This window comes from Talpa europaea, assembly GCF_964194135.1.
Source record: "Talpa europaea genome assembly, chromosome: 9".
In the NCBI taxonomy this organism is placed as follows: Eukaryota; Metazoa; Chordata; class Mammalia; order Eulipotyphla; family Talpidae; genus Talpa; species Talpa europaea.
The window spans coordinates 78,043,781-78,314,066 of record NC_140076.1 but is presented as its reverse complement, the minus strand read 5'-3'; the positions used below and the strand labels follow the sequence as shown (position 1 = coordinate 78,314,066).

Sequence of the window (270,286 nt, the reverse complement as noted above, 5' to 3'; positions counted from 1 at the left end):
GGTGGGGGTGGGGGTGGGAAGTTGAGAAGATTCACCAGAGACAGAGTGGGGAACAGAACAGGCAGATGGACTGAAATACACTGCTGAGGGGAGTAGTCAGCGAGTCAGAAGTCTGCTGCGCCATGTGGGTAGCTCCCTGGTCTGGGATCGAACTCGTGCTGCAGTGGTTGTGGATAGCTTCATAGGTTGCATCTTAATACTTGTACCACCAGGGAGACCCACACAGGTATTTCTTATTGCCTTTTAGCTGTTTATTGTAATAGTTATTGTCTTTTAGTTGTTTTTTTGCAATAGTATTCTGGGGGGACAAAATTTTAGAATCCTGATATTTCTTGGATGCTTTTAAATACCAATTAAAGAAAGTGTCTCATAAAATAAATTATTTCTAAATCTAAATCATTGTTTTTTCAAGTTTGGGATGCAAAGAAGGAAAAAGTTTTGGGTGATGAAAAGAGCCCCATAATGGCAGCTATAATTTTAAACCTTCTTTGTTGATATCGGCCCTATGAAATGAAAATTTACTAGTAAGGGCCATAATCTTTGTCCATAAATCCAGCTAGAGTCCCAGAGGGAAGGACTTCTCAGTAAGACTTAGACAAAAAGTTCCCATGATAGAACAGCGCTCAAAGGAGAATGACAACAGGGGGATGAATGCCTCAGAGTCTTGAGCAGGAACTCCAAGAGTTCCGGCCCTGAGCGTCATAGAGCAGGGACAAAACCGCTGCAGCAGGAACTCCTGCCAGGAATCCAGCAACTGGGAGTCGGTTATGTGTGCTCACCAGCGGTCATGAGACACCTACCTCCCCTGACTCAGGAACTCCTGCCCCAGTTGCAGCAACTGAGGCAGCACCTGAATACTCACCAACCAAGCAATCCCTGATATAGGAACTCTGGCCAGCATTTTACTGGCCTTGAGACAACTTGTCCCCTGGGGCTTCTGCCCCCCAACCCCCAAGGAAGGCAGACCTGAACCCAGTGAATGGAGATTTGGGCCTGAGAAGACTTAAAGGTGAAGGAGAATGCATGCGAGACTACATCTGTCCTTGAAGTGGTGGAGCCATAGGCACTTAGTGGGGTACCTCACCTGTTTCCTGCGGACTCTGGTTGAAAAGGTGAGATTGCTTCAGATCCTGTTTCTGACATCATGCATGTCAACCTAAAAAAGCAGGAAGTCATTTAGATGGCAGTGATTTTATTTGGGCTCAAAGAATTGCAATTTGGGGATCACAGGGTTCAAAGCACAAAATATGTCTCCAGAAGGTGTCTCAGGGTGGTCCCCAGGAAATGGGGAGGTTACAGTTTGCCTGCCCCACCCAAGGGAGGGTGGAGCTGAGCAAGGAGAAGAAGCTAGAGAGGAGACTGGGGAAGGAAGGAAGAAGGATGGAGTGCAAAAGGAGTCAAGGAGGAGGCACATGGGGCAGAGAGACATGTGAAGAAGTTGTACTTGCCTTTTGGTCCTGGACTGCTTGAAACAGATGTGGGTGAGAGACCCGTGGGGAAGATAACAATGTTAGTGTTTAATCTTGATTTTGAGTTTGCGCTTTTCCTCTGGGACTTGTCTGGCTGTTTTTGACCCTTTTCCATGGGTCCCTGCCAGAAGGTGCTTTAGCCTTGTGGCAGGCTTTTGAGCCTTGATTTGGGCCAATTCTATTTGGCTGGACTTCTCCCACGAGAGCATGGGTAACTCTGGGTGCTTGATTTGAAAACTATATTCTTTCCCTTTTCTGTATTGCACACTAATTGTATTAAAGGTTTATATGTTTTGCCTTGATGTGGCGGATGTTTTGCCTTTAGGGCGGGCAGGTTTGGGGGTTTTGGGGTTCCCCTCTCTGCCCTGTAACAAAGGGACAAAGATGGGGGATTTTTATAGGGAGAAAAAGAATGGAAAATAAGGTAATGGTGACGATGTCACAAGGTAAAATGGTCAGGTGAAGGGGTCACAAAAGGATGGGTCACAAAATAAAAGTAGTAAAAGTCTTTTCAAACAGGATTTTCTCGTTCTTGGCTTTTTGGAGTGTTGTGGTTTGGCCCATTCCAAGGGTCTGGCACAATTTATAGTGGACAGTAGGCAGTTTTTCCTGCCTACTGCTTGCTCTGGCTCTGTTTAAAAATGGCTGCAGCAATGCCAGCTTTTTAGAGGCATTGTGGAATATGAGATGGAGGTTCAGAAGACCTGAATTTAAATTCAGATTTAGCCATTAACTGTGTGATCTTGGGGGATTCAAGGGCTCAGTATGGGCTTCTGTAAAAGGGAGGGTTCTGGTTAGTTTCGCTGCAAGCATTTTGCCCCAAGCATTTTCATGCCTAACTAATTGGCAGTAAAACAATTTTTTTTTTTTTTTGTAGAGGAGCAAAGAAATGGTTGACAGTTGGTTTCATATCTCCATTGACTAATCAATCACTGCCTTTGGCAGATTTTTTAATGTATTTTATTCTAGTCAGTTTGGTTTCACTTCCCCCTTGTTGAAGTTAGAAACCAACTCTTTGCATGCTGATTAGTTATCAATTTCTAGTATACATGGACATTTTAAGTGTATTAGAAATAGAACACTTTGTATTTGGTTATTTTTCATATTTCATGATGTCCTTTTGGATGACCTCTTCAAAGAAATTGTTTTACAACCAATTAGTTATGTGGCGAAAATGTGGACTTCGAAACTACTAGACCTGAGGTGGGAGCAATGCTACTACTTTGCACAATTGCCTCAGGGACCAAGAAAACTAATGGAGTTGAAGCTGGATACCTCTTCCCTCCTCTCTGCACAGGAGGAGGCTACTCCAGGGGAGCAAAGAGGTAGAAGGCAGAGGAGGACGTGTCTGGTGATTCACAGTCTTCCCCGGGGCACTCTGTTGCCGCTAGCCTCCCCAGCCTTTTAAAAAACACATACTAGTTACTGTACAGGAGCAGAGCTAATTGGTTTAAAGTCTTTTCCTTATCTTTTCCTCTGGCAGGCCGTCCCTGAGCTGCAGCCGTGTGCTGGTGCAGACGGAGGGAGCTGTGACTAAGGACAAGGTACCTTCACTATGGCCTACACTCAGCTCCTGGCTGAAGTCAAGGGCTGGCTCCAGATCCGAAGTTCCCTGGCTCGTCAGTGCCTGGCAGAATTTCTGGCTGTATTTGTGCTCATGGTAGGCAAGGGAATTGGGGGAAGGAAAGTAGGGAGGTGGGTAAAAGTGTTGGCTCCTTCTGGTGCCCTGTCTGTCCCGTGGTGTCCCACCTCCTCTCATCTCTTCATCATTTCTCTCTTCCCAATGGGCTCTTCCAGCCCCTCCTACTCCCTCCTTTTTATTCTTTTTTTTTTTTTAAAGATTTATTTATTCATTTATACAAGCACTGTGTATAGTCAGAGGCGCGGGAGGGTGAGAGAATTCACCAGAGCCAGAGTGGAGAACAGGAACAGGCAGACTGATGAAATACACTGCTGAGGGGAGCAGTGGGCGCGCAGGAGAGATCTGCGCGCCATGTGGGACCCTCGCTGGTGGCCAGGGATGGAAGGCTGGGGATGGAAGGCTGGGGATCAAACCGAATCGGTGCTACAGGGGCTGTGAAGCTGCCTGGCGCTCAACTGCTGCACCACCAGGGGAGGCCCTCATTTTTATTCTTGACCCTTTCCATCTCTCACCCTTCCTCCCTTTCTTTACTCTTCTCCTGTTTCCACCCCCTTCCCTCTTTCTGCCTTTCTCCCTTCTTTGCTGAGCCCTCCTGCAGGTTCAGTTCTCCCGGTTGCTCCCCTTGCCTCACCGATGTCTCAGTTTCTCTCTCTGGCCTATTGGTCCGTGGGGTTCCTTCTTCCTGGGCTTCCTGTTCCTCATCTTCCCTCTTCCCACCAGATCATCACCCAGGGAGCTGTGGCCCAGACAGTTACCAGTGAAGAAACCAAAGGCAACTTCTTCACCAACTTTCTGGCCGGTGCTCTGGCCGTTGTGATAGCCATTTATGTGGGTGGCAATGTTTCAGGTGAGGAGGGTGGGGTCTGGTCAGCAGTGGTTGTGAGTGGTGGGGTGTTGGGGCACGTGAGTGTGGGTGTATTGGTGATGTTGAAAAGGCAATTTCTTTGGTGACTCATGTTTTTATCTCCTTGAGTTTGAACAGTCCTCTGGACTGGACTGAGATATGCTTTGGTCCGGTCCAGCCCCTCCCTTTCTGTATCTCCCATCCTGCTCCATAGATAGATATCTATGGCAAGGTACAAGGTGGATACTGTCCTCATGTGTACCCCACCCAAAACTTCCTGAGGTCCATCTTTGCTCTGGACCTCACCTGCATCAGTGTACCTGACTGGAGCCTTGAGACACAGTGCTAGGGTGGGAAGAGCAGATAGACATAGGTTCAAACCTTGCCTTCACTGTATAACCTGGATGGGAATAGTAGGAATAATATCTGCCTTAAGTGCTGTGGGGGGGGGGTGACAGTGTTACCTGGTGACAGTGCCAGGCAACAACATGTAATGGATATTGTTTTTTTTCCCTTGATTCTTGAAGGGGCCCATCTGAATCCAGCCTTCTCCCTGGCCATGTGCCTCCTGGGACGCCTCTCCTGGGCTAAGCTCCCAATTTACTGTTTTGTGCAGCTGTTGTCTGCTTTCTGTGCTTCTGGAGCAACCTATGCTCTCTACTATGGTAACAGAGGGGACAGGGTGTGGGGCAGGGGGAACATTTGTGTGTGGGCCAGAGTGCTTTGGGATGGTTTGATTGAGCAAAGGTAGAAATCCAGGGTATCCCTCTCCCCTGCAGATGCCCTACAGAACTATACAGGTGGTAACCTAACAGTGACGGGCCCCAAGGAGACAGCCTCCATCTTTGCCACCTACCCTGCCCCCTACCTGACCCTGAAAAATGGCTTCCTGGATCAGGTAAGTGTGAGGGAGAGGAGAGGGAGAGCTCCAACTTTTGCCCCTGTTCCCTGGACTCCCAGCTTGTTGTTTAGGCTCTGGGTGGGATGTGGGGTAAAGTCTATTTTTGCACACACCCTCAGCTGCCTGTGTTGGACAGAGTCAGGTGACATGGGATGGTGGGCTGGAATATTTGGGGAAAATAGGGCTGAATCCTCTGTCTTTGTTAACTCTAAGGTTCTGGGCACCGGGATGCTGCTGGTGGGGATCTTGGCAATCCTGGACAAACGGAACAAGGGAGTGCCTGCAGGTCTGGAGCCCGTGGCAGTGGGGCTGCTGATTCTGGCCATTGGGCTGTCCATGGGTGCCAACTGTGGGTACCCACTCAATCCTGCCCGGGACTTGGGACCAAGGCTCTTCACCTATGTGGCTGGCTGGGGTCCTGAAGTCTTCAGGTGAGAAATAACTTTTACTTACTTCTAAGGGCTCAGTCTCTGGGCCCCCACTTCTCTCCTTAAAAATAGTCCTCTTGGCTTTTTAGATACTGTCTCTTCTCCCAACCCTGACTCACCCTTCTTCTCTTGCCACTTAGTCCCTCCCACCCACTGTTTTCATTGAAACAGTAAGATTTTTTTAAAAATAAATTTTATTTTTATATTCCCCATACAATTGCCATTCCCTTATTTTGGCCCCAATCCCTCCCCTCCCCGCCCCCCACCGCCCATAGAGTGTCTCTGGTTCATAGTTGTTTGTTGATTTTGATTTTCACTTTCTTATAGTTATTCATTTTCCTGGTCCCTTATTTAAGTTTTCTAGATTCCTGCTATGAGTGAGACCATCTGGTATTTTTCTTTTTCTTTCTGGCTTATTTCGCTGAGCATGATCCCTTCCAGCGCCATCCATGTTGCTGCAAATTGCATGTGTTTATCTTTTTTGAATGCTGAGTAATATTCCATGGTGTATATGTATAACATCTTCTTGATCCAGTCATCTATTTTTGGGCATTTGGGTTGTTTCCAAAGCTTAGCTATTGTAAACAGTGCTGCTATAAACATAGGGGTGCAGGTGCTCTTTGGAATTGATGTTGAAACAGTAAGATTTAAAGATTGCGTTTTAGGGCATGCCATGTTACCTTTTTTGGCATTAGTGGCCGCCTCAGTAAAATGGGTTTATTCAGATAATTCCTTAAGGCAAGAAGGTGGGCCACGCTTTCTTGGGAGCTCCTCTGTAAGTGCTGCCTTTTGGTGAAAAGATTCTCTTCCTGGTGTCCATCACCCCAGCAACTACTTTAGGGAACTCTCTTGTTTCTGCTTCCTGTCCTTCCCGACTGAAGGCTAGGGGAGTCGCCCTGATCATCTCCCTTTTGTCTGTCTCTTGCAGTGCTGGTAACGGCTGGTGGTGGGTACCTGTGGCAGCGCCTCTGGTGGGAGCCATGCTTGGCACAGCCGCATACCAGCTGCTGGTGGCTATGCACCATCCTGAGGACTCAGAGCCAACTCAGGAGATAGAGTGCGTCCAGCATAAGAGCTCAGAGTTGGAGACTCCTGCCTCAACTTAAATGCAGTGTGAAAGCTATGATTCTGACAGCCCTCGCACCCCTCATGGTCCCTGGACTGACAAGACGCTCTTTCTCTTTATTAATATGCAAGGTCCTGCACAGCTTCTCTGTTCACTCATGGAGGCATCGATTCCTCCTCAACGGGGGAGGATGCCCTGCTGGGAGAACTGGAGAACGATAAGGTCGGAGCACCCTGGCTCTTCCTCCCCTGAGCAGGTTTTCCGAGCCCGAGTCTCCAAGAACGTAGTTTCTGGAAGTAGCCGCCAGAGGGCGCGCCCCTTGGATGGAGCACTGGCGAGGGAAGCAGCGGGGTGGCCGGGGACGAGCCTCCCGCGCGCGGCGTAACCCTGGGGGTTCTTGTCACCTCAGCGCCGCTCGTCTCTTCCCTCTCTGGGGTGCTCAGCCACCTGCAGATAGTGGCTAGGGGTGGGGGAAATGCCTCCACCAGGGGGGCGTGGTGGTAGCGGTGATGGTTTGGGGCGAGTGGGCAGGGAGGGAGGGAGAGGGCCGGCTCTGGAACGCGCACTCTTCCGGGCATCTCGGGGCAGGGAAGGCTGGGCGGGGAGACGGAGACACAACCTACTCCCTAGAAATTTCGGGCTGAGGGGTGACACCCATGACGTGAGCCAGGAGGTGGAGAAAGGTGGAGGGAAGGAGCTCCGTGGGGAGTGTCTGGTTATGGGGAAACTGGCGCTGGGGAAAATTCTTGCCGTTCCGCGTTTCCCCACCTCTCACGCCCCTCCCTGAAGGAGACGCTCTTTTGCAGAGAAGGCAGCGGTCTCCGGTTCCCATTTTTCCAAATAAAAAAAAAAAACCTCCGCGATATCTGGCGTCCAGATTTATTTATTTTAAGGCGGAATGGCCCTGGGAGTGGGTGTGGCGGGGACCTGGCTGGCCGCGCTCAGCAGCAGAAGGGTTAAGACCCTCCCGCCGCCCCGCACAAAGATGGCGGTGCGCGCTCCCCCTCCCTCACCCCTCCCCAAAACCCCCTCCCGCCCCCCGCCCTCTCCCGCCACCTCCGTCACTTCCGCCCCGCGGTGGCCGAAACTGACACAAAGTAGCGGGCTGAGGCCCCGGGGGGAGCGGGGCTGCAGCTCGGGGGGCTAGAGCCGCGGGGAGTGAGCCGAGCGCCCCCCGCCGCAGCCCCCGGCATGGGCAGGACGGGGCCTCCGGGGCGGGCGCCGAGCGCGGAGCGCTGAGGTGAGGCGAGGCCGGGCTGGGGGCAGCCCCGAACGCGCGGCCGGGAGGGCTCGGGGAGATGGGGCGGGCTGGAGGGCCGCGCGGTGGTGCGGGCAGGGATCGCCCGGGCGGAGATCAGGAGCTCGCTGAGGCGGAGCAGGGGCCGTGGACGACTGGAGAGAAGAGGGTGTCGGGGTGCCTGAGGATGGGGGAGAGCGGGGGGTAGTCCAGGATGGAAGGATGGTGAAGGGGCGCTGGAGAAGTATTGGGGGCATATGGAGCGGCGAAGAGAGAACTCCCCCAGAGTTGTGGGGGAGAGGAGTGTGCTGCGCCCGAGGGTTTGGGTGCCTGGAGAAGGGAGTAGGCGCTGGTCGGCTTTGTCCGTGAGGTGAGGGCTCAGCTGGAGCAAGACCCGGGGTGCGAGGAGCGGTGTGGCTGAGAGGTCAGAGCCGGGAACGAGTCCCGGGTTCTGCGCTTGGCGATGGACGGTGGTCAGGGTCGTGTTGGTCACAAGTGGCTTGGGGGTCTCGAATTCCATTTCCTTGTTTTCCGGACCTGCCCACAGATCTCCCTGCCAGCTCCCTCTGAAAGTGGGGAGCAGTTCTACCGCCTTTTGGTTGGAAGGGGACCGGCCCCGCGGGGCCTAGAGGTGGAGCCGTTTTCCTCCGTGGATTGCCTTCTTCCGAGGGCTGGCTATTTTTATCCTAAATGTGGCTGCAAAGGGGGCTGGGGCAGGGCGACGTGGCTGATGGGCCTGCCGGGTTAAGAAAACGTAGGCTGTGTGAGACTCGGAAGGAGAAGTGAGAGGGGATCCCTGTTCCCAGGTTCTCCTTCCCCCCCTTTTCTTCCCTCTGGGGGGCTGATTGCTGGGGCCAAGCCAACTTTCAGTCTTCCCCAGGGTCTTAGAGGTAAAACAACTTTCCTGGTTCATGTCCAGACTCCTGACTCCTAAAAGCTCCTTCATTAACTCTTTCATTGGACTCAGATCTTCTGGGCTGATAGTGTCTCTAGATTGCCTCCCTGGCTGAGGACAGGGCTGGCAATGGAACGTGTGATGCCCACCCTTGCATCCTCTTCTTTAACCTCTCCTTCTATACCCCACCCTCCTATGACTCATACTCTAGACTGGGTGGAGACCCTGGCTGGGGGCCCTGGAGGAGGACTTGGCATCTCTAAAATGTGGATGAGGTTTTCCTTCCTGAGCCAGGCACCCTTGGCTGCCAGTGTTGGGGAGGGTCAGGGAGGAAGAGGACTCTGGCTTTCAGTGCTGCCCCATCTGGGGTTCAGCAGGGCAGTCTGAGTTTGTGGAGGGAGAACTGGTGTGGGTGACGGGGCTGTGGCCAGAGTCTGTAATTATAGAGGCTGGGCAGACAGGCAATTAGTATCTCTTGAGGCTGACAGGCTGACAGGGTGTGCCCAGTGCTCTGGAGGCAGGGGCACCATGGAGGAGGTGGAGGAAGGCTTTCTACCCAGACAAAGAAAGGAGGTGACTAGAGGACCCAAGACCTGGCTGACAGTTTCCTTTGGGCGAGGCTGGGGAAGTGAGTTGAGGCTCTGTGACCCTGTCTTGTAGGCAGGCCTTTCATCTCTTTATGTGACTGGAAGGACATGGGAAGATGGAGGAAGCCAGGGGCCCTTTGGCTGATGCTTCCCTGTGCCTGCATCCATTGTCCTACTGTCTGAACTAGGCTTGGGGTGGGAGGCAGGGTGATGCCCCACTGGGGTTTGGGAAGACCCCTTTGCTGGTCCAGAAGGGCGCTGACCCAGACTGAGAGGAAGTGATTTGGGGACTCTGTGTAGGAAGTGAAGGCCATACCTCTCGTGCTCCCCTAGAGGAGGTGATAATGGAAACCCCAGTAATGGGGGGGGGTGAGAGGGGGTTATAAGCATTTTTAGAAGGGTAGAGCCTGCCCACCCTGTTTCCTGATGCTCTGCCAGGTGTTTCCTGGCACGTGTTCCCTCAACCCCACCCTTGGGGTGGAAATTCTGCTTTCCAGTAAACAGGCACCACTCACTGCCACCGGGAGGGCACAAAAGGGCAGCTGTTGTCCTTGGTTGGGTACCTTGAGAACTGTGCCCCTCTTGTCAGTATCTGGTCTTTTCCCCTTGCCCCCTGCTCCCTGTAGTTCTTGGTTTGTGTGGTCCCTTCATGTTATCTAAGGTGGAGGCATGGGATGAGGTGGGGGGAAGCCCCCTTTCTCAGGGACCTATGAAGGCAGTAGGAGCAGTGTGTTGCTGTGGAGTTGGTGGGGAACCTGATGGAGGGACAGAGTCCCAACCAGGGAAGAGACTCCAGAAGCCTGAGGAAGGGAATGAAGGGTGACCCTCAGCCTCCTAACTTCACGCATATGTCACCTTTCTGCAGGGTCTCCCATGGGATTGCTGGGACCTTGCTGGGTGAGATGGCACTGTGTGCAAAAAAGCGCCCCCCAGGTAAGAGGCAGGAGGGGGAGATCCCCGGGACTGTCAAAAATGGGTGGAATGGCTCCCTACACAAAGGCAGGAGGGAGCACGGGTAAGGAGTCTGAAGAAGGGCAGACCGAACCTCCTGCTCCGCCTGGGGCAGCATAGGCATCCCGTTTCTTCCTCTGGATCTCAGAGTGGGGGGTGGTTTCTCCCGCCGGAGGGTGCTGAGTACCTCCCCTCACCCCAACTCTTAGACTCTGGCGCTCCTGTTCTCTGGCTCGGAAGCTGCGTTCCCGTCTTCTCTCCTGGGCCCGCTCACCTCCTGATCTCCTTTCTCCCCTCATTTTTCCATTCCCTGGTCCTCCTGCTTTTCCTGCGGTGGGGGTGGGGTGGTATGAAAACGGTTGCCCCCGACAACGCCGGCCGTCCCCTCACCCGCATTGGCCGGCGCGGGGAGGCGGGGCTCGGCGCTGGCTTTCGCCTACGCGGCACTGGCGGGCGCTGCCCCTGCAGTCGGGGACCGGCGGGCGGGGGCGGAGCCCGGGGCGTGCGCTCGGCGTCCGGGGCCGCTCAGCGCGCTGGCGTCCGCGGGGGGCCCTGGGGGCGGCGGTAGCGCCGCGGAGCGCGCAGCGTCCCCGGGTGCGGGCGGCAGGGAGGATGGCCCCGGCTGCAGGTGGGGCGTGCGCCCGACGGCCGGGGCTCCCCTCTGAGCGGCCGCAGCTCCTGCACCTCCCTGGGGGGCCGCCTCCTCGGCGCCGCTGAGGCCCAGGACAGACAGACTAATCTGCCCTCCCCCGCTCAAACCGGGATCATGACGGTCCCCAAGGAGATGCCTGAGAAGTGGGCCCGGGCCGGGGCTCCCCCTTCCTGGAGTGGAAAGAAGCCCTCTTGGGGGACAGGTAACGGGGGGGGGGGGGGGCAGCGGCAGGCCGCTCTCCTGAGCCCGCAATTTCCCGCTCCCACCCTCATGCTCGCTTATCCTCAGCCTCCTCCACCTTCTCCGATCCTCGTCTTTGCCGACCCCGGGATCCTGGCTTCAAAGGGTCCAGTCCCTTCCTTGCCTTTTGCATGGTCTTTGGTGACTGCGCAGGGTTTCAGCCCAAGCGATCTCCTCCCGGGAAGTTTCTGGTAGTAGAGTGACCTCACCAGGAAGGAGTGCTCGAGGTAGCCGCAGCTGGTAGTGGGAAGATGCTGTGGTCTGAGATTTTATTACTGCATTGTGCTCTGCGGGGGTCTTGGGAGGGAATGAGAGAAGGGTCCGGAATGCTGCCTCTGGCTCAGAGATAGGTATAGGTTTAAGACATTATGTTAATGGCCTAACCAAGGTACTCCTTTTTTAGCCTGGGGTCATCATGACACCAGGTCCATGGGTTGGAGAACCCTTCATGGGACACCTGAACTTGAGGCCCACAGACCCAGACCCTTGGAGTTTCTGTCTAGGTGTAGCTCATTTGTCAGTTAGTGACTCTGTGTTGTTTAGGGGAAATGTGTGCGGGTGGCACAAGGTTACAGTTAGCAACTCTTTGGAGTACATCCCATTCCGCTCTCCTTCATCTCTGTCTCAGTCTGCATGACCCATGTCCCTGACCCCTCCCTTCTCCTACTTGAAGATGAGCTTTGAAATAAGGTGATGTCATTGTGGGCCAGTCAGAAGCCTCCTCTGGTGACATGTGACAAGCAGAAGCTCTTGTAGGGGGGACTGCACGTGGGGCTGGGATGCTGCCGCAGAGCAGTTCCAGGCAGGGCACAGTGACCCTCTGTTTTGCCACCGCCCCAAATCCCCAGCTTAGCGGGTGAGCAGTCCTTGATTAGATATGCAGGGGTCTCCCAGAGAAGGAGGCTTTGGGTTTTCATCTGCAGTTCCTCTGGGGATTCCTAAGATGATTAATGCCTAAGGCGTTAATGAAAGGGATGGGGGAGGAATTGAGTGTCCCCAGTGGAAGACCTTCATGGTTGTTGGTGAGGAAAGAAGGCATCTTGTCCTGTGAATGTAATTCCTGCAGAGCTGAATGGTCAGGCCGGTGGTAAGCGGTGAACTAGAGGGAAGACTTTAGTGACTGTGTGTGCTTACGCCTTAAAACTGTATATTGTGGAAAGAATCAAGGGCCCTTGATGGAACCCCCACAAAGTGGAGTGTGCCTCAGTTTGCTCCTCCTGACTCTAGTATCATTCTGTTGCAGAAGAAGAAAGGAGGGCGCGGGCCAATGACCGAGACTACAATGAGAAATTCCAGTACGCGGTAAGTGGCCAGAGACCACCTATTCCCTCCTCCTCAGTCAGAAAGGTGCAAAAACATCCTGGGTGGGGGCCGGCGGAGAGGGTAGGGTGCTTGGGGAGAGTGGGGCGCCGTCTCCTCACCATTCTCCATCTGTTGCTGTGCTGAATTTTTTATGCCTCACCTGTCATTGAAGTGGGATGCACTGGTCCCCTGAGACTCCCTTCTCTCCTCTGCTCTCCCCTCCACACCTGCGGTTGCTAGCCTGAGGGCGGAGTTAGAGGGCCGAGTAGGTGGAGGCTGCATTCTCTGTCTGGTTCTGGGTTAGGGCTAGAGGCTGCCTCATTGTCTTCTCTCTCACTGCCATAGAGTAACTGCATCAAGACCTCCAAGTACAATATTCTCACCTTCCTGCCTGTCAACCTCTTTGAGCAGTTCCAAGAAGTTGCCAATACCTACTTCCTGTTCCTTCTCATTCTGCAGGTAAGTGACCTATAGTTGACCTTTTGCGGCTCATAAAGCTGACTGAAGTGGAGGAAGAGCATGGTCTAGGGGAAAAGAGGGCAGGGGCTGGGGCTCAGAGGCACACCTTCTCTCTTCTTTTCAGTTGATTCCACAGATCTCGTCCCTGTCCTGGTTCACCACCATTGTGCCTTTGGTTCTTGTCCTCACCATCACAGCTGTTAAAGATGCCACTGATGACTATGTGAGTTGTTTTCATTCTTCCGCCTTTCCCCAGCCCCCTCACCTCCACCCTGTTCCTTGATGACCTCGCCAACCCTGCCCTGGTCCAGCTAGAACGAGGATATCATGACTGAGAATAGGGAGGGGGAGTCAGGAAGTAGATCTGTGAACAGGGAAAGGGGTTGTAGGGGCAGGACTGGACCAGTGCAGGTTTTCTAGGATCCCATGCAGACCGGGTAAAGGAGGAGTCAGAGTCCTTAGTAGGTTTTTGCAGGTCTTTTATTGGGGTTCACCAGGCTTATGGCAGGCAGGGGTGCTGGGGGGCCGGGAGGCTGGCAGTCCTCCCAGCCCCCAGCAAATCCTCACTCTGTCTGGGCTCTTTGGCGTTCTCTGCTTCTGCTTCTTCTTCTCGGCTTCTCTCTCGGCTTCTGCTGCTGCTGGCGTCCCCGTGACGCCGCCCTTAAAAGCCCAGTCTTAGCCCAGGTGAATCCCATCTACCTATGCCCACACCCTACTCCAGGTGCCCGCCATCAGGCATGCATTCAGGACCGCAAGGATCCATCGTCTATCCTGATGGCGGGAGGGCAGAAAAGCCTGACATCTTCTTTACCCTACAGGGGTGTATCCAGAGATACAATGAGGGGGTACCCAGTATAATCTGCATTCCCCTGGTCACCTCCCTTCTTTGAAGCAGGGGAAAGGTGTCTTACCTTTTTTAGTTTTCTTCTTTACAGTTCCGCCACAAGAGCGATAACCAGGTGAATAACCGTCAGTCTCAGGTGCTGATCAATGGAACGTGAGTGCTTGTTGGATACCAAAGGGTGGAGAGGGGTCCCCTGGGAATTTCTCTAGCTTCTGACAGCCTCTTCTCTCTCTTGTCATTGTCTCAGCCTCCAGCAAGAGCAGTGGATGAATGTCTGTGTTGGTGATATTATCAAGCTAGAAAATAACCAATTTGTGGCGGTAAGGACAGGGTGCCCCCAGGCTTCTTTCTTTCCTTTGGCAAAAAGGAGTCTTTCTTGATTTACTTTTTTTTTTTTTTAAATATATTTAAAGAACAGGATTAGGGAAAGGGACAGAAGAATAAAGGGAACTTGTGTAGACACAAGTGGGCAGGAAGGGACAGGTTTGCTAAGAGAGGCCTGCATGGTTGCAGGCGGCCGGCCTTGACAGGTCACTGGCCGGCAGGAGGCTGCTGCCTTGCAGAGGGAGAGAGCTGGTGAAAAGAAGCACCTGCATAGTCACAGGTGGGCAGTGGGATTGCTGCCTTTCTTGATTTACTCTTTCCTCTTCAATACTCACAGAAGGAAATTTCTGTGTCATCTTATGCCTGGAACCTTCTCCTTTCTAGCCATTCATGTTTTGGGACTGAGTAAACCAAGAATGCTCAGTGGAAGGCGGCATAGGCACAGGGTTCCTGGTGGGTGGGGGTTTGGGTCTTTTGGTTCTCATTAGATTTTTCTCTCTAGGCGGATCTTCTCCTCCTTTCCAGCAGTGAGCCCCATGGGCTGTGTTACATAGAGACCGCAGAACTCGATGGGTGAGTCGATGCCCCATGTCACACCTCTCTTCTGCCTCCTCAGGGGTCAGTATTTTGGAAAGATGTCCACAGATCTGGGATGTCTACCATTTGGAAAAAGTAGGGATAGTAAAGCCTTTGGGTGTGTGAAAGTGTTACCCATGGCTAATGTGTGGGGGCAGTGATACCGTGGGTCAGATCTCCCAGGTAGAATCTAGAGGAAGGGAAGGGAACCAGGACTCAGGGACGCTGTCCTTCCAGAGAGACCAACATGAAGGTGCGTCAGGCGATTCCTGTCACCTCAGAATTGGGAGACATCAGTAAGCTTGCCAAGTTTGATGGTGAGTAATCTTGGCGCAGCAGCTATCAGGTAGAGGGGGTGGGTTGAATTTTGGGGTTTAAATCCACCTTTTGACTTCTTGTTGCTGTGGATATGCAACGACCTGTACTTTTCTTGGGGGAGGGGGCATCAGGATGCCAGGTGTTCTTCAATGGCTGCTCATTTCAGGAGAGTTTCATGACTAATACTAGCTCCCTCCTTGCTGTGCATGTTGACATTCAGCTCTTTCTTTTTGTTTACTGGCTCAGGAGAATAATATATGTTCTTTGCAATAAGACAAAGTATACAACGTGTGTAAGAAAAAGCCTTTTTGCCTCCTTATCTACCCTCCTTGGGTAGCCAGGTGAACTGGCTGTTTATATGTCATCCACACTTTTCCTGTGTGTTTATACAAACACTTGAACATGAATCGGGGGTCACACTGCAAAAATGTCGGCTACTTGCCTTTCTTTGCTTAGTAAATATATCAGAGGTATCTTATCACATGACTGCATAAAGAAATTGCCTCATTCTTTTTAATAGCTGCATAATATTTTATGGAATCTCTGTATCATCATTTGTTCAAATAGTCTCAAGTTGTCTCCTGTCTTCTGCTGTTCAAATAATGCTTTAGTGAAAATTGTTGTGACCTACGTTAGTTTCTACAGAATAGTGCCCTCAAAATGGGGTCATCGGATTTGCTTTTAATATTAGTTCTCATTCGTTTATCATATTGCATCAGTTCACACTCCCTCCGGGAACGTGGATGGGCCTCTATCCTCACACCTTCCCCCCTTAGCTGCCTTTTCACTGTGTTTTGTTGTCTCTTGATCAAGCTGTAGGCCAGATGTTGAGTGATGGCACTCTTATCTTCCCCTCAGGTGAAGTGATTTGCGAACCTCCCAACAACAAACTGGACAAATTCAGTGGAACCCTCTACTGGAAGGAGAACAAATTCCCCCTGAGCAACCAGAACATGCTGCTACGGGGCTGCGTGCTTCGAAACACCGAGTGGTGCTTCGGGCTGGTCATTTTTGCAGGTGAGTATCCTAGGGGCCACAGAAAGCAGGGTAAGAGTTGCTGCCTCCACCCTCCTTCAGGAGGATGTGGGAGGAGGTTGAGTGGGCTTGGATAATATGAAGGTAAATCTCTGGCGCACCCTGGGTATAAGCCTCATGTCTTCCCAGTTTCTCTTCCAGTCCAGGAATTGTGCAGAGGCAGATGTGCTATTTGGCTTTCCCTGCCCTTCTCCTCTTTCCCAGGTCCTGACACTAAGCTGATGCAAAACAGTGGCAGGACAAAGTTCAAGAGAACAAGTATTGATCGCCTCATGAATACATTGGTGCTCTGGGTAAGGGTCCCATGCCTGGTTCCTGTCCCTGCCCTCCTGCTTTTCCCTAGGTGCTTGGCTCCCTCTGCCCCATCTCCCCTTCCTGGTCAGAAGTCAGGCTGCAGGTTTTGGCTTTAGAAGCCACGGGTAGACCAGCTACTCAAGACAGTGTTTATTTCAGGCTCCTTTTAGACTTGGAAGATGTTATTAAAAAAAAAAAAAAAAAGCTTAGGAACGTGTATGAATCAACAACTTAAAGAAAGCTAAAACAAATCTTCCCTTCTCTGGATTCCAGGTATGATGATGACTTAGCATAGCATGTGACCTTCTGTTTGCTTTTGCCCGGGACAAGGAGGCCTTCATGGGGATGAAGAGGGAATTAAGAGAAAAATTTCCGTTTGGAGGAAATGGGGTCTTTTATACGAGGGTCTTTTCCCCTGACTTCTAAGAGCGAAGGATCCCAGAGGAAAAGGTTCTGTTTTCGTTTTTTTGGCAATTCCTGAATCCTTCTCTTGTTTGACTAGAAATTTGAGCTCCTTGTCGGGCTCTCCTCCCTTTCTTACACCCGCACTGGCTGCTGCCTGCCCCCCACATGCCATCTTGCATAGACTGTGGGGCCAGTCTCTGCTGAGACAGTTTCCGCCTTGGCCTTCAAGGGTTTGCAGAGCCCCAGTGTGAGAGAGCAAGAGTGGTTAAGTCTCTCTGGCGAAGACTCGCACCGCCCCCTGGTGGTCTTTGTGCACTGGGCTGGTTCCTGTTTTGTTTCAAAGCCCTGGGAGTGGTGGCAATTTTGGAAATTCTTGTCTGAAATCAGTCAGTGTTTTCATTTTTCTCCTTTTAACCATCAAAACTTCCTTATGAGCCTTCTCCAAGCTTTATAAGATTTTTGACTATCAACATCCATATTAATGAAGATACAGTTTGTTTCCCTGATTAAAATCTGTTTTTGGCAATTTGTGTGAGATAATGAACATTGCAAAAACTTGCAATTTTTTGGGCTTCCCGTGGCTTAGGCGGAGTTAATGGGTGGTTTCCAATAAGTTTTTTTGATGTATTTATGTAGTTCGCCCCTTCCCTTCTTTTACCATCTTCGAGCGCTCCTAAGAGCTCTGGGCTATGAGATTGGGAGCTACACACTTCTCTCAGCTTCCCTGTCATACTGACGAGATAATGTTCACAGAAAAAGCCACGTCATAGTCAGTGGTAGATTAGAGCCTGTCACCAGTTCTGGACTCTTTCCAACAGAACAAACCACTATTTCAAAGATTCCAGGGCTTTTAACGGCCCAGGTGTGAGTGTTGACCTTTGCGGACACGCACACTTGGCTTTGAGGTGGGAGCCTAGCCTCTGCTTCTCATTCCTCCCAGATTTTTGGATTTCTGGTCTGCATGGGGGTGATCCTGGCCATTGGCAATGCCATCTGGGAGCATGAGGTCGGGACCCGCTTCCAGGTCTACCTGCCGTGGGATGAGGCGGTGGACAGTGCCTTCTTCTCTGGTTTCCTGTCCTTCTGGTCCTACATCATCATTCTCAACACCGTCGTGCCCATATCGCTCTACGTCAGGTATGTATTCTCTCCACTCCAGGGTCTCCAGGGAGATGAGGTGGTCTCTTGGCCAACTTTTCTTTTCTATGAAGATGAAATCCTTGAGAAGGAACTTGAAGTCATCCTCTTCCTGTGCTATGAACACCGTGTTAATCTGTTTATCTTTGTGCAGAGCAAGCTTCACCACAGTTTCCTGGCAGTTTGGACTATTTCAAACCAAAACTATTGATTTATTCAGCACATCTTTGTCTCATGCTTATTTGTGCTGGGAAGCATGCTCAATGCTGTGACACATGCAAAGATGGCTTAGGAATCTATCTGCTCCCCCCTAGGAGCTTCAGTCTGGTAGAGGAAGAAAAATGCAGATGTGTTAAACAAAATGGGAACAAGTGCTATAGAAATCACTCTACCTGCAGTCTTATATGTAAAGCAGGGGCCCCAGGAAGTGTGGAACATGGGCTCTGCCTTTAAAAGCAGCAGGCTGGTAGGGGCCACCAATAGAAGACTGAGGTATAGTATGGGGGCACAGAGTGCCGTGAAAGTGGAAGAACAGTGTTCCCCATGGAGTTAATCAGGGAGGACATCTCTGAGGAGGTGACTGTTGAACTGGGCTTGGGGTAGCAGCTGGGGTGGGTGAAAATGGAATCGCGAGGAGAGGCCTAGAAACAAAGAAATTCAGAGAGCAACCTAGGAAGGACATGGAATGGTTTGGCAGGAGCATGAACCGTGAGTGGGGGCTGTGTACAGAGTTGGAAATACAAGCTGTTCCCCATTGTGGAGGGTTTTTTTTTTTTTTAATATAGACGCATGTTTTATTTATTTGTTTGTTTGTTTATACATGCACTGGGTACAGTCAGAAGTGCGGGAGGGTGGGTGAGAGAATTCACCAGAGCCAGAGCGGGGAGCAGAGCAGGCTGAGGGGGGCAGCGGGGGGGCAGGGGAGGTCTGCGCTCCATGTGGGACCCTCCTCCGGTGGCCGGGGAGCAACCGGGGATCGAACCGGTGCCATAGAGGCCGTGGGTAGCTTCGCAACCCAGCGCTCAACCACTGCGCCACAGGGGAGGCCCCCATTGTGGAGGGTTTTGAATCTGCTTGTAGACTCTGGACTTACTAAACTGTTAAAGGATTCTTCAAGACATCTCCTGCTCCCTAGTGGCGCAAGGGGTTAAGCACAGCACTGTGAAACTGTCCGCAGCCACTGCAGCATGAGTTCGATCGCTGGCCAGGGAGCCACCCACATGGCACAGCAGACCTCTCCTATCTCGCCCACTGCTCCCCTCAGAAGTGTATTTCAGTTAATCTGCCTGGTCTGTTCCCCTCTCTGTCTCTGGTGAGTCCTCTCACCCCCCTGCATCTCTGGCTTATACCCCAGTTCTTGTATGCATAAATTAGTAAATCTTTAAGAAAAATAAAGAGATCTAAAGAAAACTTTAGGAAGTATTAGCTGGCAGTGCTGTGCAGCCTGAGTAATAGGATCACACAGACATCTTGGATATTTGAGGTAAAGAGAATTTTTTTTTTTTTTTTAAATTTTTTTTTTTTTTATAGAGGCATGTTTTTTTTTTTTTTATTTATTTATTTGTTTGTTTGTTTATACATGCACTGGGTACAGTCAGAAGCGCGGGAGGGTGAGAGAATTCACCAGAGCCAGAGCGGGAGGCAGAGCAGGCAGAAGGACCGAAGTACACTGCTGAGGGGAGCAGCGGGCGGCAGGAGAGGTCTGCGCGCCACGTGGGACCCTCCTCCGGTGGCCGGGGAGCAGCCGGGGATCGAACCGGCGCCGCAGAGGCCGCGGGCAACTTCGCAACCCAGCACTCAACCCGCTGCACCACTGGGGAGGCCCGAGAATTTTTTTTTTAAACACTTTTTAAAAAGATTTATTTTATTTATGCATCCAAGAACTGGGGTATAGGCCAGAGGTGGGGGGGAAGGGTGAGAAGATTCACCAGAGACAGAGAGGGGAGCAGAACAGGCAGACTAATTGAAATACACTGCTGAGGGGAGCAGCGGGGGAAGCAGGAGAGGTCTGTTGTGCCACATGGCTCAGCTCCCTGACAGGGACAGAACTCATGCTGCCGGTGTTAGTTTGATAGCACTGAGACTAACCCCTGTGCCACCAGCGAGGCCCTATGGAGATAAATGTTAAAAGAAGCATTTTTGTTTCATTTTATTTTTTAAAGATTTATTTATTTATGTATACAAGAACTGGAGTACAGGCCAGAGGTGCAGGAGGGTGAGAGGATTCACCAGAGTCAGTGTGGGGAACAGAACAGGCAGATCGACTGAAATACGCTGCCGAGGGGAGCAGCAGGCGAGACAGGAGAGGTCTGTGCCATGTGGGGAGCTCCCTGGCCGGGGATCAAACTCCTGCTGCCGTGGCTGCAGATAGCTTAGAGTGCTGAGACTTAACTCCTTGTGCCACGAGGGAGGCCCCTGAGGTAAAGAGAAAATGAACAGGGACTGGGCCAGTGAGAGTGAACAGGAAGAGAAGTCAGAGGAGGAAGAATGGCTAGAAGACATTTTCTTTGTACTTAGTGTCTTGCCATATTTTTAAGGAAATACTTTATGGAGACACTCAAAACTTCCTATCTACTATCTTTTTTTTAACATAGATCCCAAAACACATTCCTCAACTCTCCCCACTAGCCCCCAATTCCTAGTGCTGATGGTGGTGAGTGGCAGTGCTTCTGTAACAGGTGTGCAGTTTAGGTGATTGGAACATTAGAGATGCAGAAGTCGTGTGGCTTAGTCTCACCTTCTCATTAACCACGTGACCTTGAGCAGACCCCAGTCACTCTGGACCTTAGTTTTCTTGTGTCACATGGGATAATAATGATACCTGCTCCATCTTCCTCATAGGGATGTCTTTTATTTATTTATTTTTTCCTATTATTTTTCTTAGTCATAGGGTTATGTTAACATAAGATATTAGGTAGAAAAAGCTTTTAAAAAATTAAATCACTGTGCAAATTTAGGGTGTGGCATGCTTAACCGAATCTGTTTCATTACTATTTAAATGTTTTTAAGCAATAATTCTTTTTTAAAAAAGAAATGTTTTCATGCTTACGTCCTGCTTTTTCATCTTCCATCCTATTTTTCCTTCCATCTTTCCATCACTCTGAGCCCACTATAGCTGTCCAAGAAAAGTTTCAGTCTCCTCAGCTTACAGTGCATGTTTGGGGAAGGGGCACTTGATAGTCTGAGTGGGGAAGGCTATGAAAACATCTCCAGTGGACTCCTCTTTTGCCTGATTACAGTCCTGAGAGCTGCCTCGGTCACTTGGCAGCAGGTGCCCTCTGTGCCCCTCTGCTCGGCTCCACTGGACTTACACACAGACCCTTTCTGGAAATGCCGAGCGTCCATGCTGCTGAGGCAGTGCTAGCACAGAGCAGGACTGAGCACACCTGGGGTGAGACGGTGCTGTGCTCTTGTGGGTTGCTGTTTCCCGGTTCCTTCAGTCAGTGCCTCATGTTCTCCCCAAAAGCCTTGGAGCCAGGGCCATGGAGTCCGGAGGCCAGGCAGAAGGAGGTCAGTGAGGAGTGGGTTTGGTGCCTCCTCCATCTCCTTTCCCTGCCCCCACGGGCCCCTCACCTTGCTGAGGTGGTGTCTGTGTTGCTGTGGCGCACGCAGTACCCTCATTATCTCTCTTTTTTTTTTCTCTCCCTTCTCTCTCGCACTCTCTTGTTTTCTCTGCATGGTTTCTATGTTATTAGTCCTGAGGTAAGAACTGGTTGAGTGCCTTGTCCACACTCCCTTTTCCTTCTCCACTTGTTTTGTCTGCCCCACCTGCCCAGGTCCTTTTCCCTTTTAGCCTGGAGGGCATTAGAGGGTTGGGGTTAGGGTTCCTATGCCAGCTCCGTCCCCACCCAGGTTCCTGTGCCCAGGTGTCTGCTCCACTCTTGTTGCTCCCAGGCAGAGGGCCTGCAGCGAAGGCCTGTGGGGGCAGGGCGGCCTCCCTTCCTGCCCCAAGCCTTACCTCCTGTGCCCCGTGCAGTGTGGAGGTCATCCGTCTGGGCCACAGCTACTTCATCAACTGGGATAAGAAGATGTTCTGCATGAAGAAGCGGACGCCGGCAGAGGCCCGCACCACCACCCTGAATGAGGAGCTGGGCCAGGTGGAGTACATCTTCTCCGACAAGACGGGCACCCTCACCCAGAACATCATGGTCTTCAACAAGTGCTCCATCAATGGCCGTAGCTATGGTAGGGCCATGCCGTCGGAGACCGAGGCTCCCACAGTTGTCGGTTTTCACTTCTTTCTTACATGGGTCCGCGAGGCTTTGAAAGGGTTTCCCTGTATCCTATGTTGGAAGCAGACACATGGTGCCTCAGCTGGTGCCCACGCCCTGGACTCAGCTCCAGGTAGTAGAGGAGCTCCTTGACTGCAGTGAAGCCTGCAGTGTCCTGGCCAGGTTGGACCTTGGCTGCCTGGGGGAGTGCTCAGCTCTCATTGTGTAGTTGTGCAGGGCCCTGTGCATCTCTGGCATGTGACCGTGGTCTTTCCATTATGGCCCTGCTGCTGTGGCCTTGTGACTGAGCTGCTGGGATGGTTTGGGACAGGGTGTGGGAGGCCTGACTTTTATGTCTAGGGAGTCCTCTCATTACTGCATTGTGTACTAACTCAGGCCTGTGGCTGCTGTGTGAGGCTTTGCAGTCTGGGCCTTAAGGGTAAAAGGCATCTGAGGAGGCCTGGGAGCCGTGGGGAAGGGGTGTAGAATTGAACTGCCTTGGGAGGAAAGCTGGTGGGGACTGGCAGGAATGGGGAGTGGTGGGTGTCATGACGTTCAGTACTGGGGTTCTGAAGAGCTCGGGTGTCTTTTGTCCCTATCCCCAAGTCAGCAGTGTGAATCTGTGGATCTGCAGAGTAGGGTAGAGGGTAACAGGTGCCTGCTGGGGCTCTGTGTTAGAGGCCTCTCCCCTGCTTTGACATTGCTGTCTTGATGCATGCAGGTGACGTGTTTGATGTCCTGGGACACAAAGCTGAATTGGGAGAGGTAAGGTCCAGCCGCTGCAGTTGTTCCATATACAAATTAAATATGGGGTGCCTGACGGGGAACAGCTTGAATAGCTAGGAGGGATTTTGTCTGGTCAGGAAATGGAAACTGCTTGGAGAAAAGGGTGTTTTAAGGAGAAACTGGCAGCAGAAGTGGGAATTCTGAGGTTCACAGTGGACAGGATCTTGGGCTGTTCTACTGAGAGTTAGAAGGGCAGGTCCCTGGGGTGAGGGCAGCCCTCTTCCTGGGAGACAGCCTCACTGTCCACCCTTTGCTGATTGCCCTCTTACCTGCTGCAGAGGCCTGAACCTGTTGACTTCTCCTTCAATCCTCTGGCTGACAAGAAGTTCTTATTTTGGGACCCCACCCTCTTAGAGGCTGTCAAGATGGGGGATCCCCACACACACGAGTTCTTCCGCCTCCTTTCCCTGTGTCATACTGTCATGTCAGAAGAGAAGAACGAAGGTGAGCGAGGAGCTGCTTGCTCTGCGTTGTGGTCGGGCTGGGGCTCCCTGGGCAGGGCTCGAGGCCGGGAGGTGACCCCTTACACCACGAGTATTCTTCCTCCCACCCAGGGGAGCTGTACTACAAGGCCCAGTCCCCGGATGAGGGGGCCCTGGTCACCGCAGCCAGGAACTTTGGTTTTGTATTCCGCTCTCGTACCCCTAAAACCATCACTGTCCACGAGATGGGCACAGCCATCACCTATCAGCTCCTGGCCATCCTGGATTTCAACAATATCCGCAAGCGGATGTCAGTCATAGGTGAGGGCAGGACCAGGGTGACGTGGTCATCCGGGGGTCGTGTGTAGAGGTGCTGGTTCCCTTGTGGGTGCCTTGAGGTTGGGATTATTTGCCTGACTGGATTTTTTCTGAGCCTTTCTGTCCCTGCCCCACTAAGTGCGGAATCCAGAAGGGAAGATCCGACTCTACTGCAAAGGGGCTGACACGATCCTGCTGGACAGACTCCACCACTCCACACAAGAGCTGCTCAACACCACCGCTGACCACCTGAATGTAGGCACATGGAGAGGGGCCATGGCTCTGCTGCTCCCAGTGTTGTGGGAGGGGCAGGAGGAAGGGGTAACTCTAGGACTCTGCCTCTAGGAGTATGCGGGCGATGGACTGAGGACCCTGGTGCTGGCCTACAAGGATTTGGATGAAGAGTACTATGAGGAGTGGGCTGAAAGGCGCCTGCAAGCCAGCCTGGCCCAGGACAGCCGGGAGGACAGGCTGGCCAGTGTGTATGAGGAGGTTGAGCGTGACATGATGGTATGGGCTGTGGTCCAGGCTCAGGGTGGGCAAGGAGGGCTCACTCCTGGGACTCACAGCAGGGATCATGGTGATATTTTCAGCTGCTGGGTGCAACAGCCATTGAGGACAAGCTGCAGCAAGGGGTTCCAGAGACCATTGCCCTCTTGACTCTGGCCAACATCAAGATTTGGGTGCTCACTGGAGACAAACAAGGTGAGCACCCAGTAGGGCAGAGGCAGGTGCATCTGGACGGCAGCCCCGATGGGTCCTGGATGGGCCCGGGAAATCAGGCAGGAGAGTACGCTGACCTTGTTGGGCCCTGTCCGTAGCTCCTGCGTTCTCTCTTGGTAGAGACGGCCGTGAACATTGGCTACTCCTGCAAGATGCTGACAGATGACATGACAGAAGTGTTTATTGTCACGGGCCACACTGTCCTGGAAGTGCGGGAAGAGCTCAGGTAAGCAGGGGCTGGGCCGGACAGGTGCCCTGTATACGGGCCACCAGGAGGTTCCTGGAGCCGGTTTGGGCTTGAATCTCTCATCCCCTCAGGAACTGTGCTCCTGCCCCTGATTACTGTGTTTCCTTTCCGCTTCCCAGGAAAGCCCGGGAGAAGATGATGGATTCACCCCGCACAGTGGGCAACGGCTTTGCCTACCAGGAGAAGCTCTCTTCTTCCAAGCTCACTTCTGTCCTGGAAGCTGTGGCTGGGGAGTACGCCCTGGTCATTAATGGGCACAGCCTAGTAGGTGTCGCCATCCTTGGTGTGGGCTACATCTCTCCAGAGTTGTATCTCTGTACGACTTTTGTCTCTTGTTCTCATTTCCCTCTACTTCCCAGGGGGTCGGTCTCAAAGGAACTGGGAGGCACTGGCTGGGGCAGGTTCTGCCTGGGGAAGGCTGGAGCTTTCTCAGGGCTCTCTGTGTTCCAGGCACATGCACTAGAGGCAGACATGGAGCTGGAGTTTCTGGAGACAGCCTGTGCCTGCAAAGCTGTCATCTGCTGCCGGGTGACCCCCTTGCAGAAGGCACAAGTGGTGGAACTGGTTAAGAAGTATAAGAAGGCTGTGACGCTTGCCATTGGGGATGGAGCCAATGACGTCAGCATGATCAAAAGTGAGTGTAAACAGTGGGTGTATAGGCTGAGTGGGAGGGTGGGAAGAAGGACGGACCCATGAGATCTCTGGACCAGAGAAGCATGATGGGAAAGGAGGATGGTAACTTGGGACACTGAAAGGTGTGACCATCTCTACCCTCTTGTTCTCTCTTGTCTTGCAGCTGCTCACATTGGTGTGGGTATCAGCGGGCAGGAAGGGATCCAGGCCGTCCTGGCCTCTGACTACTCCTTCTCCCAGTTCAAGTTCCTGCAGCGCCTTCTGCTGGTGCATGGGCGCTGGTCCTACCTGCGCATGTGCAAGTTCCTCTGTTACTTCTTCTACAAGAACTTTGCTTTCACCATGGTCCACTTCTGGTTCGGCTTCTTCTGTGGCTTCTCAGCCCAGGTAGTGAATGTTCCCCGCCTTGCCTAGCTATGAGCGCCATGGGGCAGAGATTGTATCTGTCTATTCATAGCTCAGTCCCCTAGGATTAGCTGTTGTCTGGTGCATGCATGCATTAACCAAATGCTTATTGGAGGAGTGGAGTGGGAGCGGCACACAGTCCCTCAGGGCTCCATGCCTGCACCTCGCTGTCATGAAGAGGACGATGTGTTCATTTCTCTTTTGCTCTCTGCTCTTCCAGACCGTCTATGACCAGTATTTCATCACCCTTTATAACATTGTGTACACCTCCCTCCCAGTTCTGGCTATGGGGGTCTTCGATCAGGTATGGGGTGTTGATGACTCTGTGGGATGGGGAGGACTCTCCCATATCCTTCAGTTGCAGGGTGTGGGAGTGTGGTCCATCCTCTCAGATGAGCCGGCCTGGGAGTCACAAACAAAGATTGGTTGGGGACGGCTGTCTTGAGGTTGAATCTAGCTGTCAAAGGAGGCAGGGACAGGGTCTGTCCTTGTCATCTTGAGTTAAAATGGAAGCTTCTGAGCCCTCCCGTGCCACCTGCCTCCCAACACAGGATGTCCCAGAGCAGAGGAGCATGGAGTACCCTAAGCTCTATGAGCCAGGTCAGCTGAACCTCCTCTTCAACAAGCGGGAGTTCTTCATCTGCATCGCCCAGGGCATCTACACCTCTGTGCTCATGTTCTTCATCCCCTATGGGGTGTTTGCTGAGGCCACCCGGGATGATGGCACACAGCTGGCCGACTACCAGTCCTTTGCAGTCACGGTGGCCACTTCGCTGGTCATAGTGGTCAGTGTGCAGGTACGAGAAGTCCGGGAACTACCCTCACCTCTGGAAGGAGTAAGGTTCTTGTCCCTAGGGCTGCCTCAGGCATGACAGTTCTGTTTCTGGGAGGGGGTTGGACCTTTGAAGGGGTGCTCCTTCTGCCCATGATGGCTCCTGCTCTTTGCAGATCGGCTTGGACACAGGCTACTGGACAGCCATCAACCACTTTTTCATCTGGGGCAGCCTAGCTGTTTACTTTGCCATCCTCTTTGCCATGCACAGCAATGGGCTTTTTGACATGTTTCCGAACCAGTTTCGATTTGTAGGTGAGTCCCTGTGTCTTCTTCTTAAATCAGTGAAGAATCTTAGCTGTCATGGGACTAATAGGCTCGCTGGCCAGTCTGCATGTCTGCACGTCCATTCAGCTTTCCTGATGTGCCAGGTCTTCTGCAAGGTGCTGTGGGGTACCTGGGTGTCTCTGACCCAGGCCCTGTTCTCTGAGTGTGTCCATGTCCCTGACACTGAAGGACAGCCTTGCTAGGTATGGAAAGTTAGGACTCCAGGGGTGTCAGTCTTCATGGCAACAGCATGGCTGCTTGTGGGGAGGGTGTGTGGGGGATCAAGGATAGTCCCACAGGGGAGCCTGTTGTGAGAGAGGAGCCAGGAATGGGGTGCCAGATTCCAAGTTAGAGAGGTAGAAGTGCAAAAAGCCCCCTTGTTTTTAGGGGGTGGAGTTTGCAGCAGCCAGGGTGGGGCAAGAGTCCCCTTTGGGAAGTAGTGGAAGAGGCTGGAAGGGTAGGACATTGGAGGAATCAGAATTCCAGACTGTCAGGTTTACACTTGACTTGCCAGGAGTCTTGCCAGGCACCCAAAGATGACTTTAGAAAAAAAATGAATGGCAGTGGCGGGTGGCTGGGGGCCCAGGTGGGAGGCTGAGGGTGACAGTCACATTAGACCCATTCATTCTCTCATCCAGTGGGCGCGCAGTCAGCACCTACTGTGTGTGTCACTTACCTTTCTGGATGTTGGGAGTCAGCAGCGAACATGAACAGGCAAAATCCTTGGCCTCCTGGATTTCATATTCAATGAGACACACAAGTTACACGTTAACAGATAAAATGTCTGGAACTCATACATTCTATGAAAAGCATCAGGCCAGGTTAGAGAGGACAAGAGTGGTCAGAAAGCTCTCCTGAGGAAGGGCCAATGTGAATAAAGGGAAGGAGAGACCCAGGAAGAGGAAACGGTGTTACCGAAGCCGGAGGTGGTGCCTGGCGGGAGGTCTTTGGCAGCAGAGGAGGTATGTGTGTGTGGGGGAGAGTCACTCTAGGTCACTTAAGCTCTTCTAGGGCAGAGTAGATCTCTAAGCATGAGAGGAAGCCACTGGAGGATTTTGAGCAGGAAGTGTCATAAATAGATTAAAAAAAGGCTTGCTTTAACTGTTGTGGCTAAAAGGGGCAAAGGTAGATATGGGGAGACCAGTTAAGAGCTACAACAGGAATCTAGGTGAGGGTGACGGTGGCTTGGGGATAGAGAGAAAGCCAGGGACGTCATAGGTATTTTGAAAATGGATGTAGGCATGCATCCAAAATTCCTATGGGTGTTCGTATAAGTTCTCAGTATATGTTTGATGAATGGACAGAATGGATGAATGGATGGAATGAAAGAATGAGAGGGAGGGAGGGATCAAGGTCGACTTCAGGGCTTTTGGGAAGACGGGGAGCAGTTTGTGGTGGAAGAAACATGGTTACTTGGGCCATGTGAACTTGAGATGCCTGTTACCCATTCAGTGAGAAGCCAAATCATCAAATAATCAGTGGGAAGCCAAAGAATCAAATCCAATGTTTTGGGGAGAATTTGGAGCTAGACTCAAATTTGGAGATAAGATGTTTGAGGAGCAGGGAGGAGGGGGAAGCCAGGGGTGACTTAGGTTTTGAGACTGGGGAGATGGGGCTGTCAGGAACCAAATTCAGAGGGCTGCCCTCTGTCTACTGTGTGACTCCTGTGCTGCCTCTGGTTACCAGGTAATGCTCAGAACACCCTGGCCCAGCCCACAGTGTGGCTGACCATTGTCCTCACCACAGTCGTCTGCATCATGCCTGTGGTTGCCTTTCGTTTCCTCAAGCTGAGCCTGAAGCCTGATCTCTCTGACACGGTGAGAAGCTGGCTGTCGCTCGGGGGGACGGAGGCTTGTGTCAGAAACCCTTGGCTTACACACTCACATGGCTGCAGTTCCTGGGTTGCATGACTTGACTTGTGAGCGGGGTGCTGGTGCCCATTCGCTGTTCCCCAGCCCGGTGCACTGGGTCCCTGCTCTGTGGTGACATCTGACACTGACAGAGGCTTCTTCCTGGTGTTCACCCCCCAGGTCCGCTACACTCAGCTGGTGCGGAAGAAGCAGAAGGCCCAGCACCGCTGCATGCGCAGGGTGGGCCGCACAGGTTCCCGGCGCTCAGGCTACGCCTTCTCCCACCAGGAGGGCTTTGGGGAGCTCATCATGTCTGGCAAAAACATGCGGCTCAGCTCCCTTGCGCTCTCCAGCTTCACCACCCGTTCCAGCTCCAGCTGGATTGAGAGCCTGCGCAGGAAGAAGAGTGACTGCGCAGGCAGTCCCAGTGGGGGACCTGACAAGCCCCTCAAGGGGTAATGGCTGGGACTGGGCTACCCTGGTGGGGATCAGAGCACGTGGGGGCAGGCCAGCCACGAGAGGACAGCATCTCAGAACTCTGGGTCCTCGTCCTTGCCTCCCCAGCACCCCTGATAGACTCTGTCCTGCTGGTCCCACCAAGTGCTGCTGGGGTGTCCCCAGCCGGGAGGGTGGCGGTGGAGGGACCTGAGGGCAGGGGCTGAGGCATCAGAAATCAGCCCTAGTGGGGGACCAGATGTGGAACCAAAAACAAGAAAAAGCTGTGAGAGATTGGGTCTGTTCCTGCCCTTCCTGAGAGTCCCACAGGGAGACACTAATCTCTGTATTTTTTTACTCCAACTCCCCAGAGGGGCCCTGGAGCCCCCCGCTCCTGAATTATATCAGAATGTATCACGCCGGGAAGCCAGAGACCTGCTGGGGCCTCTGGGCCCCTCACATCGTGTATGTCTCTCCTTGATTTGTGTTTGTGTCCAGTTTGGTTTTGTCTTTTTTATTTAGCAAGTGGAGGAGGCCTTTATGTGACTTTATGTTGTGGTTGGTGTCTTAACTCTCCTGGAGAAGAGGCTGGTGCACGTGGTTCCCGACCTGGCTGCGCGTGGTGTGGTTTGTGTTCCAGCAGCTGGTGCTGCTGAGGACAGAGATCCTGACCAGGGAGGGGCTGCCTGTCAGCCAGAGACTGCAGGGAGTGTAAGGAGGGTTTGGTCCTGTCTCCTTCCTCACCTTGAGAGTGAAGTGCTACGCCCCCTGCCCCCCAATCCATCAACTCCTGGATTCCTTAAGTCCTGCTGGCACTGGACTAGAACCTGGAAAAGTGGCCCCATTCTCCTCTGTGATCTATAGCTGGATATGAAATTTTGTCCTTGAAAGTTCCCTTGGATTTTAAATTTAGACCCAAGTTCATTAGCAGAGTCCCTTGCGACTTTCCTTCTCCCTTCTCTTGGTGGGATGCTACGCTTGCACCCCAGGACCTGAGATAGGCCCGACAGGGAAGCTGGGCTCTGCTGGTAAAGAAGGGATCCCGTGCCTCTAGCCCCAGCATTGGGCAGGAGGTAGGGGGGCCCATGAAGGTGGTGGTGCTGCAGGAGGAGGAGGGCAAACCGGACCAGGAGGCTGCTGCTTAGTGCCTGGCTCGGTTGGAGGCCTGGCACTGGTCCTTCCCCTCCATCGTCCACACCGGGGAAGCTAGTCCCCAAATTAGGCCTTTCCTGGGTTGGTTGCTACCAGATCAGTCTTGGAAAGTAGAGGGTTACTCAGGAATGGTGTGGAGCTGGGGTGGGGAATGAGATCTGAAACATGTGATGTGGGAGCCCTGAGGAACTGGAGGTGGACATCATGAGGCGCGTGTGGAGGTGGGGGGAGGCTTGACAGGGAGATCCCTTTAGGCCACAGTTTACAAACCCAACATGTCTGTCTGTGTGTGTCTCAAGGTGAGAGTCTGATTTTTATACCAAAGAGGAAATGAGTTTTTTCATATTTGGTTTGTCTATATTATATAAATATAAATATATATATATATATATATATACAGCTATATATATATTATTTTTTTGGTTCTCTCTCATTTTTTAGGGAGGGAGGAAAGTACCAAGTTGCATTGAGCTATAATTAAGGAACATTCTGTATAATTTATGACACATTTCTATACTTGCAAAAATTATATCATTTTATGGATATAAGAGAAAATGCCTTTTTATAAAATTCAAATTTCTGAGAAGTGTGTGCTTTGTCTTTTTTCTGATGTTTAACCAAGACCGGTAAAATCGAACTATTCTTTTTTTTTTTTTTTTTTTAAATAGAGGCATGTTTTATTTATTTATTTGTTTGTTTGTTTCTTTTGTTTATACATGCACTGGGTACAGTCAGAAGCGCGGGAGGGTGAGAGAATTCACCAGAGCCAGAGCGGGGAGCAGAGCAGGCAGACTGATGAAGTACACTGCTGAGGGGAGCAGCGGGCGGCAGGAGAGGTCTGCGCGCCATGTGGGACCCTCCTCCAGTGGCAGGGGAGCAGCCGGGGATCGAACCGGCGCCGCACAGGCCGCGGGCAGCCTCTCAACCCAAAGCTCAACCGCTGCGCCACCAAGGAGGCCAAAGTCGAACTATTCTTAAATGGGATGAGTGGTCAGGTCTGGGCCAAGGAGGAGGGGCGAAGACGGGCTCTGACTGGGGGTGGGGGCATCTCCTCTGAACACCTTGCTGCATTTGGGTGCATTTCAGCTGGAAGATGGGCTGGTGAATGGACTGAAGGACACTTGGGGATCTTATGTTTGACGGATAGGTGCTAGGACCTCGTGCATTTGCAGACACCAGGCCAACCTCTCATTCCTCACATGCCAAATGGGTGTATATGTGGAGGCAAAGTACCAGGTAAAAGTTACAAGTCGTGTTTTCACTTCTACCCCACGGCTTTGCCTTTGGCACTGACCTCGTAGTCTCACATCCAGGAGCATAAGTATTAGAGACCAAGACACAGAAATTGAAGATGAGCAGGCACGGTGAGCTTTCCTCAGGGAGTGAGGTGAGGACGCTGTCCCTGGAGAGCTTGGGGCTGAGCTGGTGCATCTGACAATCAGATTTCCTACCTCCTTCCTGTGCTCTCCTACCTCCTTCCTCACTGAGGACGCTGGTATCACCTTATGTCTTCCTCTCTTCCCATCCTCGTCCTCCACGCTGCCTTCTGAGCACCCTGCCTTCTGAGCACATCTTACTCTGAGGATAAGTCAGTCTGATGTCCTGCTTGTTCTTCCTCTGGTCTCATTCCTGAGGGCTTTCACCTCCCCTCTTAAATGGCACACCCCCACGGGCACCCCACTGTTCACCTCTGAAATTGCACGCTCCAGTATTGGACCTCCCTGATCACCTTTCACCTGTACCCCCGAGAGTCCTGCAACCTGCCTTTTCTCCGCATTATTCTTTAACGCTGACTCCCCACTCGGCTCAGAGCCCGTGTCTGCTGTTAGTCACTCTGCCCAGCCTTCCTCCAATGCTGATGACCCCAGTGTCCTTGGTGAGCTACCAACCAGCGAGGAGAGCCTGGCCATGGTGCACAGCAGCTTCAGATTCACAGCCTCCCCCTCCCGAGACCAGTCAGCGCAGTGCGCGGTGTGGGCTTTTCTCCTTACCTTATTCTCCATCCCCTCACCGACTGTTCCTGCCTTTCACCTCTTTCCTCAATTCCTTCCCACCTCCCACCCTCCCCTCAGCAGATGGTTCTACCTCCTTCACAGAGGAAAATAGCTGCTTCAGTTTTCCCGATCACCCACAGGTTCCACTCCACAGAGGCAGCCCTAACTCCTCGGCCGTGCTCGGCGCCCCCCCATCTCCTCACCTCAGCGCACGCCTCCCTCCTCCAGAGTCTTCCCTTCCCCAAATAAGTCTGCTCAGAATTTTCCACACCTACTCCCCTCCTCAACCCTATCAGCTACTTAGTGATCTGCATCCAAGTCCTGCTCATCCCACTCCTGCAGTCCAGCTTCTCCTTGACTTCACCAGAGTTGCTTTGCCCTCCGTGTGGTCATGCCCAGAGGACATTTCCAGGTCTGCTCTTACTCGTGATCTCAGTCGTTTGTCCTTGTGAGCCATTTCCTCCTTGAAATTGCCCTCTGCTGGCTTTTAAAAAATACCCCTCTAGGCTTCACCACTGCTGCTCTGGCTGTTCCTCACTCTCCTTTCCTGCAGTTCCTTCCGCTCTTCTCCACCAGGGCCCCCACAGAGGCTCCGAGCTCTTCTGGCCCGCACAAGGACCTCAATGCCCCATCCAAACCCCTGGTTCAGATGGGGTTTGGGAGAGTTGCCGCTGCTCATCTGCAGATGGGGCCTTTTCCCCACCCGGTGCTGTAGACGCTGTATTCAACTCCTCACTGGGCCTCTCCACTCGGATGCCCACCAGCACCTCCCAGGCAACACACCCTGAATTGAACGGTATTTTTTCCAACACCTGCTCTGCCCCCTGCATCCTTTATTTCGGCGAATGGCACACTGTCTTCCCAGTCAGCAAAGCCAGATGTACAAGTCCTGGGAAAAGGCCCATGACATCAGCTCTGGCACCCCCATGCTACAGCGCACAGTTCATCCTTGAAATTGAAACAAATTAAACTGCGACGTCTTGAGCCACTATTTCTCAGTGATGACAACCCAGGCTGGGTCTTGACAGATGGTTGCTCCCAACCCTAACTTAGGTTAGGATTGCAAACACAAATTATTCCCTGGTCCTGTGGAGAAAGTGGGTAGATACCAGAGTGCTGGGGCCAGGCAGACAGGTGGCTGGGGCTCCCCGCTGCTGCCACTCCTCAGGGCACCAGGGAGTGAGTCACTGATAAAAAGCTGGGACTATGGACTGGCGCCTCCACTCTGGAGTGGTCAGCTCGCACGAGGTCCCCACACTAAGGCTGCACTCTGGAGCGGACGGGAGGAGCTGCATTCTCCCTCTTATCTCTGATCTCTGTTCTCAGAACAAAGTCGGGAAGGCGGCACCCATGTTTTTACCATTGTGTGGGGGAGTTTGGGTTTGGATAGCCACATCCTAAGGTCAGGGATGGGGGAAGTGGGTGGCTATGCCCAGTGCAAGAAAGGTGGTCTTTTCGAGGCTTTGCAGATTGGCCTCTGGGCCCAGTGTCCTACCGTGAAGGACTGTGTGAGAGGCCCTACTTCCTGTGGGATCCTAACTCTCTGACTTCCCGGAAACTTTCCTGCTCTTCAAGTTGCCAGGAGCTGCCTCTGCAGGCCAGAGCTGAGGCTGCTGGGGAGGTAGGCATCATTTGGCTGGGTTGAGAAAAAGAGGTCTTTCTCAAGCAGTTCCTAGGGCCTAGAATCTATATTCAAAAAAGTTATGGGGTATTCCTCTTTAAGAAAGTGCTTTTGGAGAGAGAACATACGAGACCCCTAGGTCTCCTGAAGTCAGCCTGAGGGCGGCCAGGCTGGAGACTCTGCAGAAATCTTCCACCTACCATGAATGAAGGACTAAGAGGCCCCCCAGGGAGGGCTTGCTCTGTACCCCAGGACCTAGGAGGGACTTGTGTGGACCCAAGTACTGGGGCAAAGCCAAGAGGATGTTCTAGGCCTGCAGGAGGGCTACAGTTTGAAGGAAAAGACTACATCCCATTCCTCATTCCCTCCAAGATGCCACTCTTTGTTCTTCTTGAGGGCCCTAGGTGCTCCCCTTCCTGGCAAACCCCCCCCCCCCGCCCTCCCGGTTCTTTTCTAAGAATCCCTGGACTCAGGGCTTTGGTGCCATGGGCTCCAGGTTAGGCCACGTGTGAGGAGGAGAGAGATGCTCTAGGAGCCTAGGACCCCCCCCCCCCCACTGCCTGCCAGGATCTGCAGGTCCAGGCCTACTGGGGTGCCCTTTGGTGAGCACAGGTGAAGATGGGCCCTGCTGCTCCTGCCTATGCTGCCTGGTGCTCGTTGGATGGCTGCCTGTGCTGGGAAGCTGCTTCTGCAACTCCGGGAGGGGCTTGAGGAGCGGGGGCGAGGCTGTCTTCACTGAGGGAGGGGGGGATACCTCCAGAAATGCAGAAAGTCTGTTCTGTGGAGAAAGAAAGGATTTGGGAAGAATACAGGGCACTTCCTGAGCCCCTGATGATGGCCCTTCTCTAACCCACAACAAGGAGAGACAGCCCTTGACCCTGTCTTTGGCACTAGTATGGTGGTTTTCTGCAATGTGTCAGCCAGTGGTTCTTAGTCATATTGGCTCAGGGTCCCTTGAAAGTTATGCAATAAAAGATTCATATGCATTTACAAAGTGCATGCAATTTTACAGGCTCAGCTGTTCATCCAGGGGTGCCTAAGGCACCTGCTGGGAACACCTATGGGTCCCAGGGCAAGTGAGAGATGGAGGCCCACCTATCACTTGTCTAAGTACTGAGGCGTGCAGAGGTCCAGCTGGCAGACTGCTACAGCAGGCAGGCCAGCTTTGGATTTAGAACTTAGCCACCCAACTCCCCAGCTCCCAGTGCCCCTCTTTTCTTCCCATTCCCTCCCGCTCCTTCCATCCTGCCTTGCATGTGCACAGGCAGACACCGCAGCTTCAGGCCCATTCTCTCTCTCCTGCACCTCTTTGAACAGTGGTTCCTGGACACTTGTGAGGCCAGGTGTGCACGTGCCAAAGGAATCTGCCCACCTGAGGACGCCCAAGGCAGAGGCCTACGGATACTCTGGAAGTGGACTTTGGGTTACAGGAGCAGAAAAGATGAGTCTAAAACGGTGCCTGGGGGCCTCCCCGGTGGCGCAGCGGTTGAGCGCTGGGTTGCAAAGCTGCCCGCGGCCTCTGTGGCGCAGGTTCAATCCCCGGCTGCTCCCTGGCCACCAGCGGAGGGTCCCACATGGCGCGTAGACCTCTCCTGCCGCCCGCTGCTCCCCTCAGCAGTGTACTTCGGTCCTTCTGCCTGCTCTGCTCCCCGCTCTGGCTCTGGTGAATTCTCTCACCCTCCCGCGCTTCTGACTGTACCCAGTGCTTGTATAAACAAACAAACAAACAAACAAACAAACAAACAAACAAATAAAACATGCCCCCCCCCAAAAAATAAAATAAAACGGTGCCTGGGAGGATATTTCCAACTGCGGTGGATTGACGCTTTCACAAAATCTATTGTATTTTATTTACTACTGTCAGTACCAGCAACACAATGTATCATGACAGCAGCTTACCAGAAAATGGAAAGTGATGTGGTGAAACGTTCTAAATGCTTGCTTTCAAACTCTAGACTTCTGTTCTGGACCAGTTACAAGCTGTTTGCTGATCAGTAGTAGTTTAGAGATTCCTAATTTGAGTAGCACTGGTCTAGAATGTGGCTGCAGGGCTTTCCTGTGGTGCAGGGGTTAAGTCAGCGCTATCAAGCTATTGCCAGCCACGGCAGCATGAGTTCCATCTTCAGCCAGGGAGCTAACCCACCTGGTGCAGACCTCTCCTGTCTCCCCTCAGCAGTGTATTTCAGTAGATCTGCCTGTTCTGCTTCCCATTCTATCTCTGGTGAATCCCGCCCCCCCCCACACTTCCCATATCTCAGGCTTACATCCCAGTTCTTGTATGCATAAATAAATAAAAATAAATCTTAAAAAAAAAAAGGATGTGGCTGCAGGTACGCAAATCCCTAGACCTCCCCAACTTGTCATTTTATTGGCGGGGATGGCCCATGGTGGTGGTGAGCGGGGTGGGGGGGTGCGGTGGGGGGGTGGAGGGTGGGAGGGATTCTTTCTAGATCATTCCAGAACAGTAGCCTTTCTTACCAGGTTCTACGAGTGAAGATATTAGGGCTGTGGGGCTGTAGATCTCTGAACTAGAGTTAATGAGGAACTCTAACATCAGTTACGAAGAAGTCCAAAATTGCTTATGCAATATCATGGCACCAGCCCTCCCCTGAGCCAGTGGAGGATGGACAAGAGAATCAAAGACAGACGACATGCACATACAGAAGAAAATGTTCTCTTGTGAAGAGCTGGGCTGTAAACGGCTAGCTGTAAAATGAAGTGGGACCCACCAGGGTGTAAGACACCCGGGGGCTGGGAAGGGGCTGTTGGCCTTTTTGGTCCTTGTCTAGCTGGAGTTGCTGCGGTGTCGCCGCCGCCTCGGCTGATCTGATGGCTGATGTGATGACTCCTCCGTCATCTCTCTCCCGCCTCCCCCCTTCACTCCCCCCTCCCGCCGGTTAGGTGAGGCTGCTTTTCTCCAGTCCTTCCTCGGAGCTTTCCTGTCTTCGGTAATAAAAAATACTCACATCTACTGAAATCGCAGGACAGAGACACAAAGAGCGCCCAGAGACAAGAGGGGTAGCGGGAGGTAGCAAGGGCAAGAGGCATGGGAGCAGGGCAGCAGGGCAGCTCCGCTTCTGTCCTGAATCATCAGGACGTTCCCCCGACTGGTGGAGCCACTACTGAGGCCCAGCAGGAGAGCCAGAGGGGCTGTCTCCCCTGAGCATCTTCTTAGATGCCTCCGAGCTGTGAGAACCAAATAGAGGAAGAAGCAAATTGCAGGTTGCTGTGCAAAAGAAGGCGGGGCAGAGGTCCCAAGCGACTGATGGAAGGGTGGGAGCCACAGGGGCAGAAACAAGGAAAGCTGGAGGCCAGGGACATGGGCACAGAATGGTGGACTGTGTGCTACTGTCCAGAATTTGCCTCCACAGATCTGGAACATCCATTGGCTTTGGGTCACCAAGACCATTTTAGAGACTAAAGTCCCTTTTGGTCTTTGCCCGGGATCTGGGACCTTCTACTCCAGTTCTGTTCCCAGTTGTGGCCGAATGTAACACATCCACAAGAAATCATCCCTCCTGCTGTCTTAGCTGAAGAGGGAAAAATAGCAGAGGGTCAGAGGGAAAAGCTGAAAAGAAGCTGCCTGCAGTCTGCCCCTGCCCACAGCCGGGCGTATTGTCATGGTTTGGATCACTGGCTGGGGAAGCTGCTGCACGCAGGGCAGAGTAAGAGGGGTCACTTCCCCTTACCGTGGGGCACAGGATCCTTCCCCGGGAGGCGTGGGGGGGGTGGGTGGGTGGGGTGGTGGGGGTGGGGGTGGTGGGGGTGGGGGTGGGGGTGGTGGGGGTGGGGGTGGGTGGGGGTGGGTGGGGGTGGGTGGGGGGGTGGGGGGTGGGGGGGTGGGGGGTGGGGGGTGGGGGGTGGGTGTGGGTGGGGGGTGGGGGGTGGGGGGTGGGGGGTGGGTGTGGGTGGGGGTGGTGGGGGGGTGGTGGAGGAGGATGGCGATGGGCTTGCAGGCTCAAAGCTTGTTTTTCTTTGGAGCAAACAGCCATTCCTGGAGTTCTGGCAGACAGGGAAAACCTATTTCAAATCAAGAGATGCTTCTATTTGGGTTACCTTTATAGAAATTAGCAAGCATTTTTATAAATCTAAGAATAATGGAGCTCAGTAATTCCTAGAGAAGAAATAAATTCTATTTTAAATGTGCCAGTCCTTTGAGAAAATTTTAGACATTTGCTGAAGTTAGAGGGAGACATGCTTAGCTTTGAAATAAATGGATAGCTGGTTGCTAGATTATAAAATAAGAAATAATAAATTCAAACTGATGTCAAGTTAGCAAAAAAAAGAGAGGACTGAAATAAAATTATACATAAAAGAAGAGACATTGCAACTATTACCGGAGAACTACAAAGTACTGTAGAGGTCACTCGATAAACGTGTGCCGGCAAACTGAACAAACTAGACACAATGGGTAAATTCCTAGAAATAGGCAAACTATCAAGACTGACACCTGAAGAAACAGAAAATCTGAATAAGCCAATGCCAAGGAAGGAGATTGAATCAGTAATAGTAATAAAAAAAACCCCTCCCAATAGAGAATGGTTTCACTGGTCAATTTCACCAAACATTTATGGAACAATCAGTGCCAGTGCTTTCAAAACACCAATAAAAAAGAGGAAGCAAAGAAGAGAAGGGAACATTCCCAAACTCATTTTAGGAGACCAGCATTACATGACTTGATGTGAAGGGCAGATAAGGACGCCACGAGGGAAGAAAGCTCTTGGCCCTTATCCTTGACAGACATAGATGAAAAATTCTCAGTAACAGACTAATAAATGGAATTCAGTAGTACCTCACAAGGATCGTACACCAGGACCATGATGTTATAAAATTTTTTGGGGTTAAAAAATCCCATCTGGGGCCTCCCCGGTGGCGCAGCGGTTGAGCGCTGGGTTGCGAAGCTGCCCGCGGCCTCTGCGGCGCCGGTTCGATCCCCGGCTGCTTCCCGGCCACCGGAGGAGGGTCCCACATGGCGCGCAGACCTCTCCTGCTGCCCGCTGCTCCCCTCAGCAGTGTACTTCGGTCCCTCTGCCTGCTCTGCTCCCCGCTCTGGCTCTGGTGAATTCTCTCACCCTCCCACGCTTCTGACTGTACCCAGTGCATGTATAAACAAAAACAAAACAAACAAATAAAAAAACAAAAACAAACAAAAAAAAAAACATGCCTCTAAAAAAAAAAAAAAACGTGCCTCTAAAAAATCCCATCTGAAGTACATGATAAAGCAATGTGTTTTCTTTTTTTGACTTTTCTTTTTTCCTCCTTCTCCAGGTGGTAGGGCCAGAACCATTGGTGTGACAGGACTTGTGGCCCTTTCCAAGAGTATATATATTATTTGTAATAGTCTAATATTATTTTAGAATAAGTTAATTAATTTATACATATTTTTAAATTCTCTGTCTTAATTTCTAATATGGTAAATATTGTTAGGTATAATAAAGACAAGCTCTTTGGGGTTCTCAATTTTTTTTTTTTAAATTGTGATAAAGTATATTTACACAAGATTTACCATTGGTCCAATTTAAAAATGTCCAATCCAGTGGCATTAAGTTTTATTTGTAATGGGGTCTCCGTGGTGGCACAGAAGCTAAAGTCTCAGCACTATCAAGCTATCACCAGCCTTTGTGGTCTGAGTTCAATCTCCAGCCAGGGAGCTAACCCACATGGCGCAGCAGACCTCTCCTGTCTCGCCCACTGTGATCCTCAGCAGTGTATCTCAGATCCACCTGTTCTGCTCCCCTCTCTGTCTCTGGTGAATTCCCTCACCCCCTGCGCCTCTGGCCTGCACCCCAGTTCTTGTATGCATAAATAAATAGAAATAAATCTTAAAAAATCTTTTATTCATAATATTGTTCAACCATTACTGCTACTAAGTTCCAGAGCCCATTCATCTCCCCCAGTGGAAGCCTTGTACCATTACGTGATCACTCCAGTTGTCCCTAACCCCAGCTCTTGGCCACCAATCTGCTTTCTGATTCAATGGATTTGCCTATTCTGGATATTTTCTTCAAATAGAAACATATTGTGTAACCTTTTGTGTCTCTGGCTTCTTTCACTTAGCATGCTGTTTTCAAGGCTCATCCGTGTTGTAGCATGTTTTGCTACTTGATTCATTTTTTTTTTGACAAAAATAATATTCCACTGTGTGAATATACCACATTTTGTTTATCCATTCATGAGTTGATGAACATTTGGATTATTTTCACCTTTTGGCCATTGTGAAAAGGGTTTCTATGAGCCTGTTTTTAATTTTTTTGAGTATGTATTTGAAGTGAATTGCTGGGTCACATTAGCAATTCTGTGTTAGACTTAAGAAACTGCTAAACTATTTTCCATTCTTATTAGTATTGTGTGAGTGTTCCGATTTCTCCACACTTTCAGCCAATACATGTTATTGTCCTTTTTTTTCCCGGTTGTAGAGTCCACCATTATGGGTATTGAGTAGTGTCTCATGTGGTTTTGGTTTGTGTTTCCCTAATGACTAAGCATTTTTTTCATGTGCTTATTGGTCATTTGTATCTTTTGGAGAAATGTTTATTCAAGTCTTTGCCCTTTTTTGGGGGGATGGGGTCTTTCTGTTGTTGAGTTCTAAGAGTTCTTTGTGCTTGCTGGTTACTAGGCCTTTACAAATATTTTCCTTCATTCTGTGGATTGTTTCTCCACTCTCTTGGTACTATCCCTTACACATAAAATTTTTTTTGATTTTAATGAAGTCCGACTTATCAATTTTTTATTTTGTTGCTTGAACTTTGGGTCCCGTAATTAAGAAACTATTACTTCATTACTATTACTTCATTACTCAAGGTAATGAAGATTTACTCTTATTTTTTCTTCTAAGTTATTATAGAATTAGCTCTTAAATTTAGGCTTTGGCCCATTTTGAGTTAATTTTTATATGTGAGATAAGAATCCAAAGTCATTCTTTTACATGTGGATATCCTGTTGTATTCTTAATAATTTCTGAGAGTGTAAAGGGGTCTTTCAGCCAAAGAGTTTAAGAATTGTATTCTAGGGTAACCAATAAAAATAGTAAAAAGCCCCCCCCCCCCCTTGTGGCGCAGGCGGTTAAGTGCAGTGCTGTGAAGCTGTCCTCAGCCTCTGCAGGGCGGGTTCCATTCCCAGCCGGCCAGGGAGATTCCCACATGGTGCAGCAGACCTCTCCTGTCGCGCCCGCTGCTCCCTTCAGCAGTGTATTTTGGTCCCTGCTCTGTTCTGCTCCCTGCTCTGTCTCTGGTGAATCCTCTCACACACCCCTGCCCCCCCGCATCTCTGCCCTGTACCCTGGTTCTTGTATGCATGAATAAATAAATCTTTAAAAATATAGTAAAAGAATGTATAACTAAGAATTGAACATAGGAGGGGATGAAATAATAAAAATAATTTAAAGAGAGTGACAAGAAGCAAAGTAGCAAAGGTGAGATAAATATAAAACAAATGATAAGATGGTAAGATTTTTTTTTTTTTTTTTTATAGAGGCATGCTTTTTATTTATTTGTTTTGCTGGTTTGTTTGTTTGTTTTGTTTTATACATGCACTGGGTATAGTCAGAAGCGCGGGAGGGCGAGAGAACTCACCAGAGCCAGAGCGGGGAGCAGAGCAGGCAGAAGGACCGAAGTACACTGCTGAGGGGAGCAGCGGGCGGCAGGAGAGGTCTGCACGCCATGTGGGACCCTCCTCTGGTGGCCGGGGAGCAGCCGGGGATCGAACCGGCGCCGCAGAGGCCGCGCGCAGCCTCGCAACCCAGCGCTCAACCGCTGCGCCACCGGGGAGGCCCAAGATGGTAAGATTTAAATCCAAATACATCCGTAACTCAAATGCAAAGAATGAATGCCCTACTTAAAAGACAAAGACTTTTTTTTTCAACCTTGACTTCTTTTCTAAATAGGAAGAATGCAAAAGACAAGGAGTAGACCTCCACTAAGAAGTTGGGGGAAGAAAATATAACTTTCTAATTCACACCGCTGTCAGTAGAGGAGGGCTGGCTTCTAGTGAGCTAAATGTAAGAATATGAACTTCACAAAGAACTGATACAAAGGGGTCTAAATCTTAAAAATCTGTGAGAGATGACAAAACTTCCTGTCCACTAAAGATACCACAAGGCTCTGACAGAGTAAGATTCTGGAAGGAGATACCAATTCTTCTATTACCTGCTAAATTGCTCTGGCCAAAGTATGCCACTGAGGTCTTGTGTGAGGCCAGTGCTGAGCCCCAAAGGCCAAAAACTTCATGTGTATAAGCCAATCTGCATATATGTGGAAGCACATTTTTGTCACAGCAAAGAGGGCCAAGATCCTGACACAATCACAAAGAAAGGCAAAAAGGGGCCAGGGGTAAATAGTTCTGGAAAGTTCTGAAGGGACTAATCCTCCTCCAGGGGTTGCTCCCCTGAGGAGGGTGTGCTGGCTTCCCATGAGGTTGCTGATACGGTGGTGGTGACAGCTTCTGCCTCATGCTGGCCTTGCCTCCTAGACTAGAATTGTGGCATAGCCTGAGAGACATGAGGCCTGTGGTGTCAGCTGGTGTGTGGGCTGTGGAGCACAGAAGATTGGGTTCTCCTGGAGGTCTCATGCTGGACCAGCCTGGGTACCTGAGAAGCTAGGGAGGGCATGTCTACTCTTTTTACTCCCTGCCTGCACTTCTCCACCTCAGCTCCTGGAGGACAGTGTGTTGTGCTCTAGATGTGTTCAGAGGAATAAGGTGTTAATGAAAACCCTCTAATGAGATTACAATGCTAGGGGAAAGGATACAGCTATGATTAATAAATGATGGATAGGTGACAGCTTCGTGCTTCCTGCATTCTAAGCATCATGATTTCAGACTAGTAAGTATTTTAAATCAAAGTCAAATTACTATTCTCTCCCCACTTTGAAAAACATATTTTGAAGTATTTTTTAAGATTTATTTTTATTTATTTACGTGTATAAGAACTAGGGTGTCCCCTGCCAGAGGTGTAGGGGGTGAGAGGATTCACTAGAGACAGAGTGGGGAACAGAACAGGCAGATGTACTGAATACACTGCTGGGGGGAGCAGCGGGTGAGACAGGAGAGGTCTGTTGTGCCATGTGGATCACCTCCCTGACCGGGGATCAAACTTAATGCTGCAGTGGTTGGAGATAGCTTCATAGTGCTGAGACTTTAACCCAGGGGTGTCAGTAGAGAGACCCCTGAAAAACACATTTTTTAAAAAAGATTTATTTATTTATACAAGAACTGGGGTATAGGCTGGAGGCACGGGAAGGTGAGAGAATTCACCAGAGACAGAGCAGGTTGCAGAACAGGCAGAAGGACCGAAAGCACTGCTGAGGGGAGCAGCAGGCGAGACAGGAGCGATCTGCTGCACCATGTGGCAATCTCCCTGGCCGGCTGGGAATTGAACCTGCTCTGTAGAGGCTGCGCACATCTTCACAGCGCTGAGCTCAACCCACTGTGCCACTGGGGAGGCCTGAAAAACATTCTCAACAGTTCAAACAAACTTTTGTAAACTTTTTAAACCTGAGACTTAGTATCTCTGGGATAAAAACACAGGACACTTTGCTGGTATTATTTCCATGTATAACTCTTCTGCATATTTCTGTCACTTAAAAATATTTTGGATTGGGCCTCCCCCGGTGGCGCAGCGGTTGAGCGCTGGGTTGCGAAGCTGCCCGCAGCCTCTGCAGCGCCGGTTTGATCCCCGGCTGCCAGCGAGGGTCCCGCATGGCGCACAGACCTTTTCTGCCGCCCACTGCTCCCATCAGCAGTGTACTTCGTCAGTCTGCCTGTTCTGCTCCCTGCTCTGGCTTTGGTGAATTCTCTCACCCGCCTGTGCTTCTGACTGTACCCAGTGCTTGCATAAATAAATAAATAAATCTTTAAAAAAATATGTTGCATTATCTCCAATTATGAAACCATATTATATATTTAATATACATAACATATACATATAAAGATGTTTTGTATAAAATAATTTATCATCTATAGTACCTTAGATCATATTCTCTATGTACAAGTTATAGTTATATACTTAGTGTGATAAGCCAAAGGGACTTCCTTTTCAATGACTCATTTTGAAAAAATCACTTTGAGATATAACTGACATACAAAAATATGAAATACATATTTAATGTATGTGCTTGATGAGTTTGAGTCATTTTACATTTGGTGTGTGCTTCCAAAATTAGTCAGTCTCGCAAGTCTTGGAAAGGATTGACGTTTCTCACTTGTCCTATGTTTTCATGGCAGTTCCCAACACTGTTTCATTCGAGGAGGGTGTTTTGTTTCCCCTCCAAAATGGAGGGAGTGGTGGAGCTGGAAAATTCATAACCATCATGAGATGGACTGGTTTGGGTGAGAATCCTCAATAAATGTTAAAAGCTAGAGAGGAAAGTTTGTTGAAGGTTTTGCAGTGTCTCCCACTGATTAGTCATGAATGGTGAGACTGTTTCAGTGTAATAAGTAACACATACATTTTATTCCTTAAAAAAAGACACACTGTTGGGCTTCCCTGGTGGCTCAGGGGATTAGACACAACCTATGAAGCTATCCGCAGCCACTGCAGCATGAGTTTGATCCCTGGCCAGGGAGATACCTACATGGCGCAGCAGACCTCTCCTGTCTTGCCCGCTGCTCCCCTCAGCAGTGTATTTCAGTCAATCTGCCTGTTCTGTTCCCCACTCTGTCTCTGATGAATCCTCTCACCTCCCCGCCCCCGCATCTCTGATCTGTACCCCAGTTCTTGTATGCATAAATAAATAAATCTTAAACAAAAAAGACACACTGTTGACTTTCATAAAAATGCAACCCAACTGTGTGTTGCTTACAAGAGACACATTAACTAGAAGATATAGAGAGGTTAAAAATAAAAGGAAGCGGGCCTCCCCTGGTGGCGCAGCGGTTGAGTGCTGGGCTGCGAAGCTACCTGTGGCCTCTGCAGCGTCGGTTTGATCCCCGGCCACCAGGCGAGGTTCCCACATGGCACGGCAGACCTCAGCAGTGTACTTCAGTCCTTCTGCCTGTTATGCTCTCTGCTCTGGCTCTGGTGAATTCTCTCACCCTCCTGTGCTTCTGACTGTACCCAGTGCTTGTATAAATAAATAAATAAATTTAAAAATTAATAAAAGGAATGAAGACATGTACAATGCAAATAGTAACCAAAGAAAGCTGAGGAAGGTTTTACTTCTATCAGGCAAAGTGAATCTTTTTTTTTTTTTAAGATTTATTTATGCATATAAGACTGGGGTACAGGCCAGAGGTGTGGGGTGTGAGAGGATTCACCAGAGACAGAGTGGGGAACAGAACAGGCAGATCGACTAAAATACACTGCTGAGGGGAGCAGCGGGCGAGACAGGAGAGGTCTGCAGCGCCATGTGGGTAGGTCCCTGGCTGGGGACCGAACTCGTGCTGCAGTGGCTGCAGATAGCTTCATAAGCTGCGTCTTAACCCCTTGTGCCACCAGGAGGTCCTTCTTTTTTTTTTAATTGCGGTAGTGTTGGCTTACATCACTGTTAGTATTTCAAGTGTCATTACCATAGCGATCCCCCCACCAAAGCACCCACAGTCCACCACCATAGCCATTGTGCTCCCTCCCCCAGAGTAGATTAAAAATATACCCACATTGGCCTCCCTGGTGGCGCAAGGGGATAAGCACCGCACTATGAAGCAATCCATAGCCTCTGCAATGCAAGTTCGATCCCCAGCCAGGGAGCTACCCACATGGCACGGCAGACCTCTCCTGTCTCGCCCGCTGCTCCCCTCAGCAGCGTATTTCAGTCAATCTACCTGTTCTGTTCCCCACTCTGTCTTTAGTGGTTCCTCTCACACCCCGCATCTCTGGCCTGTACCCCAGCTCTTGTATGCATAAATAAATACATCTTTTAAAATATATATATATACCCACATTTTATTAATAGCCTTTATTTGTCTTCCCTTTCAAACGCTGAGCCAGCCATTTCCCCAGGCTGCCTGGGGAGGTACAGGAGAATGTACAGGGCCAACGAGACTTGGGAGAAAAAACTATGGGAGGTGGAGACGGCTCCTTCACGTGGCGAAGAGAATGAGAAAGGCCACCATTAGGCCAAAGACCCCACAGTGCAGGATGGTGTAGAAGAGCTGTTGCTTCAGAACATAACCAATGACGAGGCTCTCAAACAGAGTCCGGATGCCAGCCCCGGAGCCAGTGCCCCCTGCTGTGGCAGCCCAGTCCTGAGGACCCTGGCTGCTGTGTCCATGTCCTTTGAAATGGAGCTGACTTGAAAGCTGTGGCAGGAATAAGTGATTACAATGGACACGGGGCTGCCAGGCTGCTGAGGACTCATGTCAGTGGCTGGTGGTGTCAGAACCACAGCAGGTAGTCACCTACTCAGCAGCTGAGAGGTATTCCCGTCCAAGGACGGTGGAGGCAAACTTGGCATGGCATTTTCAGGAGAGCTGCACCCAGTGCAGGGAAGCTAGAGCACCAGAGTAGATCTTAAGACAAGAAGTATTACTAGAAGCAAAGAGGAATATTTTATAATGATGAAAGTAGAAACAGAGGGGCTTCCCTGGTGGTGCAAGGGGTTAAGACGCAGCCTATGAAGCTTTCCGCAGCCACTGAAGCATGAGTTCAATCCCTGGCCAGGAAGGAGACACACATGGCGCAGCAGACCTCTCCTGTCTTTCCCGCTGCTCCTCTCAGCAGTGTATTTCAGTCAGTCTGTCTGTTCTGCTCCCCACTCTGTCTCTGGTGATCCTCTCACCCCCCACACCTCTGGCCTGTACCCCAGTTCTTGTATGCATAAGTAAATAAATCTTTAAAAAAAGTAGAAATAGGGCCTCCCCGGTGGCGCAGCGGTTGAGCGCTGGGTTGCGAAGCTGCCTGCGGCCTCTGTGGCGCCGGTTCCATCCCCAGCTGCTCCCCGGCCACCGGAGGAGGGTCCCACATGGCGCGCAGACCTCTCCTGCTGCCCGCTGCTCCCCTCAGCAGTGTACTTCGGTCCTTCTGCCTGCTCTGCTCCCCGCTCTGGCTCTGGTGAATTCCCTCACCTTCCCTCGCTTCTGACTGTACCTAGTGCTTGTATAAACAAAAAACAAACAAATAAATAAATAAGTAAATAAAACATGCCTCTATTAAAAAAAAATAGAAATCTGGTTTAAAAAAAGTAGAAATAGAAAATGAGTCTAAATAATAAGTACTTAAAAACAATCTGAAAATACACAAAGCAAAAATGGACAGTAAAAAGGAGCAAACAAATCCACCTAGGGCAGGAGATGTTAATACATTTCTCTCAGTAATTGATAGAAGAAGGAGAGAAAAACAGAAATAAAGATATGGGAAATCTCAAAAAATACAATTAAGAAACTTGATCAAATATGACAGATAGAATACTGCCACCCATAATTGCAAAATTTGCTTTCTTTTCAAGAGCACCTGGAGCATTCAACAAAGGCGACCATATCTTGGATCATATAGTAAGTCTCATCATATTTTCAAGGATTAATACAGAATAGATTCTCTGGCCACAGTGGACCTAGGTAGGTAGCAATAATAAGAAAAATAGAAAATCTACAAGTGACTGGAAATTAAGCAATACACTTCTAAATAACCCATGAATAAAGAAATCATGATGGAAAAATAAAATTATTTGACTGAGTGATATTGAAATTATAACATAAAAACTTAAGTGATGCAACCACAATCATGCTTAGAGAGAAAAGAAGACTGAAAATTCATGATCTAATAGTCTATATCCAAGCTTAGAAAAAAAATCTACAAATTGAATCGAAAAGAAGTAAGAGGAAGGCAGAAACAAACTAAGAAAGAAATTAATAAAATAAAAAACAAACACATAATAGTAAGAATCAACAAAACAAAAGGTGGATTTTAAAAAGCACTAATACATCGATGACCTCTTAGCAAGTTATAAACACTTTTTTAAACACACATTTACAACATCCAGAATGAAAAGAGAGATATCATAATAGACATTAAAAAGATAACAAGAAGATATTGTGAGCAATTTCATGCCAATAAATTTGAAAATTTCAATTAAATAGCCAAATTTCTTTGAAAAATACTTTTCATAATAGAAACAAGTAGAAAATCCAAATCTGAGCAGCTCTTGTCCTTTAAGACTATCTGCCTGTATCTTTTACAGACATTTCTTTTCCTTTCTCTTTTCCTTAATAAACTTACCATGTGCTGCTGATCCAGGAGAATCTGACAAATTAATTCTCAGAGGAACCCAAGAAACCACATACTGAACCCCAACATCACTACCTACTTCTGGTTTGAAGGTAACCCCTGTTTGCTGCTCTTTAGGACCTTGCTTTCCTGATGTCCTTACCCTCCCTTCCCACCACCCCCCTCCCCCCCAAAAATCTAAATCTGAAGAGTCTTGCATCTGTTAATGAAATTGTATTTATAATTAAAAAGCTTTCAACAAAGTGAACTCCAGGTCCAGGTGGGCTTATTGGTGAATTTCTCCAAATAGCTAAGGAAGAGTAGCACCATTCTTTCTCAAACTCTTCCAACTCATTTTGTGAGACCAGCAAAACCCTTGATAACAAAAACTGACAAGAACATTAATCAGAAAAAAGTTCAGGCTATACAAAAATCCTTTACAGAATATTGGGAAACCAATTCCAACTATAAAAACTTGCTACATCACACAAAAAAATTTAATTTATTCTAGTAAAACAAGACTGGATTTGAAAATTTATTAATTAAGGTGTGCATGAAAATTTATCATTAACAGAATAAATGAGAAAAATACATGGCTATCTCAATAGATACAGAAGTACTTCATAAAAATTCTATATTATTAAAAATAAAACTGTAACAGGGTGGTCCCCAGGAAAGGGGGAGGTTCCCTGCCCCTCCCAAGGGAGGGTGGAGCTGAGCAGGGAGAGGAGAAGCTGCAGAAGAGACTGAGGAAGGAAGCAGGATGGAGCCAGGAGACCTGGAGGAGGCGCATGGATCCTAGAGACACGTGAAGAAACTGCGCTTGTCTTTTGGTCGTGGACTGGGTGACACAGATGTGGGTGAGACCCATGGGGAGGTGACCATGGCAGCTTTTATCTTGATGTTGATTTTGCTCTTTTCCTTCCGGGCTTGTCCGGTTGTTTGTGACCCTTTTCTGTGGGTCCCCACTGGAAGATGCTTTAGACTTGTGGCAGGCTTTGGGGCCTTGTTCTGGGCCGATCCCATATGGATGGAGTTTTACCCACGAGGGGACGGGTAACTTTGGGTGCTTTATTTAGAAACTAGACTCTTTGCCTTACCTGTATTGTTTCCTAGTTTTATTAAAGTTCCTTCCCATTAAAGTCTCATGTTTTGTGTTGATGCGGCGGATGGCAGAACCCATTTAGACTAGGCAGGTTTGCGGGGTTTGGGCTGCCCCTCTCCCTGTCCTATAACAAAACCTCAGGAATAAAAGGAAACTTCCTGTCAGGGTATCATTTAATAAGGTTAAAACTAAGCCCCCACCCCTTGCCCAGCAGGAAAGTTTGGGAGGTTTGAATAGATAAAGGGAATTGATAAGGTTGTCATGGGAACCAAGGTTTAAAATTAATCACTTTGATCCTGAATGTAGAAGCAGGGTCAGGACAACACCCAAGGTCAATGCCCAAGACCAGACATCCCAGCACCTGCCAGTCCAAACTGACTCTCCAGTCATGAAAAGTCCACGAAAACAGGTTACAAAAGGGAGCCCCAAATCTTTCTTCGTGCTTACAATCCCTCTTGTCTAGCCCACTGCTTCTCTTAGCAGTGTATTTCAAAAAATATCCCTTTTCTGTTCTCCACTCTGTCTTTGGTGAATTCTTTCACCCCAGCACCTCCAGCCTCACCCAGATCACCTCATGACACCTCCTTACTCACATAAGGAGTATAACACAAAATCTTAATATAACTAATATCATTATTTCACTATCTTTTTAAAAAGACTTTATTTATTTTTACATAGAAGAACTGTGGTACAGGCCAGAGGTGTGGGGGCTGAGAGGATTCACCAGAGACAGAGAGGGGAACAGAACAGGCAGACTGACTGAAATACACTGCTGAGGGGAGCAGTGGGCAAGACAGGAGAGGTCTGCTGTGCCATGTGGGTTGCTTCCTGGCCAGCTGGGGATCCAACTTGTGCTGCAGTGGCTGGCGACAGCTTGATAAGCTGTCTTTAACAGCCTTGATAAAGCTGTCTTTAACTCCTGTGCCACCAGGGAAGCCCCTATTTTACTATCTTAATAGTGAGATAGTGAAACCTATTTCCTGAAATTGAGAATGAGATAAAGTATTTACTATCATAACTTCTAGATAATATTGTTCTGGAGGTTCTAACCAATGCCATAAGGCAAGAAAAGGAAATAAAATTTGCAAGTATTGGAAATAAAGCAAGCATAGTTGTAGACAACATGATCATGTAAATAGAAAACCCCAAAATAATCTCTAGATAAACGATTAATATTATGGACACAAAGTCAAATAAAAATTGATTGTGTTTCTATATACAATCAGATATTATTTCAAAAAAATAGTTCAAGAGCAACTAAACATACATAGAAACATTTGCATTATACATATGCAACAATTTACATCAGAATAGACAAAAAGCTGTGAAAAAGTAAGAAAACAGACGAATGATCCAATTTAAAAATGAAGACAAGACTTGAACAGAAATTTCCAAAAGACCAATAAACCTCTAAGAGATGTTTAACCACAGGGAGAAGTTCATTAAACCACAACTGGATGTGCTACAGTCATGTGTTGCTTAAGCATTGTTAGGCAATTTTGTGGTTTGTGAAATTCACAGAGTGTAATTACACAAACCCAGATGGTGTGGCTCGCTACACATCTAGGTTGAATGGTATAGCTTATTTGGGCCAACATCATCTATGCATCCATAGTTGACTGTCATTAAGCAGTGCATGACTGTAAATACACACAAGAGGAACTCAAATGAAATAGATTGGTAATACAAAGTATTGACAAAAATGTAAAACAACTGTGACTCTCAAGTCCTGCTGGTGGGATTGCAAATTGGTTCAAGTACTTTGGAATACTGGCAGTATTACTACAAGCTAGTTACTAAAGCTAAAATTCTGCCTATCCTATCAACAAAAAATTTATTCCCAAGTGAGAGAAATATGTGCATATGTCCATCAAAAGACATACAAGAATGTTCATAGGAACTTTATTCACAATAACCAAAGAGTTAAAACAGTCCAAGTGTCTATAATAGAACATGTTAGGGGGAAAGGTTGTCCTGAGCAAACTCCACATAGGTTTTATGGATTCCACCCCCATTCCAGACCAAAGATATCCAAGACACCAAGGACTACAAATCCCATCATCACTGAAGGGAGGGTAGCTGGGATCTGAGGGTGGAGTTAAGCAGCCAGGTTTGGTATAAAAGCAGACATGAGGGCCTTGCGGGTCCTCTTGGCCTCTTGGCTTTTGGCTTGACTCTTGGCTTTTCACCGGCTCTCAGCATGCCATGGAGAGTCCAGTGCAATGGAACTGGTAGGATGCATTCATGAATTTATCTCCCTGAGTTATTAATTTCTTCATTTCCCCTTCTTTTGTAAATAAACCCTTTATTAACCTTTTTGTGTGCCTGCAGTTGAGTCTTACTATGAGTCCCTTTAAGCACATGGGTAAAGACCCACAGTCAGGCCAACACATTTCATATCGGGGCTGTCCTGTAACAAACAGATAAACAAACTAAACATTCATATAGTGAGATGCTACATGGCAAGAGAAAGAACGAACCATGGATACACACACCGACATGGATTAATCTCACACATTATGTGGAACAAAGTAAGCCTTCCACAAATGATGTTCTGTATGACTTCATTTTTGCCCAGATCAAGAAGAGGGAGAACCTATAATAGTCATTCTCAGAGTAGTGGTTGGTTACTCTTGTGTGGGAGAGGATGGGGGTGGGAAGAACACTCTTGGATGTTACAAATATTCTTTCATCAGGGTGGAACTTTCATGGATATATACTACGCAAAAATTCAGTGACCTACACACAGAAGGTTAGTGTACTCCATGGTTATTTGAAATATATTTCAATAAAAAGAAAAATATGATTTATAACAAGTTTCAAAAAGAAATATCTACAAATAACTTTATCAAATGAAATAATTATCCCCATAACCACCACCTGAAACCTCCCCTATACCGGCTACAGACATCACTCACACTTACTCAAAGTTACCTTCTATCCCGATCCCCAATACCATTGATCAGTTTTTTTCAGTTTTTTCACTTTATATAAATTGAATCATGTAATTTGTATTAGTTTGTGTCTGGCTTCTTTTACATTCCTAAGTTACCCATCAAGTGCTATACAAACACAGGGAGTAGGCCCAAGGGCTAAGTTTGCTGACCTGGGTGGAGATATCAAGAAAGTCCAAAGAGCAGTGAGTGGGTTGTAGCTCAGCATCTCCAGTTATCCTTTGGGTGATGGTGGTGCCAGGGACAATGTTCCAATACTGGCTTCTCCGAAAGCAGCAAAGTGGCTCTATCATTTCCCAGGAATTCATGTTGCTACTCAACACAGGCCAGAGCAAGAGGGAGGGGGTGTCTCCTGTGCTACCCATCACGTTTTTCCTCAAACTGAACCATGTGTCCTTCCCTTGCCAAGTATTTTTGTTGGGGAGATAGGATGCCCTGAACAAACTTCACAAACACAGGTTTTATGGACTCCACCCCTACTCCAGACCAAAGAGATCAAAGGCCGCAAGAACTACAAATTCCATAATATCATCATCACCAAAGGGATGATGACCGAAGGGAGGGTTGCTGGGAACTGAGGGTGGATTTAAACAGCCAGGGTATATAACCAGACATGTGGGCCTTAGGGGTCTTTTGGCTTTTCGCCAGCTCTCAGTGTGCTATTGGGGGTCCAGCTCAGTGGAACTGGCAGGAAACATTCACCAATTTATCTCCCTCTCTTTCTCCCTGAGTTATTCATTTCTTCATTTCCCCCTCTTTTGTAAATAAACTCCTTATTAACCTTTTTGTGTGTGCTTACAGTTGAGTCTTAGTATAAGTCCCTTCTAAGCACACGGGTGAGGACCCACAGTCAGGCAACCCATTTCATATAGAGGTTGCCCTGTAACACTTTTACCAGGGAAGTGCTGTCCAGAGTGTGTGTGTGTGTGTGTGTGTGTGTTTTGAGAAAGTCCCTGGATTGGCTTAGCTGAATCTGGACCCATCCTTAGGACTGGGGATAGGATCAACTCTACCAAGTCCTGTGATTGTTACTCCAGTGCCAAAAAGGTGACCAGGTGTCAATAAGTGGCCATAGTGATCACTACTCCTATACATGGAAGAATGGGTGTTTAGAGTGTGGGGTTACCCTGTGCCATCAGCAAGTGCTTGATACCAAGTGACAGAAGACTGTATGTACTAAATAAATGTGCATATGCATTTCTTCTCTGTTTATATAATGTGAGGCATTCTAAAGGTAGAGTCAGGGCAAGAGGCCCACATAATCACATTAGGTCAATGTTCTTGAAAGTAAGAATAGTATTTGTTGTGGCTGGGGTCCAGAAAGAAAGGAGAATATGGAGATGAAGCTGGAGATAAAAGCAGGGCTGTTTCTGTAGAACCCTTTCTCTGCCAAGGTATTTCATCCTTATCCTGGGAATGAGCCAGAGTCCTGGCTGGGTGTTAAGTGGAAGAAAGCATGGTTCACCCCACCTCAGTGACTCTGTGGACCCCTTTTCCCATGTTTTCCTTTTCTATGGTTCAAAGACAACAACCAGGGGCTTCCCTGGTGGCGCAGAGGTTGAGCGCTGGGTTGTGAAGCTGCCCGCGCCGGTTCGATCCCCGGCTGCTCGGCTCCCCGGCCACCGGAGGAGGGTCCCGCATGGCGCGCAGACCTCTCCTGCCGCCCGCTGCTCCCCTCAGCAGTGTACTTCGGTCCTTCTGCCTGCTCTGCTCCCCGCTCTGGCGAATTCTCTCACCCTCCAATGCTTCTGACTGTACCCAGTGCTTGTATAAATAAATAAAATAAATAAATAAAAATAAATCTTTTAAAAAAACCAAAAAACAAAGATAACAACCAGGACAACTTCTAATTTATTCTTTTTTTTTTTCAAGTTATTCAGTGAATCTAGAATTCTTCCCCTCTTTCCACTGCCTCCCCCTATGTGTCACCTTGGGTGGTATGGTGCTCCAGGAAGAAGATGGGAGTGGGGCCAAGTGTGCATTTTTTTTTTTTTTTTTGTGGGACCCTCGACGGTGGCCGGGGATCAAACTGGCACTGCAGAGACTGGGCAGCCTCGCAACCCAGCACTCAACCATTGCGCCACCAGGGGAGGCCCCAAGTGTGCATCTTGATTGTTTAATTTGGGGACCTGGAGGACAGCGGGCATGGAGATGGGGAAAGGAGGAAGGCAGGCACTGGAAAAACCCATGAGCCTGGCAGTTTGTAAACCACAATTAAGCATGTCTGGAGGAGAGGCTGATTCTTAAAGCAAGGGGGAAATGATGGGTTGTTCCAAAATGGGTTGTCTGTAGTAGGCCCACAGACGTTTCTTTATTTGGGTCAGTATAGGCCTGTTCTTTCTCACTGAGCCATCATTTCTCCTTGCCCAGGTGGGCCTGAGCATTCTAGCTGATGCTCTCTCTCCTGCAGACCCCACAGGTTTGTTCTGTTATTGGTCACATTTTTGCATGAAGCCTCAAACTCTGAGTAGTGTTTTTTTTAAAGACTGATTTTATTTATGCATACAAGAGCTGGGGTGTAAGCCAGGGGTTTTGGGGGTGAGAGGATTCACCAGAGAGAGTGAGGAGCAGAATAGGCAGATTGATTGAAATACACTTTTGAGGGGAGCAGTGGGTGAGACAGGAGAGGTCTGCTGTGCCACGTGCTCCCTGGCTAGGGAATGAACTCATGCTTCAGTGGCTGCTGATACCTTCATAGTGCTTAACCCCTTGTGCCACCAGGGAGGCCCCACTCTCAGTAGTTTATTTCAAATGTCCTTCACATTTGATTCATATTCCCACTGGGTATAAAATTCTAGGTTGGAAATACTTTGCCATCACAATTTTGAAAGAATCATTCTACTTCCTTTCTTCCAATATTGCTAGTGAGACCAAGTCATTCTAATTCTATCAATCTGGGTTGAATTGGGAACCATATATACACAGTGATTTAGCATGGAAATTTATTGCAAATTTTACTCTAAAATATTACTCTGATAAAAGAATAATCATAAAATGTATAAGAATTTTACTTATCCAAGGAGGAATAAATTTGGAAGGGATCCTTCCCTGAGGAAGGATCTCACTGGAGAAGGTACAGTTGTAGCTCAATGAGTGGTAGAGAAGTTGGTTGGTTTTCTGGGCCAGAGCTGTTTTCTGGGCCAGGTTTGCAGTTGCTGAGAATGCAGGAAGCAACACTTCAGGACATGAGTGAGACAAGTTACCTAGTCAGGCACCCAGAAGGGGTGGGTAAGGGCACTGGCATGGTAGGTATGGAATGCACAGTATCCTTGTCTAAAGAGTTGCAGCATTGGCAGGAGAGTGGGGTGCATGTCCAGGACAGAGCACCCAAAATATTCATCCATCCACTTCTCTGACCAAGGGTACAACTGCTGGAACTGGCAGAAGAAGCCCCTTCCTCCTGCAATAACCCTCCAGGGACTTCTACTTACAAAGCTTAACATTATGCCCACTGTAAAGGAGAATACTGAAAAGAACACCATCCATTATCACTGAGAAGGCATTCAAAGATGAATTTGGAAGTGAGAAGCAATAAATTTATAGCTGGCACATTGCTTCTTTGTGGTGATTGTTTTTTTTTCTCTCTGAAAGTTTATAAAATCATTCTTTATCTTCAGCATTCCCTTGGGGTGCATCCAGTTTCAATCCTTGTAATTGGCACTTAGCTAACTCTTTCAGTACAGAAACTGATAAGAAATCTCCTTGAATTATTTCTTCCTCTTTGTTTTCACTTTCTTATTACTGAAATAGTGTACTTCATGAATGTTTCTCTAATTTTCTTAACTTTCTTTTATATATATTTTTTTGCTCTATCTTAAGGAACATTTCTTTCACTTTATCTTTCGAATCCTCTACTGAATTTTAAATTTCTGCTGTCATGTTTTTCATTTCCAAGAACTCTTTTTTGATCTTAGAACATTCTCCTCTTTTTACTTTATTTATTTTAAAGATTTATTTATTTACACATAAAAGAGCTGGGGTACAGACCAGAGGTGTGGGGGGTGAGAGGAATTACCAGAAACAGAGTGGGGAGCAGACCAGACAGACTGAGGGGAGCAGCAGGCGAGACAGGAGAGGTCTGCTGCACCATGTGGGTAGCTCCCTGGCCAGTTGGGGATTGAACTCATGCTGCAGAGGCTGTAGATAGCTTCACAGTGCTGTGCTCAACACCTTGCACTACCAGCGAAGCCCCTCCTCTTTTTAAATGCATCCAATTTCTGTTTCACAAAGTCCAGTAAGATGGAGGCAGAGCAAAGATGCCTGGGTCACCTCCTCCAGACATGCACAACAGAAATGATGCAAAATAGCTCTTTCCTACAGCCACCCAAGACGCCAAAGGAGAGAAGGCCAAGGGGAAGAAGGTGGCCCCTGCCTGGGCATCATGAAGAAGCAGGAGGTCAATCCCCTATTTGAGAAAAGGCCCAAGAATTCTAGCATTGAACAGGGCTTCCTGCCAAAAAAGGACCTTGCCTGCTTTGTCAAACAGCCTGGCTACATCAGGCCACAGCAGCCAAGAGTGATTCTCTATAACTGGCTAAAATTGCCTCCTGCCGTGAACCAGGTCCCCCCAGGCTTTAAACCCCAAACAGCTACTCAATTGCTCAAGCTGGCCCACAAATACAGGCCAGCAAGAGAAGAAGCAGAGATTATTGGCCCCAGCTGAAAAGAACGCTTCTGGCAAAGGTGATGTCCCCACTAGAGGCTGCATGTCTTTTGAGAAAGGTTAATACTGTCACTACCCTGGTGGGAACAAGGAAGCTTAGCTGGTGGTGCTAGAACATGCCATGGATCCTGTCAAGTTGGTGATCTTCCTGCCTGCCCTGTATTGGAAGGGGGTGGTCCTCTACTGCACTATCAAGAGTAAGGCCCAGCTGGAGTAACTAGTTCACAGGAAGACTTGTACCATCATCACCTTGAGAAGCCCTGGCTAAGTTGGTGGAACTATCAGGACCATTTATTGGAAACAATAAAATGAACACGGTGAAGTGCCAAGCTACAAAATCAACCTATAAAATTCCATCGCTTTTTAATATACAAACAATGACCAAGAAGCAAAAGAAATGAAAACAATAACTCCATTTATAATTGCTTCAAAAAGAACTCACTAACTCAGAATCAACCAAAAAAAGGAGGTAAAAGTCCTATACAATAGAACTACAAGATGTTATTAAAGGAGTTAGATAGTGGGGCTCCCTGGTGGCACAGGGGTTAAAGTCTCAGCACAACCAAGCTATCACCAGCCACTGTGGCATGAGTTCAATCTTCTGCCAAGGAGCTAACCCACATGGTGCAGCAGACCTCTCCTGTGTCATCCACTGCTCCCTTCAGCAGTGTATTTCAGTAGACCTGCCTGTTGTTGTTGTTGTTTTTTTTTAAAGATTTATTTATTTATGCATACAAGAACTGGGGTACAGGCCAGAGGTGCTGGGTGGTGAGAGAATTCAACAGAGACAGAATAGGGAACAGAACAGGCAGATTGACTGAAGTACACAAGTACATTGCTGAGGGGAGCAGCGGGGCGAGTCAGGAGAGGTCTGCTGCGCCATGTGGGTTGCTCCCTGGCTGGCCTGGAATCGAACTCGTGCTGCAGTGGCTGCCGACAGCTTCATAGGTTGTGGTCTTAACCCTTGCACCACGAGGGAGGCCCAGATCCGCCTGTTTTCTCCTCACTCTGTCTCTGATGAATCCACTCACCCACCCTCCACTCACCCCTTGCACCTATGGCCTATACCCCAGCTCTTGTATGCATAAATAAATAAAAACAAATCTTTAAAAAAAAAAAGAAGTTAGATAGTGACATAAGGAGATGGAAAGATATCCCATGATCATGAATGAAGAATCAATATAAACAAAATGACTATCTTGCCTATAATGATACACAATCCCCATCAGAATCCCAGAAGTATCTTTTTTTTTTTTTAATTTTTATTTGTTTATTTACACAAGACCCAGGGTACAGGCCAGATTTGCAAGAGGGTGAGAGGATTCACCAGAGACAGAGTGGGGAACAGGACAGGCAGACTGATGAAATACACTGCTGAGGGGAGCAGCAGGAGAGACAGGAGAGGTTTGCCACGCCATGTGGGATTCTCACTGGGGGGCAGGGATCGAACCCGTGCTGCAGAGGCTGCAGACAGCTTCACAGAACTGCGCTCAATTGCCTGCGCCACCAGTGGAGGCCCAAGTATCTTTAAAAAACACAAAATTATTGAAATTTATACAGAACCACAAGAGACCTCAAATTGCAAAAGCAATCCTAAGGAAGAAGAAGAGAATACAGTCAGTTATCCGACTTTAAACTTCAGTATAGAGCAACAGTATTAAAAACAATATGGCATTGGCACAAAAATAGATACATGGACCAATGGAACAGAATAGAAATCCCAGAAATAATTCCATGTACATCCCAGCACTACCTCGTCTATGATAAAGTATTCATAACCATAAAATGGAAAAGACAGTTTCTTAAATAAATACTGTGGGGAACACTGGAAAGTCACACATAAAAGAATAAAGTTGGATTACTCATTAATGCCATACACAAAAATAAAGTCCAAATGGATTAAAGAGTTTGCTATAACACCTGCATTAATAAAATATATAGAACAGAACTTTGGTGTAACATTCATTCCACAGTACCAAAAATAAAGATATTTTTGGTGACTCAACCCCTATGGCAAGAGAATTTAAAAAACAAAAATAAACAATAGGGATTACCTCATTAAAAACTTCTGTACAGCAAAAGAAAACAGAAGATGATTAAATAGACACCCTACTGAATGGAAGGAAATATTCGTGCAATATATAACTGATGAGGGATTAATATCCAATATATAAGAAAGTCAACAATAGAAAAATAACTCAATTAACATAGGTAGCAGATATAAACTGTTCACTAAAGAGGATATCCATAAGGTCAAAAGACATATGTCCATTGTCACTTCTAATAAGAGAGATGAAGATTAAAACTACAATGAGATACCACCTCTTGCTTCTGAGATTGGCATATTTTTTTTAATTTACGTAAGAATTTTATTTTTTAATATATTTTTATAATTTAGTTATTTATATATATTTTACATCATTGTTCATTTTTGTTCAATGTTTGCTTTCTCCTCTCAAGTGTAGTCCCTGTAACACTCCCACCACCAATCCACCTGTGCACCATCACCATAGTCTCTTGAGTTCTTCCCTTCCCTGTTTTTTTTTTTAAAGATTTATTTATTTATGCATACGAGAACCGGGGTTCAGGCCAGAGAAACAGCAGGCGAGTCATGAGAGGTCTGCTGTGCCATGTGGGCAGCTGCCTGGCCAGGGATGGAACTCGTGCTGTAGTAGCTGCAGATAGCCTCATAGGTTGCATCTTAACCCCTTGTACCACCAGGGATGCCCCCCTCCCCTGTTTTGATCCCTCTCCCTTCTCTCCCCTGCGGAATGTCTCTGATTTATAGTTGCCTGTTAATTTTGGCTTATTATTTATTGTTATTATTTTTTTTTTTCTTGCTCCCTTATTTGGTTCCTCTATATTCCTCCTGTAAGTGAAGCCATCCGATATTTTTCTTTTTCCTTCTGGCTTATTTCACTGAGCATAGAGATTGGCACATCTTAATAAGACTCCCAACAAGTGCTGGAGAGGATGCAGAGAAAAAGGACCCCTAACACATTGTTGATGGGGATGTGAACTAGTGGAACCATTACAGAAAGAAATCTGGATTTGCTTTAAAAAATAAAAAATAGAAATACTGTGTGATCCGGCAAACCCATAGTTGGACATATATTCACAGAATATGAAACCACTATAAACAAACAAAAACTCCACCTTAAATGTTCTACAGTATTTACTGCAGCATTATTTACAAAAGCAGGGAGAGAGAAGCAACTCAAATCTCCTTCAGTGAATGAATAGATCAAAAAGATGTGGCCCACGCACACCATGGAGTATTACAGAGCCGCAAGAAAAGATGAAAAGCAGCCATTTTCAACAAAAATGGAGGGAACTTGAAAAAAATATGCAGCCAAACATTATCAGAATGATAAAAACAAGTACTGGACATTCACATAACAGACAATTTGACAATGTAAAAACACGTCAAAAAACTAGTATCAACAAATACGTGGGGGAGGGTTCTAAGGCTAAGAGAGGGGAGGGAAAGAGACAAGGGAACAACAAAAACAAAAAAACAAAAAACAACCCTAATGCAATATCTTTGTGTATCTCTGAGGATATTAGTGACAACTTTTTAAAAGCTTCTTCTTACACATTAACTGTTTCTGAAAGTGGCTTTTCATTGTTTTGTTTGTTTTTATCTTCCTGAGGCTTTCATCAGCTGCCTGGTAATTCTCCTCTGTCTGATGTGTCAGCTGTCTGGTAATTCTCATCTGCCTGATCTTTATGATAGGGGCCCCATCAGTCGGACCCCAACAGTAAACAGATGATTCATTCGCGGTAAGATCCCTTCGGGAGGATCCATTTACAAAATGGCTGTTTACAAAACACAGTGGAGGAGAGACGGAAGTTTGGTTGAGAGCCACAGGCAGCCTAAGGTAACCCCTCAGAGTGCAACAGAAGGACAGAGCCTCCCACCCCACTTCCTCCCTCCCCTGGTCTTTCTGGGTTCTACATTGGCCAAACCAGCCTAAGTCAGGGTGAGGGGAGCCTGCCCACGCTATCCCGGCGCTTCCCAGTGCAGAGGGCAAGTGGGGGTGGGGTGGGGGAGGTCTAGGAGGAACACAGGGAAATATCCATACAGGCACTCAGGTTGGAATGCGCGCGTGCGTGTGATCTTTCCATCTCCCTTCTTGGGCAAGGCAGGCTCCCTGGAGAAGAATCTACCTGCAGCCTTTGGGCCACATGACGTAGCATTTAGCACACACTGTCAGCTCTCTATTTTAGAGACAACAGGTACGCTTTGAAATGGGCCTGGTGTGTCCATCTTTTGTTTTGCTCTATTCAGAGATCTGCTGCTCAGCAACTTTCTATATCCTGTCCTTGCACACACACACACACACACACACACACACTTCCAGAGGTCCTTGGAACTAGCAGTCATGAGCCTTTGAAGGATTTTGTGGAGCAAACTGGGCTGCTTCTCAGCATTCCCTGATGGCAGTGAGATTTGGCTTGGTAGTTTGAGGAGTTGGCTATGTCAGATGCCACCTACACCCAGGTTTGGGGACTCTGTCTGGAAATCCAAGACTCCTTTGACTGAGATATAGTCTATCTGGAGAGGGAAGAAGAAAGAAAAGACAGTTCCCAGACCAGACTGTGAAGTTTGGGTAGACTGTGCTTAGCGCTAGAGGTGTGGGCTTGGGGTGGGAGCTAACAGCTGAGGTCTGGCTATGTGGGCCCTTGGCAAGTATATTTGCTCTCAACTTTCTTGGGCTGCCTCTGCGATGACTCAGCAGGGTGTGTGGAAGCAAGCAATAAGCTGTAAAGTGCTATTTTGTGATGTGCTATTTTTCTGATTTTTCTTTTTATCTTTGTTCCTACTGTTGCTTCTGCTTGGGATTTTGTCTGTGCTCCTCCTTACCTGCAGCACGCCTCCATCCCTGCCTACAGACCTGACACCTCAAAGGCCCAGCTTCCTGTTAGCCTCACTGTAAGCCTGCTGCCCTCAACTCCTGAACCTCCAATGATGGGTTATTTTTCCTCACCTACATCCCTGCCTGTATTAGTCAAGGTTCTTCAGAAAAGAACTAATAGGTTGTATATTGGGCTTCCTTGGTGGTGCAGGGTTTAAAGATAGCGCTATCAAGCTATCACCAGCCACTGCGGCATGAGTTTGATCCCAGGGAGCAACCCACATGGTGCAGCAGACCTCTCCTGGCTCACTTGCTGCTCCTCCAAGCAATGTATTTCAGTAAATCTGCCTGTTCTGTTCCCCACTCTGTTTTTGTCTCTCACCACCCCCACGCCCTGCACCTCTGGCTTACCCCACAGTTCTTATATGCTTAAATAAATAAATCTTTAAAAAAATAGGTTGTATATATGTGTGTGTATTCATACATGTATAGCTATGTATAGATACAGACACATTTAGATGTGTATATAAATATAGATGAATGGATGTATATATATCCTCTGTGTATATATGTACAAATATAAACGATTTCTTTTTTTCCAAGTAAAATTATTTATTTATTTATTTATTTATTTATTTATTTATTTATTTATTTTTTATGTTTTACTCCTTACTCCTTGGTAAAAATATTTATTTATTTTCTTTTACTAATTTTCATTTTCTTACATTGCTGTTCATTTTTGTATAGTATTTGATTTCTCCCCTCAGGTGTAGTCCTGTAAATCTCCCACCACCACATCACCAGGGATCCATCACCATGGTCCTTTGTGCTCATCCCACCCTTGTTTTGTTTTTGCTTCCTCTCCCCTCTATAAGCCTCAGGACTAAAGTTGCCTACAAGTTTTGTCTTTTTTTTTTTTTTTTAAGATTTATTTATTTTTATACAAGAGCTGGGGTACAGGCCAGAGGTGTGAGAGGGTGAGAGGATTCATCAGAGACAGAGAGGAGAGCAGAACAGGCAGACTGACGAAATACACTGCTGAGGGGGGCGGCGGGCGAGATGGGAGAGGTCTGCTGCGCCATGTGGGATTCTCACTGCAGACAGCTTCACAGTGCTGCGCTCAACCCGCTGTGCCACCAGGGAGATCCTCTTGTTTTGTTTTTTTTTTTTGACTCTTTGTTCAATTTCCCTATATTCCTCTTATAAGTGATATCATTTGATATTTTTCTTTTTCCTTCTGACTTATTTCACTGAACATAATCACTCCAGCTCCATCCATATTTATTGCTGTCAATGACATGAAATTTATCTCAGCTACAAAAGATTTCTTACAGGGAATTGGTTCATGTGATTCTGGAGGCTAACAAATCGCAAAATCTGCTGGGTGAGCAGACAGGTTGGAGACCAGGAGAATCAATGATGTAATTCCAGTCTGAAGGCCAGTCCCAGAGACCCAGGAAGAATTGATGTGTCAGACGGAGAACACCAGAAATAATGCCAGAGAAAGAGTGCAAAGATTCGTGGGGGGCTGACGGGCTCAGGGGCTTGGTTGCCTGCCTGATTTCTAGCCCCTTGGCCCATGCCTGCCTCCTTGCATGCCAACCTCCCTACCTTTGTGCCTATGTATCTGGTTCCATGATTCAGTATTAAAGTCCCATAAAAATCCACTGAAGGCTCTGGGGCTTTCTTTACCCGTCTGGCCGAATCCACAGTGAAACTGTCCAATGCATGCTTGCACTAGAGCATGTCACCCTAAGGTTGCGCTCTCTCTCTCTCTCTCTCTCTCTCTCTCTCTCAACAGATTCTGCCTCAGGTTTACTTGTATAAATGGCACAGAAGGACATCCGCCCTATCAGACAGCATCCCGGAGTCACATCAATCCTACCATCCTTACCTCAGCAATTAGGGGCCTCTATTCTGGAACTTTCATGGAGAACTGGGATCGATCTCTTGAGAGCCTGAGTTGGTGCTGATGCTGGTGCTGGAGCCAGTGCTGCAGCCACAGCCTGGGCCTTGACTTGAGCCTTGTTCTTGATCTTTGGTTGGCAGAGCCTGACACCCTTGGTAATATGACCTGAACGCCTTTCCCACACCTGGGCAAGTTGGTTGAATTTGTGACTGCTGCCCTTTGGGATGTTGGCCTCCATGGGCTTTACAAGGACCTCAATAGCCTCAGCATATATGGCCTGTATCTTCTTCAGGCCCTTGTGTTTTTTTGCAAAGTATATGTTCTGTAGGAACATATATATACATCCTGTCCCGGCCATAAGGATTTCTTTTTTTTTTTTTAAAGATTTATTTATTTATGCATACAAGAACTGGGGTACAGGCCAGAGGTGTGAGGGATGAGAGGATTCACAACAGACAGAGTGGGGAACAGAACAGGTAGATTGACCAAAGTACACTGCTGAGGGGAGCAGCGGGCTAGGCAGGAGAGGTCTGCTGCGCCATGTGGGTAGCTCCCTGGCTGGCTGGGGATTGAACTCAGCTGTACAGGCTGCGCATTGCTTCATAGGTTGCGTCTTAATCCCTTGCGCCACCAGGGAGGCCCCATAAGGATTTCTTAACACCATTTTTGGGAACTGGTTAGCTGTCATGTGCTTCTTGGAATTGGCCCCAAGCGTTGGCACAAGAAGAACCATCCTGAACTTTCATTAATCCCACTTTCCTTTGCCCCTCCAGCCTAGGATTACTAGCACCTGTCAGCAACTTTGCCTAGTTTCACTTACCCCTTTTGCTTTTCCAGTTCTGCCAACACCTTTGTAATGAATTCCTTATTTTTATTCCCTTAATTTAAAACATGTGGAGTAGATTTTGCTTTTTTTTTTTAAAGATTTATTTATTTATGCATATGAGAACTGGGATACAGGTCAGAGGTGTGGGGGGTGAGAGGATTCACCAGAGACAGAGTGGGGTACAGAAACGGCAGACTGCTGCTACAGTGAGCAGCGGGTGAGCCAGGAGAGGTCTGCTCTGCCATGTGATTCTGGAGGTAGCTCCCTGGCCTGCCAGGGATGGAACTCATTTTTCAGAGGCTAGGGATAGCTTCACAGTGCTATGCTTAACCCCTTGCACCACCAGGGAGGCCCAGATTTTGCTTTCTTGACCATCCCCTCACTTATGAGAGAGGATATTATTTCATTGATATTATGATTATCACCCAAAGTATAGTAATTTTGAATTGGTCTCTCTCCTCTTTCCACATTTTTAAAAAGATTTTTTATTTATGCATACAAGAGCTGGGGTACAGGCCAGAGGTGCGGGGGGTGAGAGGACCCACCATAGACAGAGTGGGGAACAGAACAGGCGGACTGACTGAAATATACTGCTGAGGCGAGACAGGAGAGGTCTGCTGCACCATGTGGGTCAAATCCCTGGCCACCAGGGATTGAACTTATGCTGCAGAGGCTGTGGATAGCTTCACAGTGTTGAGACTTAATTCCTTGCGCCACCAGGGAGGCCCTTTCCACATTTTTTTTTATTATGGTAAAATACATATAAAATATACCATTTTAACTATTTTAAAATATTCAATTCAGTGGCTTTAAGTAATAGTCACAATGTTGTGTAACCATCACCACTATTTCCAAAACCTTTTCATCATCCCAAACAGAAATCTGCACCCATCAGAAAATAACTCTTCACTCCCTCCTCCCCCTAGACGCTGGTAACCTCTATTTTACTTTCTGTTGTTATGATTTTGCCTGCTTAAGGTGCTTCATATAAGTGGAATCACATAATATTTGTCTTTTTCTGTCTGGCTTATTTCACTTAGCATTTTCAAGGTTTATCCAGTTGGAGTATGTATCAGAACTTCTTTCCTTTTTAGGGTTGAATAACATTCCATTGTGTGAAACACCATATTTAGTTTATCTATTCATCAGTTGATGGACTTGAGTTTTTTCCACATTTTGGCTATTATAAATAATGCTGCTATAAGCACTATTTACAATAGCTAAGCTTTGGAAACAACCCAAATGCCCACAAATAGATGACTGGATCAAGAAGATGTGGTACATATACACCATGGAATATTACTCAGCATTCAAAAAAGATAAACACATGCAATTTGCAGCAACATGGATGGCGCTGGAAGGGATCATGCTCAGCGAAATAAGCCAGAAAGAAAAAGAAAAATACCGGATGGTCTCACTCATAGCAGGAATCTAGAAAACTTAAATAAGGGACCAGGAAAATGAATAACTATAAGAAAGAAAATACCAAAATCAACAAAAAACTATGAACCAGAGACACTCTATGGGGGGTTGGAGAGGAAGGATTAGGGTCAAAATAAGGGGGGGTGCAATTGTGTGGGGAATATAACCAAAATGAAAATGCATACATTGTGCAAAGATGAAAAATGATGTAAGAATTATATAAAATAAAATATTAAAAAAATAAATAATGCTTCTATAAGCACAGGTATACAAATATCTGTTTAGTTCAGTTATAGCATTTTTAGGTCCATTAATTCTACTTGTAGAAATCTCATATTTTTTCTATCTTAATTCAATAAGCATGGTTATAACTGTCAATCTTCTTATCAGGCAGATTCTGAAGTTCTGTGTGATTGAGACTTTTTTTTGCTCCAGCAATTTGTGGTATGTTCTCCTGTCTTGTAATTTTTAGTTTTTAATGGGGTATGAGGAACTACCTTTTCCTATCTTGATAAATTAGTTTTATACTCTGTGGACAAGTGGCTGGGTATAATTCTATCATTTTTTTTTAAAGATTTATTTATTTCTTGTTTATACAAGCACTGGGTACAGTCAGAAGCGTGGGAAGGTGAGAGAATTCACCAGAGCCAGAGCGGGGAGCAGAGCAGGCAGAAGGACCAAAGTACACTGTTGAGGGGAGCAGCGGGCAGCATGAGAGGTCTGCGCGCCATGTGGGACCCTCCTCCGGTTGCCGGGGAGCAGCCAGGGATCGAACCGGTGCTGCAGAGGCTGAGGGCAGCTTCGCAACCCAGCGCTCAACCGCTGCGCCACCGGGGAGGCCCTAATTCTATTATTTTTATCCAGATCTTTAGGTGTCTCTTATTTAATAGATCAAAAGCTCTGCTTCATTGGAGATGACATGGACACTAGTGCTGGTAAGGGGTAGTAGGTAGGTATGGGGGCTATAGGGCGCCAAAAGATCACCTCCACTGAACGCCAGGTGTTCGAGTTTCCTAAAGTGCTTTGGTTGTTGCTGGGAATCCACAGCAACACTTTCACGGAGGCCAACTCCTTAGTCAAAACACCACTGTCTCATGCCAGTCTCAATCTCTGAGCTGTGGTTGAGTAATAGATGTAGGGCCAGGAGGGGATTATGTTTGAGACAGGGTCACAAGCCAGAATTTCTTCTTTGCCTTTGGAATATGAGTATGAGTCTTGCCCGGGAGCACTTTGTCCTGTTGTTAAGACCCGTGTGCTTTGAACTGTAATTAATGACTGGGTGCCATTTGGTTGCTCTCCTGGCTTTGATTCTGGGTGGGGGTGAGGCAAGTGTTTTGATTAATATAGCTGCAGGCTGCAAATAATATTCCCATCTGTAAGGAGGCACAGGTGATTCCATCTAGGTCTGCCTGCCGTTTTCTGCTCCAACTTATCCCGATTGGGAGCCACAGGCTCAACTCAGCAGTCGTACTCTGCACCTTTACTCCTATAGTTTCCCAAGGGTGCATCCTCTGACCTGCACACTGTCTCTGTGCACACCCTGCTCCAGTGTAACCCTGGGCTTTTAAGCCCCTGATGCAGATATGTGGGTATGAGCCCTTGAGTTAACAACTGAGAGGAACTATAGAGCAGCCATTCTTCCCCTTAATAACTATACTGCCCTCATACTGCTCTAAAACATTATAATTACAATTTTTTGGCACTTTATTTATTTATTTATTTATTTATTTATTTATTTATTTATAAAGATTAACAAAGGGAATTATTTGTTTTTTTAATATAAATTTGATTTTTATATTCCCCATACAATTGCAACCCCCTTATTTTGACCCCAATCCCTCCCCTCCCCACCCCCTACCCTCCATAGAGTGTCTCTGGTTCATAGTTGTTTGTTGATTTTAATTTTCACTTTCTTATAGTTATTCATTTTCCTGGTCCCTTATTTAAGTTTTCTAGATTCCTGCTATGAGTGAGACCATTCGGTATTTTTCTTTTTCTTTCTGGCTTATTTCGCTGAGCATGATCCCTTCCAGCGCCATCCATGTTGCTGCAAATTGCATGTGTTTATCTTTTTTGAATGCTGAGTAATATTCCATGGTGTATATGTACCACATCTTCTTCATCTTCTTGATCCAGTCATCTATTTGTGGGCATTTGGGTTGTTTCCAAAGCTTAGCTATTGTAAACAGTGCTGCTATAAACATAGGGGTGCAGATGCTCTTTGGAATTGATGTTTCTGTGTCCTTTGGGTAAATACCTAGGAGTGGAATTGCTGGATAATATGGAAGCTCTATGTTTAGTAGGTCCAGAAATCTCCACACAGCTCTCCATAGTGGTTGGACCAGTTTGCACTCCCACCAACAGTGCAGAAGAGTTCCTTTTTCTCCACAACCTCGTCAACATTTGTTGTTGCTAGTTTTTTTAATATGTGCCATTCTCACTGGTGTAAGATGGTATCTCATGGTAGTTTTGATTTGCATTTCCGTGTTTACAAGTGATGTTGAACATTTTCTCATATGCCTGTTGGCCATTTGCATTTCCTCTTCAGAGAAGTTTCTTTTTAGCTCTTCTGTCCATTTTTTGACAGGATTATTTTCTTTGTTGTTGAGTCTCATCAGCTCTTTGTAGATTTTTGTGATCAGTCCTTTATCATTAGTGTTGTGTGCAAAAATGTTCTCCCAGTCGGTGGGGTTTCTCTTTGTTTTTGTTATTGTCTCTTTTGCTGTGTAGAAACTCTTTAATTTGATGTAGTCCCAGCTGTTGATCTTTGCCTTCACTATCACTGCTTTGGGTGATGTGTCTGTAAAGATGTCTTTGTTGTGCATATCACGTAGTGTTTCGCCTATATTTCCGTCTATGTATTTTATGATTTCAGGTCTTATGTCTAGTTCTTTAATCCATTTTGAGTTGGTTTTGTGTATGGTGTGAGGCAGTAGTCAAGCTTCATTCTTTTGCATGTAGTGACCCAGTTTTCCCAGCACCATTTATTGAACAAATTTTCTTTGCTCCAATGCATATTCTTTCCTCCTTTGTCAAAGATTAGTTGACCATAAATCTGTGGGTTTATTTCTGGATTTTCTGTTTGATTCCATTGGTCTGTGTGTCTGTTCTTGTTCTAATACTATGCAGTTTTGATGATTATGGCTTTGTAGTATAGTTTGAAGTCTGGGAGTGTGATGCCTCCATTCCCTTCTTTTTTTTCAGGAGAGCTTTGGCTATTTGGGGTTTTTGGTGATTCCATATGAATTTCATCAATAATTGTTCTATTTCTTTGAAGAATGACATTGAAATTTTTATTGGAACAGCATTGAATCTGTATATTGCTTTTGATAGGATGGCCATTTTAATAATGTTTATTCTTCCAATCCATGAGCAGGGGATGTCTTTTCATTTCTTTGTATCTTCTTCTATTTCTTTTAACAGTGTTTTATAGTTTTCTTTGTATAGGTCCTTTACCTCTTTTGTTAGATTTATTCCCAAGTATATAATTACAATTTTTAAAAAAGATTTATTTATTTATGCATACAAGAGCTGGGGTGCAGGCCAGAGGTGGGGGGGTGAGAGGATTCACCAGAGACAGAGGGGGAGCAGAACAGGTGGATCTACTGAAATACACAGCTGAGGGGAGCAGTGGGCGGCACAGGAGAGGTCTGCTGCACCATGTGGGTAGCTCCCTGGCTGGGGATTGAACTCATGCTGCAGTGGCTGCAGCCAGCTTCATAGTGCTGTTTCTTAACTTCCTTTATTTATTTATTTATAGTTTATTTATTATTATTTAAAAAAATTTATATATTTTTTACATCATTTTTCATTTTTGCACAATATATGCATTTTCATCTTGGTTATAGTCCCCATACAATTCCCACCTTCCCCTCCTTGATATGATCCTACTCTCTCTTCCCACTCCCTGTAGTGTGTCTCTGGTTTATAATTGGTTGTTGATTTTGATTGTTACTTTATTATAATTAGTCTTTTTCCTGGGTGCCACTCCCCAGGGAGGTTCTGCTTTCAGTTATTTTCGACATAGTCTAGGAGTAGAATTCCTGGATCATATGGCAATTTTATGTTCAGTTTTTCAGGACCCTCTTAACATTTTCGCATAGGTAGCATCATTTTACAATTACCACCAGTAATGCACAAAGGTTCCAATTTGTCCACACCTTCACCAATACTTACTATGTTGTTTTTTGATAATAGCCATTCTAATGGGTGTGAGTGATATATCAGTGCAGCTTTGATTTACATTTCCTAAATAACTAATGATGTCGAATATCTTTTCATGTGTTTGCTCATTATTTGTATATCTTTTTTTAAAAAAAATCTTCTCAAGCCCTTTGTTCATTACTTAATTGGGGTTGTTTCTTTTTTTGTTGAGTATTCCTACAGGTTTTTTTATTTAACATATATTCTGAATATTAATCCCTTATCATGTATATAATATGGAAATATTTTCTCCCATTCTATCAGTTATCTTTTCATTTTCCTTTTTTAACAAGATTTATTTATGCGTACAAGAACTGGGGTACAGGCCAGAGGTGCAGGGGGTGAGAGGATTCACCAGAGACAGAGTGAGGAATAGAACAGGCAGACTGACTGAAATACACTGCTGAGGGGAGCAGCAGGCAAATCAGGAGAGGTCTGCTGTGCCATATGGATAGCTCCCTGGCTGTGGATTGAACTCGTGTTGCAGTGGCTGTGGATAGCTTCATAGGCTGCATCTTAACCCCTTGCGCCACCAGGGAGGCCCTGTCTTTTCATTTTCTTGATGCCATTTAACAGACAGAATTTTTGAATTTTGGTGAAGTCCAAAATTTCCCTACTGTTTCGTTGACTTCTTATGCTTTTTGTGTCATATCCAAATCCAATGTCAGGAAGATTTTTGTTTCTTCTAAGAGTTTTATAGTTTTAACTCTTATGTTTAAATCTTTGATCCATTATGAGTTAATATTTGCATATGATGTAAGGCAAGGGCCAAACTTTGCATGTGGATATCTAGTTTTTCCAGTACAATTTGTTGAAAAGACTACCCTTTCCTCATTGAATGGTTTTGGCACTTTTGCAAAAAATCAATGGACTATATCAGTTTTACCTCAATAAAATCAATTGACAATATACGTAAGGACAGACTAGGTTCTCTAGTCTATCCCATTGCTATATATATTGTTCCTTATGCCAACACCACACTGTTTTGATTAATGTAGCTTTGTACTATGTTTTAAAATCAGAAAATATTAGACCTCCATCTTTGCACCATTTTTTCAAAATTGTTTGTGTACTTAGAATTCTCTCAGATTTCATATGAATTTGAAAATGGATTTTTCTATTCTTCAAAATATAATATTGAGATTTTGATAAGGATTGCATTGAATTGTAGATAATTATATTGTCATCTTACTAATATTAATTCTTAGCCTTTCCCATTTTACAAGATTGCGGGTGAAAAAGCTGAGAGGCCAGACACTAAAGAGAAGAAACCTGAAGCTAAGAAGCCTGATGTTAATGTCAAGAATGGTAACCCCAAGGCCAAAACTCCTCAGAAGGGGTAGTCCCACCTGTAGTAAAAACTCCATTGGTCAGAGGAATTGGCAGAGATTCCTAATCTGCTGTTTCCCAGAAATGTATGAGAGGAATTATTCAACAGCCAAATCCAGGATTAAAAAAAAAAGAATAGGTTCTTGTTACAATCATAAAACCAGTTGGTGCTGACAAGAATGGTGGTACCTGAGTGATTGAACTTCACAAAATACCTAGATACCACCTTACTAAAGATGTGCCTTGAAGCTGTTGAGTAACAACAAAAACCCTTCAGTCAACATGTGAGAAAGCTGTGAGGTAGCCTCACTCCTGGGGCCATACTGATCATCCTCACTGGGTGCCACTGAGGCAGGAGAGTGATTCCTGAAGCAGTTGGGCATGGTTCGCTACTTGTGACTGTACCTCCATCCCTCAATTGAGTTTGAACATAGAATACACCAGAAATTGGTCATCACCACCTCCACCAAAACTTATTATCAGTGGTGTGAAAATTCCAATACATCTCACTGATGCTTCCTTCAAGAAGAAGTGACTAAATGAGCCCAGACACAAGGAAGGTGTGATCTTTGACACAGAAAAGAGAAATACGAGATTACAGAGCAGTGAAAAATTGAGCAGGAAGCTATGAATTCACAAATTCTGCCAAAAATCAAAGCACTCCTTATCTCCAGGGCTACTTCTGCTCTGTGTTTGCTCTCACAAATGGAGATTATAAATTGGTGTTCTAAATTTCTTACAAAGAACCTAATTAAATAACTGATGCATTAAAAAACACACAATATGGGGCCTCCCGCGTGGTGCAGGGGTTAAGTCTCAGCACTGTAAAGCTATTGCCAGTCACAGCAGCATGAGTTCAATCCCCAGCCAGGGAAATAACTCACATGGTGCAGCAGACCTTTCCTGTCTCTCCCACTGCTCCCCTCGGCAATGTATTTCAGTCAGTCTGCCTGTTCTGTTCCCCACTCTGTCTCTGGTAAATCCTCTTACCCCCCACACCTCTGGCCTATACCCCAGCTTTTGTATGCATAAATAAATAAATAAAAATTTTAAACAAATAAAAATATGCACAATATTAAGTCTTCACATCCATGAACGCAGGATATCATTTCACTTATTTACGTCTTTAATTTCTTTCAGCAACATTTTGTTATTTTCAGTGTACCAGTCTTTTGCCTTGTTGGTTAAATGTATTTCTAGGTTTAATTTTACATTTTTGTTGTTATTGTAAATGGATTGTTTTCTTAATTTCCTTCTCTCATTGTTCATTGCCAGTGTACAGAAATGCAACTGATTTTTGTGTGCTGGTGTTTGTAGCTGCAACTCTGCTGAGTTCATTCATTGGCTCTAATAGATTTTTTTGTAGAATATTTGGAATTTCCTAGAGATAAGATAATGTAATCTGTGAACAGAACTAAGTTTATTTCTTCCTTTTCATTTTGGATGTCTAATTTTTTCCCTTGCCTAATTGCTCTGGCTATTTGTGTATTTTGAGTAGCTGTAACAAAAGTGAGTACCCTCTTCTGCTCCTGATCTTAGGGGGAAAGCTTTCATTCTTTTACCACTGAGTTCATGGGTTTTTCATGTCTGATCTTCATTCTCTCAAACACTTTGATTAAAATAAAGACTCCTTCATTTCTGGACCTACTAAACATAGAGCTTCCATATGATCCAGCAATTCCACTCCTAGGTATTTACCCAAAGGACACAGAAACATCAATTCCAAAGATCACCTGCACCCCTATGTTTATAGCAGCACTGTTTACAATAGCTAAGCTTTGGAAACAGCCCAAATGCCCAAAAATAGATGACTGGATCAAGAAGATGTGGTACATATACACCATGGAATATTACTCAGCATTCAAAAAAGATAAACACATGCAATTTGCAGCAACATGGATGGCACTGGAAGGGATCATGCTCAGCGAAATAAGCCAGAAAGAAAAAGAAAAATACCAGATGGTCTCACTCATAGCAGGAATCTAGAAAACTTAAATAAGGGACCAGGAAAATGAATAACTATAAGAAAGTGAAAATCAAAATCAACAAAAAACTATGAACCAGAGACACTTTTTGGCGGGTGGGGGGCAGGAGGGGAGGGATTGGGGTAAAAATAAGGGGGTTGCAATTGTATGGGGAATATAAAAATAAAATTTATTATTTAAAAAAAATAAAATAAAGACTCCTTGAATAAGGTCATGACTATTCATTTGCTAATTTACAACATAAATATTTATTTGAATGTCTACTCTGTGCTAAGAACAAGTGTTATGCACTGAGAAGACAGTAATGACTAGACAGATATAGTGCCTAGGAGACAGCATTAAGGGTTTTAGGCAGAAAAATGACATGATCAAATTAATATATATATTTTAAAGATTTATTTATTTATACAAGAACTGGGGTACAGGTCAAAGTCGCGGAAGGGTAAGAGAATTCACCAGAGAGAGCAGGGAGCAGAACAGGCAGATGGACCAAAGGCACTGCTGAGGGGAGCAGCGGGCAAGGCAGGAGAGGTCTGCCACGCCATGTGGGTTTCTCCCTGGCCGGCTGGGAATCGAACACACACTGCAGAGGCTGCGGACAGCTTCACATCGCAGCACTCAATCCGTTGCACCACCGGGGAGACCCCTAAATTAATATTTTTTACAAAGCATTCTGGCTAGATGGAAGGGCAACAGTGGATGGGGAAAATCACTTAAGAGACTATTTTAGAGGGCCTCCCTGGTGGCGCAGCGGTTGCGCGCTGGACTGTGAAGCTGAGCTGTGAAGCTGCTCGCAGCCTCTGCAGCGCCGGTTCGATTCCTGGCTGCTGGGCGGGGGTCCCACATGGCGCGCAGACCTCTCCTGCCGCCCACTGCTCCCCTCAGCAGTGTACTTCGTCAGTCTGCCTGTTCTGCTCTCTGCCCTCCTGCGCTTCTGACTGTACCCAGTGCTTGTATAAATAAATAAATAAAATCTTTTAAAAAAAAGAGACTTTTAAAAACCCAAGAGAGAGAGGTGATAGTGAGGCAGCAGTGGGTGTGGAGAGAGGCAGATGGGCTTGAGATCTATTTTAGAAGTTGAAATGACATTGTAATGAACTGGATGACAGGAGAGGAGAAAGAGGTTTCTGACATGGGCAAACGGTGAGGACGTCCCAGAGGTAGAGAACAAAGAGGGCAGCTCGAGCAGTGGAAGGCAGACGAGGGTTTAATCCGACACATGAATTTGAGATAGACGTAAGATCTCAGGTTGGAAATGTCAAGTTGGCTGTTGTGTGTGCTGGTCACAAGGGCAGAAGAAACATTTAGGCTGAAGATAAACATTTGAGAGTCAACGGAAGTGGATGAAGTTGACCAGAGAGAGAATGTTTGGGGAGAATGCCGGTCGAGCAATTCTGACTTGGAAACATGGGGCTAAAGAGGAAGAGCTTGGGGCCTCCCCTGGTGGCGCAGGCGGTTGGGCACCACCCTGTGAGGTTGTCCGCAGCCTCTGCAGAGCCGGTTTGATCCCGCCGGCCGGCGAGGGTCCCACATGGCAAGCAGACCTCTCTTGTCGTGCATGCTGCTCCCCTCAGCAGTGCTTTCGGTCCGTCTGCCTGTTCTGTTCCCTGCTCTGTCTCTGGTGAATCCTCTCACCGTCCCGCGAATCTGGCCTGTGCTCCGGTTCTTGTATAAATAAATAAATAGATCTTTAAAAAAAAAAGAGAGAGAGAAAGAGCTTGTAAAAGAGACTGGGGAGGAGCTGCCTGAGGTGGGAGGTCAGAAGAGTGTGTGAAGAAGAAAGGAATGGCTACCCTGTCTAAGGTTGCTAGGGGTCAAAACCAGTGACTCTAGAGCAGGTTTTTGTAGATGTAAATCAGGAGGGCGTCACATGTGCTTTAGTTACATTGTTCTTTCAATGCACACACACATTTACACTTCTGACTCTTGAGCAAAGCAGGGGCTGCAGGCACCAATTTCAGCAGTTAAACCTCTGCACATATTTTGACTCCCCCCAAACTTCACCAATTACCCGCTGTTGACTGGAAACCTTCCCAATGATATGAACAGTTGATTAACACATATTTTGTATGCCATATGTATATGTATATAGATGCTATATTCTTGCAATTAAGTAAACTAGAGAAAAGAAATGGATATTTTTGTTTTTGTTTTAGAACACTTTCTTTTTTTATTTTCTTACATCATCAGTCACCTTTGCATAGTTTTCCCTGCGTGTGGCCCTCCCACCAATATTCCACCTGAGAACACCACCCCACTCCCCCTTGTCTCCCTGCCCCGCTCCCATCACTGCCCCTCTCCCTCTCTGCACACCCCAGGTCAATGGTCGGCCCACAAGCCTTGTCCTTTTCCTGCAAACTTGTCCCTTTACCAGGACGCGACCTATGCTCCTGGACCACAGACCAGGCTGCTCTGATCCCCAAGAGCAGCTGGGAGGCAGGTAACCAGGCAGAGCAGATCAGGAACCCCCAGAAGGGCAGGTGTGTGGAGTGGTTCTCCAGGATCCTTGATGTTGGAACTTCCAGTGGACCAGGAGGCTATCCCATTTTCTCCCGGTGCGGGCTCTGGGTTCCGTGCCCCCTCATCCACACTGACTGTCTCACCCATTCTGATGACTGTCACATGATGCTGCTTCTAGTATTATAATTCTGGCGTTGGGAACCCAACTCCCAGCCAACGTTGGTGGAGACGTTCCCCAGGGCGGACAGCTGGTGGTCAGTCCAGCTCCTTTTGTTTCCTTCTTAGTTTCCAGTCCTGTCCCGGATCCCCAGGCACGGCTCTGATGTTTCCCTCCCCCAGTTGGGGAAGGAGCCTCACTCACATTGCACACATCTCTGGACCAAAGGTTTGGTTCCCAGACCCGGGAGATGTTGTAGGTGGAGGTCATGTGAGAGGTCACTAGACCAGCTCATGCTGTGGTCTTTTTGTTTTTTTTTTTTTAAGATTTATTTATTGGGGGGGCCTCCCTGGTGGCACAAGGGTTAAGCCCTATGAAGCCCTATGAAGCAATGCGCAGCCTCTGCAGCACAAGTTTGATCCCCGCCCACCCAGTCAGGGAGAAACCCACATGGCTAGGCAGACCTCTCCTGTCTCGCCCGCTGCTCCCCTCAGCAGTGTATGTCAGTCAGTCTGACTGTTCTGTTCCCCACTCCGTCTCTGGCGGATCCTCTCACCTCCCACATCTCTGGCCTGTGCCCCAGCTCTTGTATGCATAAATAAATAAATCTTTAAAAAAAAGATACATTTATTGGGCCTCCCTGGTGGCGCAAGGGGTTAAGATACAACCTATGAATCTGTCCGCGGCCACTACAGCACGAGTTAGATTCCCGGCCAGGGAGTTACCCACATGGTGCAGCAGACCTCTCCTGACTCACCCGCAGCTCCCCTCCGCAGTGTATTTCAGTCAGTCTGCCTGTTCTGTTCTCCACTCTGTCTCTGGTGAATCCTCTCATCCTCCACACCTCTGGCCTGTACCCTAGTTCTTGTATACATAAATAAAATAAATAAATAAATAAAATAAATCTTAAAAAAAAAAAGGTTAGCTTCATAGTGCTGAGACTTAACCCCTTGTACCACCTGGGAGGCCCCCATACTGTGGTCTTATCTCTCGTGGTTCTAACTATGCTCTGTTTGGATGCACCCCAGGCTATGACCGTGTCTTTGATTTGTCGCTTTGGCTGCCTGGAGGTCAGCAACAAGGGTGCTGAATTATGGATGCTTTGCACAGATCTGAATGAAGTGGGGGTTGGCCCAGAGGGGGTTCTCCCTTTGGCTGACATCCTGGCCCCCACCTCCATCCTGTGACGTAGGCCATGTAGAGGTGGGCTGGAGCCCCTGCCCTAGACCCAGGCCTTGCTGAGGTGCTCCTGACTCCCATCGAGGGCCCACAACTCCTGAGAAAATAAGTGTTTTAAGAAAAAAGTGAATGACCAAAAAGGTTTTCATCCTTGAGTAGACTGAGGAGGAGGAAGAAGAGGAGGTGTTGAAAAAAATCAAAGGTGATCTGTGTGTGTGTGTGTGTATATCAATATCAATAAAATCATGTGTAATAGATGGGCCTCCTTGGTGGCGCAGGGGTTGAAGTCTCAGCACTATCAAGCTCTGGACAGCCACTGCGGGTTGAGTTCAGTTTTCAGTCTATCTACCTGTTCTGCTTCCCATTCTGTCTCTGGTGAATCCTCTCAATCCCCTTTCCCCCCACACCCTGGCCTACACCCAGTTCTTGTATGTATAAATAAATAAAATAAATCTTTTAAAAAATATTGTATGAGAGAAAAGAAAATGAGAATAAGAATTTCTAGAAACATCAAAAAGGATTAAAATTAAGCATTTTTGACAGTTGAAAGAAAAAAAGGTGTCCATTGAATTAAAAAAATGTACTCTTTTTATTGAAGTAAGAATGGTTTACAGCATTGCCCGCAGTTTGGGGGTGTATGTCTCTTCAGATGTATGTCATGACACTAACCGGCCAGCCAGCACCTGTGCTTCTCCACCACATAGTCATTTGGAAATCTCCCCGTCAGCTCCCCTCGCTCCATGCTCCCCCTCTGGTAGCCTCAATTGTATAGTCACATTTTAAGGTTTGTTTTGCTTTTGCTTTTCTGTTCCTTTGTTTAGTTTCTCTCTGTTCCAAAAGTGAGTGAAATCATCTGGTATTTGTCTATCTCTTTCTGACTTAAATCATTTAGGATAACCCCTCCAGTTCCAGCCATGTGTCACAGTGACTAAGTAGTATCCATTGTGTCAGAGACTGCATCTTCTGAATCTGCTGCGATGTCTTTGGGCGTTTAGGTTGTGTCCTTAACTTGACTATTGTAAACAGTGCTGCATATATATCCTTTCAAATTTGGGTATATATCCCTTCAAATTTGTGTTTTTGTGTCCTTAGGATAGATACTCAGGAATGGGATTGCTGGGTTGTAAAATATTTTTAATATTTAAAATATTTTTAATATTTTGAGAAAGCTCCATATTGTTTTCCATAAGGGCTGCACCAGTCTACATTCTTTATTATTTTTTAAAAAATTTTTAAAAGGACAGGCTTATTAGTAAAAGGGGTAAGAAAAAGAGAGGCACCCGCAGAGTCCAGGTAGGCAGGAGAGCTGCCTGGGTCGTCTACGTTCTGACCAAGAGTGTATGAAGTTTCCCTTTCTCCACACCCTCTCCAGCACTTGTTACTGGTCTTTTTGATGTGGGCCATTCTTATGGGAGTGGTGGTTTTAATTTGCATATCCCTGATGACAAGTGATGATGAACTTTTTTTATACATATGCATTTTATTTTTATTTTTATTTATTAATTTTAATTTTTTTATTTTAAAAAATTTTACTTTTATATTCCCCATACAATTGCAACCCCCTTATTTTGACACCAACCCTTCATTTCCCCGCGCCCCCCCCATAGTGTGTCTGGTTCATAGTTCTTTGTTGATTTTAATTTTTTCTTTCTTATAGTTATTCTTTTTCCTGGTCCCTTATTTAGGTTTTCTAGATTCCTGCTATTGTTAGGGGGAAGTGATGTCCTGAGTTAATCCCATACAGGCTTTGTGGACTCCACCCCCACTCCAGACTAAAACCATCAGGACATTGGGGAAGACAAATCCCATCACCACCAAGGGGAGGGTGGCTGGGACCTGAGGGTGGAGTTGGGCAGCCAGGTTGGATATAAAAAACCAAACACGTGGGCCTAGGGCTCTCTCTGGCTCGCGATCGCTCGCCTCCCGGCTTCACCGCTCCTGGCTGGCGGCCAGCTCTCAGAGCGCCATTTTGGGGTTCCTGATCAGCGGATCGGGTAGGACTCATTTAAAACTTTGTCTCCCGCTTTTCTCCCAGAGCTGTATATTTCCTCATTTCCCCTTCCCTTGTAAATAAACCTTTTATTAACCTTTCACGTGTGCCTGCAGTAGAGCATTGATAAGTCCTTTTAAGCGCGCGGGTGAGGACCCACAGTCAGGCACCCCGTTTTGTATCGGGGTTGCTCTACAACAGTTTGGCGCCCAGCGTGGTTTCCAAGTTACACCCGCGGTTGACCAGCCCAAAGTAACATTCCTTGCGTTGGTCACCATAAGCGCACTAGTTCTGCAGGACTAGCAGTATAATATTTGTCTCTAGTCCTGAAAAGTCTGTTTTTTTTTTTCCCTGTGCGTACAGCCCTTGTGGGTGTGTTTTGACTCAAATATGGCCTCAACCATGAGCCTATACAGTTTCATCCCTAGCCTGAGTTCTTTCAGTTTCCTTCCGGCCTTGAATTTGAGCAGCCTTCTTCCATTAAATATCACCACCAGTTTCATTAATATAAATAATTTGATGAAGCCTGGTGTATGGCACGTGATTTTACTATTGTATACATACATGGGTGGTTTACAAGCCATCCCTTTACAGACTGTGCTTCTGGGTGGTTTTTTGGTAATATGTGTAAGCGCAGTTTGCTACATTCTTGTTTCTGTGAGAGGTAGAAGTTCTACTTCACATACTGAGAATGTGCAACAACAAATTCAGGCTTTTAACGTGGCCATACAACAACTAAATCAGGTTTTTGATTTAACTATTAAGAGTATAAGGGATGAAAATCGTAACGTTTTTGAGTCAGCTTATCAAAGCATGCTGTCTCAAGTGCAACAACAAAATCGGACTTTTGAGTCAGCTTTTAAAGGTATGCAGGACCAGATGCAGGCCGCCCTCCATAAATTAGATATGGCGGAGGCGAAGGCTAGGCTAATGGTGCAGAGAAAGGATAGACCTTCCCCTTTCCATGAGGACAGCCAGCGAGCAGAGTTAGAAGAGGAGGAGCATCATATTTTAAATACTTTAAATACACGAGGACAAAATCCTCTTCCACGTGACAAAGCCCCTCCCGTACAGACCCCTGAGGCTGCACAGCCTCCACTGCCCTCTGGGGAGGACACTAAAATGGCGTCCCCTCCCCACACTAGACTCGGCACCCATTTTGGCAGGAAGGATCAACCTGAGGCAGGGCAGTTTCCCCTTCGCCAGATGCCAATGGGTGGCTTAAATGAACATGGGAGACCTGCTGGGTACTTTTGGTCGCACCATCCGTTCAGTACTGCGGACCTCCTAAATTGGAGGAGCTCTGTTCCCTCGTACCGGCAGGCTCCTCAGAGGATGGCGAACTTGTTTGCCTCTATCTTTGTCTCCCACCGCCCTAACTGGGCAGATATACAGTCCATGCTGCATACTTTATTAACGCTGGATGAGCAGAGGATGGTATTCAGGAAAGCCAGGGAGGAGGCTGACCGTCTCCACCAACAGGATAGGCAGTCCCCAGAGCCGGAGGTTGTTGTCCCAGAGAGAGATCCTGGATGGGACCCTAACAATGGAGGAACGGCGATGTTGGATCTCTATAAAAAATGCTTATTGGTAGGACTGAAGCAGGGGATCCCCAAACAAAAAAACTTTAACAAAATATTGGAACTCGAGCAAGGAGCTAATGAGGATCCGTCAGAGTTCCTTGAGAGGATTATTCAAACTTACACTAACCACACGGACATAAACCCAGATGCCCCAGAAAATGCTCGTCTGATCACTACGGCTTTCATTACCCATAGTGCCCCAGACATAAAGAAAAAGTTAGCTAAGGTGGACGGCGTCACTGAGATGAGTCCGTCCCAGGTAGTGGACCTGGCATTCAGGGTTTATAATAATAGAGAGCACAGGAGACCGAAACCTGCGACTGTTTTTTTTTACAAAGAGAACACAGAACAGGGTTTCAGGGAAACAATAATGGACAGAGACGTGAACCCCTAGGAAGAAATCAGTGTGCTTTCTGTAGGGAAGAGGGACATTGGAAGTACAGTTGTCCCAGGTTACAGGGAAGCGGCAGACGCAATAATTATAGAAGGCAGGATAGAAGACAGAGAACCCCAAGACATGATGATTCACGTAGGGGTTACAGGAGGGAATATAGAAGGAGCACACAGAACCAGGAACCAAGGAGAGAGGAAAGAAGACAAATGTTAGCACAGAGTGGAGGCTCAGATGATGACAGGGAATACAGACAGAGAAGGAATCGAGAGCCCAGTACAGAAGACAGGAGACAAATGACAGCACAGGGTAGAGCCTCAGGTGAAGATAGGAGGGAATACAGACAGAGTAGAAGGAATCTAGAGTCGAGTGCAGAGGAAAGGAGACAAATGATAGTTCATGGAGAAAGTTCAGATGCAGAATAGGGGTGCCCGGGGGCTCCACTAGATCTAGAGAAGCCCATTAGAATAACCCCCTCAGAGCCCCGGGTAACCCTCGCTGTGGGGGATCGTCTGATTGATTTCTTGGTGGACACTGGAGCAACATACTCAGTTTTGAATTCGAAATTAACTAAAATGAGCAAAAAGACTGCAGCAGTCATTGGGGTTACAGGGAAGTCACAACAGACACCCTTCCTGCAACCTTTGGAGTGCCGGCTAGGCACCACACAGCTCCAGCACAGCTTCCTATACATGGAAGAGTGTCCAATCCCTCTCCTTGGTCGTGACCTTTTAAGTAAGCTCAACGCACGAATTATATTCTCACCAAAACATCAGAGGCTTCACCTACAGGTGCCTCCAGAGCATGCTCTGCGGTTCCAGATGTTGCTTACTCAAGATGTTCCACCGAAAGGTGAAATTTTACCTCCAGAAATTGTTGAAAGAGTAAGTAAATGGGTATGGGCTGATGGAACCCCAGGACGTGCGAAAAATGCTGAGCCTGTAAAGATAGAAGTGATAGAGGGGAGTAGAACCCCGAGGAGGAAGCAATACCCCTTAAAGGAGGAAGCCTTGAGGGGAATTGAGCCAGTATTGAAAAGGTTCCTTCAATCTGGACTCATTCGGCCCTGTCGCTCACCGTATAACACTCCGATTCTGCCAGTGAAGAAACCCCATACAGGCGAGTTTTGTCCAAGACTTAAGGGCCATTAATGACATTGTTCGGGATTTACATCCCACTGTGCCTAATCCCTACACCTTATTAACTGCCATACCTGGTGATTTTGGGTGGTTTTCGGTATTAGACCTGAAGGATGCCTTTTTCTGTATCCCAATAGATGTCCAGGATCAACCGCTTTTTGCCTTCGAGTGGCAAGACCCTAAGTCCAAGAGCACTCTCCAGTATTGCTGGACTGTGCTTCCACAGGGGTTTAAGAACTCCCCAACTATTTTTGGGGAAATACTGGCCAGGGATCTCAGGAAGGTTCAATTAAACCAGGGCGTCTTGTTGCAATACGTAGATGATTTATTGATTGCAAGTCCAGACTACAAATCTTGTCTGGAAAATACCATAGTGGTACTGAACCACCTGGCAGAATGTGGCTATAAGGTGTCACCCCAAAAGGCACAGATCTGTAAACAAACGGTGACGTATTTGGGGTTTGAAATTAGGAAAGGCAGACGGAGCTTGATGACAGAAAGGAAACAAGTAATTTCAGCCCTTAAAGTCCCCAGCAACCGGCGACAGTTGCGTGGATTTTTGGGTATGGCTGGGTTTTGCAGGATTTGGATTCCTAACTTTGGATTAATAGCAAAACCCTTGTACGATGCTCTCAAAGGCCTGGACTCTGAACCTTTGTCTTGGACCTCAGAATGTCAAAAGGCCTTTGAAGAAATAAAAGTAAAGTTGATTTCAGCACCAGCATTAGGGCTTCCAGATCTTAGGAAGCCATTCAAACTTTATGTACATGAGAGACAGGGTGTTGGCCTTGGAGTACTAATCCAATTGTTGGGACCAGAAATGCAGCCCGTTGCATATCTGTCCAAACAATTGGACCACACCACTAAGGGATGGCCTCCATGTTTGCGTGCTGTGGCTGCCACTTGTGACCTCCTACATGAGGCAGAGAAGTTTACATTGGGTCAGCCCATCACTGTGTGTGTGCCACATCAGGTCTTGACATTGCTGGAGCAGAAGGGTGGACTTTGGTTGACTGCCGGGCGAATGGGAAAATATCAAGCAGCTCTGTTAGACAATCCTAATGTGAAGCTGCAGGTTTCTAACTCCCTGAATCCCGCCACACTGCTTCCAAGCAATGCAGATGGACCTGAGGATGACACTTTAATCCACAATTGTTTAGAAACCATAGACACAGTGTATGCCAGCCGACCAGATCTAACTGACCAGCCTCTGCCAGACCCAGAGTGGGAGCTATTTACAGATGGCAGCAGCTTCATGGACCAAGGCCGTCGATGTGCTGGATATGCAGTGGTGACGCTCCAGAACACCGTGGAGGCCAAGGCTCTTCCGGCAGGTACATCAGCGCAAAAAGCTGAATTAATAGCCCTGACCCGTGCATTGGAACTCTCGAAAGGTAAAAGAGTCAATATATTTACCGACTCCAAGTACTCTTTTATGATTCTCCACATGCATGGGGCCATTTGGAAGGAGCGGGGACTTCTTACTGCCAGTAACAAGGATGTCAAACATCCATTAGAAATCCTGGCCCTGTTAAAGGCAGTAGCTTTACCATCAGCTGTTGCCGTGATGCATTGTCCTGGCCACCAAAAGGGTGGGTCTGACATGGCAAAGGGCAACAGGGCAGCCGATCGGGTGGCTAAGGCCGCTGCCCGTTCTGCCCATTCTGCCCTCCAGGGTGCACTCATCCCTCTTGTGGACCTGACTCAGTATGCTCCTGAATACACCGAGCGGGATGAGGAGAGAGCTCGTGCATGGGGATTTACTGAGTTTGATCCCAGCTCTACTTGGAGAGTAAACTCTCATGGGATGATACTCCTCCCGGAGGCCCTGGTATATCCGGTGCTAAAACATCTTCACGAGGGATCTCACTATGGGAGAGATGCCTTATTAGAAACAGTGCGCCCATATTTGAAGGGCCCATATTTACACAAAATAGCACAACGGATCAGCAGAGGTTGTGAATTATGTGCCAGGAATAACCCCAAGACTAACTCCCACCCTAAAGCCATTGGGGTTCAATATCGGGGCAAGTGTCCTTTTGAGGACTGGCAGGTGGACTTCACACAAATGCCTAGAACAACAGGCAATTTCAAATATCTCTTGGTTTTTGTCGACACGTTCTCGGGATGGGTGGAAGCATTTCCCACAAAGACGGAAAAAGCTTCCGAGGTTGCCAAACAGCTACTGAAAGAGATAATTCCTCGCTTTGGGTTGCCGGACTCTATCCAGAGTGATAATGGGCCGGCATTTGTCTCTGACGTCACCCATGCAGTAAGCAGTGCGTTACAGATAAACTGGAAATTGCATGCTGCTTGGAGACCGCAGTCTTCCGGGCAAACAGAAAAGATGAACCACACCTTGAAGAAAACCTTGGCAAAACTGTGCCAAGAAACACAACTTCGTTGGGACCAGGTACTATCCCTTGCCCTCCTCCGCATAAGAGTGGCACCTAGAAGTGGGCTACAATTAAGCCCCTTTGAGATTGTGTTTGGAAGACCTTTTCAGGCCTCAGTTCTGAAAGCCAGTCCGGAAATAACACAAGATTGCCGGATCACGCAATATGTGAAACACATCCAGGAGGTTCTGGCAGTGATTCATAACTTTGCAACCTCAAGGATCTCTATGCCTCCTGATCAACCATTGCATCCCTTCAAACCTGGAGATCAGGTCTTACTGAAGACTTGGCAGAGCGGGGATGCTCAAAACCAGCTGTCAGAAAAATGGACTGGTCCCTATGATGTCTTGTTGAGCACACATACTTCTCTGAAACTTGCAGGCATAAAACCCTGGGTACATCATTCCAGAGTTAAGAAAGCCCCAGGAGGAACTGACCCAGAGACGAAGTCCCACTGGTCTTGTGAACCCATTGAGGACTTGAGGTATTTGTTTAAGAAACAGACAAAAACTTGAATGTTACTGACTTCTTTTCCAGTTATTGTTACAGGATACCCAAGGACTCATTTTTTTTTCCTGAAGAAACCCTGAGAAAACTAACATGCTCTAACCAATCTTCTTCTTTTCAAAGTTTAGGAGACGTGAAATAACATCTAGGATCATGCATATGGTGCCACTATTTTTTTTTACACAGAAAGGTTTTCAATCTTGATTTTGATTTTGTTATTTTTTTAACTTTCTGCTTTTTTTTTTTACCTTTGAGATTTTTTTCTCTGCTTTCTTTTTGTTACTTTGGCCAATGAGTGAAACTGCAGTTGCATGAGATATCCCACGCGTGATAAATGGTAACTAATGAGCTCTTTGTGTCTATATGTTGTATGTCTGTATGTCCTTTCCTTGTGTCCTTGTCTTGACCTCAAGTGATTGACTAATTGGTATACATGGTGCCCATAGACGTTGAAAAAAAAAAAAAAGAGAGTCTCCAGTTATGAGAAAAAAACTAAAGGTTATGGTTTGATTGTCAACATTGTGCTACTGAACTAAGCCGGTGCCTTCATAGAGATTGAACATTGTTGTTTCTGTTATTTTTCTGATATTTATGGCAAAGCTTCCCAGAAATCTAAATTCAAGTACAAATTTGGTAGCCTGTCATTTGGCTGATGCAAGGAAATTTTGTGGAACCTCAGTAGAGCTCCTGAGACACTCCACAAAGTTTCTCCCTTTCCTCCTGGGAAAGGCATTAGATGAATTTTTTTTTCTATTTGGATTTTACCTAATGAAGTAAAACTGGAAGGGAAGCATTGTCACTTGGGAAAATGGTAAAACTTTGGTATGTACAAAATGTTAACAGCAGTATCTGGTATGTATGTAAATTGTCAATGGTGATTGTCACCTTGTAATATTATATAATTCAATTGTTTCACATCTACAGAAATTGTTTCTGAAAATATAGGGAGAAAAGGTCTCAACAGATTCCTATTGATGGAACTGTTGAGAGTAAAACTTTTCTACTAAGGACTGAATAGACTTGGACATACGCCTCATATTTACTAAGTTTTCCTTGACATAATAATACTGATGATTTTTTTTGCATTTTGCTCTAAATCCACAAAGTTTTCTTGTTTTGGTGACCAGGATCTGCAGCAAGGTTGTAATTTTTTTTTTTCCAACAAAGCTAACTTGTATTTGCATTTTCTCTCCCCTTGATACCAACACAGCATAAAAATAGTGGTAGTAATCTTTTACTACTTATCTCAGAGTCTGTTTTTGTATAACTTCCATAGGGATTTTGTTTAAACTGAAAAAAATTGGACATAAGTTTCATTGTGTGGCTTTGTGTGGAGTTCTTCCAGAAAGTTGAAACAGAGCTGAACCAAGAAGAGGAGAACCTGTTTGCCTTGTTTGTAGGGTTCCAGAGACCTCCAAAGAAGGTGAGGAAGCTTGCCTCCATTGGCAGGACTGGACAACCCGGCCAACGAAAATGCCCTGGTACCCTCGAGAAGAGGAAAGCCCAGGTGGAGTCTGATGAGACTAACTTTGTACCTGAAGCCTACATCGACCGGATGCCAATGGTTCGCTCTGATCCTATATGGAGTATTTCAACAAAGCCAGCTAAAATTGCTGCTTAGTTATTCTGCCCTGTGATTTTATGCAAAAATAGGCAAAATGGTTTAAAAGTAGACTTAATTGCAAACTTTTGCTATGCTGTTAAAGTTTGGGATCAAGGTTGAGAGAATTCATTTTTGCATAAGTTGAACCATTTTAACATTTTTTTTCCTGTGATCTTGACATATCTGCTGTCTTGTTCTGGCTAATGCCTCCAGATGTTTTCTTTCGGCTGGGACTGATGAACTGTTTTTCCAGGAATGGAGGACTTTTGCTTTCCACAATGGACAATACCTGGAGGGATTCGTTTTCTTTCAGACTGGAACCCTGGAAAACTTTCATCTGAGACTGTATCCCAGCATCCATATGTTTGATCTTCATCACCATGGAAATGGTGGCAAAAAGTGAAAGGGGAGAATTGTTAGGGGGAAGTGATGTCCTGAGTTAATCCCATACAGGCTTTGTGGACTCCACCCCCACTCCAGACTAAAACCATCAGGACATTGGGGAAGACAAATCCCATCACCACCAAGGGGAGGGTGGCTGGGACCTGAGGGTGGAGTTGGGCAGCCAGGTTGGATATAAAAAACCAAACACGTGGGCCTAGGGCTCTCTCTGGCTCGCGATCGCTCGCCTCCCGGCTTCACCGCTCCTGGCTGGCGGCCAGCTCTCAGAGCGCCATTTTGGGGTTCCTGATCAGCGGATCGGGTAGGACTCATTTAAAACTTTGTCTCCCCAACACAAAAAAGGAAAACTACAGGCCAATCTCCCTAATGAACACTGATGCAAAAATCCTCAATAAAATTTTAGCTATCAGAATCCAACAATGTATCCATAAGATAATTCACCACGACCAAGTTGGATTCATTCCAGGGGCACAAGGATGGTTTAACATCCGAAAATCAATCAACGTTATCCAACACATCAACAAAAAGAAATATAAAAACCATATGATAATATCAATAGATGCTGAGAAAGCTTTCGACAAAGTGCAACACCCATTCATGATAAAAGCCCTTGAAATTCTTGGGATACAAGGAACATACCTCAACATCATAAAGGCCATCTATGACAAGCCAACAGCCAGTATCATTCTCAATGGTGAAAAGCTGAAAGCAATTCCATTAAGATCTGGAACAAGACAAGGATGTCCACTCTCACCATTGCTTTTCAATATAATACTGGAAGTCCTAGCCAGGGCAATAAGACAAGAGAAAGACATCCAAGGAATCCAAATAGGAAAAGAAGAAGTCAAACTATCACTATTTGCAGACGATATGATATTATATATAGAGAACCCCAAAAACTCCACAGAAAAGCTAATTCAACTCATCAATCAGTTCAGTAAAGTGGCAGGATACAAAATCAACACGCAAAAGTCAGTAGCCTTCCTATACACAAACAATAAATCTGAAGAAGAAGAAATCAAAAAGACCATCCCTTTTGTTATTGAAACAAAAAAAATCAAATATTTGGGAATAAATCTAACAAAAGAGGTAAAGGACCTATACAAAGAAAACTATAAAACACTGTTAAAAGAAATAGAAGAAGACACAAAGAAATGGAGAGACATCCCCTGCTCATGGATTGGAAGAATAAACATTATTAAAATGGCCATCCTTCCAAAAGCAATATACAGATTCAATGCTATTCCAATCAAAATTTCAATGTCATTCTTCAAAGAAATAGAACAATTATTGATGAAATTCATATGGAATCACAAAAAACCCCGAATAGCCAAAGCTCTCCTGAAAAAAAAAGAAGGGAATGGAGGCATCAGACTCCCAGACTTCAAACTATACTACAAAGCCATAATCATCAAAACTGCATGGTATTGGAACAAGAACAGACATACAGACCAATGGAATCGAATAGAAAATCCAGAAATAAACCCACAGATTTATGGTCAACTAATCTTTGACAAAGGAGCAAAGAATATGCATTGGAGCAAAGAAAGTTTGTTCAATAAATGGTGCTGGGAAAGCTGGGTCGCTACATGCAAAAGAATGAAGCTTGACCACCACCTCACACCATACACAAAAATCAACTCAAAATGGATTAAAGAACTAGACATAAGACCTGAAACCATAAAATATATAGAAGGAAATATAGGCGAAACACTACGTGATTTGCACATCAAAGACATCTTTACAGACACATCACCCAAAGCAGTGATAGTGAAGGCAAAGATAAACAGCTGGGACTACATCAAATTAAAGAGCTTTTGCACAGCAAAAGAGACAATAACAAAAACAAAGAGAAACCCCACCAACTGGGAGAACATTTTTGCACCCAACACTAATGATAAAGGACTGATCACAAAAATCTGCAAAGAGCTGATGAGACTCAACAACAACAAAGAAAATAATCCAGTCAAAAAATGGGCAGAAGAGCTTAAAAGAAACTTCTCTGAAGAGGAAATGCAAATGGCCAACAGGCACATGAAAAAATGTTCAACATCACTTGTCATCAGGGAAATGCAAATCAAAACTACCATGAGATACCATCTTACACCAGTGAGAATGGCACATATTAAAAAAACTAGCAACAACAAATGTTGGCGAGGGTGTGGAGAAAAAGGAACTCTTCTGCACTGTTGGTGGGAGTGCAAACTGGTCCAACCACTGTGGAAAGCTGTGTGGAGATTTCTGGACCTACTAAACATAGAGCTTCCATATGATCCAGCAATTCCACTCCTAGGTATTTACCCAAAGGACACAGAAACATCAATTCCAAAGAACACCTGCACCCCTATGTTTATAGCAGCACTGTTTACAATAGCTAAGCTTTGGAAACAACCCAAATGCCCAAAAATAGATGACTGGATCAAGAAGATGTGGTACATATATACCATGGAATATTACTCAGCATTCAAAAAAGATAAACACATGCAATTTGCAGCAACATGGATGGCGCTGGAAGGGATCATGCTCAGCGAAATAAGCCAAAAAGAAAAAGAAAAATACCGGATGGTCTCACTCATAGCAGGAATCTAGAAAACTTAAATAAGGGACCAGGAAAATGAATAACTATAAGATAGTGAAAATCAAAATCAACAAAAAACTATGAACCAGAGACACTTTTAGGGGGGCGGGAGGGGAGGGATTGGGGTCAGAATGGGGGGGCTGCAATTGTATGGGGAATATAACAATAAAATTTATTTAAAAAAAAAAAAAAAAAAAAAATAAAACTTTGTCTCCCGCTTTTCTCCCAGAGCTGTATATTTCCTCATTTCCCCTTCCCTTGTAAATAAACCTTTTATTAACCTTTCACGTGTGCCTGCAGTAGAGCATTGATAAGTCCTTTTAAGCGCGCGGGTGAGGACCCACAGTCAGGCACCCCGTTTTGTATCGGGGTTGCTCTACAACACTATGAGTGAGACCATCCGGTATTTTTCTTTTTCTTTCTGGTTTATTTCGCTGAGCATGATCCCTTCCAGCTCCATCCATATTGCTGCAAATTGCATGTGCTTATCTTTTTGATTGCTGAGTAATATTCCATGGTGTATATGTACCACATCTTCTTGATCCAGTCATCTATTTTTGGGCATTTGGGTTGTTTCCAAACCTTAGCTATTGTAAATAGTGTTGTTATAAACATGGGGTGCATGTGCTCTTTGGAATTAATGTTTCTGTGTCCTTTGGGTAAATACCTAGGAGTGGAATTGCTGGATCCTATGGAAGCTCTATCTTTAGTAGGATGAGGAATCTCCACACAGCTTTCCATAGTGGTTGGACCAGTTTGCACTCCCACCAGCAGTGCAGGAGAGTTCCTTTATCTCCACAACCTCGCCAACATTTGTTGTTGCTAGTTTTTTTAATATGTGCCATTCTCACACGTGTGAGATAGTATCTCATTGTAGTTTTGATTTGCATTTCCCTGATTACAACTGACGTTGAACATTTTTTCATATGCCTGTTGGCCATTTGCATTTCCTCTTTGGAGAAGTTTCTTTTTTGCTCTTCTGCCTATTTTTTGACTGGATTATTTTCTTTTTGCTGAGTCTCATCAGCTCTTTGTAGATTTTTGTGATCAGTCCTTTATCATTAGTGTTGTGTGCAAAAATTTTCTCCCAGTAGGTGGGGTTTCATTTTGTTTTGGTTATTATTTCTTTTGCTGTGCAGAAGCTCTTTAATTTGATGTAGTCCCAGCTGTTTATCTTTGCCTTCACTATCACTGCTTTGGGTGACGTGTCTGTAAAGATGTCTTTGAGGTGTATGTCATGTAGTGTTTCGCCTATATTTCCTTCTATATATTTTATGGTTTCAGGTCTTATGTCTAGTTCTTTAATCCATTTTGAGTTGGTTTTGTGCATGGTGTGAGGTAGTAGTCAATTTTCGTTCTTTTGCATGTAGCGACCCAGTTTTCCCAGCACCATTTATTGAACAAACTTTCTTTGCTTCAGTGCATATTCTTTGCTCCTTTGTCAAAGATTAGTGGACCATAAATCTTTGGGTTTATTTCTGGGTTTTCGTTTTGGTTCCATTGGTCCATGTGTCTGTTCTTGTTCCAATACCATGCAGTTTCGATGATTATGGCTTTGTATTATAATTTGAAGTCTGGGAGAGTGATGCCTCCATTCCCTTCTTTTTTTTTCAGGAGGGTTTTGGCTATTTGGGGTTTTTGGTGGCGCCATATGAATTTCAGATCATGAACTTTTTAAAAAATGTGCATGTTTGCCATCTGTATGTCTTCTTTGGAGCAATGTCTACTTAGCTCTTCTGCCCATTTGTTAATTGGGCTGTTTATTTTCTTGTTGAGTTGTATGAGTTTTTTGTAGCTCTTGAATATAGGTCCTTTGTTGGACATATGATGTGCAAATATTTTCTCCTGCTTTGTAAGGGGTCTTTCTGCTTTTCATGATAGCTTCTTTCACTGTGCAGAACTTTTTAGTTTGATGTAATTTCATTTATTTGTTTATTTATTTTAAAGATTTATTTATTCATGCTTACAAGAACTGGGGTACAGGCCAGAGGCATGGGAGGTGAGAGGATTCACCAGAGACAGAGTGGGAACAGAACAGGCAGATCGACAGAAATACACTGCTCAGGGGAGCAGCGGGAGAGTCAGGAGAGGTCTGCTGCTCCATGTGGTTTGCTCCCTGGTTGGGGATCGAACTCGTGCTGCAGTGGCTGCCGATAGCTTCATAGGTTGTGTCTTAACCCCTTGTGCCACCAGGGAGGCCTTATTTGTTTATTTTTGGTTTTGCTTCTTTTACTGTTGGAATCAAGTCCCCAAAGACTTCCCTGAAGTCAAGGTAGAAGAGTGCTTTACCTACTTTTTCTCTATTGAATTAAAGGTTCTTCAAGTCACTTCTTCATAGCTTTTGCCACTGCCTGAGATGATCTTTTGTCTTTGTTCTTTTGTAAGTATTAATTGTTTCATTCAAATGCCTTGTTTCATTCAAATGCCAGCTCCATGAGGGCAGGACTTATCATGGTCACTGCTGTTTCTTGTGGGCTAGGGTGGTGTCACAGAGGATTGTAGAATGAATGGTGTCTTTAGAATGGGCAGTTTCGGGAGAAAGGGGTTAGGGTGAAACACAGGTTGGAGTGGGATAAAAAGGGAATGAGGGTGAGGAAGTTGGGATAGTGAGTGTATTATACTCTCAATTACTGTAGGTGCAAGTAGAAAAGAGATGGGGAAATAACTGAAATGGAGCACAGAGCACAGGGAAGTTGCTAACGAGATGGAGATGGGAGAGACTAGGGCATGTTAATGCCAATAGAAGGATTGGTTGAAAAGGGAGAGACTGATAACACAGGAATAAAAAGGGTGATTTAGGATTTGAGGTTCCAGAGAAGGCAGGAGGGATGGGGTTAGCCTAACATGGTGATGGCGGGGGTGGGGGGCACTATATAGGTTTTATTTATCTTTGAATTTATTGTGTGCAGAGTGCAAAGATGGCACATGGCTGGCATCTAATCAATATTTGTTAAAATACAATGATACTTTCTAGCAACATGCTGAGTTAATACTATGTTTCTAGCACTGTGCTAAACAATTCCTTTACGTTATTTCATGGAATCCTCCTGTTCTATTGTTAGTTCTACTTCTCTTACAAGGGAACTTAAAGCTGGGAAAGATTAAATAATTAATATAAGGTTTCAACCTAAGTCTTTTTCAAAAGCTTTAAGTATTTTATTTAGTTCTATTACTTTTGTTTTTTATTTTTATTCCTCTAAGCAGCTTTGTTGAGATAGAATTTTCTTGCTTAAAGTGTATGGTTCAAAAGTATAAAATTCGGGCCTCCCCGGTGGCGCAGCAGTTGAGCGCTGGGTTGCGAAGCTGCCCACAGCCTCTGCAGCACTGGTTCGATCCCCAGCTGCTCCCCAGCCACCGGCCACCGGAGGAGGGTCCCACATGGCGCGCAGACCTTTCCTGCCGCCCGCTTCTCCCCTCAGCAGAGTACTTCAGTCCTTCTGCCTGCTCTGCTCCCTGCTCTGGCTCTGGTGGATTCTCTCACCCTCCCCCGCTTCTGACTGTACCCAGTGCATGTATACATAAATAAATAAAAAAATAAGATCTTAAAAAAAAAGTATAAAATTCATCAGTTTGTACAACCATCACTAGTCTAGGACATTTTTTAGGACATTTTAGGACATTTCCATCACGTCAAAAAAGAAACACCATTGGGGCCTCCCTGGTGGCACAAGGGTTAAAGTCTCAGTGCTATCAAGATATCGCCAGCCACTGTGGCATGAATTCCATCCCTACCCAGGGAGTTAACCCACATGGTGCAGCAGACCTCTCCTGTCTCACTTGCTGCTCCCCTCAGCAGTGTATTTCAGGACATCTGCCTGTTCTGCTTCCCACTCTGTCTCTGGTGAATCCTCTCACTCTCTCCCCCAGTTCTTTTTTAACAATTTATTTTATTTATTTATGCATACAGGAACACAACCTAAAAATAAATGGGCAAAAGGCCTAAACAGACACATTTCTAAAGACATTCAGATGACCTAAAGGCACATGAAAAATGAATCAACATCACTTATTTTAAGGAAAATGCAAATCAAAATCACAATGAGAGATGAACTCACCCCTCTGAGAATGGCCCATATAAAAAAGAATGGGATCAACAAATGTAGGCAAGGTTGTGGTGAAAAAGGAACTCATCCACTGTAGGTGGGAATGGAAGTTGGTGCAAAACGATTTCTTAAGAAAAAAAAAAAGAGGGCCTCCCTGGTGGCGCAGGCGGTTGAGTCCAGTGCTCTGAAGCTATCAGCAGCCTCTGCAGTGCCGGTTCGACCCACGCTGGCCTCGGAGCAACCCACATGGCACAGCAGACCTCTCCCGTCTCACTCGCTGCTCCCCTCAGCAGTGTATTTCAGTCCGTCTGCCTGTTCTGTTCCCCACTCTGTCTCTGGTGAGTCCTTTCACCCTTCCGCACATCTGGCCTGTACCCCGGCTCTTGTATAAATAAAAAAAAAAAAATCTTTAAAAAAATGTAATTCCTTTTAAAAAAAAGAAAATAAAAAAGGAAATTCCATATGATCCAGCATTAGTTCTATTAGGTATTTATCCTAAAAATATGAAAACTCTTTTATGAAAAGATTTATGTACACCTATGTACATAGCAGCACTACCCATAATTGCCAGATCATGGAACCAATGCAAGTGTCCTTCAACAGAAAAAGGGGTAAAGAAATTGTGGAATATATAATCAATGGAATACTACACATCTGTGAAAAAAGATAAAATGGTATGTTTGGGACAAAATGGATGGACCTCAAGGTAGTAATGTTAAGTGAAATAAGTCAGAAAGTCAAAGATATATATCAGATGATTTCAGTCATCTGTGGAATATAAACAATGAGAAAACATACACAGACAAAATGTAGCAGGACTAAGTTTTGGACTTAGTGAAAGAATTTAATGGTTACCAGAGGGATTGGGAGGACAGAGAGGGGATGGAAAAGGGAGGCAGAGGGGGTATGGGTGGTTTGGTGGAGGGTGAGTGGAACATGTGCACCTATGAAAGAGCAAAAAGGTAACCCCAAAATAAAAATAAACTAAAAAACCCCAAAATCACAAACTACCTTCTTCCTGTACTCCATAGGATTATTATCACTATCATGCTAATATTTACTGAGCACTTACTGGGTGCCAGGAGTGAGCAAAATACTTTAGTTTTCTTAGTTGATTCTCACAATAACTCTGTGTAGTGGAAATTTACTACTCCCATGTTATAGATAAAGAAAATGAGGTTTGGAGATTGTCCAAGATCCTAGGCTGGTTTAGAAATTGTCTCAGGTCCTCAGCTGGTAAGTAATGGCAGAGCTGGCAGAGATTTGAACTGAGGAAGTTTGTCTTGAGAATCTGCTCACATGTCTGTCTGCTTTATACACCGGTGCCTATAGGAATGATCGCTGGAGTCAGCTACCATTAGGGAAAATGAGCACTCTGTGAAGGGCAATTATTACTCAACCCTCATACTGCAAAAATACAGAATGTAATGTGGCCTCCCCTGCTGGGAAGTATAGGAATGAATAAACTTGTGAAATCCAAGCTGACTTGGGTGGTCTTCCAGGAAGGGTGAAATGTCAGACAGAGGCAGAAACTGCAGAGGCCCCTGCTGTCATGAGGGGTCACTGCCGGCCCAGAGGCAAACCCACTGGGAGGTGTTAAACCTGCTAGTAAATTGTTCTGTAATCTAGAAAACTGTTAAATCCAGGGAACTATAAGGGGCCCCAGAGAGCATCTAAAAACCAAATTCTATTTCAACCTGTTCATTTCAGGAATGATACAATAAGCTATAATTTAAAAACATATCCCATTGAACTCTTTTGCCTAGAAAGAATGTCTTTTGGGAAAGTTTATTTGTTTACATTTATTTAACAAATACTCATATAGGGCTTATGATGTGTTGGACATTGTTATAACTGTTCACACATGCTAACTAATTTAATCTTTTAAGAATCCTGTGAGGGTTCTTTACTTCCCCTATTTTATAGATGGAGACACTGATACACAGTGATGTTAATTAACTTATCTAAGGACACACAGTAAGTGGGAGAGCTAGGATTTGAACCTAGGTAATCTGGCTCCAGAGTCTGCATAAAGTTGAATTATACTGTATATTGTATTTTATGTAGTTTATATTGTATGCATAAAGTTGAATTATACTATATATTGTATTTTTAAAAGTCTCTCTATGGGGATTTCTTGTTGTACCCTTTAATAACATGAGTTGTTTCCCCTTTATCACCTACCCAATAATGCATCTATTTGAGTATCTGAATTTTTACTTTCTTAGTTTGTTTGATCTTATAATTGTGATGCTTTTTAAAAATGTGACAAAATGTACATAAGATTTACTATTTTGGCCATTTAAAAGTGTACAGTTCAGTTGCACTAAGTACATCCACACTATTGTGTAACCACCACCACAATCCATCTCCAGAGCTTTGTAATGCTGAAATTATATGCCCATTATATAACTCCCATTCTTGTCTTGCTTAGCCCCCGGCAACTACTATTGTACTTTTTGGCTGAGTTTGACTATTCTGGGTACTTCATATAAGTGGAATCATACAGTATTGGTCCTTTTGTGTCTGGTTTATTTCAGTTAGCACAATGTCTTCAAGTTTATTCATGATGCAGCACAAGTCAAGATTGCCTCCCTTTTTAAGACTGAATAATATTCCATTGCATGGAGACACATTTTGTTTATCAATTTATAAATAGATGGACTGTTGGGATGCTTCCACTTTTAGCTATTATGAATAATGCTGCTATGAATATGGGTGTACAAATATCTGTTTGAGTCCCTGCTCTCCATTCTTTTGTGTACCTACCCAGAAAGGGCATTGTTAGATCATGTGGTAATTTTATGTTTAATTTTAACAGTGATGTTTTTAACAGCCACAAGAAAAACTAACATTCTATAAATATCACAAGAGGGAGAGAAATTTTATAACCCCTTTCTGAGAATGGTGCTAAAAATCCCTTCTCTTGAGGTAGACTCAGTGGGTGATGCCTCGAAAAGTGGAACAGACCACGAATTGAGATCTGCAGCTGGTGGGGGATGGCACGAGCCCGACTTGCTTTGTCAGGGCTGGGGGTGCCAACTTCCTCCATCGTGGAAGTGAGAAATCTTCCCAGGCAGGATGGGGCTTGATTCTACGGTGTGCCACCTGGCCTAGGACACTGAATTCTGCTAAACAGATGCCCCCCAACCCCATTATACTGTTGTAGAGCAACCCCGATACAAAACGGGGTGCCTGACTGTGGGTCCTCACCCGCGCGCTTAAAAGGACTTATCAATGCTCTACTGCAGGCACACGTGAAAGGTTAATAAAAGGTTTATTTACAAGGGAAGGGGAAATGAGGAAATATACAGCTCTGGGAGAAAAGCGGGAGACAAAGTTTTAAATGAGTCCTACCCGATCCGCCGATCTGGAACCCCAAAATGGCGCTCTGAGACATCACTTCCCCCTAACAATACCTACAATGGCCTACTGGCTTTTACTCTCCTCCCAGAGGAAGGGGAAGGGGAAAGTTTCAGGGAATAAAGAGGCCATCCTGGTAATTATTGATTAGTCAGGGCCAGAGGCCAGAGGGGTCTGCATGGCTGTCCAACCCCATCCCACAGTACTTTTTTTTTTATTATTAAAGATTTATTTATTTATTTACACAAGCACTGGGTACAGTCAGAAGCGCGGGAGGGTGAGAGAATTCACCAGAGCCAGAAGGGAGAGCAGAGCAGGCAGAAGGACCGAAGTACACTGCTGAGGGGAGCAGCGGGCGGCAGGAGAGATCTGCGCGCCATGTAGGACCCTCACCGGTGGCTGGGGATAGAACGGGCACTGCAGAGGCTGTGGGCAGCCTCACAACACAGCGTTCAACCGCTGCGCCACCTGGGAGGCCCCCAGCAGTACTTCTTAAAATGTCATTTCCAGAGGTGGAGATAACATAACCCAGCTCTTGTGTGCATAAATAAATAAATCTTAAAAAAAAAAAAATCATTGCTCCTAAAGGTGAATGGAGAACAAAGGGCATTGTTTTTTAAACGGTCCCAGTTGAGATTTGGTAACATCTCAGCCCAAACCTGGGGTGTAGGGGCAGGGCAGGAACAGGGGGCGGGGAAAGACTCTCCTGAGCCAGGCTATCTGGAACCTTGCTGTCACTAATTGCCAGTGTCACCTTTGGCAAATCACTTTCCCTCAAGAAGCCAGAGTTTCCTTATGTGCAAATCAAGGAGGAAGAACAGATCATGAATAAGTTCCCCTTTGGATTTAAAGCTATCTATGCATTTATTCTCTGGGTCCTACAGTCCTCTGTTGCCAGCAAGCTTCTAGAAATTTAGTTTCTTCTGTTGAAACCTGACAGTATTTGCAGGCTGAGAAGGAGCCTGATAAAGGGGTGCAAGTCCAGAGCTTCCCCCTCTAGGGGAGATGGAGGGTAACTGCAGGAACACTCCCTGGGTGGGGCAAGGCTCAAGAGACCAGGCTCTGCACCTCCACTCTCCCCTCCAGCCCACCCAAACCCAGGGGCCTGTTGTGATGGGGACAGATGTTCTACAGGGTCCTTGGCTCTGGGCCCACTGAGCCCTCACTCAGAGAAAGTTCTGGGCCAGGAGCCAGACTTCTAGAGTTGCCACTTAACAGCTGTGCAGTCTTGAACAAGTCACTTTGCTTCTCTGAATCTCAGTGTACTCATCTGAAGTTTGGGGACAACATGTCCTTGCCCTCAGGGTTCAGAAGTTCACAGGAAACTGTGTATGTGGAAGTACTATGTAAGCAACAGTTACCCAAGAGAGGTGCCCGGTTAAAGTCCTCCCTGTTCCTTCTGCTGCAGTCACCGCAGCCTGTCTAAAATCCCTGGGTGCCGGGGTGCTCCGGCTCTGGGGTTCTCATTTCTGTTTCCTAGTGGCCCCGTATCACCATCCCCACTCTGTAACTCCCCCTTGGAGCTCTAGTTAAATCCACATCTCCATGGGCCTGGGTCTTCAGCCATCCCTGGGGACCAAAGGCAGGCAGGAGATGCTAGTGAGTCCGTGGCTCAGGCAAAAGGAGCCAGGTCTGGCTGAGTGTAGATCAGGCTGAACTGTACGTTTTCTTCTCTTCCTTATCAGTGCTTTTCATAACAAAGCCTGGAGTGTTGGCCCAAGAATTTTGAACCTCCACTTAACCCCAGGGGAGCCCACATCTTCCAGAAGAAAAACCTCACTGTGCCAGGCACAGCAGTAGGGGCACAGACATGGGCTTTATGGTATGACGGGGACGTCTGGGTAGTGGACAAAGTCAGCATGGGATTTGGAGGAAGGCATCCAAAAAAGAGGTTATTCCTATCTATTCCAACCCTGTGGATGATGGGATTCCAGGGAAGTAGGGAAGAGACTGGATGCCTGCCTGGAGAAGACACCCCAGCCACATCTTAAGAGGTCAGTAGGGTGTAAGATAAAGGAAGAGAATTTCTGGCAGAGGGAAGAACTCGGACTTAGGCATGTAGGTGAAAAGTGATAAATAGTATGGAAACATATTCAAGACATGGAGGAGATGCAGAAGATGAGTTTTAAAAAATAAAGGGACAGAGTCTTTAATCTGAACCACAAAAGCAATAATTTACATATTATTACTCTCATCTTATAAATCAGGAAATAGAGGTTCAGGAAGGTTCATCCACTTGTTGAAATCATGCAGTCAGAACACAGGCGCCACACCAGCAGGAGGCCCAGTTGGTGCAGAAGCTGGGATGGGTGTTAGACACTTGTTCTCGTCTTCAACATCCTTCTTTCAGACGCAGAGTGGCCGGCTTCCTGCAACTTTATGGTTTCAGGCTGCAGCTTGTAGTCTCTTTTTGATCATTTTGGGGCATCTGCCCCAAATAGAGGGTGGGGATAACCACAGAGGGAGCCCTGTTGGAACCCCATTTTAAGTAGGAGAGAGGCTAGCAGCCAAAAGGTCTACCTTCCAAGGTGAATTTCTTTCCTTGTCTGTGGGCGTGACTGAAGCCAAACCAGCTTCTCTCATGGAATGGGGAGGTATGTGCCTGGTTCATCTGGCACTGCTGATGGTGTGGTTTCCACAGAAAGACTCAGATGCATGCCCATTCCAGCTGCCCCGGGAGCCTGATCCTGCTTAGGGTCAGCCTGAAGCCCAAAGTGGAGAAGCACATTCTAGTTCGCAGTTACTGGTCCAGAAGCTTCTCAGCCTAGACTTTACTTCAACATCCCCGCACCCCCTCCCCCTCCAAACTAGACTCTGAGGCCACTCTATCAGCTTCAGGCTCCCTGGGGGAAACTTGGTGGGTCTTTGTGGTTGCTCCTGAAAGCCAAGTACCAGTTTCTATCTGTCAAAGTGGGGGTTGGGGAGGAACTTGAAGATTCTCATCTGTCGAGCACCTATGGTCCAGACCATGGGTGAAGTGTCTAAATACCATCCCCTGCAATTTTCATAAGCTCCTGACCGATATAGACTTTCTTATCTCTAGCCGACAGATGAGGAAACAAAAATTCAGGGATTTTCAACAGCAGTCACAGACATAGCAGGTGGGGCTCACAGTAGGTGGATGGGAGCCCAGGTCTGTCTGCCTATCTCCAAAGTCCTGTTTCCTTGCCTGTGCTGAGCCTGCAGGGAACAGGCTTGGAGAAAGTACTTTTGCTGAAGTGAGTCTTCCCATGTCCAAGCCTCATTTCTTTTTTTTTTTTTTAATAATAAATTTTATTTTTTTATTCCCCGTACAATTGCAACCTCCCCATTCTGACCCCAATCTCTCCCCTCCCGCCCCCTACCCCCCCAAAAGTGTCTCTGGTTCATAGTTTTTTGTTGATTTTGATTTTCACTTTCTTATAGTTATTCATTTTCCTGGTCCCTTATTTAAGTTTTCTAGATTCCTGCTATGAGTGAGACCATCCGGTATTTTTCTTTTTCTTTTTGGCTTATTTCGCTGAGCATGATCCCTTCCAGCACCATCCATGTTGCTGCAAACTGCATGTGTTTATCTTTTTTGAATGCTGAGTAATATTCCATGGTGTATATGTACCACATCTTCTTGATCCAGTCATCTATTTTTGGGCCTTTGGGCTGTTTCCAAAGCTTAGCTATTGTAAATAGTGCTGCTATAAACATAGGGGCGCAGGTGCTCTTTGGAATTGATGTTTCTGTGTCCTTTGGGTAAATACCTAGGAGTGGAATTGCTGGATTTCAACCGATGAAATCAGAATCCCTGGGGGTGGAACCCATATAGCCGGTGTTTTTTAGGACTCCGGGCGATCGCAATGGGCAGCCTGCACTATTTTACCGTAAAGTAGTGCACATCTCTCCCCCGGGGCTCCCCAGCTGCACCTTTCACAGAGTAATTCTGTTCACGAAACTAGAAATCAAAACCGAGCCAGTGGGGGCTCATTCCCCTCCTCCCGACAGCCGCGGGGGGGAGGGGCCGGGTAGCGCTCGGCGGGGGCGCGCGGGGCCCGCGCGGGGCTCAGGTGTGGCGCGGCGGCAGGAAGCCGCGGCCCTGGGCGGCCGGTGCGCGGGGCTGTTGCGCCATCCGCTCCCGCTTTCGTAACCGCGCTCCGGGACGGCCGAGAGTCACTCCGGCGCGAGTTCCTCAAATGTTTTTCTGCGTTGCCAGGACTGTCCGCTGCTCTGAGTCATGTGCAAGTGGGAAGTCGCGCTGACACGGAGCCCGGCCAGAGGCGGCGGCGAGTAGGAAGGCGCGGGGCTCGAGGACCCGCCGTGCCAGCCGAGCGCGGGCCCCCGGGGTAGGCGCTGCCGCCCGCCGGACCCGAGCCCGCCCGCCCGTCGCCCCGCTCCGGCAGCCCGGGGCCGCCTCGCCCGTCTGTCTCTCCGGGGCCATGGGGCTGTAGCCGAGGAGGAAGCATGCTGGCCGTCCACTGCGCGCTGCTGAGCGCCCTGCTCGCCGCGCCGGGGGCGGCCGTGGCCCCCGGGGACTGCCCCGCGCTGGGTAAGGGCTCCGCGCGCGCCTGGAGGGCTGGCGCGGCCGGCGGGTGGGGGAAGCCGGTGTGGCCGCCGCGGGGGCCGGGGGGTAGGGGCGGTTGGTGGGAGGAAAGCAGGGCGGACGGCTCCCCCTTTTCGTGGCCCGCTTAGGTCCCCGCGGGTACGAGGTGCGGTCCGGGGCTGACCCAGCTGTTGGGTGGCGGGCGGTCGCTCGCGCGCCCCCTGCCGCACCCTGCGCCCTCCGCGGGGAGCGCTCTCCCTGAGAGCGGAGGGGGGCCGGGAAGCTGCCTTTTGTATTCGCCCGGGCCGCGGGTGCGCTCCCAGAAACCTGTGTCTCGCGTCTCCTTCCCATTCCCACACGAGCCTTCACACCAGTGAGTCCGGGACCTCCGGACGCATCTAGGGAAAAATCGAGTTTGTACCCTGGGGATCTTTTGTGCCAGTGCCGCTCTTGTCCCTAAGCTTTTGGGGCCACCTCCCTTGACTTCCGTCAGCCCCAGGTGTGAGGGTGGATTGACAGTGCCCTGACTGTGAAGGGGCTGACAAGGGCGCTGAGTCACAGAGCCTCTCCACTGCCTGCACTGTCTTCAACACATACCAGCTCTTAGGGAATTTAACCGAAGTGGGGAGATTGGTGAGGGAATGGGTTGGCTGGGGGCAGCATCCCCTGGACTCCCCTTTCTGAGGAGGGGTGAGGTCGAGGACAACTCCAGTGGACTGTGATCTGCCCCTGACAGGCTGGCCTTTTTATGGGCTCTGGCCACCAGCCCTGTGTGTCTACTCTCTGGAGAGGCTGGACAATTGCTCCCCAGAGGTTTATTTTAGGATCGGAGAGCTTCTTTGAGGACACAGAGGAAAACCAAGGGGGCAGCTGGTAGACTTCTGGGAACAGATGTGGTGGGTGATGGGTGACTCTGGCTTTTACCGCTAGACCACACTGGGCTCCTGCCCTGGGTGAATACCCTTGGCCCAATATCTCGCTGCTGGGAGATAAGGTTCTAGAACTAGAGGCCTCAGTGCCTGCAGCTAACTTTGCTTTTTGGAAGGGGTGTTCCTTGTGCCTGGAAGAGGAAAGGCGAAGGATCCCTTATCTCTGCTCCCATTTAAATCTCCTGCCAGTAGCCGCTACTGTTGATTGAGGCTGTTTTCTAATTCTCCATAGAATCTAAGCATACTTTGTTTCAAAGAGGAGACTTGGGCTTCAGAGAGGTAGGGATGGGAGTTCAGGTTTAGTTGGGAGAGGACTAGCCCTATGGCCCTGTGCTGCAGGGTAGCAGACTCCCAAGACTCCCAAATGTAGAACTACATTTGGGGTGTTTGAGAGCAAGCTGAGAGCAACCCCTGCATAATAAGCACTGGGACAGAAGAAACCAAGGGAAGGAAGTGGAGTCCTGGACTTTCCATTGTAGTGTCAGAGTTGAAGCCTCCGTTGACTGGGGAGGGAGCAAGTCTCCCTTACCTGCCTCTGTTGCTACTCATGCAGCACCCCAGGGCCCCTGCCCCAGGGAGGTTACTGCTGTTGCTCTGGCTTCCTTTGCTTGCAAGTAGCCACAAGGCACTGCCAGGGCAGCCAGTTGCAGTCAGTTCTCCATTTCCCTGGTGCTTATGAGGGATGGAGAAGGTGGTCTCAAGGCCTGGACAGCCCATGAAAGGCAGAACTGAGAGTCTGGGGGAGGAAGTGAAAGTCCTCGTAGATCAAGAGGAAAATGCAGAGAAGTAGAAAATACCCAGCTGCCCTCCCACACCCACACAGACTCAGCCCACAAGTTCGAGAGTGAAAATAAAGACATTGTAGAGGAAGCATGGAGCAAATGACTGTGAGATATCTTGCTTTGGAGAAATGAGGGGCTAAGCGGGTAGCAACAGCTGGTTTAAAGGGGAAATCCACTAGCACCCAGACCTGAGAGCTTATAGCCAGGAGGCAAGCTTTCCTTGGGAGCAACACTGCCCACACGTATGGAAGCTGGTGGGACGGTTCAGGTGTGCTCACCGTGCAGGGGCCTAGACGAACCGGGATTTAAATGCTGGGCGTGGAAAGCTTGGACAGGGGTGACTCAGGTTCTTTCCATCTTCTGCAACGCCAAACAGTGCTTGAAACAAGCACGCACACCTTTTAGTCTCTCAGAGTTCTGTCTTATCTTCTGAAGTTTCCTTTAGGGCAGTCTCTTCCTGCACCCAGAGCCTATCTGCATTCCTAACCTCACCCTAAATCAGTATTTCTCAAAAAGGATAGTTCATCAGAGTTGGTTGTGTGCGTGTTGGAGTAGGGGATGGGGTTTGACAAAAATGGCTGTGTTTGACTGACTCCCCAGATTACTGAGTAGAAGTATCGGGGAATGTCAGGGAAGAGGCTCAGGAAACGTCATTTTCAGCCAGTGCCTGGTGTGTTTGGTGGGCACGGTCAGATTGGAAGATGACTGGCTGATAGGTTGGATTGAGGAACAGGCCCTCCCCCATCAGGCTTCTAGTTGCCAGAAATCTCACTGAGCCTTGGCTCTCCCTCTTGTTTATTCAATACAGCAAACATTTATTGAGTCCGTGTAAAACCCTACAGGGCCTGTGTGGGACCAGTCGCCTAGCTTCCATGGTTAAAGTGACTTTGGAAATGGTTAAGTGCAAATCTCTGAAAGGGAGTGAGAAAACTCAGCTTTCTGATGTGGCCTGTTGGTCCCAACTGCCTGGAGGCCGGGGTGGGGGAGAGTTCGCCCAGGAAGGAACTCGACCCTGAGACAGCAGGCACTCTGGCCCTTCTGCATTACCTCATCTCTGACCCTCTGCATCCGCCCCTGTGAACTGGGTAAACAGTCTCCTTTCAAAGGATTACACAAAACAACCCAGGTGCTTACTGCTGTGAATCTGCACCCCCTTCCCTCGCCACCCCCCACTTTCCCTGTCCCACAGGTCCACATGCCACAGATCTGGTGAAGAAGTGCATGCCCAGGCATATGTATTTAAAATATAGCTACTTAGTTGCACAAGCCACATTTCAAGTGCTCAACAGCACATGTAGCTAATGCCTACCCAGTCTGTCAGCACAGACCTAGAGCCTCTCCACTACGAGAACTTTCTACTGGACTGGAGTGCCAGAGGGCTTCTTCCAGAGGTTTTCTGTTGCTTTTTCCATTATCCTTCTCCAGATCTTTTATCCTCCACATTAGCACAGCTCATCTTGTACAGGTAATGGTTGGGGTTTGGAGTCAGACAGATCTCTGGCCATAGAGAGATGATCTGAGCTTGGATGAGTGATCTTGCCTCTCAGAAGGTAAGAGCTCAGTGTGCATTTCATGTAGAAAAGATGATCATACTTCCTCACAGGGTAGTTATGCAGGTGAAATGAGCTAAGTAAAGTGTTATACAGTGTATAGGAAAGCCTCTAGTACAGAAAAAGTGCTTAAGTAAGTGTAGTTAATGATTCACTCGTTTGAAAAATATATTTTGAGCCCCTGCATGTTCCAGGTACTATTCTAAGAGCTGCAGATGCCACAGTGAACAAAACAGACGAAAACCTCTGGCTCTTTGGGGCTTCATTCTAAGTGGGGATGTAAATTAAGCATACAGAATGATAATGGCTACTACGAAGGAGGAAAATAATATATAAATAATAAAAATAAAATGGGAACTGTGGGTCTGTGTCAAGGGCATGTACAATTGATATTTTTGATGGGAGGCCATGGAAGGTCTCTAAGATATTTGATTGAAGGCCTGAAGGAAATATTAACATATTTAGAAATTCCTTATACTTTCATCTTGGGCGGGAAAATTTCTGTCTCCTCTTTGACAATCTGGGACCTCCTGAGGGCCAGCTGTGTTCTGGACAGAGGACACCATGGGGACACACAGGTGCCCTTTGCCATGGTGAAGTCTGAGGAGAGGGAAGTGCTTCAAGTCCTGTTCACCGAAATGGGAGTCTTCGCAAGAGAATCCTGGAGGGCTGGAGTGGTGATGGGAAGCTGGCAAAGACAGGCTTTTAACCCTCAGAACATCAGTCCTGGTGGAGCCTCTGGGGAGCTGCTTTTAAGTAATGCGTAAGCTTTATTTTCTCCTCTGGGCTAGAGGTCAAAAGTGTCTGGCAGAGTCAGGGACTGCCTGGCTTGGCCTTGGGTTCAGGTGTGACGTCTGCTGAGCCCCAAAAACCTCCACCTCTTCCCTCCCACAACGCTGCACTTTCCTCCCCGCCTGTCCCTGAGACCCCTCAGGCTGTCTCCCCAGCACCTGTTCTTGGCCTCCATCCTTCAGTCTTCCCGTGTCTGATAGTTTTCGTGACAGTCACCGAGTGTGGTGTGTCAGCTGTTGCACGGAACTCTGCGCCGCTCAGCCTCTGTGGTCTCGCTGACTTCCCAGTGGCCTGCAGTGGGTGGAGTGTTAACCCACCACATGGACGGTGGGCTCAGGGCCAAAGCGGGAGACCAGGAGGTGGGTTTTGGACATGTTGAAACTGAAGTATACTTGGGACAAGAGAGAGATGCTGAATGAGTTGGATACTGGAGCCTGCGGTTGGGGAGTGAGGACTGAGCTTGAGATGTGAATTTGGGATCCTCTGAAGTTGTTTCCAGCTCAGAGAGTAACTGAGGTCAAGAGCACAGATAGAGAAGAGGCATGGCCTGAACCCTGGGGCACCCCGACCTGACATGGTGAGAACAAAACCAGGGTGGTTGCTGTCCTGAGAACTGAGCAAGGACCACCTGGCAAAGAGGAGGGAAAAAATGAGGTGTTGAGCCCTGCTGAGAGGCCAGGCGAGTGGATGGCTGAGGGGACTTAGCCACAGGCTGCTCCATGATGGCTAGGGCTTTTAGTGGAGTAGAAGAGACCAAAGACTGGAGCAGATTCAGGAGACAACAAGAGGAGGGAAACTGGAGACAGCTGGTATAGCCTACCCCCTTGCAGACTGCTGGTGGAAATGATCTCGTCAAGGCCAAAAACTGACAGGGGAGAATTGCTGAAACACTGTCTCTGAGTAGGCAGAGAAAACTGAGGGTCAGAAAGGTTAAGTAGCTCACTCAAGATCACACAGCAAGCAAGTGACCTACCAGGTTCCGCACCTTCAGGTTATCCCCAGCAAAACCCCCATTCAGCCCCAAAGCTCAGGGAGGCCAAGGTGATCTTCCCCACTCATTAGAGATGCTCCAACACCAGCTGGGGAGCCGCGCAGGGACAGTCTGCTTCTGCTCCAGAGATTGTCGCTGCCTTCTCCTAGGTAGGGAACATGGTGAATGTTTCAGTCATTGAGTGGTGACCCTCTCTTGCTCTCCATTTCCCTTCATCACTACATGTCACTATAAATGAGCTTGCCTGTCTCTAAGAGAGGCCTCTGGTGAGCAGAGGGGGAACAGCTGTGGGTGCAGGCTGTCCAGGCTTGGCTCCTGGCTGCCCACTGAGCCAGCCAGGTAACCTTGGGGCCAGTCACTTTAGGGAGGCCTCGGCAGAACAGTACTTCTCTAGGTATTAGAAACAGAAGTGGGTGCTTGATAAAGGTAGTTGATCCTTGGTCTATTTGGATGGGAGGAGGGCATGAGAACTTTCTCACAGAAAAGGGGAAAGATGCACTAACGCAGTGGGGATAAAACTGAAACCATAGTTTTTGAGAGATTATGTATGTCCTGAAAATAGTGGGAAGGTTTTAACATTAATGATCTGATATTTTGAAGGAAGTATTCTTTTTTCCATTTTATGGATGGAACAGTGAGACCTAGAGAGGTTGAGATACTGGTCTAAGGTCACACACTGAGGAAGGACTGGCCCAGGGCTAGAACTGGGTATATCTGAATCCTGGGGTTGAACTCTTGACCGCTGTCCCCACTTGACTAGGAAAAAACTCATTTCTTTCTTTCTTCTTTTTTGTGTGTGTAACTTACATTTCTTTAAATTGTGGTAACATTGGTTTACAACCTGGATGTGATTCAGATGCATAGGGTCACACCTACAGCTCATTTATTTCTAAGAAGTAAAGAATGTCCTTGGAGCTTCCAGGTTGGTGAATAATGGAGAGCTGGGGGGCATCCCTTGGAAAGAGAATGGAAGCTCCGTGCCCTATCCCTATACCTTGCTCTATGCATGTCTTCCATCTGGTTGGTTCCTTTTATATAAACCAGTGATCTAGTTAAAAATTTTTTTTGGTATTTCATTCTATGGATACAACAGACACTTTGTTTACCTAGTCTCCTTTTGCTGGACATCTGGTTATTTCCAGTTTTGCTACTACAGACAGTACTTTGCATATTCCTCCTGTTGCTGGGAATAACAGCAGGCCAAAGGCCATGCATTGTAATTTTGAGAGAGAACAGAAGCTGCATCAATTCATACTCCCAGCAGTGAGAGAGAAAGCCCATTTCCCCACACTTTCACCTAATATGCATTATACTGGTATCTACACAGAAATGGTATCTGTGTGGGATTAATTTGCATTTATTCTATCTGAGTGCCATTATATAGGTATTTTTCCTGTTTGGAGACATTTGCGTAATCTGTTTCTATGAACTGCCTGTTTATATTCATTGCTCATTTTAAAAATAGACTTGTTGGCTTTTTCCTTAATAGATTAAGGAGTTTGTCCTTTAAGATATGAGTTGAGTCCTTTAAGATATGAGAATATTTTTCTCCAATTTGTTTTAATTACTTTTTTTAATGATGTCACTTATTTTTTTTTTTAAAGATTTATTTATTTATTTATACAAGCACTTGGTACAGTCAGAAGCACGGGAAGGCGAGAGAATTCACCAGAGCCAGAGCCAGAGCGGGGAGCAGAGCAGGCAGAGGGACAGAAATACACTGCTGAGGGGAGCAGCGGGCGGCAGGAGAGGTCTGTGCGCCATGCGGGACCCTCCTCTGGTGGCCGGGGAGCAGCCGGGGATCGAACTGGCACTGCAGAGGCTGCGGGCAGCTTTGCAACCCAGCGCTCAATCGCTGCGCCACTGGGGAGGCCCTGTTTTAATTACTTTTGACTTGTGGGGGAAGAGATTACCAGGAAGTTTTTTTTTTTTTTTTTTAATCTAGTTGGATTTATCAGTCTCCTCTATGGCTTCTAGGTTTTGTATTGTACTTAAGAAGGCATCCCTGTGTTAATTTTATTTTGAAGGATCTTTTTTCTGGTGCCATGGAGATTTTGATATTTAAATATTTGATCCATTTGAATTTCTCATGGAATGAGTTATGAGGTATGGCTCTAAACATCGCCCCCTACCATCTTTCTCCCACTGATTTTTTTTTTTAAGATTTATTTGTTTATACAAGAACCAGGGTACAGGTCATTTGTGCGGGATGATGAGAGGATTCACCAGAGACAGTGGGGAAGAGAACAGGCAGACTGACAAAATACACTGTTGAGGGGAGCAGTGGGTGCAACAGGAGAGGTCTGCTGCGCCATGTGGGACCCTTGACGGCTGGCGGGGATCGAACCGGCACTGCAGAGGCTGCAGACAGCTTCACAGCGCTGAGCTCAACTGCCTGCGCCACCAGTGGAGGCCCTCTCCCACTGATTTTAAAAGCTATCTTTAAAATCTAAAATTCCTGAGTATACTTGGTTATATATTGCTTATCAGTATAGTAAGTGGTTAAAAGCACACATTCTGAGTGTTAATTGCCTGGGTTTGAATCCAGCCTCATTCCTAATCAGGTATGTAAGCAGCTTCATTTGGGAGGATCAAGTTAGGTAATCTGTGTGTATGCTTGGAATGGTGTCTGAATGTAGCAAACACACAGACTAAGCTACTTTTTTTAATTGTGATTAAATATGCATAGCATTAAAAATATTATCTTATGCATTTTAAGGGTATAGTGGTGTCAACTGAATTATTTTTTGTTACTTTTATTTCTGAACTTCCTAGTCCCTGTCATCATTTTGTTTGTTCTTGTGCTAGTACCACACTGTTTTAATTTCAGTAGCTTTATAATATGCTTGAAAGCCTGGTAGGCTAATTCCCTCTCATTTCTCTGCTCTTTCTGAATTGGCCTAGCTATGGTTGCTTGTTAGCTTTTCCATTTTAACTTTAGAATCAGTTTGCCTAGTTCCAAAAAAGAGAAAAAGTCCCATTGGTATTGTTATTAAGATCAAGCAAAAATTAAAGATTTAGCACTGACATATTCTTAACCCTGAGGCTTTATAGCTCAGAACAAGGCAGGCCATGCAGCTTATATATGAGGGAAGAGGCTGGGGCAGGCAAGCTAGATCTGGGTTTCACAGCTTTGCCAAAGGTAGATATGCCTGCTCTTCCATTCTCTACTGCTACTTTCACAATGATGTGGAATGAACTGGAGTGCCTGTGTGAGTATGTGTGTGTGCATGTGCACACAAGCTTAGGCCTGTGAGGTGGAGAAGGGGACATGGGTTGAACTCAGGCAGTTGTGGGAATGCAGAGGGTGAGACTTTGGGGTCTTTATAAAAGTGTGTGTGGCATGCACCTGATAGCTTGATGTGGTTTCACACACCTAGCGACTGGTGTACCCACCACACACACGAAGAACAGAACAGGCCCCAACAATCTCAGCATGTCTCCTTCCAGTCTCACTCCTTGCCACACCATCTCCGCTGGTGCCTTTTTAAAATTACAAGCTTTAGCTTTGTTTGCTCATGTCTAAAGGCTAGGGGAGTGGGATCTGGAATATGGGAAGCGATGGGGAGGGGCATACAGCAGATCTCCATCCCCACCCTCCCCACGCAGACCTCCCCCACACACCAACACTCAAAGACTGATGTGGGCCAGGCCCCTGAAGCCAAGTTGAGAGATGGAAAGACACAAAATCCTGTGTGCCATAGCCCTGGGGAGGCAGTGGGTCATGGGGTAACACAATGGAGAGTCCCAGAGCCCAGGGTTGCAGTTCTGGCTACAGTGAGTACTCTGGTGAGTAACTGCTGGGTGCTGATCTCCTGACATATGAAAATATGTGCATCAGTCTCAGTCCTGGAAGAGTGCCCCTTAGCTCAGTGACCCACTCTGTGGCTGTAATTCCCAACTCACCCTCCTTGAGGATGCAAGTCCTCTATGTGTCCGTCATGGGCACGGGTGCCCTTCTTCATGCCCAGCTCAGTCAGCCCTACCTTTAGTCTATCTCTTTATTTCTCAATCTGTTCTCAGGTTCGTGGAAGTAGGGGGTCAGTTGTTCACCTATCTTAGATATCTTTTCTTTTCATTAGTTTATAATCTCTGAGAGGTGACCTCGGTCAGACCTTCTGGGCCCGGAGCCAATTGTTTATCTCTGATGCTGCCAGGGGAGGATTAAATGTTTTTCTCTTGAGAATCTGGTCACACGCGCTGGCGTCTGACTCAGCATCCAGCACTACCTTTTTATGGATCTAAAGGAACCTCCCAGGCCCTCTCTCTATCCAAGCAGCATGTAGTCCATGGTGCAGATAGAGAGGGAGGCCCAGCCAAGGTAAATACTGACTCCGCCAAATACAAGACAAATACAAGTAGGTACAGAAGTACAAACACATCGGGGTGGGGGCCTGCCCACAGGAGGCAGCGATGGAGAGAGGGGGCTGTGGAGGAGGTGGGCTGGGGAGCTGAGTTACTGAAGATGGCAGGGACTCCCTGGAATACCTGCAGCCTGGCCTCTTCCTAAATGGTGGGAGAGGGGCCCTTTGGAAGCTTGAGGGAGGAGTGGAATGGGTGACTGGTGAGACCTGGAGATGGAGAATCAGAGGTGGGGGCACTTTTAAATTCTAACTCCTCATGCCAGAGCTGCTGCTCCAGGGTAGAGAGATGATTAAGGTTCTTGGCTCCTAGCTCCTGCAAGAGGCTCCCAGGGGCTCCCAGGGGTGCTGGGCTGTGTTGTGCATGAGGAGGCTCCTCCCACCTTACACATACACCCCATGCTCCAGAGCTCCGTGAAGGGTGGAAAGGCAGGAGCAGAGCAGGGAACTGAGAGAAAATTGGGGGCGAGGGAGAGATACAAGGAGTTGGGGAGGAGAATAGAGACCCTGGCGCCAGGAAAGAGAGGGGCTTTAGTCAGACTCACCTGGAGCCAGTGAGGACTCCCTGCCTCACTAGCTGTGTGAATTTGGGAAAGTTCCTTAACTTCTCTGAACTTCCTTTGGCCCATATGAAATGGGGGCCAGCCTTCCTCCCGGGCAGGTAAAGCACCTGGCACAGGATAAGTGTCTGAAGTGGTGGGACCTTATGATTATTACAAAATGGGGAAGCAGCGATAGCCCTTAGATGGAGACTGCGGGGAGGGACGGAGATCACCAGGGACCAGATTCTGCATTCCTTTCCGTTTGCACATGAGGTGCCACATTGTTCTCTTGGCAACTTCTCTCAACAGCCACTGCCTTTCAGATCGAGACCTTTGTCGCTGACAGGGGACCTGTGGTTTCCCGTGATCTCTTCTGAAACCTGCCACCTGAGGCCTCTGCCACCTGAAGGCTGGAGGCCGCTCATGCTGCCAGCTGAGCCTCTGGGCACAGAACGAGGCGGTGGGATTAGCAGGCGCGCGCTGACCCTGTGTTCCCGCGGTGCTGGGCAGCTGGTCTGCCGCTTACATAAACGGGCCAGGAAGCTGAACTTGTTTGTGCTGGCAAGAGCAACAGCAAGCTGCAAGAGTTGAGAAATATGTGTCTCCATTTACGTGTTTTTCTCTGGTTATTGACATTTGCAAGTTTACTTGAAGAGGGATAAAAGTAGAAAAACAACAAAGCTGTTTGAGTTTCTGGCACCCGACCTCAGATCCAGAATGGGGAAGAACCCCACTTCCCAAGCTGTGCTGCAAGGCCCCCAGCCATGGGGTGTTGGCAGCGGTGGGGGCCCAACACCCCAGGGAGAGGGATTACGTGGGCATGGGCTGACTGCTGGGTGTGGGATGGATTGCCAGGGGGAGCCAGGATCTCAGGGCTCTTCCCTTGAGGAAAGGGAGCCAGGGAGGTGTGGGAATTCCCCTTCCCTGAAGCTCTTCAGGGATAGGAGAGGCCTTTGCCTGAAGGTGCTGGAATGCCCTGGCCATCTCCAAAAGCCATTAACTACGAGAATAATTGATCCATAGATTATTTGCTTCAAGTTGGGCTATAGTTGGCGGTCAACAGACACAGTCGGGCTTCCTCCCCTCTGAGAGCTGTTGACAGGGTGTGACAAGACACTGGAGCAGGGACCTGCAGGTCAGAGTCTGAACCCTCCTCTCTGGGAGGGGGGTGAGGGGAGGAGATGCTGTACCTGTAAATCCTTGTAAGGAGTGCAGCTCAAATCTGACAGCCCAGATCTCCATGCCAGGCTGCCCCCTGCTCCTGTTAGAGATGTGCTTTATACTAAATGACAAATCAAGACAAGACTTTACATTGGTGTCAACCCAACCCCACCCTCTTACTAATCAGTGACTAAACTAGACCAGACACCAAGTGCATTGATGATTGGGGAGAGTTGGGAAAGTTCATTTCAGGGGGGAGTGCTTTTCTGATCTCAGTCCCAGGTGAGGTTTGGGTCCTCTCTGCAGAACTCCACTTTTTTTTTTTTTTAAAGATTTATTTATTTATACAAGCACTGAGGTACAGGCCAGAGGCTTGGGAGGATGAGAGAATTCACCAGAGCCAGAACAGGGAGCAGAACAGGTAGAAGGACCTGAGGGGAGCAGTAGGTGAGACAGGAGAGGTCTGCATGTGGGTATCTCCCTGGCCGGAGGGAATTGAACCGGCACTGCAGAGGCTGTGGACAGCTTCACAGAGCTGTGCTCAACCCACTGCACCACTGGGGAGGCCCCAGAACTCCACTTCTTTATAGGAGTCTGGGATGTAGGGTGCTGCCACCCTGTAGCTGACACTGGCCTTGGGAAGGACATAGAAGGTTTCTTTACAGTCCTTGGCTTCCCCCACCGCCCCCTGCCCCTGTGATGCTGTATGATGCACTGGGGGGTTGTGTGGGACACTAGACAATTGGTTCATTCTCAAGGTGATTGGAAAATAAGCAGAAGGAAGCAGCAGTGTTGGCTCCTGTCCTGGAGGCTGGGTTGGAGGAGGGGCAGTTCTGAGCTGCACATACCTTTGCCTGCACAGTCAGGTTTGATCCCCTGGAGGGTACCAGCTACCTGCCTCCATGGGTCTTCGCTTCTCCATGCCTTTGCATGCTGTTCTGTTTGCCGTGGCTCCACTTATCAAACTCCCACTCATTTCTCAAGGTACAACTTAAATCTCTCTTCCCTGGGATACCTCCCTATAGAATGGTTGACCCCTCCTCTTGGTTCTATCAATTTGTGGAGGATCTTGATCCAGGATGATCTGTATTATAGGTAGTTTTTAGTTCTCCACAGCATTTTGTGGGGGTTAAACAAGGTCATGATATGGAACAAATAGAGAGGCAGGCAGAGGTACCAGGAAGGCATTCTGTGACCATCAGAGACATCACATCTTTTCAAAGAGCTGTCCATGAGGCTCCCACTAGACCCATTGGTGTCATGGACTCTGACTCAGGGATCTGGGTCAGGAGGGTAATGGCAGAGTGGGTGGTGGCTGGAAGGGGCGGGCATTGCCTACTTGACTTTAGCAAGTTTTTTTTTTTTTTAATTTAAGGATTTGTTTATTTATGCATACAAGAGCTGGGGTGCAGGCCAGAGGTGTGTGTGTGTGTGTGGGGGGGGGTGTTGTAGTGAGAGGATTCACCAGAGAGAGTGGGGAGCAGAACAGGCAGATCTACTGAAATACCTGCTGAGAGGAGTAGCGGGCAAGACAGGAGAAGTCTGCTGTGCCATGTGGGTCACCTCTCTGGCCAGCAGGGATCGAACTCATGCTGCAATAGTTGCAGATAGCTTCATAGTGCTGAGGCTTAACCCCTTGTGCCACCAAGGAGGTCCAAGCAAGTTTATTTTCTTATGTTCTTTCCTGTCTGAGTATTGAATTGTGATCATCCTGCCTATGATACAACACAGCACTGTCTGGTGTATAGTAGGTGTTTAATAGCAATTTCTGGAGCAGGAATTTCTGACCTTGCACTAGATAGGTACACAAAAAAATTCTTGCATTCTTAAGGAGGGGACAGGCATAGACTTGCAACTCTGGCTCCAAAAGTCTGAGCAATTGCTTAAGGGCAAAGGCTAAATTGTGGGCTCTTTGCTGAATGTCAGAATGTGCAGGCTGGCCATTCCCTGGCCCTCCCCCAGCACTAGGGTGGGAGTGTGATCTTCGGGAAGCACCCTTCTCACATTTTATAGCTCTCATCCCTTTGGCCCTTCCCTCCCAGTGGGGTTTGCTTTGGGAGGGTGCTGGCAGAATATCCAGGAGCCAACAAAGTGTGGTACGGGGATGGAGGATGATGACCTGGTGTCCACCAGGGGCTCAGGCCAGCAGAACTGAGGGCCAAGGGTGTAGAGTGCAGAGGAAGTGACAGGACACAGAGATGCAGGTTGGGGGTGGACACTCTGGGGCCTGGAAGGTGCTCGAAGACGCTCCTTGTTCTGAAAATGTAGCCTCACCCCACCTCTATTCCTTGGTGCCCATTGTGCTCTGGCGACTTCCTCCCTCCTCCCTGGATGTAATAGCGTGGACAGACCCAGAGCATGTAGCTTCTGTTTATTTCTATGTCTATAGCTATGGTTATATCTATATATTGACACATATCTATGTCTATACACACACATATAAGAATGTTATATAAGCAGTAATATATGTAATAAAATATATATTCATTATGAGTAAACAAGCAACTTAGAGAAAACTCAAAAACTACAGAAAGAGGAGAAGAGGAGGAAGTCCCCTAGACGCATCATTTGGAGAGTTGGGCAGAAGGGCTAGAAGCGTGAATATCACTTCTTCCTCTTCAAAAGCTGTCCATGAGGCTCCCACGAGGCCCTCAGTGTCATGGGCTCTGACTCAGGGATCTAGGTCAGGAGGCAGAGGGCTGAGTGGGTGGTGGCTGGGAGGGGCGGCTTTGCCCACTTGACTTGAGCAAGTTTATTTTCTCATGGCCTTTCCTGTCCAAGTATTGGGTCGTGGTGCCTTTAAAAGCATGCTGAACACAGCGCTGTTCACAGTTTCTGAAAGAAATATATTTCGTAGAAGGGCTGGGACAGGCAATCCTTGTCAATGGGTGGTTTATAATTAATCACTCCCCATTAAAAAAAAAATAGTGACTCAGCTTCAAAGATTCAGAAAACCATTACTCAAGTTCCTTGGCAGAGGAGGCGACCATTATGCGGCTCCTGCAGCTCTGCTTTTGTGGAAGAGAAAGAAAGTCCTTTTATTTGCAATTTCTCTGAGCTGCCCCAATACTTTGGCCATTGTTGGGGAGCGCAGGCCCAGAACAGCCCCTGCTATTGTTCAGGCTGGTCACTACACGCGGCAAGAGCATGCGTCCGAGCTGGGGACAAGGGAAGTGACTAGAGTAACACATTTCCTGGAACTGGCAGAGGCAGAAGCAGACAAGAGAGCTCCCTCTGGCTCCAGACTCCTGTGTTCTCTCTTAGCATCTCCTGCCTGTGACAAGCCAGTCCCTCCAATTTCTAGTGCAGGACCTGAGGGGACAGTGCCTGACCCACCGTGGGAGTTTTCAGTGTGGAGGCCCCATGTCATGGGCACCTCCTAGGTGCCATCCGTTAAACAAACATTTATTAAGCACCTACTGAGTGCCCTGGTGAGGGCCAGCAGTGCAAATGTAGTCAGGAATGGCCATGGGAGCCTGTGTCTAGCAGAGGGCAGAGCCATGAGTGAAACACAAGGAAAGGGTGAGCCATGCGACCCTTGACCCCTGCTTGTGTCCCTTAGGTAGCAGTGCTCCTAGCTGCCTTGTGAATTCTGGTTTCTACTCATGAGCTGATGGAGGGGTGCTGTGAGCCTGGTGGGCGGGCAGGGCTGCCCCCTCCACTGCTCCCTCCCCTTCCTGCCCTTCCCGGAGCAGACCATCCTACTTTGGCAGTGTCTCCAGCTGTGTTTCTCCAGTGATGGTAGTTTGTACATGAATTTAATTCCTTTTAGGTTTTATCCTTAGAGCTGCCTCAACAAGTGGAAATGGAAATGGAAAATAAAGATATTGATGTAGGTCTCCCCTGCTTTTCGAAAGTTTGCTTTAGGCCATTTTGCTTTTATGAAAGACCTACATTGGCACCTGTTTTTTGCTGAGAGATATGCAAAGAGGATTTTTGCTTTTACGACCAAAGCAAAATTAGTATTCAGTGTTTGCTTTGTAGCAGTCACTTGAGAGGCGACTGTAACCCCAGCAGCGAGAGTGGCCCGCAAGCTCCTTTCCTGGGAGCTACTTTCTACAGGCTGTGTGTTTATCACATCATCCCTGCCTTTACTGTTTGTCAGGGCTAGTTTATGTTTATGTGTTGCTTGCTATGTTTTGATAGGTTATTTTTGAGCGCTGGAAAGGTTCAAAAATATTTTCTTATAAATGATTGGTAATTGCTTCTTTGCTTTACGCCATTTTGGATTGTGAAGGGTTTCATACGTGTGCTCTACTTTTGGATATGGGGTATCCTTTCATATACTATACTTTTGTATAGTGTTTAGGCGTGTTGACATGTCTTCTAAACTTAACCTCATTCAGGCACAGATGGAAATCAATATGTGGCCTGGATGTCGCAAGTCAGAGCCTCCCCGTCACTGCTCATCAGATTAAACACATGGTGTGTGGATATGAAGGGAAAGGACACGTGTAACCAGGACCAGCAGTTCTACTCAGAGGAACTCTGGAGCTATTGCACCAAAAGCCACATGAGAGAAGGTTGATAACCATACTCCGATAAACACAACATTGGAAACAATCCAAATCTCCCTCAACAGGATGATATACAGTCATTTGTTACCTAGTGATGGGGAAACATTCTGAGAAATATGTCTGCAGGTGATTTTGTCCTTATGCAAACATCTTAGCGTGTGCCTACACGCATCTAGATGGTGGAGTCTGCTGCACACATAGGCTATGTGGTATAGCCTGGTGTGACCACTGTTTTATGTGGACTCTGTCATTGACTGAAATATCATTATGCAACATGTGACTGTACATTACACATGGGATAGTGCATAGCAGTGAAAATGCAAGAACTACAGCTACATGTACATAGAAACTTAGAAAGCACATCAGAAAAAACTATAGGCAAACCCTTTATAGAAAGCTCAAATATCAATTAAAGTTAAGAAAAACATAGGGATCCATGAGTAGTTTTTTTTAAAGTGAAAGATGATAAACCCAAAATGTTATACTATATAGGCAGGGAGGATGCGGGATGCAGAAGCAAAGAGGGAGTTTCAGACAATGATGTACTGGTAGTTAAGTGGTAAGAGCTTTGGTGTGTTTTATGCTTCGTAATTTCCGTGTACATACATACATTAATTTACATGTCTTTATGTTATACATTTAAAAACAATATTTGGAATGCAGGAAATATATTATTGAAGATTAAATATGAAAGGTGTACTGGAGTCAGAACTGTCCATAAATCTTTTAAGCCCTCTGGGCTCAGAAGGACCCCCAGTGGGCTTTGCTTCTGGGGACTGAGCTTTTGCTGATGTTCAGGGAACAGTGTTCTCTGTCCCATCTGCAGGAGAGAATGTGTCTTATGTCTGCTGTCCTTGGGAGCAGGGTCTTTCTCTTGCTTAGTTGTGCCCTCCTCTCTGGTGCCTGCCTCTAGGGGCCTCTTTAATTGTTTGTTGAACCCAGGACAGTGGTAGGCCTTCTTTGCCCACAGTGGGTAAAGTGAGACCAGAGGAGTCCAAAGTGTCTTCTAGACCTTGCCTGCCGACACAGTGGGATTTAATCAGTTTTCTCACCCAAAGTCCAAGGCTCTGATAGTGAAGTAAATAAACACCTTAAATGCCCGGCTGCTATGCAGCCAGCCTCAGGGCCTAGTGCCAGAGTGGAGGCACTGGCTCCCGTGGTAAAGTGAGAAGACAGCTTGACGGGGGTCTGGGTAGCCAGGTAGAAGCTTCTATGTCCTTCCTTGTTCATGTCCCTGATTCCTGGGCTGTGACTGCAGAAACAGCCCCTCTGGCTTTGGGAGTGTCCTCCTGGGAGTGATGATCCTGGGTCCCTGCTCTCTGACAGCCACCTTGGGAGGGGTGGGAGGGCGGTGAGTCTGCCAAGTGTGGGGTAGGAACTCCTTCCCAGCAAGAAGGGTTGCCAGATCAGAGATCCCACTGCTGCCATTCCTGGTGCAGAATCAAGGGTGGGAGGTGAGGTCAGGTGCTCAGGCAGGGCCGTCCTAAACCTGTGGCCAGAGGTACTGCTGTTGCTTGCTAGGATGATTATACATTTGGTTTGAAAGACCACGGGTGCTTATTATGAAAACTGGCTCCTCTCCACCCCACCCCTGCCTGCCTCAGTTCTCTCAGTTGGTTGGATTAATTTAATTTATTGGTAATGTATCAGTCCAAGGTGGTTGGACTAATATATTTCTTAGAACCTATGAATCTATAACCTATACTAAAAAAAATTTCTTTTAACCTTGGACTTCATGTTATGGGTAGTGGCAGGCCCTTGAAGGGTTTCTTTTCTTTTCTTTTTTAAATATTTATTTATGCATAGAAGAGCTGGGGTGCAGGCCAGAGGTGCGGTGGGAGGGGAGGGTGAGAGAATTCACCAGAGACAGAGTGGGGAGCAGAACAGATGGATCTACTGAAATACACTGCTGAGGGGAGCGGGTGAGACAGGAAGGGCTGCTGCGCCATGTGTGTAACTCCCTTGTCGGGAATTGAACTCATGTCACAGTGGCTGGTGATAGCTTCATAGTGCTAAGACTTAACCTCTTGTGCCACCAGGGATGCCTTGAAGGGTTTCCAATTATTAAAAGAGTGGGGTGGTCAGACCCCAGCTTTAGGAGGCTCTCTGGGCAGCTGGGTGGAGCAGGGCCAAGGTTGTGGTGCAGAGACCCAAGGGAGGCCACTGTTGTAGTAATCCAGGTAATCTAGGCTGGGGTGACAGAGGCCTGGACCAGTGGAGGGACTTGAGAGATACTGAGAGTTGAAGCCTTCTGTGGATTCCCCAGCTCAGAAACAAGTCCGTTCCCCAGTTGCTATGGGCTGACTGAGTGTCTTTCCCTCCCCAGAGGTGGCAGGTAATGTGCTGACTAGCTTGCCCGGGGGCAGTGTTACCCTGACCTGCCCAGGCGGGGACCCAGGAGACAATGCCACCATTCACTGGATGCTCAGGAGCCCGGCACCAGGCTCACACCACGGCAGAAGGGCTGGTGAGGGAAGGACGCTGCTTCTGAGGTCGGTGCAACTCAGCGACTCTGGAAACTACTCATGCTTCCTGGACGGCCATCTCGCTGGGACTGTACGTTTGCTGGTGGAAGGTGAGTGGTGTCCTCAGAGCTCTCAATTTCTCCCAGAACAGCTCTGCGCATTCCTGAAAGATGCCCTGTCTGACCCTTCAGACTCTTGCTATTTCCTTGGTCTGAGAATTTCGGGGAAAGGCCCTTGGTGTCTGCCAGCGAGACTGGCAGAGGTCCCCACTGGGTGGAGACATCTGGCTGATGGGGATGCTGTCCAGCTGGTCTTGTTGTGCAGTGAGAGCTTGAGGCACAATGGCAGTATGTATGTGTGTGGGGGGGAGGCTGTGAGGGGAGCAGGAACAAAGTGGCCTGGGTTTCAATCCTCCTCCCTTGAGGCTTAAATGACAGTGTGTGCTCACATACCCATGATATGGTGCTGGAAACTGCAACGCACACTAAACTCTTACCTTTTATTATTAGAATTTGCACGTTCTTAGCTCCCTGGAATCCACATAAAGATTCTATAGAACCAGATGTCCCCAATGCCAGGCCCTGTGCTGAGGCACTTTCTCCCCCGGTCTTTCTATCCTTCCAATGACCCTGTGAGGAAAAGTCTCCGTTTTCTTCTTCTTCTCCTTATATCATCATGTAATCTTACAGTAGGAAACTGAAGAGAGGCTGGGACTTGCCAAAGGCCATACAACCAGACCCGTGTGATTCCAAAGTCCCGATTTTTTTGGTTGTCCTCTCTTCCCTTTATACGAGTTTGCCTCCCGGGAGTTTCCTGTCACTTGTCCAGCTTCCCAACCCAACACGAGACCTTTGCTGTCCTTTCCTTTTGCAGATACAGTTAGGTCTGTGTGTGGCAGTTGCCCACGGTGCTCTGGGTCATGGCTGCCTCCAGGGGCTGTGTGCATGCTCTCCCCTTATGCCTGCTGTACTCTCCTTCCAGTTCCCCTTGAGGAGCCCCAGCTCTCCTGCTTCCGAAAGAGCCTCCTCAGTAACGTTGGTTGTGAGTGGAGTCCTCGAAGTCCTCCCTCCCCGATGACCAAGGCCGTGTTACTGGGGAGGAAGCTGTAAGTATCCCCTGAGCTGGGCTGTGTCTTCTCTGTCCTATTGAGACCCTGGGCGTGGGGGGAGGGGCTTTCAAAGGTGGCAAGTGGGACTAGCTGGCTGGCCAGTGATTCTGAACTTTTACCATTGGAAAGTTTCCTTTGGGGCGAGAAGGAGGAAATGAGTTGGAACAGAGACTTGCTGGACAGTGTGCTAGGAGCTGTGTCCTGCTAACTCTCCTGATAGCCATGGGAAGTGGGCACTATTCTTCTCTTTTAATAGATGGAGAAACTGAGGTTGGGAGATTGACTAACTTGTGATGGGTCATCCAGCTAGTAAGTGGTTCTGTTGGGAATCAATCTCTGTCCTCCTTCCTCCCACCCCAAGTGCCCAAGTTTGTTCAAAATACAAAGGTCTTGGAGGTAGCTCTGACGAAGATGCAGATGTCCCTGGGTCCCTCCTCTCTGACAGCCCCTCAGGAGGGGTGGGAAGACAGTGAGTCTGCCAAGTGTGAGGTAAGAACTCCTCCCCAGAAGGAAGGATTGGCAGATCAGAGATCCTGATGCTGCCACTCCTGGTGCAGAATCGCAGGTGGGAGGTGAGCCAGCTCTTTATCTGCGTCTTCACTTGGGGTGTGTGTGTGTGTGTGTGTGTGTGTGTGTGTCTGTCTGTCTGTGTGTGTCTCTGTGTGTGTATGTTCTTTTTAGACTCCATTACAAAGGCAGAGGAGAGGCAGTGGTGATAGGGTGGGAGAAGGAGCTAGGGTAGTAGGGTACGAGGTCACAGCCACCTGGCGGGGGTTCCTGTGTCTCCAGGAAACACAGCATAAAGTGGGGAACCTGCGATGAGTTCAGGCAGGTAGAAAATGCTAAAAACAAGTATACCTCTGTGGTTTTGCCTGTCTCCTTCCCAGACGTAAGGCCTTCTTAGTCCCGATATTTTCAATTTGCGCTGTCAATCATTAGAACATCAAAAACCTGAGAGGCAAGTCGACAGAGTGGTTTAGTTTCCACTGTGTCTGTCTTCAGAGTTGCCTGGCAGTAATGTTTATGCTTTGGTCTCTATGCAGAAATGCGTCGATTGCCCATCTGTGGCTGACACAGCTGCCTGTAGGACGGTTAGCTCGTTCTCTCAATGGGGAAGCCCCGAGATCTCCACGACCCACATCTGGGTTTGGATAGAAATTTGGGCCTTGAGGCATTGTTCCATAGTCAGGATGTTCACAGTGGCTGGTATCTCTTACAATCAGTCCACGGAAAGCTTATTCAGTGGAACTTCAAGTATTGATAGAATGCTTTGTGCCTTGAAAGTAAGCGTGAGAGAGGACGAGGAGCTTTAGCCCACACTTCTGCTGCCAGCAGCCTCAGGCCCTTCCATCCTCCTCCTGGTTTGTCATAATTATTGCCCTTTAAAAAAGAGTCTCTACACGAGTAAAATTTGCTTCCATAAAAGGGGCATCTGGTTGTACTGAGAAAGAGGCGGGGGTAGGTGAGACAACTGTGAGAGCCTCAGGGCCAGCACACACACAGGCCCCACCCAGACCCTGGGACTGCTGGCCGGTGAAACAGGTCCCTGGAGAGAGACTTTGTGTGACCTGCTTTTTTCTCTTGGTGTGTGAACACATTCACCCCTGGTCGCCCTGCATGGGCTCACCCATTCATTCCACGGGTGATTTCAGCATCTGCTGTGGCTACACTCTCCTGGGGCTGAGAGAGAATAAGTTGGGGCTCCTGCCCTTAAATCTCAGAGGTGGGCGTGCCTATAGGCCAACTCACGGCCACCTTCTCGGTGTTCAGTGTTCGGCAGTATTGCAGGCAGGCGCTCCCTCAGACTGCGAAGGGGGTGGCCCGGGATCCAAAACCCTGTCAGGGGTTAGGGATGCGTCACCCCTGCAGCAGCGCTGCCACGGCCTCACATGCCCACACATGTCCTGAGTGGGTGAAGTCTCAGGCTTCCAGGCCAGGTGGGATGGTGTCTGACTCACCTTGAATGTCTCCAGTGATGCAGAATCCTTGGCTGGGCTCATCTGCCGGAAATGCCCCCGCCTCCAGCATGCTGTGTCCCTCGAGTGGCATTTCCGCTGGGTATCCTTGCTACTGAGGGCAGGTCTTTTTTGATAGTGCCTGAGGCCAGGACCTCTCTGGACTCATTTCTGATGCCCCACAGAGCTGAGCACGCAGGACCTGGCAGGACACTAACATGCACTCCTCAGCCAATACCCCAGGGCCCTTTGGTTTAGGACCTTTGACCCCGCCGTGCCAGGTGCTAAGCTAGATGTTTTACACTCATTTTTCAGTGAGTTCTTACAAACCCCTGCGACCTGGGTGTTATTAATATTTCCATTTTCAAATGAGGTAAAGGAGCCTTGTAGATGTTGACGAATTTACTTAAAGTCACAAGAGCTAAGTGTGGGGCTGGGATTAAACCCTGGGGTCAGCCCCCCTTTTCTCCTCAGCTGAATAAGTGCAGACTGAAAGCCGGCCCTGTCCTTGTTTTGCTCTGGCAGTCAGAACAACCCACTGGAGGACTTCCAGGAGCCGTGCCAGTATTCCCAGGAGTCGCAGAAGTTCTCCTGCCAGCTGGCAGTCCCAGAGGGAGACAACTCTTTCTACATAGTGTCGCTGTGCGTCGCCAACAGTGCCGGGAGCAAGTCCAGCAGACCCCAAACATTTCAGGGTTACGGAATCCGTAAGTAGGCTCTTCCAGCCCCTGCCCTCTTCAGCTGTTCCCTTCTCCTTTGCTTCCGCAGGCTTCTTGGAGGGGTGGAGAGGGTTTTGCTGAGCAGGTGCCTCATGGGCTTTACCAGCCAGAGGTCAGGCTGTGGCTGAGGCCAGCCCTGTCATGATGTGCAGGAGTCAGGGCCAGGGGTCCTGCGGTGGGGGCTTGCAGTCTTCACCAGCAGCCACACTCCTTCCCCACAGTGCAGCCAGACCCACCTGTCAACATCACGGTCACTGCTGTGGACAGAAACCCCCGCTGGCTCAGAGTCACCTGGCAAGACCCCCCGTCCTGGAACTCTGATTTCTACAGGCTACAGTTTGAGCTCCGCTACCGGGCCGAACGGTCAAAGACATTCACAACATGGACGGTAAATTCTTCTTTTACTTCTGGACAGAAAAGTGCCCCAAGAAGCTCAGGGATAGGAAAAAGAGTATACAAGAAGGAAAAAAAAATGGTTTTGGAGTTCTGCCTTGCAAAGCCTTTCCTGCATGGCCTTGGATAAGATTCTGAACTCTTCTGAGCCTCAATTATCCCCTTGGTAAACTCGGAATAATAACGCCTGGCCAGGGCCTCCCCGGTGGCGCAGCAGTTGAGCGCTGGGTTGAGAAGCTGCCCGCAGCCTCTGCAGCGCCAGTTCAATCCCCGGCTGCTCCCCGGCCACCGGAGGAGGGTCCCACATGGCGCGCAGACCTCTCCTGCCGCCCGCTGCTCCCCTCAGCAGTGTACTTCGGTCCTTCTGCCTGCTCTGCTCCCCGCTCTGGCTCTGGTGAATTCTCTCACCCTCCCGCGCTTCTGACTGTACCCAGTGCTTGTATAAATAAATAAATAAAAATAAATCTTTAAAAAAAAAAAAAAATAACGCCTGGCCAGTCTCCTGTGTGCAGGCCTGTTTGTATAAATAAATAAATAAAAATAAATCTTTAAAAAAAAAAAATAACGCCTGGCCAGTCTCCTGTGTGCAGGCCTGTCAGTGGTGTGAGTTTGACCTGGGACGAGGGCCTCTAAACACATGAAGGGAGTGGCTTTGGGAGTCTGTGGTGGCTGAGGTTTCAGTGGTTACCTACAGCTTGGCCGTGCAGGCCCTGAGGGCAACCCCCATCTTGCTCTGGCCCCCAGTGTGGTATGAATGTCTGGAGCACCTCTGCCCAGCTGGGTCACTGGCTAGACCTGGCACAGGTTGCAGCCAAGGGGCAGGAGGTATCCAGGACACCCTTGTCTGCACGGAGCTGCCTAGGCCCCGCATAAGTCACTGTGCCTCCCTGCTTCAGGTCAAGGAGGCCCATAATCACTACATCATTCGAGACGCCTGGAGTGGCATGAGGCATGTGGTGCAGCTGCGAGCCCAGGAGGAGTTTGGGCATGGGCTGTGGAGCGAGTGGAGCCATGAGGTCTCCGGCATCCCTTGGACAGGTACTGTGGCGGGGCGTGGGAGGGAAGTTTCAGCTTCTCTACTCTGTAAGTTACCTGTCATTATGTAACAGGTTATTCCAAGCTAGGAGTAACTACCAGCAACTATTTATGGGCTCAAGATTCAGAACATAAATCAGGTGGACAACTTTTGCGCTGGCATTGCCCGAATCACCCAGGCTTGCTGCATCAGGCCTGCGTGTCTGACATGCCTCACTCATGCACTGGCGGCTGGTGCTGGCTGGTGGCTGGGGCCCGTGTGGCAGAACTACCCTGGAGCTTCATGGGAAGAGCCATAAAGAATGTGTAGTTTTATTAAATCCACCATTATTTTGAATACTTTTTACTCTGAAAAAGATGTTAAAGGTAATAATAACTGCTTTTGGGGAATTAATGAAATCAATATATCTGTTATAGAACATGCAAAATTCCAGAAAAATAGGGAGATAATAATTATCACCAGTATTTTACCACTGAAAGAAAACCAGTGAGAACATTCTGGTACATTTCTTTCCTTTTTCTATGGGAGTGTGTTTCTTATGAGGATTCCCATGTTATTAAATATTTCTGGGAATGTATTGTTTAGTAACTGCATGATTAATGCTTTATTTTTTTTAACCCATGGGATTTTTTTTAACTTTTTTTTTTTTAATCAAATTAATACATGCCCATGGCAAGGACACAAAGAAGGGCTAATAATAACAAGCACTGTCCCTTGCTCCACCCCTTCCCATTTCTAGTCCTGCTTTTTAGGGGAAGCTACTGGACTTTCTGTTTCTAGTTCTTCTGTTGAGGCCCTTGTTAACTCCAGCAACAAGCCAGTATGGCTGGGTGTTTTTCTTTTCTGAGAAAACAGCTTGAGATATTTTGACTCCTTCCTATAAAGGATTAGGACTTAGCAGACCTAGGCCCAGCACAGGAATTTCCCTGACTTCAGCCTAGAGAGTGGTCACCCAGCTGTGCCTGAATGCTTCCAGCACAGGAGAGCTCACTGCCTCTTCTACCCCGTTTCATAGTTCCTAGCATTGTAGAATGACTACCAGGCTTGCTTCACTGTCCGCTCTCTTAGCCTACCAGCATAATTGAACCAAATTAGTTGTTTTTAAATGCCAGGCAGTTAAAACAAAAAGAAAGAAGAAAATACCCATTTATTAGGTATGTATGGATAAAAAGGAAAAGAAATGACATCAATGCCCAGGCCCAACCCTATCCCTGTCCCTTTCTCCCACTCATGGACCCAGGGAGAAGGTGTCTTTTTCAGTTGAGGTTTACAACACTGTATGTGATTCCTAGGTAGAGGTTTACACCTTTAGTGATATACATTACGCCCACCACCAAGACGCCATTACGGTGCTCTGGGCTCCTCCCACACCCTGCTCGTCCCACTCCCCCTTCCCTCTGGTAGTCTTGATTACAGTCAGATTTCTGGAGTTTGTGATTGGCTGGGTCTTGTCTGACCCTTTGTTGTGTTTCTTTATATTCCATATAGAAGTGAAGTCATCTGGTATTTGTGTTTCTCCCCTGACTTATTTTGCTTAACGTTATCCCCTCCAGTTGCATCCATGTTGTCACAAATTGCAGGAGTGGCTTTTCTTTTTTTTAAGAGCTGAGTGGGCTGTATTTTATTTTATTTATTTATTTTAAAATATTTATTTATTTATTTATACAAGAACCGGGGTACAGGCCAGATGCACGGAAGGGTGAGAGGATTCACCAGAGACAGATTGGGGAGCAGAACAGGCAGACTGACGAAATACATTGCTGAGGGGAGCAGCGGGCGAGACAGGAGAGGTCTGCGGCGCATGTGGGACCTCGCTGGCCGGCCAGGAATTGAACTGGCGCTGCAGAGGCTGCGGACAGCTTCACTGCGCTGCACTCAACTGCCTGCGCCATCAGGGGAGGCCCTGGTCTATATTTTATAGCTGCGTATATATACCACATCGCCTTAATCCACTGCTCTGTTGCTGGGTACGTGTGTTATTCCATAACTTGGCTATTACAAATATGCAGTGAATGTAGAGTGCATGTATCCTGTGAGTTGGTATATTTGCATTCTTCTGTAGATACCTAGGAGTGGGGTTGCTGGATCATATGCTAGATTTCTTTTTAATCTCTTGAGGGGAGACTAGGCTGCACATTCCTCCCCTAGAAAGGATGCTGTGATGTAATGGCGTTTCCTCCTCCCTGATTTTGCAGAGTGGGGTCCTTGGAGATCAGAGGAGTGTGGGGTTGGGGTGCAGGGTTTCCTATTTGGATGTATAATATCAAGTGCAGGGGCAGGTTCTTGTTGACACTTTCCCCATCTGTCCATCAAGAGCAGAGGCAACTTTTTATTGGACCTTCTTTTCAAGAGCTTATTTCTTACTAAGACCTGGATAAGAAGTTCCACTTCTTGAGGCTTAGGTCACTTAGCAAAACCATTTAAGTAAATCAGAACATACCTCCAGCTAGTTTGTGTTGACCTGTCCATGGTAGCCTTTGACTTGTATACACTTTGAGCTAAAACATTCATTATCTGCATGTCAAACACTAAAATGACCTTGGGAACCTTTGCAACATGAGAAAATGATCTACAATGTGCAGAGGAAATAGCCCAGCTACAAGCCCACACTTGTTTACCTTTTATACTAATCACTTAATTTAGATCACAGTTTAAGAAATCCTGTTTTGTTAGAAAGCTCTTTCTTTTAAAAGTTTAACTACTATAAAATATACATAATTTAAAATTACAATTTAAATCCTCTTAAGCGTACAGGTCAGTGGTATTAAGTACATTCACTTTGTGGTGCTATCATCACTACTGTTTATCTCCAGAACTCTTCCATCTTACATGTGTACCAATTAAACACGTGGCTTCCCACGTGCAGGAATTTCCCCAACTTAAGCACTGGAAGCATTCAAGAGCAGGCTGAGTGGCTTCCTACTCCCAATCCCCTCCCCAGGTCCTGGCAACCGCCGTTCTACTCTTGTCTTTATAATTTTGACAACTTTATTACCTCATAAGTGGAATCATACAGTATTTGTCTTCTTATGACTGGCTTGTTTCACTTAGCATAATGTGCTCTAGGCTTATCCATACTGTAGCAAGTGTCAGAGTTTCCTCCCTTTTTAAGGACAAATGATATTCCATCGTAGGTGTACAGCCACATGTCACTTAACTGTTTCTGCTAACAACACGACGAGGATATAATGGCTGTCCCATAGGTTGTACCATTTGGCCTAGGGTGTAGCAGGCTGCACCACCTAGGTTTGTGTAACTCCACTCCATGACATTAGCACCACCACGAATTTGCCTAATGATGCATTCCCGAGAATGTAGCCTGCCGTGATTGTATCCTGTCATAATCAATGCATGACTATACACCCCATTTTGCTGTTCCATTCACCTGTGGATGGACACTTTTGTTGCTTCCACCTTTTGACTGTTGTGAAGAACGTAGCTATGAACATGGGTGTACAAATATTTGTTTAAGTTCCAGCTCTTAATTCTTTTGAGTTGTTAGAAATGGAAATTAGGTCCTATGGTAGTTCTATTTTTAATTTTTTGAGGAAATGCCATTGTGTTTTCCACAGTGGCTGCATCACTATACATTCTCGAGCAATAAACAGGATTCTGATTGTTTTACATCCTCGTCAACACTTAAATTTTTTCTTCTTTTTTTGATAATAGCCATCCTAATGGGTGTGATGTGATGTGGTTTAGTTTGCATTTCCATAGTGATTAGATTCCATAGTGAAAAGATTCTATCTTTCCTTGTGTTTATGGACCATTTGTATGTCTTTTTTTTGGAGGCTGTCTATTCAGGTAGAAAGTGATTTCTCGTGTGAACCTAACCTGGCCGCACTGGGTTTTGCCTTCAGTTGGGATAACCCTTGACAAGTCTGCTAATCTGATCTCCATGACTTCTTCTGGAATTTCCAGAGGACCTGCATCTGCCTGCAGGTCCAGCATGGCTGCAGGCTCCTCAGGTGTCTGATCACCTTCCCCTGAACGTGGCCTCATGTATGAATGTCCCTCTTTAAATTGTTGCTGTCCTTCCCAGTGGCAGATGGTGTGGCATGGCCATCTGGCCAACTCTGGGCACAGTCTCTGACTTTCTGGCCTAAGGCTGCCCCTGTGATTGCCTGTAGTGACCATGTGAGCTCAGATAGAACATTAGACTTTGCCTCATGCAGCTGAAGAGTTTAAGTTCTCCATTTTGTGAATGTGCGGTTTGGGGGCCTTTTCAAAAGCCCAGTGGTGAATCTATTCAAGAGAGAAATTAGCTGCTCTACTCTCCACTGAGGGAAGACAAAAGGACTTGGATGGTTCTGACGCAGAGGGATTTAGGTCAGCTCTTCCGGAAAATGAGAGGAAGCTTAGCAGGTTAGGTGGTTATGTGGCAGCTTGGGGCATGTCAGTGTACTGGATACAATGTCAGTGGGCTTCCCAACCCCAAGGGTCTCCAGCTGTAAAAGTTCAGCCTGGTGTATGGTGGTGACAGAGGCCATGGGAAGCACATTGGACCTGGAACAAGGCTCTTTGACCCTTATAAAGTTACCTCTCAGAGACTCAGCCTTTTGTCTGTAAAGTGCAGATGTGACCTGTCTTGTCCCTCAGAGAGTTTTTATGAGCCCAGTGAAAAACAATCCATTATAAATAACCTGTATTACAAATGTAAGGGGACTGGCAATTACAACAGTGTTGGTTCTTGGGGTGAAGAAAGTGAGTGTTCAGAATTCCTACCCGGGATACCATCCTGGACCCACTGAATCTGGAGGGGAAAGAAGGAGGATGGTTTGAAAGTGTTCCCAATTACAGAAGATGCTAGAGGGCAAGGAGGGGGTGCCTCTTGTGTGATTAGGCTGTGCAGCAGAGTTTCTTAGGGTGGTTAGAGAGAGTGGGAAAAGCTTCATAGAGGAGGAGACATTTGAGTTGCATCTTAGAGAACTGTTTCAGGTCCAAAGGGGGTTATAGGCAGGGAAGGGCAGACACAAAGGCTTAGACTGTAAACAGGGTTGGGGGGCTGTTTGTTGAGGCTGGAGCATAGGTGTGTGGGTGGGAGGGCTGAGTGGAGCAGGTGGACCCCACCATGAAAGGTCTGCTTGAGAGTGGGGGCAGTGAGCTGAGGGGCCTGGACTTCTGGGGGTGCTGCCCCCTTGAATCTGGGGCCTGGATGGGCGGCAAGTCACACCGTCTCGGGGCTCCTGCTCAGGCTGCCAGGAACAGCATCTGTGATAGTGGCTCAGCAAGACTGTGCCATTGAAGTCAGAGTGGGAAGAGGACAGGGGACAGGCCAGCAGCTCCCCCAGAGTGAGTCTCTCCCATGTTTACCTCTCTGATAGCACTGGCAGGGCTGGTGTCCAGAGAGTCTGCGGTCCCAGGAGACCCTTTGCAAAGCAAGCTTGGGGGAAAGTGTCGGGGGCAAGTTCTTAAGGCACAAGAGGGTTATTTTTCACCCTCTTAATTCCCTCTCATAGCCTGCACACCTTGACCCAGAAAAGAATTAGAACACATGACAGGTGGATAATAGACTGGACCCGTTCACTTGTTGGAGGACATGCTAGAGGTTTGCATTTGCAAGGCCTTTGGGGAGCCCTGAAGCCAGGGCTGGGGATCCTCTGGCAGGTGAGGCTCCCTGGCCTCCATCCCCGCAGCTGCGTGTTATCACCTCAAGCCCTCTGGTTATCCCATCTCTGGGGTTCATTTTGTGCTCCTCAGCAACCCCAAGTGGGAACTCCTGCAGGTTCAGGAGCATGTGGACACACATTTCTGAGGTGTCTAGCCCTGCTCATGCCTCGATGTGGTGCCTGTGTGTCCCCCTCTCTCAGAGTGCCCTCCCGCAGCCTCACCATTCCATTTGTACGTGTGATTGCTCAGAGACTGCTTTTGAGTCAGACGGATTCTGGCCCTTACTAACCTGACCTCTTGGAAGTACCCATCAGACCCTGCATTTGTGAATTAGTCAAATGGAGATAATAATGTCTGCCTCAGACCGCCCCCCCCCCACCCCGCCACAAAGCCACAAAGCTACCATACAGGTTGTGAGAATTAAACAAGATGGAAGGCAGTTAGCACAGAGCCTGGCGTGTGGTCAGCACACAAGAATGTCGGTGCCACTGTTACCTGTGTCTCCAGGTCAAACCTGTCTCTGGTTTCACATCTGCACCTGCCCCGACATCTGCCCCGGTCTGCCCTCCTGTGCCGCATGCTTGGCATGACTCAAACTAAACACTTCACGTCCCTTGCAAACCTCCCTGTGGTCCTTGTCCCCTGAGGGACCACCTGGCCAACGAGCCCAGCCGGGACATCTGCAGGGTGACACGCCAGACGTCGCCTCACTTGTCCAGGTTTTGGCCACATATTGACAGGGTTCTTACAACACCCCTTTCAACAGCTCTCCCGTCTGGTGTGCCAGCACCCCCGTGCCCACCATATCACTGCTACAGGCACTTTCTGAATCACAAGCCCGCACTGCCGCTCCCACCGCCCCCCCAGGTGACACTGACTCACCTGAGCTTGGCCAGAGGGCCTTGGGCTGCCGCCTCTCCCTCATGCCGGGTGCATACTCACCTCTCTCCAGCTGGACCGCAGCTGGCCCACCACCTCTGCGGGGTGTCCGGCCTGCCTCATGCCCTGCCGCCTTCTAGTGACCTTGCTCCTCCCTCGGTTCCCATCCCACATCACCTCCTCCACGTCCCACCCACCCCAGCCCCTGAGCATTGTCAGAGGTTCCTAGACTTGGGGATTTCACAGGACTATAACATTTTGAGAAGTATTATGGGAACCAGATAAGGTCACAGACTTTAATTTTGCTAAAGCCATAAAAATGAAACAGCTATGTTGAAAATAGCTACCGCCACGTGCTGTGACCATTATTTTACAAAAGAGTGGCACAGGCTCTCCTTCATGAACAGGGCAGAAGCTCAGGACGACAGGCCCCCACACATGGGGTTCGTGCTCACTGTAGCCTGTGTTGTTCGCCTTTCACCTCAGACCCTTAGACCTCTCACAGCCCCTGCTGGGTGGAGCTCCACCTGGCTGAGGTGATTTCCTTCTCTTCAGTGAAGTGGTTTATTTATTTGGTTTTTTTTTTTTGATTCACGAAGGGAGGAGCAGTGATTAACTGGTTGGTGGTTTACAGACTGTTGGAGGAAGGTGTGAAGTTGGGTGAGGGAGGAGGTGCTGGGTGGAGGCTGCGGCTGTCCTCAGCCTGTGGGCCCCCTACTCCCCCCTTCCTGTGAGTGTCTGACTCTGCGGCTGTCCCTGTGTCCTTGTTCCCTCATGTCTGCCACCCTATGGCCTCCCCTTCTTTCTTTTCCCTCTTTCTAATCTCAGCCCATTCCTACTTTCCCTTTATACTCCATCCCTTAGTTTCAGTTAGTAGCTTAGATCTTAATTGGTCATGACATACAAATTAGAAATATTTTGCTAGAAAAAAATGTTTTATGTTCTCTGTCCACCTCCCCTGCAGTCTTATTGAGATGTAATTGACATATAGTATTAAGTTCAACGTACAGCATAATGACTCATAATTTGTATATATTGTGAAATGACCACACCAGACCTGGTTAACATCCATCACCTCACATACTTACAATTTTTTCCTTGTGCACATACTTACAATTTTTTCCTTGTGCCAAGAACCTTTAAGATCTACTCACAGTGTATATAATACACGATTGTATTGTATACAAAACAGTATTATTAAGTATAGTCACCACGCTGTACTTACACCCCCAGGACTTCTGTTCTCTGTTTTTAATTGTTGGGTCAGTTTTTAAACAAATAACATTGTGCACCAAGTCAGAGCTAGGTGCTCTCAGCACGTGATCTCAGGCCATCTGTTTGGGAAGGAGCTGTCCTTCTTGTTTAGAAATGAAGAAACAGGCCTCCCTGGTGGCGCAGGGATTACAGACAGTGCTATCAAGCTATCGCCAGCCACTGCAGCACGAGTTCGATCCCTGGCCGGCCAGTGAGCTAACCCACATGGCGCAGCAGACCTGCCTTGCCTGCTGCTCCCCTCAGTAGATCTGCCTGTTCTGCTCCCCACTCTGTCTCTGCTGAATCCTCTCACTTCCCCCATTCCCCTCGCACCTCTGGCTTACACCCCAGTTCTTGTATGCATAAGTAAGTAAGTCTTAAAAAAAAAATAGAAATGAAAAAACAAAGTCTGAAAGAGGTTAAGTGTCTTTGCCAAGGTTACACATCTGGTGTGAAGGCCTCTGTCATCTTACATTGGATTTCTTTATTATAATCCCCTAGCAAGCAAACTGAAACCAATTCTCAAATTAAGGGACATAAGTTTCTTGTTTTAAAACTCAGGTGTGGGAAAAAAAACCTCAACTTGTATGGTCTTCTGTCAGTCTCATTGGGGCATTGTCATTCATTCATTCATTTTGTTATGAATATAAAAGTACACCTTTCAATCTTGGAAATATTAATATGATGAAAACTACCACTGTTATGTTCCTAATAACCTTTTTTCCTAAGTGAGTCCCTATAAGTGAAATTTTATTAGCGACAGTTTTTCAGCAAGATGCCAGGCCTGTACTAAGTACCACTCTTACAAAGATGAAGAAGATATAGTTCCTGAATTTGAGAAGAGTTGAGTGGAGATGATTTTTAAAATAAAGGTGGGGAAAGTTTAATTCTTGAAGTCAGAAATTTTTGCCACTATTTCTTACAAAAGTTTGGGCAAATTATTTAACCTCCCTGTGCCTCAGTTGCCCCATCTGTAGAGTGGGGGATAACAGGACCTATCTCACGTATTGTGAGGATTAAATGAGTCAATTCAGATAAAGTGGGTGGACTTGTCCCTGGCACGTAATCAGTGCTCAGTAAATATTGGGTATTATTATTACTACCACTGTCACAACCTGGCACACGGGGACACAGGGGGCACATGGGACATGGGGATCATGGGACACAGGGGGCATGGGGAGGATACAGAGGGCACAAGAGGATAGAGGGGACATGGGGGGCAGTGAATGATGGTTCCTTCCCTTCCAAATTTAAAAATTTTTTTTTTAATTTTTTTTTTTTAATAGAGGCATGTTTTATTTATTTATTTGTTTGTTTTTTTGTTTTGTTTATACATGCACTGGGTACAGTCAGAAGCGTGGGAGGGTGAGAGAATTCACCAGAGCCAGAGCGGGGAGCAGAGCAGGCAGAAGGACCGAAGTACACTGCTGAGGGGAGCAGCAGGCGGTAGGAGAGGTCTGCGCGCCATGTGGGACCCTCCTCCGGTGGCCGGGGAGCAGCCGGGGATCGAACCGGCGCCGCAGAGGCCGCGGGCAGCTTCGCAACCCAGCGCTCAACCGCTGCGCCACCGGGGAGGCCCTCCTTCCCTTCTTTTACCCAACATGCTAGCTGAAGTGAGGCAACAGGAAATATAATATGCTTGTGGAGAAATAGAAATGCTTTTGTTTAAACAGAAAAAAGTTATGCTCCCTGGTGTTGATGAAGCTCCACAGCCATCTGAGCCTCAGTGTCTTTGTAAAATTGGGCTAATAGTTCCTGCCTCCAGCAATGCCGAGGAAGGAGTGAGCCACGACACAGGCCAACCAGGAGCTGGCTCTGGAATAGTGCTGATATTTTATTAGCATGCTATTAGTGTTATTAATCTAACTCATTCCCCCCTGAGACCCAGTTTCTTCATCTGTTAAATTATTGATAACAATGCAAACGTTGTTCCTCTGCCTTCCATCTCAGGAACCCCCAGGATTATCTAAGGAGCTTTATAAAAATCTTGTGATGTATGACTTAATTTTATTCTATTAGAAAAACTCATATTCATTCTGGTAACATTCTGGGTTATTTGAGATGTTACAAAAATAAAATTCCCACTTTCTGCTGAGAAATCTGAGTCAACAAAAGTTAAATGTCCCTCTCTGGACACATATCATGATGGGGGTCAGAGCTGAGGGTAGAAACCATATAGATCTCCCATTCTTTCTGGAAAAAACCTCTCTGGGGTTGGGCAGCCTTTAGAAAACCCCAAAGTCTGGGAACCATCCCTAGGTTCTGGGACTGTAGGCCTTGGAGGGGCCTAAAGGGCCATAGTGACACTGAGCTGGGTTTGGGGACTGCCAGACTGAGGGCCCATGCATGGTCAGCCGTGCTTTCTAGTCATTGCTGCCCCAGCTCCTGCTTTTAACCTTCGTTCTAGTGCCCCATCCCTTCTGTTCATCTGTAGGTCACCCCCAGCTGTGAGTCTCACTGTTCTCTGCTAGGCTAGGGACACAAAGGGTTAAGAGACTGTACCACTCCCCGGAATCCTAGGTTCAGTTTGGGGCTAACTTGCTGTCTAACCTCAGACAAATTGCTTTCTGTCTCTGGGCCTCTTTGCACAATAGGAGGATGAGCTTTATCTTTTGGCCCTCCAGTGCTGCTAGTGCGTGGTTTTCTCCCCTTCTGGGCTGGCATATTCCTACTGGAAATTCACTCAGGAGCAGAAGAGCGTCACCCTCTTCTTTACTCACTTGTTAGTCCATATTCTACTCCTGGCTCAGGGAGGCTCCACATCTTTGTGTAAGGCATTTCTGTTGTGTTTGTAACTTCTTGATGGAAAAAAAGATGAACTAAAAAAAAAAAATGTTTTAAAATCCCGAGCATTCCACCCATTGCTTGTGATGGGTCAGCTCCTGGTCCCTTGGGCCCATGTATGCTGCTGAGCCTGGCCTTGGCCTCAGCCTCGACCTCCTGCTGCTTTGGGGGTTTCTGCAGAGAAACACTGTTCCCGTGGAAGGGAAGCGCCCTTGTGAGGTTGCCTGGTCCACGCCCTTTCTCGGACAAAGTGTACCCAGCCTGCCCAGGCGTATGAGAATTTTTTGTTTATGTAAAATACATTTTATTACAAAAGGTACATAAAAGGAAATAGAAATTTTAATATCTGTTGGTATGTATTCTTCCAATTTTTTTCTTGCTGTATGTGTATGGTATATAATATACCATAAGTAATGAGAGAAATATATTTTTCTAGAAACTTTGGCTCATGCTATATGACATCCTTACATATTTCATAAAATATTATATAATACCCTCAGCATTTTTCTAAAACATTTTCAAGGCTATTTACAACATAAGACTAGATCATAATTTATAAAATTAGTCCTTAAGGAGGGGGGATTTGATTATTTTCAACATTATACTTTTCTAAAAAACATTGTTCTAAGCTTTACTCTGCTCTGGAATAAGGTGGGCTTTCCTGGCCCATGACTCATTAATAATGTCCCTTTTCTCTCCCCACAGAACCCAGGCCTTCTCAAACTGAGACGGAGTTTGGCCCCTCCACGCAGGTGAGTGAGCTCCTGTTCTTGTAAAAGGTCAGGGCTGCTGAAGCCACCGGCTAGGACTGAGGACTGCACCAGGCAGAATTTGGCTCAAACCTCGGCTCTGCCACTTACTATTAGAGTGTTGTGGGCAAGTTACCTGTCTTTTCAAGTCTCCGTGAAACGGGGAAATAGCAGTTCTCTCGTCCCAGGGACGTAGCGATGGTGGCGCGTGCAGAGCCGCTGGGCTGGCCTCTGGAACTGCTCTGTCTTGAGTGACTGTTGTTTCTTCATCTCTGAGCTTTCGGGACCCTGTTCATGGCTTAGCACACACCTCAGATTCAGTTCATCCATGCCCTTTCCCTGGGCACTGCCGGCGTCGTAATTTTCTGGAAAGAGGATTACCTCTGAAGCTGCTTAACAAATCCTTGAGTAATCCAATTTCTCATGCAACTACAGTGCCTCCCATGGCCCTTAATTCCCTAAGTGCTAGGCTGGGAGGTTCAGCCACCCTGGAGCTGGGCAGCACAGGGAAGGAGTGCAGAGTCCTGCCTCTAAACCATGTTCCATGGAGACTGTCGGGCACTGGAAGCCGCTCCAGGGTGAAGCCCATGCCTGTGGGCCCGAGAGCTCCCGGGACAGGGTGTGAGGAACTGACACTGAGTGAAGATTGCCGAGCCCTGCCAGGCACTGAGTCTTGCTCTTGCTATCTCACTTGCTCCTCAAGGTAACTGAGATTCAGAGTGCCAGGGTGGTTGTGCCTGCAGAGGAAGAAAACTGACGCCCGCTTGAGTTAGGAAACCTGCCCATGGTCACATAGCTAGTAAGAGGTAGGTCCAGGATTCAAGTCTGGACTTTCCCCAGCAAGTGATGGTACCTCCACCTGGCACCAAACCTCTAGAACAACCACCAGTCCAGCGCATCTGCTGAACATCTCCTCTGGAAGGTGTTGAGCCCTTAAGCTTTTGATGGAGAGGCAGATGGGAGAAATTCCCACCTAAGCAGGCAAGGGGTAGATAACAAATAACACAAATAATAGAGCAAAATTTGAGAGTGCTGGGTCAAAAATAGAGAGGCCCATTAGATGGAGAAAGAGGGGATTGGATGGAGCAGGGAGGGGTTGGAAGGGGGGGTACCTGAGCTGGGTCCTGGGTGATGGTGGAATCCAAAGAAATGGATTATGGGAAGGAATGTCTCTTTCAGGTACCGACTACTTCTGCAGACAATGAAGATTCTCTTTCTATGGATTCTGTAAATGCAACAAGCCTCCCAGGTAAGGGCTGCATATTGCGGTATCCCTGTGGTCCAAGGGGAACAGAAGACTTGTCTGCAGAAAGTCTTTCCTTATTTGGAAATGTTGACAGAGGGTCAGTCTAGTAATGGAAAAGATCAATGTCAGGAATATTCTTTTATTACTTTATATGTCCAAATTTGATAGTGTCGACTAAGAGAGTGAGGGGACCAGAAAAGTGGAATATCTCACAATTGGCCCACAGTACAAATGAATGGGCATGAATCCACCCAGGTCAAGGTAGATTTCAAAGCTTCTGATTTCTCATAGCTGTAAGATGTGAAAACTGAACATTTGCATCAAGAAAGATCACAGCTCCTTTGTTTTCCTATATGTGTGGGGTTCATGGAGTCTAGACTCCAGAAGTTCTGTCATTGAGCAGCCCTATGTGACTGCTCTTGGGCTCTCTGAGGAGGTGCCTCATTACTCTGACCTGGGTGGATTCATGCCCATAGCTGACGCTGGGTCCCCAGGCTCCACCACCTTGGTTGTAAAGTCTTCTTGCCTCAGGGTAGGGGGTGGGGGCCCTGGACATCAGACATTCTTCCTTTTCCTCCCTCGTCTATTCCTCCCACCATGTCCGGTCCCTCAACAGGTTCTGTCAGTTGTACCTGAGACATTTCCAGAAGCTGACCTCTTCTCACCACCACCACTTCTAACACTGGTCCAGTTCCTGCTAGTCCAATTGGACCAGGAGAACCGGTCCAGTTCTCACCCTTTGTGACTTTAGGAACTGACTGCTGATCCACGGGCTTTTACTTTTACCCCTAACAGACTCTTAGTTACTCTAGAACACAATTCAGGCTCTCCCTGGATCAACACTGTGTCTCTCAGAAAAAGAACCAAAGTCCTAACAAAGCCCCTAGTCTTTGTGGGGTCACGTCCTCCTTTCTTCAGAACTTGCACTATCTGTCGCCTCCTCCATCTCCCTCTTCTTCACTCTGCTGCCTTGCCATGCTTGCTCATCCTTGGAGCACATGTTCTACCTCAGAGCCTTTGCTCTTGCCACTTGTTCTGCCTGGATGCTCCCCCCTTGACCTCCTCTTGGTCAGCTCCTTCATACACCTAGGTCTCTGCTGAAATGCCCTTCTCAGGGAGGCTTTTCCTAACCACCCCATCAGACAGAGCCCCCCAACCCCCGCCACTCTCTTCTTCCTTTGCTTTGTCATCATTGCAGCTGCCATCAGTGAGGCCCCCAAACCTTCTGTGCCTTGTGGGGCAGGCTGAATGCCACTAAAAAGCCACTCTGAAAGTGAGTGGGTGCCTGTGGCTGGCCGCAGTTGCTCAGATGCTCTGAGCTTGAGTGTTTCTTGTCAAGTGGTGGATTCCTGGGGTCTGTCAGATGATGCTGGGGATTACTCTTCTAGAGTCGCCTTTGGCCAGATAACTGGCAAGCTTGTCAAGTGGCCCGCTGGTTAACAGAGATGTTTCCTCCACCAGGCGTAAGGTTCCTTTGAGGGTTGTGACAGTACCTGCTAAGTGGTTTTCTTCTCTTCCTTCTGCTCCCTTCCCTCTCCTCCTTCATTTTCCCTAGTGAAAGATTCTTCTTCCATAACACTGCCCACATTCCTGGTGGCTGGAGGAAGCCTGGCCTTCGGAGCGCTCCTCTGCATCGGCATCGTCCTGAGGTGAGATGGGCCCCTGGGGGTGGCCCTGTGGTCTTTGTTTCCCTCCCTCCCTCCCTCCCTCTCTCCCTTCTCTCCTTCCTTCTCTCTCTCTCTTTTTCTCTTTCTCTCTCTCTTTCTTTTCTTTTCTTTTTTTAAAAAAGATGTATTTATTTAGGCATTCAAGAGCTGGGGTACAGGCCAGAGGTGTGGAGGATGAGAGGATTCACCAGAGACAGAGTGGGGAGAAGAGCAGGCGGATCTACTGAAATACACTGCTGAGGGGAGCTGCGGGCGAGACAGGAGAGGTCTGCTGTGCCATGTGGGTAGCTCCCTGGTCAGGGATCAAACTCGTGCTGCAGTGGCTGTGAATAGCTTCATAGGTTGTGTCTTAACCCCTTGTGCCACCAGAAGCCCCCTCTTTCTTATCTAGTGGCCTTGTCCTGCTAGGGTGATGGCAGTGGACCAGAGAGCCATGAATGCTTCAAGACATCTTTCAGAGGTAGAATTGACAAGTTTTGTGACCGATTAATGAAGGGAAGGAAGGGACAGGAGGTGTCACGTCTAACCCTCAAGCTTCTGGCTTCAGCAATCTGGCAAAGGCCAAATGGCCCTGGTGTCATGCTCTAATATTGGAAACACTGGAGGAAGAACAACTGAGTGAAAAAGGTGATTCCATTTTGGGTGCACTAAGTTCGAGGTGCCTGTGAGAACTCCAGGGGGACAGAATGGTAGGCAGTTCAGGATATTACAGCAGGTAGAAGGCAGTGGAGAGCTGGGAGAGGCTGGGGATGAGGCTGGTGGCAGCACCTATGGAATTCCAACTCTGAAAAGTTGTGTGGGGTGGGAGGGCCCGAGAAAGGGGCTGAGAGGAAGTGTCCTAAGAGGCAGAAGGAGGGAAGCCTGCTTGTGAAATCCATGGGGACAGAGTGTGTGAGATGTGAAGCAACACCTCAGCTCTGGGGTTGCAAGAGGAACATGACCTATCCTGTCGTCTGAGAGCCACAGACAAAAAGGACTAAGGTACCATGTAAGAAGCACCAGAGCACAGGGACCTGACCAGACATCCTTGCAAATATTGCATGTCTGAAAACAAGCATACCTCCTGGGCGCCTCTGAATGCCCGGTCCTAGTGCCCTCCTGTCATGGCTAGGAAACTCGCATGCTGAATTCATGCCCAGGCCACGCAGGCCCATGCCCCTTTCATCCCAATCGCTTTTTCCATTCTGTTTTTTTTTTATGGTTACTTTGAATAATTTTTATAACATTTAACTATATATATATATATATTTAAATTTTTATATTCCCCATACAATTGCAACCCCCTGATTTTGACTCCATTCCTCCTCCCCCCCCCCCAAGTGTGTCTCTGGTTCATAGTTGTTTGTTGATTTTGATTTTCACTTTCTTATAGTTATTCATTTTCCTGGTCCCTTATTTAAGTTTTCTAGATTCCTGCTATGAGTGAGACCATTCAGTATTTTTCTTCTTCTTTCTGGCTTATTTCGCTGAGCATGATCCCTTCTAGCTCCATCCATGTTGCTGCAAACTGCATGTGTTTACCTTTTTTGAATGCTGAGTAATATTCCATGGTGTATATGTACCACATCTTCTTGATCCAGTCATCTGTTTTTGGGCATTTGGGTTGTTTCCAAAGCTTAGCTATTGTAAACAGTGCTGCTATAAACATAGGGGTGCAGGTGCCCTTTTGAATTAATGTTTCTGTGTCCTTTCTGTCGTCGTTTTTTGGTCACTCATTCAAAAGTTTGCAGATAAATCAGCTGACAGAGCTCCCAATTAATGAAGAGCAAAGAAAACTTCAAAACTTATAATCCAATGAATTTACTGTAGGAATTGGCACTAAAAAGGAGTTTTGCATCTGCTGAAGGTGTGAAAGAAGTCAGGCTGGGTCCACCCTTGGACAGTGGCCCATTATCGTGATAATACAATCTGAGTGGGGGAGAAACTTCACTCCCACTTTTCTTTCTCTTCATGTGTAATTTTCAAGCGCCTCCAGTTGGCCATTGTGAGTGGTAGTGTTGAGGGTGTTGGGGAAAGAGGGGTAAAGATCTCGTTATTATTTATTTATTTATTTATTTATTTTCCGGAGAGGTCCCTTCTCCGAGGGCATGGGGCAGGCGCACAGCCCCAAGGCCAACACGGACTTTGGGGGGGGCCCCGCCCGACAGCCATGGGACTGGTGGTGCCAGGATGGTGGGGCAGGCGTCTGGGGCCTGGGCGGGGAGAGACTGTGTTCTCAGGCTCCCCGTGGGCCCAACTGCAGACTGCCCCCAAGGGGTCTTTAAATATTCCTGCCTGAATGTACCAGCTACCTGGACAGAGGGGAGTGTGGACGACAGACAGACGAGGCGGGGCAGCCACAAGTCTCATTGGCCTCATACACTGTAACCCGGTCTACAGCCACCTGTGGGGACCTGGGACCTTGAGGCTGCCTTTCTAGTCAGGTGATGAGCAACACCAGACAAGGTGTCGCCAAGACCACACTGAAAGCTGAAGGCAAGGCAGGCCCTGCCTGCCTTTGGGTCAATAGGGGCCATAATAGCTTTCAGGCCCCTAGCTACTGCTTTCTAAGGGCTGCCTTGCCTCACCTTCAGTGTTCTAGCCTACATCAATTGGACGTCAACAGACCTTTCTCATAACCTATCTCTTTTCCCCATGACCCCCTGATGACACGGGGTGGGGAGGGCCACCAATCCCCCAGGCTCTGGAGTCTGCTTCTCCCAGGCCTTTGGCCATGGAGTGCGATGGCCTTGAGTCAGAGACGGGGTGGGCTGCAGAGAACCCTGGGAGAGAGCACAGCTGTATCTGGAGGGGGCTTCCCACCACTCGCCTGCTTCTTGGTGAGCCCAGTGGATCTTCACAGTGACCCTGAACTAGCTTGACTGCCAAATTGATCTGCATTGCAAGATTAGCTAGATGACAGCTCAAGCTGTGCTCACTTTGATTTTGCAATCAAGTTGTGAGCAAGATGTCCAAAAGGCATCAGATAAGGTTCCTAACAAGTGCAGGAGCAAGAACTCACTATCTTTATGTCTTTGGGTCAGTAGGGACCATATTAGCATTCAGGCCTCTAGCTACTAACTTCTGAGGGATGCCTTGCCTCACCTTCTGTGTTCTAGTCTACATCAATAAGATTTCAACAGGCCTTTCTCATAACCCCCCACAGATCATATAGACTAAATACCATGATTTCCACTTATCAGATGAGGAAATTAAAGCTGAATGGGATGGTTACAGTTTAAGGTTACAGTTTGTAACCTTAAAGCTCATGCTCTTTAGTCAAATTTAGAATGTCACAAATGAGCAAACAACCTCTAGAGGTGAGATGACTTGCCTAAGGACCTGCAACTTGTTAATAGCAGAGCAAGGAGTAGAACCCATGTCCTGAGAAGCCCCACCCACTATGCTGGCCTACTGTCAGCTGAGGTGGGCCTGTCGGTCCTGTCAGTCCACCATTGGCCAATGGCACCACTAACAAGCAGTGCCACCTCGGTGTTCTGTTAACCACGAACAGAGACGCATTAGGTAGGGAGCTGGCCAGTGTGTTCATCACAGACCTAGTTAGCTACGGAGTGGGTAGCACGTGGACAATAACTGGTTGCTAAACAACCAGAGTCCCGGAAGCACTGACAGGGCAAGCGCCTTGTGCTGAGAGCCTATTAGTAATTTATTTCCTAGCCTAGTGAGCCTTCATAATCGCCTGTATTGGGCAAATTTACTTGAAAAGAAGCCAGTTACTCCAAGTGATGAAAAATCCCTTTACTCCCTAAGTCCCTCATGACAAGGCTGAACCAAAATGGGTTGGGATGGCACTTGACAACAGGCAGGATGTGAGAGGCAGTTTGTAATAAATCTGGCCAGTCCATGATAGCATATTTTTCTCTTTAATACCTTTATTTTGTGTCTCAAACCAAGCATAGTATTCTCCTAAACATTTTCCTTGTAGTATCAGAGATCATTTTAAAAATGTAAATGTGCCATTGAAAAAGGTGTGTCTTCTTCTGAAGTGCATGTCATAACTCACAGGGAGTCAATTCTACCTGTCTGCCACCATGGCCCTCCTGTTCTTTCTATTTTATGCCATTGGGCACTGGGAAAATAAGATTCTCAGAGCAGGAAAAAAGTACTGCTCTGTAGAAATATTGCAGGTCTTGTCTCATTCCAGCATTTTAGTAACCGCAGACTCTGCCACCTCCATGGTGTCCTGGGCCACAACAGTAGCTGGGGCAGTGGGTGGCCTCTGTGGTTTTAGTGTTGGTGCTGGGGCACTACCTTTCACTACATCTTGGCTTCCACATCTTTTTTTTTTAAGAGTGAGGGTTATTATGAATGTTTTTTTAGCTGCATTTTCTTTCTTTCTTTTTAAAGGTTTATTTATTTATACACACAAAACTGGGGTGCAGGCCAGAAGTGTGAAGGGTGAGAGGATTCACCAGAGACAGAGGTGGGGAACAGAACAGGCAGATCTACTGAATACACTGCTGAGGGGAGCAGCGGGCAAGACAGGAGAGGTCTGCTGTGCCATGTGGGTCAGCTCCCTCTCCAGGGATTGAACTCGTGTCGCAGTGGCTGGTGATAGCTTGATAGAACTGAGACTTTAACACCTGCCTCACCAGCTGCATTTTCTTTAAATGAAATATTATGAAGCCTAAATATGTAAATTAGATGGAAGGTGGAGGCTGAAGTGTGAATGAAGTCTGCGGCTTAGCTGCTCCTCCTTTCTACCTGCCCGCACCTTCTCCCACCCCCAGGCCCTGTTCAGACCCCACCCTGGGCAGGGCAGTGCCAGGTGTGGACACCCCAGGCTGGCTGATTTCCAAGATCCCATGAGCTTAGTGACTCTTATGAAAGGTCTCATCCACCCCCTCAAAGTATTTCTAGTTGCTTTAAAAGAAACTGAGGGCAGAGACTTTTCCATATTGGTTAACTAACCCCAATAGAGACTTAAACTATGTAATATGTGATTATTTGCTAAATGCTAGCTATTTGCTAAATACTGACAATTAGAAAGAAGAAAAAAATCATACATATCTAAGACGACCACTGTTAATTTATAAAATGTAAATGTGACTAACATCAGCAAAAACCAAGAACCACACTTTCAATGGGGCCCAGTCCCTGGATTCCACAGAGCAACACTCCTGTGCAGTGCCACCCAGATCAAGAATACTTTCTGTCTTGATGAATTTCCACCAAGTGTTTTTCCTCTGTATAGTTTCTTGCTTGTTTCTACATAACCATGATTACTCTGTCTACAACTCTGAACCTTTTAGATTTAGTGTTCATTATAAACCTTTTTTTCCAGATTATTATAAATTCTTTGTAAACCTCACTTTCCTTAGCTGCAGACTCCTCCATTAGGCAGATATACCAAAGTTCATTAGCCATCCTCCTATTATTGGGTATCTAGTTTGGTTTCTGATTTTATAAACAACACTGTGTTGAACATCTTTGTATGCAAAGTTTTTTCCTTAGCTATGCTATCTTTGGTTATAATTCCAGAAGTGGAATTCCTGGGTCAGAGGGCCTGAATATTTTGAAGGCCAGAGTGTAATGCCTGTCTCTTGAGTACTCTCACTGGGAGGAGTGTGGAAGGAGCAGAAGGGAGGAGGGAGAGGATTCTACCAGGACCCAGTAAGGAACCCTACTGTGCACCCTTCCTGTGTGGTGCCTAAGTGGTAAAGCCTTAAATACCATTGTGAAGATTGTTTATTCCATTTGCATAACAGGCTAAGAGCCAATATGGATTTAGAGCCAACTATCAATTACTTATCATAACAAGGACAGGAATAGCCTGTCGATATAAAAAGAAACCTAAGGAAAATCCCCAATCCTTGTTTTTGACATTGGTTTCCCCTCCTCCCTCCCAACCCTTCCTGGAGTAGCTGTCATTTGGTGGCATTGAGGGAGACCACCTAGCTCCCACCTGGGGGTTTTCAGGCATCAAGGTGGGAAGCAGGAGGAAGGAGAGGAGCTGGGGCCCTGGCACCCCGGTACAGAGGGCCCCTCAGGAAGGAGACCTGACTGTACCTTTGAAGATCACTATCACCTTCCCATCTGACTTTGGGCTGTCAAGTGACTTTTCTCAGTTACTGAGCCCTGGCTTTGGGCCCGGTTCTCAGCAGTGTGAACGAAGCTGTGATCAGAGAGATGTCTATCTCCTTCCTGTTTAACATTGACTTTCCTGTCAGATGAGTCACTTGTGCCCAAGTGGTACCCATGGTTGAGTCTGTGAGAACTCACCAGCATGGTGGGAGTGGGCCCAGAGGTAGAGAGAGAGAATATTGGAAGCAAGAGGAGAGCTGTTGAGAGAGGAAGCAGCCCTTCCCTGCTGTGAAAGGGAGTTGTGGATTATCTGCTCCTGCCAGACTAAATTTTACTTCTGAGGCCCATTTTGCTTCCCTGCTAAAAGAATTCTGTCTATCTGTCTCTGTCTCTGTCTCTCTCTCTGTGTAAAGGGTTTTGGGCCTGGTACCAATAGGCAGTCTCTAGAAGAGGACAAATTAAATTCTTGATTCCATAAGGGAGCATTCATGCCCACGAGTCCCTCAGTTTCCCCATTTGTCAACTGCATGGACAATACAGACCTATTCTCTTGGAGTGTTTTTGAAACCCCCAACTCTTCAGAATATTGCGTCATTCCTGTGACAGAAAAACAGCTGATGGAATAGTTATCATTTTTTTTAAGCTGAAGGTATAGTTATCATTCTTTTAAGCTGAAGCCCAGGCGTGGCAGGCCCCCAGGGCAGCCAGCTGCCAGTACAGCACAGGGGAACTAAACATCTGTGTGGTTTGTCTTTGTGTGTTTGTGTGAAGGTTCAGGAAGACATGGAAGCTGCAGGCGCTGAAGGAAGGCAAGACGAACATGCACCCGCAGTACTCTCTGAGACAGCTGGTCACCGAGAGACCCAAGCCCACCCCAGTGCTGGCTCCCCTCATCTCTCCACCTGTGTCACCCAGCGGCTCTGGGATTGACAGCATGTCGAAGCACGGCCGCCCAGATGAGGGGGGTCTGCGGAGCCCTTATGACATCAGCAACAGAGACTACTTCTTCCCCAAATAGCTCACCGGTGGCCCTGGCAGGCGGGGGTGCAGGCCTGCTGAACTGTGGCCAGTGAAGCACAGACTGGTTTAGTAAAAGATGCTTCTTATTTACTGCCATTCCAGCTCATCTCAGGGGCCTGGAGCCTCCAGCATCATTGTACAGAAAGCTCTGCCCTGGTGAATACGGGTTTGTCTGTTCAGAAGGAAGAGGTACTTGAGTTTTAAAACCAGCCTTTCCCAAATGAGCAGCTTACAGGTGAGGGTGGCCTCGACCCTGTGGAGACAGTCGTGTCAACACCCTGCTGGACACTCGAACGGGCGGAGTCCAGCTGCTGTGCGGGCGTTGGAGAGCCCGGGCTTGGTGGGACAAGCTGCTGGCCACCCACAGACCAGACACAGTTCCACAGACTGTGCCCTTGGGCAGCGGGATGGATTTCCAGCCAAGGATCCCTCAGTTGCCTATCCCCTGGCCCACTGCTCAGTTTTGTTTTCTGGTTGAAACCTAAGTGCCTTGGCATCCAGTTTCTCAAGGCCTGACAGTGGCTTTTCATGAACCTCTGAGGCTGGGGGAAGCTCTCCCCCGTCTTCCCCACACAGCTGAGAGGTGATGGGGAATGGTATCTCAGGGCCTGATGGTTTGAAATGGAATTATAATTAGTTCCTCATTAGCATTAGCTAAATGTGAATGACAGTCCTAGGCACTTGCTGAATCCAGAAGCAGCTGTGCTGGCGGGAATTCTTTCTTTGGATCCCAGGACTTCAGGAGGAGAGAAGCAGCAGAGGCAGGAGAGTGGGGAGGCGGTAGAGGGGCTCTATGGTCCCCTGCAGTAACACAACCGAGGGGGACTGGACCATGGGGGCTAGACTGAGGGGACCGCAGCCTCTGGAAACCAACATTCTCTGTTCTCCCTCCTGCCCCCTAAAAGGAGAAGCCACATTAGAGGGGGACTTCTGCCTTTGGTGAGATCAAACTCTTTTACTCCAGCTTTGTTTATTTTGCTTTCAGCTGAGCCTGAGTAACCAGGGAAGATAATATTTATGTGAAAAGACAAAAGAACCCGGCAAGAATGTATTTTAATTCGGTTTTGAAGAAACTGCTGTTTTTTCTTGAGAGGGTGGAAGATCCAGTATTAGCTGAGTGCCAGTATATAAATAACCCGGGGAAGAGCGCAAATAACTTTGTTTAGCACAAAATTGAGTCAAGTGAAAAAGGAGGAGGAGAAAAAAATATTTTCCCCTTTAGAGAAGAGACTGGTTTCATTCTAAATTTTTTTTTAGTCTTAAGAACTGAAAAAAGCGTCAGCCTCCTGGATGATTTAGGGGAAAAGCGGCTTGTCACGCGCCCCGGGAGGCGGTGAAGGAAGCGGGTGTGCTCCCTGGGGTGCTGGGAAGCCTCCCACGGCGAGCAGGCAGGGTCCGCTGGAAACCCCCACCCCTGGAAGCCACGAACCCTCCGTTATCAAAAGCAGGCTCTTTTTCAAAAGTCCCGACCTTGGTGCCTTCCTCTTTCTATTGAGTTCCTCGAATTGGATTCAGGTCGGCCCCTAGCAAAGGGCCTGCTGAGCGTCTAGTGGTCGCGCCGCTGCTCCCCACCTCCCCACCGCCGCGCGCTTCGTGGGAAAAGAAACTCAGTGATATTACTGGTTACCCAGACAAATACCCTCGAGATCATGCGTCTCCGAATGAAGCTGTGATTAAAATCTGTCGAGTAACCAAGGGGTAAAGATCCGCCAGCCACAAAGCCCGGGGCGCATCCGACAGCCCTTCAGGACAGCCGCAGCGCCCGCTGTATCTGGTCAGGTTCGCACTGTGACTTGGGCGAGGAGTGACTTTCATCGCTGACTTTGTCAATTTCAGACCCTGTTGCTGCTTTAGATAACCCACCCTGTGCTGACAAAAGTCAGGCAGGTGGGTTTGTGTGTGTGTTTTGTTTTGTTTCTCTAAAGTTTCTTTGATGGAGAACAGTGAAAAATGCTGTTCAAGGGAAATATTGAAAATGAGAATGTGCATGAGGAAGGGGGAGCCTGCCCACGGTTCTTCAACCCTTCCCAAGCTTTACCCACATGTGCTATCACCAAAGCCAGGCAGGGCCTGCTGGTGGGAGATGTGAGGTGCAGATAGCTCATTATTGCTGAGAACCAGGCAGCTTTGATCTTCAAATTGTTGTTGCTTTCATTATTATTGTAACGAAACTGCTTTGTCTTTTTTATACATCGAGGAGGGTTTTTTCCCCTTGGTTTTTTTTATAAGCTTGTGTAAATGTAGGAAGAGGAGCTGTCTCCTCTGGGTGGAAGGGCTTGCCCAGTGCACACAGGGCTCCACCCTCCACCCTTTTCTGTCCCCGAACCTACGGTCAGCAGATGATCCCAGCTCATTTTCCCTGTTTCTGCAGCACCCGCTGCCCAGTTATCTTCAGCAGTGATGTTACTCACCAAACAGCTGTTGCACAGCCAGCTGTAAAATGTTGGGACAGTGACAATTTATATTAAACACGACAACTTATCCTGCTGGGAGGGAAAAGTTGAAAATATGCTGGTTCATGGTTTACATGAAAATCATCATTAATTTTTGTAGCATTAATGAAACCTTTTTGTAAAATGTCCAGAGGGGAGCACTGAATGTGTCTACAGAGATGTGGGTAACTCTGAGAGCTCTTTCCTCTGGTGGGGACTTGCCTTTGCCAGGTTTCTTTACAAATGTGCTTTCTTTGTGGGACTCTGGACTCACACTGGGTCCCCCACAGTTTCCCTGCTGTCCCAGGGGAAGGAACACCATTATAAGCTGTGGACTCTGTTGCTGAAACAGGGTAAGGAAACTACCTGGTGGTGAGCAGAGTCTGGTGGTGCAGGCTGGCAGTGTTCGTGCTTGGAGGGTCCTGCAGAATGTTCAGCAATGTTTTGCCAGGACACTTTGATGCTGAGTAATATCACCTCTTCGGAGGCACTGAAGGTTGACCTAGTTGGGGAGGAGTCTGGCACCGAGCACTATCTGGAATTGATGGGAAATTTATCTTCATTTGGAGAAGATGGGGCAACCGATGGTCCTTGGAGCTTGAACCCCGAACCCGGCTTTCCCACATAACAGCCGGCAGTTGGGCTGTGACAGGAAGGACAGGGCCAGCTGGCTCAAGTTCTGTGCCAAATGCGTTTGAACGTCCCCTGAAGGTCCTTCCAGCATCTTGTCCTAGGGGTGGCCTGGTGCCAGCGCTGGTGAGTTCCTATGGCAACCTTAATGATTATTAAGGAATGTTGTCAGTTTTAGGAACATATGCTCAAGCCAAGATCTACTTTAGAAGGGAGGATTGGAACAGCGTGTAGCAAGACTGTTAATTAATAGAGAAACCATATTTGGATGGAGATCACACATCTGTTAAATAGAATACCTCAACTTTACATTTTTTTAGAGAAATAATAGTTTTAAGTTTTGTTATTATTTTTTTTACCTGATTACCTTAAAGCAAATGCTAAAGGCTGATGTCTGTATGTGGGGCAAAGGGTCAGTATGTTTTTCAATGTTTTTTTTTTTTCTTTTTACCAGCTATTTTTTGCATTTAAACTGAAATTTGTAAATGTTTGAAATAAATAATTTCTAAAAATATGTTTGAGATGTAATCGTACTTTGGGCATCTGGGTTATTTAAAGGAAGACTTGTGACTAATGAGGGGAAAGGAGTGACGAAAGATGGGTTTTTAAAAAGATGGGTTTAGGGGCCTCCCTGGTGGTGCAAGGGGTTAAGACACAAACTATGAAGCTATCTGCAGCCACTGCAGCACGAGTTCAATTCCCGGCCAGGAGCTACCCACATGGCGCAGCAGACCTCTCCTGTCTCGCCTGCTGCTCCCCTCAGCAGTGTATTTCAGTCAGTCTGCCTGTTCTGTTCCCCACTCTGTCTCTGGTGAATCCTCTCACCCCCCTGCACCTCTGGCCTGTACCCCAGTTCTTGTATGCAGAAATAAATAAATCTTTTAAAAAAATAAGATGGGTTTAAAATTTAATTTTGGGATGAAATTTCCCTTAATGTAGGGTTAAATGACCTCTGGGGAAGAAAATTGGAGAAATTCAAGAAATAAGAAGCAATTTCTCAAGACTTTAGTTTTGAAAGTACTTCCCAAAATGAGTCCTGGGGTTCCCACAAGGGGCATGGCTGCTGCCACGCATCATTACCAGGTGATGCGCCCATGGGGAAGGAAGAGGGAGGAAGGGCTCAGCAGGAGACTGTTTATCGGAGAGGGGACTGTTAACAGTGTCACAAAGGGGACCCTGTACCCTTGACTGTCAAGCCAAACCTGTCCCCTAGTGTGAAGGGTCTTAGGTAGCAAACACTTGGGACACAGCCATCCCATGTCTTCCGAACAGGGGGATGCCGTGGTGGGGATGCTTTGGAGATAAGGGCTGCTGTGTAAACAGTTCAGGGCTGGGAGAAGGAAACCGCAGGGAAGCCTGGATTGTGCAACACAGAGTGAGAGTTGAAGTGTGAACACCCCACATCTAGACAATCAAAGGAAAGCCCCAGGTCCCACCTATGGGAAGCACATCTCCTTTGAGACGTAGGGATCTCTTGAGATTGGGCCCTGTCTTACTGAAAGAGACACGGGAAACAGATGTCCCGCGGTGGCTCAGCTGTGTGGGCCGGGCGGAGGGGCTCAGGAGTGGGCCTGGAAATGGGAAGAGGAACTGGTGCCGCCCTCTTCTCCACAGCATCACTGTTAGGATGACATGGTTACCATGCTCTCTCTGGAAGAGTTTGGGAGAGCAGATGGTGATTCATGTAGAGGAAGGCAAGGAACATTCAGTTACTGGAACAGCCACTTAAGAAAGCGTTTTCCCTATTTATTGAGGCATGAGGAGACCAAAGCTTTCTCCATTTCCCACTGTGTTTGCATCCTGCGCTAGCACAGGCAATTGGCTGAAGGACATTAACCGCCAGCAGCATGCTGCCCGCTGCCCGCAGGGGCTGGCTGGGGCTGGGACTGCCCCTCAGGCGAGGTGGCCCGGTAGGCTGCTGCGCCACTTGTCGCTTAAAGGAGCTTCATCAATGACAGGGACTTGGCACCATCCTTCAAATGCAGACCAAACCTAGCCTGTCCTCTGCAGATGTAGGTCACTTAGAAAACAATACAAAACACCCCAGCCATGTTCTGTATCATACCGACAACTTTAAGGGACAATCCAAGATAGGAATAAAATGAAGCACATCAGTAAAATCATGAAACTCTCATATACTGGATGCCATGTGCCCTTAAGGATGTTTCTTCTAAGATAACTTTAAATCACTTTGGTAAAGCTGCCCAATGTCCACAAAGAAAAATAGCCTGCTGCCTACTGGGACACTGCATTTTACTAGTTCATTATGAGTTTTTAAAGAATGAAATTTACTGGGAGGACAGTTGTGTTCTACTTTGGTTCTGAAATGTGAGTGCTATGCAATGAAGGTTTGAGAAGGATGAGCGGAGTTAGTGGGACATCCTGGAGTCTGCCTGGCAACAGAAGGGGAGGAGGCACCAAACATACGCCTGCCCTTGGTGAACCGCACCACACGAGGGGATCCCCATAGTCAGTGAGGATTCAGTTCCATCTGACGTGGACCCCAGAAAGTAGAATAAACTCCCCAGGTGGCTCTGGGGAAGGTGGTGCTGATCCTGGGGGTGCCATGGGCTGTGATGGCAACTGTGTGCCAGGGGCACATTTCAGTGAATCAGTCTGGGGGTCAGGAGAAGCCCAGGCTCCCACCCCAGAGCCTCGGAGGCACAGCAGCAGGGGGTCTGTCTGAGTGTAGGTCACACAGGCTCTTCTGCTCTGCAGCTAGCTTTGAGGGGCTCTGTTGCTAGAGGCCGCAGGCCTGGAGCACAGAATCTGCAGTCACAAGTTATTTTGGGCATTGCTGGGAAGACACTCTGTGGGCAGCAAGAACCTCATCTCAGTGAATCTTGAAGTCCGTTATCCATTTTTGGCAAGGACGGTCTATAAAAATTACCAAATGGTTACCATTTATGGACCCTGCCCCATGTGCTTTACAAACAGGATGTTCTTCCTCATCCTACTGACGCGATAAGGTAAGCGTTTTCACCTGTTTACAGATGAGGCACCTGAGGTTCACATTGGTGAAGCTAGTGGTCAAGACGCCCAAGTTAGTTAATGGAGACCCCAAACCTTGGTCTGCCTGACTCCAAAACTGGTGTTCTTCATCTTCGAGGTGTGGTTCAGGGCCCCAGCCACTGGATGGGCCTCTCTTTCCTTACTCCTTTCCCAGGCCAGGTGCCCTTATGCTCCGCTCGGGGAAGGGAGTGGAGGGGGCGGGAGTGGGCCACACATCCTGAGGGGAAATGGATCTGAGTTTCTCATCTGCTTTGTCATGCCTGTCAGTGTGTGGTCTGGAACCAAGTCCTGGGGGTTGCCATGGGTGGCCTTGGGGCAGCCAGAACCCATGCTGCTCATCAAACAGAAGGGTGTCTGAGAAGATGGTTGCAAAGGGAAACAGCAATTAGTTCCTTATGCTCTGATCCTTGATCAGAAGCCCAATCAACCACTCTTCCTGCCATGTATACTGGCCATACCGGTCAACTCTGGCCAAATGACCTGGTTTTCTCTTGCTACTTCCTTGGTATGCACTTCGTTAAACTTCCTTGAAATCCTCGACTAGTGCGTTATTTTAGAATGGAAGCCTTATTAAGTCCACTCCCTTTGAAAGGATGAGTGGTCACCACACAGTAAGTCATGGTTCTTTCTGGGCAGTGAATTGCTGTGCCAACTTCAGGGCTGTAAGAAGAACCAATTCCTTCCCCAAGGAGTTGGCGTGCCCCTAGGGAGCTGCATAATTAAGGATTAAATGCTGTTTCTGGGAGCTGGTGACTAATCTGCTTGAGGGAGTTAGGGAAGGAAGGAAGGAAGGGATGGAAATGTGGCTGTGGAGAGTGAAGATGAGGGAGCAGAGTTCCGGGGAGAGGGACTGCTGGCTCCTGGCAGAGGGCCTGGGAGCAGGCGGCTGCTGGAGGCGAGGGGGCGGTCTGGGGCTGGGAGGGGTGGGGGATTGCCTTGGAAAGCCACCATATTGAGCAATTTTGTGATATTCTAACATCGTTAGAAAAATCACTAAAGACCATTTGCTACTGTTTTCTTTTATGCGTGTTTAAAATTTCTTTTCAAGAGCATGGCTGTTTCTACAATTAAAGAAAGTTTTTCATTAAATAGCTATCATCCCTTTATTTTGGAACTGTTCAGCCATGTATGGAAAAAATGTTATTGTAAAGTGCAAGAAGTAAGTGGGGATTGTAGATAAAACAAAATTGGCCATGAGCCAGTACTGTTGGAACTGGTTGATGGGTACAGACTGGTTCTTTGTATTAATCTTTAAAAAGATTTGATAGGGCCTCCCTGGTGGTGCAAGGGGTTAAGTCTCGGTATTATGAAGCTGTCCCCAGCCAGGGAGCTACCCACATGGCGCAGCAGACCTCTCCTGTCTCACCCGCTGCTCCCCTCAGCAGTGTATTTCAGTCAGTCTGCCTGTTCTGTTCCCCTGCTCTGTCTCTGGTGAATCCTCTCCCCCAACCCCACACCTTTGGTCTGTACCCCAGTTCTTGTATGCATGAATAAATAAGTCTTTTTTTTTTTTTTTTTTTTAAAAAAGCCTCGCTATTCTCCATTTAAAATGTAAGGATTTGGTGGGGGGGAATGTTTCATGTGAAACTACTATTTAAAAAGGTCCAAATGGTGGAGGACTATGAGGACTTTGCTGGTGGGACAGCTACCATGACCACACCTGAGGGAAGAAATCCTACTGTCAAAATATTAACAAGGATGTAAAACAATGACACTTCATTAAAAAAAAAGTCCAAAATGAATATAAGCACATCTTTCTTTACTATCCTTTAATAACCCTGGTTTTCATTAACAGCACATTGGATGATACCTTGATAATTGACTTTTATATGCACATTGAGTAATATATATTGTTCTTTCAATTAATCAAATGAGTAATACTGTGTATTTATGCACATGAATCAGAAGGCAGTATGAATCATTAAAGAAACATGTCCTATAGGAAGCATTTTAGGTTTGAATCAAGCTGCTACATGATTCACAATGTGGGGGCAGCCGCGCTGGTGCTACCTGTGGATTTTGGAAATGATAATGCATGTTTCAGAGCGAGTCTCCTCGGTATTTCATCACAAGTTGTCAGCACTTAAGTCTGCAGGACTTTAGCAAGGGAAGTGTAGGTGAGGCCACGGATGAGGCTGGCAGACCCGCACAGGGCCGTGATGCAATGGGGACAGAGGCATCGGCCCAGGCCAGACTCCCTGCCCAGGCCCATATGACTCACCTATGGCGGAGAAGCACTGGTCACACGGGGCAGCCTGGCGGTCCAATCTGCTACATGCATTTTCACTGTAAGAGGACATTGTTTTTCTTTTTTCCATTGTGATCAAAGAAACAATACAAATGTTGACACCTTAATCATTGCTCAGTGTACAGTTCAGTAGTTGTAGGGAAAGGTAAAAAATTATCAGGCTTTTCTGCCCTCCCACCATCTGGATAGATGATGGAACTCTGTGGTCCTGAATGCATGCCTGATGGCGGGCACCTGGAGTGGGGTGTGGGCCTAGGTAGATGGGATTCACCTGGGCTGAGACTGGGCTTATAAGGGCAGCGTCAGGGGGACGCCAGCAGGAGCAGCGGAGCAGAACCACGAGGAGAGCAGAACGAACGAAACAGCAGAGAAAAGGGCACGAGAGAAGGCCTGAGAGCCCAGATAGAGTGAAGACTTGCTGGGGGCTGGGAGGACTGCCAGCCTCCCGGCCCCCCAGCACCCCTGCCTGCTGTGTACCTGGTAAATCCCAGTAAAAGCCTAAAAAGCCACTGAGGGCTCCAGGACTCCTCCTTTACCCCGTCTGCTGGATCATAGAAAACCTGCTCTGTCCCCCTCCTGCCCCCGACAGCAGTGTTAAGTACACTGTTGTATGAACAACCTCTAGGTTTCCATCTCACCAAACCGAACTAGTTGTTAAACTCCCCACGCCCCTGCCCCAGGCCCTGGCAGCCCCTGTTCTACTTCTGTCTACTGGAGCTTTACTTGGGGTACCTCATATCAGTGGAATCATTGTCTTTTTTGTGACTGGCTTATTTCACTTAGCACAGTGTCTTTGAGGTTCATCCATATAATGTGTTAACATTTCCTTCCTTTTTAAGGTTTAATAGTAACTCCTGAATGTATTTACTATCTTTCGTCCATTCATCCTTAACAAACAGGGTTTCTTTTATTTCTTGTTGATTGTGAATTATTTTCGTTTCACTTGCTAACTAAAACCAAGCAGCTGGCTTATTACTCCTCCTCCTAGTTGGAGCAATTATACTCTTCACATGTGAAGGGCCAGGTATATGCCCTCTGTGGGAACTGCTGTGACACTAGGAGCCACTCTGGAAGTCACTGGGCACAGTCTGGGCTCTGCCACTAGGCGGCCCAGAACAGGTCATTTGATTGTCCCAAGTACTGGTGTTCTCATCTGAAAAGCAGGCTACTGCCTGGCTCACTGAGCTGTGAAGGACTGAAATGAGATAATGTGGTGTGAAACGCGTTTGTTTAGCAGCATACTTGGGGTGTATCGTCTGTTCTCACTACTGGCATCTTGGTCTTTCACAGGGCAGAATGCAAGACGCAACACCTAAGCCCTGGGTTCTTCTCGACAGTATTCAGCTGGATTCTGAAAACCATTGCTCTAAATATTGGGGAGTGGGAGGGTTTGTGGTAAGGGGAATATTTCTCAAAGCAAACTTCCTTTTCTGTTAAACACAGAGAAAAAAACAATAGGAACCGGTACCACCTGGTGGCAATTTATGTAAGTGTTCAAGGAAATTGTAAAGTTTGCTATGGAAGGACCCAGCACTCTAGCTTCTTTTAGAAATTCCAATGAATTTATTTGAGCATTTCTAAATCATAGCTTCCAGTGCTCGGTCCTAGCCACAACTGGATATCAAAATCACCCAGTAGGGTTTTTAAAAAAATTAGATTTCAAGCTTCAGAACACACTAACGCATCAACAACCATGGCTGGGCTGGCGGCATCTGTACTAGACCCACAAAGATCAAAGAACAAAGCCACAGGTCTGCTGCTGGGCCAGGGGTGAGGATGGGGACAACCATTCTCAGCTCAGGAAGGTGGTCAAGGAGGCAGAAGAGTAAGAGTTCATGGTGTTACTGTGCAATATGGGAAGGGCAACATGACAGAAGGACTCCCAGGTGACTTGGGGGAAAAAAGTTAAGATCCATCCAGTCCGCTGGTTCAGTCATGGCTTGTTTATACATTATTTTAACAGTGATTGCAAATAAAACTCTTAGAAAGAAATTGATTTACCAGATGTATACAATGATACACATTTTCAAGGGTGCATCTTCACTTCTCTGCTCTCTGACTATATGCCTCACCTAAAACCCCCAACCTCACATTCTAGTGCCTTCTACCTTCCCCTGCCCCTCCTGGTCCCCTCTGAAGCCAGGTTTCTCAGAGTAGAATAGTTGTGTTGTGATTTGTTATTTTCTTTCTTATTTCGCTTAGCATAATCACAAGTCCTAGCCATGTTTGCACAAAAGGCAAGATTTCCTCCTTTTCAGTAGCTGAGTATTCCCACTGAGCCTCTAGACTACAACTTCTTTATCCACTCACTGTCAGCGGCACTTGGGTATCTTCGTGTGCTGGCTGTTGTGAACAGTGCTGCTGTGAAGAACAGGGTGCACAGAGCTTTTCGATTTATAGTGTTTTCACATTCTTTGCTAAATATCTAACAGAGGCATTGCTGCGTCATGTGGCATTTCCATTTATAGTTTTAAAGGAATCACCAAACTGTTAAGGGCTGCATCCACTTATATTCCCACCAGCGGCGAGGGAGCGAGAGCTGCTCTTTCGTGGCGCCTTGGCCAGCACATGTTGCTTCCAGGCTTTTTGATGCTCACAGGTGTGAGGGGACAGCTCCTTGTGGCTTGGATTTCAAGTGAATGAAACGTCTGACTTCTGCTATTGCTGTTGCCACAGGAGGGAGGTGATTCTCAGAACTCACTGAATCAAACAAAAACACTGGTTTTCTTGGAATAATATTTATTTAAATTTACATTTTAGAGTAAACCATCTTCAGCCTATATTGGCTACTGCAATACATCCAGAAATTTTATAAAACCTTTCTGGAAGAATTTAAATTATTAAAGCACAAAAGATAGGCACCTTTATTACATACAATCTTCAAATATTTTCAGAAGTTAAAACATATTAGTTGACAATTAAGATATTAAAGTCCCCCGACAAAAATAATTGGTTAAGAAATTGGCAAATGAGACGCCTGCCGGTAGGGTAAGTGGAAGTGATCTGGTTTTTCCCACCCTCCCACCATTAGCATCAATTATGGACACCTGTGGTCTTACATGCGCACCTGATGGCGGCACCTGGAGAGCGCTGTGGGCATGTGTGAGTGGGAGCACCTGATTCTGGAGGCCGAGCATGTAAGGGCAGCAGCAGAGGATGGAGGAGACAGAGGACCGTGGGGCAGAGTGCAGTAGAGACCAGTGGAGACCACAAGAGAATGCCAGAGAGCCCAGAAAGAGTGAAGATTCACCGGGGGTAACGAGGCTGCCAGCCTCCTGGCTCCCAGGCCCCGCTGCCTGCCCACACCTGGTTGCGTCATTGCAAATGGTGTAGAAGCATCGTTAAAAGCCTGAAAAAGCCACTGAGGGCTCCAGGACTCTCCTTTACTCATCTGCCTGGATCCACAGAGAATCTGCTCCGTGCTTTGATGGCACTACAATGCCCCAGTGATCTGCTACCAGCATGTTTATCAAATTATAATTTAAGATTCTAAACTATGTGATCCAGCCGTAATCCAGGGCCTCGTGAAGAGAATTGTATTAAGATTGCCAACTACCCTTTCTGAGGAAAGGGCAGATTTCAAGATGGCAACTGCTGTGTCATCCCCCACCACCTTGGGCTGTATCAGAAATCCTTTAGAAAGCCCTACCCTAAAGCTCTGCCTGCTTCCCACAGCAGTTTGCTCTTTTTCCACTAGATGGCAGTAGCACACCGTCTTCTTCCTACAGGGTCAGAAATTAAGGCAGCTCCACTGCAGGCCAAGTTTTTCTAAGCCCAAGTTAATGAGGAACAAAAATTAGAGATAAGAATAAAGAAGAGTAATTCTAAAAAGATCATAAAGCCAAAATAGTGCTGATTAGGGAAAGTCGGAGAGAGACAACTAATGAAGGAGAGCCATCTGAGAAAGGTTTCAAAGAAATTCTGCTAACTACTAAAAGAATGTAGAGAAATGAAATCCAGGTATCTTGGTTCCCCTGCCTCCCAGAATGAAGAAAAATGAGGCACTAAACTTTGACTAAAAAAGGGGATTTTAATAGACCAGAAAGGCTACCCTCATTTAAAAAGCAACTGCAGAATTTCATAGATGCTCAGTTGTTCCGAATTAAGTTTTAGTAACAATGGCTGGCTACAGGGTAATAACATATTGAAATAAATTCAGTGAAAAAATTAATACAATCGTCCCATCTCAAAACTTCTGGCTGTCCCTATAGATTACACTGCCCCATCCTGTGGCAGACGCCAGTAAATGAGTAACAATTCAGCAATGCATGGAGACTAAACGTTGAAATCCATCTTGACAGAAATAGCCATGGTAGCAAAGCAAATGGAAATATCTATTTACCCTCTGTTCTTATAGATCTGAAATGTACCATCTAAAGAAACTCATTAAGCAACTAGAGCAGAGCATTTTTTAAAAGAAGGTGTGATCAAGGAGAAAGAACACAGATGCAGGAGACTCAGTGGATACTACATTTAAGGCAAGTGAGCAAATATTTGCTACAAGACCTCATTATTCACTCCAGAAAGAATCAGAAAATATTCTGGGGAACAGAATTAACGCAAAAGGATGAAGCCAACAGGAAAAGACTTGTACAGAGACAAAATGACAAAAGCCCGAGCACTTGGGCTCAGAGGAAACATGTCACAAGGCTTCAGGTTGGCGGTGCGGGAGGCTTAACAAGGAAGCCATTAGGGACACCCTGCTGGGCCTAATTGTTTCTAGAACATATGCTACTTTGTGCCACCACCCAGCTGTGAATTCCCTGGCTTTTGTCAGCTTGTGTCACAACCTTAAGAAGAAAATAGTTGCTTAACCCCTCTCCCCTTCTAATAATTTACTATATTTCTTTTCCTTCTAAGCTTGTGTATGACTGTGAAGTAACGGGACTATATATAACCTCCACATCTCCTCCACTTATAACCATGTAAAGAAAACAGCATGACTGCCACAGAAAAACACTATAGAGAAAGCACAATACCTGGCATGTGTCAGACAATAAACACTTGTGTATCAGTTCTGCTTTCAAAATGTTATTTCATTATATATTCAACACAGTTGCTGGGAATGAGCCAAAAATCATTTAGTGTGCCAAGAAAAATTTTATAACGTTTTTAGCATTTATTAAAATTAGGATAACTGCTATATTTCCTTTGTAGAATAGGTTAAGTAAAAAACAAGATTTCATCTCTAGAATATTGAACTAAAAATAAGTGTAACACAATGAATTATTTGTATATGGAAGACAATAAATATTTATTGAATGGAATTGGAATAGATGCTAAATTTTTAAAAAAAAATCTTCACTAAAGAACCAGTACACTACATGAACCAGTACACATTAAAAAAGTTCAATCAGTACTTAAACAAAACACTCTGTAATGATAATATCGTTGCGACCCAGTCAGAAGAAGTTCCTCTCAAATTTTTGAATCAAAGGCTATAAAACTCTTTGGTTAAGACTTTAACTGAATAAAGAAGCAAATATTTACTAACCCCTAAGTTATAACAGCGAAATGGTAATTAATAACTAGAAAGGTATACTGGCTTTAAAAAAAAATCAACCAAATCATGATTCTATGTATATTTAAAAGAAGCTACAAAAGCTAATTTTTCATTGCTGACAGCACATCTGCATCTGGACCAATTTGAGAACTAAATCCCAAAGCCCAGAACCCAGCGCCCCTGTGGGGCTTTGAGGAGAGCCACCCGTGGGAGAGTCTTCTCACAGCATGCCATCGCCAAGTTTTGTCTTTTGTTTTCACAGTAAGAAAATTGGCAATATAAGTTCACAATAAGTCATAAAGATAATAATACTATGATATTAATTTAATTTCTTAAGCCAAAGTAGAGAAAACCTCAAAATTGTTAAAAAATCTTTTTATACAGTGGAAACCAGCCTGCTTTGTATAACATAAGCGACTCTGCAGACTTCAGAGACCTAGTTCACATGACCAGATCCTGGTGTTATAGATCTATCTATCTATCTATCCATCCATCTATATCTATCTAGCTATCTATTTATCTATCTATATATATATATATGTACACATTTTAATTTGTTCTAAAATTACAAAACAAATATCATCTGAGGGACACAAATGATAAATGCTTCCATAACAACTAAAACTAAAGATGAAACAAAGGATGTCCAAAGTTCTGTATAGTTATCCATAAGGAAACAGTTTTTATTACTATTGAGCTTTGTAAATTTTCAGATTATTTAAAAATCAGAAATGAAAGCTTTGTTGTGTATTTTATCCTATACTTCAGAACTATAACAAGAATGCCAATATTAATTATATGGGTGATTCTTAAATCAGGGGTACTTCTTACCTATTTATGCTCTTTTACTGATTTGCTGAAAAATGATGAAAAAGTTCATGGAGATTCAGAAAATATGAACTTCCTTAGAGGGCTGATGAACAAAACAATCCTTTTGTCAGATACTAAAGTTAGGAATTTCATGGACTGCAGAGCTGAACTAGGACCTCAAAGGAGAAAAGGGGAAAAACAGCTTTCTCCAAGGTGCTCACTGCCATTTATTTCCCACTGCTCATCCTTTTCCCCAAAAAAGGGGTTCAGTATCAAGTGCTCTTCTGGTCCACATCATCATTTTCTGTCATCTTCTGTAAAAGTGATTTTTTGGGGTTGGTTGGTTTGAAGACCAGAGACTCCAGATTAACGATGAGCACATTTTTAGACAATCTTAATTTTCCTGCGCTCCTGACTTACCTTTCCTGAGGGTCATACCTTCAAGAGAACACTCTTCTTTAAAGAGTGGAGGCAACAGGGAAATCATGGTTTCTCATTGTAGCACAGAGAAAACAGACAGGTCGGTAACCAGGTGTCATGGAATGGATTATAGGCCAAAGACTTTTTGACTTGTAAATGTAGTCTCTGTCATTTCCTACAATTATTGTGGCACAGTCCAGCCTTGTCTTGAGCTGCTGGGTGGGTGCTGATGTCCTCTCTTAGGTGTGAGAGGCCTGGCCGGGGGATTCAGTGGCCGAACCTTAGTGCAGCTTGCTGTGCACGGGGTAGAGCAAGGTCATGTGTTCTGCCCCCTTGAAAGGCAGCTTTTCGTTGGAGTAGTAGTGTACCACTTCAGGGATGCTGTCAAACACAGCACTTGTCTGGTTCAGTGTGTACTTGTTGTCTTTGGTCTGAGCCACGATAATGTGGACACATCCTTGACTAGTCCTGAAACAAGACAAAAATCAAGGAGGAGACATGAATGAGTGAGCAGGGGCACCTTCCCCAGCAAACCACAATCCCAGCCAGTTCACTGGCAGACAGAGTCCCATCCATTCCTGGAACTAAGTGTTATATACAAACAGAAATCCTTTCTGCACTCCACTCGAGTGCTCAGGAGCTCCACAGCCCTCAATCCTCCTTGACTTGCTCGCCCCTTAATATACAGAAACCATCAGGCACTGGACCGAAAACGAAAAAAACGTCAAGTCCCACCTGGGCCCCAAAGTACCAAGCCAGAGTGTGAGACCACAAAGGGCGAGTTTAAGTTCACCCTCTTCATGATGGCTGAAGGGTCTTTCCTCCCCAAAGAACACATTAACAATAATAATAAAAAACTGTTTCCTCCCCTCCGCCCCATCTGGAAAGACTGTTCCTGGTTGTATATAATGACAGCTGGCACTGAAGGCTCAAAGATCTAATCCGCGAGCACCAGTTTCAGGAGCACAGCAAAGCTATTCCTGGTATTGTATATCTGGTGGCCTATCCCATTTCTGAGCCCTATTGCTCCGACACTCCCCCCGGCAACCTCTTTTCCCCTCCAGTGTGATTGTTTCAGCTGCAGGGGCTCAGCTTCCTCAGGAAGGAAATGCTGTTAGAGCTCTTGACAATGATCCTCCAATATAGCACCACCGAACTCGCGGCCCAACGAGAATTTCCATGATACAAGATCCACCAGGCCTAACGGGCAAGGCTGCATTTTCTGTGTACACTTGGAAGTGGGAGGAAGAGCAAGTCAGCGTTTCCTTCTTTGCCAAAAGAAACTGGTATCAAAATCGCAGTTGGCATTTTGACAATCAAGGGATCTGATTTATTAAAGTCCTAAACGCTAGGGAAATAAAGGAATGAAATTACCCTCTTTATGAGGAACTGTTTCTCTGCTGAGGGGACCTACTTTCCTCTAGAGTAGGTAATGGGATAGTGGGAGGTGACTGCTGTACAGTGATAATGAAACAGGACCCTCATTGTCCTTTCCCGAGTGTCACACCTCAAAGAGGACACGCTACTCCAAAGAGTAGAGGTGACGGGAAATGGTGTTTCCGTGGGGCATTCACCCATCGCCGAGCCTGCATTCTAATCAGACCATTTCACGTGCCAAGCAAGTGCATCTTGCTTTCTTTGCCCACACCCCTCTGGTGAGCCGTCTGTCTGGCCATCCACCCATGACAGAAGCACTTCCTCCTGCGTGGAGGCAGGTGAGCCCAGGAGGCTTCAACACTTACTTGAGTGCAATGGAGTACTTGCTGTTCCCCGACTCGCTATTTCTAACCAGGTAACCAGCTTCTTTGCAAGGCTGCAGTCGACTCTCAGCCTCAGCACGCGTGATGGCCCCATGGTACCAACTAAAATGGGATGGGAGATACTGGCGTCAGAATAGAAACCAGACAGCACATCCTTCCATACAGTATTATTTAAAATGGGCTTCCGGCAGCCTGAATGCCTCACATTCAGAATAGACAAGGAGCGGATTTGGGGAGTCCTGGATCACAAAGCCTATCAGCACGCAAGAGTGAGCTCGAGGTGCCAGTGTCACATCAGGTTCTCCCTCTGTACAGGAGAGTGGACTTAAACTCTGCTTCCTGGGAGGCAGCGCCCTTTCCATCCTGCACAGATACACTGGGCTTTGAAAGGAATTTTCATGAATCAGCTCCACCCAGACAAGTATCAGGAACAAAAATAATCATGTAGAATGGGCCAGGGCGCCCCACCCAGGCAAGACTATCAAGAAGCCTCATCTGTGGCATGTGTCCGTGGAAGACTCACGGCTGCTTCTCCAGGGGCAGGGCTGGGTCCACTCTCTCCCCTTCAGCGTGGTCAGCAAGCACTGGCTTCAAGATCTTCTGGGTCCAGCTCTTCTGTCGGTGGTGCTGCCTCACTGTCTCCTCCTTGATGGCAGGACGCTCAGCGCCTTCAAACTGAACTGGAAGGAAGGCTCCATTTAATCTCACAGGTCTCCAAGGTGACACGCGCAAACCCTCCTTGCCGTCTTGGCTCCAGAAGGCAGCCATACCCTCTCCTTGATGCACAACACCCCATCTGTCTGTCTCTACTGTCTCTGCTATCTGATCACGCTGCATCTGCACACGTGCACTTTTTCTGTAAGATGTTCATCAGCGTAAAAGTAGTTTTAAAATATAAGCAGAAACCACTTCAATATATTTTAGCATGGACTTCAAAATGCTCTTAGCATCAGCATATTTAGAATGATAAAAGAATAAACATAGTCACAGGTAATAATTCCTTGCAAGTAAGAAACAATAAAGAGAAAAGTCAACTCAGAGGCAGAAACTGCTGAAGAGTGCCTTAAAGATACTGTGACATCTAGGCTGGATAGAAGATAAAGAGCTAAAATGAGTACTGGTGTTTATGGAAAAAAGGAGAATGGACAAGAGGAAAAAAAAGTAAAATGAGCAAAGCACCCGGCACAAGTACTGAGAAAATAGCAGGTACCCAACAGATTTGGAGAAAACTAAAATAAAATTAAAATGGACTCAAAACTTTGCATACTTTCTCTATTCACCCTTTTAGTGGCAAACTTGCCTTTTCTGTTAGAGGGCAAAGATTTCCTAACTTTTAAATCCAAGGCAAAGCCAAGTAGGAAAATCATGGCCTGGGAGAAGCAGGAGGGATAATTATCTTTAACATTTGACAACCTACTACCAACTCACTCTTAAGTTACTTTAAAAATTCACACTTGAAGAACTGATTCCTTTACTAGGATTTTTTTTTTTTTTGGTGGGGGAGGAAGAGAAAAGCTAGTTTCATCCAGCTTTCCAACTACCTCTACCTGTAATCCATTCGATCCAGTCCTGCCATTTCATAAATAGGGGTTTTAATAGGTTTGAGGAGTAGCACTAAGTAAGAATTAGAAAAAGCTGCTCCCAATTTCATAGCTTCAGGGGTGACTGGATAAGTTTTTTCAATAATCATTTAAGGCATTTCCAAAACAGTGGCACACTGTGAAGAGAAAGAAAAGTAAAGGTGTGCAGAAGGATAAAAAATAAATGCCCTAATAGGGCTCAGCATCAGCCCTGGTCTTCCAACCACAGCCAAATTCGTATTTCCCCATATCAAATTCCCTGGAAAAGACTGGAGGTTGAGGAACATGGAGAAAATAGCCCTGGCTGAAAAGCCCAGCGTGCAGGGGGCCAGAGGGTTCTCAGCAGGGCAGTGAGTGGCAGCAGATGGGCTACCCCAGGCCTCACCTGACAGAGCCCTCACGATCTGCTCCTTTTTCCATTCCCAGGGTTGCTCGTACTCGGCCGCTGGCCGCTCGTCGTTCTCAGGCAGCCGGCTGTGTCCCTCCGGGGGCCAGGCCTTCCCCTCCATCCGGGGGCCTCCTTCTGCAGGCTCGTAGGGAGTGTCGTACAGCTGGGGAGGCTTCCCCAGTAGGTCCTTGGAGCTTCGTCTCTTGGCCAGTGTGTCTGATTTCATGCCGTTCTCCCCTGACTCGCAGGGACTGTCGAGCAGCTGGAGGGCCTTCACCAAGGGGTCTTTGGAACCTCGTCGCCTGATCTCTGAAAGACACACACCATCAAACGCTTGAGAGAAAAGGTGCCACAGAGGCCCAGTAATTAACCCAACCAGCCTTCACCTCTGATGAGCGTCTAGTCGAAGGCAGCCCATATTGTTCCTTGAGGACTCTGCTGCAAAGAATTCTCAAGAGAATAGGGTCTGCAACTTCTTCCATCCAGTTTCCAGAGCCAGATAATGGGGTCAAGTCATAGGATGAGGACTCCCATCTGGAGACAGGCACGCTTCTGGGGGCCACTTGCCCAGGCTGAGTAGAGAAGTGGCTGCCAGGCAACCTGTTCCAGGTTCCAGTCCCGATGTCTGCTCTGAGAATAGTTCTGCTTGGAAGCTAAGAGTAGTTCTGTCAGGAAGCTAAGAGTATTTCAGTAAAGAAGAACTGCATTTTACCTGTATGGAGAGCATTATGCATATGAGGGAAAGCGTTCATGTGCATCAGACAAAGTCCTTGACTTCTAGGGGTTTCAATACAACTGGGAAGCCAGACACATTCCAAAAAAAACACATAACAGGCTTATAACTACAGGACAAATCAAAGTAAAACTAACTTAACAACTGACATCCAGCGATGGTGCATGATGTGTCAAGCACCCTGAGATGGTCAGAACCACAGGGCAAGGAAGCACCATTATTTCCCTGACACCACCCAAGGGCAAACCCAAGCACAGAGTTTAAGGAAATGGTTCAAACCTGGATTCTGGACTCAAGAGGAGGAAGCTGGGTTTGACACCCACTCTCTCACCATGACACTCAGTGACTCCACGTGGAGGAGAAATGAAGTGACTGACTTTGACAGAGAAGGTCATTTCCAGTGGAGGAAGTTCATGAGCTGAGATATGGAGGAGGGAGACGTCAAGGGTTTGCTTCCATAGGGGGAGAGAGAAGTTTAAAAGACAGAAGGCGAGGAGAAGAGAGAGAGTGGGGCCAGCAGCTAGAACAGCAGGAGGACAGGCAGCAAGTGTAGACATTTTAGAAGCAAAGGTAACAAGTTTAGATTGCTCTGTGTGCTTGCAGAAACTCTGAAGTGTTTGAACAGGTAATACTGACCATAGTGTATGGATGGGGTAAGTCACAGAGGTATGGTCTGAACTGAAGCATAGAAATGGATGCAAATCCACCAACCCCCAGCTGCGAGCCAGCCAGCCACAGTGGGAAGCAATCGGCAAAGTCTGGGGATTGACCATTTTGGGGTCTAGAGGCCCCAGTTGGTGGAGTCAAAACCACTAGAGCTGGTAATACACACAGAATATCACGCTGGGCTTCCTCTAAATGCCTATCAGGGAGTCTTCAATCCCTTAGCCTGGTCAGCCAAGGGAGACCTTTCCAAACGCAAGCATCTCATCTCATCATTTAACACCTCCTAAGCTCTCAACCGTCCACTTACAAAGTTCAAACTGCTCAATCTGGCATGGGATGCCTCCTATAACCAGACCACTGTCTCCCTCTCCGAACCTGTCTCTCAATACCACCCTGCTCCTGCCCCCATCCCACCATCCAATTCTTTGCCCCAACCAAATAGTACAAGTTCCTCAGGCATTAACTGACTTACTCCCACCCGTGTCCAGGTGATCTTTGTAGCCTCTGAAATCTAACCTGGCATCTCCTCCTCTCTTCTGCCCACCTTCCCTGCAACGCCCCGCCTCCCCCGGAACACTGCTGCGCCCACCCACTTTCACCTTCTACTTCTCTCATTGTATGGACTGATTTATTGATGTATCTGTATTTCCAATTTGGTGATGACTGTCAGGGCAAGAGACCCCATGCTTTGCTGATCTTTGCGGGACAAAGAGTTGTGCTAGATAACGGTTGGAAGGATGGGTGGGAGGAGAGGGAGGAGGGGCTCTGGAACTTCACCAGGCAGGTGACAATGTGGATCTGAGGCTCAGCAGAGAAATGAAGGTCAGAGAGGCAAGTCAAGGAGTTACTCACAAATGGGGAGCTGTTAGTGTTGTAAAAGTGAAAGCAACCACAGAGAAAAGGAGGGCAGTGGAAAAGGAATGAGGATCAAAGGCAGAACCTGGGACTCCTTCTGCAGGGGAGAATGGAAGAAGAGGTGCCAGCAAAGACAGAGAAGGGGTAGTCAGATGCACGGGAAGAGAGAGGGTCAGAGACTGAAATTCCATAGAAATAAAGGAAAGCAGGACTTTCCCAGATGACTTGAAAGGGCATGGTGACACTCTGTGGAGAGGTGTCATTGACTAAGGTTCCTATAACAAGGACAGGACAACAAATGAAACATTCAAGGGAAAATGATTAAAATCAGGAATTCAAATGGGCAAAATTTATTTATAGGGTGAGGTTTTAACTTTGCAAGGCAGGGGCCCCTGACTGCAGCTGGCTTCCATTCTATAAATTTATTAAGATCATCTGACCCCTGGGTCCCATCACCAGGGATCCTGACTTAATTGCTCTGGGGTACAGCCTAAGAGTTAGTCTCAAGAGGACCTCCGGTGATTCTAATGAGAAGCTAAGCCTGAGAGGCACTTCTACACCTCTTGGGTTCCTGGGTTCCCCAGCTCAGTCCCTCCTGCTCTCCAGGGCTAGTCCCACCCCAAGGAGAAGGGTTCTCCCTGCACCTAAAACATCCACATCAGATAGGAGCATCTGAGGAGCCCTCCTCTGCCCCAAGGACAGGAACCCCAGGGGCTGGGGTTATACAAGGTCACACCAGGAGCTGGTGGCTGAGTTGACTTTCCAGTCTGAATCTCCCAACTTTTAATCCCACACTTTTATTCATTGCTTATTCTCCATGAAGTTATGGAAAACAAGAAGCAAAAGCACTCTGCTCTTGGTTAAGAAATAGCTGGAACTTTTAAAAGAGAAAGTTCCTACAAGAAAAATTTTCTACACCCAGGAAAAGGGATGATAAAACACAAAGGAACTCAAAGGGGGTAAAGTCAGAAACTTTAGGCTTCTGATCAGCACCTGAATTCATCCTCAAGTTTAGACTGGCACAGGCTGGGGAAAGCTTTCCCAAGGTCCTGCCTCAATTCTGCTTAGATGAATTAAACAGAGCAGGAGTTGATTCCAACCTGGAGTTCCACTCACACGGCAAGTTCGATAATTTAGTGATTAGGATCCTTAGTTCATATTATTACACGTTAGAATTTTTACTTTTGAGAGGAGGCCCTGGATTCCCTCTATTTTAGACAGACTTTGTGCACCCAGGCTCTGGGGAAAGTACTGGAAAGCGTGCAAGTGAGAATGTTCCGTCCCAGGATGGTCCTGGGATTAGGCAAAGTATTATCAGGTTTTTAAACAATGTTTAATTAGGGGAAAAAAGGGCTTGAGTGCAGGGCCCCTCCACCCTTCAAGGGGAGTAACCTTCCAGTCCATTCCAACACCTGGCTGCCCCCAACCTGAGGCACCATAGAAACAGAAACAATCGTGGGTCTGCGAGCCGACCCTTCCTGCAGGGAGAATAGCCCCTGACGTGCAGAGCTGGCTCCGAGAGGAAACCAGCCTGAGAAGGAGGAAATGGCGAGAGGAAGCTACGCCCTGGCTCTGCCGATAGAGGCCATTTACCACCGCGGACAACAGAATGTGGCCAACGGGTGCAGATAAACACCCATCTGCAGCAGGGGCTGACCCACACCAGTTACAGGGTGCCACTTGTTACGTGAAACCAGTCCCCAACTCTGGCAGGAGATAATTATACCCATGTATGTCAAAAACTAGCAAATGACACAGACTTTCTTGTACTAAATTAATAAGAGTTAGCAACTGATAAGCTTCTATACTTGTCCAGAATTCTTCTTGAAAATGGAATTCTAGCTCTGAAGAGTCTATGTAATGGCTATGTTTATTGGACGATGCTGTGTTATACCCAGCATCTCTTGAAACCTCGTAATGCAATGAGGCGTTATCCAATTTCACAGGTGGATCAACTGAGGCCTGGCAGAAGGACGAACTCACAGGCCACACTATCATCCCTTGCTTTGTACATGCTTTATCACACCATACCCAAAGATTTCATGTAAAATGTTTATGGAAATTTCTATGATGCACCTTTCCCCTCCAATCCATTTCAAAACACTAAACTCAGTCTCATAAGGCTCTTTCCCACTAGGATCAGAAATAGGGCTATCAGGTAGCTTTATGCACTTTATCAGTGTTCAAGCTTTTAATTTAGATTTACTTAATTTTTAAATTTACTTAATATTTTCTTATCAGATAAATGTATATATCTGAACAAAAGCAGATATAGTTCAGAAGCCCTAAAATTGAGGTTAACAAGGAAAGTATAGAAAATACATCGTAAGTCTTCCATTTCTTCCACAGTAGATATGTATTTAAATGGAGACCCAAACAATGTGGTTCTCCTTTAGATTTTGACTATTTACACAAACCAACAAAACTTTCGGAAGCAAAAATTAAATTCTAAAAACCACCTGAGCCTGGAGCTCAGGACTGAAACCAAAGGCGGCCAACTGACCTGCTGCCTCTACCACCTGCTGCCTCGTTAGGAGGAGCTCCGGGGGCTTCTGACCTTGCTTCTTCCTTCCACTGTAAAACAGAAACTTCAGCAGCACCCAAGCCTTTTGCAAGGTGACTAAGTGCCTTGTCGCTTGTGAGCGCTCAACCTGTACGACCCTAGCAGGGGAAGGGATTCCCATGCTCCTTGTAGTATGCTAACGTACGTAGTACGTTTCTGCAAATTTGGCTAAAATGTTCTCATTTAACAGAACAACAAAGAGGCTGGTGCTCCCATTGTCTTGTATTCATATCTTTGCATGCATAATACTCTGGATAAATCTAGGTGAGACTGTATTTGTATGTTCATAAATTCTGAGCTTCAAAAAGTTAAGTGCAAAGTTTTGGTGGCGGTGAGGGTGGGGCGTGGAGGGTAGGTGGATCCAGGGAGCTTGGGTCCCAGGTATTTAGTCACCACAATAAGAAAAGCCTCTTAGTTTCTGCTTCTTCCTTCGTTCCCTGATGCAGATGGCGGCTCCTCCACCTCATGGCACTCACCACAATTTCCGCTGACACATTTTCTTCCCTATTGGTGTCAGGTTCCATAAAGACATGGGCCACGACCCTTGTATGCTGAGCCCAGCGCAGGACCGGTACACAGTAAGTAAACGCCGCAGAAATATGTGTAGCATGTTATGAAACAGTATCATGAGCAGTGATTTTTGCACTCCAGGAATTATTAGAGGCGACAAGCCACCCTGCTTCACTTGCGTTAAAACAGCCATACTCAGGGAGAAAGACAAATACGGGGTGGTTTTCACTTACAGGTGGAATATAGGGAAACCAAACAAAGGAAAAGCTGACTATAGATCTGAGGTATCCAGGAGGAGAGAGGCAGGGAAGGGGGAGGGGAGCACCATGGATTGTGGTGGAGGACTGTAGGTGCTTTGGTGGTGGGAGAGCTGTGGGGACCACACTGAGGAGAGAAATCCTATACGGTGGGGAAAAAAAACAAGAATGTAAAATAATGTCATAAAAAAATATAAAAATAAAATAAAATGGCCATACAGAATTTGGGTGTTCTACAGTTAAATCATATTGTTAGCTATTTTCCCCATCTGCACAAAGCTGAAGCAAATTAAAAAATAATCCCTAACATTTCTCAAGAAATATGGGACATTTCTGAACTTGGTTTTTACAACCAAGCAAAAAAAAAAAAAAAAACCCAACCAAAAAACCAACCCAGCAGCAAATCTTTTATTTCCAGTTTCCGATAAACTCACTTCCTGTTATTCTGTCCAGCTGTGTAACCTATGTGTTGTATATTTTCTACACTGATTGAGTGCTCTGTGACATGTATTTTCAATGTAGTAACTTTAAAAGTCACCAATATAAAATTTTTTTAATGGGCAAAAAAAAAAAATCTGGAACTTCAAAAAGTGAGCAATTAAAATTTTTAATACATTTTCATTTATTCTCTCATGGAATATATTAATTTTGCATTATTGAATGAATTTATTTCCATGAATGGCTGACAAAGAACCTGGAACTTAATAAATACTCAAATATTCAATGCTAACCACCACCATTATTATATCATGTTAGATAATTTTACCTTTCAAATACAACTTTCTTTATGAGTCTGGGTGGAAAGATGCCTTACTGAGGAGTGAAATTTAAAGTGCTTTTGGATACATCACTTCAAATGTGCCCTGAGAACTCTGGTGAGGGAGTGGGCTCTAATTTCTCCTGGCTCTAAAAAGGTCTGTGAGCATAGGGAAGTCAGACTCTCTGTGGTCTTGATATTTACTCTGTAACAGGGAACAGAAAGTATTGCAGTGTCCAGGGATACAGAGTTCTGTGGGAATTATATGGGAAAAATAAAAATATACTCATTTTTGAAAAGCATAGCACTTTCCTCTTATCAGTGTGACTCCAGAAATAAACATCTTAGACGTTTAAAGAGAAAGAGAGGAATAAAAACTGAAGGACAGAGAAATAGCAATCAAAATGGATTTTTTTTTTGTTTTAGAAAACCTTCTTCTTCAACTGTATGTAAAACTTTCCCCTTATTCCTTTCAAGTCTCCGATATTTTTAAAAATTCTGACTAAGTTCATTTTCACTTCCTTTCATTCACAGATTTCATGAGAGGTCACAGTCCAGTGACCTTCAGGGTCACAGCCTGGCCAGGGTACACCCTCCCCAAATGCAGGCCTTATCTCTGTAAGCAGAGAAGCAGGAAACAGAGCAATGCTTTCCTGTTGCAGCTCGTTTTCATTCTAAAGCCTGTCTCAACCCTTCCAGGGTGCTGCCCTGCTCAACTCTTCTGAGACTATGCTCCTGGAGCCTAAGCTGGACAGCCTCTCAATCTGTTTTTAAGCAGGAGAAACAAGGCCTTTCATGTACAATCAGTGGTCCCTTTCCCAGGCACGAAACCCAGGACGCTCCAGCAAGGCTCCAGGGAGTCAACACTCAGCTTTTTTCATATGAATCCAAAAAAGTTTAAGGAAAATTAGGCGAATGACTAACTCACTCTAAAAGTCACAAGTAAATCATTTAAACTAGTTATTTAGAAATACCATTTACACCAACTTAAGAGAATTATGAATAAAAAGGAAAAGTTTGACCCCTAAAGTGACAGTGATTGCTTAGCTCAGAAGTTGGAACTGTCTGACATGAAGTTACAGGATAAGTTGGTCTTGGTTTTAGGATGTTTGCCTTGAATAGCTTAGCTCCTGCCAGCGATCAGTAATCATTCCCTGGCAATTAAATGTTTTGCTCTAATGTTGTAGAGCTTGTTGAGAAATCAGCCTACTTTAATAGAGGGTCACGTCATGTTTGCATCTCTTACATCTTAAAATCTTTTCAGTGTGCATTAGTCCCTTGGTACAGATTTAAGACTCTCATTATGAATGTCAAAGCTTTGAAAGTGGCCAAGAAATGTACATAAATCATCTTAAAAGTAAGATCACATTCTGGGCACTTCTGTAAACATACAAGTGTCATCTTGCATAGAATTGAAAACACTGGACCAGTGCACATTTAAAATGAAAGAATACAAAACCATTAAGGAAGTTAATTAGCGTGTTTTGGGTCTTGTTTTGTGACCTTGTTTTGGGTCTAATTTCTTTCTTCCAGTCAGTAGGATCTGGTTAAACTGTTTCATCCCTCATCCTGAAATACTACTACAATCTTACCACACTCCAAGCAGGTGTGAGAGTTCCATCCCTGTGAAGCAGTCCTGGTTACAAACCTGTTATCATTTGCTGGGCATCATAGGGCTCCATATAACCATCATTCTCTCCTACTCTCTCTGCATCCCTTTGACCTTTTGTCCGTTTGGCATCATAAGGGTCAGCATAGTCTTCCAGGATGATGACCTATGAAAGAACCAGAGAGGAGAGAGTTGCTAAGGGTTATCATAATCCAAATGGAGAAAGTAGCAAAATGTCTACTGAAGTCCTCCTGCAGATCTGAGGTCAAGCTCGCCAACCAGGTCTAGTTAGCCTTTGTGATTGATCATGGTCTTCATCCAGCTGAACAAACATCTGATTTGGTAGTATAACTGATTGGCCACAGTTCATCTAAACTAATACTTACCCCACGGTTCAGCTGACCTCTCTTTGTCTCCCCAGGCAAAAACGAACAAAAAAAGGTGTTGACAGGGGTGGGTAGTGGAGGGTATCTATATGTCTTTAGAGTATAAAAAGATGACTGCCCTGTGACTTTTTTTTTTTAAGATTTATTTATTTATTTATACAAGTACTGGGTACAGTCAGAAGCGCGGGAGGGTGAGAGCATTCACCAGAGCCAGAGGAGAGAGCAGAACAGGCAGACTGACGAAGTACACTGCTGAGGGGAGCAGTGGGCGGCAGGAGAGGTCTGTCACGCCATGTGGGACCCTCGCCTGGCAGCCAGGGATTGAACTGGTGCTGCAGAGGCTGCAGGCAGCTTCGCAACCCAGCGCTCAAACGCTGCGCCACCGGGGAGGCCCTGCCCTGTGACTTTTGAATGTCAACCAGAGCAGCAAGACAGCCATGGTAAGCCATTCAACCACCCAGTGACCTCTGAGCATCTACCAGCTCTGGCCAGGCATTGCAAGAGAATCTGAATAAACCCAAGAACTGCTTCCTGTCCTCAAGGAATCTGTTTAACAGCTCTAAAAACAGGCTTCATAATAAGAAACCTAAGAAAAAGCACTAAACAGTATTGTGGGAGTTCTAGGTCAAATAGTTCATGCCAGACGGATTCTCCTATCATCAGATAGTTTTGATAGATCTTTGTGTCAGAAAGCATCCATCATTCCAAAAATGGAAAGGTGGTATGTACGAAATACTTGTTTTGTAGCAGCTGGGGGATAAAATAGGTTTAGGGGACCTTTCTCCCCGGTCCTGCTCCACAATGATTACAATGATTACATTCTCCAAAGAGTTCGTGGAGGAGTACCACTGGAGCTGGCAGCAAGACTTCAGATGAGGGAGAAGTGAGGAACAGAGATGGTCTGGAAGAGATGGCTTAAGAACCCTCAGACATCTGGAGGGAGCAACCATGCAAATAAGTAGTCACTGCACAGGGCAGCAAACACCACCCCCTTATTCCTCCTGACTGCCCACCACGTGTACGTACAATACCCCAAGGTACAGTCAGGAAGAGGATGGCGCTTACAATGTGTTGGTCACTGGTCCACTGACTAATAACTGGATGAGCTGGTCCCTGCCATCTTCCCACAGCTCTCCCCCAGTGCCTGCCCAGGGGAGACACACTGTAACTATGTGGGGAAAGAATGGAGGAAAGAACAGACACATGTGGTTTGTGTATGGGCTCTGGACTTGATCCAGGTGGGCAGCATGGTTGAAGCCTGGGCAGGACCAAATTAAAGTTCCTATGTCAGGATATAGGTCCTGGGCAGGAGACTGGAAGCCCCATTTGAGCGCTTTTCACACAGAGGATTAAAAACAAAACTAGACAACAAAACCCCAACTCTTCTCCGTAAGAATGAAGTGAGTCTCTTCACATAGTCACGCTCTTTTTCTTATTAGCTACCTCATGTTGGACAGCACCCAGAAAGCCTCCGGTGAGTAAGAAGCAGGAAACACCTTCTTCTCTCCAGATCTGTAATTTCCTTAAGGGCATTTCCTTGTCCTATTCTACACCTCCCCCAGGCCCCCAACCTCTAGGGTCTTTGCCCCCTACGTGGCTGCTGCACAGCAAATGTTCATGGAATGAATGGAAGGGCTGTAATCTTGGGGTGCAAGTGAAGTTCTGAGAATTCCCTTGCAAGTAGAACTTCAAAAGTAGCAGAGAAGGGGGGCGGATGGGCAACTCATACTCTAGTGTGTAGAAATCCACATTTACACAGTTCAGAGGTTACCATTTCTTATGCTCAAGAAGCATATAAGCTACATCCAAGTCTAGCTTTGCAATCTCCCTGGCTGCCAAAATTAAAACAAACCACATCTATAAGGGGCTCAGCTTTAACAAAGCAGGCATATCTCATTCAATTACGCCTCAAAACTATTAACAAAATTAGATGAATAATACATTTCTGCAAAATCCCCCACTCCTAAAAATGAGGATTTTTCACCATTAGAAGGGAAAAAACCCTAATGATTTTAAACGCTCACTTAGGAGTCACCAGATGTTGGGGGGAGGGGGACACACATCCTCCCCTTCTCCGAGGTAAAGAACCTGGGGTTTAGCAGGCTGGCTCCGCTCCCTTCCACCTTGTGCTTTCTGTGGGAGAGAGGTGTCCACGGGGGCTGCATTCTTACCGTGTCCTGCTGCTTAATAATTTTGCCCTTGTCCAGTTCGGGGCCCAGGGAGGAAGGGGAAGAAGACGCCGAGGAGGAGCTGCTGCTGCTGCTGCTGCTGCTGCTACTGCTGCTGCTGCTGCTGGGGTAATTGTTCTTCCCGTTCTTCTCCTGAGTGTCCACCTTGATGAGCCTGTTGATGTAGGTGCTGCAGCCCGAGATCTTGGCCGCGCCCCGGTGGGGCTCCTCCTCGGTGACCCGGGAGTTCTTGCGGCCCTTGCCCGCGGCGGCCTGGATCAGGCCCTGCAGGCTGTCCCGGGACAGCCGGCTGTCCTTGGGGGCGCCGGCGCCAGCCCTGCCGCTCCCCAGCTCGGCCGCCGAGTTCTTGCGGCCCTTGCCCGGGGCGGGTCCCGCGCCGCCCGCCTCCGAGTTCTTGCGCAGTTTGCCACCTGCGCCGCCGCTGGGCTTGGCCCGCTCGGACACGGTCTTCAGGTTCAGGGGGAACTCCTTGAACCACTTGGCCGCCATGAGGGGGGCCCGGCCGGCGCGGCTGAGGAGCGTCGCGGCCGCGGAGCAGGCGAGCGAGGAGGCCCAGCTCAGACAAGGAGAGGCGCCAGGGGCCGGGGGCCACTGCATTCCCCGGGGCTGGGGCGCTGGAGGCCGCGGCGAGGCCCCGCGACGGCAGGGTGGAGTCCCCACGGCCCGGGGCGGGGGGCCCGGGGCGCCGAGCGGGCGGGCGCGGGCCGCCGCTCCGGACACGAGCGGCGACAGGCACGACGCTCCGGGGCCCCGCCCGGGCTCGTCCTCAGCGCCGGCCGGGCCCGCGACGCCGCGGTTCCCCCGGGGCGCCGGGGGCTCTCCCCTGCCTTTTCCTCCCGAGGTGGGGGAGGCCGGGCCCGCGGAAGCCCCACAGCCCTGCGCGCACGCCCGGGGCGAGAGGACGGCGCGGAGGCGGCCGAGTGTCCCCGGCGGCGCCACGACGGACGGGGGCCGACCGCGCGCGCCCACCCCCGGCGCCCCTCCCCTCCCCTCCCCTCCGCGGCTGGCGCCTCCCCGCCCCGCCACCTCCCGCCCAGATCCGGGGGCGGCGGGGTCAGCGCCTCGGCGGGGGCGGGCCCGCGGGCGCCCGCGTGGAGAAGGCGCGGCAGCCGCACGTGCTGACCCGCCGCGACCCCGGGCCGCGCCCGCTCCCCCGCCGCCCCCCGCGGGTCGGGGCCCCGCGCTGCCGTCCGTGCGCCCCTCCCACCCCGGAGAGACGCCCCTCGGGTCCCCAAAGAGCCAGTAATCTCAACTCTCCGCAAACGTTATTTTTGGGGTGTGGGGTGGTTAGGCAGAGGGCATGGAGGGGATGCGGCTTGGGACTGGGCGCTAGAGAGCGGTCACCCGCTCCCCCGCCAGCGCGGATCCCGGCCCCGGAGCGCCTCCCGGAGCCGCGAGGACCCGGCCCTTCCCGCCCGCCGGCCGGGGATTGGGTGAGGGCGGCCCCGCCCCCGCCCGCGGCTCTCGGGGAGGCGCAGCGCGCAGGAGAAGGCGCGAAGGCTGGCGGCGGGGCTGCGAGGTGCCCGCGCCTGGCGGGGTGGAGGTACGGGCCGTCTGGTTCCCACCCCCGGGCTGCGGGGCGAGGGATGGCGGGACAGGGGTGTTATGAGGCATTGGTGGAAGTTGTAGCCCCCATTTCTAATTCGGGCTGGCTGGGCGCGCTGTGAATCCCCTGGGCTCATGCTAAGTGTAGGTGTGTCTGCAGAAGTTTTTGGTGGGGATGGCCCGTGGGAGTGGGCTGCGGAGGCTAAACCTGTGCAGATGGCTAAACCTGTGCAGCTAAACTTTGTGCAGAACTGTGGGCCCCTTTGCGTTATAAATGCCTTTGCCATCAGCCCCCACTCCCGGAGCAATTTAAAAGATTTTTAGGTTTTAAAAAGCCGTGCTGCAGGGGTGTGCGCTCTGCGTCCTAAGTCCTCATAAACCAGACTTGGGGCGGAGTGATCCTGCCACCCATTGTCTTCATGTGTATGGAATATGGTTTCTGAGATAGGATGGAAGAGAAATACTGGTTTACCACCAGCCGTCGTTAAAGGCGCCTCTTGACATTGAGATCATTTGCACACCATAAAGTTCACCTGTTTTTTAAGTGTGTAGTTCAGAGGTTTTTAGTATATTTCGTGCATTACGAAATAGTATATTTAGTATATTCGTGCATTAGTGCCATCCCATTTTAAAGTATTTCTACTACTTCCAAAAGAAACGTGGTGCTCACTACCTCTTCCCTAGGCTGCCACTAATCTGTCTTCTACAAGAGGTTTGTTTGTCTGCTCTTGACTTTCTACACTATTTGGCGTTTTGTATCTGGCTTCTTTCCCTTTGTTAACATCATGTTTTTGAGATTCATCCACGTGGTAGCATTTATCAATACTTTTAGTTCTTTTTTTTTTTTGCCCAGATATATTCCATGGTATGGATAGATATCATTTTAGTTGTCATTCATCTATGGTCATTTGCACATTTGGATTGTTTCCACTTTTCGGTTACTATGAACAATGCTGCTGCGGGCCTTTGTCACATGTTTAATATCTCTTGGGTAGGAATGGAATAACCAGAATTCTCAGTTTAATTTTTTGAGAAATTATCAAACTCTTGTCCAAAGTGGTTGCACCATTTTACATCCCCACCAGTAATTTGAGGGTTTCCATTTCCCTACATCTTCAACAATTATTGTTGTCTTTTTATTAGAGCCATTCTAGTGGGTGTGAAGTGACATCTCTCAGGGTTTGATTTGCTTTTCCCTATTTGTTAAAGATAGTAAACATAATTGTTGGTCATTTGGACAAATGTATCAGACTGCTCGCTTTTTAATTGGTTTATTTGTCATTGAATTGGAAGACTTTATTTTTGTCTTTTTTTCTCCTTTTCATTTTTAAAAACAAATTAAGATGCTTCTCTAAACTAGCAGTGGAGTGGGAGCTTATAACTTTGGAAACATAGAGTCTGGATTAAAAACAAAACGGACTTTTTCATTTATGAGCATAGTGTGATCTTGGACAAATGAACAGGTTACTGTCTGATCTCCCTGGACTTCATCAGTAAAATGGGGTGATGATACCTAACTCTTAGGGTTTCTATGAGGATTCAAGGACGCAGTTATAACCTGTTTAGTAGCTGCAGCTGGCAGGCCCTTAGAGCCTCTTCACCACATTTATGCTGGGCATTTGCTTGGGAGGTATTGGTGCCTGCCCTATTCCAGAAGCCTATAGTCTTTTCAGGGATTATCAGGAAGGTGGGACTAACACCCAGAGACCTAGTTCTGCCCACAAACTTCCCCATTATCCATCCATATCTCAGCCTTAATTCACTTAACCATTTTTAGTTCTATTAAGATTTAGTTGCATCTAAAACTGTTGTTTTCACTCACAGCTGGGAGCAATTTAGAGGAGTTACCATTTTCCTTTATATTTTATTGTTTTAATTTGTTCTTCCTAAAGTAAAGTAAAAAAAATCCCTTCAAAATGACTTTGACAGCCTTCTTATCTGTAGGAAAAGAACCAAGGTTGTGGAGTCACAGACCTGAGCTATCTCAATAGCTTTTTATGATTTTAAGCAAATCATCTGATGTCCTTGAGTGTTAGTCATCCCAGCTGTAAAATGGGAAGATGATAATCCATAGGGTGGTAGGAAAGTACCAGTAAGAAATCCATAAAAATGTGCAATGGTGAGTATTAATCGCGCTCTTGTTCACTGCAGGTGAACAAGCACATTTCAGCACATTTTCTCACTGCATGTTCTCTTCAGCACCTTCTCACAGCACATTCTCTTCAGCACATTCTCTTCAGCACATTCTCTCACATTAAGCACATTCTCTCACTGCACTCTGGTGGTTGACGGCAGAGGTCTTTGATTGCCATTTAATAAATAAAACGTGTGCCAAAGTCTCTGGGCTGGACTGACTCCAAAGAGTTGCTTCTAACTCCAAAAGTCTAGTTCTCTCCCCAGGCTGGCCGCTTTGCAGAGGTAGATGTGAATTTAAAGTTGTTCTTGTACCTATATTTGTTTTCTATTTGGTGCTATATAGTCCCACTTTTGAGGACACCTGGGCCACCAGGATAATCTGTTTTCAGGTCAGCAGATTACCAACCTTAATTCCCCTTGCTGGGTAACCATACAAGTGTGACATTGTGATTTATAAAAAAGTAACATATTGGTCTTCCTCCCTTTTGGGAGGGTGGGGGGGCAGATCTAAAACCCTGGGAATTTCCTAAGTGCTAACAGTGGTGGAGCTGGCTTTTGTTATGTTAATAAGGCTATTAGGCAAAAGCCCTAGGTAACCAAGGCTTAGAGGCTAGTTACCTGAGGACTCAAGCAAGTGATTCCAGGGTTGGGGCTTTCAACATCTGGGTAGGGGGAAAGGGCTAGAATTTGACTTGCAGTTGACCTTTGAACAGGGCAGCTATTAAGGGCATCCTCCTTCCCCACTCAGAAATGTAAGTATAACAGCCACCCATGCGCCCCAAATCCATGGATCCAATCAATTTACATCTGAGATTGGCTGAATCTGTGAATGCAGAACTGGAAGGCAGAAAAAAATTGTGTATACGTGGACACCAGCAGTTCAAACCCGAGTCGCCCAAGGGTCAGCTGTCATTGCCAATGACTAATGATTTAATTAGCAGTGACTCTGTAGTGAAGCTGCCATAAACCCCGAAGGACAGGGTTAGAAGAACTTCTGGGATGGTTGGAGAGGACATGGAATCCTTTTCTTCATACCTTGCCTCATGGATCCCTTCCCTATGGCCATTCCTGAGTTATATCCTTTTATAATAAACCAGTGATCTAGTAAGTGAATGCTTGAGTTCTGTGGGCCACTGTAGCGAACTGATGGACACCAAGGAGGGGGTGGTTTGAATTTTCCATCTGTGGTCAGTCTATCAGAAGCACAGGTGATAACCTGGATTTGTGATTGGCATCTGAAGTAGGTAGAGCAATTCCTGTGGACTCTGGGTAGATAGTGTCAAAATTGAGTTGAATTGTAGGATACCCAGCTGGTATTGAGGAATTACTTGGTGTGGGGAAACATCATCCCCCACCAACATTTAGAAATGATGTCTAAAACCCTTAATACATTCTGGGGATTAGAAGAGACCACTCACTCTGGGAGTGCTGATTCTGCCTGTCACAGTACCTACTCAGTCTTTATGTGGTGGTGAATGTTCTGGTATTCTGCTAACTGATTGGTTGACCTTACAGGAGATCCTGTTGGACAGAAACAACAGCATGTAAGTTGCTTTCTTTTTCTGATAAACTCACCCTCTTCCACCCCAAAGCATTCTCTTTCTCCTGTTCCTGCCTCAACATGCCCAAAGCTTAGAAATCCTCCCGCCCAATTTCATGCCTGTCAATTCTAACCCTAAATGTGCTTTAACTCTTAGCGATTAAAAAGGTTCTATAGTGGAGGGCTTCCTGGCTTGGAGCTTTGAATCTGGGAGGAGGCAGGGAACCCCTCCATTGGGAAGTAGGCATGGAGGCTTGTGCAGGACCCAGTTGCTTATGCTCAAGCTCCTTTTGTGGAGCTGGGGCTTGGGAGGTGCAACCTGAGACCTGTGTTTGATAGGTCCTGGAGCAGCGGTGACTTCCGAACCTCTACTAAACTATTTGAGAAGAATGGAGTGTTGGAGGAGCAGAAATCTCCACGTGAGTTAGCCTGGGGGTTGGTTGGTTGGTGCTGGGACCTCAGTCTAATCTGGATCCAAATTAGTCTTTAAATTTCCTCTGCTATGCTAAAGTTGAGCATTCCCATGAAATCAAAATGGCATAGGGCCTCCCTGGTGGCGCAGCAGTTGAGCACTGGGTTGCAAAGCTGCCCGCGGCCTCTGTGGCGCCGGTTCGATCCCCGGCTGCTCCCCGGCCACCGGAGGAGGGTCCCACATGGCGCGCAGACCTCTCCTGCCGCCCGCTGCTCCCCTCAGCAGTGTACTTCGGTCCTTCTGCCTGCTCTGCTCCCCGCTCTGGCTCTGGTGAATTCTCTCACCCTCCTGCGCTTCTGACTGTGCCCAGTACATGTATAAACAAAAACAAACAAATAAATAAAACATGCCTCTATTAAAAAAAAAAAAAGAAATCAAAATGGCATAAAAGCAAAGTAGCAATTGCCATAATGTATAGGCAAACATTTTTGAGTACTCCCAAGCCCAAAAAAGAGTCTGCCAAATTGTATCAAACAACATGTACAACCTAAAATAACACTAATGTAGTAAAAGCAGAATAAGATAAATATGTATACAGTCTATTTAAAGTAGTTCCTGGGGGAAGGACCATAGGGGCATCTCTTGCTGCTTGGGGTGCACACTGCCTCCAGAATGCTTCTGGAATCGACTCTGAATGCTGTTTTTCCCTTTTCACCCTTTACTGTAAAATCAGGAATCTTCTTCAGATTTCTTTTGGTTAATGAGAACAGGTAGGTCTTTCATAAAAGGGAAGTGGTGTAGAGTGAAAGTTTGAAAAATGGGGGAGACCTGTAGTCAGTTTCTGTTTAGGCATGAACCTTGGGTCCACCTGGACTCCACTCTTGCTCCCATTAGCCACCATGTCCTGCCCCCTCGAAGATTCTCACACATCATTGCATTTGCTACAAGAGCTGGGGTACAGGCCAGAGGTGCAGGAAGGTGAGAGGATTCACCAGAGACAGAGCAGGGAGCAGAACAGGCAGACAGACCAAAAGCACTGCCGAGGGGAGCAGCAGGCGCAGCAGGAGAGGTCTGCCACGCCATGTGGGAATCTCCCTGGCCGCTGGGAATCGAATCCGCATTGCAGAGGCTGCGGACAGCTTCACAGCATGGCGCTCAACTTGCTGTTTTTTCTCTTTAATACTTGTCTTCTTCCATGTCACCCTCCTCCATGTCTGAAACAGTCTTTTAAACCCCAGCTGTGTTGCCCTCCCCTGTCTGAGTAAAACCCTTTACCTGCTTCTCACAGCCAGTGAGAGGCGTGTGAGCTGCGGGGCTGCTTCTGTGCTTCCAGCCTTTATCCTTGCCAGCCTTTCTTGCCTCCTCTCTCCACTCACCCACTTGCAGTGTGCCATCAACCCCACTGACTACGTGCAGTTTCCCCAGCGCAGCAAGTCTTTAATTTTTTTCCCCACTAAATACAAGTTTATTGCTTTGGTAGGACTAAAATTCAGCCTAGCTATTGAAAATGTACATCCAAACTGAGATGTGTAACGCACACCAGCTTTTTAAGACTTAGCACACAAGAAAGGCAAAATATCTCATGAAAATTTTTATATTGATTGCCTGTGGAAATAATATTTTGGATATCTTGGTTTAAATGAAAAGTTATTATGCAAGGCTATCTGTTTATTTAATTTTCTTACATCAGTGGGCATCTTTGTATGGAATTGTTCCCTTAGGTGTGGCCCTCCCACCGATATTCCACTTGCAAACCACCACCCCAGTCTTCTGGGCTTCCCTGTCCTGCTCTTATCACTGCCACTGCTCCTTCTGCACACCCCAGGTCAATGGTTGGCCCACAAGCCTTGTCCTTTTCCTGGAAACTTGTCTTTTTCCTGGGAAGGGACCTGCGCTCCTGGACCACAGACCAGGCTGCTCTGATGCCCAGGAGCAGCTGGGATGCAGGTAACCAGGCAGAGCAGATCAGGAACCCCCAGAAGGGCAGGTGTGTGGAGTGGTTCTCTGGACTCCTTGATGTTGGAACTTCCTGTGGAATAAGGGACTGTCCCTTTTTTTCCCCAAGGTGGGCTCTGGGTTGCCCAGCACACCAAGTCCTAAGTGTCCATGCCTCATGCATGTGCATGTACTGGCCCCTTTGCCTGCACCCCCTTCCTGTCCACCTCCTCTTGTCCCTCCCTCAGCTTCATGTTAACCCCATCACGCAGTGTGGACACTCTTCCTGATACTTCAAGGAAGGGCTGGTCTCCTGGTGTGCTAACAGCCTCTGCGCCCCTCCCCACGCAGGCTGTGATGTCTAGGCCAGCACTCAACCCTGGCCTCTTCTCTAATCTTGATACCCACCGCTGAATGACCAGGCACAGCATAACCAGCCAGCGTTCCTGGAGGGACATGTGTATGCGAATGTGTGTTTGACATTCAACGAATTGTGTCCCATCTCACCTGTTCTAACTCCTCTGAATCCATTTACCACACATCTGCCTTTTCAATGTGGTTTTTCTTCTTAGGAATCAAGAGAAGACAGACACAGGTATATGTTGGCAATCTTCCGCTGGACATCTCTGAGGTATTCTTCACTCTCTGTGAACACCTGCTTATCTTCTTGTTCTCCCCATGTGGCTAATTTACCTGCCAGTAACTTAATTTTGTCACTTATGAAGACATTTTAGGGCTGAGCATGTGTGAGCAGTCACTGGCGGGGCATGGGGAGACCAGCTGCTCACGTCAAGGGCTGTCGTGGACTCCCCCAGGCCTGGCCCAAGAGGCCTGCGGGTGCACTCCCCTGTCACATGGATGGCTGGTCGCCCTGCGTATCACCTTGGACGGAGGGGCCGCGGTGAGGCAGCATCTTTAGGAAGGGACCTCGTTAGCACTCAGCTGCAGGTCCTTCATCGCCAGGAGCATCAGGCCTCAGCCACTGAGACGCCCATTCCATTTTGAATGGGTCGGGTCAGTCATTTAGCTGTGGACTCGCAGAGTAGAAAGTATTTTGATTCCAGGAATCTTACTGTTTAACTGGGGAGGTCAGACTAACAGACCTGAAATAATTAGAGGACGACACATACTTAAAATATGTAATAAGTCTATTTGAAGCATGGCTGAAAGGAAAATGGGAGTGCAGTTTATCAAATTGAAGCAGGCTGACTATTTATTTACTTTTTTGAACCAAACAATGTGACTGAAGTCCTCCATGCTTTAAAGAAAATAACCTAATCCTAGCCCTCAAGGAGTTGTATCTTGGAAGGACAAGAGGAACCTGCTGCCTCCCAGACATTCCCGAAGATGTCCTGGGCTCTGTGCCCCCTTGCCAATCAATCAGCTAAACCAAATCTCTACCCAAGTTGTACCTACTCCTTATACACTATTTATTGTAGTATTATCCCAGGTATGCTTCAGGAAATAGGCTAAATGCTTCCTTAGTGTGGATTTATTTTTTTTTTAAGATTTATTTATTTATTTATACAAGCACTGGGTACAGTCACAAGTGTGGGAGGGTGAGAGAATTCACCAGGGCCAGAGTGGGGAGCAGAACAGGCAGATGGACGAAATACACTGCTAAGGGGAGCAGCAGGCGGCAGGAGAGGTCTGCGCACCATGTGGGACCCTCGCCCGGTGGCCAGGGATCGAACTGGCGCTGCAGAGGCTGCGGGCAGCTTTGCAACCCAGCGCTCAACCACTGTGCCACCAGGGAGACCCTAGTGTGGATTTATTAAATCCTTACATTAAGAATTTATGTGGGTGCTGGTGTGTCTCCTCTTGGCGATGAGGCAGCCCAAGTTCCACATGGGCCAGTCCCTCAGCCAGTGCACAGACCTGGTCAGCGGGCAGCCGCGAGTTGATTCCATGTCCAGTTGCCCGCAAGTCCAAAGCCATGGAACCAGTAAGACATGTAAATAACTCACGATAATAAAAGCTCGACCGCTTATGTTTTTATTTGACAAGAAGAAAAGAAAAACTGTATTACAACACGGAGAATGAAGTAATTCGTCGTGACCCAATGAATGAAATTCATACTCAGTCAAAGGTGTGGGTTAGGAGATTCTTGCACCTGATAGAAGAGAGTATTGGGTAGATTCCTTCTCCCCTCCTGGCAGGCTGGTGCAGCCTGTTATTTGGCAGTGAAATGGGGACAGGAGCTCTCGGCACTATTCCCACAGTGGTCTAGGGGTGATAGGGTATTGAGAAGCTCCACCTCCTCTCTCCCAGAGACCTTATTTCAAAGCCCAGCCTCTGGTGCTTCCTCAGCAGTGGTGTGGGTGACCTTTCGGCCTGTCCCCTCCACAGGAAAGCCTCCTGCCAGTGTTTACTTTCAACATCCAGGCTTAGACTAGCTTCATAGGAAAGACTTGAGCTAAAGAAGTAGGATTTGAAAAAAAAAATCCGACAATAACAATGCCTTTTAGAGAACTGGGAAATAACTGAGACTTTACCCTACTTACAAACCAACTAATTAGCCTGCAGCAGTTTCATTGGTGTTGGTAGAAGATGAAAGTCTTGGATCAGAAATGATCCACAATAGCCAGCAATTTTTTTTTTTTTTACTTTCTCTTGCATTGACATTTATATTGAAATTCTTCACATACCATGAAGTTCACTATTTTATAAGAATACAATTGAGTGACTTTTAGTATATTCACAAGGTTGTGCAAACATCACCACTAATTTCAGAATACTTACATTACCCCCCGCCCCAATTAAACTCTGTATCCATTAGCAGCCAGCCGCTCCTCCGTCCCCTTTTCTCCCAGCTCCTGACAACCGCCAAGTTTCTATCTGTATTCTGGACTCATGGAAAGGGACTCATACAGCATGTGGCATTTTGGATTTTCTCTTTGCAGCATATTTTCAAGGTCTATCCATGTTGCAGCATGTCTCAGTACTTCATTGTCTTTAAAGGTAGAATAATATATGGATACCCCACAGTTTGCTTAGCCATTGTTTGATGAATAGCCATTAGCTATTAGGGTTGCTTCTACTTTTTGCTATTCTGAATAGTGCTGCTCTGAACTTTGGTGTATAAGTGTTTGTGTAAACATGTGTCTGGTTCTCTGGGGCATAAGCTTAGGAGTGTAATTTTTTTTTTTTTTTTTTGGAAGGAGTAGAATTCTTGGGTCACATGATAACTCTATAAGTTATTTTTTGGGGGAACTGTCAAACTATTTTCCAACAGCCATACCGTTTACAGTCACATCAGCAGAAGGATTCTAGTTTTACTACTTCCTCATCCAAGCCTGTTGTCTGTCTTTTTGATTATAGCTTGCTAGTGGATGTGAAGTGGTATGTCACTGAGGTTTTGATTTGTGTTCCCTTAGTGACTAATGTGTATATTTTCATGTGCTTATTGGCCATTTGTATATCTTTGGAGAAATATCTATTCAGATCCTTTTGGTAATTGGTTAGTCTTTTTATTATTGCGCTGTGAGAGTTCCCTATGTAATCTGGATATAAGTCTCTTGCACATACATGATTTACAAATATTTTCTTTCATTCAGTTTTCTTATACCATTTAAAATAGTATCCTTTGACACACAAAAGTTTTACATTTTGATGAAGTCTAGGTTTCTATTTTTCTTTGGTTGCTTGTACTTTAGGTATCATGTGTAAGAGTATTACCTAGTCGAAGGTCACAAAGGTGAACACTTATGCTTTCTTTGGAGTTTGATAGTTTGAGTTCTTATGTTTCGATTGCCAGTCTTTTAAAAATTAGTTCTTATATATAGTGGGAGGTAGGGGTGAATTTATTCTTTTGTATGTAGATATCCAGTTGTCCCAGCAGCATTTGTTAAATGCTATTTACATGTTAATTTTGCTATTCTCTCCCCAAGGAATTTTCTTTGCACCCTTGTCAAAAATCAGCTGACCATAAATGTAGCCAATTATTTATGGATCCCAATTTCTATTCCACTAATCTGCATATCTGTATATATTTTTTAAAGATTTATTTATTTATGCATACAAGAACTGGGGTGTAGGCCAGAGGTGGAGGGTGAGAAATTCACTATAGACAGAGTGGGGAGCAGAACAGGCAGATTGACTGAAATACACTGCTGAGCAGCAGGTGAGACAGGAGAGGTCTGCTGGGCCATGTGTGTCAGCTCCTTGGCAGGCTGGGGATCGAACTTGTGCCGTAGTGGCTGGCTGTAGCGTGATAGTGCTGTGTCTTTAACCCCTGCGCCACCAGGGAGGCCCCATATATGTATATTTTTATGCTGGTACCACATTTGTTTACTGTAGCTTGGTAGTAAATTTTGAAATCAATCACTCACTAGTTGAACCCACTAGGTTTCTTTCTACACTCACCAATTTCTTAAACTGATTATGCTGAGTATACAAGTAACCTATATGATGCAAAATTACTTAAAAACTCTCAAATATCTCCATAATTATGAGAGATCAGGTAACCAAACAAACCTCTCATGAGAACATACTTGGAAATAGAGGCTACCATATAAGAGAAACTTTTTAAAATGCACAGTTGAATCCTAAGAAAGTTTGAATTAGAACAGTCATGTTTGGACAGGAGATGACACCTTTGACCTCTGTGAGGAGGCAACACCACTGACACTACTGCTAAAGCAGGGCTTTTGTAGAAATGAACCCTCACTCCAAGTGTGAACCACATAAGCTTTGCATACCTTCCCAGAGTGGTGTTGAGGATAATCTGTCTTAGCCTGGACTTGGGGCTGGTTGGCTGATCAGTCTCCCCAAGAATCTATAACAATGACCCTGTTTTCATATTGGGGTTTAAATTCATATTGCTAATGGTCTGGGAACCTTCAAGCTAAAAATTAACCTTTGATAAAATTAAAACCCAAATCCATGAATAAAAATACAGGTTGAAAATCAAAAAGAATCTTCCACATGTTAGAATTGAGTATTAGGCTGGTTGAATATAAGCTAAATATGCAAGTCATTTGAATAGTCCTTTCATTCCCAATGAGGAACCAAAAATACAAGGAGGTAGAAATAAATCTATTAAAAGTATGGAAGGCATATAGACAGAAAATTATGAGACTTTATTGAAAGACATTAAGGATGACTTAAATAGAGGAATACCATGTTACGATGAAAGACTTAGGTTTAGAATCCTTAAATTGATCTATAGATTTAATACCATTTTGATCAAAATAGCCAAAGGTTTTCCAAAGAACTTGATAGCTGATTCAAAAACTTATATGAAACAGAAACGTCCCAGAAGAAAAGAGGGCACAGAGAAGAGAGCAAATTCTCTGCAATGGCTCTGATAACCTTGGTGTGTGGGTGCAGTGCTAGAGAGTAGCTGATTTCTGGAACAGAATGGAAAGCTCAGTACTAGACCATACTCATGTGAACACTTGTGAGTATGTCTAGATCTGGTGGCATTGCGGATCATTGGTAATGAAAGGACTATTCAACAAACTGTTTCTGAGACATTTGCTTATCCATGCAGGAAAAATGAAACTGGACCTTTACCTCAAATGTATTCTAGATTGATCTAGGACTTAAAAATGGACAGCAAACAATACTTAATGACATGAATTTGATAGCTTTCCCTTAGAGGTCAGAAACAAGATAGGAGTACTGGCTATTGCTATTTCTGTCAGCCTTGAACTGGTCATTTTGGTTAATGCATTAAGGTCAGGAAAAAGAAAGACATAGAATAGGGAAGGAGGGAGGGAGGGAGGCAGGGAGGGAGGGAGGGAGGGAGGGAGGGAAGGAAGGAAGGAAGGAAGGAAGGAAGGAAGGAAGGAAGGAAGGAAGGAAGGAAGGAAGGAAAGAAGGGCATCATTAATGCAGATGACAGTGATTGTAGAAAATTATAACTTCAGTTATCAATGTTTTTCACTTGTACCTTTCCCCTGAACTCTAAACCTGTGTATTCTGTTGCTTGTTTGTGATCTCTGCTTGGATAAATAATAGTCATCTCAAACTTAATGTGTCCAAAACTGAGGTCCTGGTAGGCCCTGCCTGTTTCTCCCCATCTCAGTAAGTGGCAACATCATTGTACTCAGGCCCAAAACCTGAGAAATATTCTCCTTTCACACCTTACATTTCCCCCACACTTCACATTCCATCTGTCATCAGATAATTTTGGCTGTACCTTAAATATATACCTAGAAACAAAACAAATCTTTTATATCAGAAGAGAGAAAGAGAATAGAGTATCTTTAAATTGGCAGAACTAAATAGTGGAAGAATATGAAGGAATTACAGTGTTTATGGGGGAAGGAATGGAAAAGGGAAGGAGACAGGAGGAAGAGGGAAGCACAATATCTGAATAACCTTGTATTATTGTTTTGAATTTATAAATATTTTCATAAATAAATCAAAGTCATGCAGGAAAAAAGTACTGCCTGAAAACTGAAAATGATTTGGTGATATAACCTGTTTGCTGTCAGAGAGATTTATTCAAATTGCCCTTTGAATACAGAGTTTTGGCTATATACCCTCAGTAGGGTATAAGACAGGGGTAAAAAAGAACTGCAAAGAAATCTTGAACTTTACTCACTAATTTTGTTGTAGGTAATAATCATGGTATTGTTATTTGGACCTGTTACATATGTAATGTAGGATAAAACAAGTAATTAGATTCATGTTAGGAATTTTCCACATAAGAGTAAAGATATAAAAATAAAATCAAAGAAGTTAAATTAAAAACTACTTATAGCTCTTATATATGAATTGGTATGCATGTAGTGTGGTTGTTTTGCTCTTTAAAGGTACATATTGAGAGTCCTTAGTGCGCTGGTGACCAAGTCGCAATAAACACTCTGAGCTCCAGATTGTGTACTCTAAACACCATTACCCCTGAGCAGAACCAGGCCTCCTCATAGAAATGATTGGTTCAGATTTGGAGGTGTTATGCCAACGTCAGAAAAGGCTCTTGTGATTTGTTTGAAATGACGGGGAAGTTGTGTTTAGAGGCCGAGCCGTGCTGGAATATTTACAGATAAAATGATGAGGCGTTTGAGGTTTATTTCAGATTGGTCTCCTGGCAGGGAGAAGGTGTAGATGAAATGGGAGTGTTCATGAGTTGAGGATTGCTGAGCTATATAGGGATTTGTTATACTATTTTCTATATACAGTATGTTTGAAAGTTTCCAAGTGAAAATAAAAGGACACAAGAACAAGCAAAGAAGAGCAGGTACTATCGGCCAAAGATAGGACAGTTTGACATCAGAAATACTAATGACTGCACTTGATTGAAATGCACCTTGACGGAAATAATCTGTAACAATTCCCAGGGAAAGGAGAAAGAAATACAATTCAGTAGATACAGTTGAAGGTACAAAGACAATAGTTAATGAATATATAACACCTGATAGTTAAAGGGAAAGAATATGTATTCTACTTTTCCAACATAAATGCTATTTCAATGCAAACAAATGACCCTACTGGATGAAAATTCTTTAGTGAGAACTCTAGCTTATAAATGCAGAAGAAATGATAGAAAAATCATTATTTTGCAAACAATAGTAAAGTACCTACTTCAGGTAGTGGTGCCATACTTAACAGGCTATAGATCCCTTAAATGATGATTTTGATAATGATTTTTAAAATTATAGAGGTGATGTTGCCTTATAACACTATATCTGTTTTAGAGGTATTATTTTGGTAATGATTGATGGAATGTTTTAGAGGTATTATTTGGTAATGATTTTGGTAATGATTGATTAAATAATTATTTGCTAATGATTGAATGTTTTAGAGGTATTATTTGGTAATGATTAAGTGAAATAGGTTACAAAGCTAAAGGTAGAGCAGAGTTGGTGGTAGGAATTACAGATGATACTTTTCTTTTGCTTATCTGTGATTTTTAACTTTTCTCTAATAAACATTTAATGCTTTTATAATTAAAAAATCAAAGAGATTATTTTCATTATTTAAAATGAGATGTGAAAGTTTCCCTAAGGGGAAGGCAGCAATTTTAGCCTAATGTACCAAGACTCGTGAAATCTCTAATCCATCAAAAAAATTAATAAATTAAACGGTGCAACAGTGTCACAGTTAGGGCATGAGTCCCATGTGAAAGGTGGTGGCATGGCATTTTTTGTATTTATGCGTTGGTGGTGGCGCTCTCACCCTCGAGCACATTTTTTGAAAACCAGTGCTTCCTGAATCTGCTTGCTACTGTACACAGGAGTGATCCATCTTGGCTACTTACTATTGTCTGGGGGAGCTTTTAAGAAATATTGATGATTTGATCCCACCCCCAGAGGTTCCAATTTTGACCACCAGTGGACCAGGCATCCGTACTTGAAAAGGAAGAAAAGGAACTCTCCAGCTGAACCTCGTTTGCAGTGAGACTTTCAAACCACCACTCTAGAAGAGGGGTTGGCAAGCGTTGCAAAGGGTCGGATAGTAAATATGCTTTGCAGGCCACGTGCCTCTGTCACACACAACTCTGCCTTTGTAGCATGAAAGCAGCCATAGACCATAAGGAAAGGAATGTGTGTGACTGTTTCAATAAAACTTTATTTACAAAAATGTGGTATGCTGGGGTTGGCTCAAGGCTTAGATTTCTTGATACCTGCTATAGAAGATAGAAAATTATTAAATAACTGTCTTTTATTTTGATGGTGATAAAACCTGAAGTGAAAACAGCTATGGTTTTGCTTGAGATAATGAACAGAATATAGGATTAGAAGCCGTGTGTACAAATCTTTACTCCAAATGGGCTGTGTCATCTTAAGGAACTCACTTAATCTCTCTGATCCTTGTTTTATGCCTCTGAGAATGAGGACAATAATAATGTGCACTTGACAGGGTGGTTTTAAGATCAAATGGAATAAGGTATATGAAAGTACTTTATAAACTGAAAATGCTAAGCACATATTGCTTGTTCTCACAAATTGCTTGTTGCTCAGCATCTTGTTGATTCATGTGTAATAAGCATTAAATATTTAAAAGTAAAGCAAATTAGAAAATTTGAATTTAAATGTAATATAAACATGAAGACTGAGAAAAATGAGTTATACATAATGTATTTCTATTTTCCTAAGCCAACAAAGTGACTTTAGATTGGTAAAAGCCACTTTTAAAAGGAGATGGTATAAATATACATTTTTCCGAAATAGAGTTTCCTAGGGAAAAAATGGTTTTCATCACAGTTGTGGAATTTACAAGTGTAATGTGCTGTGGGAGCTAAGGGAGGAGGAAGTACCCAGACGTCCAGGTAGTTGCTGAGCTTGGAGGCCTGGAGAAAAGCAGTTGCCATTGGCAGTGGGAGCGCATCTGTGACCTTCCAGAATGCTCTTTCAGTAGGGCAGGCACAGAAGCCAAACTGCAGGGAGGGAGTGGGCGGAGAGGAAATGGAGGCATTAGGTGGAGACGACTATTTCTACAAGTTTGGCAGAAAAGAGGAAAAATAGGGTGTAGCTCAAAAGGGCATAGGGGTTGCGAGGACGCTATCTCAAGTCCAGGAAGGCCTGTGTGTAGGGAACAGGGCCAAGCCAGCAGAATGGAATGGGCCTGGGGTGCACCAGGAAGGGAGAGGGAGTTGAGGGTAGATGTGGCGAAATTACCAGGGAGGGGGACGGTGGCCTTCCCTGCATGGAGGCCAGGCTATGCTGAGGAAAGTGGGGAGAGGTGTAAAGTAGGTGTGGATCTGAGCATCTAGATCAGAGACCACAGAAGAACTCATCTCCCTCCCTGTGCTTTCCTGTCCTCCTCTTACTCTGACTCACCCTGCCCCCCCCCCCCCCCCCACAGACCACCTGTGTGTATCCCTGCTAAACTGGAAGCTCTGAGTGCAGGGCTTAGGCTGAATTCAATCCATAGGTACTGGTCCATTCAGCGTAAGGCTGCAGCATGTTGACTGAATGCTTGATGGAAGAACTGAAAGCAGGTTGCCTTGAATACAAAAGGGATTCAGCATAGGTGGTCAGCTCTCCAGAGTGGGTTTAGGTAAAGCAAGCCTCCCTGCCCAGGCAGATGAAGGGGAGATAGCCTAGATTCCTTATCAATTACAAGCCACTTCCTCCTGGCAGTCTGCCCTACTACCGCCTCTAGCTCCAAATCTGGGTTTAACTAAGTGCTCCTATAGCTGGCTGCGCTCCCTCCCCAGGGAATTGATCGCCTGTGATGAAATGGTGGGTTTACCCCGGTCTTGCCTGCAGCCCCACTCCACTGTTGTACTTCATCTGGAGGTGGGGCTTGTGTCTTTCTGGTCTCTGTGTTTGCATTACTTAGTACAGAACCTGGCACATACTGCAGCACACTGTAGATTCTCAGTAAACATGGTCAGTTGATTAGTGTAGGTGGTTGGGGATCTAGAACCTTGAGAACTGGTTGTAAGTTCTGTCTCTGGGTCTCTTTCTCATTTATACTCTGCCATTTGTAGGAGGAAATCTGGAGTCTTCTAAAGGACTTTAACCCTCTCCATGTCCACAAAATCCAGAATGGCTGCAAATGGTAATGACAGTTCTTCCTTTGTTTTTTTTGGGAAGCAACTCCTTTCCTCTTGTCCATTTTACGGATACACTGATACTGCAGTCTAGCTAACAACTCCCAACTTCCACACCCATTGTGACTTGGCAAAGTGACATTTGGGAACCCCCCTGTCCATATTTAACCCTCTGACCCAGCAGCCCGTACTGCCTTGCCAATACAACCTTGGTTTAAAGTCCAGAGACCTGGGTTTGTTTGGGTTGTGTCCTCGTTTGGTTTTCTGGCTTGAGGTAAGTTACTGTACTCCCTCAGCCTGGGTTACTCCTGAAAACTGGGTCTACTCATATTTTCCCTTTATTCTTTTCAAAGCAATAAAGTTGCTTTGAACTTTGGGGGATGGATGGCATGAAGGATGCCTGAGTGTAACCTTGGGGTGTATGGTGACCGTCCCCTCGTGTCTTCTGATCTCCAGATGCCCGGATTGTCCATTGCCCATCCCAAGTCCGGACTCTAGTGTGGCTTGTTTGTGTGTGTGGGACAGGCCCTCCTCTGCTGCTGCAAGTGGGGAGCAGACTTAACGCCAGGGTTGGTCATATTGCAAACGTGATAGAGTGTGCTCACACCCACCTCGATGGGCTAGCCTGCAGCACACCTAGTCTAGGCTAGACCTCTCAGGACCATCCTCACGCATGTGGTCTATCATTGACCCAAATGTCTGTGTGGGGTCACACTGTGTTTCTCAAGCTTGGTGCCTTCAGTTCTCTTCTAATGGGTGCCTGGAATTGCTCCCTCTCCTTCCTTGGCAGCTTTGCTTTTGTGGATCTGGGCTCCGTGCAGAATGTGGCACTGGCAATACAGAAGCTGAACGGGAAGCTCTTCCACAAACGAAAATTGTACGTGAATGCAAGCAAAAGTTCTTCCAAGAGGACCCAGGACGTGGCTGAGAGACCCCAGGAGCTGCCGGTATGTCTTCTGGCTTCACCGTGATCAAAGGTGCTTTGTTTTCATTCTGCAGAGTTTGGCTGAATTTGGCCATCCTCCTTTGGTCTTGTCTTCTGCAGAAGGCAGGAGCTTGGATGGAATTAGGGAACTGTTAGGATTTTTAATCATTAGGAGCAAGGTGAGATGCAGAAAACTTGGAAATCTTCAATAAAGGAAAACTATTGGCAAGGACATAAAGGTCATTAGGTAATCAGTTGGGATGTTGGAAGTAAGGTTCTTACTGATTTAACGTAGCAAACATTAATTGAGTATAGTTTACATAACCTTGCTCTAGCTGCTAAGAGTGAGGTGTAAGACAAAAGTGAATAAAATTTGGTCCTTCCTGGCAGGAAGACAAACACTGCCAAAATAGGAGGTATGGGAAGGGGAGGTTGGATTGTGGGAGTAGTGTAGTGCATGGTGTGGTGCTGCTTTGTGGCCAGAGAAGGAAAGGCCCGTGGGGTGGGCCCAGTAGGTAGAGGTGAACCATGAGTAAAGACCCCCACTTTAAGGGCCTGACTTGTTAGGGACTGACCTGATATGGTACATATGTAAGGAAATTTTGAACAACAGTGATTTAAACAAGTTAGCTCTTTTATTTTCTTCCTGGAAAAGAATTCAGGAGGTAGGGAGTGAAGTTGAAGGTTGGTGTGGGGATTCCATGATGTTGTCAGGGTTCCAGGCAGGAAGAAGGGGAGCAGCAGAGTAAAGGGTTTACGTCCTCGCAGATGTTGCCTTCTTAGAATCCCTGACCATTATGCTTATGTTTTGTTGGACAGAACTACAACTCATGGTCTTACATGCAAAGAAGACTGGGAAATGTAGCTTTTTAAACAGATGTCATTGGGGTTCTCAGCAAGCGAGGAGAGAATGCATGCTGGCAGGAAGCTAGCAGGGCCAGCCACCAAGGGGGACTGGTTGAGAATGGGAATTTCCAGATGGATCAGAAGGGCCACAGTAAGACTATCAGAGTGACTCTGCTAGTTGCAGAAACTATTTTTCTTCTTTTCTCTTACAGCCTCTCTCTTTGGAAGGGCAGCTGTCAGATCTCACTCTAGTGACCTTGTTGGTTTCGTTCATCCACTGTCTTTGTGTCACATCCCCTTATCAACAGTCTCTTTCTCCTCTCGGCACTTGAATTCAGTGTCCATGTTCTTGATCTGTCTGACACCGGCCTTATTTCTTAGACCATGGTGCTTTGATGATCTTTTCTTCTGCTTGGCCACAGTTTTTCGTTCTTCTAGCCATGTCCCAACTTTGTCATCTCGTGAAGGGACGTCTCCAAAATACTTCAGCATGCCACTCGGCCCTCCACCTTCCTCACTGCTCTTGCTCTAGAAGAGCAGTCCTCAAACATTAACAAGCAGCAGAATCAAGGGAAGGCTTTGTAAGCAGCCTGCCCAGCCGCACTGCTAGGTTGTGTGCATCGAGGGCTGTGCTGGGAGTTTGCCCAGCTGTCTGGTGGTGTAATGGCTGTAATGGTTGGATACATTGGGACCCTAATTCTATGGCCACTGGTGATTCTTCGCTATTCAGCACTCTGTTAACTATAAATCTCGCTTCCCTGCTTAACTTGATCCCACAGTTGTAACTACTGTACTTCAGATGACCTTTAACTCCCTAGGTCACAGCCTGTCCCATTCGAGCCCAGCCCTCTGCCTGTTCTGCAGCCACTCTGGGCGCTGAGCATATCCATACCTCCTGGCTAACTGGTCTCAGGCTTTTCCACTCTGCTAAACTGACTTGTGGAATTCTCTAATCTCTGCTGCTGCTATTAAGTCCAAATAGTGCAGCTTTCATTTTAGATAGTGAGAGTTTCAACTTCCATTTGGTTCTTTTTTATGTCCCATTTCTCTGTTGAAATCTTCCATCTTTTCACCCATTTTGTCTACCTTCTAGGTTCTTTAACATATTTATGATAGTTATAAAATAATTTCCTGTTCATTCTAACATCTAGGTCATTGGTGGCTTCAGTTCTGTGGACACTTACCTCCTTTATTATAGGTCACTATTTCAGGATTCGTTACCAATTGGTGATTTTATAGTTTTGTGGGGTTTTTTTTTTAAAGATTTGTTTATTTATTTATACAAATACTGGGTACAGTCAGAAGCACGGAGGGTGAGAGAATTCACCAGAGCCGGGAGCAGAACAGGCAGACTGATGAAATACACGGCTGAGGGGAGCAGCAGGCATGGCAGGAGAGGTCTGCGCGCCTTGTGGGACCCTAGCAGGAGGCCAGGGATCGAACAGACACTGCAGAGGCTGCGAGCAGCTTCGCAGCCCAGCACTCAACCACTGCACCACCAGGGATGCCCGATTTTATAGTTTTTTGGATATTGTGGATGTTTTATATATATATATAAGATTTATTTATTTATGCATATAAGAACTGGGGTGCTAGCCAGAGGTATGGGGAGGTGAGAGGATTCACCAGAGACAGAGTGGGGAACAGAACAGACAGATTTACTGAAATACACTGCTGAGGGTAGCAGCGGGCAACACAGGAGAGGTCTGCTGCACCATGTGGGTATCTCCCTGGCTGGAGATTGAACTCATGCCACAGTGGCTGGCAATAGGTTGATAGCTCTGAGACTTTAATTAACCCCTGTGCCATCAGGGAGGCCCTATGGATGTTATATGGAGAGAGTTTATGTTACATACATGTTCTCTAAATGGTGGTTTTTTTTTTTTTTACGTTTCACAAGTGTTTTTTAATTTTTTTTTAAAAGATTTATTTATTTATTTATTTATACAAGCACTGGGTACAGTCAGAAGTGCGGGAGGGTGAGAGAATTCACCAGAGCCAGAGCGGGGAGCAGAGCAGGCAGAAGGACCGAAGTACACTGCTGAGGGGAGCAGCGGGCGGCAGGAGAGGTCTGTGCGCCGTGTGGGACCGTCCTGTGGGACCCTCCTCCAGTGGCCGGGGAGCAGCCGGGGATCGAAACTGGTGCTGCAGAGGCTGCAGGCAGCTTCGCAACCCAGCGCTCAACTGCTGCGCCACTGAGGAGGCCCTTTTTAAATTTTTTAATTTATTTTTTAATCATTGTTCATTTTTATTTTTTTTTTTTTTTTTTTTTTTTTAATTTTTTTTAATAGAGGCATGTTTTTATTTATTTATGTTTGTTTGTTTGTTTATACATGCACTGGGTACAGTCAGAAGTGCGGGAGGGTGAGAGAACTCACCAGAGCCAGAGCGGGGAGCAGAGCAGGCAGAAGGACCGAAGTACACTGCTGAGGGGAGCAGCGGGCGGCAGGAGAGGGCTGCGCGCCATGTGGGACCCTCCTCCGTTGGCCGGGGAGCAGCCGGGGATCAAACCGGCGCCGCAGAGGCCGCGGGCAGCTTCGCAACCCAGCGCTCAACCGCTGCGCCACCGGGGAGGCCCTCATTGTTCATTTTTAAACAATGTTTGCTTCCCCCCACCCCTCAGGTGTAGTCCCCACAAAATTTCCTTCCCCAATGCACCCGTGCACCATCACCTCAGTCCCCTGGGCTCCTCCCTCCCTCCCTCTGATCCCTCTCCTCCTCCTCCCCTGCAGGATGTCTCTGGTTTGTAATTGTCTGTTTTTGTTTTGTTGTATTTTGTATTATTATTTTTTTACAATGATGTCTAGTGTTTTTTTCCAGCAATCTTTGGGTTTTATAGAAGTCAGTTTTCTTGGTTGGAATTGGTATACTTCAGTCTGGGCCTTGATTCTGGGACAAATCCTTCTTCCCGGGACTTGGCCTTATACAGTCTCAGCTGAGAGGCCTAGTGTTCCCCCGTCTGTCCACCCTTGCTGTGTTAGAACTGCAGTGTCTCGTAGCACTGTGAGGCCTCGTGTTGTACCATCTCAGCCCCTTTCCCACACCTCTGTAGCAGGCCATCCCTTCTAGCCCCTTAGAAAGTATCCTCACTCGGGCAGCTTAGGATTCAGCCAAGGACTTGAAGTGAGCCCCTAGATTTCTGGGACTTTCTGTCCATGTATTCCTGGCACCTACACTGTTATCTGCACTTCCTCTGCCCAGTGAGATGTCACTGTCTGCTAGAGTTCTGTTTCCCTTTGCTGTGGTTTGGGAAAAATGCCCCAGACCACAGGCCAGGGTGAGTGTGGTGCCCACCTCCTGAGCTTTCCTTTGTTCAGGCGCCTGTCCTCTGTTGTCCACTAGCATGAGCTTGTGCCAGAAACAGTTCATATATTTTCCAGTTTTAAAGTTATTTCGGGTGAGAGAGTAAGTTCTGCCTTGCCAGAGCCAGATACTAGTGAAGAGTGTTATGGGGCTCACCCTGCTTCCTCTTGGGATGAATATAGTTTCCCAGGAATAGTCCCAGTACTTTTCCATTAGAAATAAGTAACCAGAAGATGAACACCAACAGCCATAGATATAGAAATTTAAAAGCACATTCCTAAATAAATAGCACATGGGTCAAAAAAGAAATTGTAACAGAAATTTAAAAAAGACAGAATTGAACAATAAGGAAAATACTTCTCGTCACAAATTTGTGGGTTGCAGTGAAAGCAGTACTTACAGGGAAGTGTGTTAGTATTGAATGCTTAAATGAGCAGAGAAGACAGGTTGAAAATTAATACGCTAAAAGTTGATTAAAGAAATAAGCCCAAATGGAAAGCAGACATGAAAAATTAAAGTTTAAAAATTTGTAAATAAAGCTACAACTGTATGTCAATTATATCTCGGTGAAGCAGGGGGAGGTGGCAGGTACATGCAGGAAGAAGCATAAAAAACAAAGTTGCCATAGAGAAGGCATCAATAAAGCCAAAATTTTTTTCTTTAAAGAGATCAATAAAATAGAACATTCTCTGGCATGATTAATCAAGCCAATAAGGGAAAGAAGAACAGGTCATAAAGCAATCTTAGCAAGGAAAAGGAGATCTTAACTGTAGATGCAGCAGAGGCTAGACTATAAGAAGATAATACGGTAATAAATTTGAAAATTTAGAAGAAATGGACTCATTTCTTAAAGCATGTCATTGTCTTGAACTAATAAGAATTTGATAATCCTATAACTTTGATAGTAATTTTATCATAGCTTATAATCTTATAAAGTGAACATCAGGCTCAGCTTATTTTATAGACAAATTTTACCAAATCTTCCAGGAACAAAAAATTCTAATTTTACATAAATTCTTCAAAAGTATAAAATAGGAGGGATAATACCTAGTTCATTCTATGAAGACAGTAAAACCTTGATATCAAACCAGAAAGGATAGCCTAAGACAGAAATTGCAGGCTGTTTCCACTCATGAATATACTTGCACACTTTTTAAACAAAATATCGGCAAAATGAAGTCAATATTGGCTAATGAAGGTAGTATATTATGACAAGTTGTTTTCTTCTCCAACTATGCTAAAAGAAGTTTAATATTAGAAAACTGTAAATGTCTTTTATTACCTTAACAGGTTAAGAGATAAAAACCATATGATCTTAGGGGCCTCCCTGATGGCACAAGGGGTTAAGTCTCAGCACTGTGAAGCTTTGGGCAGCCACTGCAGCATGAGTTTGATCACCCGCCAGGGAGCTAACCCACATATGGCAAAGCAGACCTCTCCTGTGTCATTCACTGCTCCCCTCAGCAGTGTATTTCAGTAGATCTGCCTGTTTTGCCCCCCACTCTGTCTCTGGTGAATCCTCTTGTTACAGGCAACCCTGATATGAAATGGGTTGCCTGACTGTGGGTCCTCACCTGTGTACTTAAAGGGACTTATAATAAGACTCAACTGTGGGCACACGCAAAAAGATTTTACCAGAGCTCCCCTTTTGGCGGCACACAATGAAGAGACATTAGCTCTATTTTAAAGAACAGGTTTATTAGAAAAAGGGACAGAAAAGTGAAAGATGTTTGCATAGACACAAATGGGCAGTCTCTGGCGAATCCGCTCACCCTCCGCACTTCTGACCTATACCCCAGCTCCTGTATGCATAAATAAATAAAATAAATCTTTAAAAAAGCATATTAGAAGTGTATAGAAGTAAAGCATATTATACTTTACGTATAAGTAAAGTATATTAGAAAAGGTATTTCAATATAAAATATTAGAAGTAACAGTTGGATAAGGTAGCTGGATACATACAAGCAGGTATGCTAAATTGATTGCATTAATATTTGCTGTGCATAAATAAAAATAATTTTAAAAATATGCCATTTATAAGTGTAATTTAAAAAAATTAAGGTATCTAGGAATCAGTCCAACAAAATGTAAGCATAGCCTCTCCAGGAGAAATAATTAAACTTTATTGGAAGTCTTTATTGAACTTTATGTAAGTCTTTATAGAAGATTTAAGTAGGAAAAGTACAATATTCATGGATAGGAAGCCACAAAAGGAGTTATTTAAGAGCTGTCTATTCATCTATTAATTCCATGTAATTCCAATCAAAATTGCCACAGGTTTTTCCTCAGTTGCTTGACAGGCTGATTCTAAATTTATGTGAAAGACCAAAAGCTCAATAATATATAAGACATTCCTCCTGAAAAGAATGTTGGGGGATTTTGCCCAACCAGAAGAAGCTGTGGTACTGGGCTAAGGATAGACAGTTTGACCCAATAAAACATTAATTAGGGAGCCCAGAAAGAGGCTCAGGCCAATGTAGACGCTTCTTATTTCTGTGGTAGAATTGAGTTTGCTGGTGACAGTCTGGACACTAAAGTTTTTGAACTGGGACAATTGCTTATTCATGTATTAAAATGTAAAGTTATATTGCAATCCTTTTTTTTTTAAAATTTATTATGCATACAAGAACTGGGGTGTAGGCCAGAGGTGTGGGGGTGTGAGAGGATTCATGAGAGAGAGTGGGGAACAGAACAGGCAGATCCACTAAAATACACTGCTAAAGGGAGCAGAGGGTGAGACAGGAGAGGTCTGCTACTCCTTGTGGGTCAGCTCCCTAGCTGTGGATCAAACTCGGGGCCTCAGCACTGACTCTTTAACCCCTGCACCACCAGGGAGGCATTATATTGCAGTCTTATAGACAAAAATCCTAGTTGTGCTGGATACTTAATGTGCGAGACAAAACTTTAAGAAAAAAAATGAAAGAATATCTTTATGACTTCAGAGTAGGATAAAATTTGTTGACAAAGACATCAAGAGTTCGCCGAGAAAGAGTAGCTGGGTGACTGAAAATAAGAATTTATCTTCTTTGAAAGATTATATAAATTCAAACCAAAAATTGGGAGAGAATATTTGCAATAAGATAACCAACAAAGGGTTAGGATAGGGTCAGCAGACTCTAGCTAGCGTTTCAGGTCTGGCCCATTACCCATGTTCATCTTGCTGGCAAGTTTAGAGTGCGTTGTTTGTTGATGAACATTTAATTTTGAGATAATCATAGATTCACAGGCAGCTGTAACAAACAATAGGGAGAGATCCCCTTTACTTTTTACCCAGTTTTCTCCAGTGCTAACATCTTGCAGAACAGTATCACAGCCTGAAGGTGATCCAGATGCAGTCCAGGTACAGAGCATTTCCATCCCCAGAAGGATTGCTCAGTTGCCCTGATATAGCCATCGCCACCTCCCTCCCATCCCCATCCCCACCTCAAACCCTAGCAACCATTAATCTGTTCTCCATTTCTATAATCTAATCTCATAATTTCAAGAATGTTAGACAGATGGAATGATATGATATGTAGCCTCTTGGAATTGACTTTTTTCACCGAGAATATTTTTTGGCAATTCATCTAGGGTGTTACTATATCAATATCTTGTTCCCTTTTTTTTTTTTTAAAGATTTATTTATTTATTTATTTATTTATTTATTTATTTATTTATTTATTTATTTATACAAGCACTGGGTACAGTCAGAAGCGCAGGAGGGTGAGAGAATTCACCAGAGCCAGAGGGGGAGCAGAGCAGGCAGAAGGCCCAAAGTACACTGCTGAGGGGAGCAGCAGGCGGCAGGAGAGGTCTGCGCGCCATGTGGGACCCTCCTCCGGTGGCCGGGGAGCAGCCGGGGATCGAACCGGCGCTGCAGAGGCTGTGGGTAGCTTCGCAACCCAGCGCTCAACCACTGCGCCACCGGAGAGGCCCTATCTTGTTCCCTTTTAATGCTGAGTAGTATTCCTTGGTATGGGTGTACCACAGTTTGCTTAACCATTGATACATAGGAGGGTATCTGTATTGTTCCTGGTTTGGGACTATTACAAATAAAGTTGCTATAGACTTTCATGTAGAGTTTGTGTGTTTCTCTGTGATAAAAGCCCCAAAGTACAATTGGTGAGTGGTATGGTCACTGAATGCTTACTCTTTTAAGAAACTGCCAAACAGTTTCAGAGGGACTCTACCATTTTATATTTACACTAGGAATGTATGAATGATCTATTTTTTCTGTATCCTCTCCAGTATTGACTGTTGTCACTATTTTTTTTTTTGAGATTTATTTTATTTATGCATGCAAGAACTGGGGTGTAGGCCAGAGGTGCAGAGGGGTAAGAGGATTCAGCAGAGACAGTGGGGAGCAGAACAGGATCTACTGAAATAACACTGCTGAGGGGAGCTGTGGGTGAGACAGGAGAGGTCTGCTGCTCCATATGGGTCACTTCCCTGGCCAGAGATAGAACTCCCTGTCCCCCCAGGGAGGCCCACTATTTATTTTATTTATTTTTTAAATTAGTTGAAGTAACATTACATTATAGCAAGTTTCAGTGGTGCATCATTAAAAATCAACATATACTACCTTAAGTTAACCAGTTACTGTTTTTATAGCCCTTCTGATGGGTAGATGATGATATCTACAGTTTTAAATTTGCACTAGTATCACTAATGCTCATCAGGTTGAACATCTTTTCATGTGCACATTTGCCATCTGTGTAGCCTCTTTGATGAATCCTCTTCATTTCTTTTGTCCATTTTCTGATTGTATTATTTTGGGTTTTTTTTTTTGTCATGGAGTTTGAGAGTTCTTTATATATTTGAGATACTAGTCCTGTGCTGGCTTTGTGATCTGTAAATATTTTCTCCTACAGTGCAGCTCATTTTTTCATCTACTTTAACAGAGTTTTTTTTCCACCACACCAAAAGGTTTAAATTCATTTAAGTGCAGTTTGTCAATTTTCCCTTTTATGAATGGTGTTTTGTTGTTGTCAAGTCTAAGAACATGTTGACCAACCCTGGAACTCGAAGATTTTCTATGTTTTTTTCTAAAAGTTATGTAGTTTTACAGTTTACATTCAAGTCCATTATCTATTTTGAGTTAATTTGTATATAAACTGTGAAACTCAGATTCATTTTCTTTTTGCCTATAGATGTCCATCTGTTCCAGCACCCATTTGTTGAAAATGCTGTAAATTTCCTTCTTTAAATTACTTTTGCAGCTTTATCAAAAATTAGGCAGACGTAATTGTGTGGGTTTATCTTGGGTTCATAGTGTTATCCCATTGATCTGTTTGTGCATCTGCCCATACCTCCCAGGGTCAATACTATAAGTGGTATTGAAATTGGACAGGTTGATTTCTCCATTTTTTTCAGTCTTTCACAACGAAGTATAATGTATCCATAGTTTTGTTTTGTTGGTTGGTTGTTTCAGATACTCTATTGACTGAGGAAGTTATCCCCATGCCTATTTTTCTAAGTTTTTGTGAAGGATGGGTCTTGCGTTCTTTTCTTAGTACCGCTATAACAAAATACCACAATCAAGTGACTTAGAACAACAGACATTTATTGTGTCACAGTTTTGGAGTCTAGAAATCTAAAGCCAAGGTGTCAGCAGTGCAAGCGCCCTCTGAAATCTGTGGGGGAGTCGTCCCGCACCTCTTCCTGACTTCTTTTGATTTGCCAGCATTCTCTGGCTTATAGATCCTGTCACGCCAGTCTTCTGTTCTCACATGGCCTTCTTGTATGTCTTTTCATAGTCTTCCCTCCGTGTCTGTCTGTGTCCACATTTCCTCTCCATAAGGACAGAATCATGTAGGACTAGAACCCACCCTAGTGACCTCATTTTAACTTGATTACCTTTGTGAAGACCTTATTTCCCATTAAAGTCACATTCTGAGGTGTTAGGGATTAGGATGTCAACATATCTTTTCTTTTTTAAAGATTTATTTATTTATGCATATAAGAGTTGGGGTATAGACCAGGAGGTGCAGGGAGGTGAGAGGATTCACCAGAGACAGAGTGGGGAGCAGAATAGGCAATTGACTGAAATACACTGCTCAGGGGAGCAGCAGGCGAGATAGGAGAGGTCTGCCATGCCATGTGGGTAGTTCCCTGGCGGGCGATCAAACTCATGCTACAGTGGCTGCCGATAGCTTCGTAATGCTGAGATAACCCCTTGCCACCAGGAAGGTCCCTCAACATATCCTTTTGATGGGACATAAGTTAACTTATAACAGACGTTGAATTTTGTCAAATGTCATTTCTGTATTGAACGATGTGTTCATGTGATTTTTTCTTCTTTAACCTCTTATTTTGGTAGACTGTATTGATTGGATTTTCAAACATTGAACCAGTTTTGCATACCTAGAATAAGCCCCAGTTGGTCTTAGTATATAATTATTTTTATGTGTTAAGTTTTATTTATACTTTGTTAAGAAATTTTCATTTATTTTCACGGAGATACTGGTCTGATTTTTTTTTTCTTTTGGTACTGTCTGTCTTGGTATCTTAATAATTCTAGCTATGTACAATGAGTTGGGAAATGTTCACTCTTCTTAGAAAAGACTGTGAAATTGATATTAATTCTTCTTTAAATATTTGGTAGAATTCTACAGAAACTATCTGGGCTTGGAGATGTCTTTATTTGGAAGGTTTTAAATTATGAATTCAATTTATTTAATATTTATGTGGTTATTCAAATGACCTTTTTCAGAATGGGTGAGTTATCATAGTTTGTACTTTTTGAGAAAGTGATATTTTGTGTAAGTTGTCAAACTTCATCTTTGGCATTTATATTTGTATTTGTGGGCATAGAGTTGTTCTTAGTATTCCCTTATTGTCCTTTCTGCATCTGTGGGGTTTGTAGTGATAGCACATTTCATTCCTAGTGCTGGTAATATTCAGAGATTTCTGTATGTTTTCTCTTAGTGATTTCTGATTTAATTCTATTTTGATTAGAGAACATGCTTGATATGACTTGAGGTCTTTTCCAGTTATTGAGACTTATTTCATGGCCCAGGATATTGTCTATCTTGGTGTATGTTCTGTGGACATTTTAAGTGATGTGTATTCTGCTGTCTTTGGATGGAGTGTTCTATGTATGTTCAATGGATACTACTGGTTCAGTGTTGTTGATTTTCTGTCTAGTTCTGTCAATTGAGAAAGGGATGTGGACATCTCCAATTAAAATTACAGATTTGTGTATTTCTCCCTTCAGTTCTATGAGTTTTGCATACAGTTTCTTACAGTTGTTTGGTACAGACATATTTAGGATTACTATACATTCTCAATGCATAGTAATCATTTTATAATTAATTATACATAATAACCTTTGTTTTTTGTAATTTTCTTGCTCTGGGGTCTATTTAATCTGATATTAATATAGCTACATATGTTTTTGTTTGATTAATGTTTGCATGATATATATTTTTCTAATTTCCTACCCTAAATTATTTTATTTGCAGTAAGATTTTTTGGATACCATATATTTGGGTCATTTTTAAAATCTGTATTGCCCATCTGTGTCCTTAAATTCATATATTTACGCCATTTTCATTTGTTGTAATTATTTATATTAGGGCTCAAGTCTGCCATTTGATTTTTGTTTTCTGTTTGTCCTGTTTGTTGTTTCTCTGCTTTTCTATGGCTTATTTGAACATTGAAAAATTCAGTTTTGATTTATCTGTAGTGCTTTTTAGTGTATCTCTTTGTATACTTTTTTTTTAAGATTTATTTATACAAGAGCTGGGGTACAGGCCAGAGGCATGGGAGGGTGAGAGGATTCACCAGAGACAGAGCAGGAAGCAAAACAGGCAGATGGATGAAAGAACTGCTGAGGGGAGCAGTGGGCAAGTCAGGAGAGGTCTGCTGTGCCATGTGGGTTGCTCCCTGGCAGGCTGGGAATCGAACCCACGTGCTGCAGAGGCTGCAGACAGCTTCACAGCGCTGCACTCAACCCACTGCACCACTGGGGAGACCCTCTTTGTATACTTTTTAAAGTAACTGCTCTAGATGTTATATTACATATGCCTAACATAGTCTCCATCTATCAATTTTATCAGTTCAGTGAAAACCTTACCTCCTTTTATCCTCCCCTGTTTATAATTGTCTTAAATATTCCTCTGTGTTCATTTAGAACCACATTAATATGAAAGAAAATCTACAACCAGATCAATGTTATAATTTTTATTTGAACTGTCAAATATAACTTAGAAAATCAAGAGGAGAAGAAAAGCATATTGTACTTAGCCACATTTTTCCCCACATTTCATGTTCTTTCTTCCTGATGCCTCATGGTTCCTTTCATCACTTCCTTTTTGTTTAGTGACTTCCTTTGGCCATGTATTTTCAGAGACAGTCTTCTGGTGACAGATTTTCCTTCATTTGAGAATGTCTGAATTTCCCCTTCATTCCTGAAGGATATTTACTCTAGGATATGGTTCTTCTGTTGCACTTGAGAAATACTATGTACTTTCTTTCTTGCCTCCGTGGTTTCTGATGAGAAATCTGCTGTTATTCAAAGTGTTTACCTGTACAGATAAGGTGTTATTTTTTTCCTGACTGCTTTCAAAATTTTTATTGGTCTCTAGAAGTTTAATTATGGTGTGTCTTGGTGTGGATTTCATTTCATTTATGCTATTCTGGATTCACTCTATTTTTTGAATCTGTAGGTTTTAAATACCTACTATCGCTCTGTTCTGATTATATTATGTTTTGATTATATTATATATGTTCTATCTTACAGTTGCTGGTTACTTCATGCCCCTCAAGTTAGCTTTTTATTTGTTATTGTATTTTTCAGTTATAAACTTACTATTTTTTTAAAATATCTTTCATTTTTCTGCTAAGACTTCCTTTTAGGTTTCTGTTTTTTCACTTGTTTTAAGTGTGTTTGCCGTTGCTCTTGAAACATTTTACCATGGCTGCTTTTAAGTGTTTGTCAGGTCATTCTTATGCCTGTGTCATCTCAGTATTGGTGAGTGTTAATGGTCTTTTTTCATTCAGTTTGAAATCTTCCTGATTCTTCATATGATGAATGAGTTTCAATAGAAACCTGGACATTTTTTTATGATGTTATTAGACTCTGGATTTTTTTTTAAAGATTTATTTATTTATGCATACAAAAGCTGGGGTACAGGCCAGAGATGTGGGGGGTGAGAGGATCCACCAGAGACAGAGTGGGGAACAGAACAGGTAAATTGACTAAAATACATTGCTGAGGGGAGCAGCGGGTGAGACAGGAGAGGTCTGCTGCACTATGTGGGTCAGCTCCCTGGCCGGCCAGGGAATGAATTCGTGCTGCAGTGGCTGCAGATTGCTTCATAGTGTGGTACTTAACCCCTTGTGCCACCAGGGAGGCCCTAGACTGGATTTTATGCAAGTCTTCTGTTTCAGTTGTCTTTCTCTGACACTGCCCCAGCAGGGAGAGAGGTGCTGCCTCTTTAGTGCCAGGTGAGGACACAAGTCGAGGTTTCCCATTCTCCCTCCTAAGGCAGTAGGGGCTCCTTGTCACTGTTGGGGTGAGTTCTGGCTCCCATCTGTGGTCCCACAGACACCCTGGTGCAGGTGATTTTGTTCCTATTGGAGAGCTCTGACTCCAACAGGGATCCTCTGATGCCACCCTATTGTGAGCTCTGTGTGTGTGTGTGTTTGTGTGTGTGTGTGTGTATGCTTACTGCTGTTGGGTGGGTGTGGTCTCCACTACATCAGAGGCAGGACCACTGTGGTAGGGGTAGGGCTGGTTTGTCACCGGCTAGGGAGATGGAATTCCCTGCTGCCTACTTGACCTTCTGTGACACAGCCAGAGTGGGGTGACTCCTCATGGCCTTGTGATGGTGGAAGTCTAGGCTCCCCACTTTGTTGGTGTTTGAGTGTGTGATTTAGCTGCACTCGAGCAGTTACTGTCTAGAAATTTTCTCATGTGAGGCCACTTCTTAGTCCCGCGGTGGGAGAGAGCAGGCTTTCATTGGGGCTTTATTTGCCTGGCCCTCTTGGGTTCCTCAGTTCTGACTCTAAAATATTACAGGGCAAGAAAGCCCAGGGACGTCATCACTGTGTTGCACCTTGCTCCTCGGGTCACACTCTTCTTGTGCTTGTTTGATATCAATGTCCAGAGAATGTAGTTGTGCTGAGCAGAAGGAATAGGAGAGGCTACATCTGTGCTTTCTTCCCTGCATGAAAGTTCTAAGAATGGATTTGACATTTTTAATGGTTTGGGAAAAATCAAGAGAAAAAATACTATTTTATGACACATGAAAATGGCATGAAATCCACATGTTAGTATCCACAAATAAAGTTTTAGCAGAGTTGTCTGCCCCAGCCATTTCTGTTTTGTCCCTGCATTCATACTGCAGCAGCTGACTTGAGCCACTGTGCTGGCGACCAGGTGGCCCCGATGCAAAAAATATTTACAGAATAAGTTTATGGCCCTCTACACTAAAACCCAGAATATTTTTTCAAAAACAAGCAAAAGGATGGACAAAGTAAAAGCTAAATATCGATGAGAAAAGGAAATAGCCTAACAGAAATTTGGGCAAGGCCTCAGAACAGGCACTTCAGAGGTAAGGGCGCAGGGAGCCAGTAGAATAGTGGGTTCAGGCTGCAAGTAGGCCTCTCCCAAGGGCTCACCATGACGGGAAGGTGTTGACGGCTTCTGGGCTCTGTGCCTTTCCCACTATCTGCTCCAGTAAAGTCAGCCCCCTGCAAAACGGCCCGTTTCCACAGCTTTGCCCATCCCGGGAGTGGGAGAAATCCTAGACCACAACATCCTCCACACACACTGTTCTCATCCAAAGGCCCATAGTTTATTGTTCTTACTGTGATTTAATAGACAGACACTTTCAATTTGTTGTATGCTTCTGGTCAGTTCCCAGAGTCCGGAAATGGCTGTTTTTGACAGTTTTGTCAAGTTTTATCATTGCTTTTGGGAGAGATTTATCATGAAACAATTTTGTGGTAAAATTTAGAGAACAGGTAAAATCAGAGGATTAGCTTCAGTGGTGTAACATACACATCCAGGATGTGTTCAGGTAAACATATTAGGGGGTAGATTGGGGGTCGTAGAATGGGGAGTGTTATATGAGGTAATGGAATCGCCCAGGAGAGAAGGTTATGTGTTTTCAGATTGAAGCAAACAATGAGTGCCCAGGATAATGAATGGGAAAATGAAAATCCTATTCCCATGCACCTTAAGGAAATATTTTAGAATATTGGGATAAAGAGAAATCCACTTTGAAGGCAGAGGGGGAATTGGGTGGTGTCATTTAATTCTGTAGGAACATAATATCCAATCACAAATCTATTTTAAATTACTCTAGAATACAGGTAGAATTAAAAACTTGTTCATAAATAGAGGGTCTCAAGCAATGTTTGTTCCATGTACCTGTTCTCAGAAAACACTGGAAGGATGTGCGCCAATAAAATGAAGCAATAAGCCAACAATTGATGAACTCTGGGAGCAGGCTAGCCAAACCAGGAGAGGGACATGAGACTCCTCAGGTGATAATAGAGAGGGTAGAACTCTTATGGTGCAGCAGCCAGACCAAGAGAAAACAGGACTCCAGGAAAGAAAAGTGGTAAATTGAAGGGAAAGGTATCATATAAACATCCACAGAGACTGAGGAAACTCATCCAGAGATTTAAGGAAATATAAATGGAGTGGGGGAAAAAATAGTCAACTCCTAGAGAAAAGATTGTATCAAAATAGAAATATTGATAGCACCCTGCCAGATTTAGCAGCGATAGATATTTATATAGACATAATAATAATGAGAAAACTGGTGGGCTTGAGTGGGGACATAACCAAGATTGAGCCATTTTACATTAAAAAAACAACTTTTGATGTAAGTATAACTTACAGAAAGTAGAATGAACACACTCTAGGTATATGGTTTGATGAATTTTGACAAATGCATGCAGCCATGTGATGGCGATTATAAACATAGACTGTTTCAATCATCCAAAAGGTCCTCCTGTCCCCTGAGCGGTCAGTAATTCCCCCCTTTATGGTCCCTGGCCACCATAGACCTGCTATTTGCCACTTTAGGGGAGGTTGATCTTTTCTAGAGTTTGTGTAAATGTGTGTGATTCTTGGGCCTACCTGGTGGCGCAAGAGGTTAAGGCTCAGCACTATGAAGCTATTGGCAGCCACTGCAGCGTGAGTTTGATCCCCGGCCAGGGAGCTACCCACATGGCACAACAGACTTCTCCTGTCTCACCTGCTGCTCCCCGTAGCAGTGTTTTCAGTCTGTCTGCCCGTTCTGTTCCCTCTGTCTCTGGTGAATCCTCTCGCCACCACCCCCACTACTGTCAACCATTCTTTCTTTGCTCGGTGGTATTCTGCTGTATGGATGTGGCCTACCCAGTCATCTAGGTTAAGTTTGAAAGGGACCCTGCAGATAGGCTCTTATCTATCCTGGTCCAGGTAGAAGCAGGAAGCCCTGTCTCAGGTGGTCCAGGTAGAAAGTGGAAGTGTCTTATCACGGTGCCCCATGTTGTTCTCCAAACACGCCAAGCACATCCCTACGTGAGGGCCTCTGGACCTGCTGTCCTCAGCCAGAAGGCTCTTCTCCCAAAGCCTGTGGGGTTGCTTTCTCACTAATTCCACGTCTTTATTCAGCTGTCTCCCCGCCTTGGATGCTCCCTCCCCTCCTTGCTTGGTGTTTCTTCACTGCTCTTAGGCTCCCCTGATGTCACACCTCCTCAATACTTATAGTCTGCTGCTCCCACCAGGATGTGGCCTTCATGGGGTTTGTGTGGAGCACACACATTTTATAGCCAGAGGAGTGACTCAATGTGAGCCTTGGAGACTGCTGCTGCTGCTAATTGTTTCTTGGGGCTGGTATTTAGAAAAGTCCAAATAAAAATACACCTTTGGCGCTTGGCTCAAGGACAGTTTTAGCACTGCCACTGGGCGGCAGTGGGTAGTGGCAGCACAGGCTAGCGTGGAGCTGGGGTGGGGTCTCCTGGCTGACAGCGAGCAGCCCCAAGGTGGGCTTGCTTTGCAGGCCCTCCTCTCAGGACTTTGCTGAGCAAGTGGGTTTAGTGGCAGTGGCGGGCACAGGTACGGAGCCACCCTGCAGGTGAGAGCACCAGCCTGGAGCAAAGGAATCAGAACTGGGTCCAGACTGGAGACTGGGGCTTAGACAATGTGACTGCAGGACCTGCCCTTTAAGCACCTCCTGTGTATCCCGTCCTGTCAATGCAAGTGGGTTTCATTGAGTGGAAGAGGAAACCAGGATTAAAGGGCTAGAAATTTGTCCCTGATCTCTCTCTCTCTCTCTCTCTCTCTCTCTCTCTCTCTCTCTCCTCTCCATTCATTAAATATATATTTACCAAGAACTTAATATGTACTAAACACTCTTACTACCTCAGCAATTGAGAAAATTGTCAAGACAAATGTAATTTTTCATTTAATACTTATAGTCCAGCAGGAAGATGGATAGAGATAGATATCTATAGATATCACACTAGTGAATAGATAAGAAAATGCCAGCTAGTAAGTACTAACCCAAGAATTAAATGAAGTGACATGAGGGTCACTTCTTTAGATGGTTCTTAGGAAGGCCTCTCTGTGAGGAAGCACCATGTCAACTGAGATCTTGGTGACAAGTCAGACCAGGGGAAGAACTTTCCAGGCAGCAGGAACATCTACAAGTGCCCAAGGTTTGACACGGGTGAAGGAGAGAAGGGGCAGACAGAAGGTCAGGGAAGGATGGTCACTCGTGGCAGCCGGGGCAAGGCCAAGTAGAGACTGGGGTTTATTTGTAAGCACAGTTGGAAGTTGTTGGAAGGTTGTGATGTGGGGTTATGGTGCCTGCTTTTTGTCTGGAAGAGAGCATGTTGTCGGTTGGGCAGTGATTGACTTGGGGGCCATTGTATCAGCGGGGAACTGACCACATTGCTCTGGTCCTGGCAAAAGATGGAGATGGCTAGTGTGGGGTGGTGGGTGTGGAGAGAAGAGTACGAGGGTAATGGTGTGTCTTAGAGGAAGCGATGGCTTAACTTGCTGATCAATTTGAGGTGGGGAGCTAGAAGAGAGGGATTTGGCCTGAACCACTAGGTAGTAATGATGCAGTTTACTCATACTAAGAAGCTGTCTGGGGAGCTTCTGTTTAGCTGGGGTACCTCTTAGCTGTGCTGCCAAGAGGGCATCTTGTCACCATGTCAACCCAGAGAGTGAGTAGGGCTGGAGATCTGGATTTGGGAGTCAGGAGAGACTGTGGAGATGCCCATGGAGGGCACCGAGTCCTGGGATGGGCCAGCATTTATTGGGTGAGCTGCAAAGGGCCAGCCAGGGAAAGAAGCAGATGTGTGCAATCTTAAGGAAGCCAAGAGGAAAGGAGAGGGGTGGGGCACCAAGGTAAATTCAGGGTGGAGAACATGAAAGATGTGGCAACATGAGGTCCTGGCTGGACCCAGGAAGGGCCATTCTGGGAAAGCCTGCCGGGAAGGAGCGGAAGTAGACCGGAATCTAGACCACACTTTCACTAGGGGGAGCAAAGAGGTCATTGCCAGAGGGTATGTGGGACCGGCAGGGTTAGCTGGAGGAGGGCCCAGCACTCTCAGAGGGCACTTGGCCATGGTAACAGAGGGATGGCAGAGAGAGTGGGGGAGTGCCGTCATGTGGGTGATGAGACGCCCCCACTGCCCCCACCCAAAGGACTGCTTGCACTTTCCCCTGAGCCTGTTGGGAGAGCAAGTGGAGAAGGAAAGTGAACTGACATAGGGGCTCCTGGTAGGACTGTAGCCTTGAGTGTCCATCCGGCAGCAGCGCCTTCTATGTGGACCACGGGGTTAGCGCAAAGCAGCGGAGAGGCAGGGTGGGTGCAGACACAGGTTTAACTGGGACTGAAGGTTTCTGGGTGAGAACAATGTTGAGAAGGGAGCCAGCCTGGTTGGGGACTATGGGCTGGAGTGAGAAGCAGGCCACCCGGCCTCTGCCTCTGCCTCGCCTCCCCGCAGCACAGCCATTTCCACCTCTTTTTCTCCCACCCCCCCACACCCCCCAGGAAGCGCCAGCAGCGACCTCCCAGGCCTCCGTGACTGTAAGTCCTGCTGCAGCACCCTGGCTACTGCCTCCCTCCATCCTGCCCCTCTTTCTGGGGTTGGGGGAGGATCCCAGGACAATGGAGGTGGGTGGGTGTCTCCAACTCAACTAAAGCCCACATGGTCATCGGGCAAATCCCCTTGGACCCTCACGGAAGTGGTGAGGTAGATCCTGCGGCCTGAGCGGCCATCCTCTTTTCCTCCCTAGGTTTCGGAGGCTTCTGCAGAAGGATTTGCCAAAGCCCCTGGTGAGATGCTGAGCCGCCTTTTCCCAGGACATGTCCTTGCACCTCCTAATTTACTTCTCCACCCTCCCTCCCAGCTTGTCCTGTCAGCCCTTGGTGTAGACGCTTCCCTTTTCCATCCCTCTAGGATGCTTTCTTGATTAAAGAATATAACCCAGGCACACCTCCCCCTCAGCCCCCTCAAGTGTGGAGCTGGGGGCTGAGATAGAGGGGGTGTGGCTCTGTGGCACATCCTGTCCAGCCTCTGAGAGTGGGCAGGGCCTCCTGGGGGCAGGGTACGATCCTCTAGGGCAGTGCTGGTGTTTCTGGACCCCCATATTCTGCTTCCAGCTTGTACACAGCTCCCAACTAAAGCTGCCGGTGACCTCGGCAAGACTGAGAAACCCAGGACACCCTTCTTTGCAGTTCCCATGGAAATGAGGTGAATGGAGGAGACTGAGACCTGCCAGAGCAAATGGCCCCTATAGAAATGGCCCAATGGGGGGGAGGTGCTGAAGAGGCTGGGGGCAGGGAGGAGAATTCTGGGGAAGGGGGGCTCTTCGGGAGTTCCTGCATCAGAACCAGGCTCTAAGGATCCACAGTGACTTAAACCCTTTTCCATGTTTGTACAATGAGGGCTTGTGACTCTCCTCACCCCAGATGCCACAAGATTGTCGCACCCACATCTGCTCTAACAGTGGACACAGTTCCTAATGTCAAGGGTGCAGAATAATGCTCCTAAATGTGGGTTTGCGTGTTCTTTAGAGCAGTGAGTTTGCCTGGCTAACCACATGGGGTTTCACAGATGGAGTGGAGCAGCAGGTTGGGGTGCACTTCAGCACAGGATGGGGTGATTTGGGGGTTCACTCCCTTTCCCCATCCCCCTGCTCTTCCCCCAGGGGTTCTTTCCTGGTGCAGCTTCTGAGGGAGTGCTTCCAGGACCTGCACTGGCTGACCACGGTCAACAGAGTCACTGGGGAGGTGGGGCTGCTGGTGACCAGCGTTGTCCCGCAGACGCCATTCTTCTGGGCTATGCATGTCACTGAGGTTTGTCAGTGGTCCCCTCAGGCTTCCCTGCCTCCTAGTGGTGTCTTTCTGGCCTGAGTGTGGTGGGAGCCTGGTCGGGGAGGTGGGAGTTTGCAGGGCCACAGTTGGAACCCTGCTTCTGTCTCCTCTCTCCCACCTGGTGCCTTTTGTTCCCTCGGGGTTCCCGGTGCTTCTGTGGTGGGTGACATCTGCAGAGATGCGAGACCCCTGCTTTTGTACCACCCACAGTCTCTGCACCAGAACATGCAGGCGCTGTTCAGCACCCTGGCCGCGGCGGAGGAGCAGCAGCCCTACCTGCAGGACGCTGCGGTGCAGCGCGGGGCCCGCTGCCTGGCCGAGTACCACCTGGGCCGTTACGGCCACGCCTGGAACAGGTGTGTGGGGCTGGAAGGACAGGCCCGGGCACTTCTGCGCTTCGTCCCTTCTCCTTCCTCTGGCTCTGGTTTTTCCTGCTGCTTACTCTTGGAATCTTCTCTGCCTTCTATCATCCCCACCACCCTCCACGCAAGGAAGGGGAAGAACAAAGGACACTCATTGCTCCTTTAGCCTAGAACTTCCAGCCCTTTCCTGAGGCCCACTGGCATGGCACTCGGTGGAACAGCCCTCTGTTTCCTGAAGCCTTCTTCCCTCCCTCCCTTCTGCCAGGTGCTGGGTGCTGGACCGGGTGGACACCTGGGCTGTGGTCATGTTCATCGATTTTGGCCAGTCAGCTACCATCCCAGTGCAGTCCCTGAGAAGCCTTAACAGTGACGCCTTCTGGACCATCCCCCCTCTGACGCAACCATTCATGCTGGAGAAAGGTGAGCTGTCCTCCCTCCTTGTGAGAACTTCCGGGATGGTAGAGGCAGGGCCGCCTTCAGGACCTCATGTAGATGCCTGGGGGCAGCCATGGCCACAGCGTTCCCTTCAGCTTCTTTTGATCTGATTCACATTTCACACTTGCCCCTTGCAAAACTGCTTCTTGAGTATTGGATTTCAAACCTGGGGTCTGTGAGCCCCTAGATTGGAAGGGCCCATGGGTGTTGGCCCAAAGCCGAGCTCTCTGAGAGGAGGGAAGAGTGAGCAGACTTCCCAGGCCACTTCTGCTGAGCTGCTCAGTTTTCATCTCTTTTATGGACTGTTTTGCTTAAGATTTCGTTGGGAGAGAATTGTTCGGGATGAAAAGGAGGATCTGAAAATAGTGGGGGTTAGAGCACTGGACCGGAGTCTCTTCTGATGTGCTGTTCCTTTAGATGAGCTCCGTGTCAGGGCCTCAGGTTCCACATCCTTGAAAGGAAGAGGCCTCTTTGCCCCTTCTCAAGACGGGTTGGAGGAGATCTGAAGGATGTAAGAATGCTTTGGGGGATCAGGAGATGTGGAGGTGAAGAAACACCCCCGCCCTCCCGTACCAGCCCGCACAGGAAAGCATTTCCCCAAGTACAAGGCCTGGGCTCCCTGGGAGGCTGTCAGCACTTGTGCCCCGTGGTCAGGGGCACCACCCAGAGGTCGTCCTGTGTCACTGCAGGAAGAGGTCCAGGTGGGCCTGCGTGGGTGTTGGAGGGTGAAGAGGATATCCTTGTCCCAAAGCACACCTGCCAGCCTGTCAGGGTCCAGAGCGTCCCATCCAGACACAGGTGTGCTCACCTTGCATGTGAACTTGGAAACAGCCCTGAGAGGCAGGCGGGCAGGTGTGCAACTTCTTCTCTTTATGGATGAGGATGGTAAGGGTCAGGAAAATGAAAGGAACTTTCTCACTTCATCTCACTGGAGTTGGACCCGAGGTCTGACTATTAATATGAGCCATTCTCATGCACATAGACAGATCCAGCGTTTGGCAGGACGATGGGAGGGGAGGAAGGTGGGTTCTGACCGAGCCTTGCCCTTCCATGTTCCAGCTTGTGAAAATGCTCATCACCGGGAGAGCCTCTGCTTTTTGCTCTCTGTCTCTCTGGCCAACTCTGAGTAGAGCTGAGTGCACACAATATTCTTTCCCCAGTAGAATTTCCCTCATTACAGTGTAAAATCCCAGATCTCTGTTTTTTAACAATAATAATGCCTCCTCCTTTCATATGCTCTACTTTGCCCTCCCCCCACCACCACCTTTTCAACATTTATCACCTCACTTTATCCTGGCAACAGGGAGCGAACACTAACCAGCAGAGACTTGTCTAGGAGCTGGTCTGTGGCCCGCGCATCTGCCCACAGCCCTGGCCTCTCGCCTCCCGCCCGGGCCGCTCCTGCCTGAGAAGTGCCACCAAGGGTTTGCTGTGTTTTGTTTTGCAGACATTTTGAGTTCACATCAGATTACCCATCATATCCTCAAAGGGAAAATCACTGGCACTTTGAACTTGGAGGTAACTGCCCTTGTCTCCAACTCCGGTTTTCTGCCCCCTCCACCCAGGGGTCTCAGCTGGAGGTCGTTGCCCAGGCCTGGATGCTGTGCATTTACCAGGCATCCTGTTAGACCAAAAAATAAAAAAAGAAGAAGAAGAAACTGAAGTTACCAAGGGGCTGGGTGGACAGCCCGGGCAGGCCTGCTTTCCTGCTGACTCTTTCTCTTTCTCTTCCAGCCACACATCCTGAAGTTTGAAGAGTTTAAATAACACAGCTGTAATCAGCTGTTCTGGCTCCTGTCTCCCTCAGATCTAGATTCTGCTTGTCTTGCCTTTGGACCCCTTTCACTCTTGAGGCCATGAAGGTGAAAAAGGCCACACTGGCCCCAGGGTTGTCTTGATTCCCATTTGCTTTGACCCCCCTTGAGCTCACCCCTCAAAAGATAATGAAGTCTCAGATTTTCATGTGTTTTCACTCCCCAACTTGGTATGAACTTTCGAATTACATAGCGAGATTCCATTATGTTGAAAGCCTGAGGCCGCTGATGTGTCCTTTCCTCTTTTCTGCACCCCCCAGAGCATACTATAAACTGCCCTAAAAGATTTTGGAGAATAGAAGGGCCTGTTTCATTTTCCTGGCATTTTATTGTACAATCAGGTGGGGAGATTTGACCAGTGAGCTGTCACACTGGTGAATAAATGTTGGCATGTTTCACCAGTTTGGGGTGATCAGTTCCTCTGTCCAGCCACCCACCCCTGGCCCTGCCTCTGGGACACTGCAGTGAGTTTGAGGAAGGCCACACATACTCGCTTAGCTCCGTCGATGGACACTGGGCACGTGAGCCCCACCTGAGATGCAGAGGCACACATGAGGTGCAGGCTTCTTACTGAAGAGTAGACTGGTTCTGGATAAGGCCTTGATCCTTTTTTATGCTGTTACTCCATCAGAATCTGCAGCTGAAGGTCATAAAAGGGAATGGTGGGTTTGACAAGAAAAGTGGAGAGTTCCCTTGGAGTCAGTGTCCCACAGTTCACAGGAGGGCAGGTAAACACGGATCCTGTGGTTTCTTTAAATAATTATATTAGAGCCAAGCTATTTAAATAATTTTATTTGTTTCATCCTTTGGTAGATGAGAAAAAAATACATTACAAAATACGTTATACAGAGGACAGCTCACAGTACACATGACTAAAAACAAACTACATTCCAGCGGGACTGGTGGTGAGTTCAGAAGGAAGCCACAGAGGCCTTGAAAACTGGATGTCAGCTCTATGAAAGTTTTCCCCTTGGGTCCCCTCTTTGTCTCCACCTCAGCTGATGTTAGCACCCCTCATCAGGTGGGTGTTGATAGAAATTAGAGCAGCAGTGAGTGGGACTGGTGAACTCCCCATCCACCTGAAGCAGCAAGACATTAAAATCCCTTAAAAGAAAATGGAAAAACAATTGGAGAACTCTGGCACCCTGCAGCTATCCTGAGGTTGGGCTTTTTGGGCTTCCGGGCTCATGGAACTATGCCGGGCCGCTGTCATTTCAGTATCATCCTGTCTGTGGGCACTGTCAGTCTTAGGAGGCTGTCTGCCCCAGAGCGAGCCTACCGACCAGGGGAGGCGGGCGGCACGTGTCATACGCAGTCATCCCCATACTCTTACTATGGCACGTGCAGACAACACAGCACCCACAGACCTGGCTCAGCAGACTCCCCACCCCACTCTCCTCCCCCACTCCTCAGCAGTTACTAGAGCCTGGGGTGAGGATGCAGGAGTATAGAACCAGCCCCTTAAAGCTACCCCCCCATAGGGCCCACCAGAAGGGAATGGCTTAAAAAGGATCCACAATTCTCGAAGCCAAACAAATCACTTCTGTGGTAGCAAGGGAGCTACCAACCTTCACCTTCAGTGCCAGTGAGAAGCCACTTTCTGGCAGAGGGGAGCCAACGAACAGCAGTTACAGCTACGCACACAGCATGTTGCCAAGACCAGAAAAGACCACACGCAGACTGCCCCCAGCCCCGCTCAGTTCATTTACAGGCAGTTCTACGAAGCAGCCTCTTAAGCCTCCTTCATTTCCTTTTTCTTAGAAATTTGAAAACATCTGTGTCTAGAAGAGAAGTCCTAGAAATGAAGGTCACTTCCACCTACTACACTGAGCACAGCAGGCCAGGCTCTGCATTCCAAGGGGGCGAGTGCTGGTCGCTCCTGCGGCCTTCAGGAGAATCTGGGGGCGAGCCAGGCATGTGCTTCAGCTCCACCTTTCTCAGCTTCAGCAGCAGAGTGCGGCCTCTCCTCTACCAAGCCACAGTGGACTGGGTACCCCTCCCCCACCGCCAAGTCTTTCAGGGATGGGGGTGGGGTGGGATGTAGGAATAAAAATAAAGATGAGTCAAGACAGCATCTTCAAATTAACAAACTGTAATTGTTTTTTTCCCAAAGATACATTTTTCCATACACATCCATCATACACTGTAACCAAAAAAAGCAGTGTACATGAAATAAGAGAAAATAAATTAAAAATCCATAGCATAGGTAAGGAGGCTCTAGTCTGGAGCACAGCTGAATTTCCAGCAATATAAGGAGGCTTGAAAGTTTTCTTTTATAAGAATGCCTGCTAGCAAGGGTTCCAGCCAGGTGGTTGGTTGGTCTGTAAGTCAGTCTTGTGTACTTGAGACAGTTCTGTGTTTGGTTTTTTCCTTAGCGTTTAGAATAGCCATCACTGTCCTGCAATAGGCAGAGCTATCACGTCCAGGAAAAATGAGGGAGGGAACCACAGAGGCAGCGTGAGATCCAAATACAGCATTCAAAGGTAATTGGTCCAGTGGTGCCTGGGGAAGGAGGAGGGGCGGGCCTCCAGGGTTAGCCATCTTCCTTTGGGGGTGTGTACCAGCCTGCAAAGGAACCCGAGAGTCAGTGAGGTGGAGGTTCGTCCACCAGCCCGGCCCCAGCCACTTGAGACATGCAGGGAGACAGGCCGCAAGGTCCTAGGACCGGCTTCCCAGTGTGGGGGGAGGTGGGAAGCGGACACGGCACCCGCCTGAAGAACTACATATAAAGAAAGGGAGAATGCGCCCAACCTGTGGCACGGAGGAGTGAGAAGAGCTTTCTCACAGGGCAGAAAGAAGGGCAGCGCCAGATGCGTCACGGCGTGCACCTTTGTGCTTTCCTGAGAGGGCAAGGGCCTCAGCCCTTCTTTGGAGAACAGGGATAGGTGCCCTGTCAATGGATGTTAAGATTCAAAAACCGAGAGAAAGGGGCTCTTGCTCTCTGGCTGGAAGCGAAAACCTCAGGCCTGGTCAGCGTCAGAGGAGTCTCCAGAATCCCGGCTCCAGCCTCACCGTTTTTTTCGTGGATCTGCACCAGGGACTTGTAGGACTGCTGTGCTCTTGTCAGACTGTACTGAGACTGTGGAGAGGAAGCCCCGCATCAGGCCATGGCCTCACTGCCCTCACCTTCCACAGGCTGCCACCCAGAGACCCAGCAACCCCTGCTCCCAGCATGGTGTGCTGGTAACACACTGTGTAGCCTGCACCAGGAGGCCCCTTTGCAGGGCAACTCCAGTCTTCCACTCCACACCTGCCCCCCTACCCCCAAGTCTTAGGACACCCCTCGGGCCGAGGCCCTGCTCATCCAACGCCACCAGCCCAGAGGCCATGTTTTCCCGGCCCCTCCAGGCAGGCAGTGCTGCCTGCCAACCCCAAGCTGCATTTAGCTCCAACTGGTCCCTTCAACCCCAGGCTCAAGCTCCTTACTTTGTTGGCTCCAAACTGCACTCGTGCTTTTCCCTTCACCAGTGTGGCACTGATCTGCATGATCACAGACTCTATTGAGTAGGCACTGCTCCAGCCCTGGGAGGTGGGGAGGTACAAACCAAACAACTCAGGAGAATTTATAGAGAAACAATGCTTGTTCTCCCACAGCAAACTTGCCCTTGCCCTTCACTCCCAGAACAGCCAGCACCCGTTTGCCTAGGTCAGAGGGTGCAGGCCCTGCCCAGCAGAATGAAAGAACACATTACGCCCATGGCCCAGCCCACAGGGGTGTGTGTGTGAAGTGCAGCCTAACCCTGCCCAGGCCAGCCCAGCCAAGAGCAAGAGACAGGCTCACCTGTTTGGTGAGAAGTTCCATGCAGATGGCACCTCCGCCCAGAACATACCTGCAGAAGAAAGGTCAATCAGCTGTGCTGGCAGAAGCACCAAGTCCCTGGGCCTCCCCTGGTGGCACAGCGGTTGAGCGCTTGGCTGCAAAGCTGCCCGTGGCCTCTGCAGTGCTAGCTCGATCCCTGGCCGCTGGCGAGGGTCCCACATGGCGCACAGATCTCTCCTGCTGCGCCCGCTTCTCCATTCAGCAATGTATTTCGTTGGTCTGCCTGTTCTGCTCCCCACTCTGGCGAATTCTAGCACCCTCCCACGCTTCTGACTGTACCCAGTGCTTGTATAAAGAAATCAATCTTAAAAAAAAAAAAAAAAAAAAAAAAAAAGAAGCACCAAGTCCCTTCCTCGCCCTCTGCAATAGGAGCTGCCCTCTTCCCTTGCCCAGCCACTCACCCTCCGGAGAGGACTGGAGACACAACCCTGACGAACGGTGGGTCAAAGGGAAAGTTATCCTGAGAGACAGAAGCAACAATCAGGAAGGGGAGGCCAGCGTCCTCCACAGGACTGAAAGGTGGAGAAGGAAGCCTGGGTCAAGGAGGGAGGGACTGCAAAGGAAGCCAGTCTTACTTTAAAGGAAAAGTTAAGTAGGATGAAGTCGGCTCCTTCTTTCTCTTTGAGGATCTGAAGATCATTGTGCAAAGCGCTGTCTTGGTCAACTCTGCGAAGCAATGAGCCTGCCCTCAGACTCCTGGTCCCAGCGCTGGAGCCTACAGGTGGCGCCCACTCCCCAGGCCAGCAGGAGATGGGCAAACCACTGCCTAGGCCCACTCCCCGCACCCTCTGACTAACAAGCCGCCGGAATGCCCTGGAGACACCCACCATACTAGCCTCACTCACGCGCCACTTCTTCAGCCCCACAGTCCCCACTCACTTGAGGAGTTTGACATTCCAATCATACAGACTGTCATTCACGAGTTCGACTGCATAGTTTCCTGGAACGAGGGAAGACAAGTGTTACCGGGAGGTGAGTGGTCCCTGAGGCAAATCCCTCTCCTGGACTCAGAGAAAAGATCAAAGCTCCAAGTTCACCCAAGATAGACATTCATTCAATCTAAGCCACGGGGCTTGAGGAGTTCCATTTTTAGCCTGGCAAGTTTACAAGCATTTGTGTACCCCAGAACTTCTTGGGGCCCCTTGCCACCACCATGTCCTTCTTAACAAGAAGCTCCCGTTTCAGCCCCCTTCGTGAGGGAAACTCACCGCCTTTGAAACTCTGTGATCGGTATATATCCCTGAGCTCCTTCATCAGTCGGTCAGTGGCCTGCACCGAGCCAGACACTGCACCCTGCATGCAAGGGAGAGATGACAGGAACAGCTCACGGTCACGCGGTTTGGGAACACTCATACTAGACTTCAGGGGCAGTCTGGCAGCTTGCCCAGGATTTGGGCAAGGATTAGATATACCCATTACCCACCCCCAAAAAGAGTCTGCTCCCCAGACTGATATGCAGTGGCTTACCACCTCCCAGCCAGTCCCCATCAACCCCCCACCCAGCGTCTACCTAGAAGCACGTACATTTAAGTAATCTTGCCTCTGGTTCTTTTTAATTTTCTCTAGTATGGCCAAGTTTTCTTTTCCAATGCCATCGTCTTCAGATTTCTTGCCCTCAGCTGGCTCTTCTTCTTTCATCTCATAGTGATCTAGGTCTTCTGTGTCCTGTGGGAGGTGTGGGTTGGAGTGGGACAGAGGAGAAAAACCAACATAGGCTGTGGAGAAGGGCAATCACTTTGCTAGTCCATTTGGTCTAGAATTGTAGGAATAGCAGTCTATCCGGGAAGACTAATGAATACAATACCCTTTCCATTTCTGGAACAATTCCCAGGCCCATTCCCTCCACAATCTAAGTACAAGGCAAGTCTCATCTCTTCAGTTCTCAAGCTGCAGAACTACAGAAGGCTCTAGGGAAAGCAAGCAGTGACTGGGCCCTCTAGTTCCCCAATATGACCCTGCTACAACCTTCCCTCAAACTCTCCCTTGGCAGCAGTGACTTTACTTAATTCCTAGAATGACTTTGGCCTGACAGTGTGACTCAAAGCTCATGTTTCACCAGGTGACTACTGTACCAGGAGCATTCGGGACCCCAAGTCTAAGAAAGAAACAGATCAGAAATATGCCCTCCCTGTAAGCGCAGGGCCTGAATCAGGCATGTGGAGGTACCCACTGCCACGATGGGAATAAAGAAGGTGGTCTCGAGCGGGAGATGGTGGAGGACAACAACAGAGTTAGTTCCTTAATCACCCTGCTCTAAGCAAGCAAGCAGTTCGCCGCAGGGGGAGGAGGCGCCCATATCCAGGGCATGGCCCTCACAGTCAGATGAGGCACACAGGGCTGTACACTGAGGACAGTCTCACCAATCACTAACCTTTTGCCCATCTTAAAATCCTTACAAAGTTACAAAAGTTGCAGAACCAATGCTAGGAAGAAAAATGATCAGCACCACCTAATATTACCTGTATTATTACAATAATTGCTGACATCTATGGAATCAATTTACTTTGTTAAGTACTGTACTAGCCACTGTATACAGGAGCTCATTTAATCGTTACAAGTACCACACCGTTATTCTATCATTACTACAGATCAAGAAACTAAGATCTAGGGGTATTATCATCATGCCCAAAGTCATGCAACTTTAGCAGAGCTAAGACAATCAGATTCCACTGGATGCTGAAGTACACATTCTTATATGTTATATTCTGCAAAAGCATGTTTTTAGAAAATAATTAGTTAGCACTTATGTACTATATGAAGCATTTTATGTGCAGTGCCTCATTTAATCTTCAAGACAACCACATGCAGTAGGTATTATAATCCTGTTTTATAAATAAGGAAAGTGCAGCTTAGTGAGATTAGGTTGAAATTCCCCAATTAAGACAGCTAAGTGATCCAGAGTGCAGAGTCAGATCTGACTCCAAAGCTATCTGACCTTAATTTGTTGACTGGTTTTAACAGATTTGCACTTAACTGTCTCAGTGGTTGAATGTGGGCACCCAGTTTCCTCCATATACCAGCTGTTCCGCCAGTTCAGTAAATCTGTCTTTACTCTGTAGTTATTTTTCTCTCCCCATCTCTAGACTGGAGCTCCGAATACAGTGGGTGCTCAATGCTGCTGACTGAAAAGTTTTCCCGCCAATGCTGCGTCAGGTGGCAAACCTACCTCAGGCATCTCCTCATCTTCATCTTCTGAAGACACTTCTTCCTGTGTGCACTGTGGTGGGGGAGGGGAAAATGGAGATCAGAGCCCCCGTGGCTTCCTAGAATGCAGCCTCTGACCTACTCCCGCCCTGAGCCTCCAGGTCTGGAAGCTGTGCCCATAATGCTGCCAGCCAGTCAGATCTGAGTGGAAGCAACAGCCCTGGGAATTTCTCTATCAGCTCATTCCTCTCTTCCCACCATATGCCAAAGAATAAGTAAGGAGCAAATTGGCTGTTTCTGTCACTTATCTCACAAAACCCTTGTTAAAGTTCCCCAAGAGGGCCTCCCTGGTGGCGCAGGGGTTAAAGTCTTAGCACTATCAAGCTATCACCAGCCACTGGACCCTGAGTTCAACCCTGGCCAGGGAGCTACCCACATGGTGCAGCAGACCTTTCCTGTCTAACCCGCTGCTCCCCTCAGCAGTGTATTTCAGTAGATCCACCTGTCCTGCTCCCCACTCTGTCTCTGGTGAATCCTTTCACTCCCGCACCTCTGGCCTGTACCCCAGCTCTTATATACATAAATAAAAATTAATCTTAAAAAAAAAATAAATAAAGTTTCCCAAGAACACCTCCTTTACTTGACTGTCCCTCTTGGTTCTTAGTAAGGGGTCTTAGTCTTCAATGGCCACCAGCGGCTAACACTAAAGGTAAATATTCCCACGTCCCTCTCGATCTGAGGAATACTGCCTATGAGAGTGAGTTTTGGTGGGACAGATGAAACCACTAGTGCCCCATTAAGCAAGATCCCTATCTGGAGGCGGAAAGAGGCCAAGAGTCACGATATGTGTATGTTTGGAGTAAGTTTGGGTGGCATGGAAACTACCACAGATACCTCTTAAAGAATACATGTTTATTGAGTGCAGTTTGTGGGCAACTCTACACAACAGGGCCCAGAGCCCCTCAGCTGCTCACCTGCTCTGCTGGCAAGGGCTGATCCAGCATCTCCACATCTGGATGCTGAGGGAGGTTATAGAGTTTACACAGGTCGGAGATGATCCTCTTCAGATGCTGTAATAGCTGGGGGTAGGGGACCACAGCAACATCAAATACTCCTTCCCCACCCCAATTTGGACAAGTGACAGGTGTGTGGATGAACTCTTAGCTCAGACCCCAAATTAGTAGCTTGTTTTCTAAACCTTAAGAGACCAAGTATCTATGGGAAATATTCCAGTGGACCAATCCTGGGGCTCAAACAGCGCTCTCCCTCTACTTTAGTAAGCGACTCCCCTAAGAAATTTGCCCCCACAATGGTGAGCCTGGTATACCAGCCATCTCTCCCCTTCACATGGTATCTTCATGACAGGGGGTCCATTGAAGGAAAATGCAGCCCCACCCCAACACCCTGGCCCCCTCACCAGAGTATTCCCTTTCTTTATGTCCACCAGCCTCTCCAAGACAGCAGCCAAGTTAGGGTCATCGGATTCCACCGACCAGATGGGGGGCACAGCAGGGTACGACTCCTGAGGGGAAAAGAGCAGGAAAAGTGGTCAAGATGGGTGGTTGGAAAAAGCTAGATTTTGCCAGCCCTCTGTTCTCCAAGACTTTTACTTCCTTTGCTGACCCCTCCCTCACACAGATAAAAGTCCGCCTCAAGTTACTATCTAACCAAGCAGCTCCCTAATGTACACTAGACTAGAAGAAAAAGTCCCTGGGAGTGCCTTTTCAAGAAGCCTGGACCCTTTTCTTTCTTTCCATCAGAGTAAACATCAGGGAAAGCAGCACAACCAAACTCTGAGGAAGTGAGGAAGGCCTCCCATCTACTGTGCTACCTCTGCAAGGTGCCATTCTTGCCCCACCCCCTAGAGTCCGCCAAGCCTCTGCTTCTCAAACTCCACAAGCAGTCCAGGAAAGGATCAGCTCATCACACTCACACTGATGTGGAAAAAAGCAGAGCCTATATAGTTAACTATAATTTTAGCTGGGGAAGGAGAAATAAAAAGTAGATTACATCTCCAGAACCTAAAAGTAAAAGGGTAGCAGGACGAATTCCCCACCCCCAGTAGAACCCCTCAAAGGCCAATCTCCCCAACTCTCCCTTGGGAACCTGCCACCCTCTCAGTCCAGGCGTAGGCCGTAGGGCTCCACATGGCAGGCTGCAAGAAAGAAGCCTACGCTGCTGACATTCCCAGCATTCCTGAGCCACAGTGCCAAGTGCAGCCTGACCAGACTCCCCCTCTGCCCAAACCAAGGGGGCCAATTCAGGCCATGTCTCCTTTTTCCGGGCCACAGAGAGTCTGACTGAGAACCTCCTAGATCAACCTCCTTCCAGGGACAAAGACAGTAGATGGCCTCTGGCAACTGGAAGGGCAGCACCATGGGAGCAAACCTACCCTTACAGAATCGGAAGCTTAATTCAGGAACAAAATTAACACCTTAGGTTTCCCCACATGCCAAAGAAATCTTACCCACTTTAACCTTAGCTGTGCTGGAGGAAAACAAATTACCAAAGATGCTCAAGTCTCACCCGACTAAGCCACACCTAGTCCCTTGATTTTAACTTTTCAGCAGGAAAAAAGGCAGGGGTGGAAAATGGGACCCACAAGTTTTGGTGTGTTACCAACGAACCCACACATTGGCCTGGTTTGATGAAGGGAAGGGACAGAAAACAAGAACCATGCACATTGAATTCAGCCCCCCAAGTATCACACAATTCACAAATCCGTCTTTCCTCAGATGACTCCTCTTGCAGTTGGCCTGCTTGGGTAAAATGCTGTCCCCTGGCTCTCCAACTAGTGCACCGGTGGGGAGAACACTATAACAGCCCATGGAAGTGACACACCAAGCAATACCACACACCCCGGGGTTAGCAGAGGCCAGCCCTCTTTAAGGTATGTTTGAGGGTAGACCAGCAGGAGACATGTAAGGTGTCTCCTAGTCTGGCGTGCTTAGGATGTTCACTTGAAGAAATGGTTACCGTTCAGAACAAATGGGGTAACCCTCACACATCATTACCAGGAAAGGCAACAACCCAGGACTAGTGGAGAGAGCCACTGGGAGCAGGAGGGGAGTGGCAGATCTACTACCAGCTGGGGCAAAAGGAGGAGAGTGAGAGGTCAGAGTAGAAGAAAGCGAAGGAGTCAGTGAACTGCAAACTGTCACTTGGTAAAATTCAGAGAGCAAAGGGAGCTGCAAGAGAGATGCCCGAGCAGGGCTCCCACAGGTGGCAACTTCTTAAGTCAAAGGTATTACTGAGCAGGGGCATCACTGAAATGTGCAGAGATCCAAGCCAGGTCTCTCCAGCTGAGGTCAGTGAAGATGCCTAGAACCTGGAGATGAGTCAGGGGAAGAACGGGGCATTCCTAGGTGGCGAGACAAAGTCGTGGAGAAGTCAAAATGAGTCAAAATCATGAACCTTGGGATATGGGTGGATTAGTGGAAAGGGGTAGTCCAGGCGCCATATGTCGGGGTGTCCCTCACTATTTAAGTCAATGAAGAGATTCTGGGTGCAGGGTAGAACCTCAAGCAGCAGAAACAAGTGTAACCGGGATCGAAGGAGCCGAGCCCCGCGAGGGGATTCGGCCTCCGAGGTCTTTCGAGAGCAAAAAGCTGTGTGGGGTGATCCCGGGTCCCTGACAAGGGGCCCTCAGAGAGGCGCACGCGAGGGGGTCCTCACCGTGATGTTGCAGTGGATGCGGACGGGATCCCCAGGCACCGACCCCCGAGGGGGGAGATGCGGTCCGGGCGCGGCCCCCGCCCCGGCCCCTCCAGCCCCGGCCAGCAGGAACTCGCAGCTCAGCTCGTCCAGGCAGGCGCTGGCAATGCGGAAGCGCTCGTGGCCGCGGTGGAAGATGGACTCGAGCAGCTTCAGCTCCCGCCTCAGGCAGGGCCCCGGCCCCGGCCCCCCCCCCGGGCCGCCCCCGGCCCCCGGCGCCGCCCCCTGGCCCCCCAGTTGCTGCCCCGGCCCCGGCTGCTGCTGCCCCTGCGGCTGCGGCTGCTGCATCCTCCGCTCCGCTCCGCTCCGGGGCCGGCGGGCCGGGAGCCTCCGGCCTCCGCTCCGGGCTCCGCCGCCGCCGCCGCCGCCGCGGTCCGCACTTCCTGATCCCCCCTTCGCCAAGATGGCGCCGCCGCCACCTCCGGGACAGGGCCCCCCCCTCCGCTCGCCGGCCCCCCCCAGCCGCCGGAAGCCGCGCGCCCCTCCTCCTCCTCCTCCTCTCCGGCGGCCCCGCCCCTCCCCGTCACGTGACCGCCCCTCTCCGGCCTCCTTCACGTGATTTCTCCGTCTTTCCCGCCCCCTTGTTCGCCGCCGCCGCCCTCCACACGTGACCCGGGGCTCGGGGCTCGCCCCTTTGAGCATCTCTGTGCGTGTTTACGTACGTTTGCGTGCGTGCATGCGACGGCCCTCGCCGGCGCTCCCCTCTCACGTGACCTGGCGCCGCGTGTTCCCAGGCGCTACCCGCGCGGGACCCTGCTTCCTGCTTTGAGCCCCTCTCCCCCGCCTCCGAGCGGTGGCGAGCGTGCGGGGCCCGGGTGGGCAGGGGGGGAGACGGGAGAGCCGCGGTCGCCGCTGCGCGGTCTTGCTCCTGCGCCTCCGCGCTGGCCCTCGGCGCAGGTGTCCGGCCTCTGTGCCCCGCGGGGTTAGACAGGCTCCGGCGCCGCACGGAATGCGGTTCGTGTGTTTGAGTAAAGAACCTGGAACCGCCTTCTAAGAAGTGATTTGGATTCTGGTCCTGGCCCCGCCGCTGGGTGACCTTGGGTTAATCACCCTCCCCCCGAATCTCAGTCTCCACATCTGTGGGACGGCTGTCGTGAGGGTAGCGCCTGCTTGCCTACTCCCAAGGAAGGGGTCAGTGTGTGTGGAAGTGTGAAGTGTGTGGAAGATCGCTGGTCAGCTAGGTTTGAGGGGTAGTCAGCAGCCGACCTTTCTTATCAGATTCCTTGGGCCTGAGGTTGGGGAAGGGCTGCTGTACAGTGTGGCAGCAGGAGTACCTCATTAGTCTAAACCATGAACCTGGCGGTAAGATGGAAGAAGACCGACTCGAGCGCGCCACGTCCCCCACCCGGCACTGACACCTTGTCGCAGTGGTCCTGGCCCTGCCGGGACCAAGCGGCAGAGCCTCTAGGTCCTCGCTAGGTGGCGCTGTCACAAAGGACAAAGCTGTCAGATTCCTGAGACCAGGGGCTGGCGTTTCTCTCCGCCAAGGGCAGGTGTTAGCCTGTGGTCGGGCCTAGTGAGTATTGTCAGGCCAATGCCGCTGGAGCCACGGGCCAGATTGCCACCTTAGTTGAGCTGGTGCTTGGTGCTGAGCTATGCATTTTTCTTTGACTAAGTTGGACTACGGGTATTTAAAGATGATTGAGACATACATGTTCCTTGGCCTCGTGGAGCCATTGGTCTCTTGTGGAGCCTGAACAGCTGCCTACACGGCACCTTTGTATCTGCATGTGCAAGTTGGTAGCATAAAAGGCTGTGGCAAAAATTCCCACTTATTGAGCATCTTCTGAGCCGGAGTTGCCTGCAAACAAAACAGCATTTTGTTCCTGTTTTACAAGTGGCAGGAAAGGAAACACAGCCAATAAGCAGAATTCCTGGACATGTCTCCAAAGTCCATACCCTTCCCCCACTGTCACTTTTACTCCAGCCTTTACCCGAGAAACCACAAAGGCAACCAGTTGTAAGATACTGAATTACATATTTTACAAGGAGAAAACAGCACAATGAAACAGTCCCACAATATTGCATAGGTTCCAAGTTCCCCAGTGAGGAAACTCAAACGTCACGATCACTGGGATGAGGTCTGTCTCTTCCTTTCTCTGCTGGTCTGCTCAGTGTCAGCTGTGGGACTGGAAGAACAGTCTGGCATCTAGAAGCCTAGTGTGTAGTCATAGCTGATGTTCTAATGAAATGTGGAGGGCAGGGCATTAGAAATGAAAAGGAAGTGATAGCTGTATTAATTTCACAAATACTTTTGATGCTAGTGAATGAAAAGTCCCTGCTCTCATGGAGCTTATGTTCTACTAAGGGAAATGTGGTAAAGGTGGAGTCTACAAAGCAAACTGACTGGCTGGAAGTAAGGGAAGATGAATGAATATTGGCTGAGCATCTACTACGTGTGAGGCATTGGGGATGCAGCATTGAATGAAACAGACTTAGTCTTTACCTTGTTTTTGTGTTTAGTTTGGTAGAAAATCAGACACTTGGGGCCTCCCTGGTGGTGTAGGGGGTTAAGTCTCAGCACTATCTACCACCAGAGTTCTATCTCCGGCCAGGGAGCTAACCCACATATGGCGCAGCAGACCTCTCCTGTCTCACCCACTGGTCCCCTTAGCAGTGCCACTCTGTCTTTGGTGAATCCTCTCACCCCCTGTATCTCTGGCCTACACCCTAGTTCTTCTATGCAAAAATAAATCTAAAAATTTTTAAAAAGAAAATCAGGAACTTTATGAATCAATTGACAACCAATCACTTAATGCAGCTATAGTGAGTGCCTCAAAGGAGAATAGACTAGAGATCTGGGAAGGTGTTCCTAAACAAGAGACAGGCTGATTTTTTTTTAAATATTTATTCATTTATTTATACAAGCACTGGGTACAGTCAGAAGCGTGGGAGGGCGAGAGAATTCACCAGAGCCAGAGGGGGAGCAGAGCAGGCAGAAGGACCGAAGTACACTGCTGAGGGGAGCAGAGGGCGGCAGGAGAGGTCTGCGCGCCATGTGGGACCCTCCTCGGGTGGCCGGGGAGCAGCCGGCGATTGAACCAGCACCGCAGAGGCTGAGGGCAGCTTCGCAACCCAGCGCTCAACCACTGCGCCACCGGGGAGGCCCAGAGACAGGGTGAATTCTGAAGGATAAGGAGGAAGGCAGGATCAGGCATTGTTCCAGATATAAGAGATGACATACGTGAAGGTTTTGAGGTAGGCCCCTTGCAAGCTGGAGGAATAGAAAGAAGTCCTGTGTCCAGAGTGAGAGGGAGAGAGAGTAATACAGGTAAGGTGAAGAAGAGTTAAGTCTTGGAAGATGTTCAAAACTCTGTTTAGGAATTTGCACTTAATTTAAAGGTCAGGGAAGACTAAGATTCACTAGAATTTTTCAAAGTTTGGAAACCTAGGAAACTGATAGCACTAATAGAGAAAGACTTCCCAAAGGGCAGTTGAGTTCTGTGGGAAAGGCGGGAAGTTAGGTTACAAGACAATGAAGGTATGGAGTACATGGAGGGGATGATGAGGGGCAGTCTCCTGGACATCCAGTGGGGTCTGGGTTCTGACTTCAGGAGGGAGGCAGAGCCACAGGCCTTAGAGAGCTGCCCTTTGAATTACCCCATACAGGGCAGCACACGGACTGGGAGAGCATGGGCTAGGGAGTTAGAAAGAACTGGGTTCTGAGCTCCTCTGCCTTACTAGCTATGTGACCTTGGAAGTTATTTAATTTCTGTGAAGTCAGTTTCCTTATCTATAAAATGGCGATGAGTCTCTTTGCCTTGCAGCATGGGTCATTGGGCCAGTTTGATGAAATGAGATATGTAAATGATTAACAGTGACAGAAGCACAGTGTCTCTCAGCCAAGGCCAGCTGCCACTGCTTTTATGATATCTGTTATTGTAACAGGGTGGTCTCCAGGAAAAAGGGACATTCCAGGTTCCCTGCACCACCCAAGGGAGGGTGGAGCTGAGTAGGAAGAAGAAGCTGCAGAGGAGACTGGGGAAGGAAAGAAGCAGGATGGAGAGCCAGGAAGAGACTTGGAGGAGGCACATGGAGCAGAGAGACATGTAAAGAAGCTGCACTTGCTTCTTGGCTCGGACTGGTTGAAATAGATGTGGGTGAGAGACCCATGGGGTGGTTAACAATGACAGCATTGATCTTTTTTTTTAAAAGATTTATTTATTCATGCATACAAGAACTGGGATGTAAGCCAGAGGTGCAAGGGGTGAGAGGATTCACCAGAGACAGAGCGGGGAGCAGAACAGGCAGAAGGACTGAAATACACTGCTGAGGGGAGCAGCAGGCAAAACAGGAGAGGTCTGCTGCGCCATGTGGGTTTCTCCCTGGCTGCCAGGGATCGAACTCGAGCTGCAGTGGCTGGTGGTAGCTTGATAGCGCTGTCTTTAACCACTGTTGGTCTTGATTTTGATTTTGCTCTTTTCCTTTCAGATTTGTCTGGCTGTTTCTGACCCTTTTCTATGGGTCGCCACCAGACAGTGCTTTAGACTTGTGCTGGCTTTCAGGCATCGGAGGCCCTGCTGGGGCCTACCCTGTTTGGCTGGGCATTTACCCATGAGGGTAGAGGTAACTTTGGGTGCTTGATTTGGAAACTATATTCTTCCCCATTTCTGTATTGCACACTAATTATGTTAAAGTTCCTTTCCACTGAAGGTCTTAAATGCTAGAGCATGTTTTGTCTTGATGCGGTGGGTGGCAGAACCTATTTAGAGGTGGCAGTTTTGGGGGTGCCCGTCTCCTTGTCCTTTAACATTACTGCTACAAAGTCCAGAGGTACTATCAAAAACATCGCCACGTGTCAGACACTGATCTTGGTGTGAATGTACAGCAGTTAGGGATCACTCCTGTTAGGGATCTTGCATAGTAGAGCAAAGTTCACGTTAAACACGTGAGTGAAATAACTAGAAAAATATCAGACTGGTAAGTAGATGCAAGGAACTGAAGTAGGGTCAGGTAGGAGAGAATGGCTGGGGGCTGTGCTGAGTTCAGTAGTAGGGGAAGGTCTCCCTAGAAAGGTCATATTTTAGATGAGGTGTGATGATGAGAAGCAGACCTGGGCAGCACTAGGAGGAGCATTTCACAGAGAGCAGCAGCCCCCAGGACTGAGTGAGAATGAACAGGACATAATCTAGACGTAGGAAGCTAACGCTACCCTGGCTGAGAGCATTGGCCTTGGACCCAGCTCAACCGGCTGTTAATGGAGTGACCTTTGATAAGTTACTTAGTTTCTCCGTATTTCAGTTTTTGCAGCTGTAACATGGAGGTGCAGAGAGAGCTTGGTTTTTAAAAAACAGAGAAGGGTCAGCATATTCTGAGTCTAAAGAAGAGAGAGTGGTAGGAAATAAGGCCAGTGAAGCAAGCAAGGGATGGATTATGTAGACCACAGTTACTTGTGTTGTATTCAAAGTGCCATAAAAACCATTGAAAGTTTTTATCCAGGGAGTGGTATGATCTGTTTTAAAGTTTTAAAAGCTTGCTCTGGCTGCTCCTGGAAAATGAACTGTAGGGACTTCCTGCTTCTCCAAAGGATCATGTGTTATCGGAGTGAGCAGATGCCCTGTTTGGAGCAGAGCGAGCAGCCTCCTCATTTAATTTGCTCCCAGAAGCAGAGCATTCTGTCACGGACTCAACAGATATGTCCTGCGCACTTGCTCTTCGCCAGGATCCGTATGTCGCTGGGGATGCAGTCCCTGTGCGGAGCCCCTGGCTTGATTCCTGACATAAGGAGGGGCTCTTGACGTAACAGCTGCTACTCACTTTACCATTTGTGCCGTATTTCTTACTTCTGCTTGTAGAAGCACATGGTAATGGATGAGCCAGAGCCAGACACAATGGACCATAATGCTCCATGACAAACACCATCAAGGGCTTTGAGGGGTGGTTTAGTCAGGTTGACACCTTTTTTTTTTTTTTTCCTTTTCTTTTCTTTCTTTTTTTTTTTTTAAAGATTTATTTATTTATTTATACAAGCACTGGGTGCAGTCAGAAGCGCGGGAGGGTGAGAGAATTCAGCAGAGCCAGAGCGGGGAGCAGAGCAGGCAGAAGGACCGAAGTACACTGCTGAGGGGAGCAGCGGGCACAGCAGGAGAGGTCTGCGCGCCATGTGGGACCCTCCTCCGGCGGCCGGGGAGCAGCCGGGGATCGAACTGGCGCTGCAGAGGCTGCGGGCAGCTCCGCAACCCAGCGCTCAACCACTGTGCCACCGGGGAGGCCCTGGGATTCACTCTTAAGAAAGAATGTGAAAGCAGAAGTTACTTTGGATGGAAATGGGGACATTATGAAAAACTGGGTCCTACAGTGAAGGAGATTGGGAAGAAAGGCCTAAGACAAAGAAGAAATGACAGAAAAGCAGAGGAGGCAAAAGTGTGGGTTGTCAGCCAACTGTGTGTTTTTAACCCTAAGAGTATCAATCCTCTGGAGGACAATTTTAGCAGTACAAATATAAATAACCAACACAATTTAATACTTCTGGAAATTATTAAAGGTCTGTGCAAAATTTTATCTATAATGGAATACTCTGCAGCTGTTAAAATAGTTATTGTCATGGTATCATTACTGAATTTAAAAACTAAGCCCCCACTCCTTGCCCAACTGCTCTGGGAAGCTGATGATCTGAAGAGCTGATGGTAATCCTTTATGCTAATTCAGATCATCATCAGGACACACCCAAGACTAGTCACCCTAACCAGTCAGTGATGCCTGCAGTATAAATAGAGCCTGGGGTCCCTCACTGTCAGACCTCCCCTGTCTTGCCCACTACTTCTTTTACCAGTGTAATTCAATAGATCTACATTTTTAGTTCTCCACTCTGTCTTTGGTGAGTTATTTCACCCCTGTGCCTCTGGCCTCACACCTGATTTTTTTCTCAGGGCAGTTTGAGAAATAGTAGGTGAAAAAAAAAATGCAAAGCCATATTATAATGTGCTCCTTTAAAGAAAAAATGAAAAGGTATACAATCTAGTTATATGCCCAGCAGAAATGTATAGATTTGTAGACTAAAAACACAAAAATGTTCATAGCAACATTACTTTTAATGGTGCAAAATAGGAAACAACCCAGTATGTATCAGTGGTGGAGGACGGCATACTCACACATCTACGGCAGCAGAGATGAATGAACTACAACTACATCCAGTGGTATTCATGATTTCCACTATCAATGTTTTTCAAAAGGGCAGACACAAAAGATTACAATTCCATTTATGTACGATTCAGCAGGCAAGGTTGATTTATATGATTAGACATCAGACATCAGAATAGTGGTTATTTTTTCCTGGTCTTTTTTTTTTTTTTTACTGTGGGAAATACATAAACCATAGACGGTATCACTAATCATTTAAATATACAACCCAGTGGTATGCAATACACTCACAGTGCCCTGTCATCATTTCTCTATGTAGTTCCAGATCTTTAAGCAGTCACTCCCCACTCTTCCCTGCCCCATGTTAGTTTCAAAGAGTAGGGAATTATGGCTGGGAGGGAACATAATGAAGAGCTTATGGACATGGTTAATGTTCTAGTTTTGCATCTGGGTGGAGGGGTTGTAAGGCTGTGGTCATGTTGTGAACATGGACGTGTACACTGATAATTTATATGCTTTTTTTGTATGGTTGTTATATCTAAGTGTGACAGTGTAATCTAAAAAGGGGGGGGTCCAATATTCCCTGCCCCACCTAATGAAGGGTGGAGCTGAATGGTGAGGGGAAACTAAAAAGGACTTGGACTTACACCAAGGACTTGGGGGACATGGAAGGAGATACTTGGAAGAGACGTGGGTGAAAAAGTCTAGGGAGGCCAACAATGGCAGCCTTTATCATGACTTGTACTTTGATTCTGCTCCTTCCAGACTTGCCTGGCCCCTTCTGCCCCTTTCCTATGGTTCCTCACCAGAAGGTGCCTTAGACTTGTGGCAAGATTTTGGGCCTCAGTAGCCCTGCTTTGGTCCAACCCTGTTTGGCTGGGCATGTACCCAAGAGGGGATGGGTAACTTTGGGTGTTTCATTGGGAAACTGTATCCTTTCTCTTATTTTCTTTCTGTGCACACTAACTCAAAGTTTTTTTCTACTAAAAAAAGTCTTACACCTTTACACCTAAAAATGGCTTAGAAGCAAGTTTGGCTTCTTCACATGTCTCTATGCTTTGTGGGCTCCCTTCAAGTCTTCTCTAAGTCTTCTCTCCCAAGTCCTTTTTAGTCTTTCCCTTACTGTTCAGCTCCACCCTTCTTTAGGTGGGGCAGGGAACATGAACTTCCCCTCTTTATTTTTTAAAAGATTTATTTTATTTATTTATGCATACAAGAACTGGGGTGTAGGCCAGAAGTTTGGGGGGTGAGAGGATTCACCAGAGGCAGAGAGGGAAACAGAATGGGTGGATCTACTGAAATACACTGCTGAGATCTGCGAGATAGGAGAGGTCTGCTGTGCCATGTGGGTTAGTTCCCTGGCTTGGGATAGAACTCAAGCCGCAGTGGCTGGTGGGCCTGATAGCTATCAAGATAGCTTGATAATGCTGAGACTTTAACCCCTGTGCCACTGAGGAAGGCCAACTTTCCCTTTTTAGATTACACTGTTACATAAGGATATCTAGATAACTTTGTGTATATAATATATATGCTAATTGTTCTTTTTATTGTAGGAGGTAGGATTATGAATCTGTTTTGTATTTACTTTGTTTTGCTAAGTTGTGTTTTCAAATTTTTTTCAAATTCAAGTATTTCTTTGACAATAAGATTTTAAATTTAAAGAATCTTAAATAAAGAAAATAACATGATAGTAATGCCTTTCAGGAGAAAATGTTCCTTACCATTAGAGGAAATGGAAGTGACCCACCGAAACTTTGTCTGGTCACTATTTGCTTTGGGATCGATACTTCTCTATCCATCACCCTGCATGGACCTGTTGTCTCTCCCAGGCTCCCTCTCTTCCCAGTGGATATGGAAGGCCTATGGAGACATGGGAGGGTGTTTTATATTCAGGGGACTCATTCCCTGACACACTGGAGTTAACCCTTAAACAAAACCTCAGGAATTTGAAAAAAGAAGATACAGAGGCCAAGGTGAACAGGTTATTTAGTCCAGCCTGAAAGGAGCATCAGAAAGCAACTAACAGCTTCAAGCAAGAAAATATGATCCAGAGATAAGCAACCACTCCAGACAGTCATTTTCATAAGAAAAGACTCCCACAGCCTTCTTCAGTCACCCAGTATAACGCACCCAAAGCAGAATGCACTATTATGTACATGCACTGTTCCCTGCCCCTCTCTTTCAGGAGTTTGAAATTCTTCAAAGCATTATCTTATTGGTTTACTCATCTTTCAAATCTCAACTTTCATCTCCATCCCTTCCAGTCCCTCTCTCCTCTGTGCTTCCACAGCACCTCATTTATATCTCTACCAGAGGAGCCACCTCAGACCTGCCCCAAGCCTGCCCATATCTTCCCTTGGTTTTCCTCTCCCACCCAGGGCTGAGTTGGTGGGTGGGAGTAAAGGAACACTTAGGCTGGAGCTGACTGCACTCCCTCAGCGGTGCTGACTGCATGGATGAGGTGTCCTTCCATTCACAATGTGTAATAATTCTTAGCTGCCAGGGACCTCCTTAATCACTGGGACTAGGTCTTTTCTTTTTTCTTTTTTAATCATCTCAACACCTTTGCCAAAATTCATGGCAAACAACAGATACTCAACAAACATTGACCTGAATTGCTAAAGATGGGTCTTCTCCCCACCTTTGAATATTTGGAGCAACTGTGCATATTCCTTCCCTTTTCCATGAGGTGTTTACTCTCCACTGCATTTTTGCTTCTGAGATTTTCTCAAAAGTTTATTATGTGTCTATGCATGCATGTGCCCTGCAGCATGTGCAGCTTGTTCAGCTTGTGCTGCAGGTTTATGCCCACTCTCCCTTGTGCATTTTGGGACCTACAGTTACCCCACTAATTCAGTATTTTTCTGGGAAACATCTTGTTTTTCCTCCTAATTTCAAGAATGGAGCATATGTTAAGTTTCTTTTATTTATTTTTTTTATAAGCATGTTTTATTTATTTGTTTGTTTGTTTGTTTGTTTTGTTTATACATGCACTGGGTACAGTCAGAAGCGCGGGAAGGTGAGAGAATTCACCAGAGCCAGAGCGGGGAGCAGAGCAGGCAGAAGGACCGAAGTACACTGCTGAGGGGAGCAGCGGGCGGCAGGAGAGGTCTGCGCGCCATGTGGGACCCTCCTCAGGTGGCCGGGGAGCAGCCGGGGATCGAACCGGCGCCTCCGAGGCCGCGGGCAGCTTCGCAACCCAGCGCTCAACCGCTGCGCCACCGGGGAGGCCCTGTTAAGTTTCTTTTAGAGACAAAATTTCCCCTACATATTAGAAGATTCATAAGGCCTTTTCTTTATTTGTTGTACCTTCATAACAGAGACAGCCACTACCTTAGATGGACACACTTATTCATTGGACTTCTAGAAACATATAGCAGGGTACCTGACCTAGTCCTTGAGCAGTCATAGTTTCCTGTGGAAGCTTCCAGAGGAACTGACACTTCTGTCAAATATTCAAAATTAAGTAGAAGGTGGTTCTAGAGAAATAGGTAAAAGGAGTCAAGGGAACTGTGTTTAAAAGGCTCTGAGTGTGGACCTCCCCAGTGGCACAGCGGTAGAGCGCTGGGTTGCAAAGCTGCCTGCAGCCTCTGCAGCGCCGGTTCGATCCCCGGCTGCTCCCCGGCCACCAGCGGAGGGTCCCACATGCGCGCAGACCTCTCCTGCCGCCCGCTGCTCCCCTCAGCAGTGTACTTCGGTCCTTCTGCCTGCTCTGCTCCCTGCTCTGGCTCTGGTGAATCCTCTCACCCTCCCGCGCTTCTGACTGTACCCAGTGCTTGTATAAATAAATAAATAAATAAATAAATAAATAAATAAATAAATAAAAATCTTTAAAAAAAAATAAAAAATAAAAGGCTCTGAGTGTGGAGGAGAGTAGGTGCAGAACATTTAAGAATCTTAAAGACACTGCCAATAGTCGTGTGTGTGTATATGTTGGGAGTTGGGGGGAAGAGGCAGTAGCCCAGATGAGGTTGAAGAAGTAGGCAGAGATGGAATAACAGCCTTGATGTATGATAAGGCTGCTTTAGTCAGGAATCTTTTGGTCTAAAGTGACAAAAACCCACCTTAAAAAAAAAAAAAAAAGGAAGGCTTTGTTGGCTCAAAAGCTAAAAGTTCAGGGCTTTCAAGATCAAAGATGTCATTGAGTTTTGACACCTCTCTCTGTGTCTCATTTTTGCTTTCATTCTTGTTAGCTTAATTCTTTGGCTGGCCTCTGTGAAATGGTTCTCTGATCTGCCTGTCACACAGAAGCCAGAGACAAGTGGAAGGGAACGGGGGCAAGAAAAGTTAAATGATAAGAGCCACTTATATGCCCATTCTGTAAGACTGTCAAGATTACCCACCGTATTTTCAGGTGATGTCCAGAACCCCCACTTTAGACTCCCTGAAGGAGGGTGGGAAGCTTGGCCTTTTGGGAGGTACAGAAGTGAATAAGTGGGGAGATCCTGTTCCCATATCCTAAAAGCTGTTTGCTTTCTTTAAGTAGCAAATGCTCAGCCCTCTGTCTCTTTCTCTAAAAGCATAAATGCATTTTCTCTGCTGCACGTTCAGTCTTCCAGAGAAAGCAGAGGTTTGGTAAGGGGTGGGGGGGAGAAAGGAAGGAGGCAACCCCAGAAACTCCCTCTCCCGCCCTCCTCCCAGCCTTGCTCAGGTGCCCTGGCTCTCGCCTCCCTATACTAAGCTGGTCCTGACCTGTTTGTCTTACTCGCTTTTTCTGCCTCTTTTTAGACCCCTCCAGATCCTTCCCCACCTTCGGGGCTTCAGAGCTCTTCCACCGCCGGCAAACACATTCTTCTGCCTCGCGCACACCCTAACTAAGGGGACCTGCCGAGAAATTCTCATCCAGGGACCCCTTTCTGCCTGGGATCTGGCGTTTCCGCCTCCGGGGCGGAGACTCCTCCCTCTCACTGTCCCAATTGTATTCCCTGGAAGAGCAGCCGGAAAAGGCTCCGCTTGCTCAGACCGGGCTAAGCGAGGAAGTGGTTTCTTCTAGCAGCCGATTCCTGGCGCACCAGGACAGCCGCGGCGGCCGGCACTGCAGGACCAACGGCGGGCAACCTGGACCCTGCCCCAGCCAGGGGCGGGCAGCAGGGGAGCGGCTTCAGCACCGCGGACAGCGCCCTGCCCGAGGCCCTCCGGCCCGCGGCACCCTGGAGCTGGTGGTCTAGGCCAGCTATGCCCTCGGCATGGCCTGGAGCTCCGGCCCCATGGCGCTGCTCCTCAGCTTTGGCCTCCTCGCACTGTGCTCAGGTAAGGACAGGTCTCTGCGTTGTCTCACCCCTTCAGGCTGGAAAGTGGAAAGGAGAGATCCCTCCAGGTGGGGGAGTCTGCTGGGGAACAGGGGAAAGACCCCTGACTGCAGGGAGCATCTGGGAGACCGAATTAGGGAGACATAACCGAAGTAGTAAGTGATGCAAGCAGCAGATGAAACCTGAGCAGTGGAGAAGGGGTGAGTACAGAAAGAAAGGAGTGAGGGGGGTCTCCCCAGTCTTTCTCAGGTGGCAGAAGGGCAGGCCCTGGTTGAGACTGACATTCCATTTGGTTTCTTGTGAAATACTGTTTCAAGACTCTATCTAGTTCAGCACCCTTTCTTGGCTCGCCTTCATTGCCTGTCCCTAACACTGGGCTCCCGCTTCTGATCACTCCACAGGGGCAAGGCAGGAAGGAGCGAGAAGTAATATGCCAACTCTCTTGTAGGGTGGGATAGGACACTTGAAAGGGAAGAAGCTCTGCCAGGCTGAGGAGGTGGGATGTTTTCCTGCAGTTGTGGAAGGAGAAAGAGTGTGGTGGGGCAGGTGCAAAGGGAAAATATCCATAAATGAACTTTTTCACACCTGCATGCCATCTCATGGGAAGTGGGCTCTGGTTTACATGGAACATGGGATCGAACAAATGCATAATCCACAGCTCAGACAGCCCAACTATTTTACTCCAATCCAGTGCCTTTTAAGGTGGGATGGGGAGGTCACAGTTACAGTAACGTGCATGGGGACACATAATGTTACTTGCACACATAGATGGGCACTGACTAAGGACAAAGGGTGTGTGGTGGGACTTGAATAATTCTTCCTTTTTCAACACCCTCCCAAACCAGCCTTGAATCATAGGTGTCTTCCAGGAGAAGCCATGGAAACAGAATTACCTGCTGAGAACTTTCAGGAAAAGCTGGGCTCCACTAATTCTTGTAGATGGGCCCTTAATCTTGAAGCATCTATGTGGGGCTATCGGGGCTACTTTGTCAATGACATCAGAGGGGTTTCCTTCCGGGGCCTCCAGAGGGTAACCTAAGCATTTTGCTGTATCCTTTGGGATAAAGTGATCAGAAGTTATAGCATCCTGTTTAGGCTTAGGTTGTCCTGCTTGTCTGGGGAGTGTGGGATCCTGGGTGAGCCCTCCTGGCTTACTTACCTCCTGCTCCACACCCCTCTGCCCAGGAGTCTGGGGTACAGACACAGAGGAGCGGCTGGTGGAGCATCTCCTGGATCCTTCCCGATATAACAAGCTTATCCGTCCAGCCACCAATGGATCTGAATTGGTGACAGTACAACTCATGGTATCGCTGGCCCAGCTCATCAGTGTGGTGAGTGGGAGTCCCATACTCTGCCCAGCTACTGGAGTCAGCACAGCCAGGATGTCTTCATGTTTGTGCTGACTTTCCTGGAGTTTCCGAGGTCTGGGGGATCTGTGGGAGGAATCAAGGTGGTTGTCGTGGGCCCACAGGTGGGGGGTCTTCTCATCAACTCTTCTTCCCTGCAGCATGAGCGGGAGCAGATCATGACCACTAATGTCTGGCTTAACCAGGTTAGTGCTCTTCCTGCTTACACCTCTGGTCTTTTCATGCCTCCCCCGCCCCTCTTTTTTGTGCTTTCCACTTTTTTAATTTCCTTAAAAGAGGCATAAAGAAATGAGTCCTAAATAACTAGTTTTGAATCTTGTTTCTTCCACTCACCAGCTCTGTGGCTTTGAGCATGTTAAAAATTCTGTAAGGTTCATTTTCTCATTTGTAAAATGTAGATTCTAGTTCCTTGATTTAGCTGTGCCAACTAAATGAGAAAGTATCTTATGAGCCACACTTGTTGGGCAGAGACATCACTGTGGGGAGGAGATGGCCTTTAAAAACATCCTCAGGCCAGATGAGCCTCCACTTGCCCCTGTCCTTAACCTTGAGCCCCTCCCAGGGCAGAGGTTGGCACTACCTCCCTCTTTACCTTTTCTAGGAGTGGGAGGATTATCGCCTCACCTGGAAGCCTGAGGAGTTTGACAACATGAAGAAAGTTCGGCTCCCCTCCAAACACATCTGGCTCCCAGATGTGGTCCTATACAACAAGTAGGTGTCCCTGGAGCAATGGGAAGGTGGGAGGAAACCATGGGAGCACTCATAAAGGATAGGGGCCTTGGGGGAAAGTAAATTCACTCATGCAAGGGGAGAGAAGGAACTTTTCACTGGCAGAGATACAATCACTTCCCAGACAGACAGACAGACAGACAGACTGACCCAGACCAGTGAGGTAGAGTGCGACAGCCAAGGTGACTTGGGCACAGTCTACCAGTCAATAGTAGTCCCAGTGTTTGGAGCTGTAGTGGGAGACAAACAAGGATTGACAGCCCGCAGGCTTTTCTAGAAACCTGGGCATGTTCAAAAAAGTTGGAGGTTCCACCCCCTCACCTGCAAGAATTCCTTTTAGTTCCAAAAGCTAAATCCACTAATAAACTCATCTCCTGCTCTTACCTGCCCCTGTTCCTCTACATTGCTGGGGTCTCCTCACTCTGATCTTCCTGGTCCCCCCAACTTCTCCATGCTCGTATGGAGCTGGTAAGCTTACACATGGCACCACAAGTCATCACCACTCTGTCTTTCATCTGCTTTCTGTGTCTAAGGGGCTGCACAGCCTCCACACCAAGTCAAGTCTTTTTCCCATCAACTCAGCCACATCTCCTTCTTACCCAATTCCTTCTCTACCTCCCTATGCTCCCAGAGGGATCGTCCCCTCAGACCTGGATGGCTTCCCCATCTCCTTTGGTTTTCCTCTCCTCCCTCGTGGGCTGGGCTGGTGGGTGGGGTGGAGGAACACTTAGGCAGGGGCTGACTGCGCTCCTCCCTGGGCAGTGCTGACGGCATGTACGAGGTGTCCTTCTATTCCAACGCCGTGGTGTCCTATGACGGCACCATCGCATGGCTGCCACCTGCCATCTACAAGAGCGCTTGCAAGATCGAAGTAAAGCACTTCCCGTTTGACCAGCAGAACTGCACCATGAAGTTCCGTTCATGGACCTACGACCGCACGGAGATTGATTTGGTGCTCAAGAGTGATGTGGCCAGCCTGGACGACTTCACACCCAGTGGCGAGTGGGACATTGTGGCCCTGCCCGGCCGGCGCAACGAGAACCCCGACGACTCCACCTACGTGGACATCACATACGACTTCATCATCCGCCGCAAGCCGCTCTTCTACACCATCAATCTCATCATCCCCTGCGTGCTCATCACCTCACTGGCCATCCTGGTCTTCTACCTGCCGTCCGATTGCGGAGAGAAGATGACGCTGTGCATCTCGGTGCTGCTGGCGCTCACCGTCTTCCTGCTGCTCATCTCCAAGATAGTGCCGCCCACCTCTCTGGATGTGCCGCTCGTTGGCAAGTACCTCATGTTCACCATGGTGCTCGTCACCTTCTCCATCGTGACTAGTGTGTGTGTGCTCAACGTGCACCACCGCTCGCCCACCACGCACACCATGGCGCCCTGGGTCAAGGCCGTCTTCCTGGAGAGGCTGCCCACGCTGCTCTTCATGCAGCAGCCGCGCCACCACTGCGCCCGCCAACGCCTGCGCCTGCAGAGACACCAGCGCGAGCGAGAGGGGGCTGGAGCCTTCCTCTTCGGTGAGGCCCCGGGGGCTGACTCCTGCACGTGCTTCGTCAACCCCGCGTCCGTCCAGGCCTTGGATGGGGCCTTCAGTGCTGAATCCCCGAGAGACGGCCAGGGGCGCTCTGGGGGACCGTGTGGCTGCGGCCTCCGGGAGGCGCTCGACGGCGTGCGCTTCATCGCCGACCACATGCGGAGTGAGGACGACGACCAGAGCGTAAGTGCAACTGTGGGGACTCTGGGCGTGATAAACGGGGGCTGCCAGGTCCCCAGCATCTGGAGAACAGCTGCGTTGAGCAGGCAGGCAAAACTAGTGAGAGCATAGGGTACGGAGGATACGAGAATTGCTGGGGGCCGCGCTTGGCTTGGCTTCCCTGAGGTGGCGCTGCCTGAATTGGAGTCTGTACAGAATGACCTTGCGATTTCCTGCGGACTAGAGTCCCGGCCCTAATGCCTCCCCTGGGTCATCATTCTGGTCAGGAGCATGATCAGGAGCGGAAGAAGGCCCTGCTGGGTTTGCAGATGGTCTGTGAACTTAACCCGGTCTCTCCCCATCACTTGCACACCCAAGTCCATGTTTTTAATCTGCAGTTCTTAGTACAAATGAAGTGCCCCCCACCCGTGCAACCCACTAGAGGCAAATTGAGGGCACTAGAAGGTGTGTGTGTGTGTGTGTGTGTGTGTGTGTGTATGCCTGTGTTGGGGGGATGGGTTTAAGAGGTTCCACTAGCTGGCTGGAGGTGGAGAGGACAGAGTCCCAAGTCAGTATCCCTTTTCTGCTCTTCTGGGTCCCCTGGGACGGCCTACTGAAATATTTATGGTGGTAGCAGCAAGGAGAAGTGCTTCCTAGGCCTGTGCCTCATCTTTCTGCAATGCAGCCCTTTGTGCAGTGACTCCCCGGAAGGGGACTCCCATGGTCTCTATATCCAGAAGCCAAGTATGATGACTTGTCATCCCCCCATTTTTGACTGTGGCTGGTCCCATCCCCCATCAGTCTTCAGGTACCTGTCTGGTTCCAGGCTGTGGGTTAGCTGTTGTCATGGTGACTGGCCAGGTTTCCCTGGGATGCAGCCATTCCGGTTTGGGGGTGAGGAAAGGCAGCTGCTGCACTGCCATGGAGGGGAGGGCAGAGGTGGACTTCAGAGCTTGGTGATTCTATTCCCTGGGAGGGCAGGGTATCTGGCTGGAGCTGGGGCTTGGACCAGAGGACATGTTGTGGTCCTGATGGAACAATAGGGGCTCCAAGGCAAGAAGAGATGGGGCCAGAGCCTGAGAGTTGGCAAATGCTACATGGGAGATGGGGGATTTGCAGGGGCTCAGCCGGCTGCATCACCTGCCCCTGCCTCCCCACTGCAGTCCACTCTTGTAATGTGCACTTGCACTAGGTGTTGAGGATGCAGTGACCTACTTGATGCTTCATGGGCATCTCAAACTTAACATATTCAAAACTGAGTGCTCCATCTACACCCCTACCACCAACCGCTTCAGTCTCCCCAGCTTTAGTAAATGGCATCATCATCCACCTAGTGAGTCAGACCAAAAACCTGGCATGATCCTTGATCCTCTGTTTTTCTCTTATTCCTTGTGCCATCTAATCATCAGTCTGTCCTGTAAGCACAACCTTCAAAATAATTATTAACTTTTTCCTTTCCCTTCCTTTCATCCCCATGATGCCCTCTGGGCCATAGGCCTTCATCAGCTCTTATCTGGATCTGGGTGGAGTCTCCTCATGTGTCCCTAATTCCACTCCTGTGCCCCTCTATCCAAGCTGACAATATCTGTCCCTCATTTGTGCCTTGCCTCCCTGTTGAGGTCATTGGCCTGTCTACTTGACCGTTCTAAGCAAGTTGAACGCTTTCCTGCCTCAGGACCTTTGCACATATTAGTCTCTGCCTGTATTTTTTGATGACTGTATTTTTTCCCTTTTAACAATTAATATTATTAATTTTGCTCTATTTTCCTGAGAGTAAATTGTAGACATTGTGACCCTTTATTCCAAATACGTCAGCATAGATGTAGGAACAGGGATACTGTCTGACATAACCTAGGTTCAGCGATCACATTCAGGAAATTTAGCATCCACGCAACACCTTTCTCTAACATACAGGCCATATTAAAAATTCCAGCTGTTTCAGTAATGTCCTTAGTAGCATCACCCCCAACCCAATCCAGGATCTCAAATTGCATTTAGTTCCCCTGTCTCTTTTGTTTCTTTCACTCTAGAACAGTTCCTCAGCTTTATTTCTCATGGCAGAAACATATTTGAAGGGTATTGGCCAGTTGAAAGTCCTCCCATTTGAATATGATTGTTTTCTTTCTTCAGTTTATTTCTGCCATAACTGCTCCTTCTAGATTGCCAGACCTTAGCTTAAATGTCACTTCCTCCAAGAGGCCTTCCCAGACCATACCCTAAATTATATCATCCCCTCCATTTCTCTATCTCAGTCCTGTTTCCTTTAAGCACCCTCTACTGTGTAATTATTTTATTTTTACTCCTTTTCTGCTCATCTCCCTCAGTAGACTGTTTTGTTCTTCAGAGCCTAGCATGATGCAACATTCCAAACGAGTCTGTTTGGCTGCTGACTAAATGAAGGTGTGCAGTTGCCTCCCCCATGTGCCCCCTGGTCGGCTACAGATTAACAAGTGTACAGAAGCCCAGACCCAGGCTGGGGTGCAGCCGCCTGAAGGGAGGCCAGCCCTCTGTGAGGCCCTGTGACTGGTTCAAACCCACAGACTGTTCTCTGTTTGCTCATATTTGGGGTCCAATACTGGTCCCCTCTAGGGTCTGCATGCTGTTGAGAGGTGTCCCTGCACGGACGTAGAAGGAGCGAGGGCTCCAGAGGCAGCCGCTCAATCCCTGATTCAGCACCCATTTACTGGACTGGCACTATGTATTCTGGACGCTGGGATTAGGACAATGAATCAGACAGGGTCCTTGTAGTTTAGGGGCTCATAGCTTAGGTGAGGGGAGGGAAACAGCATGCAAATTGAAATGACATAAAAATAAAGATAGTGCCATAAAAATACAAATAGAAATTTTAGGATAGAAAAGTTCAGAGGAAATGCAGAGGGGACAGTTGTTCGCTCTGATCAAGGGATTCAGGAAGACCTTCGTAGAAGAGGTGACATTTGATTTGGACTTTGAAGAATATATAGGAGTTCACCAGGTAGCGAGTGAAAGGGGGGACTGGAATTCTAGACAGAAAGGAAACCCAATGTCACAGAGAACTGTGAGGACACTTTGGGATTTGGAAAGTCTGGGTTTAGGGTGGAAGCAGATGGGAGATAGTCTCATGTTTACATAGGTGGGACGTGATTCCAGTCTTGGGACTTTGAATGTGATTGTGACCTGAAGGCAGTGCAATCACTGGAGGCTTTTAAGCAGACATGCTTGGAGGCATGCTTTTTTTTTTTTTTAAGATTTATTTATGTATGCATACAAGAACTGTGTGTGGAGTAGGGTGAGAGGATTCACCAGAGACAGAGTGGGGAACAGAACAGGTGGATCTACTGAAATACACTGCTGAGGGGGGCAGCCGGCGAGACAGGAGAGGTCTGGTGCGCTGTGTGGGTGTCTCCCTGGCTGGGGATCGAACTCATGCTGCTGTGGGCAGCTTCCTAGGTTACGTCTTAACCCCTTGTGCCACCAGGGATGCCCGGATCCATGCTTTAGAAAGGTCACCCTGGGACTTCACAGAGGGAGAGGAGTGGGGTGTGTGTGCGTGAGAGATGGGACCTGTTTATTCCCCCTCCACTCCTGTCCCGCATCATGTGGCTGATACCTGGGCCTCCTTCGTCTCTCTGTCCAGGTGAGTGAGGACTGGAAGTATGTCGCCATGGTGATCGATCGTCTGTTCCTTTGGATCTTTGTCTTCGTCTGTGTCTTTGGCACCATCGGCATGTTCCTGCAGCCTCTCTTCCAGAACTACACCACGGCTACCTTCCTCCATGCAGACCACTCAGCCCCCAGCTCCAAATGAGGCCTCCCCAGCTCCATGCTCCTTCCTCCCTTTGCCCTCTGTTGTAGGACAGTTCTGGGTGGAGGCGGGATAAGTGAGCTACCAGGCCAAGGGGCACTGCCCCCAGAGATTCACCCATTTACTTCACCTAGAGCGCTACTCCCACACCTTCCCCATTCCCACAGCCATGCCAACTAGGAGGCTGGACCAGCTGTGAGCCTTTCAGCTGCTGTCCTCTTGTGCCAACCTGGGCAGCAGTGCTGAAGGTGGAGGCTGAAGGCTGAGAAGTGGAGGACAGAATAATAGTCTTCTACCTGGAGGAAAGCGTGATGGGGAAGGGGCCAAGAGGGGCAGAATTATCTGCTGCTTCCCACTTGGTCAGTCGAGAGGGAAGGGGCGGGGCAGAGGGGCTTACACTCTGCTGGGCAGGCCTGACACTAAGGTAACTCAGAAGGGAGGGGCAAGTGGAGAGAGGCCTGGGTGTGCCCTGATGGGCAGCAGGACAGCAGCTGAGCTGGGTGGCCCCACAGCGGGCAGGGGTTTCTGTCCAGAGGTTAGGTTGGCGCTGAGATCACAGACTCCTCAGGTAGGTTCCAGCCCAGCCCCACAGCCCCTTGCTTCTAAGGGGTCCAGCTCCAGGTGATGACTTCTCTGACCTCCTGGACTTCCCTCTCCTTCCTTTCCTGCTTGGGCTGTGGGGGGTGGGCACAGCCTGGTATTGGGAAGCATCTAGTCTTCGGGAGACCTGCTGAGAGCCTGAGGGGCGAGTATTAGAGTTACATGAGAAGGGCAGGTTCGCAGCCTGTTTCTCCAGTGGAAGCATCAGTGCTTCGGAGTGGGGGGCGTCAGCTTGAAGCAGACTCAGCTGTTGGGCCCCCAGCAAGCAGGGCCCCCAGCAGGCTGGGCAGGTGGCACGGGAAGTGGAGTCTAGCTGAGCAGGGAGGAGATGGCCGGAACTCCCACTGGGGCTGCTCCTGCTGTCCCCTGGCCCTGCTTCTCCTCTCCTCCTACCAACTGATCCTGAACAGCTTGAAGCAGAACCTTAGAAGGACAGGTCTGCTGCTGCCAGTGGCCCCAGAAAGCCTTCATGTCCTGTGGGCGCCTGGAGGCTGTTTCCTGCAGGACACAGCTCCCGTATGCAGCTGGAGGCCACTTGGCTAGTTAGGCAGGGAAACAGGACTTTTCATGGCTCTCTGCAGCCCCCACTGCAACTGGTTCTGATTTGTGGCCCTGGCCTGTACTCTAGGGGTAGCCAGGGGCCCACAGGGGTCTACCCGACAGACCACGTTGATCCCCGGAGCCCAGCTGGACGCTGCTTCTCCAGGCAGGGTGGAGGGGTGGTGGGGCACATGGTAGGGGAGGCTCTGGCCAGGGGGCTGGTCTGCATTCTAGTCCCAGCTCTGCCACTTCCTCGCTCGGCCATCGTAAGCAAGTCTCTGTCTCTCTGCCCCTCAGCTTCCCCATCTGTATTGCCCTCTTCCTGGAGGCTGAGAGGAAAGAAGTGGTGTTTTGGGAAAGCCCAGTGCTGTCCCTGCAGCTTACATGCTTCATGGACTTCAGGTCTAGAGGCAGTTGGAGCGGGAGTCCCTTGACTGTCCTGTCAGTGTGCCCCCCACCCCGGGCTCATCCTTCTCTTACATCTATCTGGAGGAAACGAAGTCCCCTGAACAGGGCCTGGGTTCAGGGTGGGGGGCACATCACAGGGATGGCTTGGGACAGTCTGGTGGGGGGTCTACTTCCTGGAGCCTCCCGAGCACTTCCCTGCGGCTGCGGGGCTGAGCTCCCGATAGCTCTGGCCTCGCCTCTGCTCCTCCGGAGGCAGCTGTGTGCTCAGGGCCTGGCTGCCCCGGTCCTGTCCTGGCTGTGGGACCTTCAGTCAGCTGTTGCGTGAGCAGCGGCCCGGCATATTTTCCCACCGGCCGGAAGGGGCTCATGGACCTCGCTTCTGCAAGGGGTTGTGTCGGCACTGTGGAGACTCCTTTTTTCTAGAATGGTAAATTCAGAGTTACTGTGTCATGCCTGGACCCACCTCAAACTTCTAGCCCCGAGGAAACCTCCAGAAGCCTGAAACAGCAACTGGAAAAGGCTGGGGCTGTGAGCCTGAGCTCCGCTACTGGCTCGCCTAGGCAGCTCACCAGGGCCCGGGCTGCTGGGGAGGCGCCGTCAGCACTCCTGTGGCTGGACATGCTCAGTACTTCCCGGAACTGGCTGTGGTCCCAGCGAGTCACCAGAAGGTGCTAGAAGTGATGTCAGACAGCAGCTCCTCCCCATGACCCTTCTGACACAAGGACATTGAGGACTGGAGGTTGCTTGCTGCCTGGCCTCTTATCAGCGCTTCCCTCTGAACCTGTTCTTCCTCATGTAAGGGGGGGACACAACTGGCCAAGGGCCACAGGGAGGAAAGGAGGGAATTGCATATTCAAAGGAGTTAACTGGGCAGTTTCCTGGTTCTCTCCAACTCTGGGTACAGCCCTCTGGGGACCATCCCACCAGGGAGGAGAGGGCAAAGTTGAGGGATGGAGGCTCCACTGCACGGGTTTCCATGTGCAGCAGAGAGCTGGAGTCCCGCAGGGCCCTGGGAAGCTTCGCAGACATCATTCTCACTCTTGGGTCCTCTATCCCCCCTCGCTCATCTCCTGTCATAGTGGGGCCGTCTCTGGAATCAGGTGTCCAGCTCAGTGCTAGGTAAGGATTGGAGGCCCCAGATGTGGAAACATGGGACTGAAACCTGAGTGAGGTGGCCTTGGAGGGGGCAGTGAGGAATCAAGTTGGGATGGTCTCCATCAGAGCCGGCAAGGCCACAGACGACCTGAGAACCATTTTTGTCTGAAAAAGGGGCACGTGTAGACAGACTCCTCTCGAAGGCTAACGCTGCAGCAGGAGGTGCCCAGTCTCCTGATGGTGAGATACCCCATGATAAACCAGCTGGCGCCAAGATAGTGAAAATTTAAAAGCAAACAAGACACAGGCAGCCCTGCACCTGGCACTTCCTGTAGAGGAAAGCTGGCATCTCCCTCGAAGGAAGAAGGGGATGGACTGGAGGATTTGGGGGGTTTGCCCACTGCTCTGTGATGTTGCCCAAAGCCAGTATCAGCCACTGGTTAACAAGGCCACTTGCTGTATTCCTCACAAGAGGCCTCTGTTGACAAGAGAAGATGAGACTCAGAGAGATGGACTGACAGCTGCTGAACAGTGCTGGGCCTGAGATCCAGGATGGTCCAAGCCCAGGCTGTCACTGCCTTGGAGACAGGAGAGCACCTTGGGAGGGGAGTGACGGGTACTCAGGGTCTCCCCCGAATTCACTCTTCGAGTGCATTCACTTCCAGTGCTCACCTCCGCTACTAGGTGTCAGCAACCTCACCCCCGCACGGCGCTGGCCAGCTACCCACCCAGACTGGACAAGCAGCCACCTTTCTGGTCTTCATCCCAATAGTTCTGAGAGGTCAGCGTGCCAGGTGGTTCCTAAAGACTATAGGTCTAGGGACTGTTAGGACACCTCACTCCCCCAACCTGGGTGCGCCCCACTGCCCCACAATGGCCTTGGCCTCCCTCATCTCAACTCCTGGAATGTTTGCATTGGTCTAGCTCACTCCAGGTCCCACTCATTAGCAACTCAAGTCTTATAAAGAAAGTTTTCAAAGACATCTGGTCTCTCTGTTATATTTGGGGGTGGGGAATCCTCACAGGCCAAGGTTGGCAAATAATGGGGAGAAGGGAAGATGCTGCAGAAGCTGGATTCGTGAGGTTGTAGACATTACAAGAGCCTAAAGGTAACAGTTCAATTGCTGTGATTCATGGCTTTGTAAGTCCATTGATCATGTGCAAAGGAAGTGGTTGGGCCTCGAGAAGACAGAGCCCAGACATAGCTGCTGGGGAGAGGGCAGGGTGGAAGTGAAGACCAGTCTTTTGCGGGTAAGAGTGCTGGGTCCCCTGCAGTCTGCTTCCAGAACTCTGATTTCATCCCGCTCAGTTCCTGGGAACAGTATTAAAGTGTAGGTGTCCTAGATGAAAGGCAGGGAGGGCCAACAGCCTCTGACATGGTGAGAAAATTCTGCGGTGCTCAGCTGGCAGGGCAGCCCTGCTCCCCAGCACACAGCAGCGAAATGGGAGTTTTGTTCTCTCTGCATTTGCCTTAGGCATGAAGGAAAACTGTCCACTTTCTAAAAGGCCTGGATACTATAGTTCCCTCCTGGTGGAACCAAGAGATGCCCAAGCAGAAAGGCAGAGGTGCTGGAGGGCCCTGGCCCATCATGGCAGATGGGCCTATGAAAACTGCACATACCCAGCACTGTATTTGAGACTGAACAATGCCCACCCAGGCAGAGTTCTAGCCCTTACTTGTAATGGGCTCCAAATATGCCCACAGCCCTTCTGGCCTCCCTTGCATAGGGGGTGAGGAAAGGCTGCACTGGGGCTCAGTATGACCTCACTGGCAGGGTATCACTTTTAAAAGGTCAAGGGTGAGTTTTGTAGACATTGTGGATTAAATTGTGATGTGGAATGTGGTACATTCTTTAAGTAATTTGAGCTGGAGGAATATTCTGGATGCCATCTATGAAATAAAAAGCAAATGGCCTATCTTCTAAGACTGCAGCCATCCTGGTCCTGGTCCAGGATGCAGCTTTATTCCAAATAAGCACATCTCTGCAGGCACAACAGCTGGGGGCTGGGGTGATATAGAAAAACACCCCTCTAGGAGAGCCAGAATTAAGTGTATAATTTCGTCTCAAGGGCTGTTTTCCTATACCAGGTCTTGAAATCTTACATGTCCCGTGTCTGGGGAACAAGGTATTTAGTGGTGGGCACTGATGGGGAGGGGTGTCTGGTGCCTGCCCAGACACAGGTTCACCTGCCCAGGGAGGCCTTAGAGACAGCTCCTTTCTGCAGCGGAGGGATGCGCCTCGCCCTGGCGTGACAGGCAGCGGGCGCTATTACCAGGAACCCCCATCCCACTCTCACCTCCTCCAAGAAATCAACACTTGAAGCTTTCTAAGAATTCAGATTTTTTTTTAAATTTTATTTATGAGGAATGTATTTTTAATCATTTCTCAAGGGACACATAAAAGCAGAATCATAAAACTGACTGCAGTCATCATGGAACCCAAGTCTGCACCTGGGCGCTTCCCCACTTGCTCATGGAGTCACTACTAAACTCCAAAACCAACAAGGTCCCTTCAACGTGAGTAAAGGAAACAGCTTCAAGCGGCGACAATTTTTACAGTGATTATTCAAAGAATGCACAATAGCCACAGTTCAGACAAATCAACTACAAAGATCATTAAAAAAAAAAAAAAAAAAAGGACGGGGAAAGAAAGTCCTGTTATTAAAAACAAAGATTCGACAAGTGAAGAGAACACTCAGGTGGGAGCACTGTCCTGTGTGACTCAGGGGTGTGTGTGTGGGGGGGGGTGGCCGTGCAGGGCCCAACACAGGCTTGTTTCCAGCAGACATGTGGGGTGTGGGGGTGCCTTGCTCTCTTCCTACAGCAGAAGTGGAATACTGCAAGTCTGCCAGAAGAGACCTCGGGGCCAGTCAGGGCTCTGGTCTTTGGGGAGCCCCTGTGCACCCGGGTTAAAGAAGAGGCCACTGAGTCAGCTCTGCAGAAGTTTCTAATGCCCAAGATGGACTGGAGGGGCTGGACACCCTGCGCAGTCAGGAGGTGTGACCCTCCAGCCTAAAGAACCGGGGGAGTGAGCTGCCTTCCTGAGCAGGGCTGACTTCAAGTGCCTTCAGCAATCACAGGACCGGTGGGCAGGGCTTTCCACCCCAGACATCGGGCATGGTCTCCCTTCTTACTAGTTCCTTGGGACACTGGTGTTCCACAAAGACATCCGTAGTGTATTTAACAACTTGGATTTTCCTAATTTGGTCAATTTTTGGTCAAAAGTACAGAGGGAACAGTAGCCACAAGAGTGAAAGTGCAAATGTGGATGTGTCTGCTGTAGAAGCATTGGGTGGGAGGGTTAACTAGTCAGTGGGGTGCGGGGTGCAAGGGAATGGAAAATCATCTGAGGGTGCTGGCTCGGCATGTTCACAGATAAAGAGAGGAATCATCTAGAGGAAGGAGGCAGGCTCAGGCCTGGAGGTGGCAGGGCCTCTGTACTTCTGAGCACATCTGCCCAGAGCAGGTCCAGAGCCAGACTCCACGGAGGGACCGAAGGCTCTACCCATGGGAGTCAAACTGAGGTGTAGACAAGGGTTGTACCTCAGAGTTTTAGGACAACCTGCCCTTTCACCCACAACTATTGTCAACCCTGTAACGACTCCCTAACGGGCAGGGAGACCCCAGATCCCACCTGCCCACAAATAACCTTCTGAAGCTATCTGGCAAAACAAAAGCACCTGGATAAATGGGAAATCCCATCTGATTTTTAAATCTGTGCAATTACAGGTTATCTGTAGCAGTTAAGAACCCAAATTTATGGCATTCCTTTAAGTACTCCTAATTTACCCATGATTTAGTTGACTTCTCTTGGTGTCACTGTCATAAGAAATAGGCTTGGTGGAAGTGACCTCAGCCAACATTTTTTGTCCTCTTTCTTGCTAAGTCCTGATTATCTGAGCAAAGATGATTTGCCCTCCAGGATTTGTCCTGGGTTTTTTCCTACCCGTGGGTTGGAGTCTATAGCCCTACTCCCCTCTCCTCTACCCTTTTGCCCCCCAGGACAAACTCTTAGGAATGCTTTAGAGGGAGAAGCAGTTACCAGCTTGGCAATATTTCATGGCATGCCTGCATTCCTGGGCCTTGGTCTGGTCACCCCACCCTACCCCCGCAGGGAGACCTCCCCTGTGCCCAGGCATTCCCTAGCGCGGTCTGGCTGGGCCTAGCCTTTCTGCAGCCTGGGGAAGGGATGTGCTGCCTGGTAGCAGCTTTCCCCCTCTCTTGACTCCTCCCAAGCTGGCTAAAGTGCAAGATCCAAAGATCACTGAGCATTACCTGCAGATTCCAATCACTTGGCACGGGTAACGAACTGACGGCAGTTTCAAACTCCTGCTCTTACAAATATTTCACCAAGTTCATTAAAGTTCACCTCTCCCCAGTCTTGGAGGAAAAGGAGAAACATACTGATCACAAGAAGGAATCTCAGAAAGGGAGGAGGGGAAGCAGAGGGGCCTGCAGAATCCACAAATGAAATCACCAGTCCCTGACGACATTCAGAGTCGACTGGAACCTAATCAAGACCACAAGAGGTCAGTGTAGCAAACACAAAAGGAAAGGAAATGGAAAACATTAGAACAGAAGAGGAAGTGGGCTGCAGGCGCTCAAGGACTGCTTAAGCTTTGGGTAGAAAGGAAAGAGAGCCCCCTTTTTTCCCCCTTAGGTCTCGACCTAGGACCTCTTTGCTTGGGAAAAGAAAAGGGGCTGACTAGAGTTGGTCTAGTATCCCCAAAGAAAGCAGGATAAACAGGAACTCAAAGTCCTTGGGATCACCAATTACGGTTCCATTAAAAAAAAAAAAAAAAAAGAAAGAAAAAAAAAGGGGGAAAAAGATAAAAAAAAAAAAAAAAGGAAAAAAAATTCCCCTTGACTGACCTACCTCTCCCCCGAGTGTGAAACACCCCACCCCAGTCACTGGCTCACACTATACTGGGCAGAGGTAAAAATTCTTTTCCTCCTGGGGTTTGCTGATCCAGTTCCCATAGCCCATGTCCTTCAGGCTCTTTTTGAAGTAGTTCTTGGCTATCTCATAGTCACGGGCAGCTTTCTTGGCCTCACCATAGGAGAGTTTAAGTAGATCCCTGCGGTACCGGAAGGAGCAGAGCTTCTTAAATAGAAGAAAAATGTTCTTTTTGGAGACCCGGGACAACTCATTCCGTGGCCTGGAAAAACAAAAGCCTTCATTATTCCCGTGGGACAGAAAAGGTGGTGAGCCGAGGGGGGACACTGCTAGGTGGGCAGCCCTTCAGCTGGGGCAGTTAGCAAAATGTGGAAACCTGTGCTCCCCCATGTCCTCACCCGTCCACAGTGCCCCTGGTCCCATCCAGGATCTCCAGGTCGTAGCCGTCAGCCAGACACCAGTTGACGCTCGTCTCCTTGGTCTTCCCAGATTGCCTTTTGGAATCATATACACTGACTCGGCCAACCTAGGAAGCCCAGGAGCAGTGTGAGAAAAAGGGAAACCTTCAGGGGAGATTCTAAAATAGGGACTCAGGACTCAAGGGAAAAAGGGGTGGGGGGACCAGGATCATCCCCGTTTAGGATTTTGTTTGGTTAAGACTGCAGACATGCTAACCCCACCTCCATTTAACTGAATTCCAGTCTAGGAGGAGGAAAGCCCTTGGCATTCAAAAGGGGAGGCATGAGATCCCAGGATGCCAACTAAGGCTCCTCCTGCCCACAGTGGACATTTCTACTTCGCTGACAGGACTGCCTAAAAAGGAGAAAATGTTCACGGAATAAATGATGGGGGTATAGCACCTTGGGGTGGTTGACAACAAAGGGATGTCGGAGTCCATCCTGAAACGAATTCCCATCTCTTGTCACACGACAGCAAATAGCACGAGTCAGATGCCCTTGGCTGAAAAGGTAACCTGGATATGAAACAGAAATGGATACACTTGTGTTTGCACCAAATGCTTTTAAGAGGCAGAGACAAGTTGGGACTCCCTGGTGGCACAAGGGGTTAAGTCGCAACCCATGAAGCCTGCTGCAGCCACTACAGCACGAGTTCGATCCCCAGCCAGGGAGTTACCCATGTGCCGCAGCAGACCACTCCTGACTTGCCCGCTGCTCCCCACTGCAGTGTTTTTCAGTCGATCTGTCTGTTCTGTTCCCCACTCTGTCTCTGGTGGATCCTCTCACCCCCCACACCTCTGCCCTGTACCCCAGATCTTATATGCATAAATAAATAACTCTTAAAAAAAAAGAGGCAGAGACACGCGGGGGTGGGGGGTGGGGAGCACGGTTTAAAGGTGCAAAACAGTTGTCGTAGCAGAGAAACCACTGCCTTGTTCAGAAGCATCTTCTGACTGTGGGTAGCCAGGATGGCCTGGGATCACCATAAGTACAGTCACAGCGTCCAGGTGAGTCAGGGCTGCGGAAAAGCGTGGTGTTAAGCTCAGCGCTTCTTTAATTCATCTCGAGAGTCAAGCCCGGTATGTCTGTAGTTAGGCTCGCTGCCCAAACCCCTCTTCCCATCGCAGCTGGCTGCTCAGCATGGGTTACTGACCACTACTGAGTCAGGCTCACTTTGAAAAAGGGAAAACATCCTGTTGCAGTTGGCTCACGTATGCAGTTGGCTGGGACATGGGCACTAGAACGACAGACTGGTTCCAGCTCCCTTGCTGAGTCGCTTACCAAGTGTGACAGACTTGAGATACACCGGCTGTAGGAAGTGGGTCAACAGTGCCCCTTGCAGGCCGAGCACATTCCAGCGTAGGATTTTGTCACTACAAGACATGGTGCGGAGTCTCTCCCCGAGACGAATGCCATCCCACGTAGGCACGATGTCACTGGACTCCACTGGGATGGTGCCCTCCCCTGTGGGTGAAACTTGGTCAGACCCATGGAGGCCCCTTGACCAGACAGCTCCTTGGCAGGGTATTTATGTTCCTTAGACTTGGGCCTTTGGCTACTCATTCATGTTTCACGGGACCTACTATGTGCTGGACACTATGCTTGGTGCTAGAAACCATGGGGAGCCAAACTAGTAAGACTATGGTCCTCCTGGAACATTATGGAGGCGAGGGGATAACAAGGGAATGGAACAGAGCCTAAACAAGCACACTAATATGTACGTAAGAATTCTAAATGGTAACAGAGCTCTGACGGTTTTGAGGGAGCTGGGCTGGAGGACAGCCAGAGGAATCTCTTGGGATAGAACTATCAGGAGAGCTGAGACCTGAAGGAAGAACTGCGCAAGAGTGTTCCGGACACAAAACAGCAAAAGCAAAGGCCCTGAGGCAGCAAGGGGGCTCGCTGTACAGGGAGCAGACACAGCCGGTGCGACTGAAGCAGTGTTCAGGTTTTGCTTCTATGTGAAGTACCATCGGAACCACTACAGGGGAGTGCTCTTGGTGTTTAACAGCTCTCCTGAGATCCAGTTTACCATGTAAGGCACATAATTCAATGATCTGAGTTGCGCAGCCATTACCATACCCAACATTAGAACATTTCATCACCCCCAAAAGAAACCTTCTAGCCATTAGCAATCACTCTCCACTTCCCCCAACCCTTCCGATCCCAAGTCCTAAGCAACTACTCATTTACTTTCTGTTTCTGTGGATTCACTTATTTTGGAAATTTCCTATCAATAGCATCATAGAATATGGGGTCTTTTGTGACTGGCTCCTTCACCTCTTGTTCTCAGGGTTCACCCATGCTGTAGCATATAGCAGCACTTCTCTCCTTTAAATGACTAAGAGTCCATTGTGTGGACACGCCTCATTTTGTTTACTTGTTCATGGGTGGATGGACACGGAGTTAGGAATAATGCTGTTGTGAACACACACGCCAGTATCAGTGTGGACATTTGTTTCTGTGTCTCTCGGGTGTATTCCTAAGAGTGAACTGCTGCATCAGATGGGAATTCTGGGTGTACACCTCAGGATTTTGAGCAAGGAAGTGACATGACCCAATTTATATTTGAGGATTACTCTGATAGCTATATTAAGAAAGGCCTGAAAGGAATAGGACTGGGTGTGAGGAGAGAGTAAGACATCAGGAGACAGTGGAGGAGAAGGAGCTGGCAAATGAGGCAGAGGATCTGCCACCAAGCAGACAGGAGGGGGGATCTGGCTCTGCTCTTGGGGCCTGGCTCTGCACCGTTCTCTGGATTGTCTCCGCCCTCCCCTGAGCAAAACCTACCAATTCCAGTGGCTGTAAAGATCAACACAGGAGGATGACTCCCACATTTTCATTTCCAGCCAGGCTCTCTCTTGAGTTTGACACCAGTGAGCTCTGCCCCCTATCTGACTTGGAAATCTCCCAGACTACCAAATTCAAAATATAATCTTGATCTTTCTATAGATGTCCCCATACCTGGGTCTTCCCTCTCCTGTAAACAAGGCCCTGGTACCCCATCCATGAAGGGCACACACCAGGCCATGGCCCCCATGATAGGAGTGGGTTCTAATGGCCTTCCAGTGGGAAAGAGAGAGGACATGTCACTCACCGTTCTCCACCTTGGTACGCAGCTTGCCTTGCTTGGGATTCTCAAAGACAGGGTAGTGGCGGGAGTCTGTGCTCTCTACAGCACGGTCGCTGCAAGACTTGTCAAAGAGGGCGCCATCCCCACATGGGGCCGTGCTGCAAAACAGGGGTCTCCATTAAAATGAGCCAGTGCAGAAACTTCTCTCCACTTTCCCAGGGCTCAAGAACAGGCAGATGGAGTAGAGGCGAGGAACATTTCCTGAGGCTAGTGGAAGTGGGCGAAAGCATAGGTGAGGGTTGTTCCTCACCAGGGTATGTACCTCAAACAGAGCTGGGTGTGGCCTATTGAATAAGCTCTGACTTACAAACCAGGAAAACATCTGGATACCCAACCCCCAAAAGCCTGAGAAGGCCAGGTTTGGTGGCAACAGAGACTGTGCAGACCTGATATAGAGATGGAACGACACGGTCTTTTTAATTTGCAGCTTTTCTCCTCCCTTGGCAGGCTCAAATATACTATCCTTTGCAGTCTGGGGGTTGTATTTCATTAACTCACTGTAGAGAAACCTGTAAGGAGAAAAGTCTGGTTAAGACAGGCTTGATTTCAGAAAGGCAGTTGCTTCTACAATCTGACCTTGAGTAAGGAAAAGCAGGCCCCACGTGAGGAAAAGCCTTGATGCTTCAGACCCTGTATGGTTTCTCAGGTTGAAAGAGGTGGTGGGAAATTCTCCATTGGAGAACTCAGTATTTCTTAGAACAAAGTTTGCCTTTGGGGTCAGTTTTACTTCTGTCAAGGGCTCCTCATTCTGGTGGCTACAGGGATTCTAAGGCAGAACAAAATGGATTCAAGACTAATGGGAGACTGGGGCTTCTCCCTGAGCCTCTCCCTTCATAAATTATAGAAAAGGGGAAGCTGGCAGGGCAGTGGGTTGTTTATGGGTCTCCTAGTGGAGATGGAACGTTCTCATCCCGAAAGCCCGGAAGATCAAGAAGTCATTTTGTGTTTTTTAAATAAAAGGCATGGAGCAGTGTTGGCAAAAAATGGGAGAGCACTTAAAAGCAGGCTGAGCAGGATGCAGCCCAGGTTACAGAGGAGCTGGATTTTGCAAGGCAGGTTCAGACAGACTGGCAAGGCAAAGGCAGAGACTGGGGGTTAGTGACCTGCTACCTGGGGGCCGCTGGCCACAAGTCCTGTGTTGGTGCCAGCCAATCCCGCTCACCTGATGAAGCCTCTCCGGGAGATGATCTCTGCATGACAGTCGTTGACAGTTTCTCCCTTCAGGCTTAGAGAATCTCCCTTTACACAGCGATTCCCTGGGAAGGCATGTAAAGCGAATGTGAACTTTCCAAAGGAAAACGATGATGAATAGAGTAGAGGCTGTTTGTTCTCAAGAGTGTGAAGACGGAAACAGCCTCACTTTTTCAGATCCCGACTCTCAAATTCTTGTCCCAAGGAAACAAAAATTCATTCCCCATCCTGAATTAATATAAGTTTTCCCTCCTGAATTAATATAAGTTTTCCCTCGCACACAAGGGACTCCAGCAGAGAGTGAGGAGGAATGCTTCCAGGCACTGTGAGGGGTGGGGGGCTGGGGTAGCATGTTTCAGAGCCCCCGTACCTGTCCCCAAGCTGACGACGACACCCATGTCTTCCGAGTCTTTCTTCATGATGATGGCAGCCAGGATCTTGCGGCCCAGCAAGGAGGGCTGGAAACTGTTGGTGAGAGCGTTGAAGCACCGGTGGCTCAGCATGGCTATCTGGTCATGGAAGGTGCTGCCTGTGAGAGGGAGCTGTGGGGACAGAGGTGCGTCAGGGCCACAGAGCCTAGTCTGCATCCGCCACATTTCAGAGTGGACAGGGCTCGTGTTCTACTCGACGCAGGAGTCATCTTTCCCCCTCTCACATCTAGCGTCCCAGTTCTATGTTCTACTGAGGCTAATATTAAAGCCTAGGAATGAGTCACATAGCAAGCTAACAGCCAACTCCACCCAGAGAGGAGTTAGCAGGACCCCCAAAAAAGAAGGCACCAAAAGTAGACGTCTTAACTGTCTTTGGCTTTGCTTCTGGGGACCTTGAGAGGAGGAGCATAGTTCTTCTGAGACTGGCCCCTGTCACTGGGGTTACCTCTGTGAAACCCATGCGTTCTGCCTTCTCGTTCTCCCCAATCAAGACGCGGAGAGCCGCATCTGCTGCTTCCTGCTTGCCTTGCTTCTTGCTGTGTGCGCAGACGGCTGGGAACCAACGACCCCCAACTTTTGCTTGGTAAACGAACCTTTGCAAAAGAGGGAAGAAAGAAAAGCACCAGACTTTGACAGCTGTTCCAGGGAAGGGCTAACTTTGCTTATGATGTGGCTGGTCTTGCCAATACACGGCCTGTCCATTATTGCTGATAGCTCTGTTTCTAAGGCAGCATTTTCCCAGACTTCAAATGTTCACAAACCACAACGCGATTTTTGTTAGATCTAGACATCACTGGGACTATTATTTGCTCAATATTTTTTTTCTAAATTGACTCCTTGTAAATGTAAACACATTTTAAAAGGAAACTTCATGGGCCTCCCCGGTGGCGCAGCGGTTGAGTGCTGGGTTGCAAAGCTGCCCGCAGCCTCTGTAGCGCCAGTTCGGCCTCTGTAGCGCCAGTTCGATCCCCGGCTGCTCCCCGGCCACCAGAGGAGGGTCCCGCATGGCGCGCAGACCTCTCCTGCCGCCCGCTGCTCCCCTCAGCAGTGTGCTTTGGTCCTTCTGCCTGCTCTGCTCCCTGCTCTGGCTCTGGTGAATTCTCTCACCCTCACGCGCTTCTGACTGCACCCAGTGCTTGTATGTATAAATAAATAAATAAATAAATCTTTAAAAAAAAAAAAAAAGGAAACTTCATATCACTATAAATAAATGGAAAACTAGTATCATCATAAATTGAAGGTGGATGTATAAATAGGATAAAGCCTGTTATTAAATTCTAACTAGATACGATTGACTGCAAAGACACAAGGCCTGTCTTTATTAGAGGAAGACTAGTGAGCAGTGGAGAGGGTTTAAAGCCACACTGACACCAGGCATGCACTTTCTGCCGAAGCAGAGATGAGAAAGGAGTAGCTTTCTTCCTATTTGACTATTTTTTAATGCTGTCTGATTTTTAAAGTACCTGATTCCATTTGCTCTTCGATTCCTGATTAGCTCAAGAGGACTTACCCTGGAAAGGTCAGAATGTGAAGATCTACCTAAGATCAGGGAACCAAGCTTTTGTGAGGAGTCATTTTTGATTCCTGGGAGCCTTGAGCTGGCTCTGGGGGAAGGGAGAGTCTCCTGGGCACACCAGCTCTGCTGATGGTCCAGGCTACCAGAGCAGCAGCAAGGTGGGCAGGGCCACAGGGGCCACAAACACAGAGGAACAAAGCCAGAAGGGAAAAAATGGTTTGAGCATCTACCACACAAGGTTGGAGAATCCTAGCTTTCCACTGCTGGGGAATGAAGCTTTGATCCTGCCAATTGCATGTAAGAAAGGTTTCAGGATCAAGATTTATGAGGTCAGGCACCTGTTTTTACAGTCAACCACACTGACCTAACCATTATTCCTCACTTATCCTAAGGCAGCTGATGCCTTCATCCCTTTCTTCACCTGATCCCAGCAAGTTTGTGCAAGACTAGTGGGCTAGAACCCAGGGAAGGAGAGGGAGCGTGGCATGGAAAGATACTGGACAGGGGGTGAGGGCCAAGCAGTGTAGGATCTTTGCCCAGATATCCACAGTTTTACATTGTTCTTTGAAGATATATATCAAATATATATATGTATATATATAAATGATAAAATTGGTAACTATGCAATTAGAATCCTTTAGCTGCACTGTCTAACGTGGTAGCTTCTAGTCACATGAGGTTATACATTTTAATTCAAATTCAATACAATTAATGATTCAGTTCTTCAGTCACACTGGCCATATTTCCAGTGCTCAGAACTACATATGGTGAGCGATTAGCTTTTTCAGTGGGATGCTAGGGACAGAAGCCTAATTGGAATGATTTAAGAAAGGGAAGCCAATATAACCAATTCATATAAACAATTCTTTCAAGAAGTTTGGCTGTGAGGGGAGTAGAGAAATGAAGTGGTACTTCGGGGGACATGTGGGGCTAAGGGGACATTTTTTAAAAAGACGGGCACGGGCATGTTTATATCTATGGCAAAGGGAGCAGATGATGACCAGATACCTGAAGAAGTAGACAGGAGGGGAGGGGACTAGGCACAGATATAGGAGGAAAGATGCTTCCTGATACAGGTACAAGAAGGTGGAGATGCAGGCAGGGAGGTGGACTTCGTAATATGAATTAAGGTGATCAGTTTAGAGTGAGAAAGAGGGTTTTCAGTGGAAATTTGAAGAAAGAGACAAAGGTCTGAAATGGTTTTCTCAGAACAAAAACATAGTAGGAAAAATAATGGGAAGAGGGCACAGGTGGAGATGGGGGCAAGTGACGCTCCTTTTCTAAAACCCTTCTGTGGCTTCTCACTGCTTGTGTGTGAGAGCATTAGCAGGCCCACAGGCTCTCACAGGGGGCCCCATCACCCCTCAAGTCCCATTGGGCATCAAGCTTTCCTGTGCCCTCTGCTCCACCTGCACTGGCCTGCTTGTGGCTCCCTCACCAGCTGTGCTCTCCTGGCACCAGGGAACTTGTGGCAGACCATCTCTCCCTAGAGCCCACTGTCCTGCTTACCACCCTGAAGGTCTCAGCTCAGCATCATGTGTCAGGGAAGCCCCTCCCCTCTCCCTGCTAAGTCAGACCACATTACACAGATCCTCACTTCACTTGTGCTCCTTGGAATATGCATCAAGTGAGACCTTACGTTCTTTAGGTGAATGCTGATTCATATCTGGCCCCTGCACTATAAATAGAACATACTCTGTAAATATGTGTGGAATGAATAAAATTGGGAGAACGGGAGGCTACTGTTTTGGATGAGAGAAACAGTGGCTTAGCCTAGTGTGCTGACACGGGTGGTGGAAGGACGTGGAAGGGACTGGGTAGCCGTAGGTAGAACAAACAGAACTTAGGGAAGGTTTGGCTGAGATGAAGGGACAGAGAAGATGATCCCCAGCTTTTGGTTGAGTAGCTAGGGGGACAATGGCATGGCTTACTGAGATGAGAAAGACCAGGGAAAAGGAGCTTAAGGGGATACAAGTCCAGACAATTCATGCTAGAGACGCCTATCCATGCGTCCAGATATGTACCCATGCAGCAGGCAGCCTGACAGAGGAATCGGGAACTCTGAAAAAGATCTGAATAGAGATATAAACTTAGGACTCTCCAGCCTTTAGATAGTGGAAGTCATGAAATCAGTTTATTATGAAGAGCGGAAAAAAAGAGGACTCAGCATAATTCATGTTAAGAAGGAAGTGTGTTACTTTATTAGATGAGAAATGTAGCTCCTTAATCAGTATTCTGCTCCTCCACACATCCTTCCTGACTCCCAGGGGATATGGGCAACGTGCACCAAGTTCCCACAGCCTGGACTAACACTGTGTTATGGTCATGTATGTGTGGTACACTGCAGGGCAGGGATTTTTCATGTCTTCAATCTAATTCATAGGAAATTCTCAAATTCTGAATGAGTAACTGACTTGAAGTCCTAGGAAGGATTTGATAAAAGATTTTTCAAAAGAGAAAAAGGACGTGGACAGACCCTACCTCACGAAGGGTGACGTTAAACATAGGGGCGGGCTCACTGAGCGAGGGATCTGCACTAGCAGAAGAGCAGCCAGAGGAGTTGGCGCCGCTCCTTCCCAGACGGAGTTAACCCACGGGCACATGCTCACTGGTCTAACACGCTCTAAACATGGCTTGCCACAATGGAGAAGGGAAGAGGGCCTTTCCTGCTCCTTCTGAAAGGTTCAGGGTTCTAAATTGGGTCAAGCTAGCCAAAGGGTTAATTTTTTATTACCTTAAATGCTGCTACATATCCATAAAGAGTAACAAGCCAAAAGAAAATGGATAAAGACAAGCCTGGGGAGTTCACAGAAAAGGGAATCCAAATAACAGACAAACATGAATAGACTAACGACATTACTTACTGTTAAGACAAACTTTAAATAACATAGCATTTGATGAGCTTTTCTCCTTAATGACTTTTTTAAATAAAAAAGTTGGACATCACACAAGTGAAAATTTAAACTCTTCAGGATATATTATGAAAAGCATCCTTTCCAGCAAAAACTGTTACCAGTCTTTCTCAACCCTTCATGAAAATATGCATGTGTAGGCATGCTACTTATATGTCACTTTACGCCTTGCTATGTCATCAACAATATACCTGAGGCCATTTCCTACAAGGTCATGCATTACTTAACGATAGGGAATACATTCTGGGAAATTCATTGTTAAGTGATTTCATTGTGTGAATATTACAGAGTATAACTGCTCAGACCTAGATGGGATGTTACACACCCAGCCTGTGTGGTATAGCTTACTGGGACCATCACCCATGTGTGCTCTGTCACTGACCAAAACATCATTAAACAACTAAATAACATACGACTGTAGATGTGTCTGACTCCTTTTTATGGCTGGGTAGTAGTCCTTAGTGAAGATGTACCCCAGTTTACTCAACCGCTCTGCAAATGACAGAACTTTTATCTCTTTCAAGTCTTAGACTATTATAAACAGTGCTGCAATGAAAATTTCTGTACTCATGTCATATACACACATGCATGTGCACGTGTGTGTATGTAAGAATTTGTGGAGGTGGCACTGATAGCTGAAGGCTTTGTTATCCGTATCTGCCCTTGGCCATAGAGTAGATGATGAATTCATTACTCTTGCTAACACTAACAAAGTATATAGTTAAGTTACTATGTGAGGTTGAACACCTTTTCATTTATTAAAAATTATGTTTTCTGTGAATGTACAGAAAATACAAAATACAAAAAAATAGATTTTTTTTTGATCTGAAAAGAACTGTTTTTCTGTTACATTTAAAAAGAACTTATATATTTAAGAAACTAATCCTTGGGCTGTTGTTGTGTTCCTAGTGCTTTTTTTCCAAGTGGTCTTTTTACTATACACTGATTTTATTTTAGTCACATTTCTGCCTTTCCTCCTTATAATTTTAATGTTTTGTGTCTTGACTGGAAATTTTTTTCCACTTCCAAGTTCTAAAATAAATCCCAGATTTTTTACCTAGTGATTTTATGATCTTGTTTATTGTATATTTAAATTTTAGATCTAGTAGAATTTAGGTGTAGAGAAGGAACTATCCAGCATTCTTTTTCTAAAGCTAGATAGCAGTTTCAATATCAACACCAAGTCATCCACCATATCTCCACTGATTTTTTTTTTTTTTTTAATTTATTTATTTTTATTTATTTATACAAGTACTGGGTACAGTCAGAAGCACGGGAGGGTGAGAGAATTCACCAGAGCCAGAGCGGGGAGCAGAGCAGGCAGAAGGACCAAAGTACATTGCTGGGGGGAGCAGCGGGCGGCAGGAGAGGTCTGCGCGCCATGTGGGACCCTCCTCTGGTGGCCGGGGAGCAGCCGGGGATCGAACCGGCGCTGCAGAGGCTGTGGGCAGCTTCGTAACCCAGCGCTCAACCGCTGCACCACCGGGGAGGCCCTCTCCACTGATTTTTGAAGCCTCATCTTATAATCTAAAGTTCCCATTCATGTCTGTCTACATTTACAAGGTCTATTCCCTTTTACAGACCCACATGCTAATAGATTATTTTAGCATTTGCTAATAGATTATTTTAGCATTATTTTAGCATTTGCTTGTAAATAGACATTTACAAGGTCTATTCCCTTTTACAGACCCACATGCTAATAGATTATTTTAGCATTTGCTAGGCCAGAACACCTATGACTCTTCCTTTTCAGAGAGTCCCTACCTATCCTTCTTGTATGTTTACTTTACATGATTCAGAATCAAAATTTCTAGTTCTGAAATAAATAGATGTCTTCTACAGTGTTTTTGGTGGGATCACATTAAATATGAAAATTTCTCTGGGAACAGCTGTTATCATTCAATTATTTCTTTCTAATAACAGAGTATTTTACCTTATTTAATCAAGTTTTCCTTTATGTCCTGCAGCAGAATCTTACTTAACGCAGAACCTCCTAATTCCTACTAAAAATGTATACAAGTTACTTCTCTTTTGAGTCGCTATATTTTTTCTTCTGTATATTCTAATTGCTTGATTTGTATATATTATCTTTTAATCCCCTACATTCTCAATAATTCTTCAATTTCCTCATGAGTATTCCAGGTAAACAATCATATCATCTGCCAATCATGATAGCGTTACCTGTCCTTTCCTCTCCTTATACAAATTCTTTCTTAAAGCAACTGCAATAGCTAGTAATTCCAGAATGATATTAAATAACTGTGACACTGGTATCCACATCTTCCTCCTGACTTTAATGGGAAAAGTTCTAGGTTCAACAGTAGTAAGCTGCTTGCTTTTGACTTTAGACATGTACTATTATGCTCAGGAGGTATCTGATAACTTTCATTTTACTGACAGTGTGACTTTTAATCTGAATGGAAAGTACCTTTTTGGAATCCCTAGAAATGGTCAATTGGTTTTTCTCCTATATGAACATGGTAAATAATGATAATAATAATTCAAGTAGATCTAACCTTTGCCCTGAACTATAACACCATTTTTCATATTTTAGGACAGCAAAGATAAAAATCCCGATAATATATTGGTCATCGCATAGAGAGACAGTCATTCTCATGTACTGCATAAACAGGTACAATCTCAGTATAGGAAAATTTGGCAGTGCTTACCAGAATTTAAAAACACATAAACATGCTAGTCATTGCTACATTGTTCACAGTAGCAAAGTCTGGAAACAATCCAATTATTCATCAACAGGGGCTGATTAAATAAATCATGATGAACCTGTGCACTGAACACTATGCCTAGCAGTTATACACAAAGAATATAAAGTGATATGAATAATTCTCCAAGATAGTATTTTTATAAAACGCAAGCTACACATCAATGCATGTATGTACTTCTGTATAACAAAAGTGGAAATAAGGGAAAATATGCTTGCTTAGGTTTAAATAGATATTCCTGAAGGACATATAATAAAGTTATCACATGTTGGTATCTGCGGGAGACAGTATGAGTTGAGCTAAAGAAAGAATGAATGAGAATGAGCTTTTTTATTTCTTTTGATTTTATCTTTAAAGATTTATTTTCATTTATGCATACAAAAACTGGGGTGCAGGCCAGAGGGGAGGTGTGTGTGTGGGGGGTAGGGTGAGAGGATTTACCAGAGACAGAGTGGGGAGCAGAACAGGCAGATCTACTGAAGTGCACTGCTGAGGGGAGCAGCAGGCAAGACAGGAGAGGTCTGCTTTGCCATATGTGGGTTGCTCCCTGGCTGGGGATCAAACTCATGCTGCAGTGGCTGGCGATAGCTTGATAGGGCTGAGACTTTAAACCCTGCACCACCAGGGAGGCCCCTATTTTTTTAATTTTTGAATAAAAGTTTTTTATTTTGAAAAGTCTATTACTTATACCCTCCAAAATGTATACGACCTATGGTCCAGAAATTTCACTCCTGGAAATTTATACTATTGACAACTTTGACTGTAAGCAAAGACATATGGTGTGAGGACAGGCACTGCAGGCATGTTTCTAATAGTGAGACCAAAGCCAATCCAAGCGGAAGGTTGTTAAGGAAATTAAAGATTTATTTATTTATACAAGAACCAGAATACAGGCCAGATATGTGGGCACGTAAGAGGATTCATCAGAGACAGTGGGGAACAGAACAAGCAGACTGACAAAATACACTGCTGAGGGGAGCAGCAGGCGAGACAGGAGAGGTCTGCTGTGCCATGTGGGTTTCTCCCCGGCCGGCCAGGATCAAGCCCATGCCGCAGAGGCTGCGCACAGCTTCACAGTGCGCTGTTCAACCACCTGCGCCACCAGGGAGGCCTGGTTAAATAAATTACACAAGGTGGGAGCTGCAATGGCGCCAGCATTCTCTTTCTTAAACTATGAGGTAAGTACAATTTTATAAAAGAGGCTTTGTATCTCTTTTGTAAAATACACCAATTTTTTAAATATAAGAATCTATTATGTCAATGTATGTAGCTGTAAGGAAAGTCTGGTACATCTAAATATGCTGACTGGCAATGCTCTCTAAGATATACTGATAAGTAAAGGATTCAAGGAGTAGACTACAAAGTATGGCATATTTTTTTTAAAGAAAACGTGCTAATATATGCATGGAATTTCTAGAAGGACTCAAGAAACTAGTGACAGTGAATGTGTCTGGGGAGGGAAACTAGAAGTCTAAGCTAGAAATGAGACTTTTCATTACATACTTTCTCAGCTTGAATAGTTTTCTCTGTCCACACAGATGCCTAAAACATTGGATTAGTGAAAGAAAGTGTAAAAGGATCATACTTACTGGAAGACTGATTGCATTCATGAGACCACAGAGACAGGGCTGGACTTTCCCTCAATGTGCTAATGCCCGACAGCCACAGCTAAGGCACCTGTTTCTGTCCCTGGGGGACAGGCTGTCCCCACCCTGTGACACATGGCCATAGCCAGGAACACTCACTTGGGCTCATGAGGAGGTCCAGACTGGTCAACCAACTTGAACTCAGCAGCAAAGCCATGGGAGCGGGCGTACTCCAACAAGCCGCCCACAGGGTTGGTGTTCAGATATCTGACGAGCTCACCAATCCTCCTGACCTTGTTGGGCATCACAGACTCCAAGTTATCGAATGATTCTGAACTGGTGCTTCCGGGCTAAAGGAGAATTAGCCAAAGAGGAACCATAAATACTTAAGGAAAGTGAATGATTCATGGGCAGTTCAAAGCCACTCAGCTGCTAAAAATGAGCTGTATCCTTCTAGTAAGAAAATGGCCCCACCCACCTGCTCATCAGAGGATGTTGAGTTGGTTGCCTCCCCCTGCAGGGCTTTCATGGCTTCCTCCGCAGCCATCTGCTTTGCTACCTTCTTGCTGGGGGCACTCGCAGTGGGGAAAGTATGGGTTCCCACTGCAACACAGTACTGGAACCTAACAGATGAAAGGAGAAAGATTAAAATGGTTTTGATTAGCAAGACTTACCTAGCCTTTGTCGGACTGCCATCCTTTATGACTTGCCATTTCCTTGCACACATCACCTATGCGCCTCAGCTCATGTGGTCACGTCTGCCTTGAAGAGCAGGTGCCTTTCACCCTCCTCCTGTCCCCGTCTCTCTGAGCCTGGCTGATCCCTACTCGACCATTAAGCATCAACCTACGTTCACCTCCTCCAGGAACCCTTCTCTTGAACATGTAAGTTTGCAGAACCTCAGAGCAGAGAGCTTCTCAGGCATGCCCATGTGTTGTACCTTTTTGTCCCACCACCAGTAACCTCCAAGCTGTGTATCTCCCTAGTGCTTGGTCCCTGCTTCGCCCTTTGAATTCCTAATCCCGATTTTGTGCTCCACAAGCAACAACCATGCCCTCAAGGCCCCCCTTTTTCCATATTGAAAACAGGAGTGATTGCTCAGTGAAATAATCTGCCATCTCTGAGGAGGCAAGGAAGAAAATGTATCTCT

At 47.2% G+C, this 270,286-nt stretch overlaps 8 protein-coding genes and 1 pseudogene across 9 annotated transcripts in view; 6 read left to right on the top strand and 3 right to left on the bottom strand.

Moving 5' to 3' along the window:
* Positions 1-3,024: 3,024 nt before the first annotated feature.
* AQP10 (aquaporin 10) lies at positions 3,025-6,407 on the top strand (the record flags this gene model as incomplete). The annotated part of the gene is made up of 6 exons (XM_084242942.1): positions 3,025-3,129; positions 3,832-3,958; positions 4,483-4,620; positions 4,735-4,853; positions 5,070-5,287; positions 6,171-6,407. The coding sequence occupies 6 exons, from the start codon at positions 3,025-3,027 to the stop codon at positions 6,388-6,390; spliced, it is 927 nt and encodes a 308-aa protein (XP_084099068.1). The 3' UTR covers positions 6,391-6,407.
* Positions 6,408-9,971: 3,564 nt separating this feature from the next.
* Positions 9,972-24,776, top strand: ATP8B2 (ATPase phospholipid transporting 8B2; the record flags this gene model as incomplete). Its single annotated transcript, XM_084242410.1, is given in 22 exon segments — positions 9,972-10,002; positions 12,156-12,214; positions 12,560-12,673; positions 12,798-12,896; positions 13,609-13,670; positions 13,765-13,837; positions 14,344-14,414; positions 14,655-14,734; positions 15,594-15,752; positions 15,975-16,063; positions 17,410-17,612; positions 17,614-17,736; positions 21,583-21,791; positions 22,539-22,582; positions 22,882-23,047; positions 23,158-23,346; positions 23,483-23,598; positions 23,689-23,853; positions 23,937-24,048; positions 24,187-24,292; positions 24,433-24,621; positions 24,764-24,776. Coding segments are annotated over 22 exon segments (2,472 nt in total).
* Positions 24,777-35,879: 11,103 nt separating this feature from the next.
* LOC311176764 (large ribosomal subunit protein eL8-like) lies at positions 35,880-56,626 on the top strand (annotated as a pseudogene). The gene is made up of 2 exons: positions 35,880-35,895; positions 56,016-56,626. The product of its transcript is annotated as a large ribosomal subunit protein eL8-like (transcript).
* A 44,472-nt stretch (positions 56,627-101,098) lies between these two features.
* Positions 101,099-145,779, top strand: IL6R (interleukin 6 receptor). Its single transcript, XM_084242409.1, has 9 exons — positions 101,099-101,198; positions 119,144-119,392; positions 120,264-120,387; positions 122,871-123,052; positions 123,286-123,452; positions 124,354-124,495; positions 136,968-137,018; positions 138,571-138,664; positions 145,478-145,779. The coding sequence occupies exons 1-9, from the start codon at positions 101,114-101,116 to the stop codon at positions 145,722-145,724; spliced, it is 1,341 nt and encodes a 446-aa protein (XP_084098535.1). The 5' UTR covers positions 101,099-101,113; the 3' UTR covers positions 145,725-145,779.
* Positions 145,780-161,062: 15,283 nt separating this feature from the next.
* SHE (Src homology 2 domain containing E) lies at positions 161,063-175,631 on the bottom strand (the record flags this gene model as incomplete). The annotated part of the gene is made up of 6 exons (XM_084242941.1): positions 161,063-161,249; positions 162,524-162,643; positions 163,065-163,221; positions 164,507-164,818; positions 172,499-172,625; positions 175,017-175,631. The coding sequence occupies 6 exons, from the start codon at positions 175,629-175,631 to the stop codon at positions 161,063-161,065; spliced, it is 1,518 nt and encodes a 505-aa protein (XP_084099067.1).
* Positions 175,632-178,688: 3,057 nt separating this feature from the next.
* TDRD10 (tudor domain containing 10) lies at positions 178,689-217,003 on the top strand (the record flags this gene model as incomplete). The annotated part of the gene is made up of 12 exons (XM_084242408.1): positions 178,689-178,698; positions 180,540-180,674; positions 183,175-183,233; positions 192,990-193,060; positions 193,843-193,999; positions 213,359-213,398; positions 213,726-213,816; positions 214,274-214,421; positions 214,650-214,795; positions 215,067-215,221; positions 216,684-216,754; positions 216,971-217,003. The coding sequence occupies 12 exons, from the start codon at positions 178,689-178,691 to the stop codon at positions 217,001-217,003; spliced, it is 1,116 nt and encodes a 371-aa protein (XP_084098534.1).
* Positions 217,004-219,583: 2,580 nt separating this feature from the next.
* On the bottom strand, positions 219,584-228,016 carry UBE2Q1 (ubiquitin conjugating enzyme E2 Q1; the record flags this gene model as incomplete). The annotated part of the gene is made up of 13 exons (XM_084243069.1): positions 219,584-219,615; positions 220,063-220,129; positions 220,477-220,572; positions 220,832-220,880; positions 221,272-221,330; positions 221,446-221,536; positions 221,750-221,810; positions 222,079-222,163; positions 222,395-222,535; positions 224,037-224,087; positions 224,989-225,093; positions 225,432-225,536; positions 227,690-228,016. 13 exons carry the CDS (start codon positions 228,014-228,016, stop codon positions 219,584-219,586), a joined length of 1,269 nt encoding a protein of 422 aa, XP_084099195.1.
* Positions 228,017-239,994: 11,978 nt separating this feature from the next.
* CHRNB2 (cholinergic receptor nicotinic beta 2 subunit) lies at positions 239,995-247,648 on the top strand (the record flags this gene model as incomplete). Its single annotated transcript, XM_084243768.1, has 6 exons — positions 239,995-240,058; positions 241,243-241,388; positions 241,565-241,609; positions 242,026-242,135; positions 242,916-243,885; positions 247,478-247,648. The coding sequence occupies 6 exons, from the start codon at positions 239,995-239,997 to the stop codon at positions 247,646-247,648; spliced, it is 1,506 nt and encodes a 501-aa protein (XP_084099894.1).
* A 7,562-nt stretch (positions 247,649-255,210) lies between these two features.
* The window catches only part of ADAR (adenosine deaminase RNA specific), a gene marked incomplete at its 3' end in the record, with an annotated part of 18,553 nt that continues 3,477 nt past the window's right edge, over positions 255,211-270,286 (bottom strand). The window contains 11 exon segments of the mRNA XM_084243209.1: positions 255,211-255,448; positions 255,585-255,712; positions 256,047-256,159; positions 256,926-257,108; positions 258,742-258,875; positions 259,164-259,286; positions 259,940-260,033; positions 260,339-260,510; positions 260,845-260,992; positions 269,296-269,486; positions 269,615-269,759. Coding sequence (XP_084099335.1) covers positions 255,211-255,448; positions 255,585-255,712; positions 256,047-256,159; positions 256,926-257,108; positions 258,742-258,875; positions 259,164-259,286; positions 259,940-260,033; positions 260,339-260,510; positions 260,845-260,992; positions 269,296-269,486; positions 269,615-269,759 — 1,669 coding nt within the window.

What these genes read in the sequence shown, in the direction of transcription:
- IL6R (XM_084242409.1), top strand. Translation starts at nt 101,114, where the DNA reads ATGCTGGCCGTCCACTGCGCGCTGCTGAGCGCCCTGCTCGCCGCGCCG. An exon ending in GTGTTACTGGGGAGGAAGCT is followed by an intron (nt 120,388 to 122,870) that starts GTAAGTATCCCC and finishes TTGCTCTGGCAG; the next exon opens with TCAGAACAACCCACTGGAGG. An exon ending in TGCATCGGCATCGTCCTGAG is followed by an intron (nt 138,665 to 145,477) that starts GTGAGATGGGCC and finishes GTTTGTGTGAAG; the next exon opens with GTTCAGGAAGACATGGAAGC.